Source organism: Myxine glutinosa, chromosome 1 (assembly GCF_964187855.1).
Source record: "Myxine glutinosa chromosome 1, kmMyxGlut1.1, whole genome shotgun sequence".
Lineage (NCBI taxonomy): Eukaryota > Metazoa > Chordata > Myxini > Myxiniformes > Myxinidae > Myxine > Myxine glutinosa.
In genome coordinates, this window is record NC_136261.1 from 112,558,210 (window position 1) to 112,817,206 (window position 258,997).

Here is a 258,997-nt window from a genome sequence, read left to right on the forward strand (position 1 = left end):
ATCGAGGATGCTGCACCACCGCCTGTTAGGGGTGGCAATCACACTTAGTTTAATATACCGCTTTGCCAGCACTGCACCTGCCGTGTCACGCCTCAAGTGGGGGGACACGAGGGCATGGGCGAACACGGAGACATATGCATATGGCGACCAAACCGTTAGGGTCTACCGGCAGAGAGTTATCTGGGGTCAGAGGATAAATATACCCTGCTGCCACGTGAAGGAAGACGTATGGACACGGATAATGTGGAGGGCGTTGTACACAGACTCACAGGGAAGGAAGACAGGTTTTGCTGCCCTCAGTCGTTTGAAGCAAGCGCCACGACAAGGCGGCGCACCAATAGTAAACATGGCCAGGCCAGGTTACAAATGGGGAAAGGACTCGAACAATTTAACCACGCATGTATTACTGAACAGCGGCACTACTCTGTTACTACAATGTGAATTCATGACGTCACAGAGCTCCCCCTACGACTATAGGCCACCATGCATCTCACACATATTAATTCCGCACCCACGGATCGAAAGCAAGAAAAAGCCAAAGGAAAATACGTATTGGACAGTGACCCGTGCAATGGCGAAGGTACAGAACCGATCACGTTGTTGGGTGTGTATGCATTTTCCTCACACCAGTACGACAGGGATAGAAATGGTAGTGCTGCCCCTGTCCCTACGAGATATGTGCTCAGGACCCTTGCGTACCCCATGTCTGACCACAACCTTGGAACTGATAGGCCCAAAATCCCCAGCAGTGTGTTCCCGGGAGTTTCGATATACCCCACCCATTAAGCAGGCTTTGTTAGACAAACCACCTGATCCAGTCTGGGTGACAGAGCAAAAGGGACGGGTGTGTCTTATAGGAAAGGGACACGTTCAGATGGGAACCTCGGAATGCACCCATACCCTGCCATCCGACACCAGAGGGAGAGAAAAGGGAGGTCCCCTTGTAATAACCATAGATGACCAAGCCCAGCATAACGTAACCAAGCTAACCATATCTTGGGGAGCACCAAGCGCCACCCGCGTTGAGATCAGTAAATGCATGGCCTCGGCCCTTATCCCACCCCATGGAGTGATGTTTATTTGCGGAAATAAGGCATATCCATACTTACCCGACCAGTGGGGAGGGACTTGTTATCTGGGATCCATTTTTCCCAAGGTAAATTTGGTAGATCATTTTAATGAAACAGGGTACACCCCTACCCACGAGAGGAAGAAACGATTCTCTCTTTGGAACCCGGATGGAACAGTAAGACTGGACGGACGCTGGTGGCAGGTCCTACTAGGAGCATTTTTTCCCCAAGCGGGAGTGACTATGAATGATTGGCGAATAGATAGTCTCGCATTAGTAATGGAACGAATTGGAAACGAAACTCGAATCGCAGAACTACAATTGGAAGACGAATTAGTGCATATGCGAACAATGGTGATGCAGAATCGAGTGGCTTTGGATATGTTGTTGGCAGAAAAGGGAGGAGTATGTGGGGTAATTGATGGAAAATGCTGCACATATATCCCAGATCACTCGGAAGGCATAGAGGCCTCAATCATTCGGCTTAAGGCCGCGACCCAGGATCTCACGGATAGCCGAAAGGAAAGGGAAGAAGCCAATAATGTATGGTCCAGCATATCAGCCTGGTTCAGAGGATGGACAGGGGTCATTGTAAAATGGCTATTGACAGGCCTGGCCATAATCGTGGGAATCGTACTCACCGTAGTTATAATGAAATCCCTAATCATGATTTGTGTGAGAAAATGTTTCACAGGATGGACCCCACCCACCACCACCAACGGGATGTTACTTTCACTATATGGGAAGGATCCAAAGGCCATTGGTGAACCGGCCAACTCTATCGTCTCGGACCCCCACGATTGGGTTGATGGCCTCGACGTTTCGTGGCAAGAGGATGTGGCTTTAGGGATCTATGATTCCTGGTTTGCAATCGATGAACCTATTGATGCTTGGGATTCTGATAATGATTATGATTTTAGTTGGGATGATTTAACCTGTGATTTAGAAAGTGTAGGTCCTTTTAAAAGTTATTGCTATTATGCCAGCAGTGAGGAGCGGATGGCAAACATGTATCCGGGATATCCGGGAGAACCACCCTCACCACCACTTACACCACCCGTAACAACCACTTTGGGATCGTCTCAGCTTAAGACACCCAACACTTTGAATACTGACGTTGACACAGACTATGTGGAGATGGAGATTTGTGATTATGAGGAGATGGATATTGGTGATGACGAATGTGCCTCCTTTTCTTCCACAGAGCAATCACATGTACAAGGCTTGATGGCATTGGACGTCGATTGTTTGCCCTGATTCGCGAGGACCACGCCTGCATAAGGAGGGCCCCAAATCTGGCTGGCAACTGGATCGCACCTACGCCGTGCCGAGGGTGGATTCGGGATCTGGCCGGGCGGCAGCAATCTCCTAACCAGGCGTCGTCGTCGCGAATTATGGCTAACAATTTATGCGTTGAATGTTAGACGGCCAGTTAGGGCCGGTATCTTTCTTTGAGCATGCGTGACGCTGTGTCGCGCCTGGCATGTGACTAATTGGGATGCTGACCACTAGGGTATACGGTGTCTTTCCAAGGAGTTGTCATGTAAAGACAAAGGGAGGAACTGTTAGCCATTAGGGTTTAAACCCCATGACTCAATTGATCATAACATCTGAAATTATATATCGTGCTTCTGAAAACTGATTTGAACTCAGCTGCAGGCAGAGGCGGGTGGACAAAATGTGGTTTCGAGGCTCGAGGTGCAGGGTGGATCCTTAGCCCAATAAACAAGTCCTTGAATGTATGTGCCAGACAGTAGATAATATGCTCACCGCCCACGTACAGGGAAAACATGTTGCCAAACGCCTTCTTCACAAAGGGAATAATTAATTATATATCTTTGTAGTTTCTAACATGTCTCCTAAATCAAGGACGTAACCAACCTTGGAAAGAAATATAGACATTACATATCCTTTGATTGTTGTGTATTCAGCATGTGTATTCAATCATTATCCTATGCTTACATCTTTTTTGTCTAAGTTTGGCCTTCTCTAGGAAGGGACGATGGTAGGTGGGCCTTTACGGCCCAGTTTTGCTTTGTCTTTAGCGCAGATTCTTGTCTGATATTTTGCTATATATGAAATGCCTTTTTTGCTTATTTTGCAGCGAGTGTCTCGAGAAATTGCCCGCTGCATGTCAGGCGGTGCATTCTCGAGCCTTGCTCCACACTGTGTGTTTGTAATCGATTTTATTAAACATTGTTGCTCTGATCTTCTTCTTCTTCCTTCCCTTGAGGTCTTCGACCGACATATATATATATATATATATATATATATATATATATATATATATATATATATATATATATATATATATATATATATACATATATACATATATACATATATACATATATACATATATATATATATATATATACATATATACATATATACATATATACATATATATATATATATATACATATATACATATATATATATATACATATATATATATATATACATATATATATATATACATATATATATATATACATATATATATATATATATATACATATATACATATATATATATATACATATATACATATATATATATATATATACATATATACATATATATATATATATATATATATATATATATATATATATATATATATATATATATATATATATATATATATATATATATATATATATATATATACATATAGTATATATTACCGGTCAAAAGTTTTAGAACACCTCAGTTTTTCCAGTTTTTATTGAAATTTACGCAGTTTAATGTCTCAATGTACTCTGAAATTAAGCATAGAACAAATAAACAAGTGGAAATAAAAAAGAAATCATAGAATCATTTTGTTTAACAAAATTTATTTTAAATTTTTGACTCAGCAAAGTAGCCACCTTTTGCAGATATAACCACCGAACACACTCGTGGCATTCTTTCTACAATTGAAATCGAATATTGTTCGGGAAGTTCTTCCCAACACTGTTGCAGAAGTTCCCACAAATGTGTTGCACTTGTAGGTTGCTTTGCTTTCACCCTTCTGTCCAGTTCATCCCAAACCAGCTCGATGGGGTTCAAGTCTGGAGACTGTGCTGGCCATTCCATGATTTGAAGCCTACCATCTTCTTTTCCTCAAAGGTAGTTTTGACATAGCATGGAGGTGTGTTTAGGGTCATCACCTTGCTGTAGGCTGAACCCCTGACCAACTGGGCATATACCAGAGGGTAGCCTTTTTGGTTCAGGGTGCCAGTCACTCTGTGCAAGTCACCGACTCTGGATCCAGCAAAAGAGCCCCAGACCATCACGCTTCCTCCTCCATGTTTGACAGTTGGTGTCACACACTGAGGAACCATCCCTTCGCCTACTCAACGGCATTCAAAAACCCTGCGTGATGAACCAAAGATTTCAAATTTTGATTCATCGGTCCAAAAGACCTTCTTCCAGTCTTCAGTAGTCACTGGCAGTGCTTCATGGCCCAGGCAAACCTCTTTTTCTTATTTTGCCATCTTAGCAATGGCTTTCTTACTGCCACTCGACCTATCAAACCTGCAGCTTGAAGTCTTCTCTTCACAGTTGTAACTGAGACTTGCTTACTTCGACCAGTGTTAAGCTATGCTTGAAGCTGTTGTCCTGTGAGCCGCCTATCACGCAAGCTGTTGACTCTCAGAAACTTGTCTTCTGATTCTGTTGTGGCTTTGGGTCTGCCAGACCTCTTCCTGTCAAAGTTTCCTCCAGTTTCCAATATACTACTTCCTGCAGTGCAATACAACAACAACAACAACAACAACAACTACTACTTCCTGCAGTGCAATATTGTCCAAATAATGCTTCAGAGGGTGTAATAACAGTCTGTTCCAAAACTGCTTATATACAGACAGGGGGTTTGTAATCAAGTAATCGGCAGAGGTTGGGACACCTGTAGGAATTGCTTGCATCAACTTTCAAGGCTTAATTTACTTACATTGCTGCAGAACAGCTGTAAGTATTTAACCCATTACTTGTTCCCTGAAGAAGGCCGTTTTTTAACAATATAACTGTGCAATTTACATTATTTTGCCGTTTTTGCTCACCTAATTTTTTTTATTTTTTTTTATTTTACCTCGAGCAGTTTACTGCTTACCTTTGTACCATTTCAGGTTATTCACTGGACTTGAATTGCTTAAATTTCAATAAAAACTGGAAAAATTGAGTTGTTCTAAAACTTTTGACTGGTAGTGTATATCTCACAATTGGCAGGTGCAAGTAGTGAGGTGGAGGAGGGGTGACTTGTGTAGAACCAGTCATTTCCCACGATTGTGGAAAATGGACAGAATCCACAGAATGGGGAACTTGAAAGGGAAAAGTGAATCTGACAGAGAAATAAACGGAATGGAGTAAATCACAGAACGTCAAGATTTGCAGATAAAAAAATATTTTGGGGGCAGTGACAAAAATGGTACTGCTCTTGCACTTTCGTGCCATGTGGTGATCATAACTACCAAGTTTGGTGAATTTCTGCCCAACCTTTTAGGAGGAGATAACACGACAAACAGACAGACAGACGTCGATTACAATATTCCCCCCATTTATTTCTTTATCTTTCAAAAAGTATGGGGATAACCAGATTAAAACAAAAATCCTGCGATGAATCTGCATGTGAGCCTTCGCTGATATATGCAAAATTAGCTGAAGCTGCTGACCTGAGATTCATTCTCCTCGCTAGACAGTTTCTTGGTTTGTGGTGCCCACAGCTTTGGAGCACGGTTTTGCTCTCGTATTAATTAGAACATGTTTGTAAACTATGTTCAGGGTAGTGGGAAGAGCAACAATGGCGAAATGGATTTAGATGAACAGTCATTGCTGGCTTCGAGGTTCTTTAATGCAGATCAAGTAGAGGCCGACGGAGTAGTTGATCAACAAAAGGCAGAAAGTGAAGAAGAAAAAAAAAGAAAGAGGTGAAGGCAGACAAAACGAAAAATGCACAAACATATTGGAGTATGAGGAGGGGAGCAGAACAGAGGAGTGGATGCATCACAGGAAACAGAAGAGATCAGGAGTGGGTTTGATCGGCAACAGTTTTGAAAGACGAGAGGGAAAATCATCAGATAAATACAGGAAGTGGATTTACAGTACTGTACAAAAAAGTAGGATTAAGGAATGAGCTAGCTCGACGCAGTAGTAGTAGTAGTAGTAAGGAATGAAAGTGAACATCCAGCTTTAACTGAGGAAGGGTAGCCAGATGTGGGTTCCTGGAAAATCACAGGCAGCAAGATAGAAAACAGAGTCCATAAATATGAAAGTAGTAGGTGAAAAGCAAATCGGTGGACTTGGCCCCATGTCAAGAGATGTCAATAATTCAAAAAGCCTTTGACTCAACTGCCTCGAGGGAAGTAAGATGGAAAACAGCTGCTCCAGCCCCAAGTGGGGTGTCATACTCCTTGTACTTTGGATGAAGACCTTGTACAAACGTAAATTGCTGTGTAAGGCTCACAATGGATTGGGTCTGTGGAGAATAGCAGGGTGACAGTTAGCTTAGAGTTCAGTTTGGAGATCAAGTCCACAGAGTCAGGTTGTGGCTGATAGGCCCAGGAGCTTGAAACTACATTTCCTCCAGCAAATGCCCAAATAAGTAAACTGGGGATTCAGAAACCAATCATTATGGAGAGAACCGAGTAAGGGCATGGGCATTTCCTGTATTGAAAGAAATGTTTCAAGTAGCTGTCCAGTAACTATTCGAATCCCTCCCCCACCCCCCCTAATTGTACACAGCTCCTTTCCTATGCCATCTCCTGGCGCTGCATGACGTCATTGCCGGGCACCAGAGGGGGCCCGCAATGACGCGCGCTGAAAGGGAGTACTCCGTTTTCACTCTGGTTTCTTTCTTTCTTGTTTGTTGTACACCGCACCTTTCCTATTCCATCTCCTGGCGCTGCATGATGTCATTGCCGGGCACCAGAGGGGGCCCTGCAATGACGCGCGCTGAAAGGGAGTACTCAGTTTTCACTCCGGTTTCTTTCTTTCTTGTTTGTTGTACACCGCTCCTTTCCTAGGCCATCTCAATGGCGCTGCATGACGTCATTGCCGGGTACTGAAAGGGGCCCGGCAATGACGCGCGCTGAAAGGGAGTACTAAGTTTTCACTCCAGTTTCTTTCTTGTTTGTTTGTCCGGCCAATATCTCAGCAATCCTTTGAGCTAGGAAGCTGAAATTTCGGCACAATAGTGAGCAAGTGCTTTGGCAAAAACTGTATTTTTGGTTTTTTGATTAATCAATTAATTGATTAGTTATTCAATTATTATCGATTAATTAACTACTTATTTATTTCCTTTCTCCTCTGGGCATTATCTCAGGCACCTTTTGAGTTAGGAAGCTGATATTTTGACATGACAATGACCAAGTGATTTGGCAGTAAAGGCAAAAAAATTTGCTTTATTGATTAATCAATTAATCGATTATTATTTAATTATTCAATTAATGGGTTAATTAAAAATTTTTAAGTTACACATTCAGATGAAGCGGTGGTTGTTTAGGTATTCTATTAGCCAATTGGTTAATTATTTAATTATTTTATGATTACTACTTATTTATTTTCATTATTAATCATTTATTTATTTCCTTTCTCTCTGGGCATTATCTCAGGCACCTTGTGAGTTAGGAAGCTGATATTTGGACAGGACAATTACCAAGTGATGTGGATATAAAGGCTATTTTTGATTTATTGATTAATTAATTAATCGATTAATTATTTAATTATTCAATTAATGACAATTTCTTTAAAATTACAGATTCGTATGAAACGGTGGTGGTTTAGGTATTCTGTTAGCCAATTGATAAATTATTTAATTATTTTATGATTATTATTTATTTTCATTATTAATCATTTATTTATTTTCTTTCTCATCTGGGCAATATCTCAGGCACCTTTTGAGCAACAACAACAACAACAACGACGACAACAACGACAACATGCATTTTAAGGCCATTTTCCCTGCTAGAGCGGGGGTTAGCCTTGCCTATCCCATGAGCAAGGAAGCTGATATTTGGACACGACAGTGACCAAGTGATGTGGCTATAAAGGATATTTTGATTTATTGATCAATTAATCAATTAATGGATTAATCAATTAATTATTTAATTTTTTCGATTAATGACCCATTTCATTAATTTTCAAAAAGTTACAGCTTCGGATGAAGCACTGGTGGTTTAGGTATGCTATTATTCAATTGATTAAGAAAATATTTTATGATCATTATTTATCGATTTTAATTGTCAATTAATCAATCAATTATTGTACACCTCTCCCTCCCAATACAGTATCTATGCGCTGCATGGCGGTATTGCCGTGCGCCGAAGACGCCCCGGCAATGCCGCGCTAGAGGATGTTATTTATATATTTGGCATGGGGGTGGTGTACGTTGAATGTATCTGTACTTGTTGTACCCTTTGGTTGGGGGTGCTAGTCATAGGAACATGATGTGGTATGTACTGTTTTACATAGGGTGGAATAATCAAGAAAATGGTGCAGGGTATTTTATTGGGAAGCAGAGAGATCTTTGATGTTGACCAAATATAAGATTGGTCCTAAAACACTGCCTTGAAGTATGCGAGCATCAAGAGGTAGAGCACAAGACAGAACGCCATGCAGAGTTGCACGTTCATCGAGCTCACTGTGAAAAACCAGACAACCACTTAAGGAGGGCACCCTGAATAAAATTGTCTGCACCTTTGAAAGCAAAGCTGTGTTCCAGACAGTATCATAGGTCAAGATATATGGAGAAATGGCCCTGACCTCGTTTGAGATTTAGAGCATCCATCCCATTGCTAAGTTAAAGAAGCAACATGTTCAGGGTGGATTAGCCACGGGGGCAGAAGTCAAGCTAAAGAACAGAGATTAGTAAGTTAGACAACAAATATGTTGAATTGTACAGCAATGATAGATTCCATCACACTGCTTATGGTGGGGAGATGGCTGACCAGTCAATAGTTGAGGGGGATCAGTAATAGCACCTTTCTTATTGACAGGGTGCTCAGTTGATAACCTTCCAAGACGAAAATAGGTGGACATCTGAGAAGTGGAGGAGAAGAAGAAAGCCTTGAAGAGGCCCAAAAAAAAAGAAGAAAAAAAAAGACGAGCTTCCAGGGAAGCAGAACTCAACTGAACTGACAGGACAACTTCACCAAGTTTGATCAAAATCCATAAATATTTGTGGACGTTAAAGTCAACGTCGTTTCGGAGCTGAAAACAATATGGCGGCCTATGGCAGCCATTTTGTGACGGATCGGGTTGGAATGCAATAGCAACCTACCTTGTGTGGTAAGGGTTAAACTTTCTAAGTTTGATCAAAATATGTTAATATTTGTGGACGCTAGAGTGTTAACGTCGTTTTCATGACCAAAAACAAAATGGTCGCTTATGTCCACCATTTTTCAACGGATCGGGCTAAAATGCAATACCAACCTGGTCCTTGGGGTAAGGATGCTGCATGTCAAGTTTGATTAGAATCGGTTGATATTTGTGGACGCTGGAGTGTTAACGTCGAAACGTTAACGGATGACAGACGACAGACGACAGACGCCGGAGGGTTCAGTATGTGATGAACTCAACTGGACGGTAGTCCAGTTGAGTTAAAAAAAGAAAAGAAAAAGAATAAAGGATAGGGCCAAAGCACAGACAGGTTTTGAGGATCAAGATGCTAATACCATCAGATAGAGTTGCAAAGATGTCAAGAATAACTAAGAATTTCCCAACATTAGTGGAAGAAAGTGCACACGCTGTAGAGAAATCTGACACACCATGAAATGCTGGAAATGAGAAGCAAGGGTGTTTATCTTTGCTTCCAAATCTTGTGTTCCAACCCTTCTCAATCTCTGTACCCACCCTTCACAACAACAACAACAACAACAACAACAACAACAACAACAACAACAACAAACATTTTAAGGCCATTTTACCTGCTAGAGCGGGGGTTAGCCTTGCGGGCCCCATGACAATCTTTTCCATTTTGCCCTATTATCTGCATCTCCCCTTGTCAAACCCCTTGCCTGCATTTCTTCTTCCACCACCTTTAGCCAAGTCTTTCTTGTCTTCCCCATCCTCTACTTCCTTCTACATTCATTTCCATTACTCTTCTCAACCAGTCACTTTCATCCTTCCTCAACACATGACCAAACCATCTCAACCTGTTTCTCTTCACAGCATCCACCACAGGCTCTATTCCCATCATCTTTCGCAATTCATCATTTGTCTTCCTCTCTCTCAACGATATTCCGCACATCCACCGAACCATTCACATTTCCACCCTTTCCAGCCTTCGTTGCTGCTCTACATTCATGACCCATGTCTCACTCCCATAAATCATAACACTTCTCACACATGCAGCACACACCTTTCCCTTCAGCTTCAACGACACTCCCCTCCGTTCCCGAAACTTCGTCCATGCACATCTCACTCCAGCAACCGTTGCAGAGTCTGATCCACTTTCTCCATTCAACATGTCCCCTAGGTAGCAAGATGTTCTCACGCCTTCCAGCTTCACGCCGTCTCCAAGATCCAACTCAACATTTCCTCCATCTGCAGCTCCCTCTGTGCACACCTTACACTTGAGTGTAGCTGCCACACTGGTTAATGACTCTCTCAGACCACTGCATTTTTGATGAACCCACTCAGTGCACATTGTACATTGAATGGAGTTCACTCCGACACCCTTCCTGCACACAGCACACGGCCACTTCCCAGTTCTTTCCACCTCACCACATGCTTTACCACTTACCATCACCTTCGTTTTTCCGATATTCACCTTCAGACCTTTTGTCTCCATACATTCCTTCCACTTGTTCATCTTCTCCTTCAGTCCATCCATACTTTCCGCAATCAACACCAGATCATCTGCATACAACAACTCCCCCGGTAAATCCTACCTTTACATTCCAAGCCAGCACCTCCAACACAGCTACAAATAGTAGTGTACCTAGTACCGACCCCTGATGCTCTCCCACCTTCACCTCAAACTCACCACTGTTCCCGTCCTTCCTCCTTACAGCTGTGCGCGCTCTATCGTACATTGCCATCACTACTCTGATCAACCATTCCTCCACTCCTAGCTTCCTCAATGCCCATGTCACTACTTCATGTGGAACCCTATCGAATGCTTTCTCCAGATCAACAAACCCAATAAACAACTTCTTCCTCTTCTCCATGTACTTCTCCTGCAACTGGCTTACAATAGAAAGCACGTCTGTCGTTCCTCTTCCTTTGCATAAATCCAAACTGCATTTTGTCCATCTTCACTTTCTTCCTTACCCTTCCCAGTCATACCAAAATGCTCCTAGACACTGTGGCTTTTGTGCAAGAGAGGGTGTAGAAGTTTCTGGCAACCCGAGACTCCGATTCGGCAACTGGACTAGGAGGCATTTCAGCTCGAGTCCTAAAAACTTGCTCTGCTGCTCCTGACTTCCTCTCTCTGCCATTTTCACACGATCACTTGCCCAAGATTATCTTCCATCTGCTTGGATGTCAGCCAACATCACAGTAATACATAAAGTGCAAATATGGATCCACATAAATACAGACCAATTAACTTATTTTCATTCATCAGCAAAGTCATGGAATCCATCATCACAGTTGAAAAAAATCATTCCTTTTCTCTAATTACCTCATATCAGATAATTAATTTCAGATTCAGACCAGGTCACTGTACCTTGGACATCATGCTGATTCTACTCATCCAACAATGAATGGAGGCCCTCAATATCAGACGAGATCAGGACCAACTCTTTGGACATATCTCGAGCTTTCGATACAGACTGGCATCCTGCCTTGCTCTCCAAACTGGCTGCCTATGGAATGGAAGGCCAACTCCACTCTTGGATTACTGACTTTATCTACTCTCGTAGCTAGCATGTGGCTCTTAGCAGAACCCTTTCTTCTCCTCACCCTGTCAAGGCGGGAGTGCCCAAAGGCAGTGTTTTAGGCCCTATCCTATTCCTAATCTTCACCAATCACTGATTGTCTGGAAAATCCTCTTTATCTATTTGCTGATGACTCCACACTCTGCCATGACATCGCTCATCCTTCTGAGAGATAGGCAGCAGCCTCTTCCCTCTGTTCAGACTGATAAAATCACAAACTGGTCAAACACTTGGAATATGTCTTTCAATCCTGAGAAATCCCACGTGCACAGACACAGGACCATTCCGCAAACCTCCCATGTACTTTCTCAAAAACCGTCTCAAAGAAGTTCAGTCACTCAAACTTTTGGGTCTCACTATCTACCATGATCTCTTGGGCAAGTCACATTTCAAAGTTGGCCTCCAAGGCCAGACGCCGACCGGCATCCTTCGTCGTGCAAAGTCCTTCCTTGGCACACCTGCGCTCCTATCCATCTACAAGGCTTTCATCTGCAGTTTAATGGAATAATGCTCTCCCCTCTGGGCTGGCACCCCTGCTTCACACCTTGCTCAGCTTGACACTGTGGAAACTAAAGCCTTCAAGATCAGTGGAATCTCTCGCGATGAAGCTGAGTCTATGGGCCTATCACTTCACCATCACTGACAGGTCAGTGGTCTCTCTGCCTTCTACTGCCTCATTTCTGGTCTTGCACCCTCTGCCCTCTCTGTGAATTGTCTCCCTCAGGTATCTGCAGGTCACACGCGGTCCACTAGCAACTCCTCCGAGAGAAACAGTCTAAATCTAGATCCACTGCTCACTTCAACTCATGTACAGGGTGACCCAAAAAAACCTCCCACATTTCGAAAGGCTGTAGCACTGGCAGTAGTGAGGCGGGAGGGGCGGGGCTAGGGTCTGTTGGTAGCCCAACCCCAACCGTCCTCAGTCGCCAACATGGCGTGGTCGGGAGCACACCGTGCGTTCGCTGTCGAAGCATTCTTCACAAACACCCGTTCCGTGATCGCCGTGCAGAGGGCCTTCCGAAGACGTTTCAGTATTCCATGTAACCAAAACGTTCCAGATCGGAAAACTATCTTGCAGTGGGTTGAGAATTTCAGGGCAACAGGCTCAGCTTTAAAAGGAAAATCACCTGGTTGACCTAGGAGCGCTCGTACGCCTGAGAATATTGAAGCATTGAGGCGATCTGTTGTGCAGTCTCCTAGACGTTCTGCACGGAAGCATGCTTTAGCTGAAGGGATATCCCGGGAAACTGCAAGGAGAATCTTACACAAAGACCTCCACTTCAACAACAACAACAACATGCATTTTAAGGCCATTTTCCCTGCTAAAGCGGGGGTTAGCCTTGCGGTCCCCATGACAATCTTCTCCATTTTGCCCTATTTTCTGCATCTCTCCTTGTTAACCCCCTTGCCCGCATTTCTTCTTCCACCATCTTTAGCCAAGTCTTTCTCAGTCTTCCCCGTCCTCTACTTCCTTCGACATTCATTTCCATCACTCTTCTCAACGAGTCACTTTCATCCTTCCTCAACACATGACCAAACCATCTCAACCTGTTCCTCTTCACAGCATCAATCACAGGCTCTATTCCCATCATCTTTCGCAATTCATCATTTGTCTTCCTCTCTCTCAACGATACTCCACACATCCACCCAACCATTCGCATTTCCACCCTTTCCAGCCTTCGTTGCTGCTCTACATTCATGACCCATGTCTCACTCCCATAAATCATAACACTTCTCACACATGCAGCATACACCTTTCCCTTCAGCTTCAACGACACTCCCCTCCTCATCAGCACGCCACTCAGTTCCCGAAACTTCTTCCATGCACATCTCACTCTAGCAACCGTTGCCGAGTCTGATCCACCTTCTCCATTCAGCATGTCTCCGAGGCGGAAAAATGTTTTCACACCTTCCAGCTTCACACCGTCTCCAAGATCCAACTCAACATTTCCTCCATCTGCAGCTCCCTCTGTGCACACCTTACATTTGAATGTAGCTGCCACACTGGTTAATGACCCCTTCAGACCGCTACATTTTTGATGAACCCACTCAGCACACATTGTACATTGAATGGAGTTCACTCCGACACCCTTCCTGCACACAGCACATGGCCACTTCCCAGTTCTTTCCACCTCACCACATGCTTTACCACTTGCCATCACCTTCGTCTTTCCTATATTCACCTCCAGACCTTTTGCCTCCATACATTCCTTCCACTTGTTCATCTTTTCCTTCAGTCCATCCATACTTTCCGCAATCAACACCAGATCATCTGCATACAACTCCCACGGTAAACCCTCCTGTACGTTCTGAGCCAGCACCTCCATCACAGCTACAAATAGTAATGGACTTAGTACCGACCCCTGACGCACTCCCACCTTAAACTCAAACTCACCACTGTTCCCGTCCTTCGTCCTTACAGCTGTGCGCGCTCTTTTGTACATTGCCATCACTACTCTGATCAACCATTCCTCCACTTCTAACTTCCTCAATGCCCATGTCAATACTTCGCGTGGAACCCTATCGAATGCTTTCTCCAGATCAACAAACCCAAGAAACAACTTCTTCCTCTTCTCCATGTACTTCTCCTGCAACTGCCTCACAATAAAGAGCGCGTCTGTCGTTCCTCTTCCTGGCATAAATCCAAACTGCATTTCGTCAATCTTCACCTTCTTCCTTATCCTCCTCTCCAACACCCTTTCCAATACCTTCATTCCATGCTCCAATAACTTTATCGCTCGGTACAAGCCACACTCCAGAAGGTCACCTTTCCCCTTGTATAGAGGGACGAGGGTACTCAGTTCCCAATCCACTGGAATGCGGCCTTCTTTCACCACCAGATTACAGATCTCTGTCATTCTCTTCACACCCCAACTTCCTGCTGCCTTCAACATATCCCACAACTCCCGTCGGCCCTCCCACTTTTCTTCTCTTCATTGCTTTTATCGCTTCCTCAACTTCGTTCTCAGTTATCTTCTCTGCCGGTCCTAAAACTGGGTTACTCTCTGTGTTGCCATCCCATTCATGCTCTGTATTCAACAGCATTTCCATATATCTTTTCCATCTTCCTTTAATTCTATCTGGGTCCACAACGATTTGTCCCACTTCATCCTTCAAGCAACTCACCCCCATCACATCACACCTCTCTTTCGCTATCTGCTTTGCAATCCTGAATACCGCTCTCTGACCCTCTTCCGAATCCAAGCATTTTCCGAACATTTTCCTACATGCCTCCTGCGCCTTTGCTACCTCTTTCTTTGCAGCCTTCTTGGCTGCCTTATAACTTTCATGCTCTGCTTTTTCTGCTCCCGTACCCTTCGCCTTCTGCCACTCCTTGAACTTCTTCCTCTTCTCGTCAATCCTCTTTCCAACTTCATCATCCCACCACCATGTTTCCGAGTGCCTCGGTGGTCCTTTTGTCCATCCACATACCTCAACAACGGCTCCCAACAGACTATCTTTCATTGACATCCAACCACGTTCAAGCTCAACAACATCATCCAAAATGGAGGTGGGTGACAGGTGAAATGGAGGTGACATCATCCAAAATGTGGTGTCCAACCACATCATCATCCATCATCCATCATCATACAAAATGACGGTTGTGCAAGAACTCAATGCGAGAGACTGGATAAGCCGCAGGGAGTTATGCGAGAACATTCTGCAACGTGTTCCGGAAGATGCTGTTCTCTTGTGCAGTGACGAAACTCATTTTCATTTGAGTGGCTCTGTAAACAAACTAAATTTTCGCTATTGGTCTGAAGACAACCCTCGCATGCTACACGAAAGACCGTTGCACTCCGATCGATTGACTTTGTGGTGCGCTGTTGCCGATGTTGGCATCGTGGGTCCTTATTTCTTTGAAGAGGGTGGTGTAACTGTTACCGTAACTTCTGACAGTTACATTGATATGCTCGAAAACTTTCTAAGGCCACAACTTGAACACCTTGAGCTTGAAGAACTCGATGTGTGGTTTCAGCAAGATGGAGCTACGGCACACACAGCTCGAAGATCATTGCAAGTGCTGAGGGAAATGTTTCCAGATCGGGTGATCTCGTTGCGTGGCGATGTTGGGTGGCCGGCCTGTTCCCCTGACCTCGCCCCTTGTGATTTTTTTCTGTGGGGCTACCTTAAATCACGAGTGTATACTGTATACTCATCGACCCCAAACTCTTGAAGCCCTTAAGGTTGCTATTCAGCAGGAGATAGCCGCTGTTCCACCCGACATGACCCGTCGAGCCATGGCAGCCTTCAGAAATCGCCTTCAAGCGTGTATAGACAATGACGGCCACCATTTGGAGGATGTCATCTTTAAAACATGATGAATAAAAACTGTATTGAATGAAGTTTCATGTGAAGTTTCATGTGAAGTTTCATGAAGTTTCATCTTGATCATCTTTAACCATTTTTTTTTCAATTACCTTTGAAATGTGGGAGGTTTTTTGGGGTCACCCTGTATTACCTCCACCACCAAAGGTGGATGGAGGTTAAGTTTTCATCCCTGTCTGTGTGTCTGTCTGTGAACAGGGTATCTCAAAATGTTGTGGACGGATTTGGACGAAATTTGGTGGAGAGGTTGGGTATGTCACAAGGACTAAATGATTAGATACCGGTGAAGATCTGGATCCGGATTTGGAGACAGGATGTTTCAAAAAATTTTAAGTGATTCTTTACCATGGAGTGATAGGGTCAACAGCGATATGCAAGATGATATTTCAAAAAGTTGACTTATTACAAATCTTGGTGGATGAGTTGGGTAAGTGACAAGAACAATGCGATTCGATTTTGGTTAATGTCGGATTCAGATTCAACCTGTCAGTGGGATACAAAACGTAAACTGTTCAGCCTGGCGGAGGTTTGTGCTCTACCGAGTGCCGTTCTAATTCCTCTTTTTTTCCTGCCTGTGGAACCATCTTTCACACACTCTTCAATCTCTTTCTTCCCTCCAGGTTTTGTAGACAGCTGTTCACCACCATCTTGAATCGTCCCGTATCCAAAACCATGATATTTTCTACACCAATTAAACCACCCTCACCCTCCCAAAATCTTGCTTTTGTATTTATCTTGTCCACCCCTTGTGTTCTTCCCTACCCCTCTTCGTTACCGCATCCCTTGTTTGTCACAGTCTCCGTTTATTTTCTCCCCTCTGCCCTGCTGTTGACATACACAATTCTCACCCTGCTGTTGCTTTTGTTATGTTGCGTCCCGATCCCTTCTGTGTTCTAGTTCTTCCACGAGCCTCGACTATGCATACACGTTTTTTTTGTTTTTTTTCAAAAAAAAAAAATTCAGCCATTCAAATTATTCATCACAAGTGTTCAGCGTAACAAATTACTGAGGAGAGAGGGGACAGAAAAGGATTATCAACCAGTGATAGACTTGCTCAGCTGCCTCAGGGACGCTCGATGCTGGGCTGTGGCCGTTTAAGACTGACAAACACTCATTGGGCTTATGCGAAGGGCCCATTAGGTTCCCATAAATTGACCTTACCTTCCAGGTGGAGAATGCAAACTACTTCATGGTAATTGCCTACACATGCAGCAATGGATCAGTATAGGAATAGAGACCACCTTTAGAGGCCATTTTCCCCCGCAGAGCAGGGGTTGGCCTTTTTCGGGCACCGTGGTCCCCTTTTTGAAGCAATGTTTTATGGCCGGATGCCCTTCCTGCCACCAACCCTGTTAGTCGCCTCTTGTGACACAGGGAATTACCAGTGAACTGGTACTCAATTTGCCAACCTCGGAGGGATGACATGCTGAGTCAACCCCCCTGGTGTTAATTCAACGATTGACTGGGATTCGAACCCAGGATCCTAGGATCCCAAGCTGGCACCCTAACGGCTAAGCCAACACTAGGCTGATCAGTATAGGAATGTAGAACATAATAGTTGAAGTTATCAATATTTTTAATGTACAAGGTTTATGAATGGTCAGTGCACTCAAAAATATTTTATCACGTGCATGCGAAGCGTAAGGGTGGGTTCGGCATTTGGTGCACTTTGTTTGTCTGTCGACAGATGTCTATGGTCGAGGAACTCCTCAATTTTAATTTTATCTCATATTTTGAACACAATAGAATATGAACCCAGCAGTACTTTTGTAGATTGTATGGAATCTCCTCCTGATCGCACATGTGTAGAGAGGAGTGAGGTAATTATTTTACTCTGTCCGCCTACTTGTAGGCCATGGGCTACCTAGACCCCTGGTGCACCCCCTCCCCCGCCCTCCCCACCAACCTACCACCCAAGGTTTTTTTTAAGCCTTGGGGTGTCCTGAACACGAAATTGAATGTTAACAGTGAAAATATAGGGACGAACTTTCCTGCGTCAAACACCATGGTGACTATCCGTTAACACCTGTTAACCTTCACACAAAATTTTTCCAATTTTTGAAAAATTTGGTGATGTTGGAAAAATTTCCAAATTTGGGAATTCTGGGAATGTTAGGGAATTCTTTACCGGACGAAATTTAGGGAATTTAATCCACAGTACAAGATTTATGGAATTTAATCAGCAAAGCCGAGCCCCCAATACAACATATGGAATTGAAGGCCGCCAACGCGATTCATGGAATTCATGTTTTCTCCAACACTCTAAGATTATTCGCCGTACAGTTTTTGTTTTCAGTTATATCTCCTGTTGTACATGTGAAAATATAGTTAAGTTCTACCCAGGCAATTCTGAAAGGACTTCATCACAGGTTAGTTAAGTTTTTACTAATACATGTCGTGTGACATGGCTATGAAAATTCACAACAATTGTAGTTAAGTTTCAATTTCCAGTGTACCATTCAACCAAGTGAATATATACGTCTCCTGATTCTCTTACCTTGGTTTTACACATAAATACTAAATATTACACATATATTTGATTGTCTTCCGTTTCTAAATATGACTTTAAACGTGTCTTTTCAGGTCCAGTGTGAATGCACCAAATGACGCAGCCTGATCATGTCTGATCCTGTCTGATCCTACTGACCCCTCCACGCCGATGGAGACTGGTCCACCTCCCCAGAAAAAAACACGACACGATAGTGGTTCTACAAGTAATGAAGAAACACAGACACAGAAACATATACCCGAATGCATTGTCCATGTTCCAGGATTAAAGTATGGACCACTTCAGCTTCTTTCGAGCACCAGTACCGCCGAGAACAAATTGTCAAAGTTGCAGGACATCAGACAAAGACGGCTTTCCCAACCAGTGGATTCTACACACAGGATGAAAGGATCATGTGATCTAATACCCAGTACCCTGTCAGACCATCATGGTTATCACCGACAATGTTACCAACGCTTCACTATGAATCTGGATCGCCTGCAACCATCTGAACCATCTGACCCACTTGAAACAGGTACTGCCCCCAGAACAAGTCGGTCGTCCGAAGGTGATCGCGTCCTCTTCAACCCCGACTGTTTATTTTGTAAGTCTGAAGGGAGGAAGAAGATCAAATCAAGTGGATCGTGGACATCAGAAGGTTTGTCAATGTTTGAATTTGACGGAGGGAAAAATGTTGTCGCGTCAGCTGAGGAGCGAAGTGATGAGAGCTTGCTACGTCGGATCAGAGGGCATGACCTGTTCGCATGCGAGGCCAAATATCACAAGTCCTGTCGGGCCAAATATGTACAGAAGCCACAAAAGTGGAGAAGCACTGACGATGAACAGCGGAAGAGGCAAGCCGACATGGAGAAGGCACACGGAGAAGCATTCAAGGCTGTCTGTAGCATACTGGACACAGATGTCCTCGAAAAGAAACAAATTCTGAAACTAACGGATTTACGCAACATTTACATATCATCCCTGCAGGATTCGCAATACCCTAATCCAGAATACAGGAGCGCCACTGCATCCCTGGGAATGGCCCAGCGAACCGTGGCATCGCCTGCATCTCGATTATGCCGGGCCTATTAACGGCAGCATGATTCTAATAATTACGGACGCGCACACAAAATGGATTGATGCCTTTGTGACGCGTGGTACTGCTCCACTATCGACACGGATACAGCTGTGAAGCATGCCTACGAGCTTGGATCCGCTGATCCAGGCTCGTAGCACTGACGATGAACAGCGGAAGAGGCAAGCCGACATGGAGAAGGCACACGGAGTTGTGTGAAGGTTAACAGGTGTTAACGGATAGTCACCATGGTGTTTGACGCAGGAAAGTTCGTCCCTATATTTTCACTGTTAACATTCAATTTCGTGTTCAGGACACCCCAAGGCTTAAAGAAAACCTTGGGTGGTATTTTGGTGGGGGGGGGGGGGGGGTGCACCAGGGGTCTAGGTAGCCCATGGCCTATTGGCAGTCAAGCAAAATTGAAAATCATTCCTGTTAAGGAAACTTACGGCTATCACCTTCTTGGCACTTTCAAAAACCTTTCACTTAGCAGTACTTGGACAAAATATTACGGCATTTTACTTCATCTCAACCAATCAAATTTGCTGCTCGCTCTATCAGACAAAATCGCAACTCAAAGAAAATGTCGTGCTCGGAAATGCAATAAGCAAGAGTGTAAAAGACCCTTCCCATGTCGTTTCTTCTCAAGACTGCACAGGGTAAGATGTTCTATGAACCCTCTAGTTATACGTGATATACTTGTGATATGAAATGTCAAAATAAAGCAATGGGCCTTACCATACGTAAAATTCCATTTCAAACATTCTGGCATAGCAAAATAATAAAAAGGATTACCATATGTACACAGGATAAAGCCCTCGAGCATGTGAATACTTAACTGCTTCTTCAGCTTTTCATCATGCACTTTGGTACAAGGGCCTGCAATCACAAACAAGGAGTCCCAGGGAGAGAATAATGGAGCAGACAGTTATTGGATGGAAGGAAATAAATCAAATTGAATTCGCTCATAAATCAAGCTATCTGTATCAAATAAATCAAAAGTTTTGGTGCAGTGAGGACAGGTGTGCCAAGTAAAGACAGGTGTGCCAAGAGATTGGACCTCAATTATCAAGTTTAATAAGAGCAACTACACACTAATATTAGTTGACATTAAGTGGCCTCAAAATTTTGGCATGACAACCATAATAAAAGGAATGGATAGAGGCAAAATTTTAGGGGATGGAGGGTGGTGCGTGAGGGGGGTGGGGAGTGGGAAAGGTTTGGGTAGTACCACCAGGAAAGTTTCTGATGGAGTCCTCATCATAAAACTTGTAGCATTTGGAATACCAAATGTATCAAATTTGAGAGCACAATTTTCATACCTTTTTATCCACCCCCCAGCCCCAACCCCTAACAACTAACAACTACAAAACATGACAAATAAGCAGTAGCACCACTTGCATCCAGTTCGAATCAATAAAGCCTTCTCAAAATGTGCCCAATTAGCTTGGCACCCTCCTGCAGCACAAGTGGAACAGCCACCTGGTCCGAGTGCTGAGAGAAGTTGCATCTGGGTTAAAAGAAACCCACAATTGCTGCTTTTCAAAGTTTGCAAGAATCCAGCACACTGTCAAGCATTGTGAATGTGACAACACTCAATATTTGAAGCTTTGATCAGCAGTCAACAAAACTATTTGCTATTAAATCAATATAAAAACTTACAACTAGAAAGCATCTGAAAATGCAAAGCCCATTCGCATACGCTTTGAATTCAAACTTATTTTTCCGTATTCTAGTGTTCAACATGATAAAACATGATGAAAATACTAAAATAAATACTGGAAAAAAAAAAAATGACGATTTTAAGTGACCTTGACCTTTTCATCTCAAAATCAATAGGCTTTAGTGACCCAATATGGAAATCCTGCTCAAGTTTCAGGTCAATTGGATGAAAATTGACGATTTTAGGTGATGCTGACCTTTGACTTTTTGACCACAAACAGAAGAGTCGAAGTGAGAGTGAGGTCAAGGGGAGGGGAGGACACCAGGGGGTAAAACAAGCTGCACACGAGTTGAATGAAACACAGCAAGATGATGAAAGGGAAAGATGGGATGAAACAGAAAAGGAACTGACAAACAGAAAGAGGTTGTGGGAGGAGTGTCAATCACAATAACCTGGAAAAAGGGAGGGCATAAAAATGCGGTTATTTGATGTAAAAGAGATCATGAGTATGGATGGGGAATGACCTGAGGTAGTGGTGAATAGCTTGAAGCCTTGAAGCCTTGAAGCCCTGGAGGGAAGAATGGGACCGAACAGACTGGGGGAGTTAGTTGCACAGGTGAGAGAAAAGAGGAACAAATGAGTGGAGGTGAGCAGCGAGCCTGGATTTTGGGGGTTTAAAAAGGGGTTACTGGCAGATTGTGTGCACTCTGTAGAAACCTGGGAGGGGGAGGGACAGAGCGAAGAGAGGGCAGACGGTGCACTGCCAAAAATAATGCGGTAGAATACAGAGAGACCACCAACCTGTCTGCAATGTAAGGAGTAACTGGCCAAGACACTCACCTGCATCGTGGAAAATCCCAATGACTTTGAGGGCCTTGTTTTCCACAAATCCAAAAGGGCATGTTGTGAGGCAGGGGTACCAGCCCAAAGGAAAAAGCAAGCTGCGAATAAAGAAAGGCCTGGTAGGTTGTAAGTTCAGATTGGCCAAGAAAAGACTTTGCTTGACTGAGGATGACTTTGCACGACCAAAGATGCCCAGTTGGCAGATGGCTTTAGAGGCCATCTTGGAAATACAGTCTGCCTAAGAAAGATCATGGCTGATGGTGATGCCCAAAAGGTTGAGCAACTTAACCTCTAAGTGGTTGGTTGAGGAACTAGATCGTAAGGTTTGCCAGATGGTTCTTGCGGAGAGACAGTATGAGTTTGAGATTTGGCTGGATTGAAAGACATATTCCAAGTGTTTGACCAGCTTGTGATTTATATGAAGGTTTGCAGAGGGAAGAGGTTGCTGCCTGTGTCTTATGAGAAATTACATGGAAGATGGTGGAATCACCAGGAAAGAGATGAGCAGGATTTTCCAGGGAATAAGAAAGATCTTTGATGGAGATGAGGAATAAGTCTGGGCCCAAGACACGGCTTTGGGGCACTCCAGCCTTGGCAGAGAAGGAGCCTGGAATGCCATAAGCATAGAGTTTGAAGATCAACTTGGTGGGGTGCCAGTCCATATCAAATGCGTGAGATAGACATGAGATCAGGTCCGTCTCTCTTGACCTGAGATCGAGGGTGCTCCATCTATTGTTGGGGGTGTATAAGCAGCATATCCAGGATAGAATGACCGGGTCTGGAAGAAAACTGATGATCTGAGGTCAATCCATTGGAGAAAAGGAAGGATTTGGAAGCAAGTCAATAGACCTGCAGTTAAGAGGACCCATTTTTGCACCATATTTTTGTATTGTTGGCGAACGTCCAGGCAGAAGGAAACGACCCAGAGATAATAATCGAGTGAACAGAGCAGAAAGAGGATGAGCAAAAGCAGGAGAGCAGGTTTAAAGATTAATAGCAAGTATATGTTTGGGTTTGTTTTGTTATAAATAAAAAATAAATATTTTCTTTCTGCCATCTTACAATGGAGCAAAGGGATCAGAGAGGACAGAGTGGTCACATGCTTCTCTTCCTACAACATTTCGGGTCACAGTCCCAAGCCACTGGCTCAAATTTTTGCAAAGTGCGGCATTGCATTCCACCTCCAAGCCCATCACAAGTGTAATTGGAGAAACAATTATCTTTCTTCTATGCAACTCCCACCAAGAAGTGGGAGTTGCAGAGAAGACGGATCAGGCAAATATCAGATTGGAAAACTGCTGACCACATTCATCAACACCACACTACAAACAACCAGTGTTTACAGAAATTCCAGTTTTGAAGAGTAGCATCGTGTCTGTCAGGGAGTGGTTGGCTAAAGTGGATTGAATAATTGTCTTTAAGTTGTCAAATAATATAGGTGGACATCCTCTACAGTCTACACAGATCACAGAGGACATGCAGCTTAGCTATTCTTTTGTGCGAGTAAGAATAAAAAAACTAGAACGGAATTCTCCGACCCCGCGACGTCGACCGATATGCTTCCGCCCACATTGTTACATCATTATATATACTTGTACAAAGTTTGATGTCAATCCCTTCAGCTGTTCTCAAGTATCACATTTTTACTTGTCATGACCTCAGACCTTTGCCGCTGAAATCAAATCAGTTCATCTTTGCATCATAATATATACTTGTACCAAATTTGGTTAAAATCCTATCACTTTTTTTTTTTGTATACTGAATCGAGGCTCGTGAAAGAGCTAACATTAACTTCACAAACAAATCGACCAGACAAACAAAATACACAAAAAGAGGGAGCGGAAGACAAGATGGGGAGAAAAAGGGAAGCACACACACACACAACATCCGAGAGCAGGGAGATGTGTGGAAGGGAGAGGGCCCGTGGGGAGGAGGCGTGGGAAGGGGGGGGGGGGGGGGGGGGAGAAGTATAAAGCACAAGGACACCAAGGACTTCCAGGACAAAAGTTGGTATTTCAAAAAGTGGAATTGGGGTGAAATTAGCGGGGGTAGAAAAGATCAAGGTTTTGGATGGGGGAAGATAAGAGATGGTGGTGAACAGCTGTTTTAAAGACTTGGAGGGTGGAGTGGGATTGAAGAGAGTGAGGGAGTTTGTTCCAGAGGCGGGAGAAAAGAGGAATGAAGGAGTGAAGGTGAGCAGAGAGTCTTGATTTTGGCAGTTTAACCAAAAGAGGGTTGCAGGCAGACCTTGTGCGACCTGTAGGAATATTTGCGGGACAGAGCCCAGAGAGAGCTGGGGGGGCAAGGCCAGAGAGGAGTCGGTAGAAGACGGAAAGACCACCAACCTGCCTGCGGTGAGTGAGTGAGAGGCCCTTGGAGTTAGCTTCATCGCGGGAGATTCCAATGATTCTGAATGCTTTGGTTTCAACAGCGTGAAGGCGAGCTAGGTGTGAGGCAGGAGCACCAGCCCAGAGGGGAGAGCAGTATTCCATTGAGCTGCGGATGAAAGCCTTGTATGTGGTGAGGAGCTCAGGTGTGCCAAGGAAGGACTTCGCACGACGGAGGATGCCCAGTCGGCGACTGGCTTTGGAGGCCAGATTTGAAATGTGGTTTTTCCAGGAAGCACTGCTTCACAAGTTAGCTTGGTAACAGAATTTTTACCTAAAAGGACCTCTAACCTTTGACCTCTTGACCCCAAAATCAAATCAGTTCATCTTTGCATCATTACACATGCTTGTACCAACTTTGGTCAAAATACCATCACTGGTTCACAAGTTATCGTGGTAACAGGATTTGTTTCCTTTTCTTTTCCAAATATCCAAAATAGTGTGAGGGTAGGACGGGAGGGATAGGGTATGATGGGAGGGAGAGGGTGGGCGAGGATAGGACGGGAGGGGAGGGTGGGCGAGGGTAGGATGGGAGGGGAGGGTGGGCGAGGGTAGGACGGGAGGGAGAGAATGGGCGAGGGTAGGACGGGAGGGAGAGGATGGGTGAGGGTAGGATGGGACTGAGAGGCTGGGCGAGGGTAGGATGGGAGGGAGAGGGTGGGCAAGGATAGGACGGGAGGGAGAGGGTGGGCGAGGGTAGGACGAGAGGGAGAAGGTGGGCGAGGGTAGGACAGGAGGGAGGGGATGGGCGAGGGTATGACGGGAGGGGGAGGGTGGGCGAGGGTATGACGGGAGGGGGAGGGTATGAAGGGAGGGGAGGATGGGCAAGGTTATGACGGAAGGGGGAGGGTGGGCGAGGATATGACGGGAGGGAGAGGATGGGCGAGGGTAGGATGGGTGGGCGAGGGTAGGATGGGTGGGCAAGGGTAGGACGGGTGGGTGAGGGTAGGATGGGTGGGTGAGGGTAGGACGGGTGGGTGAGGGTAGGACGGGAGGGGGAGGGTAGGATGGGAGGAGGAGGGTGGGCGAGGATAGGAAGGGGGGATTGGAGTGGGAAGGGGACATGGGGAGGGGACATGAAGGAAGGAAAAGGGACAGGATATGGAAGAGGACATAGGAAGGGGAGGGGACAGGATATGGAAGAGGACATAGGAAGGGGAGGGGCCATGGGGCCCGCAAGGCTAACCCCTGCTCTAGCGGGAAAAAATGGCCTTAAAACGATCATTCATTCATTTATTCATTCTTTTCCAAATATCGTACTTATCTTGACAATGCCTCAAAATAAAAATCACTTCTGTTGTTGATCTTCCTGGCATAAAACCAAATTGGTTGTTGCCTATACTAAGCACTTTTCTTAATCTTCTTTCAACCCCCTTTAAACAACACCTGCTCAATTAGTTTAACTCCTCAAGCATGAAAATAATAAGGGGTACCCCTTCCTGTTGGACAAGGGCACAATAATGCTATTTGCCTCCTCTTCAGTGCTCACTCCTTCTTCCAAGACCTTTTGGCACAATATTGGAATCCATTTGATTCCTACAATTCCAACCACCTCTGTCATTTCAACAACTTCTCAGAGATGGCCAAACGGATCTTCGTCAAACTTTCAGAGGTTTGTCAATGAGTGCCGGGGAGTGGTTTCGGGAAAAAAAGGGTTTTGAAAAAATATATATATTTAATCACTCTTAGCGCCTTTGTAGTTATCTGAAAGGTAATATTAAATTATCCCCGACCCCATTCCTTCGTGGGTATACAGAAGTGGTTTTGGTCCCCACAAAAAAAAACCAAAAAAAAAAACCGAATTCTTCAAAATGCCAACAGGATTAGAACAGCATCAGGCCAATGCCTGGTACCCTTATATCTGTTCAAATTTTGAATATCTGTTAAAACCAATGGGTGCGAATGTCAAGTTTGAAAATAAATATTTGTTCTTTGCACCTATTGAACATAGCAGTGACGAAGCAGGTGTACATAGCAGTGGTGAAGCAGGTGTATACATAGCAGTGGCGAAGCAGGTGTACATAGCAGTGGTGAAGCAGGTGTACATAGCAGTGGTGAAGCAGGTGTATACATAGCAGTGGCGAAGCAGGTGTACATAGCAGTGGCGAAGCAGGTGTACATAGCAGTGGTGAAGCAGGTGTATACATAGCAGTGGTGAAGCAGGTGTACATAGCAGTGGTGAAGCAGGTGTATACATAGCAGTGGCGAAGCAGGTGTACATAGCAGTGGTGAAGCAGGTGTATACATAGCAGTGGTGAAGAGAAATTCACCAGATAGAGCCATATGTTGGTTGTAAACGACAAGAAAGTTAAACTACCGAGCTATAGGTTTCACAAGATATTTGCCGTTAGTTCTCATATCCAGTAACGGTAAACGATCACCTGGTCTTTGCCCAGTCTCCACGATGAAGGTTTTGTTGCAGAGTACAGGTGATACAATATGCAGTATTAATGCAAGTGCAAGTGTTCCGTTTCGTCCCCCACCAGCCCATTTCCTTTCTGCCACTCGTCCACTTCTATACAATGTCTTCTTCTCCCTAGTCACCTTTCATCCTTCCTCAATCTGCAAACCTAGTGCTCTCTCTTATTTAGCTCCTGCACAGGCCTAGATGTCTGTAAAAACGAATGGGCATGTATAAGTTGGGCATATTAAATTGGGCATATTAAATGGGCATATTAAATGGGCATATTATGGGCATATTGGGCCCATAAAATGGGCATATTAAAAAATAAGAAACATGTTGCAGCACTTTCATGTTGTAAAGACACCTGTCTGGATACCAACATTGCAGGTGCAGTCCAATGCAGTAGCTACAATTCTACCGGGATAAAACACTTTGAAAAAAAATTCAAACATTTAAATCAAACTTTCATTTCAATTCCGAATCGTTGTTCCACAAATGGCACAGCATAAGGAAAATAACAAATAATTACAGTATGTGACTCAGTGGACTTGTAATGACAATGGCAGCCAGGCCATTACCTTTGATTGAAACAATGTCAACAAGAGCGACAATTACTTTGCAATAAACGTCCCCTACCAAGTTTCAATTCAATATCAGTAAACACATTCCTTTATTTGGAATCCATTCCTTTAAAAATATTTTTAAAATATGCGTACGGCTTGTGTGCATATATCATACATTGTGATTATATACCTGGGATCATTACTCCCGCTAGGGAGTAATGCATTCGATCGTGTCCGTCTGTGTGTGTGCGTATGTGTGTGCGTGTGTTTGTGAACAAGATATCTGGAAAAGTTCTGAACGGATTTGGATGAAAGTTGGTGGGATGATTGCCCTTGGGATAAGGAAGAATTGCTTAGTTTTTGGTGAAGCTCAGGATATTATTCCGGATCCAGGAATTTTTTGAAGGATTGTTTACCATTGGAAGAAAGGGCTCTTTTTTTTTTTAACATTATCTTCTATATATTCTATATTTATTCAGGCCGAGAAAAATATATTTCCGGGTTCTGGTCAGCGCGCACATCGATTTTGACCCTGCGCGTCAACGATTTTTTTTTCCAATTTGGTATCGACGTTCACGCACGGTTCTCCCCTACAAAACTGCGTTTAGTTTGTCCAAATCCAACCAGCCGTTCCAAAGATATGAGTAGTTTTGTGTGCCGTGACGTCATGAATCCAATAGGGAAGTTGCATGTGACGTCATCGTCTTAGTCACGTGACCGCTTGGGTGGAAAAACATTGCTTCTGCCACCATACGTAATGGCGGCAATTTGAAACTCGTCTCACATATAAATTGCCCCCTACACGATGGTAAAGAGTTGTTGTGCTGTCGGATGTACAGCCCGATTTCATAAGGGATCGGGCTCGTCATTCTACCGTTTTCCGGACGAGACAACGCCAAAACCGATTCATGGCTGCCTGGACTGCAGCACTCAGGTGAGAATATGGCTCAATAGGTTGTTACCTTCGCTCGCGAAGCGAAAAGCAGGATTAGGCATTTGGTTACGTACATGTGGAGTGTGTGTGGCGTACGTGTGGCATACTTGTGGAGTGTGTGTGGCGTACGTGTGGCGTACTTGTGGAGTGTGTGTGGAGTGTGTGTGGCGTACTTGTGGCGTACGTGTGGAGTGTGTGTGGCGTACTTGTGGCGTACGTGTGGAGTGTGTGTGGCGTACGTGTGGCGTACTTGTGGAGTGTGTGGGGCATACTTATGGCGTATGTGTGGAGTGTGTGTGGCATACTTGTGGAGTGTGTGTGGCATACTTGTGGAGTGTGTGTGGCGTAAGTGTGGAGTGTGTGTGGACTGTGGAGTGTGTGTGGCGTACTTGTGGGTCCACATGGGTCCACAGGCAGATGACACAGCCTCAGTTTCTCACAATACCGCGAAAACGTCTCAACGGGCAAGCTACGGGCGTAAACTGTAAACCGACAGGTCCGTCTGATCAAACGACAGCTTTCCCGCCATGTTGTTTGTGCCACCCAAGATGGCGGCCGGAACCGGTTGCCATGGACGACGCTCACGCGATGCAAGGCCTCTATCGGCTGGATATTGTCATTTATTGAAACAAAGACGTTCTTTGTCGGGTTTGTGTGAAGCAACCAGAAGGCCTAGAGAACTGCGGGTTGTCTCCTTAGTTAGGCCTGGATCCTATCTCGTTTGTCATGAAGTTGTAAGTGTCTGTGATAATCTGGTGGACTGGGAGAAGAGATCGTGGAAGACCATTGGCCTGTTAGACCACTTGCACATGCGGTGTTGACTCGATCGCCGCATTGGAATGTTTGACGGTACGGCGAGGCGATCTCGAGAACGAAATGGCAGTCTATAATATGCTTGAAGAACTTAATGATTTTCAGAATAAATACATTTTAAAATAACTTAAGCTTGTGTTCATTATTTAGAAAAAGGCCTACGATTCCCATTGGCTGTCTTTAATTTCTCTCTGGACGGCACCATGGCAGATGAGGATCGCAAGTCATGAGGACACAAAAAACAACACCTCTATTTGTGCAATCCATGCTTTTCAAAAAAAAAGAAAGAAAAAAAAAAAACCGCATCGCCGCATCAATTCTGGAACTTTGGTCTGACCAGAGACCAGCAATATTTTTTTTTTGGCCTAACATTGTGATATGAAAATAGTTTTCATATTTGTTGTAAATGTAGTTTAAACTCATGGTTATGCATTAGAGCAGTGTATTTTGTTAGCAGCGTCGTCTTAAAGGTTCTTTTTTTTTCTAATAAAGACATATTCTGTCATTTTAAAACCACCAAAGTGTGTATTCGGTTTCCCCATTTCATAAAATGTATCGTTTGATACGTATAATGCTTTAAAACTGTTTTTTTGTTTTTACCTCAGAAGAGATATCACCATTTACCTCAGCGAATGTCAATCGCGGTGTCAGTATTTGATGAATTTATAAAGACTTAGGTGAGTTATAAGTGTGACAAGCATGTGCACGGGATTCTTCCCAGAAGAATGAGTGGTCGCATTAGCTTGTACGACTTAAAATGAGCGAGTTTTGTTTTCACGTTTGGGCCAGTTTTACATGTTGTATCCCTAAGGAATGAAACGAACGTTTTTCCTGGCTTACAATTTTATTTGAAGTCACACATGCCTCAACATACACTCACTTATAGAGAATTGAACGCTGAATCCGAAAATGTAAGTGAAATTGCCTTGTTTTTTTTTTTTTTTACATTATCTTCTATATATTCTAAATATATATCTGTGCAGTGTCTGTCTTGTGTTGTCTTGTCTTGTTTTGTCACTGAACTACTCCCTCAAACTTTTGTGAAATTGTACTATTCCAACTTGACCCATGGCGGGAGTATGCGCTCTACTGAGTGGCGTTCTAGTTGCTCTTGCACTGCACCATGGACTAACACCCAGGTCTAAGGCCTGAGGCCTGCCAATCTGTGCTGCTTCATTGAATGGCGGCACATTGTTTTAATTTGGGTAGAATCAGACCAGCTATCCAGCCAATAGGCATAAAGCAGTGAGGTGGAGCCAGGACAGCTGAAAACTGAGCCATGTACGGTATAATATGTGATATTTTCCAAGTTCAAAAAGGGCATAGCTCCATGAAAGATTGGGGTATATATGAATGAATATTCATATATTCATGAAAGATTGGGGTAATGTACCAAAACTCAAACCTGTTCTGTAACTTATCATAATAAAGACATGCACCAAGTTTCAGTTGAATATGTTAAAGATCAGCCCAGCATATTTCGTAAATACTGCTTGTGATAAATATTTTAGATCATTTTCTAAAAAAATATATTATTTAAATAAAACAGGTATATTATTGTGGCAAAACAGCCTGGTGTTGGCTTAGCGGTTAGGGTGCTGGCTTGGGATCCGAGGATCATGGGTTTGAATCCCGGCCGATCGCCGAATTAACGCCAGGTGGGTTGACTCAGCCTGTCATCCTTCCGAGGTCGGCAAATTGAGCACCAGTTCACTGGTAATTCCCTGTGTGTCGCAAGAGGCGACTAACAGGGTTGGTGGCAGGAAGGGCATCCGGCTGTAAAACATTGCTTCAAAAAGTGGACCACGGTGCCGGAAAAAGGCCAACCCCTGCTCTGCGGGGAATAATGGCCTCTAAATGTGGTTTATTATTGTGGCAAAAAAGAAGCTGCATTTGCAAAGATTTAGGATTAGTGAAGCCGATTTACGAGAATATGGACAAACAATCTTTGTGAAATAAATTTCATAACAGAATCCTCCAGCACTCCAATCAGGCTGAACAAGACCACGTGTCACCAATTAATGAATGTTAAGCAAAGATGGGCACATGTTTGGAAGGAATAAATAAATAAAAGCCTGGAAGAAAAGTAAAATAATCGCAAGTATGGTTAAGAATTCATAGATATCTCGCTTTACATTGGAGTTTGTGAAACAGCTTTGTGCAAGTTAGTGAAACAAACACTTCAAGTCGACATTTTTTGAAGAGAAAAAAAAAAAAACCTCATGTGATTATGTCAGTATCCTTGTATGCATATCGGTGTCCCTACAAACACTGTGTTTAAGTTGTGCTGTGTGGTCTTTTTTTCTATAACAGGCCATTCAGAAAGTTTTAAAATAAAAACTTACCCAAATCTGCACGGGTATTGACAAACAATTCAGCTGGGCAGAACTCAACAAGGAAATGCTTACAGACCTATGGAAAGCAATGGAGTGAAGGTTGAAATCAAAATCAATGATTGGCAGATATGTACATTAAAAATACACGTACTCCTGCATGTATATCAATGCATTATGTTTTGATAAAGGCATATTGCCACATCCCACATGTTGTCTGGCGTAGTGCGTGCGTGAGGTAGGGAAGTCATATAGTTATGGTCGCATATTGTCCCATGGGCCTGGTCTTCCCTCACTCATTTTGATGATTATGGATCCCTCAAAAGTCTTCCACAATGTATATCCACACCATCCCACCGAGCAATGACCTCAAATCGGGAATCGGTGTGGGTCTAACCTTAGAGCATGCAGGGCACCGCCATGCTGCAGGGTGTGAATCAGAGCAGCTGAAAAACAATGCCAAGTTAGGGGTGGGGGGTTGAGGGGGAAATTGGAGTGTGTGAATCAGAGGGCGAGACATGACGCGCATATGTTCTGCCGATAGAGTTGGCAGACGTTGAAGACCCCACGGGTGCCCTTGGCGAAGAGTAGGCGAGCCATCTCCGGCAATCCGGCATCATGAAAAAACTCTAAACCCATGGTCTAACTACTGCTGGGAGAGGGATTGCAAACCACCCAGCATGACCCTACAACTCGGCCCGCGTCTTCCTCTCTGTCAGGCCGCGTCTTCCTCTCTGTCAGGCCGCGTCTTCCTCTCTGTCAGGCCGCGTCTTCCTCTCTGTCAGGCCGCGTCTTCCTCTCTGTCAGGCCGCGTCTTCCTCTCTGTCAGGCCGCGTCTTCCTCTCTGTCAGGCCGCGTCTTCCTCTCTGTCAGGCCGCGTCTTCCTCTCTGTCAGGCCGCGTCTTCCTCTCCGTCAGGCCGCGTCTTCCTCTCCGTCAGGCCGCGTCTTCCTCTCCGTCAGGCCGCGTCTTCCTCTCCGTCAGGCCGCGTCTTCCTCTCCGTCAGGCCGCGTCTTCCTCTCCGTCAGGCCGCGTCTTCCTCTCCGTCAGCCCGCGTCTTCCTCTCCGTCAGCCCGCGTCTTCCTCTCCGTCAGCCCGCGTCTTCCTCTCCGTCAGCCCGCGTCTTCCTCTCCGTCAGCCCGCGTCTTCCTCTCCGTCAGCCCGCGTCTTCCTCTCCGTCAGCCCGCGTCTTCCTCTCCGTCAGCCCGCGTCTTCCTCTCCGTCAGCCCGCGTCTTCCTCTCCGTCAGCCCGCGTCTTCCTCTCCGTCAGCCCGCGTCTTCCTCTCCGTCAGCCCGCGTCTTCCTCTCCGTCAGGCCGCGTCTTCCTCTCCGTCAGGCCGCGTCTTCCTCTCCGTCAGGCCGCGTCTTCCTCTCCGTCAGCCCGAGTCTTCCTCTCAGTCAGCCCGCGTCTTCCTCTCCGTCAGCCCGCGTCTTCCTCTCCGTCAGCCCGCGTCTTCCTCTCCGTCAGCCCGCGTCTTCCTCTCCGTCAGCCCGCGTCTTCCTCTCCGTCAGCCCGCGTCTTCCTCTCCGTCAGCCCGCGTCTTCCTCTCAGTCAGGCCGCGTCTTCCTCTCAGTCAGGCCGCGTCTTCCTCTCAGTCAGGCCGCGTCTTCCTCTCAGTCAGGCCGCGTCTTCCTCTCCGTCAGGCCGCGTCTTCCTCTCCGTCAGCCCGCGTCTTCCTCTCCGTCAGGCCGTGTCTTCCTCTCCGTCAGCCCGCGTCTTCCTCTCCGTCAGCCCGTCTTCCTCTCAGTCAGCCCGTGTCTTCCTCTCTGTCAGGCCGTGTCTTCCTCTCCGTCAGCCCGCGTCTTCCTCTCCGTCAGCCCGTCTTCCTCTCAGTCAGCCCGTGTCTTCCTCTCTGTCAGGCCGTGTCTTCCTCTCTGTCAGGCCGTGTCTTCCTCTCTGTCAGGCCGTGTCTTCCTCTCTGTCAGGCCGTGTCTTCCTCTGTGTCAACCTGTCTCCCTCTTCACCTGCGAACACCTGCGAGCACGACTTCAAATCAATTCCACCAGTTCCAGGTACAACCAGAACGCCAACGATAATTCCCAAATAGCCATAATATTCCCAATTGCTTCCAACACCGCCAAGAATGTCACTCTGGATTAGCCAATCAAATCGCTTTGCCGGCAAAATAGCGTGAAGCCAAATATTACCGCTACCGGCTACATAAGTACACACTTCGTAAACCCTATCAGTAGAGTGTTTGAAAGGCTTGTAAAACGGAAATCAAACTATACACCACTCGAAGCAATGCGTAGGTGTACGAAATGTCAAGCTGAACGAATGACCAATCCATCCGTGCGTATCCATTGCACAGGCAATGAAAAAGCACGGCTGACATGCCGAAACCATGGCACTCACCTCTTCATCGTCCCATTGCACGTCCGGCCGCTTCTCGCTCGGCGACAAGTTACGATCTCTGCCCATAAGCTCATCTAAAAGTTGCGCGTTGGACAACATAGTCAATGTCAATGAACCCTGCAATGTGTCCGCTCACCCGAACGCACTTAACCCTATTCGTTCAACATGGCAGAGCTTTCCATAGATTTATAAATTGTACAACCGCCTCGGAGGCACATTTGTCGGGCAATTAACTGCACAAAACAAGCTTTTGCTGCCTTGGAGGCTGTTATTTTAAGCAAACTTCAGTTACAGCGGATTGGCTAACATTAAATTAAAAACGAGGACCGTTTTTGTAAGACTATAAAAGTGTTATTTTATTTTATAAATCTGCTGTGCAACTTTCGGCATATATTTTAGCATTTAGGCATATTTACTGTTGTGGTAAAGCTTGAATCCTAGTGTAAAATTATAGGTTGATTGTCATTAAAGCGCCATGAGGGTCGTTTACTCTGCTTGATGGGGCTATATTATATAAGACTCCTTTATTATTATTATTATTTATTATTATTATTATTTTTTCTGCAAAATTCAACACAGGTGTTTATAAAGTCTCTATCATTTTCAGAGAAACAAGCGTTACGCCTAGGTCCCCCGTCGGGGAAGTGATGTGAGTTGACAAAGTGGAAGACGCAGAAAACAGGCTATGATATGATATTTCGCTCACAAGATTCAGACATACATGGCGGCGGCCATCTTGGATTTTGACGTGGCGACCCAATTTTCAACAGCTTTCTTCCTTATGCGTAGATACACACACACACACACAAGATTAGAAGTTAGTAGTTCGTTTATTTTTCAAGATATTTCGCTCACAAGGTTCAGACATATATATGGTGGCAGCCATCTTGGATTTTGACGTGGCGACCCAATTTTCAATAGCGTTCTTCCTTATGCCTAGATACACACACACACCAGCTTAGAAGTTGGTACTTCGCTTATTTTTCAAGATATTTCGCTCACAAGGTTCAGACATACATGGCGGCGGCCATCTTGGATTTTGACATGGGTTGCACCCACACACCAAATTCGAATGCGGTCCTTCGCTTACGCACGCACGTACGCACGTACGCCCACACGCACGCACACACGGACGGAGGGACACACGGACGGAGGGGAAAACCATAGTCCCCCTTTCGCTCCGCGGTGCGACGGGGGACAATAACGGGTAACTATATATAGATCGGGACTTTATAAACACACACTATATATATATATATATATATATATATATATATATATATATATATATATATATATATATATATATATATATATATATATATATATATATATATATATATATATATATATATATATATATATAGATATATATAGATAGATATATATAGATATAGATAGATATATATATATAGATATATATATTGTTACGGACACGACTTATTGAGATGTTATGCTGGGCCGAGCGGAATGGCCGCCGTGTTCGCACAAGTTACCCGATTACACTCGAACGTTGACTAAGTCGCGCTATGCTAAATCAATGAAGGAAAGGACACAACGGCTGGGTTAAATGACACGACACCAGGGGTACAGTTCTCAAGACCTCCGGAGGAGGTTATAATATGGGTTTGCAGAACGTTTAGATTACACTGACAAGAGGTACAGCATAGAAAGGTGGGCACTTAAACACGGTCTTATCTTAGCCCCGACAGACCACAGATAAACGGGACAAGACTGACTCACACAGGGATTGATGGCAAGGAGGGGCAGGTAGTCGACGGCTCAAGGTGCACCTTGGCTCAGGGGCAGAATCGACCCGGTCCGGTCCAGAGATGCGGGAGGTATCTCTCAGCGCTAGGAGGTGACGTTCTTTCTCCTTCGTAGCTCCGGCGCATCTGACGTCACCTCCGGTAAGTGGCTGCGTATATCCAGCGGGGAGTGACACGCCCTCGGCTCGTTAGCTCCGCCCCAGATGGACTCGGTCCGCCGCTTCTTATTGGGTGCGGGGGGGTTACCGGGCTCCGCCCTTGACGAGGAGCTGACAGTCAGCCCCTTCGTGGTAACCCCGTCGGAGCACATGGGCAATGGCGGCTAACCAAGCCGGAGTGAGGACGCCCACTCCCCGCACCGCCACCGCGCCGCCCCCGCTGTGGTTGTAGTTGTAGTTGTTGTTGTTGTTGTAGTTCCATGAGATGATGGGAGGATGCGGAGATGAGGTTGTGGGGAGGTATTGGGAGGTCCTAAACTCACTACTGGTGCCATACAATCACATTCTGGTGCAACGAAGAGTCAGAATTAATGGAAACGAGTCCTTAACTGACATAGCCTATGAATAACTAGCAAGATGTCCTATAGTTGTCTACGTGAGATGCGGTGAACCTGGGCACGACATTTAATGGGGGAAAAAGGGGAATGTCGGGGCTACAGAGTGTTGTTTACAGACAATGGGACTAGGGAATGGGGGATTGGGGATAGTTGGGGAGTATTGGGGAAATAGGGGAATATTTACAAGCGGATATGGATGGAGGCCAAATCCCATATCCGCAACATTGCACCCTTCTCTACCTCGGGGCGTCCCAACCCGATAAATCTTTACCTACGTTAGTGTGGCACTCAGATGTAGTTCCCTCTACTATTAACTCTACCCTGAGTGCGACAGTTTTACAGATGTTCACAAATGAGTAAATATGTCCCCCTGCGACGTTGCACCCTTCTCCTCACAGAAACACACCCACAGGATAACCGAATCGCGGAAAGAATTCTCAAACTAAACATACAGCCGGTAGGGAGCATTATTTACCCAAGACTACACTGATATTTACACTACGATCCAGGACCTGTTTTTGGAGGAACACATGCAGATGTTATGCATAGAGAGAGAGCACGCATGCCAGCATCGATACACCAACCCACGAGTGCTCTGTGGCCTTACGGCCTTTAATAATGTGCAGAGCACCCCATCCAAGCACCAAAAGCACCACCCCATCATGTACAGTCAGCACCATCCGGTGCACCAATAAAGTGTTCAACAATCACCGGTGGTGTCGCAGCCGGCCGATGTTCTGCCGCTGGTCTTGCCTTCGTGTGGTGCACTTGGCCTTCTGGCTTCTTTAAAAATAAAGAAAGGCGCCAACCGCGTCCATTTCTAAATTGTGGCCGTCAGGGGGCCAACTATAATGGTTCACCTCTATGGCATAGGTGCCACGTTGACCCATAGGTCCATCAACGGGTGGTGCTTGGCCGCACAAGAACTGCGGTCCATGGTGGGCGGCCACAAAAATTGCGGTCCATATGGTGTATCGATCCCGGCAGCAAGCAGCGAAAGTGCAGGCCCACAACTGCGGAGCCAGCACCTCTCTCTCCTCTCTCTCTGCCCCAAAGCCAGATCCTCGGAGGTGGGAGACAAAAGAAGAAGACAAGTGAGTAAGGTGGTAAGGGCGCAAGAGTGCACGCAACATTAGGTAATGCACACTAGGGGCACATGGGAACCAGGTGAGACAGGTACGTTCCTACCGTACGCCCCCCCCCCCCCACCAGGTAACCTACATGGCCCCTCCCTTACCCCTTACTGTATCCACAAAACACAACACTACCCATAAACATCTACTTTACAAATCAACAAACGTCCCTACTGTCTTCCCCGTTCCTCCCATAAACCAAATTCGTCTTCTCTCCCTCCTAACCAATCAAATTTGCCATTTTCAACTCATCAAAATTTGCCATCTCCAACTCAACATCATAATTTGCCATCACCAATTCATCATCAGTCCCTCCTAGGGAGGGAGAGATGGAATCACCCCAATGTCTCATCCACGTCGTGATGCGTCTCACAATATCCACACAGCAATTCTCATTTCCTGCACACAGAACAAAGAAACACAGGTGTGGAGTCATCATCATCACCACAGGTAAGTGGCTGCGTATGGTGCGACAGGTTCATCAATCCTAACTATTTCCGAAATGACTTTAACAACTTTACATTACCCGGGGTCTTTCCCTGCCAAACCATTGGCCCTCTTACACTATGGGTTCTAAAAACCAATTCCCATTGACCAAACTGTGGTGCTTTTCAATTTGGGGTCTCACTCCCCCGATTCATCTCTTGGTGCCCTCACACAATTTCTGGGCTGCGACGTGTAGCTCTCCTAGCCGGTCTACCCACCTGCACACCTCCACCACTGCAGTTGCCTCCGAGCTTACCTGCTCCTTACCCTAACCTAACTACCTGGGGAAGGCCCTCTGGCGCTCTCCCCACTCGGTGCCCTCTCTGGCACTGGGCTACCCGGGTCCGTCCTCCGGATCCTCGGGCCCCACTGACACTAACGGCTCCCAGAGCCCACCTGCGGCCTCACCTGGCCGACATCCTCACAGTGGTGGAGTGCCCAACCAACTACACACACTAACAGGCTACACGCCCAGCCATTTCCACAACACTAATGCACCCATCCACAATACCATTCTGCAACCGCACCACAAATGCCAATATCCAACCACAATTTACCTATACCCTCTACCTAACACTTACACTACCCGCCCCGGGTACTCGTGAAAGGGGTCCACTCTTCCCCCATCCACACCTTCGCACCATGCACACCACTCCGTACCACCTACTCCAACTCTCTCCACACCACCTTTACTTGCACACCTGTGCCCTCACACCTGGTGCCACCTGCACCCTTCTCTCCCCAAGCGCATTCGCGCTAATCCACAACACTCACTACTCATACACTGCTCCACACACCTGTCCAGCTCTCACACAGCATCATCTCATCTAACTACTCCCCTCTGAAACTTGCGCTTCCCAGTCGCCCCTTTAAACTATTGCGCTCCCTCGTCATTATCATCCACATTAAACTACCTGCGTCCCCACTACAGGTATCAGTCACTAACTAAACTTAACGTCACCTAATGTCATCTTCGCGAGATCCCTATTAATATAACCTAACCCACCCGGGCTAGTTTTCACTGCCATCACCCCATAATCTATTGCGCATTTGCCCCACATGGGAAGGGTGGCAGGGATGCCACCCTTACCCACCGGGCCCATCGCTCACTACCAATTTTGCACATCAAATTTCAACAAATCAAAAATTTGCCAATCACTGCCCATCATCTGCCAATCATTACTGCCAATCCTTTGCCAATCATCAAATTTTGTTTTTCTCTAATTTTGGGGCCAAAACACTATCCTCATCACACAGTCTACTCACTAGTGCCTCTCGGTGCGCCAATTCACGTCTACAGCCCGGCTTCGTACAGCCGAGCAATGAACGCGGATTCTTTTGTGCCGGCGGCTGGATGCGTCCCGCATTCGGGGCAGGGGCGGGGGCTTAGCCGGGCCGAGATCCCACGCACCACCTCGGCGTGGAGCCATCCAATGTCTCGATCTCGACCTGCCGGCACGTCTCAATAGAAAGTGGTCGCCATGACGACCCTTCCTATCGGGCTGCCCGCTCCGCCTAGTGGAGCCCGGACGCGGCCGTTCCACGCGAGGCCCAGCGTGGATCGTGCACGGCGGTCCTTTCGAATCCGCCGTGGCTCGGATCCCCGCTGGTTCTCGCGGCACGCGAAGCCCGGCACGCACCGAGGGCCCGATTCGGCTATAAGTCGCTCTAACCGCTACTCCGTTTACCGTCGATGCTTCACCTGGATGCTTACATGCATACGCTACCCCTTGCTTGCTCATACCTTTCCTCACACACCCAGGTACCCTCATTCCGCTCACCGACTTGGTCACACACCTGACCACCGAACACCTTGGCACACATTCGTCGCTCGCACACCTCACCAACACACCTCTTCGCGCCCCTTTCTCGGTCACCTCCTTTGTGACAATCACAGGTGTGCTCTCACCCGCACACCCAACCACGTGCCTCACTACCAATTCCAGCGTGCATTCCCACTCACGCTCTACCATTCCAGGTGTGCATCCTTCCATTCCAGGTGTACATCCTCGCTCACCTGTCACAACCAACTCACGCTCCTTGTCACTCTCACTACCCTCACCTCCATTCTTGACAGCGCACTCACCCTTACTCTTGACAGCGCACTCTTTCCTCATGCACCCGTCCGTTACACACCTCTCTCGCGCACACTCTTGCGCACACTCTCCCGTCACACCCTCTGTAACACTCACCACAGGCGTGCATTCTTCCTTGCCTTTGACAGCGCACTCTTTCCCCATGCACCTGTCCGTCACACACCTTTCTCGCGCACACTCTTGCGCACACTCTCCCGTCACACCCTCTGTAACACTCACCACAGGTGTACACTCTTCCTTACTTTTGACAGCGCACTCCTTCCCCATGCACCTGTCCGTCACACACCTTTCTCGCGCACACTCTTGCGCACACTCTCCCGTCACACCCTCTGTAACACTTACCACACCGCGCTTCCATGTGCTCCCTCGCACACGCGCTACGACCGACTCACTCTCGCCAGCACCCTCACTCCTTGGCACGCACTTTTTCCTCACACACCCCAGAGTCGGACTTTCTCGCACACCTCCTTTTTCGCACACCAGACCTGTCGCACACTTCACCAACGGCCTCTCACGAACACCCGGGTCCATCTCGACCCCCAAGCTTCTTAAATCACCTGGCGCATCATACGCACGACCATATTGGTCACCACTTACACCGGGTCCTCTTCCTCTTCGCTTCTCCTCCATCACCTGCGAATCCCTCATCCGGTTAATGAGCACATCATCACGATCCAAACACAGACTTTGGACCAATTCTTTTATCTCCTCTTTTATCTCTTTCTTATCCCCTCTCCGTCGCTTCTTAATTTCGCTCACCCCTTCTTCCACTTCTTCTAATTTCTGCTTCACCTCTTTTATTCCCCGGTACGTCTCCTCAAGTTCGTCCTCTAAGGCTACCTTGACCGTTTCTAGGTGCGTCCTCACCTGCCGGTCCTTCGTCTCCATTACCTCTACCACCTCGTCCAACCTCGCTGTCAGTCCCTCACGTACCATCTGACATTCCCTCTTCGTCGCTATCAAGTCGTCTTTTAGTTCTTTCTGTGTCGCTTTTAACCCTCCTAATACCGCAGTGTTCCTTTGAACCTGCTCCGTTAGTCCTTTTTGTCCCTCCGTCAGCGGTTCCACCTCCTGCGTCAGGTCCTCTATGCCCCCTTGTAACTTTACAGTCCCCTTTCTCACCTCCTTCTCCATGTGCTCCTTACAGTGCCTCACCTCCTCGCGCACTCCTCCGACCTCCTCACTCACCCCTCTTCTGATCTCCTCTCCCATCACTTGCATCTCCTGCCCAGATGCCACCCTCATCTGCTCCATTTCCTCCCTGTGAGCATCCAGTTTAGTTTCTACCCCCATTCTGACCCCCTCTATCTGCTGCCCCATTTGTTTAACTTCCCTTTCCGCTTGGTCCCTCATGTCCCTCAATTTGCCTTCCATACTGTTTTCTAACCCCTCTAACCCCTTTTGCATTTCCCCTAATCTATTGTCTAATCCCTCTATTCTACCCCCTAACCCTCCGATCTGGGCCCCCATGTCCTCCCTCAATTTCTCACTATTGGACCCCATTTCGCCCCCCATGACCCCCATTTGGTTTCCCATTACCCCCATTTGGCCCTCCAATCGCTCACCCTGAGCATCCATCTGGTTCCCCATTACCCCTAATTGCTCACTCTGCAGTTTGAGGGACGCCTGCATTTGCGCCATAAATTGCTCCATGAGGGCCTGCATTTGGGCCATCCCTCCCACTTGTGCAGCGGGTGCGGCCGCCGTAGCTATGTGCGAGGCGCCATTTTGCGCGCCCGCAACCTCGTGCGTGACGACGCCATTTTGTGCGTCTGCTACCCTCACTGCTTCGCTCTCCTCATGTCCCTCTATTTGGTCCTGGATCGACCCTGCCTCACTCTCCTCTACCGGAACCCAGCCGTCTTGATCTGCCATAGCGCGACTTTCAAAATTCGGGTTTTTTTTTTTTTTTTTGTAAAACACAATCAAATTTCGCTGTTATAATTTTGAGCGCATGAAACGCGCTCCGGGACCTATCCCACTTCCCGACACCAATTGTTACGGACACGACTTATTGAGATGTTATGCTGGGCCGAGCGGAATGGCCGCCGTGTTCGCACAAGTTACCCGATTACACTCGAACGTTGACTAAGTCGCGCTATGCTAAATCAATGAAGGAAAGGACACAACGGCTGGGTTAAATGACACGACACCAGGGGTACAGTTCTCAAGACCTCCGGAGGAGGTTATAATATGGGTTTGCAGAACGTTTAGATTACACTGACAAGAGGTACAGCATAGAAAGGTGGGCACTTAAACACGGTCTTATCTTAGCCCCGACAGACCACAGATAAACGGGACAAGACTGACTCACACAGGGATTGATGGCAAGGAGGGGCAGGTAGTCGACGGCTCAAGGTGCACCTTGGCTCAGGGGCAGAATCGACCCGGTCCGGTCCAGAGATGCGGGAGGTATCTCTCAGCGCTAGGAGGTGACGTTCTTTCTCCTTCGTAGCTCCGGCGCATCTGACGTCACCTCCGGTAAGTGGCTGCGTATATCCAGCGGGGAGTGACACGCCCTCGGCTCGTTAGCTCCGCCCCAGATGGACTCGGTCTGCCGCTTCTTATTGGGTGCGGGGGGGTTACCGGGCTCCGCTCTTGACGAGGAGCTGACAGTCAGCCCCTTCGTGGTAACCCCGTCGGAGCACATGGGCAATGGCGGCTAACCAAGCCGGAGTGAGGACGCCCACTCCCCGCACCGCCGCCGCGCCGCCCCCGCTGTGGTTGTAGTTGTAGTTGTTGTTGTTGTTGTAGTTCCATGAGATGATGGGAGGATGCGGAGATGAGGTTGTGGGGAGGTATTGGGAGGTCCTAAACTCACTACTGGTGCCATACAATCACATTCTGGTGCAACGAAGAGTCAGAATTAATGGAAACGAGTCCTTAACTGACATAGCCTATGAATAACTAGCAAGATGTCCTATAGTTGTCTACGTGAGATGCGGTGAACCTGGGCACGACATTTAATGGGGGAAAAAGGGGAAGGTCGGGGCTACAGAGTGTTGTTTACAGACAATGGGACGAGGGAATGGGGGATTGGGGATAGTTGGGGAGTATTGGGGAAATAGGGGAATATTTACAAGCGGATATGGATGGATGCCAAATCCCATATCCGCAACAATATATATATATATATATATATATATATATATATATATATATATATATATATATATATATATATATATATATATATATGTATATACATATATATATATATATATATATATATATATATATATATATATATATATATATATATATATATATATATATATATACATATATATATATATATATATATTGTTGTGGAAATGAGAATTGTGTTTTTTTATTGTTGTAAAAAATATCACCCTCCTTCCTCCAGTTGTGTATAAAGGTCAAAGGGCGTCCCTTAGTTAGGTCATATACAATCACGTTAGCCAATCATAGATTTCCTCCTTGTTGGTAGTTATTTCCTTATTCTGTGTATTAGGTTAAGGCTCTGTTTTCCACTAGTTAACACTGCATTGCACCGAATTCACATAGAGTAGATTCCCTTTCATTCCCATTCCTAAAGCCTTTACTGCCAACTGCATTTGCCTCCATTGAGCACGCGGTCGGCTCGGAGAAGAAAGGCGTGTCTCCACCTCGTCATAGAGGGGAGGAGTGAGCCAGCCCTTGCCGACCAACCCAGAACGAGGGGTTTGGCTTGAGAGGGCGGAGGAAGAGCGATCGGGGAGGTTCAAAAAGGTGAGAGGGAGGGGCATATATAACCCGCACCACGAGGCCCCCACCTGAGACGAGCTTCAGAGACGGGAGACGCGTAAGAGAGGAGCCCTGAGAGCAAGCATTGAAAGAGAGTCCTGAGAGCAAGCGTTGAGAGAGAGTCCTGAGAGCAAGTAAGAGCAGTACCACGCAGCTTGACTCCACCAGGCAGCGTTGGCTCCACCAGGCAGCTCTGACCCGTTACCCCGCGGGAGCCAGATTGCGGTGGCATCGGTGGCCGTCGAGGTCCAGCCCGCCGTCCCGTGCGGGGTCAAGCTCCAGCCAGCTCCGTGCCTTCCTCTCCCTCCAGCCATATACCACCTGCCGTTCCTGTCATCATCCCCCATGTAAGTGTGCTTGTAGTCTGTCTTTGTCTTGTCCTGGGGTATTAGTTAAGACTGTAGGTAAGCTAGCGTTGCACTGTGTCTCCTTGATTCCTTCTGATTTTATTTTATTATCTTTCCTGCTTCCTTGGTTATTTTGGTCCTGTAAATAATAGTAATAAATATAGTAGCATTTCCAACCCTTTTGCCTTCGTCTTCCTCTTCTTCACATCCTTGTCGTTTTGGTGATTTCCCAATTGAATACTCCAGCCATATACCTCCAGTGGCACGATTTGGCCAACGTTTAAGGAATCGGATCTAGTCTTGGTAAACGGCTCATGCCGCAGTTCGCTTCGCTCGGCGCAACATCCATTATGCTGCGGCCGTGAGTGGGGGGTGTTCCTTCGCGTACCGGGAAGCACTGGTATTTAGGTCATAGGACTTGTGGGCCAAAAACCTTACCCAGCGCCGACCGCGCGTGGCGTCATACCCCCGGGACCACGTCGGTCAGTAACAGATGAGGGGCTTAATCCCCCCTCGATAATGGGAACCGAGGCCGACGTCGGGTTCCGTAACAATTGGTGTCTGGGAGTGAGATATGGACCTGAAGCGCTTCGGGCGCTCAAATTACGATTGGCCCGAGATTGTATTTTAACATCCTAAATTTAACATCGTGCCATGGATAGTCAAGGCGACGGGATACCGGTGGGGGAATTAGAGGGTGTAGATTCGACCCAGGACCTCGGGGAAATATATGTGGGAGAAAGGGAAGAGGAGAGCAATGAAGATCTGGTTGCAGAGGCTTCAGGTGCACAAAATGGCGCTCTCGCGCACGTGGTTGTGGAGGCGCAAAATGGCGCCTCGCACATGGGTGCCGTAGCCGAGCCCGCTCTACCAGCGGGCTTTGACATGCAGGGCCTCATGGTGCAGCTACAGGCAGTCATCCAAATGGAAATGGGAAACCAACTTGTGGAATTGAGAAAGGATTTGGGAGGCCAAATGAGGGACGAAGCACGGGGTACTAGTGCCCAAATTGGGAAGTTGGACAATAAATTTGAAGGGTTAGACAACGGAATAAAAGAGGTGAAGAATGGTTTAATGGGGCTAGAAGATAGGATGGAAGACAAATTGCGGGCAATAGGGGAGCAATCCGCCCGGGAAATTAAACAAATGGGAGAGCAGATAGAGGAGGTAAAAATCGGGTTAGACACTAAATTGGATGCTCAGAGGAATGAATTGGGACAGATGAGGGCGGCATCTACTAAAGAAATGGAGGAGATGGGGGAGGAAATAAGACGAGGTGTAAGCGAGGAGGTCTCGGGGGTACGCGAGGAGGTAAAGCGAGGTGAGAAGCGTATGGAGAAAGAGGTGAGAAATAGCACGGCAAAGCTACAAGGGGGCATAGAAGATCTGACGCAGGAGGTGGAACAGCTGACGGTGGGACAGAGGGAATTAGTGGAGCAGGTGGAAAAGAACACTGCGGTACTAGGAGAGTTGAAGGCGACACAAAACGAAATCAAAAATGACTTGATAGCGACGAAGAGGGAATGTCAGATGGTACGTGAGGGACTGACAACGAGGTTGGACGAGGTGACGTAGGCAATGGAGACAAAGGACCGGGAGGTGAGGACGCACATAGAAACGGTTAAGGTGGCATTAGAGGACGACATTGAGGAGACGCACCAGGAAATAAAAGAGGTGAAGCAAAAGTTAGAGGATGTGGAAGAGGGGGTGAGTGAAATTAAGAAGAGACGGAGGGAAACTAAGAAGGAGATAAAGGAGGAGGTGATGGAATATGTACAAGGTTGGTGCTCAAATCGTGATGGTGTGCTCACTAACCAAATAAAGAGTTTGCAGGTGGCGAAGGAGGTGCGGAGACGAGGTGCCAAGGTGAGTGGCGATATACGCGGAAATGTACATGGTGTGAGGGGAGCTTCAGTCGGCTTGGGGGTTGGTTTGGACCCGGGTGTTCGTGAGAGGCCGCTGGTGAAGTGTGCGACAGGTACGGAGTGTATGGACAGAGGAGGTGTGCGAGAATGTCCGACTATGGGGTGTGTGAGGAAAAAGTGCGTGCCAAGGAGTGAGTGTGCTGTCGAGAGTGAGTTGGTCGGAGCGCGTGTGCGGGGGGGCACATGGAAGCGCGTAGTGGGGAGTGTTACAAGGGATGTAACGGGAGAATGCACACCTGTGGTGAGTGTTACGGAGGGTGTAACGGGAGAGTGTGCGCAAGAGGATGCGCGAGAAAGGTGTGTAATGGACGGGTGCATGAGGAAAGAGTGCGCTGTCAAGAGTAAGGGTGAATGCGCGACCGAGAGTGGTGGTGAAAGTAGTAAGAGTGACACGGAGCGTGAGTTGGTGGTGGCAGGTGAGAGAGGATGCACACCTGGAATGAAAGGATGCACACCTGGAATGGTAGAGCGCGTATGGGAATGCACACTGGAGTTGGTAGTGAGGCACGTGATTGGGTGTGCAAGTGAGTGCACACCCGTGGTTGTCACAGAGGAGGTGACCGAGGAGGGGGTGCGAAGAGGTGTGTTGGTGAGGTGTGCGAACGACGAGTGTGTGCAAAGGTGTGCGGTGGTCAGGTGTGTGACCAAGTCTGTGAGCGGATTGAGTGTACCTGGGTGTGTAAGAGAAGGTGCAATGACAAGGAGCATGGGAACGGCTGGATGTATGAGCAAGGAGCGGGCTGCGGGGTGTAAGCATGCAAGTGGAGCATCGACGCTAACCGGGTTAGCGGTTAGAACGACGTTTAGCCGAAGCGGGCCCTCGGTTCGTGCCGGGCAGCTTCGTGTGCCGCGGGGACCAAAGGGGATCGTAACCATGGCGGTTTCGAAAGAACCGCCATACGCGGTCCACGCCGTGCCTTGCTCTGAACGGCCGCGTCCGTGCTCCGCCAGGCGGAGCGGGCGGCCCGGTAGGAAGGGTCGTCATGGCGACCCCTTTTTGTTGCGGCGTTCCGGCAGGGCGAGATCGGGCCATTGGATGGCTCCGTGCCGAGATGGTGCGTGGGATCTCAGCCCGAGTAAACCTCCTTCCCTGCACCGAAGGCCGGACGGATCCAGCCGCCGGCACCAAACAACCCGCATTCATTGCTCGGCTTTGCGAAGCCGAGCTTTGGGAATGTAACGACGCACCGAGGCTCAAGTTTAATGAACGGTGATGATGACAGTGTTTTTGATCCGAAATTTAGAAAAGTGAATAGAATTGGCAGTAATTGGAAAATTTTTGATTGGTTGAAATTGGATGGGCCAAATTGGTAGTGGAAGATCGGGATGGCAACTCTGCCATCTCTCACAGCGGGGGCAAAGGAGCACTAGTTATGGGGTTTATGGCAGTGAAAACTAGCCCGGGAGGGGTAGGATATCGTGTGTAGGGACCTAGAGATTGACCATAGGTAACGGTAAGGTTAGGTAGTGACAATGATACCTGTAGTGGGGACGCAGGTAGATTAGTTTGGATTATAATGACGAGGGAGCGCAATAGTTTAAAGGGGCGACTGGGAAGCGCAAGTTCCAGAGGGGAGTAGTTCGATAAGATGATGCCGTGTGAGTGTTGAAAGTGTTCTCAGAAGTGTATTGTGGAAAGTGTGAAGTGATTGTGGATTGAATTGAGCGTGGAAGTGTATGGAGCAGTGAGTGAGGAACAAGTGAGATTGCACAGGTGTGCAATTGGACAGGTATATGGAGCAGTGTATGAGTGAGAGATGTTGATGTGTGTTGTGTTGACCCAAATGGTCCAGGAAGGAAGGAGGGTGCAGGTGGCACCAGGTGAGATTGCACAGGTGTCCAACTACAGGTGAATGGAGAATGGTTGTGGGGAATATATGGAGTATGGAATGGATGGTCGTGGAGTGAGTATGGTGGAAACAGTGGAGTGGAGTGGATGGTGCGAAGGTGTGTGTGGGGAGGATGGACCCCATCACGAATACCCGGGGAGGGTAGTGTAAGTGTTAGGTAGAGGGTATAGGTAAATTGTGGTTGGATATTGGCATCTGTGGTGCGTGGTGGAAGAATGGTGTTTGGATGGGTGCATTAGTGACGTGGAAATGGCTGGGCGTGTGGCCTGTTAGAGTGTGGAGTTGGTTGAGCACTCCGCCACTGTGAGGATGTCGGCCAGGTGAGGCCGCAGGTGGGCTCTGGGAGCCGTTAGAGTTGTGGATGGGGCCCGAGGATCCGGAGGACGGACCCGGGTAGACCAGTGCCAGAGGGCACCGAGGGGTGACAGAGCCAGGAGGGGCCTTCCCCAGTAGATAGGTTAGGTTAAGGAGCAGGTAAGCTCGGAGGCAACTACAGTGGTGGAGGTGTGCAGGTGGGTAGACCTGCTGGGAGAGCCACACGCCCCAGTCCTGAAATTGTGCAAGGGCACAGGGAGTTGAACCGGGGGAGTGAGACCCCAAATTGAGGAAGCACCACAGTTGGGTCAATGGGAATTTGGTTCTTAAAACCGCATAGAGTAAGAAGGCCAATGGTTTTGCAGGGAAAGACCCCGGGTAGTGTAAAGTGTGTAAATGTCATTTAGAGGATAGTTAGGATTAAGAATCTCCTCGCACCATCTACATCCACTCACCTGAGGTGACGCTACTCCACACCATGCCATGGTTGTTTTGATTATTTTTATTGTGCAAATGTTTGGAATGTGAGACGCATCATGACGTAGGTGTGACATTGTGCTTTGTGTTCCATCTCTCCCTCCTTATGAGGATTGATGATGAGTTGGGGATGGCAAATTTTGGTTAGAGGGATTGTGGTGACGAATTTGGCATAGGGGAAATATGGGGAAGACGTTACAGTAGTGACAAATTTGTAATGTGTAGATTTTGTACATATGGGGTAAGGGCAAGGGTAGTGTTGGTCACATGTGGGGGGGCGTACGGTAGGGACGAGCTTTCTCACTTCGCTTTCCGTACGCACCTCGTCTTGCATTGCCTTTATTGATGTGTACCCTTGTGACCTTACCCTTCGCTCACCTGTCTTTCCCCCCCCACCCTTGTCTCCCACACGAGGACTGTGCGCCACTGGGCGCCGAGGGGAGCGTGCGGGAGTCCGCCATTGTGCACCCGAAACTCCCGGAACCAGCTGTCTGCATCGATGCACCACCTTATGGACCACATGTCTGTGGCTGAGCACCACTGATGGACCCCATGGGTTGGGGCATGGCCCCTCTGCTGGAACCGGCCATGAAGGCCCGAGATCTTGCTGGCGGACCTTGGTCACAGGGCACCTATGCCACAGGTGAACCACACATAGTCGGCCCTGTGGGCCATAAATAAATAAAAGATGGACACGTTTTGTGCTTGCTTTTATTATTGCAAATAGGCCGCCAGCAAATAAGTTGACAACATCTGGAAGAACCATGGCCAGCAGAGTGAGCCGAAGAGGAAGACCAGCACCAGGGTTTGTTGGGTTCATTTTTATTATTGAACTGTGGTGACTGTGCACCGATTGGTGCTTGATGGTGTTTTGGTGCGTTTTTGGGTGCTTTCTGGTGCGTCGATGCAGGGCAGACTGTCTCCCCCCCCAAAAGAACAATCACAGGTCCTGGGTTGCGTTTTGTAAATAAAATAGCGTCGTTGTAAATAATGCGCCCCCACCGTAAGTGTTTTAGTTTGAAGACAATTCCGCAATTCGGTTAGCTGTGGGTGTGAAACTGTTAGGTAGGGTGCAATGCAGCAGGGGTACATACTTATTTGTGTTTTTAAACTGTCACACTCAGGGTCAGGTTAAATGTAGAGGGAACTACACCTACGTGCCACACTAAAAGTAAAAGTAATAGGCCCGGGATGTGCCTAAGAGGAGGAGGGTGCAGTGTTGTGGAAATGAGAATTGTGTTTTTTTATTGTTGTAAAAAATATCACCCTCCTTCCTCCAGTTGTGTATAAAGGTCAAAGGGCGTCCCTTAGTTAGGTCATATACAATCACGTTAGCCAATCATAGATTTCCTCCTTGTTGGTAGTTATTTCCTTATTCTGTGTATTAGGTTAAGGCTCTGTTTTCCACTAGTTAACACTGCATTGCACCGAATTCACATAGAGTAGATTCCCTTTCATTCCCATTCCTAAAGCCTTTACTGCCAACTGCATTTGCCTCCATTGAGCACGCGGTCGGCTCGGAGAAGAAAGGCGTGTCTCCACCTCGTCATAGAGGGGAGGAGTGAGCCAGCCCTTGCCGACCAACCCAGAACGAGGGGTTTGGCTTGAGAGGGTGGAGGAAGAGCGATCGGGGAGGTTCAAAAAGGTGAGAGGGAGGGGCATATATAACCCGCACCACGAGGCCCCCACCTGAGACGAGCTTCAGAGAGAGACGGGAGACGCGTAAGAGAGGAGCCCTGAGAGCAAGCATTGAAAGAGAGTCCTGAGAGCAAGCGTTGAGAGAGAGTCCTGAGAGCAAGTAAGAGCAGTACCACGCAGCTTAACTCCACCAGGCAGCGTTGGCTCCACCAGGCAGCTCCGACCCGTTACCCCGCGGGAGCCAGATTGCGGTGGCATCGGTGGCCGTCGAGGTCCAGCCCGACGTCCCGTGTGGGGTCAAGCTCCAACCAGCTCCGTGCCTTCCTCTCCCTCCAGCCATATACCACCTGCCGTTCCTGTCATCATCCCCCGTGTAAGTGTGCTTGTAGTCTGTCTTTGTCTTGTCCTGGGGTATTAATTAAGACTGTAGGTAAGCTAGCGTTGCACTGTGTCTCCTTGATTCCTTCTGTCTTTATTTTATTATCTTCCCTTCTTCCTTGGTTATTTTGGTCCTGTAAATAATAGTAATAAATATAGTAGCATTTCCAACCCTTTTGCCTTCGTCTTCCTCTTCTTCACATCCTTGTCGTTTTGGTGATTTCCCAATTGAATACCGGTGGCACAATTTGGCCAACGTTTAAGGAATCGGGTCTAGTCTTGGTAAACGGCTCACGCCGCATTTCGCTTCGCTCGGCGCAACATCCATTACGCTGCGGCCATGAGCGGGGGGTGTTCCTTCGCGTACTGGGAAGCGCTGGTATTTAGGTCATAGGACTTGTGGGCCTAAAACCCTACCCAGCGCCGACTGGGCGTGGCGTCATACCCCCGGGACCATGTCGGTCAGTAACAGACGAGGGGCTTAATCCCCCCTCGATAACGGGAACCGAGGCCGACGTCGGGTTCCGTAACAATATATATATTATATATATATATATATATACATATATATATACATGTCACTGGCATTTATAACTTTGGGGCTGACAGAATGGCCTAGACTTGAGTCTGAGACATGCACACATCACATGATTCATCAATGTGTGTGTCATCCCTGTTCTTCCGACATTAGTTGGTGGACGTTAAAGCCCCCGCGGGTGCCCTTCACGAAGAGTAGGCGAGCCATCTCCGGCAATCCGACATCATGAACAAACTCCAAACGCATGTCCTAACTACTGCTGGGAGAAGGATGGCAAACCGCAGAGCATGAACCTATGCCAAGACTGCTTCGCGTTTGCACGTCAAATCCTTTTCGAGATTAGATCCAAGATGGCGGACCTGTGGCCATTTTGTTACTTAAACTTGTCCCCATCCATTTCTCGGACATGCATGGACCGATTTTGTTCAAACTTGCCACAAAGACAATACATGAGATACATATGCCGAAGATTTTGCTTTGTAGTCCAACCAAAGATGGCTGACTGACGGCCTTTAACCCCGTGCAGCAAAATTACCAAAACCACAGGGGCTATGACATTGGGTGTCTTTTTCTTCTCATTTGAATCTGGAGGTGATTCAGTTGCACTATTCCCTCCATGGCTTCAAGCAAGCTATGAACTTCCATCTAATGTTACACCATGTCCGATGATGATCAATCATGATCTTTTATATCCTCATCAACCCTAAATCACTCAATCCTCTTATTTGCATGTTATTGTATTTCGTCCCCACCTTTCTGTTACCTTTCCTGTTCTTTTATTCCCACACTGATTGAACTATTGGGCCCGTTAGTCGTCCATTGGACCAAATTTTCATTGGTCATAATCATAACAGCCTGATAACATACCTGCCTGCTGTACTGTTTGAGCATTATCTTGCCTTTCACCAAACCCAGATGTGCTTAAGCCAGGGTGGGGATTGGAGGGGGGAGGAAGGAGGATTATACATTCGTTATTATTATTGCCAAATTATGCTAATATTATTACCCTCGCCAGAGGAGAGGGCATTGCATTTGAGTCCGTTTGTTACTTGCTGGAATAGATTCCGGCAAGTATGTTGGTTGGTTGGTTTGTTACTTGCCGGAAAAAAAATTCGGCAAGTATGTTGGTTGGTTGGTTTGTCTGTCTGTCTGTTTGTGTCCAGTACCACGTCTACATCGTTGCACATAGCATCGCTATACTTTACACACATATTTGCCTTGCCCTGGAATAGACGGTGCCCAATTTTTAACTCTCTGGGCCCAAGGTCAAGCTCAAGGTCACCCAAAACGTGAAAATCGTTTTTAACTCAACTGGACTACCATCCAGTTGAGTTCATCACATACTGAACCCTCTGGCGTCCGGCGTCTGTCGTCGTCGTCGTTTGTCGTCGTCTGTCGTCCATTAACTTTTCGACGTTAACACTCCAGCGTCCACAAATATCAACCGATTCTAATCAAACTTGACATGCAGCATCCTTACCCCAAGGGCCAGGTTGGTATTACATTTCAGCCCGATCCGTTGAAAAATGGCGGACTTAGGCGACCATTTTGTTTTTGGTCAGGAAAACGACGTTAACACTCTCGCGTCCACAAATATTAACAGATTTTAATCAAACTTAGAATGTTTAACCCTTACCAAACAAGGTAGGTTGCTATTGCATTCCAATCAGATCCGTCCCAAAATGGCCGCCATAGGCCGCCATATTGATTTCAGCTCCGAAACGACCTTAAGACTTTAACGCCTACAAATATTTATGGATTTTGATCAAACTTGGCGTGTGAGACTCTTACCACACAAGGTAGGTTGCTATCTTAAGTCAAATCTAGTACAGACAACTGACCTACTTTAAAGTTGTCCAGTCAGTTCAGTTGAGTTCTGCTTCCCTGGAAGCTCTAGTTTGCTAACTAGCAACGGTACCCGCCCTATGGGTGGGGCTTCAGTTGGGAGGCCCAACCATTAAATCATATCACACACAAATCATCAAAATCTAAACAGTATCTTTAGAATTTCAATAGTAATCTTACAGCCGCCATGTTGGTGCTCGCTGTCACTGTGATGCGAAGCGAAAGACGCCTCAGAGCTGTCACATTCACAATCGCTATGTCGTATGTACTCCCGATACGTGTTTCCTTCATTGTAAAAACTACCAAGTCAACAGTTAAAAGGATTTTGAGCCAATCGGTGTTACGGTCTTGGCAAGATCGATGGAGGCAGCGATCTGTTAGCTTATACACCGCCCAAATAGCTATGTGGAATTCTCTCATGTAGAGCTTAAACCCACGTCGGTTGAACTTTGGCAGAGGTCATTATTTACATTTAATGTTCCAAAATGGCCAATAAAAAATACATTCCCGCAAGTCCTCGGTCTCTGACCGATTTTTCATCTGTTTGTCTTTCTGTTTGTCTGTTTGTGCGCAGTACTACGTCTACATCGTTGCACATAGCATCGCCATACTTTACACACATACTGTATTTGCCTTGCCCTGGAATAGACTGTGCCCAATTTTTAACTCTCTCGGCCCAAGGCCTCCATTATGTCGTCATAATTTTTTAATTCGACAAGTACAAAACTTCATCCAATCAAGATGCAATTTCTTGAGCGCCTTGTCGGCAGAAACTGGAAGAGAAAAAAAAGAATGATGACGTCATCGGTCACATGGTTCGCCGCCATCTTGTAAAAACCGAAAAACTTTGCACCTCTATATTTCCGAAAGCACTGAATAGAAAAAATTGAGACATGGCTCATTGTAAAGAACTCTCCATGGGGAATAAAACATGTTAATGATGTCATAGGTGCCTCCATTATGACGTCATAATTCGACAAGTACAAAATTCATCCGATCAAGATGAAATTTATTGAGCATATAATGTAGGAATAAATTAGTTTAGAAAAAAAATTAATGATGACGTCATCGGTCACGTCGTTCGGCTGCCATATTTGTTTTAACACAAAAGCCTTAAAACCACTGAAAATACATCCTGGCAAGGATTTGCAATCTCTGATTGCTCTTTTTCTTGTTATTGTTGTTGTTAATATTATTAGTATTAATTAATATATGCTTTGGTACAAAGCCATTGTTTTTGGTTCACAAGTTATCAAACAGAGTGGCCACTATATTCGTCATCGGTGTGTGTCTGTCTGTCTGTCTGTCCGCAGCACAACTACCCGATGATATCATCCGATCTTGATGAAACTTGGGTGGGAGGTTGATATCATGATCTAGTTGTGTCCTGCCTAGAGTGGGCGTATTGCGCCCATTGTGAGCGGAGCCACGCCCGAAAAAGATGTCTTTTTAGGGGGTAATCGACTTCAAGCTACATCTTCTCCGAGGAATTTGATGGAATCTGACAGGGGTTTCGGTATTTGGTTAGGCCAATGTCATGTGTCTAGCCCCAAGGAGCTCGATTTTTCATTTTCGCCCCAAGGTCAAGGTCACAAGGTCACGAAATTTAGAAAATTCGATTTTTGATGGTTTTATTACATTGTTCGCTTCCTGATAGGGTGAAATGTCGTACATGATCTTATATTATCACATACATCATGAAATACAAGCTTTACAACAAATTTCAGAATCTTCGACCTTTGACCTTTGAAGGTCACAAACGTCAAATTTTCAAAGTTGTCAGAATCGAACCGAATTTTCGGTATTGTGTAGCTAACTAACCTCATAACTGATTATACATTATTTTCTATCTCATTTCAAGGTCAGTAACCTTCGTTTTGACATTTCCAGGCCAGCACCACACACAATTACATACAGCTGGCTCTTAAAGGCCTGCACACGCAGCGCATTGGGACCCTTTGTAAATAGGCACGTACACCGCATGTCAGGGGCCGACACCTGCAACGTGGGCCCCCGACCCCCCAGTCCGGGCCTGTTTCGGTTGTAGTCCGTCCTTTGCCATTGAATACCCCTCGCTCGTGAACCATCGTCGTCTCCTGACTTGTTGTTATTACCTCCGCCACCGAAGGAGGTTGTCACCCCTGTCTTTGTTTGTTTGTTTATGAACAGGATATCTCAAAAAGTTGTCGACGGATTTGAACGAAATTTGGTGGAGAAGTTTGGTATGTGACAAGGAAAAAGTAATTAGATTTTAGTGAAGATCCGGATCTCGATCTCAGAATTTTTTACTTGATTCTTCAGCATTGAGAGATCGGGCCAACAACGATGCATAGCAAGATATCTCAAAAAGTTATGGAAAGATTTGGACTAAACTTGGTGGACAGGTTGTGTGTGTGTGACCAGGACAAATCGATTCGATTTTGGTTTATGTCGGATCCAGATCTGGCCTCTCAGTGGGATACAAAATGTAAATTGTTCAGCCTGGTCGAAGTTTCCACTCCACCGAGTGCCGTTCTAGTCATAATATTGTTTCAATGAAAGCCATAGATATATAAGTGTGGGAATTATCCCATTTGTGAGCATGGGTTCTCCGCTAATGATGATAAGTTATGCTGTAATTTCACTTTTATGCCAGTTTCTGACACGTCTTCAAAAATGATGACATCAGGTCTATTTTTTTTATTTTTTTTTATTTTTTTTGTATACTGAATCGAGGCTCGTGAAAGAGCTAACATTTACTTCACAAACAAATCAACCAGACAAACAAAACACACAAAAAGAGGGAGCGGAAAACAAGATGGGGAGAGAAGGGGAAGCACACAAACACAACATTTGAGAGAGCAGAGAGATGTGTGGAAGGGAGAGGGCTTGGGGGGAGGAGGCGTGGGAAGGGGGGGGGGGTGGAGGGAGAAGTATAAAACACAAGGACACCAAGGACTTCCAGGACAGAAGTTGGTATTTCAAAAAAGTGGAATTGGGGTGAAATTAGCGGGGGTAGAAAAGATCAAGGTTTTGGATGGGGGAAGATAAGAGATGGTGGTGAACAGCAGTTTTAAAGACCTGGAGGGTGGACTGGGATTGAAGAGAGTGAGGGAGTTTGTTCCAGAGGCGGGAGAAAAGAGGAATGAAGGAGTGAAGGTGAGCAGAGAGTCTTGATTTTGGCAGTTTGACCATAAGAGGGTTGCAGGCAGATCTTGTGCGACCTGTAGGAATATTTGCGGGACAGAGCCCAGAGAGAGCTGGGGGGGCAAGGCCAGAGAGGAGTCGGTAGAAGATGGAAAGACCACCAACCTGCCTGCGGTGAGTGAAGAGGCCCTTGGAGTTAGCTTCATCGCGGGAGATTCCAATGATTCTGAATGCTTTGGTTTCAACAGCGTGAAGACGAGCTAAGTGTGAGGCAGGAGCACCAGCCCAGAGGGGAGAGCAGTATTCCATTGAGCTGCGGATGAAAGCCTTGTATGTGGTGAGGAGCTCAGGTGTGCCAAGGAAGGACTTTGCACGACGGAGGATGCCCAGTCGGCGACTGGCTTTGGAGGCCAGATTTGAAATGTGGTTTTCCCAGGAAAGATCATGGCAGATAGTGAGACCCAAAAGCTTGAGTGACAGAACTTCTTGGAGAGGATTATTCAGAAAGTGGATGGGAGGGTTGTCCAGTCGGTCTTTTCGGAGAGACATTGTAAGAGTGTGAGATTTGTCAGGATTGAAAGACATGTTCCACTTGTTTGCCCAGTCTGTGATTTTGTCCAGGTCTGCAGAGAGTGAGGAGGCAGCAGACTGCCGATCTGAGGGATGAAGAATGGAGCGACAGAGAGTAGAGTCATCAGCAAAGAGATACAGAGGATTTTCAAGAGAGTCAGAGAGATCATTGATGAAGACCAGAAAAAGCACAGGGCCCAGAACACTGCCTTGTGGAACTCCAGCCTGAACAGGAAGAGGAGATGAGAGAAACCCATTCATGGCCACACGTTGACTACGACTAGAGAGGAAGTCCGCCAGCCATGCGTGGAGATTTCCATTGATACCAAAAGAGGAGAGTTTGGTGAGCAGAGCGGGGTGCCAGACCGTATCGAAGGCACGTGATATGTCAAGGGAGACTGCTCTAATTTCCTGTTTGGCATTGAGGACCTCCATCCATTGTTGAGAAAGCAGAAGCAGCATGTCCAGAGTAGAGTGTCCAGGTCTGAAACCAAATTGATGATCAGAGATCAAGCCATTGGAGAAGAGGAAAGATTTCATATCTGAAGCAATGATGGATTCCATGACTTTGCTGATAATTGGGAGAAGGCTGATTGGTCTGTAGTTGCTGGGATCTGTTTTTGCACCTTTTTTCTGCAAAGCGGTGATGTTGGCAGATTTCCAAGCAGATGGAAGATGACCTTGAGCAAAAGAGAGGGTGAAGAGAACAGAGAGAGGGAGTGAAAGAGCGGAAGAACAGGATTTTAGGACCCGTGGGCTGATGCCGTCAGGTCCAGTTGCAGAATCCGAGTCGAGGGTTGACAGAAACTTTTCCACCTTGTCAGGAGGAAAGGACACAGAGTCCAGGAGCAGCTGGGTACGACTGGGTATGGTGGGTACAGAGAGGGATGGGTTTGGGACAGAAGATTTAGAGGCAAACACAGAGTTGAGGCATTCAGCTTTTTCACGCGCGGAGTCAGCCGTGTGGCCATTTGAGGTGAGGGAGGGGATGGAGGGGGAACAAACACCAGAAACAGATTTGACCAGACGCCACCAGGATTTGGAAGAGGGAGACAGATAAGAGAGTTCGGTCCTGAGAACGGAGAGATATTGTTTCCTGGCTCTCCTGAGGGTGGACACACACTTGTTTCGGGCTTTGTGAAAGGAAATGAGATTTCCTTCCATTGGATTTGCTTTCCAGGAGACGAAAGCAAGTTGTTTCTGGGCAATAGCCTCACCACAAGATTCCGTGTACCATGGACGGGAGGAAGGGTAAGACAACAGAAGACGAGATGGGATAAATCTGTGCATGAGAGAGAGCAGTTTGCTTTGGAAGAATTCCCAGGAAGAATTTATGTCAGAGGCAGTAGAGATGGGAGACCAGTCCAAATGATTGATGGCTGCTTGAAGACCGTGCCAGTTGGCCTGAGTGAAATGCCAGACTCGTCGACGCTGAGGAGGCTCTCTGAGAATGGTCAGAGAGATGTCCACTTTAACAAGCACATGATCAGAAGAGCCGATTGGAGCAGAAGAAGAGCAGCAGACATTTTCAGGGAAGTTAGTCATAACCAAGTCCAGAAGAGAAGATGCTCCGTTGACTGAAATCCGGGTCGGGAAATTGACAGATTGTGTCAGTCCCAGTGAGTCACAGAAGTCCTTTGCTGAAGAGCCATGGCTGGTGAGAGCGGTACCCACACCCAGCCAACTGGCATGGTGACAGTTGAAATCACCACATATGAGGAAGAGAGAGTTGGGATGGGTAGATAGAAGTTGGTCCATATTCTCAGACAGCGAGATGTAGATGGAGTCATCACTGTTTGGTGGACGGTACAACACACATATGAACAAAAGGTGGGAGTGAAGGGGAAGCCGTAGCCAAAGGTATTCCTGGGGGTGAGGTGGAGAGAGGGCAGTGCAGGGCGAGTGAGGAAGAGAGTTTTTTATAAAGATAGCAACCCCACCTCCAGGACGAGGCTCAGGTCTATCATACCGGAGGAGGGAGTAACCTGGGAGAGATACCAAGGAATCAGAGACATCATGAAGGAGGAAAGTTTCTGTTAAGCAGATCACGTCTGGTTTGTCAGAAGCAACCTGTATGGAGAGATCAGACAAGTTTGAGCGAAGGCCCCGGATGTTTGAGGTCCATACTGTTAAGGAAGAGGAAGGGGGAGCATCGGATACAGAACAGGGGGGGGGGGGGAGCGGTAGGGTAAGATGTGGAAGAGGAGGAAGAGGTAGGGGAGCTGTTGAAGGTGTGTCGGAGATTACAGAATAGCTTGGAGAAAGGGAAGAATGGGGCAGACAAAAGGTTTGATGGTGATTGGGAGAGGCGCAGTGAGGTGTTATTTGATGAGGGGGAAGAGCGAGGCAGAAGGTTGAGGGAGATGAAGGTGAAAGTTGGAAGGGGGAAGAAGCGGGGAGGACGCTTTGAGGGGGAGGGGTGAGAGGGGAGTCTAGGAGGGGAGGAGCGAGGGAGAGTCTCGGAGCGGAGGGGTGTGGGGGGAGATTTGAAAGGAATGGGTGATTGGGAAGATTTGGAGGGGAGGGGCAAGGGGGAAGATTTGAAAGAGATGGGTGATGGGGATGATTTGGAGGGGATGGGCAAGGGGGTAGATTTAGAGGGGAGGGGTGATGGGAAATGGGATTTTGGGGTGATGGGATTTTGAAAAATGTACGATTAATGGGAAACGAACATTTATTGCAAAATGAGTTTCTTGAGACATTCGAGTCAAAAATACGTTTGAGGACGCTGGAGGGAGGATGGAGTGCTGGAGAGTTTAGGGAATGAATGAAAGATGCACTATAAGAGATGGAATTTTTTTTTGGAATGAATGGATTTGGTGAGCAAGTCGAAAGCATCCTTTTATAGAAGAAGAAGAAAAAGGTGTTATCGAATATGATAGAATACAGGTCTTCAGGGGTCAGGGGCATATCTTCAGGGGTCAGGGGCATGGCTTCGATGCCATACAGTTGTAGTTCTTGGAGTGGCACGCAGCAAATGGGCACGGCGGACTGTAGGGTGAGTGGGAGAGAGATCAGATGATCCATATTGGCATATGGACCCATCATTAAGGATGATGTGGTGTTTAGCCGGGCGAGCAGAAATGTTATTCAGCTCCATGAAAGGTGTTCCTGCCAGGACATCACCATCCAAGCTTTCAACGACAAGGCCTTTGAAGGTAAACTGTCGATTGTCACTGGTCATGATAAAACAGACTTTGCTGAGTACTGTGAGGAGCCATCTGCCTGGTGTGCTGACTGAGACCCCTTCTCATGGGTAGACCGAGATGTTTGGCGGTCGATAGGCTCATCATGTTTCCAGTGGCTGCACTGCCATTTATGGCCCGGATAGTGTGGTGACCGTAAAATGTGTCCAAGTAAGGTGACTGGCGTACTTGATTTCAATACGCAGGGGTGGAGGACTTGTCACAGTCATCTGTAGAGTCGATGGGGGGATCTTTCACTTCCTCATCATCGTCAGAGAAGTCTAAGATATTAGATATTTGCCTCGCCTTGGCCATATATTTACGATCTTGTTCAGGGAAGTCGCGACACTCACTGAGAAAATGGCGGTCCACACACCCTGCTTGGTGACATAATGGGCAGGATTTTTGGGAGCGCTGTGAAGGCTTATATTTTGGTTTTGGAGTAGATGTTATCGGTGGAAAGACAAGTCTCTTCTGACTTTCAGAAAGATGGGCCCACATGTCTGGTGTATCTTCACGGGAACGTATTTCGACTAGCAAGTATGGTAGGGCCAGGGAAATTTATTGTCCAATGGATGCCAATGTACGAGAACATATTTCAGTTACATAATGTTGTTTGTCTATTTTTGGTAGCGTCGGGTGGATTAGTTGCAGCCACCTGAGGACGACAACATTTTCGAGTGATTTTTTAAATTTATTTTAGCTGCAAGATCGAGGCTCATGCAAGAACTAACATCAATCAGAAAAAAAACAAAAACGGACACACAAAACATTCAATAAAGGGAGCGGGAGACAAGATGGGGAGAGAGCTAGGGAAGCACACAAGTACAACAGCAGAGAACAGGGACATCGGGAGATCTGTGGGAGGGAGAGGGCTTGGGGGGAGGAGGCATGGGAAGGTGGGGGGGGGGGGCGGGGAGGGGCAGATGTATAAAACACATGGACTCTGCTAGAACTTCCAGAAAAGAAAGGAGTTGGTATTTCAAAAAAAAGGGGATCTAGGGTGAATTAACGAGGGTAGAAAAAATCAAGGTTTTGGAAGGGGGAAGATAAGAGATGGTGGTGAATAGCTGTTTTAAAGACCTGGAGGGAGGAGTGGGATTGAAGAGAGTGAGGAAGTTTGTTCCAGAGGTGTGAGAAAAGAGGAATGAAAGAGTGAAGGTGAGCAGAGAGTCTGGATTTTGGCAGTTTAACCATAAGAGGGTTGCTGGCAGATCTTGTGCGCCCTGTAGGAATATTTGGGGGACAGAGCACAGATAGAGCTGGGGGAGCAAGGCCGGATAAGAGTCGGTAGAAGACAGAAAGACCACCAACCTGCCTGCGGTGAGTGAGTGAAAGACCCTCAGAGTTAGCTTCATCGTTAGATTTTAGCTAGAGATGTTTTTAGAGTTAGATTCCATTGATTCTGAAAGCTTTGGTTTCAACAGCGTGAAGCCGAGCTAGGTGTGAGGAAGGAGCACCAGCCCAGAGGGGAGAGCAGTATTCCATTGAGCTGCGGATGAAAGCCTTGTATGTGGTGAGGAGCTCAGGTGTGCCAAGGAAGGACTTCGCACGACGGAGGATGCCCAGTCGCCGACTGGCTTTTGAGGCCAGCTTGGAAATGTGGTTTTCCCAGGAAAGATCATGGCAGATAGTGAGACCCAAAAGCTTGAGTGACATAACTTTTTGGAGAGGATTGTTCAGAAAGTAGATGGGAGGGTTGTCCAGTCGGTCTTTTCGGAGAGACATCGTGAGAGTGTGAGATCTGTCGGGATTGAAAGACATGTTCTCCATGAAAGATTGAGTTATCTCCTCGTCATCTGCAGGAATTTCACCATGGTGCAAAACGCATCCATCACGAAATAGCAGATTGTCGTCTCTCAAAGTTGTTAAGTGCTGGTACAGGTCTTCAGGGCGTTATTCTGGTTCTAAACGAATATCAGATAAAAAATAAATAAAGGAAATGTGCACCGGTCGACTGAAAACCGAAATGCAGGCGGATGACTTTCCACATATGATCTACAGAGATATAATCACGGACGATCGTGTTGAGTGCAGACTGGACAATAATTCGCTGCTTGACCGAGCATCATCTCCAACACGTTGACTTTTGGCTGAGCTGTGCGGCGATTGCCTTGAGTGATATCTTCACCATCGTCAGTAAACCCCTGAAAAGGTGTTGTTGAAGCGTGGTGTTACGCACGCTGCTTGTAATCAAGGAGGAAGCGGACAACGCGGTAAGTTGTAAGAGTCTTTATTCAAGAGCTCCACTGTAACACTGGAGCGTTCTGGGCTGCGCGCCCGGTGTGTATCCCGCGGCCACGCCTACCCCTCGGGCGTGGCCGCCGCCCACTTGGCGCGCGGAATGATGTCATCACGCCAGTGAGCTTTCGTGTCCGCCACACGCGCCCCCCCAGAATTCCCGCGCACATGGAGGGCCAGTTTGCGGGGCAAACGGATGACCCGGCCGAAGCACCCTCTGGCGACTGGCGGCGTCCGGGGTGCAGGGATGCCAGCTGGGATGCCTCCGGCTGCACCCGGGATGGGTGCAGGCTCGCGAGGGGCGGCGTGCCGGCGGGGCCGGGCGGTGCCGGGGGTCCGCCCGCCGGGGGGCGGCCCCGACGCGGGGGCCGAGCCACTGGCGGTGGGTGGTCCACGTCGAGGTGGGCCGGCTTGAGGCGGTCTATGGAGACACGGTCAGGAGTGCCGCCGATGTCCAAGGTGAAATGTTTCACCCCGGTCTCCAGCACGCGGAAAGGCCCGTCGTACGGGGGCCACAGTGGTGTCCGGTGGGCGTCGTGCCGGACGAAGACGTACTCCACAGTGCGAAGCTCCGGGGCGACATGCGGAGGTGGGTGCCTGTGGTGCGCCGGGGGCACCGGGGCAAACCTCTGGGCGGTCTCCTACAGCACGGAGCGCTCCTGCGCCACGGACCATGGTGCCGTGGAGTCGGGGAGGAACTCGCCTGGCACCCGCAGCGGTTGCCCGAAGACCAACTCCGCCGTGGATGCACGCAGGTCGTCCTTGGGCGCCGTCCGGAGGCCCAGCAGCACCCAGGGGAGCCTGTCGACCCAGCCGCCATCGCGGAGGGTCGCCCGGAGCGCGGCCTTCAACGAGTGGTGGAACCGCTCTCACAGGCCATTAGCTTGGGGGTGGTATGCCGTGGTGCGGTGCAGCTGGACCCCGAGCCCCCGCGCGACCGCCCCCAAGAGCTCCGAGGTGAACTGGGGGCCGTGGTCGGACGAGATGTCCGAGGGGGCGCCGAACCGGGCGACCCAGGTGGCGATGAACGCCTGCGCGACGTCCGCCACCATCGTTGACGCCAAAGGCACGGCCTCCGGCCACCGGGTGGTGCGGTCCATCATGGTCATGACGTGGGTGAAACCCCGCGAGGGGGGCAGAGGTCCCACCAGGTCCACGTGAATGTGGTCAAACCGACGTTCCGGCACCGCAAACGGGGCCAATGGGGCCTGAGTGTGTCCGTGCACCTTCGCGCGCTGGCACGCGAGGCACGTCCTGGCCCAGCCGCAGACGGCCTTCCGGAGGCCATGCCAGACAAACTTGTCGGCGATCAACCTCTGGGAGGCCCTCGTGCCCGGGTGGGACAGGCCGTGGATGGCGTCGAAAATCTGGTGCTGCCAGCCCACGGGCACGATGGGGCGAGGCCCCCCGAGGGAGACGTCGCACCAGAGGGCCGTACCCGAGCCGTCGAACGGCACCTCGGTGACGCGGAGGCCCATAACGGCGGTCCGCAAGGCCTGGATGTCGGGGTCGGCGGCCTGGTCCGCCGCCATCCGGGCATAGTCGATGCCGAGGTGGACCGTGTGGGCAACGGACCGGGAAAGGCAATCTGCCACCGGGTTGTCCTTCCCCGCGACGTGCCAGATGTCCGTCGTGTATTCGGACACGGCCGAGAGGTGACGCTGCTGCCGGGCCGAACACGGCTCGGCGACCTTGCCCATCATGAACACCAGTGGCTTGTGGTCGACGAAGGCCGTGAACGCACGGCCCGCGAGCAGATGGTGGAAGTGCCTGACCGCCAGGTGGAGTCCGAGCAACTCGCGGTCGAAGGTACTGTACCGGCGTTCGGGCGGGCGAAGCTGCCAGCTGAAGAACGCCAGCGGTTGCCAAGCTCCACGCACCCATTGCTCGTGCACCGCGCCCACCGAGTAGTCCAAGGCTTCGGTGGTGAGGGCGATCGGTGCATCGGGCGCCGGGTGCGCGAGCAGGGTGGCGTTAGCCAAGGCGAGCTTCGCGCCCACGAATGCCGCGTCCATCTGCTCGGTCCAGGTAACATCACCTTTGCCCGGCTTCCCTCAGAGGGCCTCGTGCAGGGGGCGCAGGAGATGGGCGATGCGGGGCAGGAACCGATGGTAAAAGTTTACCATGCCCAGGAACTCGTGGAGCCCACTGATCATGCGGGGGCGCGGAAACCCCTTCACCGCCTCCACCTTGGCTGGTAGGGGGACGCCCCGTGCCTGGTGACGCGGTGCCCCAAAAAGTCGATTTCAGTGACACCGAACCGGCACTTGGCGGGGTTCACGATCAGGCCATGCTGGCCCAGACATTCGAAGAGCGTGCGGAGATGGTGTAGGTGCTCTTCGCGGGACGCGCTGGCGACGAGGATGTCGTCCAGATAGACGTAGACGAAATCCAAGTCGCGCAAGACGCTGTCCATGAGGCGCTGGAACGCTTGAGCCGCATTCTTCAAACCGAAGGGCATCCGAAGAAATTCGAAAAGACCGAACGGCGTGATGACAGCCTTCTTCGGGATGTCCTCCGGCTTGACGGGGACCTGGTGGTAACCGCGTATGAGGTCCACCTTCGAAAAGAAGGACATGCCCGCCAAGCGGGCGGAAAAGTCCTGAATATGGGGGACGGGGTAGCGGTCGGGGGTGGTGGCGTCGTTGAGACGGCGGTAGTCCCCGCATGGTCGCCATCCCCCGCCGGGCTTGGGCACGATGTGAAGCGGCAACGCCCAAGCACTCTCGGAGCGCCGCACGATGCTGAGCCGCTCCAGCGTAGCAAACTTGGCTTTAGCTACCGCGAGCTTCGTCGGCTCGAGGCGGCGTGCCCGGGCGTAGACCGGTGGCACGGCGGTGGGGATGTGATGTTCCACCCCGTGCTTGACGGTCCCCGCCGAGAAGGTGGGCCGCGTGAGGGCCGGGAAACGGGCGAGGAGGTGGGTGAATTTGTCCGCTGCCGGAAGCGTGCAGATGAACCTGGCCGGAACCGAACCGCTCAGCAAGCCGCTCGGCGAGCCGCTCGATGAGCCGCTCCGTGAGCTGCTCAACGAGGCGGGCAGTGCGCACGCGAGCGAGCTGAACGTCTCAGCCTGGACAAGCCTTCTGTGTTTTACGTCGACCAATAGGCCATTGGCACAGAGGAAGTCCACGCCGAGCAGTGCCATAGGCACGTCGGCAGTCACGAATGACCATCGGAAAACCTGCCCTCCGAACCGCAGAGAAAGGCAGCGTTTTCCGTACGTGTGAATGGACGTACCGTTGGCAGCAAGCAGCACGGGGCCCCGGCCCGCGGACTGCTTGTCGGACGAACCTGTGGGAACAACACTCACCTGCGCTCCCGTGTCGCACAGGTAACGGCGCCCGGATAAGGTGTCCGTTATGTACAGGAGGCTGTTTAATCGGCCGGCGCTCAGTGCCACTACCGAGGGCCGGCCCGGGCGTTTCCCGACCTGCCGAATGAGCACGGCGGGTGACATTGCCGAGCCTCGTGGCCGAACCTAGTGTGGAAATGGCACCAGATTTGCGGCGAAGCTGGAAGCCGCGGTTTCCGCGGTGGTGGTGGGCGAGGCGTGGCGGCCGCCACGAGGCGCCCCTCGGAGTTGGGGTGGGCACCCGCAGGAGGTTCAGCGGCTACGCGGTGCGTCGCGTAGTAGGGGTGGGCACCCGCAGCAGTTTCGGGCTCGGGAGCCGCTACGGCCGCACCGAAACTCGCCTGCGTGTCCAAAGCCGCGTAGAACTTGTCGGCCTCGGCCGCGAGCGCTCGGGGTTCCGTTGTCGCAGAACCGGCCAATGCGAGGCGTACTCGTGCCGGCAGCTGGCATCGAAATAACGCCCGGAATAGAGCGTTCGGGGTTTCGTCGCCCCTGAGCGACAGCATATGGTCCATTCGGACTGACGGTCGCGTGTCACCGAGCTCGGGGAGGTCCAAGAGGCGATCGGCCCGTGCGTCCACCGTGAGGCCGAACGTGGTGAGGAGGAGACGCTTGATCGCCTCGTACCTGTCGTCGGCCGGTGGGTTCCTCAGGACCGACACGACGCGGGCGGCCGTGCCGGCCCCGAGGGAGGCGACCACGTGGCAGTAGCGTGTCTCATCCGCCGTGATGCCTCGAAGCCTGAACTGGGCTTCGGCCTGCAGGAACCAGATCTCCGCCTGAGCTTCCCAGAACTCGGGGAGCTTTATCGCTACCGCGTTGGTTGCCATGGCTGTGGCGGGTTCAGGTGGTCAGTGACGACTGACCAGAACGTCGGAGGTCACCAATGAAGCGCGGTGTTACGCGCGCTGCTTGTAAGCAAGGAGGAAGCGGACAACGCGGTAAGTTGTAAGAGTCTTTATTCAAGAGCTCCACTGTAACACTGGAGCGTTCCGGGCTGCGCGCCCGGTGTGTATCCCGCGGCCACGCCTACCCCTCGGGCGTGGCCGCCGCCCACTTGGCGCGCGGAATGATGTCATCACGCCAGTGAGCTTTCGTGTCCGCCACATTGTTCTCCTTTTCTTGAACCGATGTGAGCCAGTCACAAGAAAAGTAGCAAAACTCGGGTCGAGGGATGAAAGGCTGCAACGTAGGTTCAAAATCTCTGCCACCATGCCAGTTAGCTGAGATAAACCTCATCGTGTTCTCATTCCATTGGATCACACGCAGCACGCTATTTCTGTTAACAGCTATCGTTTATTGGGAGCTCACGCAAAACACACTGAGTCAATGGAAATCGGAGAATGAAGAGGAAGAGCATCTTAGCGGCCAAGGCACAAGCGAGCATGCTTGGGATGGCGTCAGATGATGTCACGTCCTAAGAAGTAAAACAACAACAACCAATACTGGTGCAGGTTTCTGTGAATTCGCTGATAGCATTATAGGGGGGCAGAAAGCGTTACATGTTCCGCTGTTGTGATGTGTGAATGCCCGATTGCTTTTATGAGTGGCAGGAGGGTAAGAGTAAAGATAGGACAACTGTGGAAGGTGGGGAGAGTAAATATGGGACAGAATCGGGAGGAGGAGGCTGAGGCTATTTTGTTGAGTTGGCAGAATTGTGTGTGTGTTTACACACAGTCAAAATGGAATTGTGTGTGTGTCTGTGTATGTGTGTGAGTCACTGTCGGGAGAGGGGGAGTGGTGGGAAGGGTGGGGAAGTGTGAGGCAGGGTGTGTGACGTAATCAACCTCACACACCTCACACACGAAATCAACCTCTTTCACTTCCGTTTCCGGTCCCTCGAGCAAGGAAGCGACTTCGACCTCTGCAAGGCAGCAAAGTTAAAGTATTTTTACATTTGCGTCTTCGTCAAATTTCCACTCGTTATTTTATTGTGCATGTGTTACTGTGTATTTCTAGTTGGTGTTGGTTTGCAATTCGTGCAACTTGTGTACAATTAATCGTTTTCTGTTTGCACCGCGTGCAAACTGTCTGTTTCAGTGCGTGGTCTTATCTCTCTCAGCTTCCCTCCCCCCATCGGTGTTTTGTGAATTTAAGTTCTTTCCTTTGCTGTATTGCTTATTTCTCAGATTTTCTCTTCTCCCCCGAACTTCCCTGAACATCCACCCTTTGTCTAACGTTTTAAATACACAAAAAAAAAAAATCCCTCTATCCGCGCGGGCACGTATGCTTACTGTCTCGCTCCGCCCCCTTTATCTCCTTTTCTCCCACCTCTTCCTTCCATCTCCAGCCGAAACTCGCCCTTCCAATTCTAGTTTCCTTCATCTCATTTAACCCTTTCTCCTTTCTCTGATCCACTCCCTTAGTTCAGGGACTTTTCCAAAATTGTTTTTCACGGTTTTGTTTAAATATGTTTAAACTTTCCCCTGCAGTATTTTATTCAATGGTTTATTACAACACGCTGTTTTTCTTCCTGTTTAAAAGGCTTTTTTAAATTTCCTCATCAAATCATTCCATTAAAAAAAAATTCAATCTCTTACAGTCATTTCTTTCTACATTCTCCAAACTCACCTTCATTCCACCCCTCCTCTATCATTTTCAAAGAGATCTTTGACTTGAAAATCACAATAAACCCTGCTTGGTATAAAAGGTCGTTTTTCATGAATCATCCACTTTCTAAGCTCCCTCCTCACCCCTCCCCTCCAAAACTAACCCCTCATCCCTCCCTTTCAATTCTCCCCCCTCACCCCTCCCCTACGAAACTCCCCCTCGCCCCTCCCCTCTAAATCTCCACACTTGCCCCTCCCCTTCAAAACACCCCCCTCACCCCTCCCCTTCAAAACTACCCCCACCCCTCCCTTTTAAAATCCCCCCACCCCTCCCCTTCAATACTCCCCCTCTACTATTTTTCTCCAATTCTCCCCCCTCCCACTCTTCCTCAAAGCTGCTGCCTCCCCACTTCCTCTCCCTTCCATCACATACCTCCACCTCCTCCAACCTTCGAATTTGCTCTGCCCCCCCCCCCCCTCAAACAACACCTCACTGTGCCTCTTCCCATCACCATCAAACCATTTGTCCTCCTCATCCTTCTCTTTCTCCTAACCCTTCTGCAATCTGACACACTATCATCAGCTCTCCCTACATCCCCCTCTCCCTCCTCATCTTACCCTACCCCTCCCCTGTCCTGCACTTGATGCTCCCCCTACCTCTTCCTCAATGGTATGGACCTCAAACATCCGGGGCCTTCGCTCAAACCGGATTGATCTATCCATAAAGGTTGCTTCTGACAAACCAAACGTAATCTGCTTAACATAAACTTTCCTCCTTCAAGATGTCTCTGATTCCTTAATATCTCTTCCTGGTTATTCCCTCCTCCGGTATGATGGACCTGAGCCTCGTCCTGGTGGTGTGATTGCTATCTTTATCAAAAACTCTCTTCCTCACTCTCCTTGCACTGCCCTCTCTCCACACCACTCCCAGGAGTACCTCTGGCTACAGCTTCCTCTCCGCCCCCACCTTTTGTTCATATGTGTTCTGTACCGTTCTCCAAAGAGTGATGACTCCATTTACATCTCCCTGTCTGACAACATGGACCAACTTCTATCCCCTCATCCGAACTCTCTCTCTCTCTCTTCCTCATATGTGGCGACTTCAACTGTCATCATGACAGAAGGCTGGGTGTGGGTTCCTCTCACACCAGCCATGGCACCTCAGGAAAGGACTTCTGCGACTCACTGGGACTGACACAATCTGTAAATTTCCCGACCTGGATCTTAGTCAATGGAGGACCTTCTCTTCTAGACTTGGTTATGACTAACCTCCCTGCAAATGTCTGCTGCTCTTATTCTACTCTAATCGGTTCTTCTGATCATTTCCTTGTTGAAGTGGACATCTCTCTGGCCATTCTCAGAGAGCCTCCTCAGCACCGAGGAGTCTGGCATTTCACTCAGGCTGACTGGCACGGTCTTCAAGCAGCCATCAATCATCTGGACTGGTCTCCCATCCTACTGCCTCTGGCATCAACACTTCCTGGGAATTCTTCCAAAGTAAACGGCTCTCTCTCATGCACAGATTTATCCCTTCTCCTCTTCAGTTGTCATACCCATCCTCGTGTCCATGGTACACTGAAGCTTGTGGTGAGGCAGTTGCCATGAAGCAACTTGCCTTCACCTCATAGAAGGCTAATCCAACTGAAGGTAATCTCATTTCCTTTCACAAAGCTCGGAACAAATGTGTGTCTACCCTCAGGAGAGCCAAAAAACAATATCTCTCGACTCTCAAAACTGAACTCTCAAACCTGTCTCGCCCCTCCAAATCCTGGTGGCGTCTGCTCAAATCTGTTTCTGGTGTTTGTTCCCCCTCCATCCCCTCTCTTACCTCAAACGGCTACACAGCTGACTCCTTGTGTTGAAAAGTTGAATGCCTCAACTCTGGGTTTGCCTCAAATCTTGTGTACCAACCCCGTCTCTCTCTGTACCCACCATTTTTTTTTTTATTTTTTTTTTTTTTTTGTATACAAAATCGAGGCTCGTGAAAGAGCGAAAATTAATCACACAGAAAGACAAACAGACACATAAAACAAATAACATCGGGAGCGGTAGACAAGATGGGGAGAGAGGGGGAAGGACACAAACACAACATTTGAGAGCAGGGACCGAGAGACATGGAGACATCGAGAGATCTGTGGGAGGGAGAGGGCTTTGGGGGGGAGGCATGTGAAGGGGGGAGGCATGTGAAGGGGGGGAGGCATGTGAAGGGGGGGGGGGGTGGGAGAGGTATAAACATATGGACACTGCCAGGATTTCCAGGAAATAAGTTGGAATTTCAAACAAGGTGGATCTGGGGTGAATTAGTGGGGGTAGAAAAGATCAAGGTTATGGATGGGGGAAGATAAGAGATGGTGGTGAACAGCTGTTTTAAAGACCTGGAGGGAGGAGAGGGATTGAAGGGAGTGTGGGAGTTTGTTCCACAGGCGGGAGAAAAGAGGAATGAAAGAGTGAAGGTGAGCAGAGAGCCGAGATTTCGGCAGTTTAACCATCAGAGGGTTGCTGGCAGATCTTGTGCGACCTGTAGGAATATTTGGGGGACAGAGCACGGAGAGAGCTGGGGGAGCAAGGCCGGAGAGGAGTCGGTAGAAGACAGAAAGACCACCTACCTGCCTGCGGTGAGTGAGTGAAAGGCCCTCAGAGATAGCTTCATCGCGGGAGATTCCAATGATTTTGAAAGCTTTGGATTCAACAGCGTGAAGCCGAGCCAGGTGTGAGGCAGGAGCACCAGCCCATAGGGGAGAACAGTATTCCATTGAGCTGCGGATGAAAGCCTTGTATGTGGTGAGGAGCTCAGGTGTGCCGAGGAAGGACTTCGCACGACGGAGGATGCCCAGTCGGCGACTGGCTTTGGAGGCCAGCTTGGAAATGTGGTTTTCCCAAGAAAGATCATGGCAGATAGTGAGACCCAAAAGCTTGAGTGACAGAACTTCTTGGAGAGGATTGTTGAGAAAGTAGATGGGAGGGTTGTCCAGTCGATCTTTTCGGAGAGACATAGTAAGAGAGTGAGATTTGGCAGGATTGAAAGACATGTTCCACTTGTTTGACCAGTCTGTGATTTTGTCCAGGTCTTCAGAGAGTGAGGAGGCTGCAGACTGCCTATCTGAGGGAAGAGGAATGGAGCGGCAGAGAGTGGAGTCATCAGCAAAGAGATAGAGAGGATTTTCCAGAGAGTCAGAGAGATCATTGATAAAGACCAGAAAAAGCACAGGGCCCAGCACACTTCCTTGGGGAACTCCAGCCTGAACAGGAAGGGGAGATGAGAGAAATCCATTCAGGGCCACACGTTGACTACGACCAGAGAGGAAGTCCGCAAGCCATGTGTTACATATTTATGTGAATGAATGTGAATTACCATGCAGGTCTTTGCTTCCGGGTGTAGTATATTAAGTTGTTGGGTAGTTGTTGTGGTTGGAGGGTCAGGAGCCCTTCTGAAAGAGTGGCAGGAAACGGAAGTGGCCGGAAACGGAAGTGACCGGAAACGGAGGAGGAAAAAACACGAGGGAAAGAAGGAGGTTTCTTCTTCCTCGCCCCGCTCCGACGAGAAGGTGGAATCGACCTTACGCTGCGCGGAAAACGCGCCGTTGCGAAACGTCTGGCGAGAGGAGTTACCTGGGCGGTAAATACCTTTTGACACGTCCAGTCACCGTGAGTTCGTGCACGAAACCAAGCGTCCGGGACAGTTTGCCCCGTCTACAAAGACGCGTACGGTTCCGCACGTTGGGCCTCGCTCGCGTCGGAAGCCGCGCTGGGTTTTTGCCCATCTACAAGGACGCGTAAGGGTCGCACTTGGGGCCTCGCGCACGTTGGACGCGGCGCTGGGTTTGCCCCGTGGCTTGGCAAGGAGGTGCGCTGCAGCCGCGGCCCCCGTCCGAGACGGCACGTTTAGAGCACGTCCGCCCGGGGCTCGTTCAACCGCCCGTGTGCGGAGAGGAGAGACATTGACCACGGAGGGGGTCAGGAGTGGGGCTCACGTGAGGAATGTATAAGATTAAGATGGCCATCTTAGAGTTTGTGTAGATGAGTTCACATGGTTGTAATATTGATTGTGCATTGTTGATGGTTGTTGATTGCTCAGTGAATATATTATTGATTATTCCGGATCCTTGGTGTGGGGTTTCTTCTTGACCGGAATTCATATTGATTGCGTTACGAAAGCGTATAAACCATATATCTTTCTGGCGGGGTCCCTCCCACGGTCCGGGGGTCACCAAGACCAGGTAGTTACCGGGAGGACCACGTAACAGAATTGGGGGCTCGTCCAAATTACGATTTGCGGTTTCGCAATTGGGTCTACGTCCGGGATCTAAAAGTGTATAAAATAATAAAATAATAATATTTTTGGTAATTAAAATTTATTAATTAATTATTAATTGGTAATATTTTTTTTTGAGAAATTGGGGAAAGTCTTGGGGTGAAGGTTAACAGGTGTTAACGATAGGCACCATGGCGTTTGTGGCACAGAACTTTGGGGTAACCCCGAGTGAGGCACAGTTCCGAGCGTTGCTAAAGTCGGATCTCTTGAAATTGGCCAAACATTTTAACTTGGAGGTCCGAACTAATTTGAGGAAGGCAGAGTTGCAGGCCACGGTGATACAATCTATGGTGGGATTAGGAACATGGGACGAGTTAGCCTGGGAGTGGCTACCCGAAGAACCAGAAGACGTGGAGCTCCGGAAACTGGAGTTGCAATTACGGAGCCAGGAACGGATCAAAGAAGAAGAAAGGAAAGCAGAAAAGGAAAGAGCAGAAGAAGAAAGGAAAGCAGAAAAGGAAAGAGCAGAAGAAGAAAGGAAAGCAGAAAAGGAAAGAGCAGAAGAAGAAAGGAAAGCAGAAAAGGAAAGAGCAGAAGAAGAAAGGAAAGCAGGAAAGGAAAGAGCAGAAGAAGAAAGGAAAGCAGAAAAGGAAAGAGCAGAAGAAGAAAGGAAAGCAGAGGAGAGGAGAGAAGAGAAACAAGCAGAGGAAAGGAGAGTGGAAAGAGAACTCCAGGAAAGAAGAGAAAAGGAACAAGCAGAGGAAAGGAGAGCTGCAAGGGACCTCGAAGCAGAGGAGAGAAAAGCGGAAAGGGAATTAAAGGAACGTGACATGCAGCTTCAGCAAGAAATCAAACTCAAGGAGCTGGAGTTAAGGAGAGAACGGGGAGAGGCACCACCCTTGCTGACGGGGTCGACACCTAACCAGAAAACCTGGGATGTGGGCAGACATGTGAGGCTGGTTCCACCGTTCAGTGAAAAAGAAGTCGCGAAATTTTTTCCACACTTTGAGAAAGTGGCTCGACAATTAAACTGGCCGGAGGAGGCATGGACCATACTCGTGCAAAGTGTGCTGGTGGGGAAAGCTCAGGAAATTTATTCGGCGCTACCAATGGACCAATGTGCAGATTATGAGGTACTGAAGAAGCACATCCTCAAGGCCTATGAGTTGGTTCCGGAAGCTTACAGGCAAAAATTCAGGAATGCCAGGAAGAGGGAGAGTGAGACCCATGTGGAGTTTGCCAGAGTGAAAGAAAACATGTTTGATCGGTGGTGTGAGTCAAAAGGAGTCGGGAAAGACTTCGAGACATTGCGGGACTTGATCCTGGTGGAGGAATTCCAGCAGTGTGTCCACGAGGACATCAAAGTGTACCTGCAGGAAAAGAAGGTACCAAAGTTGTGGGACGCAGCCACCATGGCAGATGATTATGCCTTAACCCACCGAATAGGGGTCCACGAACCTAACTCCTCGCCTAGATCTCCGCAGGGGAGGTGGGGAACAGCAGGTGCGGAGAACGACCATACATGGCGGCGGCCTCGAGATGATTATGGGGACAACTATGATACCCCACCGGTTCGAAATCAGAGGGATGCGGGCCCAAGACAAACTTATAGTTCGGGGGGCCCGAGGCAGACCCCGAGTTTTTCCTCCGGGCCTACTTGCGCGTTTTGCAAAAAACCTGGACACTTGATGTCCAGTTGTTACCTCATGAAAAGGGACAACCCAGAGCGGAGTCCGACTATTACAACTCCGAATGCGATGGCTAGCGTAAGAAATCGCCATCAAGAGGGTTACCAACCATTTATTTCCGAGGGGTTTGTGTCACTGGATGGAGCCTCGACTAACCGGAGACCGGTTAGGATATTGAGAGACACAGGGGCCCATCAATCTTTAATGCTTGAAGGCATTTTGCCATGGTCCGAGGAGACGGCAACGGGGGATAGTGTTCGTTTACAGGGGATCGGGGGCGGTGTTAGTGCTCCCCTTCAGGTCATCCAGTTGGAGTCCGATTTGGTGTCAGGACCGGTCACCGTCGGTTTACAAGCCACGTTTCCTGTAGAGGGTGTATCTGTGGTTCTCGGGAATGATTTGGCCGGGGGTCAAGTTTATGGTAACCTGAGGGTTGATAAAGAGCCCAGCAGGGAAAATAACACCACACCAGCCCGGGATGGTGACAAAAGTGCCAAGTTATTTGTAGGGGGACTGAACTTCAAAACAGAGGAAGAAGTTCTGACCTCTGTCTTCAACAGATATGGGCCGCTGGTGGAAGTGCGGTTGGTAAGAGACTGGGAAACGCAACAGTCAAGAGGGTTCGGCTTTGTCACGTTTGCCAGCACAAAAGACGCCAGAGAGGCAGAGAAGAATTGGAATGGCAAGGATTTGGAGGGTCGGACCATAACAGTAGGGAAGGCATTTCGTAGGCGTCGAGAGGTCTACAGGAGAGGACAACTGGGCGGTAGTTTTGGTGGTGGCCGCAGTCAATATTATTATGGAGGCTCCCTGAGTTACGGCCGCTCCCGAAGGAAGAATTGGCAAAGTAGTGGCCGAGAAGAAGACCGGTATTCAGGGGACTACAGGGACCAGTGGTCCCACCCTAATTATTAGGGACGTTCTGAGAAGTTGAAGCACTGAAGGCGGCGGAGCCACCGAGCCAAGATTCCTACACGAATTAACCGTGAACGCCGTTCCTAAAGGCGTCCATGTAGTGAACTTTCCTGCACGGACTAACCGTGAACTCCACGTTCCTCAAGGCGCCCATGTAGAGAACTTTCCTGCACGGACTAACCGTGAACTCCACGTTCCTCAAGGCGCCCATGTAGAGAACTTTCCTGCACGGACTAACCGTGAACTCCGCGTTCCTAAAGGCATCCATGTAGTGAATACTCGGCTTGGCCTCCCGGAAAAGTGCTATCGAGTGGCTTAACTGGCTTTATTTTTAAGTGATAACTGTGCCCAGGGGGAACTGATAATGTGGGGGGGTTGAGTTATTTGGGTTTGTTTCTTCAAATTGGCCGGAAAAGAAAGTTTTCGCTGGGTTCAAACTTTCTTTCTTGAAGGGGGGGAGTGTTACATATTTATGTGAATGAATGTGAATTACCATGCAGGTCTTTGCTTCCGGGTGTAGTATATTAAGTTGTTGGGTAGTTGTTGTGGTTGGAGGGTCAGGAGCCCTTCTGAAAGAGTGGCAGGAAACGGAAGTGGCCGGAAACGGAAGTGACCGGAAACGGAGGAGGAAAAAACACGAGGGAAAGAAGGAGGTTTCTTCTTCCTCGCCCCGCTCCGACGAGAAGGTGGAATCGACCTTACGCTGCGCGGAAAACGCGCCGTTGCGAAACGTCTGGCGAGAGGAGTTACCTGGGCGGTAAATACCTTTTGACACGTCCAGTCACCGTGAGTTCGTGCACGAAACCAAGCGTCCGGGACAGTTTGCCCCGTCTACAAAGACGCGTACGGTTCCGCACGTTGGGCCTCGCTCGCGTCGGAAGCCGCGCTGGGTTTTTGCCCATCTACAAGGACGCGTAAGGGTCGCACTTGGGGCCTCGCGCACGTTGGACGCGGCGCTGGGTTTGCCCCGTGGCTTGGCAAGGAGGTGCGCTGCAGCCGCGGCCCCCGTCCGAGACGGCACGTTTAGAGCACGTCCGCCCGGGGCTCGTTCAACCGCCCGTGTGCGGAGAGGAGAGACATTGACCACGGAGGGAGTCAGGAGTGGGGCTCACGTGAGGAATGTATAAGATTAAGATGGCCATCTTAGAGTTTGTGTAGATGAGTTCACATGGTTGTAATATTGATTGTGCATTGTTGATGGTTGTTGATTGCTCAGTGAATATATTATTGATTATTCCGGATCCTTGGTGTGGGGTTTCTTCTTGACCGGAATTCATATTGATTGCGTTACGAAAGCGTATAAACCATATATCTTTCTGGCGGGGTCCCTCCCACGGTCCGGGGGTCACCAAGACCAGGTAGTTACTGGGAGGACCACGTAACACATGCATGGAGATTTCCATGGATACCATAGGAGGAGAGTTTGGTGAGCAGAGCTGGGTGCCAGACCGTATCAAAGGCCCTTGATATGTCAAGGGAGACAGCTCTGATTTCCTGTTTGGCATTCAGGACCTCCATCCATTGTTGAGACAGCAGAAGCAGCATGTCCAGAGTAGAGTGACCTGGTCTGAAACCAAATTGATGATCAGAGATCAAGCCATTGGAGAAGACGAAAGATTTCATATCCGAAGCAATGATGGATTCCATGACTTTGCTGATAATTGGGAGCAGGCTGATTGGTCTGTAGTTGCAAGGATCTGTTTTTGCACCTTTTTTGTGTAAAGCGGTAATGTTAGCTGATTTCCAGGATGCTGGCAGATGACCTTGAGCAAAAGATAGGGTGAAAAGAACAGAGAGAGGGTGAGATAGAGCAGCAGAGCAGGATTTTAGGACCCGTGGGCTGATGCCGTCTGGTCCAGTTGCAGAATCAGAGTCGAGGTTTGACAAAAACTCCTCCACCTTGTCAGGAGAGAAGGACACAGAGTCCAGGAGCATTTGGGTTCGACTGGGACCATACTCATTTTTGTCGTTTTGCCAGGACCATACTCAGTCATACCCAGCTGCTCCTGGACTCTGTGTCCTTCTCTCCTGACAAGGTGGAGAAGTCTCTGTCAATCCTCGACTCTGATTCTGCAACTGGACCAGACGGCATCAGCCCACGTGCCCTAAAATCCTGCTCTTCCGCTCTATCTCACCCTCTCTCTGTTCTTTTCACCCTCTCTTTTGCTCAAGGTCATCTGTCATCTGCTTGGAAATCAGCAAACATTACCGCTTTCCACAAAAAATGTGCAAAAACAGATCCTGGCAAATACTGATCAATCAGCCTTCTACAAATATTCAGCAAGGTCATGGGATCAATCATCACTTCTGACATCAAATCCTTCCTCATCTCCAATGGCTTGATCTCGGATCATCAATTTGGATTCAGACCAGGTCATTCTACTCTGGACATGCTGCTTCTGCTGTCTCAACGATGGATGGAGGTTCTTAATGCCAAACAGGAAATCAGAGCTGTCTCCCTTGACATGTCATGTGTCTTCGATACCGTCTGGCACCCCGCTCTGCACACCAAACTCTCCTCTTGCGTCATCCATGGAAATCTCTACGCATGGCTTGCGGACTTCCTCTCTGGTTGTAGTCAACGTGTGGCCCTCAATGGTTTTCTCTCATCTCCCCTTCCTGTTCAGGCTGGGGTTCCCCAAGGCAGTGTTCTGGGCCCTGTGCTTTTCCTGGTCTTCATCAATGATCTCTTCGACTTTATTGAAAATCCTCTCTATCTCTTTGCTGATGACTCCACTCTCTGCCGCTCCATACCCCATCCCTCAGATCGGCAGTCTGCACTCTGCAGCCTCCTCACTATCTGCAGACCTGGACAAAATCACAGACTGGTCAAACAAGTGGAACATGTCTTTCAAATCTCACACTGTCACTGTCTCTCCGAAAAGACCGACTGGACAACCCTCCCATCTACTTTCTCAACAATCCTCTTCAAGAAGGTCTGTCACTCAAGCTTTTGGGTCTCAGTATCTGCCATGATCTTTCCTGGGAAAAAACACATTTGCAAGTTGGCCTCCAAAGCCAGTCGCCGACTAGGCATCCTCCGTCGTGCGAAGTCCTTCCTTGGCACACCTGAGCTGAACACTGCCTTGGGGAACTCATCCACAGCTCTATAGAATACTGTTCTCCCCTCTGGGCTGGTGCTCCTTCCTCACACCTAGCTCCGGCTGGTATCATTGGAATCTCCCGCGATGAAGCTAACCCCAAGGGCCTTCCACTCACTCACCACAGGCAGGTTGGTGGTATTTCTGTATTCTACCGACTCCTCTCAGGCCTTGCTCCCCCAGCTCTCTCTGTGCTTTGTCCCCTAAATATTCCTACAGGTCGCACAAGATCTGTCTGGACCCCTCTTATGGTTAAACTGCCAAAATCAAGACTCTCTGCTCACCTTCACTCTTTCATTCCTCTTTTCTCCCACCTCTGGAACAAACTCCCTCACTCTCTTCAATCCCCCTCCTCCCTCCAGGTCTTTAAATCAGCTGTTCACAACCATCTCTTATCTGCCCCCATCCAAAACCTTGATGTTTTCTACCCCCCATCAATTCACCCCAGATCCACTTTTTTGAAATACCGACTTTTTTCCTGGAAGTCCTAGCAGTGTCAATGTGTTTTTTTTTTTACCTCTCCCACCCCACCACCCCCCTTACTATGCCTCCTCCCCCCAAGCCCTCTCCCTACCACAGATCTCCCGATGTCCCTGCTCTCCATATTGTTCTTCCGCTCCCTTTATCATATGTTTTATGTGTCAATTTGTCTTTTTGTGTTCAATGTTAGTGTTGCGGTTGTGCCATAAAAGCAAACCCCCTATAGTCAATTGCACGAGTCTGGAGCATTCTCCTCCAATGTGCTTGTGGTTCTGCAGATCTATCGGGAACAAGGGTTTTAACACACATACAATAAACAGAAGATTTTCCCATCAAATGAAAGGAGGTGAAACCTTGGAAATGAAGCAAAAGCTCTGGAAAAGGATGGTGGGATGAGAGAGGGCCAGCTTCCACCTTTGGAGCCCATTTTAGCCTGCTTTGCTTGAAAAAGCGCAGAATCACAGAAAAAATCCTCCCAATGACCCGAATGGACCTAACTCCAGTGGCCACAGCGATGTCAGCAGCTGGTTTCCACTTGTAAGGAGGAGGGGTTCTAAAATCTTTAACCTTGGTGCATCTAACATCAATAAACTTTTGCATAAAATTGCGATCACTGCATACCCCTTCAAAAATGGGGTTTAAAAAGATTGGCTCGTTTAAAAACATTTCAAGGGAGTAGTTACGGTTATCACGGCGCACGGTAACCGCCTGCCATGCCTCCAGCACACTCCTGTAGAACAGGGGGACTGATGCCATATCGACTTTCTTGCTGCCAATAAGGAACAGCTCCTGATCGTAGCCGAGTCTCCCTGCCTGCCGAAGCAGGCAGTGAGCCAATGCCTTCCACGAGACGTCCGTATACAACAGTCGACGAAGCGACAGGAGGCGAAAAGCCATCACTTTGCTGGTAATGGCGATCAGGCCCTGTCCTCCTTCAGCAACAGGTTGGTTTAACACACCAGGTTTGTTTCCCCCCCCAAAAGAAGTCAATAAAAATAGATTGTAGTTTTTTAAGAATAAAAACCGGAGGCTACAGTGCCATAAAAACGTGCCAAAGCATTGATGCTGCAAGGTTATTTATAATGAGGGTTCGGCCCCAAGACGAGAGTTGACAGAGTAAGCCCTTCCATTTGAGCAGCTGCCTCTCAGTTTTATTTATTAGAGATTCCCAGTTTTTCAAAATGAAGTTTTCAGTGCCAAGAAAGACGCCGAGATAAAAAAAATTCCATCCCATGCCCATTCGAGTTGCTCAGGTAGAGATGGAGGAGTGGCACCATTTTGCGGACCAAGATAGAGAGCTCTGCTCTTTTTCCAATTCACTTTTGCGGAACTTGCCAAACTGAATTATTGAAGGCTTTGGACCAAGGCCAAAACGTCCTCATCCGAGTGAATGACTGCACAAAGGTCGTCTGCATAAGCAATCACTTTAAACGGGTTCGCTGTCGGTTGGGGAAGAAAACCGAGAAGACGTGCACGCAACCGGATGAGCAAAGGCTCAATGGCGAGAGAGTACAGGAGGCCGGAAAGAGGGCTATCTTGAAGAATGCCTCTACTAGCCGGGAAAGGCTGACATAAAATGTTGTTAACTTTTAGGCGACTAAAAGTGTTATTATACAGTAGCTGTACGTGAGAGATAATTTTCCCCAAAACCAAACCCCCTTAAAACAGAAAAAGATAAAAATGATCAATGGTATCAAAGGCCTTTTCTTGATCTAAGAACACCAAGCCAACATTTCTTTGTTGGAGAGAACAGATATCAATCATGTCACGCACAATAAATATACTCTCATGAATTGTCCTTTTAGGACACAGTAAGATTGATCTGGGTGTATGATCTCCCCAATAACGGCTCTGAGCCGGTTGGTGAGAGCCTTGGAGAGTATCTTGTAGTCCGCACAAAGCAGTGAAATGGGACGCCAATTATTGTGGGGTTGCTGAAGGTCTCCCTTTTTGGGGATAAGGGCGAGAACAGCCCTACGGCAACTTAACGGCAGTGAGCCTGATCGTCGGCCGTCCACCAGAACCTCAAGTAGCTCTGGCTCCAGGAGGTCCCAAAAGGTTTTATAAAGTTCTGGAGGAATTCCATCCAGGAATTTGTAGAGCAGCATGGAGTTCCTCCAAAGTTACTTCCTTGTCCAGTTGTTGGAGTGCAGATTCTGACAAGTTGGGTAAGGAAGAAGTCAACAACTCTATAATGTCGTTGTCGATGTTCCTAGCATGATAAAGTTCAGAGAAGTAGTGTTTAAGTGAGGCTCTGATATCTTTTTGATCATGCGTTATCCTTCCTTCCTTTGTTCTTACTGAGGTTATCTGCTGACTTCTCTTTGTTTGAGCTTCCAGTCCAAAAAAGAACTTAGAAGAGGTATCCAGGTGACACAAGTTCTCCATTCGGAGACGAATCAGCGCTCCTCTAGCTTCCTTTGCACAAAGCCCAGCAAGAAGAGCTTTTTTCTTTGCAAGCAAAAGGTTGGTTCTTTCATCACTGGGGGCCGAGAGGTTGGACTGCAAGGATAATATTTCTTTGGAAATCAAGGGTTGCACGGCAGAGTCATATTTGGTATGGTAAGCTCCAAATTGTTGGCAAAAAGATCTTATCTGCACTTTAGCGTTGTCCCACCATTGTCCAAGGCGGGGGAAGGAAGGTTTACGTTGGAGCAGGGCTTTCCAGAACACACGAAAGGCATCAACAAACAGTTGGTCATCCAAAAGGCTTGCATTGAAGGTCCAGTAGGCAGCACCACGATTCTGAACTGGTGGGTGAATACGAAGTGCGACCATGTGATGGTCTGAGAAGCCACTCAGGACAATGTCCATATTGCTCACAACATTCAAAAAAACACTATTTGATGTAAAAACGGTTCAATCTTGCAAGTGATAGGTGGGCGTTTGAACACCGACACCACGTGTATTGGTGGACAGAAAGATTGTGGATTATCCACACATCGACAAGGGAATACTTAGACAAAGCTCTGAACAAAGGCACCGTGCTTGCTGGGTGAGGTTCCTCTCCATTACGATCAATGGTGGAGTCTGTCGTACAGTTGAAATCTCCACCCAAGCAAACAAGTCCGTTAAAAACAATGTGTGCAAGAGAAGTTTCCAAGTGCGTGTAAAAGGCAAGTCTCTCCGTGCTATCACTCGGCGCGTAGACGTTCAGTACAGTGTGTTTAATACCATTGTGTGTAATCTCATTAAAAAAACACTAGGACTGCAAAAGGAAGGATGTATATAAACAGCTACCGCAGCCCTAGGGTGTTCCAGACTACTAAAAAACCATTTTCCTTTCATTATCCTTTGCCATTCACTTGCACAAGAGGAGCTGCATCTTGTTTCTTGTAAAAGCAAAACATCAATGTGATTTTCCCCAACAAACTGCTTAACTTCGGCTTTACGGATGGAAGAGCGTCCCCCATTAATGTTTAAACTCGCTATAGAGAAAGTCATAGAGTTTGGTGTGTCAGAAGCTCGGCCTGTCTACGTCTGCTGCTCCTTCTTTGCTTTAAGGATGCATTTCCGGAGGCGATACACTTGTGAATAGGTCACGCAAAGCTGTCCGGCTTTAAGGAGCAATCGCTTTGCAGAGATTATAAAGCTGGACAGGTCAGGGAAAAAGTCTTTAATTTTAACATGTTTCTTGCGATAGATGTCATGGAGAAACTTTATGATATCGGCAGTTGGAACGCTGGGAAACCTCTCCGAATCTTGGGAAAAAACTGGATCGTTCCACACTTCGATGCTGCCACTAGAAGCAAGCGACGAGGCTCTGTCCGAATCATAGTCTGAGCACCGATCCGTGTCCATTACATCAATGTCATGCTCCAAAGGCAGAGCTGGTGGTTTAATAAAGGAGGCCTCATGTTCTGCTTCCAAAGGGGGAGGAGGAGTGGGAGCAGGAGGAGTGGGAGGAGGAGGGGGAGTGAGAGGAGGAAGAGGAGTGGGAGAAGGAAGAGGAGTGGGAGGGGGAAGAGGGTTGGGAGGGGGCTGAGAGGAGGAGAAGGAGAGGGAGGATGAAGAGGAGGATGGGGAGGAGGAGGTAAGTTAATGGGAGGAGCTTTGCATTCCACTTGTGCCAAACCTGGTATTTCACCATTTGAAGCTTTGCATAGTGATTCAACCAGGTCCAGAGTTATTTGTGACTCAGAAATTGAACACACCACTCTCAGCAGGGAGGGGGATAATAGCCGGCGAAGCCGGTGTTGTCAATGAACGCGTACGTATTATGTTGAAAACCTGATTATGCCTTGGCTCGAGAATTCCGAAGCGCAGTGGAGGCCGCCATCTTGCGGATGCGGAAGTATGCATAACAAATTTAAAACGTTCAATAGGAGTTTCTTTCACCCGTCATTGTTTGATTCACATTCTTATGCACCTCCAATGTATTATTAAAATACTTTAAGACCAACCTCGGCCCGCACGGGCCTGGTTATCTTCAACGAAACGCGTAACCAAACACCGGACCCAATGAGAGTCGAGCATTTGCAAAAATATTTCTAAAATGAAATCACTCAATGGTGGCCGCCATCGACCGGATGCGGAAGTTTGCATAAAACAATTGCGAAAGAGTTCAATAGGAGTTTGTTTCACCCGTCGTTCTTTGATTCACAATCTAATGAACCTCTAATTTGTAATTAAAATACATTAAGACCAACGTCGTTATCTTCAACGAAAATCGTCATCAAACACCAGAACCAATGAGATTCGAGCATTTGAAAAAATATTATTACGCGTTTCGGAGGGTGAAAACGGCGTCAAATATTCTAAAATTGACGAAGAATTATTTTTTACATATCTCGCGGCCGTATGGGATAGTTGTTCATGGCCAGAAATACGGTATAAGCGGTTTACATATTTAGTTTAGAAATACGGATAGTTTTTCACGGCCGGAAATATCCGAAGTTGAGACGGAATTCACCGAATTAATCACTGCAAGCTAACTTCTTCTGGTGGGGGAAGCTGCCGTGCCCGGAGAGAACCAGTCCTGACAGCGACTGAAGTTAGAAGACTACACACATACTGTGAAAACGTATGTTAAGCCCAGTTAAAATTTCTTAAAATAGGCCTTAAGCTAGCACATCGTATAGTTACTTCCTTAAGCTTCTTGTGACATTTATTGTATGTAGGTATTGGGGAGGACTGTCTGCGCTTCTCTTTTACCAAGTCTTACCAGGTACGGTACCTACTACACCTACCAACTACCTAACCTACTGATGCCATAGTGATGGGTAAAATAGTGGCAAGAGGTTTTGGCTTCGCCGGCTCATTGCGGCTTTGCAGTCGGTACTAGTAGCCGGCGAAGCCAGTGTTGTCAATAAACGCGTACGTATTATGTCGAAAACCTGATTATGCCTTGGCTTGAGAATTCCGAAGCGCAATGGAGGCTGCCATCTTGCGGATGCGGAAGTATGCATAACAAATTGAAAACGTTCAATAGGAGTTTCTTTCACCCGTCATTGTTTGATTCACAATCTTATGCACCTCCAATTTATTATTAAAATACTTTAAGACCAACCTCGGCCCGCACGGGCCTGGTTATCTTCAACGAAACGCGTCACCAAACACCGGACCCAATGAGAGTCGAGCATTTGAAAAAATATTTCTAAAACCAAATCACGCACTGGAGGCCGCCATCGACCGGATGTGGAAATTTGCATAAAACAATTGCGAAAAAGTTCAATAGGAGTATGTTTCACCCGTCGTTCTTTGATTCACAATCTAATGAACCTCTAATTTGTAATTAAAATACGTTAAGACCAACCTCGTTATCTTCAACAAAAATCGTCACCAAACACCAGAACCAATGAGATTCGAGCATTTGAAAAAATATTTTTAAAAAGCTTATTACGTGTTTCGGAGGGTGAAAACGGCGTCAAATATTCTAAAATTGACGAATTATTTTTTAGAAATCTCGTGGCCGTCGGGGATAGGTTTTCACGTCCAGAAATACGGTAGAAGCGGTTTACATATTTAGTTTAGAAATACGGATAGTTTTTCACGGCCGGACATATCCGAAGTTGAGACGGAATTCACCGAATTAATCACTGCAAGCTAACTTCTTCTGGTGGGGGAAGCCGCATTGCCCAGAGAGAACAAGTCCTGACAGCGACTGAAGTTAGAAGACTACACACATACTGTGAAAACGTATGTTAAGCCCAGTTAAAATTTCTTAAAATAGGCCTTAAGCTAGCACATCGTATAGTTACTTCCTTAAGCTGCTTGTGACATTTATTATATGCAGGTATTGGGGAGGACTGTCTGCTCTTCTCTTTTACCAAGTCTTACCAGGTACGGTACCTACTACACCTACCTACTACCAATAGTGGGGTGGCTAAAGTCCAAATTTAAGTGATATCGTGACACACTGGCCCAAAGGACCAAATTTGGCACAGTTCTACTTTAGGACCATACAAAACTTTTGAGAGGGGGCTGCCCGATTTTAGAGGCCCAGGTCAAGGTCAGGTCAAGGTCAAAGTTCAAATTATGTGTCTGCCATGTTTTTGCAATATCCAGCTTATATATAACCTAAAAAACTTGGTCTTAGTCACAACCTTGAGAAAGGCGACTTCATAACATGGGCTCCTCATCACGCTGATCGTCAACCAGATGTCACAGACCCACCTGGGATAAGTGCTCTCTTGCCCCTCTTCTATGAGAAGGCCGCAACGATGGCCATGGTGAAACATGGGATGGAAGTCCTGAAACTAATGATACAGACACGCAATCCCGGACAAATACCAGTGATGGTTGGGGATCAACCCATTTTTGCTTTAGCAAAATATGCACAGTGGAATTGGCCACAAACTCTTGGCGAGTCGCGATATATAATCATTCTTGGGGGTCTACATACGGAAATGGCACTATGGAGGATGGTTGCAGACCTCCTGGAGGGATCCGGATGGTGTGCAGCTCTGAGTGAGGCTGATGTTGCGACTGCTGGAACTGCAGACTCTTTCCTGAAGGTCGCACACCTAACAAGGACACGTCACGCACATCAGGTGACTGCAATGTCCCTGGCAAAACTGCAACGTGATGCGTTCAACACAATGTGCAATACACACGAGGAAAAAACGTTTGAAGACTGGAAAGAAAAAATGATACGAAACAGTCCAACTTTTGAATTCTGGGATAAAATCTTGCAGCTTGAACTGTTGGTACTCATCTTTATCCAATCACACAGAGAAAGGAACTTCGCCCTCTACATAGATGTGCTGGAAGCACTAGCACCCTGGGTTTTCGTGCTAGATCACACTCGCTACCTCACACCATCAGAGACTCCTCCTCACTCACCACATTCAAAACATCACTCAAGACCCACCTGTTCAACACTGCATTCAACATTTAACCCACAGCATCTAACCCCTGACTATCTCCTCTCCTTCTCCCTCCTTTGTGCTTTGAATATTTCCCTATTGATTCTTCTTTTTTTGCAATTGTCTTTATGTTTTGCTATGCATTATGTTTTGCACTTTGTCAAAGCGTCTTTGGGCTTCCTGAAAAGCGCTATATTAAATAAATGCATTATTACCTTCGCAAAAGCGGAAGGTTATGTTTTGATCGCTGTGTATTTATTTGTATGTCTGTGTGTGTGTGTGTGTGTGTGTGTATGTTATTCGCATAACTCAAAAAGTATTCAACCGATTCGCATGAAATTTGGTGGGATGATAGGTTATTATCCGGGAACCATTTGATTAGATTTTGGAATCGATCGGGTCAAAGGTCAAGGTCAAGGTCATGAAAAGGTCAAAATCGTCTTTTTACCATAGCGCGGTCAATTTGTGTCCAATTTGTATGAAACTAATGCCAAAATGTTCAGAATTCAATGCCCAATCTTGTGATATGCGACATGACACTCTGACATCATAACCCTTGTTAGCGGTTGGGGGCCAAAGGTCAGGGGGGTCACGCCCTTGCAAAATGTGCGGTTTTTTTTAAATCATAACGCGGTCAATTCGGATCCAAATTGGATGAAAGTAGATGTGTCATTCTTATGTGTCATGATGTTTTCGACTGTTGGTGCAATTTGAAGAGATGAAAAACAGAACATATATATATATATATGCATATTTTACAGTTGTAAGGATGCATGTAATAAACTTGGATTAGCAGCCGTAAACATGGTTCTTTCCGTGCAAATCAACGGGACTATGGCACAGTGACAACGAATCAGCGCCGAGGCGACCATCGGGTTCCCACCTACTATAAATAGTTTATTTATAGACAGACGGACAAGTGGGCGGGTCGATACAGAGCTACTGTGGACTATGGTACCAGGAGAGGCGTATTTCACAACTAATGCTTGGTTTTATCAATAGTACATGAACTTTAATCGCGTGTTTTGCAACTGTCGTGTCATGTCCTTTAGGTAATCTAGAATATACTGTGGGTGAGTTGACACCAGATAATTTGAAAGCTGATTTTATTATAGGCTACCTCTAACACGAAAACGTATATTTTGTTCTAAGCTATGATTACAACAGCAACTAGCTGATCTAACAACAACAGCCCTAACAACTCCCGCATGACAACGTAGGTGTGGCTTTGCTACACAGATCTTGTAGTCTTTTATTTTGGCAACAAAAGTAGCTGCGGCGAAGGTATGCGCTCTACCGAGTGCCCGTTCTAGTTATTATTATTATTATTAACTATGCCCGCTGGCTACCGGTCCACATCAGGGATATGAAGGCCCTGCCAAATGAGATCAGAGATGAGTTAAAACAGAACTGGGTGTTCATGAAGACTAGCCGAAAATTCTCGAGCATGCCCCTCGACCAGGCACATGAACAAAATAACGAAACAGTGAAGGGATCAGGTGGAGCCATCGGTCTCACTGAAAATCCAGCTGCCCTGAAACGATGGATGGTGGCAGGTCCTGAGCAAGCCAGAATCCTCACAGAGTTTCACGAATTATATCACTCGTCAGAGCAACCCTCCCAAAGTCACATCCAGGGACATTCGATTCAGAAAACGTTCCAGAAACAGGTTAACGATATGTGCGATGCCATAGTGACAATGGGGAATCCATTCATGGAGACATCAAAGGAACTCATGACCCTGGACAAACATGATTGTGTGGATGATATGGTTGTCCAAGCACTGCACACGATGGAAACTTTGGGTAATGACCAGTATTCCAAGTACGTCAAGGCAGTGCTGGTTGAAAGACATGAATCAATTTACGTGGCCATCAAGAAAAACCAACTTCCTCTATTTAAACGTCCACATTCCACTACCATGAAATCAAAAGCGAAAAAGCAATTCGAGGAAATAAAGAGTGACTGCAATCTGTTCAGTCAGCTGTTCGTCGCTGCCCAAGTCCGTAATACCAAACTGGAGGTGTTCTTTAAACATGAAAACCACCCGTGGCCACCAGCACTGTCTTTGCATGGGAGACTCCGACTACCAAGCAATAAATCAGAGCTATTGCATTGCATTGATGCAAGTGTCCAGCCAGAAACACCCACTTATTTTGACGCCAAAGTGGTTGATGGTGCTGCCATTGTACATTCCCTGCCACAAGAAAACACTTCTACGTTCGGCGAATACAGTGACAATATCTTCATCCCCTGGATAGAAAGGCAACTTCAAGGCTGTTCCAGGATGGACATCGTTTGGGACACTTACCGACCCGACAGCCTCAAAGCCACAACTCGAGAGAAACGAGGGAAAGGATTACGTAGAAAGGTATCCCGCAATACGAAGTTACCAAGTAACTTCGCTGGCTTTCTACAGGGTCCTACCAACAAGGAGGAGCTTTTCGCACTGCTGACGGAGGACGTAGTTAAACACGACTATCCGCTTACCAAACAGGTTTACATTACATCTGGTCCACGAGTCCAATCGAATCAGGCTAACATCACAATGGGAGAGAGTGATCACGAAGAAGCAGACAGTAGAATATGTCTTCATGTAAACGATTGCCATAAGGGAAGGGGCGACTACTGTTCTCATCAGAACCGTAGACACAGACGTGATTGTGATTCTGCTGGGAGTGTTTCATGATCTTGTGCAGCACCATCCAGGTATGCAACTATGGGTTGGCTTTGGTACTGGTAAACACTTCCGCTATTACCATGTCAACTCAATCTGCCAGGAACTTGAGGAAGACAAAGCTCGTGCTCTGCCGTTTTTCCATGCATTCTCTGGCTCTGATGTAACATCCCAATTCAGTGGTAAAGGCAAAAAGTCAGCTTGGAAGGCATGGAAAGCTTACCCGACAGCCACAGAAGGATTCACCATTACGTCCCTGACTGCGTTTGTTCCACAGGTGATTACATCTCCAGCATTCAATGTGATCGAGCGGTTTACCTGTATCATGTACGACAACACAACCCCACATGTCAATGTGAATGACCTTCGACAGGAGCTATTCCCAAGGAGAGTGAAGATGATGGAGAAGCTTCCTCCAACTCAGAACGCACTGCTCCAGCATGTAAATCGATGCCTGTACCAAGCCAGTATTTGGAGAGAGAGTCTGAAGCCCATCCTAGCTGCACCAAATCCAGATGGCTTTGGGTGGACCAAAGCAGATACCGGGTGGCGTCCAACCTGGACAACCCTGTCAGCTGCTGCTCTTAGTTGTAGAGAACTACTCAAGTGCGGATGTAAGGCGACACCCACTTGTTCAAAGAATTGCACGTGCAGGAATGCAGGACTGCCATGCACAGGACTGTGTCTCTGTCGCGGAAATTGTGAAGCATAAGTCATGCAGGCCGCGACCTCCTCTGTACTGGCCAATCCAGTATCCTCCCTCAACATATCGATGTATGTCAAAAACACCGATGCAAAAATGACCAACACATAATTTGACCTTTGACCTTCACCTGACCTTGAAATACAATATGGCAGCACCTGAGGATATTTTCCATAATACAAATGGATTCCTTGTCCTTAAAAATGATTATTTAGACACTGAGATAATGTTTCTATGACAGCTATGAGCTGGATATGGCAAAAACGTGACAAACACATAATTTGACCTTTGACCTTGACCTGACCTTGACCTGGGCCTCGAAAATCGGGCAGCCCCCTCTCAAAAGTTTTGTATGGTCCTAAAGTATAACTGTGCCAAATTTAGTGCTTTGGGCCAGCGTGTCACGATCATTTCCATAAGCCACTCCACTACAACTACCTACCTAAGATGGGTGATGGGTAAAATAGTGGCAAGAGGCTTTGGCTTCGCCGGCTCATTGCTGCTTTGCAGTCGGTACTAGTAGCCGGCGAAGCCGGTGTTGTCAATGAACGCGTACGTATTATGTTGAAAACCTGATTATGCCTTGGCTCGAGAATTCCGAAGCGCAGTGGAGGCCGCCATCTTGCGGATGCGGAAGTATGCATAACAAATTTAAAACGTTCATTCGGAGTTTCTTTCACCCGTCATTGTTTGATTCACAATGTTATACACCTCCAATGTATTATTAAAATACTTTAAGACCAACATCGGCCCGCACGGGCCTGGTTATCTTCAACGAAACGCGTCACCAAACACCGGACCCAATGAGAGTCGAGCATTTGAAAAAATATTTCTAAAATGAAATCACTCAATGGTGGCAGCCATCGACCGGATGCGGAAGTTTGCATAAAACAATTGCGAAAGAGTTCAATAGGAGTTTGTTTCACCCGTCGTTCTTTGATTCACAATCTAATGAACCTCTAATTAGTAATTAAAATACGTTAAGACCAACGTCGTTATCTTCAACGAAAATCGTCATCAAACACCAGAGTCACGAGTCATTGTTTTCGGCAGCCAGCGCCATCCTTTTTGCACAGCTCGTCGTCACATCTTGACTATTGTCGGTTAGATGTTTCAATTTATGTTTCCGTTTTGAAGGAACAACAGTGAAGCCTTCATTATCTGCCTGGGGTTGATTTACCCCCACCTCCGACGGTCCAGGCAGATTGTTCGAGTTTGAGGCGTCACCAGCGTGCCCAACTCTAGATGGACCACTGTTGGTCTCAATGGGCTCTACCGGCCGAGATGCACCACTCGATGTAATCTTGGGGCAAGCGCTCTTTACATGTCCAGATTGACCACGTACAAAACAGGTCGTGGTCTCCGTCGCAATATAAATCTGGTAATTGCGACTTTTGTTTTTTAATGTCATCACTGCGTTGAGCGATTGAGCATTGTCTTTAAGAATGATACCAGCGGTAACCCGTGAAAATCACGGGCATAAATAGTGTTATTGTGGCGGGCACAAGGGACAATAATTCCGCGCACCAGTGGGTGGCGCGAGGGTCCAGGCGAGGAACGAAAACGCATGCCCCACCTTTCGACCGATCGGCCACGCCCGGGGGCAAGGCGTGGCCTCGGGACATATATGCGGGATCTAAGCTCGAGCCCGCCCATTGCTGAAGTGCGAGCTCTTAATAAAGACTCTTTGTTTGTACCAACGCGTTGTGGCCTACCTCTCTGGCAATCGAGTCGTGTGTGCACAGCACCACACTGGTGACCCCGATTGGTTCAGCCGTTGCTGACCCCTGAACTCGCCATGGCTACCAACGCCGTCGCCGTCAAACTCCCCGAGTTTTGGGAAGTGCAAGCCGACGTTTGGTTTGTGCAGGCCGTAGCTCAATTTCAGCTCCGAGGCATCACGGCAGACGAGACACGGTACTACCACGTGGTCACCGCCCTCGGGCCCGGCACTGCCGCCCGAGTCGTGTCCATCCTTCGGCGCCCGCCGGGCGACCACAAGTACGAGGCGCTCAAGCGTCTCCTCCTCGCCACGTTCGGGCTCACAGAGGTCGAACGTGCCGACCGCCTCCTGGACCTTCCCCCCCTTGGCGACACACGACCATCCGTCCGGATGGATTTCATGCTGTCCCTGCTTGGAGACCAGCGCCCGGATTTCTTATTCCGAGCACTTTTCCTATGTCAGCTACCTGCACAGGTGTGCCTCACGCTGGCCGGTTCCAAACTAACGAAACCCCGCGCCCTGGCTGGAGAGGCCGACAAGTATTTCGTGGCCTGCGACACATGGTCGGTGTACGGTGCTGCCGTAGTGACTCCCGGTGCGGAGGCTCCAGCGCCTCCTGCTTCCCTCGTTGCCGCCGCTACGCCCCGCCCACTACCGCCGCCGCCACCACCACTGCACCAGGTCCCCGTACAACCAGGCGATGTCCCGTAGACGGCTGTCATCACCCCTTTCGGCCTCTTCGAGTTCCTGTGAATGCCTTTCGGGTTGAAGAATGCGGCCCAGGCGTTCCAACGGCTTATGGACAGCGTCTTGCGCGACTTACCTTTCCTCTATGTCTACCTGGACGACATCCTCATCGTGAGCGCGTCCCGGGAGGAGCACCTGCTCCACCTCCGCACGCTTTTCGAATGCCTGGGCCAGCATGGCCTAATCATCAACCCCGCAAAGTGCCGTTTCGGCGTTGCCACCATTAACTTCTTGGGGCACTGCATCAACAGGCACGGGGCCGTCCCTTTACCGGCCAAGGTGGAGGCGGTCTGGGATTTCGCATGACCCCGCACGATCAAAGGGCTCCAGGAGTTACTGGGCATGGTAAATATTTACCACTGCTTCGTGCCCCACGTCGCCCGGCTCCTCCACCCCCTGCACGAGGCCCTCCGGGGCAAGCCGGGCAAAGGTGACATCACCTGGTCGGAGCCGATGGCCGCGGCGTTTGCGGGCGCAAAGCTGGCCCTGACCAATGCCACCATGCTGGCGCACCCGGCGCCCGATGTGCCGATCGCCCTCACCACTGACGCGTCGGACTACATGGTGGGCGCGGTGCACGAGCAGTGGGTGCGTGGTGCTTGGCAACCACTGGGGTTTTTTTGCCGGCAGCTTCGCCCGCACGAACGCCGCTACAGCACCTTCGACCGCGAGCTGCTCGGGCTCCACCTGGCGGTCCGACACTTCCGCCATCTGCTGGAGGGCCGCCCGTTCACGGCTTTCGTCGACCACAAGCCCCTTGTGTTCACGATGGCCAAGGTCGCCGAGCCATGGTCGGCACGGCAGCAGCATCACCTCTCTGCCATGTCCGAGTATATGACGGACATCCGTCACGTGGCGGGTAAAGACAACCCGGTGGCGGATTGCCTTTCCCGGTCCGTCGCGCATGCGGTCCACCTCGGGATCGACTATGCCCGGATGGCGGAGGACGAGACCGCCGACCCCAGCGTCCAGGCCTTGCGGACCGCCGTCATGGGCCTCCGCGTCACCGAGGTGCCGTTCGACGCCACGGGCGCGGCCCTCCTGTGCGACGTCTCCCTCGGCCGGCCTCGCCCCATCGTGCCCGCTGGCTGGCAGCGCCCAGTGTTCGACGCCATCCACGGCCTGTCCCACTCGGGCACGAAGGCCTCCCAGAAGCTCTTTGCCACGAAGTTCGTCTGGCATGGCCTCAGGAAGGACGTCCGCGACTGGGCCAGGACATGCCTCGCGTGCCAGCGCGCAAAGGTCCACTGCCACACCCAGGCCCCGTTGGCCCCGTTTGCGGTGCCCGAGCGTCGGTTCGACCATGTGCACGTCGACTTGGTGGGACCTCTGCCCCCTCGCGGGGGTTCACCCACCTCCTCACCATGGTGAACCGCACCACACGGTGGCTGGAGGCCGTCCCATTGGCGGCGACGTCTGTGGCTGATGTGGCGCAAGCCTTCATCGCCACTTGGGTTGCCCGGATCGGTGCCCCCTCGGACATCTCGTCCGACCGCGGCCCCCAATTCACCTCGGAGCTCTGGTCTGTGGTGGCGCAAGGGCTCGGCGTAAAACTACACCGTACCACGGCCTACCACCCCCAGGCCAATGGCCTGTGCGAGCGCTTTCATCGCTCGATGAAGGCCGCGCTCCGGGCCAGCCTCCGCGACGGCAGCTGGGCCGACAGGCTCCCCTGGGTCCTGCTGGGCCTCAGGACGGCGCCCAAGGACGACCTGCGCACGTTTTCGGTGGAGCTGGTCTTCGGGCAACCACTGCGGGTACCGGGCGAATTTATCCCCGACTCCACGGCTCCTTGGTCCACGGCGCAACAGCGCTCCGCCCTTCAGGAGACCGCCCGGAGGTTCGCCCCGGTGCCGACGGCACACCACGGTTGCCCGTCTTCCCACGTCGCCCCGGAGCTTCGCACGGCGGAGTACGTCTTCGTCCGGCACGACGCCCACCGGGCACCGCTACGGCCCCCGTACGACGGGCCTTTCCGCGTGCTGGAGATCGGGGACAAATATTTCTCCGTCGACATCGGCGGTGCCCCAGATCGCATCTCCGTGGACCGCCTCAAGCCGGTCCACCTCGATCTGGTCCACCCCCCGCAAGCAGCTCTGCTTCCGCGTCGAGGCCGCCCCCTGGTGGTCAGACCCCCGGCACCCCCCAGCCCGCCGTCCCGCTACCCCCCAGCCCTGCACGCATCGCCAGGGGGCGTTTCGGCCGGGTCATCCGGCTTCCCCACAAACTCACCCTTCAGGTGCACGGGAATTCTGGGGGGGCGCGTGTGGCAGGCACAAGGGACAATAATTCCGCGCACCAGTGGGTGGCGCGAGCGTCCAGGCGGGGAACGAAAACGCATGCCCCGTCTTTCGACCGATCGGCCACGCCCGGGGGCAAGGCGTGGCCTTGGGACATATATGCGGGCTCTAAGCTCGAGCCGGCCCAGTGCTGAAGTGCGAGCTCTTATTAAAGGCTCTTTGTTTGTACCAACGCGTTGTGGCCTACCTCTCTGGCAATCGAGTCGTGTGTGCACAGCACCACATTATTTGTATTAAAAGGCGTAGCATGCCTCTCGAGTCTCTGCGCGTCCGGCACACATCGGGACGTCTTCTTCTTCTCCTCGGTATCAAGTGCAGCGTCTCACTGTGCATAAAACAAAATGGCGTGGGTTATTCAAAACTTTTCACTGATTTTCAGCTTTTATTCCACACTTATAGACATTTGGAAACATAGGTATGCTTATATGGAAGGGTTCGTCATAACTACATAGTATCACACATATCTTAGGGTGACAGGAGCAATAGCTGGAGAGAAGTTCCGATTACAAACGTCAGAAATAAGCCTTTTAATGATATAGATAGCAATGACATCGGAACGACATGATGTGGCGAACCGAAGCATCAGAGCTCTCAACGAGCTCTCCTAGAGCAATCACGACATTATCAACACTAACTCTGTCAGGTGGAGCAATCATCACTCCGTTCTTGCGAGTGAGTGACTCGTAGGCCTACACACTATCGTGCAAACGTTCGTTTGCCATAGCTTAAAGCAAAACAAGGGAAGTTTAAGTTAAACAAAAGAAACCTGCCACACGAAACCAGCAAGTGGAGGAAAATGAAAATAAGGAAAAAAGAGGTATAATGAGGAAGATAAACCACCGATGAGCGGCATACAAGGCGATAAGAACATCAACATGGCAGATGAAACGCAGGCCTGCAAACCAAGGGTTTCAAGAAGAACCCACGAAGCACTTACCATGTGCGCTCTCTTTATCTCTCTCTTCTCAACAAGGAAGGGAAACACGCGGAAACTTCACAAACATGTACAAGGACACAAATGGAGTGAAAGGGGGATAGGAAAGACGCCAACACAGCACAGTACTCACAGCTCAGCGCACACAACCGCCATACCCGAATCATAACAGCCGGCAGGGGTGGAGGGAGAGGGGGAGAGGGGGAGCGGGGGAGAGGGGGAGAGAGGGAGAGAGGGAGAGAGGGAGAGAGAGAGAGAGAGAGAGGGAGAGAGGGAGAGAGGGAGAGAGGGAGAGAGAGAGAGAGAGAGAGAGAGATTTGCCTTTTTAGGTTTACATTTATAAATATACAGACATGCGATAAATCAATCCAAAATATTTCACATCCTGGTTAAGTAATGTTTTGATAATTGAAGGAGTCCTCTGAGGAAGTTCTTGTAAAGTGTGCCTGAGTAGCCTGGCCCATATGTTGAAGAAATAACTCCGATAAATAGGAAAGTAAAACTTGAACTTGCAACATCATGGCAATGTTGCAGTGTTATTTCGGGTAAATAAAGTCATCACTTTCTCATTGTCCAATCTTTCCCACAGCTTCATCTCAAGACCAAAATTGTGATTGATGTAAAACACAGTTCTCTTGTAGGCCTTGTCAAAGTAATGGTCGGAAAAATTCTTGTAATTATTTGTGATGAATCCAAATGCAGAAACCTGTAAAAGAGGACGACATACTGTGGTTACATCGTGCCATACTCAATCACTGAAATACACATCGCAGAAACCATATGGAAACTCGTTAACATCGTCATTGATAAGGAAAGGTTAAACATCATTTTAGGGTGTGCATGGGAAAGTTTTAGGCCGTGAGATAAATTAATAGTTATGGGGTTCAGGAATGGGGAGGACCCCAATTATTTCTGTACATAGTGGTACGAAGGGGTATTACAAGTTTTACTAAATCAGGAAATTCTCTGCTTATAGTGCAGCGGATTAGCTCAACATATCAAACCAATTGTTCATTTTTTGATAAAAGCACCAAAATTGGCACAAGCATAGAATGTTATATACTAAACAATTTCAGATGTGGAGGCACTTGAAATTTTACCTCTGTCGGGCAGGGCAGCCATTTTTCAAAATGGTGGCCATATGGCATTCGCAATATAGATGTGCCGCTCTAGATGTCACTTTATGATTCTAGAAGTCGTTTTAAAGGTGTAAGTTGGTAATACTATTGCACCAGAATATCAAACAGAGGGTTACATAAAATATCGTTATGGTTTCCGTGCGACCCTCCTGCCCTTACCAAGGGGAGATTAAGCCCCTTGTTCTTCTTGGGTCGTCGCAACCGCGAGATATGAATCGCCACTTCCGGTCGGACGCGAGACAGGGTTTCGGGACGATGTTCGCACGTACCTAAGTACTCACGTCACCACGGAAGCGGGGATCAAGCCTCGCACGAACCACGTGTAATTTGAGTACGTCCGAGCGGATGACGTTCCACGTGGTCCGTGCAGATCTCTGGTATTGGAACCCGATTTGAGCGGTTTTATTCGTACGACGCTTAGTCAATAGATGGAAATGATGGGGACGATCGAATAGAAGGAAGAACACAGGTTTAATGATTATTTACACTATTATGTACAAGTCGGAGAGACACAGAGCAGAACTTAAACAGTCTAAACTAAATCCCAGACACGGGCCCGATCACACTCACAGGGGGAAATGAAGGGAGGATGATGTTCACGCGCTGAACGCGCAGCCTTGGTCATCCAGGAACGGCTTCGCCCGGCGTGGCTCTCCACGGTCACAGCACGTCCCTCGATGAAGGCAAGCAGGTGGCGGGAGGGATCCCTGCAGTGCGTCTCTCGAACAAAGGGCAGAGCAGGCAGGCGGAGAAATGTACGCGTCTTTCGCCAGGCTTGGCGGTTTCTCTCAGCGCAATTAAATAACGGCACGCTCTCACTCGCGTAACTCAATAGAGGTTCTGCCTCAAGCTCAACCGAGCGTTTAACTTGTAAGAGTGCCTTATAACTTGGTTCATGCACATCCTCTCTCTCTCTCTCTTTGAACTCTCTCAACTCTAGAGCCCTCTTTCTCTTTTCTTTGGTTCAGCACACCTCCCTCAGAACTCGGTTCAGCTCACCTCTCCGCAGAACTGCTCGGGTGGGGGCTTTGCACAAAGGGTTTTATTGCCACACCCTTAGTCCCATCGAATGTTCTAACCACGCCTTTTGACGCAGTGCTAAGCCACTCCCTTTGAGCCTTGATTGGCGGCTCGCGCTTACCGTCGGCTTCTCCTCCGCCTTCCTTCGGTCTTGTCTCGACTTGTCAGGCCTGCCTCGTGTTAATTTGCGCCAAAAGCCAAAGTATCGAGGCGGCATAAGCAATGAAAGGACCTAACTCTCATTATTCTACTCAACGCAAAACTAACACAGGAAAACGACTATGCTTACACATACTGAGAAATAACTGAACTATCGCGAGGCTACGTGTTGTAGTGTGACTAAACTATGAGGGGGAAATTAACCTTTATTGTACAAACTCAAAACCGCAACAATATATATGGCCGCCATTTTTCAAAATTGCCACCATTTTACGAAAATGGTGGCGATTTATTGGAAATTTCAGTGCTAACTCAATCACATTACAAATGAATTTAATAGCGACCACAATCAACCTAATAATGTGTTACATGCCTTTGCAGAGTATGGTGGTGGTGGTGATGGATGGTGCACCTTAGAAGATATTGTGATAGAGGTGGCGGTTGCAGTAATAGGTGACCCGATAGCACATAATAGCGACTAAGGCACTTAATTAATCATGTCAAAACGGTTCAAACTTGTGGACACATGTGCATCGCCTGCATATCAACAGCCAGCTCATACAAACTGGAAACTTTGTGTTATATGCCAGGAGCAAACAATGGAGTCGCTTCGATGCCCGGCACTGTCGAAACGGTCAGACATTGGAAGAGGGTACAAGTCACTTGCTGATAACCTTGTCAAATTCAATGAACTAAGACAGTTACCAAGAACATTGCAGTTGGACAGAATAGATGGTGGTTCTGGTATTGAAGCTGCTATGGTTGCCAACGAGGCTAAGTGGCATCACACATGCATGCTCTGCTACAACAGTACAATGCTGCGAAGAGCAGAGAAAAGAACGATGCCAAGTGTAGCAGCTAGGTCGAGTGGAAGTGGTGATACTCCATGCAAACGGACTAGATCGTGGCCTGCTAGCACAGAAACAATTGCAAGCGAGCCTTCATGCTTCTTCTGTGGACATTTGGCTGGTAATGATGGCCTTCATGAGGCTTCAACATTTCAGATTGACCGCAATGTATGGGCAAGTGCAGCAGTTGTTGAGGATACTGAGCTATTGGCCAGGCTCAGTATGGGTGACATGGTGGCATTGGAAGCCAAATACCATACAAAGTGCCTTATACATTCTGCAACATCGAACCTATAACCACTACAGTGTTGCCAATACAGAAGATGGAGAGACCCCAGTGGACTTTGATGCCTGGTGTAATGACAGACAACAGAATTGCCCACAGTTTCAGTACTGGGCAACAACAATGGCACTGGAAATTTGCATTCTAATCTATGTGCACTCCATACGAGAAGCCAATTTTACTAAGTATCTGGATGCACTGACAGAACTGACTCCATGGTTCTATGCACTAGATCACGCAAACTATGCGCGCTGAATACCAGTGCATCTGAGAGATATGGCTCAACTGTCAAAGCAACACCCAGACGTTTACAGAGAATTTAGTGCTGGTCACTTTACGGTGCAGAAGACCAAACGGGTATTCTCAGCCATCACTATTGATCAAGCACATGAACAGAAAAATGCTTGCATCAAGGGTGATGGAGGGGCGATTGGTCTCACAGAGAACCCAAGTGCTCTGTGGCAGTGGATGATTGCTGGCCCAGAGGTTGCCAGAGTTATTCAGGAATTCGAGAATGTGGAGCTTCACTGGGAAAAACGAGTAGACTTATGTCACCATGATCAAACATCGAGTGTACAGAAATCCTTTGCAAAAGATGTTCGTTCACTTGTGAGGGTAATCGAGGAACTGAGCAACCCTTTTGATGAGGAGAGCCAAGACTTACTTGTCCTCGATACCAAAGAAATTGCAGACCCTTCAGTATTAAAGACAGTCCGTACTGCCAATAACCTAGGCCAAGAACAGTTTGATCAATTCACAAAGGAACGTCTCCTAGACAGGACCAAGTCAATCGATGATGTAATTCACCGTAATAAGCTACCACTTTTAGGCACCCCTATAGACAAAGCACCTAAGGGAAAGCAACAGTTTGCCTCCCTGAAGAGTGACATGGAATTATTTTCTTGGTTGTATATCGGCTGTCAGACTCGGGATGGAAATCTTGATGAATTCTTTCGAGACGAGAACCAAGGATGCCCACCAGCACTCTCTGAGGCAGGGAGACTTCACCTAGGCACCAAGAGTGACTTGTTGACGTGTTTGGAAGGCCTTTCCAATGCGCAATCAGAAGCTCCTCGTGTCACCAATATAGTATTAGATGGAGCAGCCATCATTCAAATACTGAAGCCAGGAATTGCAAAGACATTTCTTGAATATGCCAGTCAGGTGTTCATCCCATACATCTTAGGACAGCTTCAACATGCATCACATCTAGATCTGGTCTGAGACAGCTATGTAATTGATTCTCCAAAAGCAACAGCCAGGGCAAAACGTGGAAAGGGGGTTCGCAGACGTGTTGTTGAGTCTGCACCCATACCAAAAAACTGGCAGGACTTCTTGTGTGTGGATATCAATAAGACAGAACTGTTCAGTTTCCTGTCAATAGTACTCATCCATTCATTCGATACTGAAAACAAGGAGCTGGTAGTCACAGATGGGGACCGGGTACTCTGTGTGCCACCACAACAGGACATTGACTCACTTGCACCATGCAACCATGAAGAGGCAGACAGTCTAATGTTGCTGCATGTAGCACATGCTGCAAAGCACGGACATCACCAGATACTAGTACGTAATGTTGACACCGATGTTGTGGTGTTGGCTGTGATGGTAGCTTATACACTACCAGATAAAGATGAACTGTGGCTAGCTTTTGGAACAGGAAAGAGTTTTCGCTACATACCAACCCACAAAATTACAGCCTGTCTGGGTCCAGAGAAATCACGTGCGCTTCCAATGTTTCATGCCCTAACAGGGTGTGATACGGTGTCAGCCTTTGTTTGACATGGAAAGAAAACTGCATGGGCTACTTGGAACTCACTGCCGGAGCTCAATGATGCACTTTTGCGACTGGCACGTGCTCCCAGTGGGATCTCGGAACAAAGCATGAGTGTCATTGAGAGGTTCGTCATACTCCTCTTTGATCGAACAAGTACTTGCACTGATGTTAACAAGGCAAGGAAGAAGCTGTTTGCAAAGAATAACTCTATTAAGCGAATTCCGCCAACACAGGCTGCTCTAGAACAACATGTTAAGAGGGCTGTTTTCCAGGGTGGCCATATCTGGGGTCAGACACTGCTTCCACAGCCTGCACTTCCTTCTCCATGTAGCTGGGGTTGGATAAAGACTGATGATGGACTTCATCAACCAAATTGGATGACACTTCCTGAAGCATCCAAGACCTGCTATGAGTTGATCTCCTGTGGCTGCAAGAAAGGATGCCGTAACCGCTGCAAGTGCAAAAAGGCTGCACTTAAATGCACAGCTCTCTGCTGGTGTGAAGGAGAATGTCCAAGAAACTAATATACCTAGCAGTACATCAATTTTTACATAAGCTGAACTGTTTTAAAGCAATATGCTCAGATATGATCCCATTTTGTTAACATGGCGGCCATTTTGAAAAATGGCTCCCATACATATTCAGGCCAGCACCTGGTTAATATTCTGGCATAAGATCATGAGCAATTGGCAGCTCTAAAGTGGCTATTAGACACAAACAAAGACATCTAGTAGCCGGCGAAGCCGGTGTTGTGAATGAACGCGTACGTATTATGTTGAAAAGCCAGATTTTGCTGGATCCCTTGAGAATTTCGAAGCTTTGACGCACCAAATCGCTCAATGGAGGCCGCCATCTTGCGGATGCGGAAGTATGCATAACAAATTGAAAAAGGTTCAATAGGAGTTTGTTTCACTCGTCTTTTTTTTATTCACAATCCTATGCACCTCTAATTTGTAATTAAAATACTTTAAGACCAACCTCGTTCCCCGGACCCACACGGGCCCTGGTTACCTTCAACGAAAATCGTCACCAATTACCGGAACCAATGAGATTCGAGTATTTGAAAAAATATTTCAAAAAAGCTTATTACCACATTTCGGACGCTGAAAACGGCGTCAAATATTCTAAAATTGACGAAGAATTATTTTTTAGAAATCTCACGGCCGTAGGGGATAGTTTTTCACGGCCGGAAATATCCGAAGTTGAGACGGAATTCACCGAATTAATCAAGAAGGAAATTTTATAAATCTTAATCTCATCCAGAATGCAAATGGTGTCATTTTGAACTAGGTACGGTACCTACTACACCTACCTACTACCAACTACCTAACCTACTGATGCCATAGTGATGGGTAAAATAGTGGCAAGAGGCTTTGGCTTCGCCGGCTCATTGCGGCTTTGCAGTCGGGTACTAGTAGGCATTATCTATATCGCTAATGCAGCATGGCGGCCATATTGGAAAATGGCCGCTCTGGCCAACATAGGTACAATTTCAAGTGACTCCATATCTGAAATTGTTTACTATGTAATTATCTATGTCTATGCCAATTTTGATGCTTTTATCAAAAAATGAACAATTGGTTTGCTAATCCGCTGGACTATTACCTTTGCCACCGAAGGTAGATGGAGATTATGTTTTCGCCTCTGTCTGTTTGTTTGTGAAAAAGATCTCAAAAAGTTGTGGACAGATTCGGACGAAATTTGGTGGAGAGGTTGGGTAGGTAACACAGACGAAATGATTATATTTTGGTGAAGATTCCGGATCAGATAATTTTAAAGTGATTCTTCACATCTATTTTTTTCAGGTGTTTTGTTTATTTGTTTTCATTTAAAAAATTATTTTTTTAGGAAAAAATATTTTTCAACTTTGACTAACAGGGCTATATCTGATATATAGCATGATATCTCAAAAAGTTGTGAATGTATTCAGACGAAACTTGTTGAACAGGTTGGTTGTGTGGCAAGGACAAAATTTATCTATTCGATTTTGGTGACGATCTGGATCGGGATCTGGATCCGAGAATTCAAAAAACAATTTAAGTGATTATTCACCATTGAGTGCTAGAGCCAAAAACGATATATAGCATGATATTTTAAAAAGTTGTGGATGACTTCTGCCAAAACTTGGTGGATGAGTTGGGTAAGTGACAAGGACAAGCCAATTAGATTTTGGTTCATGTCGGATCCAGATCTGAGCACTCAGTGGGACACAAAATGTAAAGTGTTCAGCCTGGCGGAGGTTTGCACTCCACCGAGTGCCAATCTAGTTACTCCCGCCAGGGAGTAATGCATTCACTCGTGTCCGTGTATGTGTGTGTGTGTGTGTGTTCGTGTGTTTGTGAACAATATATCTGGAAAAGTTCTGAACGGATTTGGATGAAAGTTGGTGGGATGATTGCCCTTGGGATAAGGAAGAATTGATTAGTTTTTCGTGAAGCTCAGGATATTATTCCCGATGCAGGAATTTTTTGAAGGATTTTTTTACCATTAGAAGATAGGGCTCATTTTTTTTAAACATTATCTTCTTTATATTCTATATTTAACATTGTGATATGAAAATAGTTTTCATATTTGTTGTAAATGTTTAAACTCGTGGTTATGCGTTAGAGCAGTGTATTTTTTTTTAGCAGCGTCATCTTCAATGTTCATTTTTTTTCTAATAAAGACATATTCTGTCATTTTAAAACCACCAAAGTGTGTATTAGGTTTCCCCGTTTCATAAAATGTATCGTTTGATACATATAATGCTTTAAAACTGTTTTTTTTTTTTTACCTCAGAAGATATCAACATTTAGCTCAGCGAATGTCATTCGCAGTGTCAGTATTTGATGAACTTATAAAGAATTATTTCCAGATTTATCAATGGCTGAGGTATATTAACAAAGGAATAAAACAGATTTGGCAAAATTCCAACTTTTTTTGAAAAGATCGCATATTCACCCAGGGTTGTGAGAGGCTGAAGAAGAAGAAACCTCGCATGGGCTTCCCAGACCAAATAAATAATTCTGGTTCTGGCTCTGCGATTTTCAGGTTTATTACTCCCGCCAGGGAGTAACGCATTCGTTCGTGTCCGTCCGTGTGTGTGTGTGTGTGTTCGTATGTTCGTGTGTTTGTGAACAAGATATCTGGAAAAGTTCTGAACGGATTTGGATGAAAGTTGGTGGGATGATTGCCCTTGGGATAAGGAAGAATTGATTAGTTTTTGGTGAAGCTCAGGATATTATTCCCGATGCAGGAATTTTTGGAAGGATTTTTTTACCATTGGAAGATAGGGCTCATTTTTTTTTAACATTATCTTCTTTATATTCTATATTTAACATTGTAATATGAAAATAGTTTTCATATTTTTTGTAAATGTTTAAACTCGTGGTTATGCGTTAGAGCGGTGTATTTTTTTTAGCAGCATCATCTTCAATGTTCATTTTTTTTCTAATAAAGACATATTCTGTCATTTTAAAACCACCAAAGTGTGTATTAGGTTTCCCCGTTTCATAAAATGTATCGTTTGATACGTATAATGCTTTAAAACTGTTTTTTTTTTTTGTTTGTTTTTTTTACCTCAGAAGATATCAACATTTAGCTCAGCGAATGTCATTCTCAGTGTCAGTATTTGATGAACTTATAAATAATTATTTCCAGATTTGTCAATGGCTGAACGAATAGTTAGTTTTTGGTGAAGCTCAGGATATTATTCCGGATCCAGGAATTTTTTTTGGAATTTTTTTTGAGAAAGATTTTTTCTGTTTTACTGCATTAAAGCTTTTATTCTTATTCTTAAATGATGTTTTTCTCCTCTAATTCCGAGATATATCAAAATAAATTCTCTGACAGTTAGGGCCTACTTTTTTTTTCATTTATTGTTTTGGGGAGAGGAGATGTTAAACAAAACGTATTATTCCAACTAAACCCACGACGGGAGTATGCGCTCGACTGAGTGGCGTTCTAGTTATAATATAGTTTCAATGAAAACTGCAGATATCATAGAAGTGTGGGAATTATCTCATTTGTATTAGTGGATTCTCCGCTAATGATGATAAGCTATGCTGTCATTTCACTTTGATGCCAATTTCTGACACTTCTTCAAAAATCATGACATCATCATCTGAGATCCATCCGATTCCTGTACGTAAATGCACATACACAAACACACCTGATCACAAGTATAGAGTGCTGTGAGGAGAGCAATTCCGCCTGTAGTAGGCCGGTAGATATCACGATATCTGCCTTTCATGCTTGGAGATGGCAGCACCCTGTGAAATGTAATTCGTTTCTGACATTGTAAATATATAAATAAATAAATAAAGATAAATACAAGTTATTTTACAAGGAACTTCAACATAGAAAGAGGCCATTAGGCTCCAAAAGCATGTGCAATGGCTGACAACCTAAGGTTGTTTCTTATACTTTGTTCTTATTAAACACTGAACATCAAGCAAACAAACAGAAGTACCACTTTAATTAAACTCTTTCGCATGATTCAAACAGAGTTCAAACACCGTCCTCCCAGACCAGCATATTGCAAAAAATAATGTGAGGAACCACGTGTTCCTGTAAATAGTCGATGAACCCTTGTTGAATGCGAGTGAATGTTGTTTCTTAATTGATGTTTTTTATTACAGAGATAACTTTCATAAGCCCAGTTGCTTCATTGAAGAGTAACCAAGCTGCACTCCTATCGTCTGTAAGACCACTTTTGAAGTCTTTTAATTGTTTCTCCTCAGCTAATACCAACAATAAAGGTATTTTAAAGTATCTACCATATCAAACACAGTGTGTGTGTGTGTGTGTGTGTGTGTGTGTGTGTGTGTGTGTGTGTGTGTGTGTGTGTGTGTGTGTGTGTGTGTGTGTGTGTGTGTGTGTCCACCTTCATAATGATAGGTTTTATTTAAAGGCTTTGAGTAGTGCTTTCGGAGGCATTTGAGGGGGGGGGGGGGCGGTTTAAGGGGCAATCTTTGAACACGACTGTGTGTCCACCGGTTAAAATACCTAAAATAGTCTGAGGACCCAAAATACCCCAAGGACCCAGAATACCCCAAAGACCCAATGGACCCCAAACACTCAAAATAGGCAAAGACCCAAAATACTCTGTAGACTGTTAAAGAAACAAAATATAAAGAATACTCTAGAAGACCCCAAGGACCCAGAAGACCCCAAGGACCCAGAAGACCCCAAGGACTCTGAAGACCCAAAATACCCTGAAGTCCCAAAAGACCCTGAGGATCCAAAAGACCCAAACAACCCCAAGGACCCAAATGACAAAAAGACCTAAAAGACCCCAAGGACTCAAAATACCCTGAAGACCCAATGAACCCCAAAGATCCAAAAGACCCTAAGAATCCAAAACACCCAAGCAACCCCAAGGACCCAAATGACAAAAAGGACACAAAAGACCCCAAGGACCCAGAAGATCCCCAAGGACTATGAAGACCCAAAATACCCCAAAGACCAAAAAAGACCCCAAAAACCCAAAATACGCCGAAGACCCAAAATACCCAAAAGACTGAAAAGACCATGAAAACCCAATGGACCCCAAAGACCAAAAATTTTGGTAAGACCCGAAGACCCAAAATACCTCATGGACCCAGAAGACCCCAGAAGACCCCAGAGAACCAATAGACCCCAAATACCAAAAATACCCGAAGACCCAAAATACCCTGTAGACTGTTAAAGACACAAAAGATAATGAAGACCGAGAAGACCCCAAGGACCCGAAAGACCCCTTAGGACTCTGAAGCCCCAAAAGAAGAGTAATTATGTCTCTTACATTGGAATTGCAGATGGTGGCTTGCAAACCGAGCGTCAAGGTCGGTGTATGGAAGTGTTTTTTTTTAATCACAATAAATCACAAATCACAAGTCCAAATTCTCCTCCTAATCTACCCCATCATCCATCCCTTTCAAATCTCCCCCATCACCCCTCCCCTCCTAAACCCCCACCTCGCTCCTCTTCTCCTAAACTCCCCCCTCACCCCTCCCCTCCTAAACTCCCCATCCTCCTTTTTTCTCCAATTCTCCCCTCTCACCCCTCCTTCTCAAAGCATCCTCCCCGCTTCTTCTCCCTTCCAACTCTCACTTCCATCTCCCCCAACCTTCTTTCTCGCTCTGCCCCCCTCAAACAACACCTCACTGTGCCTCACCCAATCACAATCAAACCTTTTGTCCTCCTCATCCTTCCCTTTCTCTGAGCTATTCTGAAATCTCTGACACACTATCAACAGTTCTCCCTACCTCCTCCTCCTCTTCCACATCTTACCCTACCCCCCCCCCCACCCCCCGTTCTGTATCCGATGCTCCCCCTTCCTCTTCATTTACGGTATGGACCTCAAACATCCAGGGCCTTTGCTCAAACTTGACTGATCTCTCCATACAGGTTGCTACTGACAAACCAGACTTGATCTGCTTAACAGAATCTTTCCTCCTTCATGATGTTTCTGATTCCTTAATATCTCTCCCTGGTTACTCCCTCCTCCGGTATGATAGGCCTGAGCCTCGTCCTGGAGGTGGGGTTGCTATCTTTATCAAAAACTCTCTTCCTCACTCGCCCTGCACTGCCCTCTCTCCACTTCACCCCCAAGAGTACCTCTGTCGACGGCTTCCCCTTTGCTCCCACCTTTTGTTCATATGTGTGTTGTCCTGTCCACCAAACAGTGATGACTCCATCTACATCTCGCTGTCTGATAAACATGGACCAACATTTATCTACTCATCCAAACACTCTCTTTCTCATATGTGGTAATTTCAATTGTCATCATGCCAGCTCAGCTGGCTGGGTGTGGGTACCTCTCTCACCAGCCAGGGCATCTCAGCAAAGGACTTATGCGACTCATTGGGACTGACACAATCTGTCAATTTCCCGACCCCGATGTCAGTCAACAGAGCATCTTATCTTCTAGACTTGGTTATGACTAACTTCCCTGCAAATGTCTGCTGCTCTTCTTATGCTCCAATCGGTTCATCTGATCATGTGCTTGTTAAAGTGGACATCTCTCTGGCCAATCTCAGAGAGCCTCCTCAGCATCGACGAGACTGGCATTTCACTCAGGCCAACTGGCACGGTCTTCAAGCAACCATCAATCATCTGGACTGGTCTCCCATCTCTACCACCTCTGAGATCAACTCAACCTGGGAATTCTTCCAAAGTAAACTGCTCTCTCTCTCATGCACAAATTTATCCCATCTCGTTTTCAGTTGTCATACCCTTCCTCCCGTCCATGGTACTCAGAATCTTGTGGTGAGGCAGTTGCCCTGCAACAACTTGCCTTCACCTCCTGGAAGGCAGCAAATCCAACTGAAGGCAATCTCATTTCCTTTCACAAAGCCCGGTACAAGTGTGTGTCCACCCTCAGGAGACCCAGGAAACAATATCTCTCTACTCTCAAGACTGAACTCTCAAACCTGTCTCCCTCTTCCAAATCCTGGTGGCATCTGGTCAAATCTGTTTCTTGTGTTTGTTACCCTTCCATCCCCTTCCTTACCTCAAACGGCTACACAGCTGATTTGGCATGTGAATAAGCTGAATGCCTCAACTCTGTGTTTGCCTCGAAATCGTGTGTCCCAAACCTGTCCCTCTCTGTATCCACCTTACCCATTCGTACCCAGCTGCTCCTGGACTCCGTGCCCTTCTCTCCTGACAAGGTGGAGAAGTATCTGTCAATCCTCGACTCTGATTCTGCAACTGGACCAGACGGCAGGAGCCCACAGGTCCTAAAATCCTGCTCTGCCGCTCTTTCACTCCCTCTCTCTCTGCTCTTCACCCTCTCTTTTGCTCAAGGTCATCTGCCATCAGCTTGGAAATCAGTCAACATTACCGCTTTACACAAAAAGGTGCAAAAACAGATCCTTGCAACTACCGACCAATCCGCCTGCTCCCAATTTTCATCAAAGTAATGGAATCCATCATCACTTCTGATATGAAATCTTTCCTCTTCTCCAATGGCTTGATCTCTGATCATCAATTTGGTTTCAGACCAGGTCACTCGACTCTGGACATGCTGCTTCTGCTGTCTCAACAATGGATGGAGGTCCTCAATGCCAAACAGGAAATTAGAGCTGTCTCCCTTGACATATCACGTGCCTTCGATACGGTCTGGCACCCCACTCAGCTCACCAAACTCTCCTCCTATGGTATTTTTTTTTTTGTTGTTTTTTTGTAAACAAGATCGAGGCTCGTGAAAGAGCGAACATTAATCACACAGAAAGACAAACAGACACATAAAACAAATAACATCGGGAGCGGTAGACAAGATGGGGACAGAGGGGGAAGGACACAAACACAACATTTGAGAGCAGGGACCGAGAGACATGGAGACATCGAGAGATCTGTGAGAGGGAGAGGGCTTTGGGGGGGAGGCATGGGAAGGGGGTGGGGGGGGGGGGGTGGGAGAGGTATAAACATATGGACACTGCCAGGACTTCCAGGAAAGAAGTTGGAATTTCAAACAAGGTGGATCTGGGGTGAATTAGTGGGGGTAGAAAAGATCAAGGTTTTGGATGGGCGAAGATAAGAGATGGTGGTGAACAGCTGTTTTAAAGACCTGGAGGGAGGAGTGGGATTGAAGGGAGTGTGGGAGTTTGTTCCAGAGGCGGGAGAAAAGAGGAATGAAAGAGTGAAGGTGAGCAGAAAGCCGAGATTTCGGCAGTTTAACCATCAGAGGGTTGCTGGCAGATCTTGTGCGACCTGTAGGAATATTTGGGGGACAGAGCACAGAGAGAGCTGGGGGAGCAAGGCCGGAGAGGAGTCGGTAGAAGACAGAAAGACCACCTACCTGCCTGCGGTGAGTGAGTGAAAGGCCCTCAGAGGTAGCTTCATCGCGGGAGATTCCAATGATTTTGAAAGCTTTGGATTCAACAGCGTGAAGCCGGGCCAGGTGTGAGGCAGGAGCACCAGCCCATAGGGGAGAACAGTATTCCATTGAGCTGCGGATGAAAGCCTTGTATGTGGTGAGGAGCTCAGGTGTGCCGAGGAAGGACTTCGCACGACAGAGGATGCCCAGTCGGCGACTGGCTTTGGAGGCCAGCTTGGAAATGTGGTTTTCCCAAGAAAGATCATGGCAGATAGTGAGACCCAAAAGCTTGAGCGACAGAACTTATTGGAGAGGATTGTTGAGAAAGTAGATGGGAGGGTTGTCCAGTCGATCTTTTCGGAGAGACATAGTAAGAGAGTGAGATTTGTCAGGATTGAAAGACATGTTCCACTTGTTTGACCAGTCTGTGATTTTGTCCAGGTCTTCAGAGAGTGAGGAGGCTGCAGACTGCCGATCTGAGGGAAGAGGAATGGAGCGGCAGAGAGTGGAGTCATCAGCAAAGAGATAGAGAGGATTTTCCAGAGAGTCGGAGAGATCATTGATAAAGACCAGAAAAAGCACAGGGCCCAGCACACTGCCTTGGGGAACTCCAGCCTGAACAGGAAGGGGAGATGAGAGAAATCCATTCAGGGCCACACGTTGACTACGACCAGAGAGGAAGTCCGCAAGCCATGCATGGAGCAATTGTAAATTGCTTGGGGTGTAAATTGTAAATTGTAATTGTAAATTGCCAACCCATGCATGGGGTGGACACTTATCCAACCAATAAATTCTAGTTTTGTATTTTTAATTAATTTTCTGAAATTTGTAGAATTTGTTTTTCACTTGGTTAATAAAGGTGGAAAAAGTCTGTTTTAATGCAATTTAATTCCAGGCTATAAGGCAACAAAAGGTGAAATTTTTGAAAGGGGTGTAGACTTTCTATAGGCACTGTATATGTGCTGTAATTGTTGCACATGTATGTCATTTCATTGTTTTCTCTACTTGTAAATACCTGTTTGCTTGCCATTGTATGTACAGTACTTGCATTTTTGTTGCTGCCACTAAAGGCCATTTCTTATGGCCTGATAAATTCTGTCCATTCGGATGGAGGCACAAGACTGCTGAGGCGTTTTGTTGTCTCCCAGATTTGTTATCCAAGTTCGATCTCAGATGATGTTACGTGGCGTTGGTTCCGCTTGCCCATTTCCATGTCTCCTTATGTACCTAGTTCTGTGACGTCAATTTTTCATGTTCTTTTGAGGTCTAAGTCGCTCACCTTGACAAAGAAAACATACTTTGTGCTTTATGTTTGTATCCACAGTGTCTTATTTCATTCTTTTTTTTCCACCCTTCCGACTGATAAAATACCTTTCTTGTTGTTGCTCGCTTTGCAGAAAGATCCAAAAGGCTTCAGAAATGGCATAAGAATGCAGCTTGGCAGCCTCAAAAACTGGAATGTAGCCTCAATGGGAAACAGCATTCACTCGCATTCAACAAAGGATAACATCGCAGCCCATTTACAGGAACACGTGGTTCCACTCCCCTTTCTATTGTGTTATACATGTGAAACAAGACTTTAAAAAGATTATGTAACATTGCTACCTTTTCCTTTCTTCACTCATTCATCTAACCTTCCCTGGCCGAACACCATACACCTGGTTTCTTGTATTCTCTTTTATTTTGTTCTCAACCTTTTTGTAGTTTACTCGCGAGGTAAAAAAACAACAAAAACATTTGCATGTTAAATTTTTTACAAACTATCTCTGCCCGTTATCCCTTCTTTCACTCATTGTACACCGCTCCTTTCCTATGCCACCTCCAGGCATTGCAAATCGTCATTGCCGGGCACCAAAGGGGGCTCGGCAGTGACGCACGCTGAAAGAGAGTACTCAGTTTTCACTCTGGTTTCTTGTTGTACACCGCTCCTTTCCTATGCCATCTCCAGGCATTGCAAATCGTCATTGCCGGGCACCAAAGGGGGCTCGGCAGTGACGCACGCTGAAAGAGAGTACTCAGTTTTCACTCTGGTTTCTTGCTTTCTTGCTTTCTTTCTTGTTTTCTTGGTTGTCCGGGCGATATCTCAGCCATCCTTTGAGCTAGGAAGCTGAAATTTCGGCACAGTAGTGAGCAAGTCCTTTGTCAAATACGGTATTTTTTGTTTTTTGAATAATCAATTAATTGAGGAGTTATTTAATTATTAGCGTTTAATTAAGTACTTATTTAATTAATTAAATTTCATTTCTCTTCTGACCATTATTAACTCAGGCACCTTTTGAGTTAGGAAGCTGATATTTGGACATGCCAATGACCAGGTGATTTGGCTGCAAAGAATATTTTTGATTTATTAATTAATCAATTAATCGATTAATTATTTAATTATTCGATTAATGACAAAAAAAATTTTTTTTTTAAAGTTACAGATTCTGATGAAATAGTGGTAGTTTATGTGTTCTCTGACCAAATTGATTAATAATTTAATTTTTTTATGATTATTATTTATTTATTTTCATTATTAATCATTTATTTATTTTCTTTCTCATTTGGCCAATATCTCAGGCACCTTTTGAGCTGGGAAGCTAATATTTGGACACGAGTGACCAAGTGATGTGGCTATCAAGGATATTTTTGGTTTATTGATTAATCATTTCATCTATTAATTATTTATTGATTAATCGATTAATTATTTATTGAGTAATCAATTAATTATTTAATTTTTTATAAATGACTTATTTAATTAAATTTCTAAAAGATACATCTTCGGATGAAGCACTACTGGTTTAGTTATGCGATTAGCCAATTGATTATGAAAATATTTTGTGATAATCTTTTATTGATTTTAATTATACAATTAATCAATCAATTAGTGTACACCTCTCCCTCCCAATGCAGCCTCAATGAGCTGCACTGCGGTATTGCCGGGCGCCAGAGGCGCCCCGGCCATGCCGCGCTGCAGCATATTTAATTATTTGGCATGGGGCGGTGTACTTTGAATGTATGTGTACTTGTTTGTTTTCTTGTTTGTTTGTTTTCTTTCTTGGTTGTCCGGACGATATCTCAGCCATCCTTTGAGCTAGGAAGCTGAAATTTCGGCACAGTCGTGAGCAAGTCCTTTGTCAAATACGGTATTTTTTGTTTTTTGAATAATCAATTAATTGAGGAGTTATTTAATTATTAGCGTTTAATTAAGTACTTATTTAATTAATTAAATTTCATTTATCTTCTGACCATTATTAACTCAGGCACCTTTTGAGTTAGGAAGCTGATATTTGGACATGCCAATGACCAGGTGATTTGGCTGCAAAGGATATTTTTGATTTATTAATTAATCAATTAATCGATTAATTATTTAATTATTCGATTAATGACAAAAAATTTTTTTTTTTTTTAAGTTACAGATTCTGATGAAATAGTGGTAGTTTATGTGTTCTCTGACCAAATTGATTAATAATTTAATTTTTTTATGATTATTATTTATTTATTTTCATTATTAATCATTTATTTATTTTCTTTCTCATTTGGCCAATATCTCAGGCACCTTTTGAGCTGGGAAGCTAATATTTGGACATGAGTGACCAAGTGATGTGGCTATCAAGGATATTTTTGATTTATTGATTAATCATTTCATCTATTAAGTATTTATTGATTAATCGATTAATTATTTATTGAGTAATCAATTAATTATTTAATTTTTTATAAATGACTTATTTAATTAAATTTCTAAAAGATACATCTTCGGATGAAGCACTACTGGTTTAGTTATGCGATTAGCCAATTGATTATGAAAATATTTTGTGATAATCTTTTATTGATTTTAATTATACAATTAATCAATCAATTAGTGTACACCTCTCCCTCCCAATGCAGCCTCAATGAGCTGCACTGCGGTATTGCCGGGCGCCGGAGGCGCCCCGGCAATGCCGCGCTGCAGCATATTTAATTATTTGGCATGGGGCGGTGTACTTTGAATGTATGTGTACTTGTTTCTTTTACTTTTATATCTAACTTTTACTTCTCAATATACCCAAAAGTATTTTCATCGGATATTAAAAGTTTTTTTCAATCACAATTCAAAACGTTCATCCTTCGTCTTCAATCCACCTCGTGCAGCTGACTCTTCTTCTTTCTTATAATGCTTCTTCTTTATTGACATGTAGGCTACACATGTGCTCACTGTGTAAGCTCGTCTTCTTCTTATAGCTCAAATTTCCTCCGTACTTTCAATAACCCTTCATTTCATCATTGTAGGGATGTCTGTCTTCATCTACCTCTGTTGGGAATCCTCAAGATAAATCCCATCTGTTAGGTGTGTGAACACACAGCGATGAACTCTTCCTGGGCTTTACCCCAAGCACGTCACTGACCCCACTCTGCCATTGTAAATCTTTGAAAACATGGTGGAATTTTTTTTTACCATGTGAGAGGAAACACAAGCCTGACAAAAGTAAAATCTTGGACTTCTTCAACATGGTGCAGTTCCAGTGGAAACTCCCCTGTGGGTCTCCTCTTACGGAGTGTACATCTCTGGATACTTCCATCACTACTCTACCGGCTGTTATATAGACCAAGAAGGGCATGTTGCCACCCTCTGACTCATTAACAAAAGATGAACCAAGAAGGCTGACTCCTTCTGGTTTCATCTTTCCAACTAAATTAATTGGAGGCAAGTTGCAATGTTGTGACCTTCAATTTTTTTATTTTTTTTGTATACAAGATCGAGGCTCGTGTAAGAGCTAGGATTAATCACAAAAAGACAAAGTGACACATAAAACATAATATAAACGGAGCGGGAGACAAGATGGGGAGAGAGAGGGAAGGACACAAGTACAACATTTGAGAGCAGGGACATCGGGAGATCTGTGGGAGGGAGAGGGCTTAGGGGGAGGAGGCACAGGAAGGGGGTGGGGGGGGGGGTGGGGGTGGGGTGGGAGAGGTATAAAACACATGGACACTGCTAGGACTTCCAGGAAAGAAGTCGGAATTTCAAAAAAGTGGATCTGGGGTGAATGGGGTATTGGGGTAAGATAAGAGATGGTGGTGAACAGCTGTTTTAAAGACCTGGAGAGAGGAGTGGGATTGAAGAGAGTGAGGGAGTTTGTTCCAGAGACGGGAGAAAGAGTGAAGGTGAGCAGAGAGCCTAGATTTTGGCAGTTTAACCAGAAGAGGGTTGCTGGCAGATCTTGTGCGACCTGTAGGAATATTTGGTGGACAGAGCACAGACAGAGCTGGGGCAGCAAGGCTGGAGAGGAGTCGGTGGAAGACAGAAAGACCATTTTGAAAATGAAAATTTTGAAAAGAAAATGGTTGAAAGACTATGATTGGAGCTGGTTCGAAATATTCTGTAAACCATGCCACCCGTTTTCAAGATCATAGAAACATGGTGACCGAGTGAACACTTTTTTATTTTACTTTTAACATATAGCTCGTATATTTTGCTTTTTTGCTTTGTGTTACCCAATAGTATATTCTTCTCTTAACATATGAGGGATATTTATTCAGAAATTTATATTTTGAATATTGGATTTTTCAAGCTTTTGAATGTATTTGATTGTCTGACCTAAAAAAAATTTGGCCTATTCAAAAATCTGCCTTCAGTTACTGCGCTGGTAACCACACCAGAAAAGGGTGGCAGGAAAAGTTAAATGGCCGTGTGCACGCCAATGGGCTGACTTGCTCAGGTGCTAATCCAGTGTCAAGCCACCTCGGACCAGTATATCTCAAAGCTCAGTCCTTTGGGAGCGAAGTAACGCTGGCTGTCCTGTCTGGATTTAAGTTGTGAACTATTCAAGTTCCTAAGGTATATTTCGAAAGCAGAAGGCCACTGTGTGCTAGTTCCCTGTTGAAATATCAATATGCCACAACATGGTGGGTTATTTGTATGTGATATTTGGATTCAAGTTAAAAATGTAATGGCGTCAGTTCCAGACCTGGTCTCAAAAATAGCACATTGCCAGTTGGAAAAAACATATAACCATCTACCTGGCATTCGTGGGAGACGACATTTCGAGACAATGTATGTATTGCTTATGCAAATATGGCAGAAATATTTTACTTTGCTCTTTCAGAATTTTATCATTCGACTCGTATCTGTTCCTAAGCCTCTTTTCCTTCTTTCCCCACTCTCCCCACATTCCCCCGACCTTCTTTTCTCCCCCTCTTACAATCCTTCTTTCTATTCCCTTTCACCATTTTAATTTTTCCAGCCAGCACCCAACCCCCTTCCCGTCCCCACTTATGTAATAAATAGATGACCCCTCAGGTTCTGCAAGCTTATACTTTGAAGAGATATTGATGCAAGGTTAAACATCCTCAAAAGTAAAGCAAGCTACATTTCAAGGATTTCATGAAATTGTTATAAACTTACCTGTTTCTGAGAAACCTGACAAAATCTGGATGGAGAAGTTTGAATTTTCTGGCTGAAGTATTTTCACCAAACAATGCAGCAGGGCTGGTGAAAATAAGGTAGTCAAGAGTGCAAAGAGAATTATAAAAAAGAAAAACACACAATATGTTAATAATTGAAATTATATTGTTGTGGAAATGACTCAGAGGGGTTAATAAATGCCAAATATAGCATAGTTATTTCATTATTAAGTGTTTAGGATAAGCGTAGAGGTAATTGTACATGTGATATCCGATATGCATCACCATTTTGTCTAGATGGACGACGTTCACCCCACCCCACTGTGTGTATCTGAAAGTATCCACCTGTTTGACCCCATATCAAATGTTACCACCCTCTGTCTTTATTGCCCTCGCCAGAGAAGAGGGTATTGCATTTGAGTCCGTTTGTTTGTTACTTGCCGGAATAGATTCCAGCAAGTATGTTGGTTGGTTGGTTGGTTTGTCTGTCTGTCTGTCTGTTTGTCTGTTTGTGCGCAGTACTACGCCTACATCGTTGCACATAGCATCACCACACTTTACACACATATTTGCCTTGCCCTGGAATAGACTGTGCCAAATTTTTAACTCTCCAGGCCCAAGGTCAAGCTCAAGGTCATCCAAAACGTGAAAATCGTTTTTTGCTAACTAGCAACGGTACCCGCCATCACGGTCATCTCTCCAACTCACAATCCCACGACATATGCGGAAAGGATGACCCAAAACCAATTATCTTCTTTTTGATTCGTATATAAATATCATTAAAAGTAAATAATGACCTCTGCCAAAGTTCAAACGACATGGGTTTAATCTCTACATGAGAGAATTCCACCTAGCTATTTGGGTGGTGTATAAGCTAACAGATCGCTGTCTCCATCGATCTTGCCAAGGCCGTAACACCTATCGGCTCAAAATCCTTTTAACTGTTGACGTGGTAGTTTTTACAATGAAGGAAACATGTATGGGGAGTACATATGACATAGCGATTGTGAATGTGACAGCTCTGAGGCATCTTTCGCTTCGCATCGCAGTGACGGCGAGCACCAATGGCGGCTGTACGATTAAAATCTGGCTTCAAGCCCCCTCACCACCCATTTATATAAATCGTTTAAATAATTATTTGCACCTCCCAAATGAAGCCCCGCCCTTAGGGCGGGTACCATTGCTAGTAATATACAGTATAATGGTGATACTGTAGCGGTTACCGCTGGATGCACACAATCGCCTTGCACCGGCCAGAACACGGCCAGACGCGCCTCTCCCGGGCATGCCCGGACTCACTGTTCCCGGGCACGCCCGAACCTCCCGGGCACGCCCGGTCTCGTCTTTCCCGGGCATGCCCGCTCTCGCCTTTCCAGGGCTCGCCCAGAGCGTCCGGGCATGCCCGCTATCGCCTTTCCAGGGCTCGCCCAGAGCGTCCGGGCATGCCCGCTATCGCCTTTCCAGGGCTCGCCCAGAGCGTCCGGGCATGCCCGCTATCGCCTTTCCAGGGCTCGCCCAGAGCGCCCGGGCACGCCCAGCCTCGACTTGCCAGGCCGCAGCCAAACACGCCCGGGCAGGTCCAGACTCGCCTTTCCAAGGCTCGCCCTTGACACCCGGGCATGCCCGGTATAGCTTTTGCCGGGCAAACTTCCCGACATAAATGTGTATATATATTGCTGCCCGATAAACGGGCTTGAGGAGAATACCTGAGCTGTTTTGTTTCAATAAAGCAACTCGGACGAATTCCGTCTTTGGTCGCGTCAATTCTTTCGACTCGCGTTGGAGCGCAGTTCCTTCATTGGTGACCTACCGACATGGACCCGGCAGTGACGCTTAAACTGCCTACCTTCTGGGAGGCTCACGCGGCTGTTTGGTTCGCCCAGGCGGACTCCCAGTTCGCCCTGCGAGGCATCACCGCGGACGACACCCGCTTCCACCATGTTGTGGCGGCGCTCGGTTCCGCCACCGCGGCCCGCGCCTTGAGCCTCCTCGAGCACCCGCCGGCTGCTGACAAATACGACGCGCTGAAGACACTCCTCCTCGACGCTTTTGCCCTCTCACCGGCAGCACGCGCACGGCGCCTGCTCGCTCTGCCCGAGCTCGGCGACACGCGCCCGTCCGAGCGCATGGACTATATGCTCTCGTTGCTCGGTGAGCACTCTCCGGATTTTCTGTTCCGCGAGCTGTTCCTTCGCCAGCTGCCTCACCCGGTACGCCTCGCCCTGGCTGGCACGTTGATCACGGATTCCCGCGCCCTCGCCAGGGAAGCCGATAAGATCTCCTCGGCGGGCCAGCACATCGGCGCGGTTACCTGGAGCCCGCCGCCGTCCGAGGCGACGCCCACGACGCCCGAGCACCCTGCGCGGTTGGAGGCCGAACTGCCGGTGCAACTGGCGGCCGCCACGCCGCACCGCCCGCTTCCGACACGACGGCCGGGGCCTCCACCTGACCGGGCATGGTGTTATTACCACGCCAGGTTCGGACACAAGGCTCGGACGTGCCGGCCCCCGTGCACTTTCGGCAGGTCGGGAAACGGCCGGGCCGGCGTTCATTCCCAGCCATGAGCGCCGGCTACTCGGGCAACTTGCTGTTTATTCGGGACAAAGCGTCTGGGCGGCGTTTCCTGTGTAACACCGGCGCCCAACTGAGCGTCATACCCGCCTCCGAGCAGGACAGGCGGGACGCCGTTTGCGGCCCCTCTTTGGTCGCTGCTAATGGCTCGGCCATACGCACTTTCGGCCCACGCGTCGTCACCCTCTGCTTCGGCAGCCAGCGTTTTCAATGGACTTTTGTTACCGCCAGCGTCCCCGTGGCTTTGCTGGGCGCCGACTTCCTCTGCGCGCACGGGCTGCTGGTCGACGTCAAACGACATCGCCTTGTCCACGCCGAGACCTTCAGCTCCCTGGCGTGCACGATGAGCAGCTCCGCGCCGACCGAGCTGGCGTGCACCCTCCCGGCAGCGAACGAGTTCGCTCGCCTGCTCGTGGAATTCCCGGCCCTCACGCGGCCGACGTTTTCGGCTGTCGCGGTGCGGCACGGGATCGAGCACCACATACCCACTACGGGCCCGCCGGTCTACGCCAGGGCCCGCCGCCTCGACCCGGCCAAGCTCGCCATGGCGAAGGCCGAGTTCGACGCGTTGGAGCACCTCGGCATCGTGCGCCGCTCCGATAGCGCGTGGGCCTCGCCACTGCACATCGTGCCAAAGCCAGGGGGTGGATGGCGCCCGTGTGGCGACTACCGCAGTCTCAACGACGCTACCACCCCCGACAGGTACCCGATCCCGCATATTCAGGACTTTTCTGCCCGTTTGGCGGGACGGGTCATCTTTTCGAAAATTGACCTGATACGGGGCTACCACCAGGTACCTGTCCGGGCGGCCGACGTCCCGAAGACGGCCGTCATCACGCCGTTCGGCCTGTTCGAATTTTTGCGGATGCCGTTTGGCCTCAAGAACGCGGCCCAGGCGTTCCAGCGCTTGATGGACGGCGTGCTGCGCGACCTGCCGTTTCTTTTCGTCTATCTGGACGATATCCTCGTCGCCAGCACGTCCCGCACCGAGCACCTCCTCCACCTCCGAACACTGTTCGGTCGCCTCAGCGAGCACGGCTTAATTGTCAACCCGGTCAAATGCCACTTCGGCGCGACGACCGTTGACTTTTTGGGCCACCGCATCACCAAGACCGGGGCCGTGCCGCTGCCGACCAAGGTCGAGGCCATCACCACGTTCCCGCATCCCTGTTCCATCAAGGCCCTCCAAGAGTTCCTCGGCATGCTGAATTTTTATCACCGATTCGTGCCCCGCGCTGCTCAGCTCATGCGGCCCCTTTACGAGGCCCTCCGGGGCAAGCCGGCCAAGCATGACATTGTTTGGTCCGCGGCCATGGACGCGGCCTTCGCCAGCGCCAAACGGGCCCTCGCCGACGCAACGCTGCTGGCTCACCCGGTGCTCAACGCGCCCATCGCCCTCACTACGGACGCCTCCAACTACGCGGTGGGCGCCGTCCATGAGCAATGGGTGGACGGGGTTTGGCAGCCACTCACTTTTTTCAGCCGGCAACTCCGGCCGAACGAGTTAAACTACAGCACGTTCGACCGCGAGCTGCTCGGGCTATTCCTGGCCGTTCGCCATTTCCGACACCTCCTGGAGGGCCGCCCGTTCACGGCTTTCGTCGACCACAAGCCGTTGGTCTACGCAATGGCTAAGGTCACGGAGCCGTGGTCGGCCCACCAGCAGCGCCACCTCTCCGCCGTGTCGGAGTTCACCACGGACATCTGGCACGTCGCCGGCAAAGACAACGCCGTGGCCGACTGTCTTTCTCGGGCCAGCGCGAACGCGGTCCACCTCAGCGTGGACTTCGCACTCATGGCGGCCGACCAGATCACCGACGCCTCGGTGCAGGCACTCCGTGCGGCGGACACGGGCCTCCGCCTGGCCAACATTCCCTTCGCGGGCACCGTCCTGCTCTGCGACGTCTCCCAGGGCCAGCCTCGCCCCATCGTGCCCGTTTCCTGGCAGCGCCGCATCTTCGCCTCCATCCACGGCCTTTCTCACCCGGGCCGGAAAGCTTCTCAGAAGCTGGTGTCGGCGCGTTTCGTCTGGCACGGCCTTCGACAAAACATCTGCGACTGGGCCAACGCCTGCACGGCCTGCCAGCGGGTCAAGGTCCACCGCCACACCCAGGCCCCGCTGGCACCTTTTGCCGTGCCTGAACGGCGTTTCGACCACGTCCACGTGGACCTGGTCGGTCCCCTGCCCCCCTCGCGGGGGTTCACCCACCTGCTCACCATGGTGGACAGGACCACCAGGTGGCCGGAGGCCGTGCCCCTCACCTCCACCACCACCGCCGACGTAGCGCAGGCGTTCATCGCCACCTGGGTCGCGCGCTTTGGCGCACCAGCGGACATCTCGTCCGACCGCGGCCCACAGTTCACGTCTGAGCTTTGGGGCGCGGTCGCCCGTTCGTTGGGGGTCACGCTGCACCGCACCACGGCCTACCACCCCCAAGCCAACGGGTTGTGTGAGCGGTTTCACCGCTCCATGAAGGCCGCACTCATGGCCGGCCTTCAGGACGACGGTTGGGCCGACCGGCTGCCGTGGGTCCTTTTGGACCTTCGCACGGCCCCCAAGGAAGACCTCCAGGCGTCCGCTGCCGCGCTCGTCTACGGCCAGCCGCTCCGCGTCCCGGGCGAATTCGTGCCCGATGCTACCAGTCCCTGGTCCGCCACTCGCCAGCGCTCGGACCTCCAGGAGGCCGCCCGACGATTTGCCCCCGTGCCGACGTCCCGCCACGGTGGCCCCCAGTCCTACGTCCCCCCGGCGCTTCGCACAGCGGAGTACGTCTTTGTGCGTCATGACGCGCACCGGGGGCCACTCCGGCCGCCGTACGACGGGCCCTTCCGGGTCCTGCGACGGGGCGACAAGTCTTTCATCGTCGACTTCGGCAGCCGGCCGGACCGGATTTCTGTGGACCGCCTCAAACCGGCACACATGGACGTCGACCGACCACCACGGTTGGCCCTTCCTCCGCGGCGAGGCCACCCCCCGTCCACAGTTCCCCCCGCTCGACCACCCACCACCACGTCGGACCCCTCCCCACGACCCTCCAGGGGTCGCTTCGGCCGGGTCATCCGGACCCCCCTTAAATTGACCCTGCCGGTGCAGGTCGATTCTGGAGGGGCGTGTGTAGCGGTTACCGCTGGATGCACACAATCGCCTTGCACCGGCCAGAACACGGCCAGACGCGCCTCTCCCGGGCATGCCCGGACTCACTGTTCCCGGGCACGCCCGAACCTCCCGGGCACGCCCGGTCTCGTCTTTCCTGGGCATGCCCGCTCTCGCCTTTCCAGGGCTCGCCCAGAGCGACCGGGCATGCCCGCTATCGCCTTTCCAGGGCTCGCCCAGAGCGTCCGGGCATGCCCGCTATCGCCTTTCCAGGGCTCGCCCAGAGCGTCCGGGCATGCCCGCTATCGCCTTTCCAGGGCTCGCCCAGAGCGCCCGGGCACGCCCAGCCTCGACTTGCCAGGCCGCAGCCAAACACGCCCGGGCAGGTCCAGACTCGCCTTTCCAAGGCTCGCCCTTGACACCCGGGCATGCCCGGTATAGCTTTTGCCGGGCAAACTTCCCGACATAAATGTGTATATATATTGCTGCCCGATAAACGGGCTTGAGGAGAATACCTGAGCTGTTTTGTTTCAATAAAGCAACTCGGACGAATTCCGTCTTTGGTCGCGTCAATTCTTTCGACTCGCGTTGGAGCGCAGTTCCTTCAATACAACAATTTTTACCGCTTTGCTTTGAAGAACGGGAATGAAAGAGGAGGAGCGTTTTAATATGTGTAGTTGAAGGCTTTGGGTGAGTTGGAGAGACGACCGTGATGGCAGGGAGTAGGTTGACAAGCAGGGATTCAACCCATGTCCTTATAAAAGGTCTTTGTCCGAGGTCATTCTTTTTAACTGTGTGTTTTCATTCGTCAGGTTACGATCGGTGCAGCCGTTAGTGCGGTACCTGGGAAAATACAAAATGGCCGATAAAAAAAGTACATTCCGGCAAATCCTCGGTCTCTGACTGATTTTTCATTTGTCTGTTTGTCCGCACAGAATAAATATGATTTTCTCTGCAACTGCTCCGATCGACAGGAAATTTTCACCATAGGTGCAACTCCACCTGTAGAATTTTTTTCAGATAACTATGATGTCATAGGTCATGTGATTTGGCCGCCATCTTTGAAAAAACAAAAAAAATTACACCTCTATATCTCCAAAAGCACTTAATAGAAAAAAATGAGACATGGCTCATTGTAAAGAACTCTCCATGGGGAATAAAATATGTTAATGATGATGTCATAGGTGCCTCCATTATGACATCATAATTCGACAAGTACAAAACTTCACCCGATCAAGATGAAATTTCTTGGGCATTATGTAGGCATAAATTGGTCAAGAGAAAAATAATTATAACGTCATCGGTCACGTAGTTTGGCCGCCATCTTGGAAAACCCGAAAAAATTTGCACCTCTATATCTCCGAAAGCACTGCATATAAAAAATTGAGACATGGCTCATTGTAAAGAACTCTCCATGTGGAATAACTTATGTTAATGTTTTTGTCATAGGTGCCTCCATTATGACATCATAATTCGACAAGTACAAAACTTCATCCGATTAAGATTAAATTCCTTGAGCATCCTCGGGATAAATTGGTGGAGAAAAAAAAATAACGATGACGTTATCGGTCACGTGGTTCGGCCATATTTGTTTTAACACAAAAGCCTTTAAAAAACACTGAAAACACGTCCTGGCGAGGGTCTGCAGTCTTTGATTGCTCTTTCTTGTTCATAAATGTCCTTTTTAGCGTTCTGCAGGCCGCAACACAAAAGGTTATGCAGGAAACATAGTCTTTCCCATGGGGCTATGATGTCTTGCCAGGTCGGGGAAAGGAGGGTGAGGGGGGCTGCATTCGCCCCAACATTGCCGGGACACCGGAACAATGGCAAGCGAGCTGGGAGAAGCACGCCGCATCATCGATGATGTGCAGACCCGATAAAGACCCATCGCTTTGCTGACGGGAATATAATTGTTTGTGTAGTTGCAAAAAAAAACAGCAGATTCTGTTAATGGGGGAAAATTTTTAGGAGGTGTATTGATACCGTCTTAGCTATACACTCAGGCAGTGAGGATATTGTTAATAGGATATTCATCACAGCCTTTTTAGATGCTGAATTGTGAATAATATAGACAACACAAAGAGGAAGATCAAAATAAAAATAATTTCTCACCCTCCCCCTCTCTTCTTTCTTTTGATCAAACTGCCCGGGGTGCATATTAGGCACGGACCGTGGCAGTAAACAAACTCTGATGTTTCCTCGTTTCTGCCTTTGCGTAAATGTGGGCTTTAAAAATGGGGCTTTCCGTTTCCTCAGCATAGTTATGATGGCTAATATATGGAGCCAGAACAAAAAATAGCACCGTGGGGCCTGAAGTTCACCAGGATCAAGAGAAACAGTCACTGATCAAGAGAAACAGTCAACATCACGGGTGGTGAAGTTTATAGTGAAGTTTCGTCAAAATCGTATGTGTAGTTTTGGAGAAGAAAGCAAATACCTATTTTGGGGGTCAACCTCCTCTCCCACACTCCCTCCCCCCTCTCTCCCCAACCCCCCACCACTCCCTCCCATAGACCTCAAGAGACACATGTAGTAGCAGTAACACAATCTGAGAATAAGCATAGGCCTACTTTTTGGATTTATCACTTCCTTTCTCCACAAGGGTGTGCTTGATGGCTGCCTTCACCATGTAATAGTCTCGGTTGGCTTCAGGTAGAAGAAGGTATCGTGTTTCCTGAAACATCACAGTCGAACATCATTGTCAGTGATACAGAACAAAGCGTGATGATATTCAGCTCATTGATACACCAACCATTTACCATAGTAATCACAGATCGGCACACTAAAGACACTTTAAAATGGTACGTGCTGCTTCCTTGCTTGAAAAGCATAGAGCATGGACAATCCCCATCGGTTGGGAGGAAATTCTTCTTGAGGAAATGCTCCGCTGAGTACGGCAAGAAAAGCGGCGCCATTGTTATGACGTGCTGGTACCCAGAGTATATCAGGAAGTGAAGGCACTTCCCCCAAGCTCAGTGGCTGTGTTTGGTGTTGGTCTCATCGGTATGTCCGTGTGTGCGTGTGTCATCTCTGTTGCGAGCTTTAGCTCAAGTATAAACTAGAACGGGCACTCGGTAGAGCGCATACCTTCGCCGCAGCTACTGTTCTGTACTTGGTAAAAATACGATTTTGACCTTTTCGTGACCTTGACCTTGACCTTTGACCCGATTGCTCCCAAAATCTAATCAAATGTGTCCCGTATAATAACCAATCATCCCACCAAATTTCATGCAATTCGGTTGAATACTTTTTGAGTTATGCGAATAACATACACACACACACACACACAGACATACAAATAAATACACAGCGATCAAAACATAACCTTCCGCTTTTGCGAAGGTAAAAAAGATGATCTCAGTTTTCACCATGAGCATGCGACATTACTGTATTAGTGAAGTGTTCTTGAGAATAAGATATCGAGTAGAGGAAAACATAGATCCCAAAACATAGATCCTTACTTGCTACCTCTGTTGTTGCTTCTCTGTTAGTGTCATTGTTTCCAACCAGTAAAGGCAGGACGACATTACACAAGACCCCAGAACTTTTCCTTTAAAATTCTCTTATATTTTCCTGTCTGTCTTGAGTCAGTAGAGGATAAATGTTGGTTCTGGGACACACTCCATTTAACATGTAAGTGAATGGGGAAAGCGCATTGAAACGCACTAAATCACCCATTTTATCCTCTTTTTTAAGCCCACTTACCTACTACTAAAACACATTGAAGTCAATGGTCTGCATTTAGCTTATTAACGCTCCCCATTTTTCATTATACTCGTACAGAGACCCAACGAATATTTGTGTTTCATTTTTAGGTAATAGCTTAATTCTCTTAAAAGAACAATCACCATCTAAAATATTGATAAATATAACATTGGAATTTAACTCCTGGTTTAGGTATCGTCATTGAGCTGATATGAAATGATATACTTCTCTTAATGACCTTGTCTGAAATCCCCCAGTGCCACACACCATTTTGAGATGATTGTAAGTTAATTTCCCCCCAATCTCTTGGCAACCATCAAAGTTTTCAGTCCACTCCAGGATATTACCTCCCAGAGCCTCTAACTTATTCATATTTAAATTTATTCGCTTATTGGTTTTATCTACTTTTACCCGTTATTTCTTCAATAAGACTTATTTGATATTTTTCACATTCATGATGTTTTCCATTTAAATACCAAGGTTGTTGTTTTCTCCACTCTTTGGTTTGGTTATTGCTTGGTTCTATCATTCATATATTCATAAAAAGGTGGCGGTAGCCCGCTAAAATCCCTAACCCCCCTTTTTATCTTATCACTTATAACCTTATCTTAACACTTATAAGTTATAACACACTTATAACACAAATATTTATCTTAACACTTATAACCATAAGGGAGACGATCAATTCCATTTTCTAAAATAAACCTCTCATCATCAAAAGCTCCCAATGCCTTCTTATTCACCTCTTCTGAATATAATTGATGTTTATAACTTCTTATCGTATTCATTTTTCTAAACTCTTCTTTCTTTAAAGTTAAACAATTATAATAATTTTCAAAGTTTATTATTTCTTTAATAACATTTTTCTTTATTCCTTTCAACTTTTTATCACTCTTTTCAATATTATTATCAATATATTTTTAAGCATAAGCCTTAGACCTCAATCCCACAAATTCACTCATTATCTTACCCCCCCCCCCCCCCCCCCCAATTCATCCTCAAACTTTCCAATAACCTTTTTATTTTTTGAAGAAAACAAATCACCCGACTTGTATCATATATATCAATATCATCAATCATATCTGAACAAACATCTTCTGTATCAATTTTCAAAATAAAACGATCTGTATCCATATAAAGTAGATTAACATCATTTTGATATTTCTTCCTTAAGTTATTGTAAAAGTAATCATACATTAATGACTTTGACAAGTCAAGAATTGATGTTCCAATATAAATAGGTTTATCCATTTCAATACTCTCTTTAACCAAATGGATAGCACAAAAGTTCTCTGAAAACACCTCTGCTCTTTGAAAACTGGGTCTATTAATTAATTTTGTTGCTTGTTTCCAAGATGAAGCAAGGCTTATGTTTTGTCTATTCCTAACATTTTCCATCATCTTTCCAAATACAGCATTATTCATCAATTTATAAAAGTCCTTCTCAAAATCTCTTTGCCTCTGTTCTCCTTTTTGTATTAAAATCAATATACTCCTTCAACCAATGACTTTGGTTACACTTTAAAACTATGAATCTTCTTCACTCTTAACCCTGGTGATAAATATTGTCTCAAGTTCCTTTGGTGTTAAACATAATTTCCTTTATTATATAATATAGAAAGTAATTTTTCTGTTGATTTAGCTTTTGTATTAGATGATTGTTGATAATCGCTTAACCATTCTTTTCTTGGTCTTTCTTTATCAGGAGCGTAAGGCAGATCTTTATGTTTATTATGAAGTTCTTCAGGATATTTCAAATCAACCTCAAAATAATATTCTATTTTAGCTTTATTCAATTCTTTTTGTGTAGAGATAACGATATCATGTAAAACCTTTTCATAATCTTTCTATTTAACCCACCTAAGTTCTCCATAAGGTAGGGCTTGAGACATAGCCCATCCATACAAATTATTAGCATCATAATACATCAAATAAGAACTATCTTTTGTAGCATCGTAATTGGAAGGATATTTGTTGTTAGCTTTAGCATATCTACTCGAACATACTTGAGATATTCCTCCTCGTTTAGCCTTTTCTATCATCAAAAGCATATCTACATCACTGATTAAATCCAAAACCTGTTTTGTCATTTTTAACATAGCACTCCAAGCTAAACCAGGAGCAGTGTAATAGTGAGTGGGGTCTAATCCGTAGGAATTTGTATTATGACAGACGGTTCTAAAAGTCTCAAATACATCAGCCAATAGTAGGACATCAGTTTTAAGATACAAATCGTGATACTCTCCAAGGTTCTTTGTATTAAACCTTTTCCAAACATTTTGTGCTTGAGTATAATCTTTATCAGATATATGGCTTTTATTTAACTCGTTATAGAAATTTTCTTTTGAGGGAAGTTGTGTTTCTTCAAATCTCTCAAATGAATCCATATAATCATACGGATATATCCCCTTTTGTGATAAGAGTTCAATCTCTTCTTGATTTATGAAATACTCTGAAAGACTCAGAAAGTTTTTAATATTTGATACCAAGTTAGATAATGGACTTGCCATAAATTAAAATGTATCAAGAAACCTGATATGAGTTATAGGAGATGTATGAATTGTTTTTGTGAATGAAATGTATTTCTGATCTGTGTTAGGAATTGCTGAAATGTCTCCAGATGTCTTTGAAAGTTCATTAATAAATAGATGCGTATCATAATGAGCATTGTTATGAAGAAAGACAGGAATGAAAGAGGGGAGTTTATAATTAATATTACAACTTTGATGAGCCGGACCTCTATATTTACCAGTGAGATGACAATGATCTCTAACCTTTAGACCTTCAACAATTTTCTCCTCACAAATATGACAGACAGCCTTTGGCTGCCCAAATCCTGTTTCTTCTTCTTTTGTTAAGGACATTGGTTTATTGGTTTCTCTCATTATCTTGGTTAATCGAACACAGTCTCTTTCTAGTCGTTTCACAAACTCCTCTGGGGAATCTTTTCCTCTGTAAAGTTCTAACTTGTTGTATTCATCACCTATGGATGATTTGATATAATAACAGAAACCACAAGGAGTATGTTTTTGATATTTACTCGTGTAAGACCCTTTAGGGTCTGGAGAAGCTGTGTTTATCTTTTCAAGGATACTTTCAAAATCAGCATATATCACAAATGGATGTTTTATAGATTTGTTAAAATCTTTGAATGAAACGTTTGAACCTACCTTTGGCATATTAATTACGGTTGATTTATGATTACTACAGTATTTTGAATGTTGGTTTAATCTTTCTTTGGTATGAAAGAAGTTGAGACATCGCTTACTCCTCTGGAGAATCTTTTCCTCTGTAAGGTTTTATTTGTTCTTTTGACTACTTGTGAGGTGATTAAGGTATGAAAGAAGTTTCATATGTGAGGTATGAAAGAAGTTGAGACATCGCTTACTCCTCTGGGGAATCTTTTCCTCTGTAAGGTTTTATTTGTTCTTTTGACTACTTGTGAGGTGATTAATCTTGATAAATTTTTGATGCAAGCATAATGTCAATTTTCTCCCGAACTATAACAAAGAAGGTCGATGTGTGTTTTATCATCTTTATAGTTATCAGAAAATTTTAATATCTGAACTTTGTTTGTATCCGTTAATCCATATACATTAATAGATAGATTATTCATTTTCTCAAATTTTACAATATCAATCAATGACATAGGAAACTTTAAACCTTTAACATTTAATGTATTCTCATATTTCTTATAATGTGATACTCTCTCAAGGTTCCAATGTGGGGGATGAAGGTGAGCGAGAACAGACCATAGGAAACATTTATTATCTTTGTTTTGAATATTAACAACCACTTTTTAAAGTTTAATTTCTTTTGGTAAATCAATGTAAGAAGAAGCTTTAAGAGGGTCTGATTTCAGAATGTGCATATCTAAGAAAATGATTTTACTAATACTATACCCACTATCCACCACAGTATTATCTACATCCTGTTCCTGTTTTATAAGTTTGCCATAAACACCTGATGATAAGAAATCTTGGAATGATGTGATAAAGTGAGGGTCTGTTCTCATGTAGGGGGTTTCTTCAACATCATCTTTTACGATACCCATTTTTACCCCCATATAAAACTTCAAAGTATTCATCTCAGACAACGTATGTTTTATAAGTGTTTCAACAGCAGGTTTAACCATCTCAATTGCCTCAGCTATTGATTTTGGTCCAGGAGTTCCAAACTCAAAAACCCTAAACTTAATATGTCCCTTAAATGCTCCGTCAGAGTTTTAAATAGAGTATCCAGACATAGTCTTGTGTTTGCGTGATTGAAGGTGAGACTTAAAGCCATCCTTTTTAATGTCCTTATTACAGACATCACAGTGTTTAACATCAGACATGGGAGGTCGTGCTCCTGTATTTCGCCTATGCTTTTTTGTTATAAGATGTTTGTTATACCAGACCTTTTTAATGTCCTTAGAGCAGACATCACAGTTTTTAACATTAGACTCTGGAGGTAGTTCTCCTGTATTTCGTCTATGCTTTTTTGTTGTTAGATGGTGCGCCAAAGCACGCTTATGATATTCATGATTACAAACGTCGCAATACGTTGTATCCACCATATTTATATAGTAAAAAACTTGATGAAAATGTCGTGGTAATTTATAGATATTTCTTCACTTAAAATGAAATAGTATCAATGATTTCAACCACTTAAGAATGGGCTCTTTTATAGGTAATTCTATGCTTAAAATAAAAATCAATTCTTGGCACAGATCCAAATTAATATGTCTAACTTTTTTACTTAATAAATACAATGTTTCAAAACACAAAAGACAAATTTCAATCAATTTCCTCCTTTAAAAAGGATACTGAAATATATTGCACGGATGTAAAATTGAACAAAGATGATTACAATAACTTTTGGATAAAACCTATAATGAAGGATAATATGAGCTACTCAATCCCTTTTAAAGGAAGAGCATTCTCTGTCTTTGGGAAATCATCAATTAAAGTAGTTATAACAAAAGTTTCACCACTATTTATGGAGATCTATAACAAACTAGAGGAAGTAATGAAAGATGTAAAAGTATCAAAAAATAAAACTCTTTTTACTGAAGCTACCGAAAAGGAGGATAAAACTATTAGCTCCAAACACGGTGAAATTTGTATTTTTTTTTAACAACCCCAAAGATGTTAATCTTGATGAAATGAAAGATGTTAATATATCAGGAGAAATGTCATTTCACTCAATAGTAGTTAGGAACCATTTTAAAATTACCTTTAATATTAAAAATATAGAAGTTGAATCAGTTAATGAAAAAAAGTATATGGATATAGATGGTAATGTTTTTTCTGCTAATTAAATATGAGTCATTATTCAAGTGAAGACTTTGAGGATCATGATAGTGATGATACTATTGGAACAGAAGACAGTTATGATACAGAGAGTTTGTCTTCAAACGATAGCTATGAAAGTAGTTTTATAGATGATGAAGATACCGATGAAAGTAGCGATACTGATGAGGATGATAATTATACTACTACTACTACTACTATTTATACTACTCTATGTTGATGATTTTTAGTTTAAGTAATCTTTTACTCTATAAATATGATAAATCCAAACGATATACCAGATCTTGAGCCTCTTGAATTTCCTGATTCTCCATATAATAAATTAGAGAATTGTCCAGCTTGTGATAGAGTGGGATTAAATACAGAGTCAAAAGTGCATAAACAATGTTTATTCTGTGATTATCTTTTAATTAATGATAATAAAAAAAAAAATATATATATATATAACTCTTTTAAATTAGAACCAAAAATGAATTATTTTACAAGATTAATAAGAGAGATGAATGTTAAGCATTATGATGATAATACACCATTTCTTACAAGGGAAGAGACTATTTGTATTGAGGAAATGTATAGGGGTTTAATGATATTTATTATTCAAAATAATTTTAATGGAATTGTTAATACAAGATACTATATAAATAAAATAATGGATTATTTTGAAATTAAACCTGAACTCAGGATAAAAGATAGAGTTTCTAAAAAAGCTCATAAAAAGTTAGCTGACTTGTTTTCCAAATATATAAATGAATGATTTTTTACCTGTTTGGGAAAACAAGCTAAAATTTAACAACCATAAAAATCTTCCAAATTCATTAAGATGTCTAATAGTTGGTTCAAGCGGATGTGGAAAACCCTGTTTGCTTTTAAAGATGCTCCTTGCCCCAACTTTTTAGATTATAATAATTTAATAATTTTCACAAAGTCAAGTTTTCAACCCGAGTATCAACTACTATCACAAGGTTTTAATGTGGGTCTTCAAAAAGAAGATATAATTGGTTTATTTAAACTTCAAAACAAACTAAATGATTGTAACATTGAGGATATAATACAACTATTTTGTGATACACAGAAATCATAACCGAAACCAAAACCCATAACTTGTATTCTCAGTGATAATACGGATGATATACCTTCACCCCAAGATTTAGATAAATCAAAAAAGAACCTCGTTATCTTTGATGATTGTGTTAATGAGAGAAACCAAATGGTTATGGATAGCTACTATACAAGAGGGAGACATTCTTCTTATAATATTGTATTTATCTCAGTCAATCATACTTTCAACTCCCTTCGCTCAATAAGAAACAATGCCAATACTTGTAATTTGTTCAAGTTAAATTCAATCGATATAAATAATTTTTGGAGAGATTATTGCTCTACGTTATGTAGTAAAAAAGAATTTGAGTCTCACATGAAACACACGATTGAAAAATATAAATATATTGTTGTGAAACAAGATGATATACTAAATGATATTTTACACACATAAATGACTATTATTATTAATCTTGTGGGTAAATCTGCTTCAGGAAAGAACTTTCATAAATCTAAATTCTTGAATAGTAAAAATGAAAAGATTGTAAGTTAAAAAAAAAAAAACACCCTATGATTCGTATTGTAGGTACTACAACCAGAGCAATGCGACCAGGAGAAGTAGAAGGTGAAGATTATTACTACATTTCAATGGAGGAACATATGCGATTGAGGAACGAAGGTCAAATATTTGAGGAGGTTTCTCTTGACACAACAAAATATTCATATTGTAAGAGTGAGTTAAAGAAACTAAAATCTGGTGGTCTTGGGATTTTAGAAACTAATCCAGAAGGAATGAGACAAATTATAAAACATCTGAGTGATAATGGAGTTAATATTTTATCATTCGGTTTAGATATTGATGAAGAAACTCAACGCCAACACATGAAAAGCAGGGATACGAGTATTAGTGAAGAAGAAATTACAATTCGTATTAATGCTAATAAAGAGTTTGATAAAATATTTAAAGAAAAGGATATATTTGAACACATATACTTTAATGATAAAGAAAAGGAAAATTTTCTGATTGACCTTTACAATTCAGTAAATGATATTTTAAAATAAATAAATGAATGCTGAAGAAAGAGCAAGAAAGTTTAAGGAACATCAACAATTAGTTTCAAAAGTTGTTAAACAACAGGAAGAGATAAAGAAGAAACGGAGGCAGAAACTAATTGGTGAAGAAGCCTTTGAAAGAAAACAAGAGAAATTTTTTAAACCACTTTTAAAAACTCAACAAATGATTTCACCTGCAGTTCCCACGATAGAATATACTCCGAAAAAACTTCAAATGCTCAAAGATTTTAGTCAAATGATGGAGCAAGAACTTGGAGATATAGGAGAATTAGAATATGATGATGAAGGATTATTTCGGCAACTTGAGGAGACAAATAAACCCCCCAATTTTATTGTGAAGGCTCTTTTAAACAATGAATATAAAGCGGATACAAAAACCAAAGCGTGTCTCATACCAACAGAAGAAGCAGCAGTGTTTCATCATGTGAAAGAAAAGGTATTGATATTTAATGATAAATTGGTGTTCTTAAGTTTTGCCCAACCACCTCTTAAATTAACTCCAAGACTAATGTTTCTTCTAACAAAAGATGGAAAACAGGCAACAAGTAATAGGTCTAATTCAACATATTTCAATGAACCTTTGAATACACAAAGTGAAGATGATAGAGTATATATTGATTTCCTAAACTCACTTGATTATGGAGTTTCTGTTGCTGGTAAAAGTAAGAAGAATGAGAAGGAAAAACATATTATTGATGCTTTAAGCAAGCTTGGTTCGGGTGTTAGTTTTCTTCCAAATGACCCATCACAATCAGTTAATAGACTATTATTGTTGTTAGGTAGTAAGAAGGCTGGAAACAACAATTGTTTTAATGAAGCCTCAGCCATTTTAGACCAGTTGATGAATTTGGAAATAATTAATAAATGTCAATACAAAGATATTTTATTACATATTAAATAAGATGAGAAGCATAATCCTTAGTTTTAATTTCACAACGAGTGATTACACAGCTTCATTCCCTTACCCACTACAACTTGACCCCACAAAAGAATATGAGGCAATTTTGTTGTCAATGGAAACTTATAATACCTTGTTTAATATCACAGAGAAAAACAACAAGTTTAGTTATGATTCAGGAAGCGGATACAAAACTATAACAGTTTCATCCAGAGCATACGAGATTTCTCAAATATCTTCTGAAATTTCTCGCTTTATGAAAGACCAAGGTGATGAACCGAAAAATATTGTGATAGATATTCAAAAACATACTTCAAAATCAACTATTAAACTTAAAAATAATTATAAAGTTGATTTCACGATTGAAAATTCATTCAGAGAGCTATTGGGTTTCTCTTCAAAAAAGATTGAAACTAACGGGACGTTTTACAATGATAGTCATTCAAATATCCTCCGGTATAAATTCAGTATTAATTCAATGTGATTTGATTGATGGTGCTTATAACGATGGAATAAGAACAAATACAATATTTTCATTCAGCGCAAACTCAACCCCGATTGGTTATAAATTCAATATGGAACCAAAAATCTTGTCTATTTACCTGTGTCAGGAAAAACCATTTATAGAGTAAATTTTAGGATAACTGCTCAAGATAATCGGATGATTTCTTTCAATGATGAAATTATATCCATCAGAATTCACCTACGTGAAGTTTTTTAAATAAATAAATAATGGTTATTGTGAGAAAACACGAGTTGGGAAAATATAAAATAATTACAGGGGATGGGATGTTCCATTCACCATACTATAAGGGTGAAGGTATGTTTCTTGGTAGAGAATGCTATAAACCTAAGAGACAATGTGGTATAGGACATCAATTTAGAAATAAAGGAGATGGGATAATTGATGCTCTAATGGGTATTGGTTCAACCATTCTTATACACTAGGGCATGCCCGTACTATATCTATATCTAAAATTATATCCCCCCCCTCTATTTACATGAAATGGTTTGGTCCAAAGCGAACGGCTTGCGAGTGGTGACAATCCCCCCCCTCTATTTACATGCAATGGTTTGGTCCAAAGCGAACGGCTTCCGGAGTTTGGTAAAGAAATCGCCATCGCGTGCACAAACGCGCAGGAAAGCGAATGAATCGCAAATTCGTTTTTATTAGTTGTAAAACATAGTTTAACGCCAACATAGTTTGCAAACGTGAAATAAATGAATACGCTCTCAAATGTGCCATCCGAGGCAGAGTGTGCCCGCCACGTTCGGCACACGCGATCGTTCGCTGCTCTCTGATTGGTTGAATCGTTTTTTGGACATAGCTCGGTAAGTAATTGTCCGATTAATATGAAACCTTGAAAAGGCACATCCTCGGGTCCCCAGCAATATACCTGGCAAGTTAAAAGTATATCGGACCCGTGGTTGTCGAGAAACAGCGGTCACAGACAAACAAACGTACAGACAGACAGACAGAGATTACTGGAATTATAGATAGATAAAGACCAAATTGGTTCAACTGCTTCTGCCGTGGGAAATGTAGCAAGTGCTATAAAGAGTATAAAAGATGCTCAAAAAGAGTTTCATAAATTACAAGCAATCAAAGAAATTAAAAAGGGCAAAACTCAACTATCTTCACAAGAACGACAAAAAATCATTAAAATACTTGGGTCTGGGTTTCAACGACTTTAATGCTATATAAATACAAGTATGGAAGCGATTGATAGTATCTATGATTTCGATGATACGATTATCATTTCAAACTTGACTAAAAAGGAAGACTATTATAAGGTAAATGCTATAACAGGAACAGACTGGAATTCAAACGGAACAAAAAGTTTTGAAATAAATAATCAACAAACTTACTTGAATCTAGCTGATAGTTTCTTGTTGTGTAAATTTAAATTCACTAAGGCTGCGAAAAAAAACTAATGCTACACTCGTAAATGATTTCTTCTGGAAAATGTTTGATAGTGTCCGTTTGTATATTGGGACACAAGAGGTTGAAGCGGTTGATTATGTCTCTGCTACATCTGAAATGATGAAATTTACACTTTATTCGTTTAGTGATAGAATGGGTAAGGGAGCTGTTGAAGGTTTTATTCCTGATATGACAACTGGAACAAATGCAGAACCTGGTTATGGTCAAAGGAAGGCAATGTATAATGACAAAACAAAAGCAGAGAATAGTTTTATTGTAGCAGTACCTCTTAAAGGTATATTTGGATTTTGTGATTATGATAAAGTTTTGTATGGTCTTAAAATTCAATTTCAACTACAAAGGAATGATAATGTAAATAGATTGCTTTTTGTGGCTGAAAATGCTTTTGGTGATAATAATAAATTTGTTATTAATGATTTGCGTTGGTATATTAGTAAATATACTCCTAATCTTAAAACGGAAGAGATGTTGAATAGAAGACTTAACTCAAAGAAACCGCTAAATGTATCATACCTTAAAAGAAGATGTCAACATGTTAAACTGGAACACACCAGCTACACTTGGAATTTAGGTGTTCTGGAAGGAAAGCCACGATACCGTTGCCTCATTTTTAAGAAACCAGATGGAGATGAAGGTACTGATAAGAATAATGCGCTGAGTGATAATGCTAAGGTGAAACAACTTCGGGTTTCTCTTGATGGCACATTTTACCCGCGAGATAGATTGGAAATTGATTGGGAAAAAAATGATTATGTGGAAGCCTGCAAGTCTTACCAAAAGGTGTGTGAAAGCAACGGTAATAAAGATCCTATTTTGGATATGGTTGCGTTTCAAAAACTTTATACAATCTACGCCATTGATCTGAGTTCTCAAAAGGAAACTACAAAGATACTTCTCTAATAGAGTGGATACGTCTCTATACATTGAAAGGGAGGAGAATGAAGAAGTTGATGTATATTGTTTGCTTTTGGAAGAAACAGAATTGCAGATTAATACAGATAATGGTGTTATGATTAATATCACATAGATTTTTCTAATAAATAAATGAGTGCTAAAGAACCAACTGGGGTATATGTTAATGAAATCAATCTTAATAAATTAACATCATGTATTCAAAATCAAAAGCCTTGTATTATTAATGTTAATACAATTCGAAGAAAAGGAGCAAAAATAATTGATGTTTTACTCACAAGAGAGTAGGTGAAAACACGAAATGATACTGGATCACTTACATTTAAAATATCAAAACCTATGTTGAAGAAATATTCAACAAGGGAAACGAGTGGAGGATTTCTCCCATTTCTAATTCCTTTATTTGCTGGTTTAAGTGCAGCAGGAGCATGGACGGGCGGTATTTCAGCAGCGGTAAAAACTGCTAACGAAAAGAAGGCACAACTAAAAGCTCAAAAAGAATTGGAAAGTCATAACAAGGAGTTGGAGAAACAAATTAGTGGAAGTGGTGTAATTGTAGATTTTGCTGAAAAGCTTGAAAGCCTGCCTGATAAAGGGAGATCATTAGTTGGAGATATGCTTTCTTCTATCGCACAGGTGGGTGTTAAACTAACTAAAAGGGGTAATGGATTATATCTTTCTCATAAATAAATGGATAAATGGTTTAAACAATTTGGAAAAAATGCATCAAATATAGAACTTGTTAAATATTGTAAAAAACTAAAAATTGATAATGTGGTTATTTGTATGAGAGATTAATTAACAAAGTTGTCCAAGAATACAAAGAATATTATTATGAATTTAGACACACAGAATGGTTCTCATTGGGTTTGTATTCATAATAGTCAGGATAAATATTATTTTGATAGTTATGGTATTCCACCACCTGTTGAAGTAATAAAATTCTTACAGATTGGTGTTTATCAAACATTTCAAGTTCAAGACATTAATTCTAAATGTTGTGGTCAATTATGTTTATATGTATTATTTCAACTCAACAATAATGAAAATTTTTATGATATCATTTTTAATCTAATATAAATGACTTATGTTGGAAAATATGGTTCTATCTTTGGATAATCCCCTCAGGATATTGATTTATCGATTTATTACACAAAGGCATAGGCTGAACGACAAAAATATAATATAACAAAAAATATTAATGTGAAAAATACTTATAAATTAACCAATTATCGAAGCCCTACAGGTGCGAATGACTTAATTAGATTCAGTGATTTCTCACAATATTTATCTTTAAATAAAACAGCACGTTTTGTTAAACAAGTAAAATTTACAACCACAACACCTGGATATATCTGACCTTTCCTCATTAAATTTAACTATCAGCTTACAATTGAATTTTATAAAGAAGGACATATAGTTAATATGCGAATAGATAAATGGGGGTATGATATGTCTGATTGAGGCTATAATTGGTCCTTTTCAATAAACTTAGAAGACCTACATGATTTTAATCAGTCTCGTAAAGAAGAATATTATCTGCTAGGGTGAGGATAAGGAGTTATGTGGAAGTACAATTAGCAAACAACAAATACATGATTTCAAGAATAGAAAATTATATGACAGCAAAACAATAGTTTATATGACAAAGAAGGAAGGTAATGAGATACATATACAAAGTCATGGAATACAAACCGATTTGGTAGTGGGAAGATGGGGTGGTATTACCTGTCATAATATTAATCTCACATATATTTCTGATACATAAATGGCAGGAAGAAGACTACAAGAGAATTATAATTTTTGTATTCAGGGATACCTACAAGAAAAGGGTGCTCGGTTTTACATACCTTATGAATTGGAACATATACATGGGAATTTTGTAATTAAGAACTGGCCTTATACTGATATTGCTAAACCCACAAATGGAGACTTGATTAAAATATTGAATAAAAATCAACTTCTCAAAGTTATGAAATATAAAACTCTTTTAGAAATCATCAACAAATCGTATTGGTATCCTATTATGAGAAAAATAATTATAGATACAAGGATATCTTAAAATCCAGATGAATATATGTATAATATTATATGGGGAGATGGTTCACGGGTAGCAAGGGATGAGGAAGGAGTTGAAGAAGAGAGGGAGAAAAGAGAGAAGGAGGAAAGAGAGAAAAGAGAGAAGGAAGAGAGTGAGAAAAAGGAGAGGGAAAAAAGAGAGAAGGAGGAAAAGGAGGAAAGAGAGAGGGAGGAAAAATATAAAAAGATGGAAATCAGTCAGATTAATAAAAGATTGAAGGTATTACAGCAAATAAATCAAACTCAATGCACTGAGTAGGAAAATAAAGAAATGAAAAGTCTAATGGAAATATTATTTTCAAGAATAACGACGTCAATGTCTTCACTTTCAGAGAGGAGATTTAAACGAGAAAATGGGGATAAAGAAGAAGAAGAAGGAATAGATTATGTGGTTGATGATGTTGGTGTTATTGACTTGAGTTAGTTTTATTTGTAAATAAATGGAGGAGAGAGTGAAGGCATTCCTCAGGATTCTTTATGTTTTAAAAATTAAGATAGAAATGTATATGTTGAAAACCAAAAAGGTTTTAGTACTCTGTAGGAATTTTTCAGATAAATAAATGAGTTATTGTGTTAAGTGTAAAAAGAAAACTAATACGAAAAATATATCGTATGTTAAAGGTAAAAATAATAGAGTTTATGAAAAGGGAATATGTTTAGTGTGTGGCTCTAAAAAGTGTCAATTCATTTCTAAGCATAAAAGTGGGGGAGATATACAAAAGTTTTTGTCAGGGAGCAAATTTACAACAACTGGAATTCCAGGGGAATTACACCTTCCAGGGTATTCTTTCTGTGGTCCAGGAACAAACTTGGATAAAAGATTAGATGAGGCTGACAATCCTAAACCTTGGTCTAAACCTCTAAATAGGGTTGATGAAGTGTGTATGAAGCATGATATTGCTTATGGGAATACCGATACATTAAAGGGAAAACATGAAGCCGATAGAGAAATGTTGTAAAATTTGTCTTTGATACGAAATCCAACGTTGAGAGAGAAAGTTGATAGGTTTATCGTGAAAAAATTGATAAGTGCTAAATTGAAACTTGGTCTTGGTTATTCACCCTCAAAAAACTATTGGGCTCTAATGATGTCATCAAGACTGAGGAGCTTTTGGCTAATGAATTACATAAAGCTATAATCATAGAGTTTAAAAGAAGGAAAGTTTATTCTAAAGGCACCGACCACATTTGGTCCGCTGATTTAATCGAACTAAATAATGATAAGGGGTATAAGTGTGGGGCTTGAGATCCCCCTCCCCCTTTTATGCTTGTTACCGTTTGACCAATTACCAAGTATAACCAATTATATGTTTTGTTTTGATTGATTGATTTCTGTATCCTTTTAATACTTTGTTCTTTTCATATCCTTTGGAAACTTATTATATCCTTATAAAGAAGTATATGCTTTATGAAGCCAGGCCCTGTGATGGCATAATCCTTTACTTTGTGGAAAACCACCTGTTCCCCCTTCCATGGCCTTGGTCGCAACTGTTATCTTTCTAGCCTTCCAGTGAGGCTTTTGCCAATCTCCTTTATGTTGGCACATTTACGACTGTCCACTCCCTCCATACTTTCCCAACCAAAGGACTTATGTTACATTACTTTGTTTGTAAGGCCTTTTAAAGGATTATATATACTTTGTGTGACTTTATGCCTTGATAATGGCATGTTCTCTTTTACTGTCGAAATCCAGCTTGTGTTCTCATACTGTGGTCTCGGCTGCAGCTGTTATACTCCTCCACTCCTCCAAGTTCTCCAAGTTCTCAATATTCTCCTTGTTGACAGCTTCATGGCTGTCCACTCCTTATAGTCTAGTAGGAAGACTAGGTCCCTCTGCACCCCCCGGAGATATACTTCTAATCAGTGTTTCTAGATTGGAAAAAATGTGTAGAAAATGACTAGCTATGGCCCCAAGCTGAAAAAATGTCCCACATACCATTTTTATGCAAATTACTGCTGCAAATTTTATGCAAAATTATGCAAATTTTATGCAAATTTTTGATGAGGAGTAGAGTTGAGGGGTCTTTGAGGGCTTCATCGAGGTGCTCTCGGTTGCAAGACTGGGTCATTCTGAGAAGCACAGCAGGGTCAGAGATCATGATGTTCTCCTCCTCAGTGAATCTCTCCATCAACAGCCTCTCCATTGCCTCACACACTGTTTTGAGGCAAAAGAGGGACTTTGCGTAGGCCTTTCCACTGAGAACACCTTTGAGAGATCCACTTGTTACTAGTTGTGCCTCAAAGAGAATCTCTGCATATCCAGAACCACGCATCTTGTGTCCAGTGAGCATCCCGATGTAGTTCATGGATGTGTGGAAGGGTCCAATCGTTACTACATGACTAGCAAATTCATTTGGCCAGCGCCAGATGATGGGAAGGGCTTTCATGCAGACACCCAGATCAAATGTATTCAGGACCCATCTCTGACCCACCTCAGCAGTTGCTGCCTCGGAACGCTTCAGTAGCTCACGAACAACTGCGTTGTCTGTGATCGGTTGGTGGATAGGCGTGCAGTAGTCGACTGTTGATTTGCTGGGTGGGGGAGAACCAGTTGCAGAGGTGAAACCCCCTAGCCCAGGCACAGGCTGCAGGCCATTGCCATGCCATGCAGGCACCAGGCACAGACCGATCACAGACAACGCAGTTGTTCGTGAGCTACTGAAGCGTTCCGAGGCAGCAACTGCTGAGGTGGGTCAGAGATGGGTCCTGAATACATTTGATCTGGGTGTCTGCATGAAAGCCCTTCCCATCATCTGGCGCTGGCCAAATGAATTTGCTAGTCATGTAGTAACGATTGGACCCTTCCACACATCCATGAACTACATCGGGATGCTCACTGGACACAAGATGCGTGGTTCTGGATATGCAGAGATTCTCTTTGAGGCACAACTAGTAACAAGTGGATCTCTCAAAGGTGTTCTCAGTGGAAAGGCCTACGCAAAGTCCCTCTTTTGCCTCAAAACAGTGTGTGAGGCAATGGAGAGGCTGTTGATGGAGAGATTCACTGAGGAGGAGAACATCATGATCTCTGACCCTGCTGTGCTTCTCAGAATGACCCAGTCTTGCAACCGAGAGCACCTCGATGAAGCCCTCAAAGACCCCTCAACTCTACTCCTCATCAAAAATTTGCATAAAATTTGCATAATTTTGCATAAAATTTGCAGCAGTAATTTGCATAAAAATGGTATGTGGGACATTTTTTCAGCTTGGGGCCATAGCTAGTCATTTTCTACACATTTTTTCCAATCTAGAAACACTGATTAGAAGTATATCTCCGGGGGGTGCAGGGGGACCTAGTCTTCCTACTAGACTATTATCTCCTTATACTTTCCCTTCAAGCCTCAATGATTCTCCCTTCAAGCTTCAATGATTATGTTGCCATCATGCTGCCTCATACTGGCCATAGACTTATTAGGGCATAACCCTTGCCTGGCCTCGAACTTCCTTAAACCGGAAGGGACTATTGTGGGGGCCACCTGTTCACCCCTTGTCTCCTGTCTCCTATCCTGATGTTAAACCACACCTCTATATTTCATATATATAATGAAGCCCTGATCGAACCTTTTTAGAGCATCTTGTTGTAGAGTTGATCCTTTTGTGAGCTTCTGTCCGACATCGTGCTTTCCACAGCCTGTGTATGACGTGTCTAATAAATATATCAGTTGTTCCTTCTCTGAGTCTCGAGTTCTAAGTCTCCAACCCATCATAAGTATGCTTTAACCGTTATTGATTTGAGGTGTAGATACGTATGCTTGGGTTGTTCCTTTGAAAAACAAAAGGGGTAATACTCTTGTGTTAGCTTTCAGTGGAATATTTAGTAAAAGCAAAAGGAAACCAAAGAAGTTATGGACTGATGAGGGAACAGAGTTCTATAACAAAATATTCATGAAATTTCTTAAGGGGGGGGGGGGGGGGGTGTTAAATTATACAGCACCTTTAATGAAGGGAAGGCAGTTGTTATTGAGCATTTTAATCGCACTTTGAAAGAGAGACTATATTAAAAATTCACACAACTCGGTTCTCAACAATGGGTACATTTAATTCAGGATATTGTAGATAATTACAATAATACATTTCATTCATCAACAAAATCAAAACCATCGGAAACATTTACAAAATTAGAATATGAAAAGGAGATTAATTTGAGAAAGCCCAAGTTCAAAGTTGGTGATATCTTACTATAATTCACCAAATGTCCGTCTGTCTGTTCGAAGGTACCGTAAAAACTGCTGAACCGATCACAAAGATATTTTGGGTGGGTAATCCTGGGAGTAAAATAGGCTATTTAGTTTTCCCAATTTCAGCTTTGGTCTCCAGCATTCTCAGGTTTGGATTCCCGCATAACATTTGCGTTCGCATAACGTTCATTGTGACGATGTTCTCATTGTGATGATCTTACTATAATTCACCAAATGTCCGTCTGTTCGAAGGTACCGTAAAAACTGCTGAACCGATCGCAAAGATATTTTTGGTGGGTAATCCTGGGATCTCCAGGAGTAAAATATGCTATTTAGTTTTCCCAATTTCAGCTTTGGTCTCCAGCATTCCCAGGTTTGAACTCCCACATAACATTTGCGTTCGCATATCGTTCATTGTGACGTTGTTCTCATTGTGACGATGTTGTGACGATGTATGTGTTCACGGTAGTGTTTGACATGACGGTGTGAACGTAATTTCGTAATGTTTTTCGTTTCGTAATCCTTTAATGAACGTTTAATATTTAATGAACGTTTAATATTTAATGAACGTTTAATGTTTAATGAACATTTAATGTTTAATGAACGTTTAATGTTTAATGAACGTTTAATGTTTAATGAACGTTTAATGTTTAATTAACGTTTAATGCCCTTCGATGTCCGGGGCCGCACGCGCTACACTGGACGGGCCAGCGTTTACCTTGCCCTTCGCAGTCAGGCTCGGGTAAACCGCTGAGCCCCATCCGTGATGTGGACTGGGGCTTGAGATAGTGTCCCACGAACGAGGAATTCCCAGTAAGCGCGAGTCATCAGCTCGCGTTGATTAAGTCCCTGCCCTTTGTACACACCGCCCGTCGCTACTACGGTTTGATGAGATCCTCGGATCAGCCCCTGCACAGATATGAACAGTGATGTGGCTTTTATTGAAATTCTAAAGATACTGTTTAGATTTTGATGATTTGCGTGTGATATGATTCAATGGATGTTTATATGAATCGTTTAAAAAAATTTAAAACCTTCAATTTCTGATATTTTGCCTTTTCATTTGGGTTCCCAATTGAAGCCCCTCCCATAGGGTGGGTATCGTTGCTAGTTGTAAGAATATACAGATGGAAAAGACATTTTGAGAAAGGTTATGCAAAGAGATGGACTAATGAATTATTTTAAATCGTTGATGTAATGGATACAGTCCCTTGGACTTACAAATTATATGATATGAATGGGGAAGAAATCTTGGGATCATTTTATTCACAGGAATTACAAAAGACACAAGTAAGCAGATAATACCCTTGAAAGCAATGGGCTGGCGCTTCACAATCCTCCACACTATGAACACTCGAAGACTGGGGTCTATAATAGGGGGTATCTGCTTTTCCTCACCCTAAACCAAGACCAAAGCAAATTATACCCTTGAAAGCAATGGGCTGGCGCTTCACAATCCTCTACTATACACCGCTGTGGGCACTCGAGGACCAGGTCCGGGGTGTATAATAGGGGGTGTATGCTTTGGTTTTGGTTTAGGGTGAGGAAAACTGAACCCTAACCCCCACATTAAAATACGAATTTCATTGTGTATCCATCATCCATCTAAACAACTGTATCCATTACATCAACGATTTAAAAAAGTTCTTAACTCCATCTCCTTGTATATAAACCTTCCAATTCTGTTCATCTTTTTCCAACTTAAAAAAAATGATAATACAAGATAAATGAGTCTGCGAGGTATAACATTCATTCAAAAATTCACCTTACATCCAGAACCCTAACTCTAACCCTAACCCAACCCTAACCCAACCCCAACCCTAACCCTCACATTCAAAATCCCAACCCCAACCCTAACATAAACTTCTTCTTTTTTTTCTTCTTTTTTTAATACGTATTTCAATATTTTTTTTTCTCTTCTACCCATTCTGTCTTCCAAGACTTTCAAGTTTGAAGAAGTAGAAATGGGGAGGAAGAATTTTCCTGCATTTTCTTCCTCAAACTCTCTTGATATTGCTGAAATATATGTAAAAAAATATTGGTTATCTAATATTGAATTAAATAACATATATATAAGTTAATTTATTTTCAATCAACTGATCTTACCTTAAATCAAGCGCCATTAAACAAATAACATTGTTCATTGCTTTAGAATCCAAAGAGTCTCCAAGATGGACCCCACAGGTAGAGTCTCCAAAATAAAAACAACTTTCCAAGTTCCCAAGGTATAACCACATTCCTGTTGAGCCTCCAAGATAGGTATCACATTGTGAGCCATCAAAACAAAACCCCCATTCTGAGTCTCCAAAAATATAACCATCTTTCCAAGTCTCCAAGGTAGAACCACAATTTTCAGAAATATTGGGGGTTTCCGTGATGAGTCTCACATAGTATAACTGCGGACCATCAGGGAAAACGCCCGTTTCCCAATTTTTTAGGGTTTCTGTGATGAGTCTCACATAGTATAACTGCAGAGTATCAGGGAGAACTCCAGTTTCCCAATTTTCAGAAATTTGTGGGTCTCCAATGTAAAACTTGTATTCTGGCTCATCAAAGTAGAACGTGTTTAGTGGGTTTTGTTTTGATCATTCACAATAAGTATCATCATGGTAGAACTCTTTTTCAGGATTTTGTGGATATCCAAGGTATAACTCTTTGGCTGGGTCATCAAGGTAGAACTCGTTCTGTGGGTCTTGGTTGTTCAAAATGTCTTCAAACAAATCAATAACTTCATCCCAAGTTGTGTTAAAAGTAGTATTTTAATTTTGTATCTCAGATACAATTTCCTGTGAGAGAAAATAACAATGTATTAATTTAATACAATATTATTATTTGTATAAATCAAGCTCTATGAATACTAAAATAAACTTTGCTAACTCTTACACGATTCTCATCTAAAAAAAAAAAAAAAAAAAAAAACTTACCTCCATTGATAAGAGGTTCGAGTCCAGTTCATCAATCTGAAGGTTGAGCTCCACACAGGTAGTAGGACCCCAAGGTAGATCGCAATCTTCCCACTCAAGCTGTGGCAAGTAGTCCAATCTCAAGAGAGCAGGAAGTCAATTTTTAAAAAGCCTGCGCTGGAACCCTTTATATAAGAATGGGTTGTGCGTGTCATTTCCTGTGGAAATTCCCTGGGCATGCCTGGACATGTCTTAACTGGAAATGATGTGATGGAAATTCCCTGAAAATGATATAATGTCTTTATTGAAAATGATACAATGGTGGAGAGTTTATAAAGTGGGCGAGACTTAACAAAGTGGGTGACGCTTAGCAATACGTAGGCGGAGCTTAGCAAAAGTGGGCGGGGCTTAACAAAAAGTGGGCGGGGCTTCGGAGTGGGTTGGGTGAGGTCATTAAGAGAAGTATATCATTTCATATTAGCTCAAGATGGTGATTGTTCTTTTAAGAGAATTAAGCTATTACCTAAAAATGAAACACAAATATTTGTTGGGCCTCTGTACGAGTATAATGAAAAATGGGGAGCGTTAATAAGCTAAATGCAGACCATTGACTTCAATGTGTTTTAATAGTAGGTAAATGGGCTTAGAAAAAGAGGAAAAAGGGGTGATTTAGTGCGTTTCCATGCGCTTTCCCCCATTCACTTACATGTTAAATAGAGTGTGTCCCAGAACCAACATTTATCCTCTACTTGAGTCCCTCCACACACAACTACAAAAAGGGCATAACTCTGAAAAATTGACGAAACACCCTGAAACTCGAACTTGTTTTGTAACTTATAATAATGGCATGTCCCAAGTTTCAGTTGTATACAGTATGTTAAAAGGTATGGTAAAAAAAAGTCTGAAAAGCCACAGGTGGGATGGATGGAATTGCAACATAGGAGCGCCTCCTCCTGTAGAATATATCAGTGATAATTATGATGTCATGGGTCACATGGTACGGACGCCATCTTGGAAAAACCCTTGCACCTCTATGTCTCCGAAACCGCTCAATGGAAAAAAATTAAGCATGGGTCATTGTCAAGTACTCCCCAAAAGGAATAAGATATGTTAATGATGATGTCATCGGTGTCTTCATTAGGACGTCATAATTCGACAAGTACAACGCTTGATCCAATCAGTATGAAATTTTTATTTTCTCTGCAACTGTTGGTCCGATGAATACGAAATTTTCAGCATAGGAGAGCCTCATCCTGTACCATTTTTAATGATAATTATGACGTCATAGGTCACGTGGTACAGGTGCCATCTTGGAAAAAACAAAAAAGGTTGCACCTCTATAATCTCCAAAACCGCTCCATGGAAGAAATTGAAACGTGGCTCATTGTAAAGAACTCTGCATGGTGAATAAGTGTTGTTAATGATGACGTCATTGTTCCCTTAATTATGACGTCATAATTCGACAAGTACAATGCTTAGTCCGATCAGTTTGAAATTTATTGAGTGTGATCTACGCAACAATTAAATTGGAGAATGTAAATTTATGATGTCATTGATCACGTGGTCTGGCAGCCATATTGGATCAAAAAAAAAACCTTAAACAGAACAGTTGGCTCGCACCAAGTTGACTGCATGGGGTAAGTATTCTACGAATACCATTTAGTTTCTCTCATGATCTTAAATGGTCAGGGTGGGAGAAGACCCCGATTCTCTCTCTGTAAATTCTGTATGTATGGCATAGCGCCACTCACGGTGGGAGTGGGGTGTTACAAGTAATACCACAACACATCAATGCTGGGGGAATTAACCCATCAGTAATTCTGGGGGAATTAACCCATCCATAAGGACAGATTCTTCACTAGTCAAAATCAATTTTCGACCTTTTCACTTTTGATCCTCACATGAAAAAAAAAATTACTATGAAGGAGCAAATTCAGCATCCATGATTGGCAAAATTGCATATGTGACCACTTGTATTTCTTCATCAATAGTGGAACCACATGACAATACCTGTGTTTCACAGCAAACTGTGTACAATATAGAGCTGCCTCTGCAGAAATTACTGGGAAATTAGATAAATGTATCTGATGCTTGGTGCTGCGTATGCAGCCTGTGTGTCTGCTTGGCTGCATAATTTTCTGGGGGCGCGTCTGTGCCGCTAATGCAATATGCCCCATTACCAGTAAGCTGGTACTCATTTTGCCAATCTCATAAGGATGACAGGCTGAGTCAACCCACTTGGTGTTAATTCAACCGCATGCCAGGGGCTCAAACTCAGGACTCTAAGATCTCAAACCAGCCACCTTAACTGTTAAACCAACACCATGCTTATTTGGTGCATTAATGGTGTGTAAATCATATGAGAAAATATAATGTATAAAAATGTGTAAAAATAAAATCGTAAGTGAAAAACAATGTAATAATGAAAATATCTGGCAATTCTCCGTTTTTTAAACCTCCCTTTTTCTCTTTAAAGAAAGCTGTTGTGCTCAGGAAGCCAAAGCTCAAATAAAGAAATTGTGTGATTCAATTGAGGTAGAAGGAAAATTCAACCATGAATGTGAAAAGGATTGTGAGAAAAATAGAAGGCTTCTATCAAAGTTTGTTCACATGTCTATATTGTGATTCTCATTTCTTCTCTTCTGCCCTTTATAAGGGATGAGGTCAAATGGCTATATACCAATATTAATATAAACAAGTAGAGATACATTCAAAGTACACCGCCCACATGCCAAATAAATAAATAACATCCTCCAGCACGGCATTGCCGGGGCACCTCAGGCACCCGGGAATACCACTGTGCAGCTCATAGAGACTGTATTGGGAGGGAGAGGTGTACAATAATTGATTGATTAATTACACAATTAAAATCAATAAATAATAATCGTAAAATAACAAACCAGTGTTTCATCCGAAGCTGTAACTTTTTGAAAAATAATTAAATGTCATTAATCGGGGAAAAAAAAAAAATTGGTTAATTGACTAATCAATAAATATAATTAATCGATTGATTGATTAATCAATAAATCAAAAATATCCTCTTTAGCCACATCACTTAATCACTGTCGTGTCCAAATATCAGCTTCCTAGCTCAAAGGATGGCTGAGATATTGCCCGGACAAGCAAAAAACAAGAAAACAAACAAGAAAGAAACCGGAGTGAAAACTGAGTACTCCCTTTCAGCGCGCATCACTGCCGAGCGCCTGGGAATGGAATACAAAAGGAGCGGCTTCCAATAATCATAATAGCAAGGAAACCTCACATTACTCATTGGTGGACCACGAAATCCTTGGCCTCGGTAGCCAGCAAGTGAGTTGAACATCGTGTTCATGGAGACGACGAAAAAAGATGTACGATTCCCAACGTCAGACTCATAGCCTTTGATTATTGCACCATTCATTCTGCAGAGTAGAAAGACAGGTGAATGCAGTATAACATTCATGGGCCTACCTATGAAGTTCATTCTAGCATTTAATATATCAGAACTGAAACTCCAAACCTATCAACATTGTCTGTATACTATTATACATTTTAGCCATGTGCTTACATTTGGAAAACCCGACAAGTAGCAAAACTCAGACTCAACTTTGCATTATCTTTTCTCAGGCTTTCAATATGTCTGCCAAGCTGACCGGATAGCTCCAGAGTTCATTCCCAGTTCATCTGCAAACTTTAATCCTGAGGCTTTGCAGGCAGGATGTTGCCTCAATGATCACTCAGTCTGCAGGTGAAACTAGCTGTCCTGTCTGCTAGCATTCACTGGCCACATTTGACAAAGACTCCATGCTAACTTTTGAAAAGAGTTGACTATTGCGTGCTGGTAGCCTGGATAAATTCTAAGTTCCTGGGCTGATCTACAGGGTACTACCCGACTTCCGCACCATCCGTCAGAATTGACCGTGCCTCACAGGCATTTTATATCAAATTTGTGACTGAATCATTATAAATGTTGTTTGAGAGACGTATTTGCCAATTTGAGGTAGGGTACCTAATTTTAAGCTGCCTAGCTAGTCTCGGTTGATTCCCAATTCACGAAGAGTGGACAAATTATTGATGGCACTCTGAACAAATTACAAATATATGTCACCTACAGTCGAATGACCTTTAAAATTGGTATGAGTTACCATGTCTGCTTTGTGGCTTCATCAGCAAGGCCAACAACATGAAATGCAGAGCTTATAAAGTATCCTCTAGGTCTAGACTATAGAGTCTACAAGCAGGAATACCCCGCGTTGCCCGGTTATGTTCTAATCCTGCTGGCATTTTAAAGAAATCAATTTGTCTTTTTTCCATTTTTTTGTGGGTGTCTAAAACACTTTCCTACACCCACTAAAGAAAATGTATATTCAGTATTATAACATTACACACACACACTCTAATCGGGGATAATTTAATATTACTTTTCACATAGCTACAAAGGCTCAGGCACCATAGAGCGATTTTTTTTAATCCCCCAAAAAATCTAACTTTTCTTTTTCAAAATTTTCTATTTTTTCTTGCCTAAGACACTTCCCGGCACCCACTGATGAACCTCTGAGAGTTCGACAAAGATCCGTTCAGCCATGTCTGAGGTAAATGGCGATACAGATTGACAAACGCAACTCTTATAGTCTCTTATACTGTTGGACGTCACAAACTTAAAGGGTCCCAGGAAACAAAGTGTTTTTTTTTTGTTTTTTTTGTATACTGAATCGAGGCCCGTGAAAGAGCTAACATTTACTTCACAAACAAATCAACCAGACACACAAAATATATAAAAAGAGGGAGCGGAAGACAAGATGGGGAGAGAAGGGGAAGCACACAAACACAACATTTGAGAGCAGGGAGATGTGTGGGAGGGAAAGGGCTTGGGGGGAGGAGGCGTGGGAAGGGGGGGGGGGGGGGTGGGAGAAGTATAAAACACAAGGACACCAAGGACTTCCAGGACAGAAGTTGGTCTTTCAAAAAAGTGGCATTGGGGTGAAATTAGCGGGGTAGAAAAGATCAAGGTTTTGGATGGGGGAAGATAAGAGATGGTGGTGAACAGCTGTTTTAAAGACATGGAGGGTGGAGTGGGATTGAAGAGAGTGAGGGAGTTTGTTCCAGAGGCGGGAGAAAAGAGGAATGAAGGAGTGAAGGTGAGCAGAGAGTCTTGATTTTGGCAGTTTAACCATAAGAGGGTTGCAGGTAGATCTTGTGCGACCTGTAGGAATATTTGGTGGACAGAGCCCAGAGAGAGCTGGGGGGGGGCAAGGCCAGAGAGGAGTCGGTAGAAGACGGAAAGACCACCAACCTGCCTGCGGTGAGTGAGTGAGAGGCCCTGGAGTTAGCTTCATTGCGGGAGATTCCAATGATTCTGAATGCTTTGGTTTCAACAGCGTGAAGACGAGCTAGGTGTGAGGCAGGAGCACCAGCCCAGAGGGGAGAGCAGTATTCCATTGAGCTGCGGATGAAAGCCTTGTATGTGGTGAGGAGCTCAGGTGTGCCAAGGAAGGACTTCGCACGACGGAGGATGCCCAGTCGGCGACTGGCTTTGGAGGCCAGATTTGAAATGTGGTTTTCCCAGGAAAGATCATGGCAGATAGTGAGACCCAAAAGCTTGAGTGACAGAACTTCTTGGAGAGGATTATTCAGAAAGTGGATGGGAGGGTTGTCCAGTCGGTCTTTTCAGAGAGACATCGTAAGAGTGTGAGATTTGTCAGGATTGAAAGACATGTTCCACTTGTTTGCCCAGTCTGTGATTTTGTCCAGGTCTGCAGAGAGTGAGGAGGCTGCAGACTGCCGATCTGAGGGATGAGGAATGGAGCGACAGAGAGTAGAGTCATCAGCAAAGAGAGAGAGGCGATTTTCAAGAGAGTCAGAGAGATCATTGATGAAGACCAGAAAAAGCACAGGACCCAGAACACTGCCTTGGGGAACTCCAGCCTGAACAGGAAGAGGAGATGAGAGAAACCCATTCAGGGCCACACATTGACTACGACTAGAGAGGAAGTCCGCCAGCCATGCGTGGAGATTTCCATGGATACAAAAAGAGGAGAGTTTGGTGAGCAGAGCGGGGTGCCAGACCGTATCGAAGGCACGTGATATGTCAAGGGAGACAGCTCTAATTTCCTGTTTGGCATTGAGGACCTCCATCCAATTTTGAGAAAGCAGAAGCAGCATGTCCAGAGTAGAGTGACCAGGTCTGAAACCAAATTGATGATCAGAGATCAAGCCATTGGAGAAGAGGAAAGATTTCATATCTGAAGCAATGATGGATTCCATGACTTTGCTGATAATTGGGAGAAGGCTGATTGGTCTGTAGTTGCTGGGATCTGTTTTTGCACCTTTTTGTGCAGGATGCCTCGGTTGTATAGAATGAATAACTCGTCTGGCTGGTGCAGGCTCATGTTGATGACAAGGAGCCTCAATGAAAAACTATCAATCTTGAAAAGATCTCTCTCAAGACAACCACCTCATGGAGAAAGGAGCAACCTCAGCCTTTTAACCAGCAGTGCTAGACACGTCACACATGCTACAGTCAAAAGAACTGAAATAATGGCAATTGGTACTGCAGGGTATGAGGGTTGGTGAGACTGTCGTGATGCTGTTGTATGCAAGCTTCTGATAACTCCATATCCTTTCACACTTTCTGGCATGCACCCTTAATTTTAAGTTTCCTTTCTTTGGTATTCAGTGGCCCATGCCCAAGTAGTTTTCTGGTTTATTCTATGAGTGAAAACAATGTGTGGCATATTTTCCCATAACTTCTCCCTTCAGGCTGGGGTTCTTCAAGGTAGCGTCATAAGACCTACATTACTCTTGATCTATATTAATGATATTATCTTGTCCGTGCCGATGAAGACCGGTCTCGGACAGATTAGCTAATCGAACTTAACACTCCAAGGCGTTCAGTCAAAAATGACGGTGGTCTTTACACGCGAGGGAAAGGAGAATGAAGAACTTAGCTTCACGGGCCCCACCGGCCATCTTCAAACCTGTGATGATTAATTCAACCGACATGGATTTAAAATGCACAAAAAATACCGGCTTTATTGAAGAAATGCCGGCGAACAAAATGACACACGGCAAAATACGATTCCTAAATGGAGCGCTCCCATACGGACCCAAATACACACAAAGGGTGAAATAAAGGTAAAAATAAATGTGTGTGTGTTTTTAGGTACTTAGCTCTGAGCATCTCCTGAACCCCCTCGGGAATCGTCAAAACTCCCGTGTCCTTGGCAGGAACAGCACAGGCCGCTGTACACAGTTCGCTCGCGGGAAACGCAGGCCTCGGTCTGAAGTTCGCCCCTCCTCACCATTGTCAAAACCTCTAATGTCCCTAGCATGAGAGTGCTATGAACTGTGACTACACAGCACCAATGTTCCAACGCAAGAGAAGGGAAAATGTCGGAACACGACCATTTGTTGAGACTGTCCCACTGCAAGAGAGCTTATTGGCGACTGTCCACCTCCAGATCCAGAAACCGAGAGAAAGCCAAGAATGTCAAGAAAAAAAAATGTCGGCCCTCCAACTCCTATGTACTCAAGGCTCTGACGTCATCCGACGCCGCCCGTGCCTGCTCCTATCAGCCAGTCCCTCGCTTCATTGTTCAGCCAATCTCACTAATCACTGCTCTCTGGGGTGTGGCCTCACAGACCTGTCTGCTCTTGTGACCACCCGTCGGAAAAACGGAAACAAAAAAAAATTGAAAAAATTACCAAATCTCAGCTTATTCCACACAGAAATCCAAAAATGACCCGGACAATATTATTGGCACCTTTTAGAAGTTGTGATAAATAATTAGATTTCAAGCAGATGATTATCCTTTACTCTGGAATTGAACTCGCCTGTGGGGAGTTGCAGGTGCCTGCAATTTAAAAATCACTCATTCACCCAGTTTGAATGGAGAAAAGGAGTCATTCGGCTGTTTTGTGTCACTGTGTGTACCGCAATGAGCATGGAGAAAAGAAAGAAAAGCCAGAGAATTGCCTGAGGAGGTCAGACACAAGATTGTAGCTAAGCATGGACAATCTGAAAGCTACAAGTCCATCTCCAGAGACCTTGATATTCCTGTGTCCACCATAATGTTATCAGAAACTTTAAGGCCCATGGAACTTTTGCCCTCCTCCCTGGACATGGCCGCAAGAGAAAACTTGATCGAAGATTGCAGTGAAGGATTGCTTGAATGGTGGAGAAAGCACCTCGATTAACTGCCAAACAGGCTCAAGCTGATTTTCAGACACAAGGTACGACAGTTTCAACTCGCGCCATCCGTCGCCAACTCAATGAAAGGGGGTTCTCTGGTAGGAGACCCAGGAGGACCCCACTGCTGAGAGAGAGACATAAAAAAATCCCGACTGGAGTTTTCCAAAACACACCTGAACAAGCCAAAATCCTTCTGGGAGAATGTCCTGTGGATGTACAGTCACATGAAAAAGTAAGCAGCTGTCCACGCTCTCCACGCTATCGAAGTTAAGTAATTGTTCCCATTTGTATTTTCGTCAAAACTGTATTTATTTGATGGTGTGTGTACCGACAGTGGGTCAAAAGGAAAATTCTCGGTGTAAATCTTTCATACCTGTACAGAAAATCGTGTTAATTCGTTTCGTGTCTTTTGAGGCCTTGTACCATGTCCTACCTTGAGGCTTTGTTTTTCTCTCAGCGGTCCGTCAATTGTGCTCCAATAACTTTCGTTCTCTGTTTTCCCAGGCTTTTCACCCCTTAACCTACTTCCTTGTTTAAAATCTCAACTCAAAAAAAACAAAAAAAACATTTCCTTCTCTGTTCTTATTCGTTGTTCTTATTCGTTTATTCGTTGTTCTTATTCGTTCGTTCGTTCTTCGACCACGTATTTCTCCCCAATTTCCCCAGATAGTTTTCACTGTTAAACTTTAAAATGTTTAAACTTTCCCCTGAAGTGCCGTATTCTGTCGTATATTATAACACCTTTTTCTTCTTCTTCTTTAAAAGGTTGCTTTCGACTTGCTCACCAAATCTATTCATCCCAAAAAAAAATTCCATCTCTTACAGTTCCTCTTTTCTACATTCCCTCAACTCTCCTGCACTCCATCCCCCTCCAGCATCCTTAAACGTATTTTTAACTCAAAGGTCACAAGAAACTCATTTTGCAATAAATGTTCGTTTCCAATAATTAATCGTACACTTTCCAAAATGCAATCTCACCCCTCCCCTCCAAATCTTCCCCATCACCCCTCCCCTCCAAAACTTCCCCATCACCCCTCCCCCCCAAATAATCCCCATCACCCATCCCTTTTTTCTTTTTTTTCTTTTTTGTATACTGAATCGAGGCTCGTGAAAGAGCTAACATTTATTTCACAAACAAATCAACCAGACAAACAAAACATACAAAAAGAGGGAGCGGAAGACAAGATGGGGAGAGAAGGGGAAGCACACAAACACAACATTTGAGAGCAGGGAGAAGTGTGGGAGGGAGAGGGCTTGGGGGGAGGAGGCGTGGGAAGGGGGGGGGGGAGAGGTATAAAACACAAGGGGACCAAGGACTTCCAGGACAGAAGTTGGTATTTCAAAAAAAAAAAAAGTGTAGGATTTTGGGTGAAATTGGCGGGGGTAGAAAAGATCAAGGTTTTGGATGGGGGAAGATAAGACATGGTGGTGAACAGCTGTTTTAAAGACCTGGAGGGTGGAGTGGGATTGAAGAGAGTGAGGGAGTTTGTTCCAGAGGCAGGAGAAAAGAGGAATGAAGGAGTGAATGTGGGCAGAAAGTCTTGATTTTGGCAGTTTAACCATAAGAGGGTTGCAGACAGATCTTGTGCGACCTGTAGGAATATTTGCGGGACAGAGCCCAGAGAGAGCTGGGGAGGCAAGGCCAGAGAGGAGTCGGTAGAAGACGGAAAGACCACCAACCTGCCTGCGGGGAGTGAGTGAAAGGCCCTTGGAGTGAGCTTCATCGCGGGAGATTCCAATGATTCTGAAGAATCTTCTGAAGAATCCCTTTCAAATCTTCCCTCTTGCCCCTCCCCTCCAAATCCTCCCCATCACCCTTTCCTTTCAAATCTCCCCCCTTGCCCGTTCCCTCCTATACTCCCCCCACACCCCTCCCCTCCTAGACTCCCCCTCGCCCCTCCCCTCCTGGACTCCCCCCTCAACCCTCCCCTCCAAATCTCCCCATCTCCCATCCCTTTCAAATCCCTCCCCTAGTCCCTTCCCTCCTAAACTCCCCCCTAACCCCTCCCCCATAAACTCCCCCCTCGCCCCTCCCCTTCAAATCTCCCCACCCTCATTTCTTCTCCATTTCCCCCCTCTCAGCGCTCCTCCTCAAAGCGTCCTCCCCGTTTCTTCCCCCTTCCAACTCTCACCTCCATCTCCCCCAACCTTCTGCCTTGCTCTTCCCCCTCCTCAAATAACACCTCATTATGCCTCACTCAATCACCATGAAATCTTTTGTCCGCCCCATCCTTCCCTTTCTCCGAGCTATTCTGAAATCTCTGACACACCTTCAACAGCTCTCCCTACCGCTTCCTCCTCTTCAACATCCTACCCTACCCCTCCTCCCCCCTGTTCTGTATCCGATGCTCCCCCTTCCTCTTCATTAATGGTATGGACCTCAAACATCTGGGGCCTTCATTCAAACTTATCTGATCTCTCCATACAGGTTGCTTCTGACAAACCAGACGTGATCTGCTTAACAGAAACTTTCCTTCTTCATGATGTCTCTGATTCCTTACCATCTCTCCCGGGTTACTCCCTCCTCCGGTATGATGGACCTGAGCCTCGTTCTGGAGGTGGGGTTGCTATCTTTATCAAAAACTCTCTTTCTCACTTGCCCTGCACTGCCCTCTCTCCACCTCACCCCCAGGAATACCTCTGGCTAAGGCTTCCCCTTCGCTCCCACCTCTTGTTCATATGTGTGTTGTACCGTCCACCAAACAGTGATGACTCCATCTACATCTCGCTGTCTGATAATATGGATCAACTTCTATCTACTCATCCCAACTCTCTCTTCCTCATATGTGGTGATTTCAATTGTCACCATGCCAGTTGGCTGGGTGTGGGTACCTCTCTCACCAGCCATGGCTCCTCAGGAAAGGACTTCTGCGACTCACTGGGACTGACACAATCTGTCAATTTCCCGACCCAGATCTCAGTCAACAGAGCATCTTCTCTTCTGGACTTGGTTATGACTAACTTCCCTGTAAATGTCTGCTGCTCTTCTTCTGCTCCAATCGGCTCATCTGATCATGTGCTTGTTAAAGTGGACATCTCTCTGACCATTCTCAGGGAGCCTCCTCAGTGTCGACGAGTTTGGCATTTCACTCAGGCCAACTGGCATGGTCTTCAAGCAGCCATCAATCATCTGGACTGGTCTCCCATCTCTACCACCACTGACATCAACTCATCCTGGGAATTCTTCCAAAGTAAAAGGCTCTCTCTCATGCACAGATTTATCCCATCTCGTCTTCAGTTGTCATACCCTTCCTCTCGTCCATGGTACATGGAATCTTGTGATGAGGCTGTTGCCCAGAAACAACTTGCCTTCGTCTCCTGGAAAGCAAATCCAACGGAAGGAAATCTCATTTCCTTTCACAAAGCCCAAAAGAAGTGTGTGTCCACCCTCAGGGGAGCCAGGAAACAATATCTCTCCATTCTCAAGACCGAACTCTCTTATCTGTCTCCCTCTTCCAAATCCTGGTGGCGTCTGGTCAAATCTGTTTCTGATGTTTGTTCCCCCTCCATGCCCTCCCTTACCTCAAACGGCTACACAGCTGACTCCGCACGTGAAAAAGCTGAATGCCTCAACTCTGTGTTTGCCTCTAAATATTGTGTCCCAAACCCATCCCTCTCTGTACCCACCGTACCCAGTCGTACCCAGCTGCTCCTGGAATCTGTGTCCTTTCCTCCTGACAAGGTGGAAAAGTTTCTGTCAACCCTCGACTCTGATTCTGCAACTGGACCTGACGGCATCAGCCCACGGGTCCTAAAATCCTGTTCTTCCACTCTTTCATTCCCTCTCTCTGTTCTCTTCACCCTCTATTTTGCTCAAGGTCATCTGCCGTCTGCTTGGAAATCAGCCAACATCACCGCTTTACACAAAAAGGTGCAAAAACAGATCCCAGCAACTACAGACCAATCAGCCTACTCCCAATTATCAGCAAAGTCAAGGAATCCATCATTGCTTTGGATATGAAATCTTTCCTCTTTTCCAATGGCTTGATCTCTGATCATCAATTTGATTTCAGACCAGGTCACTCTACTCTGGACATGCTACTTCTGCTGTCTCAAAATGGATGGAGGTCCTCAATGCCAAACAGGAAATTAGAGCTGTCTCCCTCGACATATCACATGCCTTCGATACGGTCTGGCACCACGCTCTGCTCACCAAACTCTCCTCCTTTCGTATCCATGGAAAACTCCACGCATGGCTGGCGGACTTCCTCTCTCGTCGTAGTCAACATGTGGAGCTGAATGGGTTTCTCTCATCTCCTCTTCCTGTTCAGGCTGGAGCTCCCCAAGCCAGTATTCTAGGCCCTGTGCTTTTTCTGGTCTTCATCAATGATCTCTGGACATGTCAATATTTGATCTTCATTTAGACAGTATCTATAGATAAAGGTGATCTAATTGAACAAAAAACAATGGAAAATTGACTTTGCAATAATTTATTCAACAAAAAATTGTTGCACAGCATGCACAATTGCATGTACAGCTCGTTTCAAATCCCCCCACAACATCTCGATGGGATTTAGATCCGGGCTTAGACTTGGCCATTCCAGAACCCTCCATTTCTTTCTTTTCAGCCATTCCTTGGTGGATTTACTGGTATCTTTCGGGTCTTGTCATGTTGCAAGGTCCATCTGCGGTTGAGCTTCAACTTTCTGACAGATGGCCTCACATTATCCTCAAGCACCCTCTGGTACAATGAAGAATTCATAGTGGATTATATGATGGTGAGCTGCCCAGGCCCTGATGCAGCAAAGCTGCCCCAAACCATAATATTTCCACCACCATGCTTTACAGTTGGTATCAGATTATTGTGGTCAAATGCTGTCTTTGGTTTTTGCCCAACATGTCTTCTGGTACTGTGGTGAAATAGCTCTACCTTCGACTCATCTGTCCAGAGCACATTGTTCCAGAAGTGCTGGTCTTTGCCTAGGTGTTCATTGGCAAGCTTTAGTCTTGCCCTGATGTTCTTTCTGGACAGCAAAGGTTTCCTCCTGGCACACCCCCCATGTAGATCAAATTTTGCAGCCTCTTTCTAATGGTAGACTCGTGCAATTTGACATCAACAGTGGCATGAGCTACCTGTAGGTCCCGTGATGACATTCTGAGGTTCTTAGAGACTTTCAGCATCTTGCGGTCTGCTCTCGGCCTGAACTTGCTGGGGCGGCCTGGCCTGAACAAGTTGGCAGTTGTTTGGAATCTTCTCCACTTGTAGATGATCTTTCGGACAGTCGAATGATTGATTTCAAATTGTTTGGAGGTCTTTTTAAATCCCTTCGCAGACTCGTAGGCATCTATAACCTTCTTTCTGAAGGCCTCAGAGAGCTCTTTTGATCTAGGCATGGTGACGCCGCACACTTCAACAACAAAGAGCAAACCAAACGAAATGTCTGAGGTTTAAATAAGACAGGTTCCTCCAAGATCCTCTCTCATGATGTTCTAATCATTTGCACCTGAGCTGGTGCACCTGATTCTAATTTTAGGTATGTGAAGTAGTGATAAATGTCGGGGTGTATTTACTTTTTCTACATGCGAAACTTGCATTTATGTTTATTTAATTTATACTGTTCTCCCCTCTGGGCCGGTGCTCCTGCCTCACACCGAGCTCGGCTTCACGCTGTTGAAACCAAAGCTTTCAGAATTATTGGAATCTCCCGCGATGAAGCTATCTCTGAGGGCCTTTCACTCACTCACCGCAGGCAGGTAGGTGGTCTTTCTGTCTTCTACCGACTCCTCTCCGGCCTTGCACCCCCAGCTCTCTCTGTGCTCTGTCCCCCAAATATTCCTACAGGTCGCACAAGATCTGCCAGCAACCCTCTGATGGTTAAACTGCCGAAATCTCGGCTCTCTGCTCACCTTCACTCTTTCATTCCTCTTTTCTCCCGCCTCTGGAACAAACTCCCTCACTCCCTTCAATCCCACTCCTCCCTCCAGGTCTTTAAAACAGCTGTTCACCACCATCTCTTATCTTCCCCCATCCAAAACCTTGATCTTTTCTACCCCCGCTAATTCACCCCAGATCCACCTTGTTTGAAATTCCAACTTCTTTCCTGGAAGTCCTGGCAGTGTCCATATGTTTTATACCTCTCCCACCGCCCCCTTCCCATGCCCCCCCCCCCCCAAAGCCCTCGCCCTCTCTCAGATCTCTCGATGTCTCCATGTCTCTCGGTCCCTGCTCTCAAATGTTGTGTTTGTGTCCTTCCCCCTCTCTCCCAATCTTGTCTACCGCTCCCGATGTTATATGTTTTATGTCGGTTTGTCTTTCTGTGTGATTAATGTTCGCTCTTTCACGAGCCTCGATCTTGTATACAAAAAAAAAAAAAAAAAAAATACAATGGACTACAAAATGTAAATGTTTTGGGGTGTATTACTTTTTCACGTGACTGTATGTGACCAAATTAGAGCTTGATGGTAAAGCACATCATCTCTATGTTTACAGAAAACAAAATGAAGCCTTCAAAGAAAAGAACACCTTCCCTCCAGTCAAAGATGGAGAAGGTTCAGTGATGTTTTGTGGTTGCTGTGCTGCCACTGGCACTGGGTGCGTTGAATGTGTGCACGGCATCATGAAATCAGGAGATTACCAAGGTATTTTGGAGCACAATGCTGAACCCAGTGTCAGAAAGCTGGGTCTCTGTCAAAGGTCATGGGGCTTGCAGCAGGAAAATGACCCCAAATGCACTTTTAAAAGCACCCAGGAATGGTTCAAGACAAAATGCTGGACTGTTCTGAAGTGGCCAGCAATGAGTCCAGATCTATATCCCATTGAACACTTACGGGGAGATCTGAAAACAGCAGTTGGGAGAAGGTACCCTTCAAATCTGGGAGAACTGGAGCAGTTTGCACAAGAAGAGTGGCCCAAACTACCAGTAGAGAGGTGTAGGGAGCTCAATCATGGCTATAGGAAGAGCTTGACTGCAGTTATTTTGTCCAAAGGTCGTGCTACCAAATATTTAGTCTCGGGGGTCAATAATTTTGTCAATGCCATTTCTTTTTATTTTCTGATTTAGAAGGATATATTAAGTTCTGAATCAAAAACAAAGGTTCTGTAATATTAACAGTGAAATATAGAATTGTGGAGACCAAATACTTTCGTCAATTTCAACTTTTTTTGGAGAAATTTGGGAGTTATTTGAAAAAAGTGCAAGGGTGCCAACAATTTTGGCCACGACTGTATGTGCAAGCTTATCAAGGAGCCTTAGACACAGTAGAACACTAAGGCAAGCGGTTTGCTCTCCCACATGAAACCCAATCGCTAAGCACAAATCTCCAATAACTAGAACTAGATGAATGCCACCCACATGCGATGCCATGTTCTACCTGAACACATAGTCATGAGCATCGATGTTGTGACCCTGGTCAGCTCCACGCAGAATTCCCCCATTTCCCACCACGGCACAGCGCACACATGCGGTGCTAGGGGGTGCACCTCTCGACGAGCCTTCCGAGCTCCACTCCTTTCCATGCCATACATCAAACAGCACTTTGTTTTCTGGATTTTTCAGCAATGACAGGGTTTCATTGATATCTGCAAATGGTAATAAGAATTAACTATATTATTTTGCATTTTCTCAGGCAAGTTGTGCTGAGATAAGACATTTATCTTAAACCTCATATCCTGAATATAACTTGATTATTTTACATAATAATGAGGGCTGAAAAAGTCATTTCTCACAACTCTACAGTCATTATTACATTTTCATAACACTTGTTGCAGATATTTGAAAAAATTCGATAAATAAGTACAGCTGTCATTTGAATCGACAAAATATTCATGCCAATTTATTTTGAAGTGATATGAGGAATTTATTTTACTTATTAATTTATTTACAGAGATTGGCATCCATGAGCTGGATAACAGAGGGTTCAGATTATTCCACAGAAGACAATAAACACGCTTCAATGTACAGGGTGTTCCAAAAAGACCCGGCCAAATTTGGCTGTTAATATTGTCCTGTGACTGCTCTCAGTTAAGACCGAGAGTAAGCCACGGATGGAAACGAGCGTTAATGAAGGCGATATTCAATTGACGGTGGATGATACGCGATGAGGAAGAAGAATATCGACTTACCTGGACGGCCTTGATGATGTCTTCACCCTTCGAAAAGTAACTCAAACCGAGGCGGATTTTAGGTACAAAAATAAACACGGCTTTATTGCCGGACCCCGAGAACAATGAATGCACCGGTAAATAAATGTCCTTAGTTGGGATCCCACACACCTCACTTCAACAACAGACAAGGGAAGAATTAATGAAAGGATCCGTTGTGTTTGTGTGGTGCAGCTTATCTCTGTTTTCAGGGTCAGGGATCGTCAGGCTCGAGCACGTCATCCGAACACGGCTCCGGTTGGCGGAAAGAAGGCCTCGACGCGCCCTTGTTCGCGTGCTGCTAGGCCCGTGTACCTGCAGAGCGGCAAGCCTCGCCCCTGCTTCTCCACGCTGCAGTGGCAAGCCGCGCTGGTACGCCCGTCGCTCGCACTGAGAACCCAACTTTTCATGCACGCTCAACTGTCTCTCCACCAAAGTCTGAAGGCAAGACAATCCAGCGGAATGTAAGGGAAGTCCAGTGCAGGTAGAAGGTCCAAATGCAAGCGAGCAGTCCAAACCTAGAGCATAAAGGGAGAGCGAAAATGTCGGTCCATGACCATCTGCGATGGCATCCAACACGAGAGAGAAAATGCTGGCTCGCGAGTCATTTTGTCGCTCGTTGTCCGACGTCATCGATCCTCCGTACCAATCAGTCCGCCACCTTTCGACCTCTAGAATGTTCTTCTGGCGTCAGTCCCTCACCATTGGCCAAGCTCGAAGCGCTCTCTTCCTCATGCCTTCGGTTGGTGGCCAATCAGTATCTCGCTTCTTGCTTCCTTCCTTCCACCAATCTGAGGGAAGCTTCTTGCCCCTCCCTTGGCCAATCACCAGTCCCTCCTTACTCTGCCAATCGGTGGCCTTCGTCCTGCCTGTGCTATGTGTCATCACCATGCCGGCGCAATGCGCGGGTGCTTCCTGCCTGCTCTTCCGGTGAGTTGTATTGTGACAGGGGAATTTTATTAGTGTGTGCGCTAATGGAGATGAATTCCTAATCTACGTGTCTATGTGCGTTGCCATACGGGACAATGGAATGATCACAGAGGGAACGACATACAAGGGAATTTTACCCTTATGCCCCAATCTAGTTAACAAGCCACGCCCCCTTGTGACGGGGACGAATAAACACTTAATTCGAAAAAACCGCATAAACAGAACTTATTACATGTGGGATTCCCGATCACAACAACCAGAGCATAATACCTACGCAGATCTACCTGAATGTATATATGTCACTACCCCACCGACATAACAATATATTTAGAACCACAAATTAAAAAACGAAACGCTTTGGTTTATATGATACAGAAACTCAAAGTTTTGTGGACACCATCAATACACTTCAATGTGAGCTCCGTTTGTCGTGCACAGGACATCAAAGCGGTACACGAGCTCTTGTCATGTTCGGCTCAGCATGTTTGCATCCACCAGTGCGCATGCAGCTGTGATCCAAGAACAAAGATCCTGCATGTTTGCCACCCTGGTGCTCTAGACAACATCTTTGACAAACACCCACAGAACATAAATCAAGGGGGTTATGTCTGGTGATCGTGGGGGCTAGGCAGTTTGGTCCGTCTTGGCCAATCCAGCAACCGGAAAAATTTTCCTTCAGGATGCCTCGAACGACTAAAGCCCAACGAGGGAGCGTGCCGCCCTGTTGAAAACTGATATTGGGTTGCAGGTCTTCAATCTGTGGATAGGCGAATCCTTCCAACATGTTGTAAATTGTTTAGGTCACTGTATCCTCCACAAAGAAAAACGGACACACCAAGCGGTCATGGCGAAGGCCACATCACACAATGACCTTTGGACAGGCACGTACATACATATGTATATATACATACATATATATATATATATATGTATGTATATATATATATATATATATATATATATATATATATATATATATATATATATATATATATATATATATATATATACATACACATATATATATATATATACATACACATATATATATATACATACACATATATATATATATATATATATATATATATATATATATATATATATATATATATATATATATATATATATATATATATATATATATATATACACATACATATATATACATATATATATATATATATACACATATATTTATATATATATATATATATATATATATATATATATATATATATATATATATATATATATATATATATATTGTTACAGATACGACTTTGATGGTATGGTGGGCCGAGCGGGATGGCCGCCGTATCCGTACAAGTTACCCCGATTGCACCCGGGGTTGACTAATCGCGCTATGCTGGCTCAATAAGAAAAAGAAGACACCCGGCTGGATTATAATGACACAATACGACACCAGGGGTTCAGTTCTCAAGTATATTCGTACGGAAAAAGGTTAGATTACAACTACAAGAGGGACAGCATAGGAAGACAGGCACTTAGACACACTCTTATATTAACCCTAGACAGACCACAGATAAACGGGACAACGCTGACTCACACGGGATTTGATGGCAAGGAAAGCGGCAGTCGATGGCTCAGGTGCACCTGGCTCAGGGACAGAATCACGTACGGTGGTGTCCAGCAGATGCGGGGAGGTCGCTCAGCGCTCGTGGGTCGCGACTTTGGTGGAGATGCCGGGGAGGTCGCTCAGCGCTCGGGAGGGTGGCGTCTTGTCCTTCCAAGCTCGGGGCGCATCTGACGTCACGTCCGGCGCGGGGCCGCGTATATCCGGCGGGGAGTGACACGCCCTCGGCTCGTTAGCGCCGCCCCAGATGGCATCGGCCCATGGCTTCTCATTGGGTGCGGGGGTTACCGGCTCCGCCCTTGACGAGGGGCCGACAGGGAGCCCCTTCGTGGTAACCCCGTGGAGCGCGTGGTCAATGGCGGCTAACCGAGCCGGAAGGAGGACGCCCACTCCCCATGCCGTCACCGCGCCGCCCCCCTCTTTTGTTGTTGTTGTTGTAGTTGGCGCTTCTTCATGGGGAAGAGATGCGGAGAGGTATGGGGAGGTCCTAAACTTCCTAACAGGTGCCATATAATCACATTCTGGTGCAACGAAGAGTCATAATTAATGGAAACAAGTCCTTAACTGACATAGATTAAGAATAACTAGCAAGATGTCCTATAATTGTCTACGTGTGGTGCGGGGGACCTGGGCACGACATTTAATGGGGGGAATAAGGGGAAGGTCGGCTCTACTGATTGTTATTTACATGCAATGGGACTAGGGAATGGGGGACTGGGGAAAGTTGGGGAGTATTGGAAAAAATAGGGGAATATTTACAAGCGGATATGGAGGCCAAATTCCATATTCGCAACATTGCACCCTTCTCTACCCTCGGGGCGTCCCGACCCGATAAATTTTTACCTACTTTAGTGTGGCACGCAATGTAGTTCCCTCTACTATTAACTCTACCCTGAGTGCGACAGTTTTACTGATATTCACAAATGAGTAAATATGTCCCCCTGCGACGTTGCACCCTTCTCCTCACAGAAACACACCCACAGGATAACCGAATCCGGAAAGAATTCGCAAACTACACATACAGCCGGTAGGGGGCATTATTTACAAGACTACGCTGCTATTTACACTACGATCCAGGACCTGTTTTTGGAGGAACACATGCAGATGTTATGCATAGAGAGAGCGCGCTTGCCAACATCGATACACCAACCCACGAGTGCTCTGTGGCCGACGGCCTTTAATAACGTGCAGAGCACCCTGTCCCAGCATCAAAAGCACCACCCCACCACCAATCGGTGCAGTCACCATTGTTCATTGGAATAAAAATAACTTCAACAACCCCTAACCCTGCAGGTGTCTCTTGCTCTTCTTGTGGTGCACTTGGTGGTAACTAAAAGTGGTTCACCTGTATGGCATAGGTGCCACGTTGATCCATAGGTCCATCCCCGGGTGGTGCTTGGCCGCAAACGAACTGCGGTCCATTGTGGGTGGCCACAAACATTGCGGTCCATATGGTGTACCGATCCAGGCAGCGAACAGCGAAAGTGCAGGCCCACAACTGCGCAGCCAGCACCTCTCTCTCCTCTCTCTCTACCCCAAAGCCAGATCCTCGGAGGTGGGAGACAAAAACAAGACAGTGAGCAAGGTGGTAAGGGCGCAAAAGTGCACGCAATGTAAGGTAATGCACACTGGGGGCACATGGGAACCAGGTGAGACAGGTACGTTCCTATCGTACGCCCCCCCCCCACCAGGTAACCTACATGGCCCCTCCCTTACCCCTTACTGCATCCACACAACACAACACTACTCATAAACATCTACTTTACAAATCAACAAACATCCCTACTGTCTTCCCCGTTCCTCCCATATACCAAATTCGTCTTCTCTCCCTCCTAACCAATCAAATTTGCCATTTTCAACTCTCATCAAAATTTGCCATCTCCAACTGAACATCAAAATTTGCCATCACCAATTCATCATCAGTCCCTCCTAGGGAGGGAGAGATGGAATCACCCCAATGTCTCATCCACGTCGTGATGCGTCTCACAAATCCTCACAGCAATCTCATTTCCTGCAACAAACAAAGAAAACACAGGTGTGGAGTCATCATCATCACCACAGGCAAGTGGCTGCGTATGGTGCGACAGGTTCATCAATCCTAACTATCTCCTAAATGACTTTAACAACTTTACACTACCCGGGGTCTTTCTCCGGCCAAACCATTGGCCCTCTTACGCTATGGGTTCTAAAAACCAATTCCCATTGGCCAAACTGTGGTGCTCTTCAATTTGGGGTCTCACTCCCCCGATTCATCTCCCGGTGCCCTCGTACAATTTCTGGGCTGCGACGTGTACCTCTCCCAGTGGGTCTACCCACCTGCACACCTCCACCACTGCAGTTGCCTCCGAGCTTACCTGCTCCTTACCCTAACCTAACTACCTGGGGAAGGCCCTCTGGCTCTCTCCCCACTCCGTGCCCTCTCTGGCACTGGGCTGCCCGATCCACACCCGGGATCCTCAGGCACCCACTCACAACTACCGGCTCCCAGAGCCCACCTGCGGCCTCACCTGGCCGACATCCTCACAGTGGTGGAGTGCCCAACCAACTACACACACTAACAGGCTACACGCCCAGCCATTTCCACAACACTAATGCACCCATTCACAACACCATTCTGCAACCGCACCACAAATGCCAATATCCAACCACAATTTACCTGTACCCTCTACCTAACACTTACACTACCCGCCCCGGGTACTCGTGAAAGGGGTCCACTCTTCCCCCATCCACACCTTCGCACCATGCACACCACTCCGTACCACTTACTCCAACTCTCTCCACACACCCGTACCTGCACACCTGTGCTCTCACACCTGGTGCCACCTGCACCCTTCTCTCCCCAAGCGCATTCGCGCTGATCCACACACTCATTACTCACACACTGCTCCACACACCTGTCCAGTTGCACACCTGTGCAATCACACCTGTTCAATTCTCACACAGCATCATCTCATCTAACTACTCCCCTCTGAAACTTGCGCTTCCCAGTCGTCCCTTTAAACTATTGCGCTCCCTCGTCATTATCATCCATACTAATCTACCTGCGTCCCCACTACAGGTATCAGTCACTAACTAACCTTGACGTCACCTAATGTCATCTTCTCTAAATCCCTACACACAATATCCTAACCCCCCCGGGCTAGTTTTCACTGCCATACACCCCATAAGCTATTGCTCCTTTGCCCCCCTCACATGGGAAAGGTGGCAGGGATGCCACCCTCTCCCACCGGGCCTATCGCTCCTCAATCCCCCAGTCCTCTGGCACTAATAAGCCCCCCTTATTCAGAGGTACTGGGTCCCGCCTCGGCATCTAAAGCCGAGGCGATCCACGGGGGCGCCTGCTCGCCGGTGTAAGGTCTTATCCGGTCGGCGTGGACGATCCGAGGGAGGGCTCGTGGCCCCATTTTGATCTTAAAGACCACGTCACAGATTTGCGACAGGACGACTCCTGGGCCTTGCCAGGGGGAGGTGAGTTTTGGGCACCTTCCCTTCCGCCTCCGGGGATTAAAGAACCAAATCTTCATCCCCGGAGCGTATTGACTCCCCTGGCTCCGGTCGTCGTACCTGCGCTTCATCTTTTCCCCCGCCAGATGGAGTTGGCGGCGGGCGAAGGCATGGACTAGCTCCATGCCTTCCTCTAGGTGACGTGCGTACCCCTCCCTCGGCGGGTTAACCACTGTGTCTGGCACGGGACCGCATAGCAAGTCGGCGGGAGCCCGTAACTCCCGCCCATACATAAGCAACGCTGGACTGCATGCGGTGGCCCCGTGCTGGCTGGTTCGGTAGGCCATGAGCAAGTAAGGGAGATGTTCGTCCCAGTCATCCTGACGGGTGGTGGTGAACAGTGCCAGTTGTTGGATTAAAGTTCGGTTGAATCTTTCCACCATCCCGTCAGATTGAGGTCTTAAAGGCGTTGTCCTGGTTTTTCGAATTGACAGGAGACTGCACACATCTTTTAGTAATTTGCTCTCAAAATTTCGTCCCTGGTCGGTGTGCAACTCCTGTGGAATCCCATGCCGGCACACAAATCCTTCCACGAAGGCCTGCGCTACCACCCCTGCTTCTTGGTTGGGGAGGGCGTAGGCCTCCGGCCACTTGGTGAAGTAGTCCATCACAACGAGGATATACTTATTACCTTGGCGGGTGCGGGGCAGCGGTCCTAGAATATCCATAGCCACCCGCTCAAGGGGGGCCCCCACCTGATGTAATTGAAGGGGGGCCCTCATCCTCCGTGCTGGTCCCTTTTTGGCAGAACAGGCGTCGCATCTCCGACACCAGTCCTGTATGTCGCGCCCCATATTCACCCAATAGAACCTCCGGCGGACCCGAGATATTGTCTTTGTCCTGCCCAAATGGCCGCCGGAGCGGGTACCATGCACCTGTTGCAATATGACGTTCTTGAATTTGTCAGGGACTATCACCAGCCAGGAAGTTCGATCAGAGGGAACCTCCACCCACTTGCGATACAAGATGTTGCCTTTCAATTCCAGGGTCTGCCACTGAGCCCAATATGCCTTTGTCTGCGCCCCGAGGGGGGTGACCTCTTCCCCCTTTGGTCTTTGCCCCAATTTGACCCATTGGAACACCGGCCCCAGAACAGGATCCTCCTGCTGGGCCGTGCTCCAAGCCAACTCTCCAAATTCCTCGTCCGCGGTTAGTGGCAAAATTGGCCCTCTCACCCGGGTTGCCCGGACGACGAGAATCGGGGCGGAATCGCCCAATTGCTCCCTCTCCTCGTGTCTCGCACAAAATTTACAGTTTTCCCCCAGACAAGGACGCCGAGAGAGTGCGTCCGCATTACCATGGGCCTTCCCGGCCCTATGGGCCACATCAAAATCGTACTGCTGCAACTTTTCCAACCACCTTGCAATTTGGCCCTCCGGTTCCTTGAACCGAAGGAGCCATTGCAGGGAGGAATGGTCAGTTCTAACCAAAAATTTCCGCCCGTACAAGTACGGGTGGAAATGGTTCATGGCAGCCAGCATAGCCAATAACTCTTTGCGAGTGACGCAATAATTTCTCTCGGGCCTACTTAAGGCCCGACTATAATAACCAATCACTCTCTCCACGCCCTCCTGTGTCTGAGACAAAACTGCGCCCAATCCTTCCTGGCTCGCATCCGTGTCCAGGGTAAATGTCCCGTCACTAGTGGGGTAAGCTAGAAGGGGTGCGGATGTTAGACACCCCTTCAATTTTTGGAAGGCCTCGTGGCACTCCCGTGTCCAATTAAATCGCGTCCCCTTCTCCGTAAGCCGGTGGAGGGGACGGGCCAACTCCGCAAATTTCGCCACAAAGCGCCGGTAGTAGGAGCAGAGTCCCAAAAATCCCCGCACCTCTTTGATGGTACGTGGTGCGGGCCACTCCTCTACCGGACCCCAGCCGTCTTGATCCGCCATAGCGCGACTTGCAAAATTCGAGTTTCGTAAAACAAATACAAATTTCGGCCGCTCCAAATTTTGACCAAATTTTTTTTTTTCCTCTATTCGTTTTTTTTTTTTTTTTTTTTTTTTTTTTTCCAAATTTGGTCGGGCCTCGAATCTCACTCCCGACACCAATTGTTACAGATACGACTTTGATGGTATGGTGGGCCGAGCGGGATGGCCGCCGTATCCGTACAAGTTACCCCGATTGCACCCGGGGTTGACTAATCGCGCTATGCTGGCTCAATAAGAAAAAGAAGACACCCGGCTGGATTATAATGACACAATACGACACCAGGGGTTCAGTTCTCAAGTATATTCGTACGGAAAAAGGTTAGATTACAACTACAAGAGGGACAGCATAGGAAGACAGGCACTTAGACACACTCTTATATTAACCCTAGACAGACCACAGATAAACGGGACAACGCTGACTCACACGGGATTTGATGGCAAGGAAAGCGGCAGTCGATGGCTCAGGTGCACCTGGCTCAGGGACAGAATCACGTACGGTGGTGTCCAGCAGATGCGGGGAGGTCGCTCAGCGCTCGTGGGTCGCGACTTTGGTGGAGATGCCGGGGAGGTCGCTCAGCGCTCGGGAGGGTGGCGTCTTGTCCTTCCAAGCTCGGGGCGCATCTGACGTCACGTCCGGCGCGGGGCCGCGTATATCCGGCGGGGAGTGACACGCCCTCGGCTCGTTAGCGCCGCCCCAGATGGCATCGGCCCATGGCTTCTCATTGGGTGCGGGGGTTACCGGCTCCGCCCTTGACGAGGGGCCGACAGGGAGCCCCTTCGTGGTAACCCCGTGGAGCGCGTGGTCAATGGCGGCTAACCGAGCCGGAAGGAGGACGCCCACTCCCCATGCCGTCACCGCGCCGCCCCCCTCTTTTGTTGTTGTTGTTGTAGTTGGCGCTTCTTCATGGGGAAGAGATGCGGAGAGGTATGGGGAGGTCCTAAACTTCCTAACAGGTGCCATATAATCACATTCTGGTGCAACGAAGAGTCATAATTAATGGAAACAAGTCCTTAACTGACATAGATTAAGAATAACTAGCAAGATGTCCTATAATTGTCTACGTGTGGTGCGGGGGACCTGGGCACGACATTTAATGGGGGGAATAAGGGGAAGGTCGGCTCTACTGATTGTTATTTACATGCAATGGGACTAGGGAATGGGGGACTGGGGAAAGTTGGGGAGTATTGGAAAAAATAGGGGAATATTTACAAGCGGATATGGAGGCCAAATTCCATATTCGCAACAATATATATACAGAATATATAATATATATATATGAATGAATGAATGATCGTTTTAAGGCCATTTTCCCCGCTAGAGCGGGGGTTAGCCTTGCGGGCCCCATGACAATCATGGTTCCCTGTTTGGGGCAATGTTTTTATGGCCGGATGCCCTTCCTCACGCCAACCCTTGGTCACGCTCTTACCCTTGGTCACGCTGATGCACAGGGATACGGTGTACCTATTCTAAATCGGGGTACACACCGTGATCATTCATCCCAGCAAGCTGGTACTCAATTTGCCGACCTCGGAAGGATGACAGGCTGAGTCAACCCCCCTGGCGTTAATTCAGCGATCGACCAAGATTCGAACCCAGGATCCTAGGATCCCAAGCCGGCACCCTAACCGCGAAGCCAACACCAGGGATATATATACGTACATATACATTTATATGTACATACATATACATATATATGTACATACATATAACATATATATATATATATATATATATATATATATATATATATATATATATATATACATACATACATATATACATACATATATATATATAGTATATATTATATAAGTATATATATATATATATATATATATATATATATATATATATATATTAATATATATATATATATAATATATAATATAATATATATATATATATATATAATATAATATAATATATATATATATATATATATATATATATACATATATATATATATATATATATATATATATATACATACATATATATATATATATATATATATATATATATATATATATATATATATATAATATATATATACATATATACATATATATGTACATACATGTACATATATATGTACATACATATAACATATATTATATATATATATATATACATATATCCATATATACAGTCACATGAAAAAGTAAGTACACCCCATGTAAAGTTTTGACTTTTTCAACATATTTCAACATACAGCTATTTGATCTTCATTTCAACAATATTGAAAGATAAAGGTGATATAATATAACAAATATCATGAAACATTTACATTTTGTAGTCCATTGTATAATTAAATCGACAAAAATGAAAATTTCGCATGTGGAAAAAAGTAAGTACAACCTTTGCTCTAATGGGTGGTATTGCCCCTTTGGCAGAAACAACCTCATGTAGGCGTTTCTTATAACTGTCCACCAGTCTCTGACACCGACTGGAGAAATTTTTGCCCACTCCTCTATGCAGAATTCTTTCAGCTGTGCGATGTTTGAGGTGTTTCTTGCATGCACAGCTCGTTTCAAATCCCCCCACAACATCTCGATGGGATTTAGATCCGGGCTTTTACTTGGCCATTCCAGAACCCTCCATTTCTTTCTTTTCAGCCATTCCTTGGTGGATTTACTGGTATGTTTAGGGTCATTGTCATGTTGCAAGATCCACCTTCGGTTGAGCTTCAACTTTCCGACAGATGGCCTCACATTATCCTCAAGCATCCTCTGGTACAATGAAGAATTCATAGTGGATTATATGATGGTGAGCTGCCCAGGCCCTGATGCAGCAAAGCTGCCCCAAACCATAATATTTCCACCACCATGCTTTACAGTTGGTATCAGGTTCTTGTGGTCAAATGCTGTCTTTGGTTTTCGCCAAACGTCTTCTGGTACTGTGGCCAAATAGCTTTACCTTTGACTCATCTGTCCAGAGCACATTGTTCCAGAAGTGCTGGTCTTTGCCTCGGTGTTAATTGGCAAACTTTAGTCTTGCCCTGATGTTCTTTCTGGACAGCAAAGGTTTTTTCCTGGCACACCTCCCATGCAGATCAAATTTGTGCAGCCTCTTTCTAATGGTAGACTCGTGCACTTTGACATCAACAGTGGCAAGAGCTACATGTAGGTCCCGTGATGACATTCTGGGGTTCTTAGAGACTTCTTTCAGCATCTTGCGGTCTGCTCTCGGGCTGAACTTGCTGGGGCGACCTGGCCTGAACAAGTTGGCAGTTGTTTGGAATCTTCTCCACTTGTAGATGATCTTCCGGACAGTCGAATGAATGATTTCAAATTGTTTGGAGATCTTTTTAAATCACTTCCCAGACTTGTAGGCATCTATAAACTTTTTTCTGAAGGCCTCAGGGAGCTCTTTTGATCTAGGCATGGTGACGCCGCACACTTCAACAACAAAGAGCAAACCAAACTAAATGTCTGAGGTTTAAATAAGACAGGTTCCTCCAAGATCCTCTCTAACGATGTTCTAATCATTTGCACCTGAGCTGGTGCACCTGATTCTAATTTTAGGTATTTGAAGTAGTGATAAATGTCGGGGTGTACTTACTTTTTCCACATGCGAAATTTGCATTTATGTTTATTTAAATTACACAATGGACTACAAAATGTAAATGTTTCATGATATTTGTTATATTATATCACCTTTATCTATCAATATTGTTGAAATGAAGATCAAATAGCTGTATGTTGAAATATGTTGAAACAGTCAAAACTTTACATGGGGTGTACTTATTTTTTCACGTGACTGTATAATGTCGGAGAGGGAGGGGGGTAGAGGAATATCTAGAGCCAGGTAGATCTGCATATGTAGGTGCTCGACTGCCGTGATAGGGAATCTACCTGTAATAACTTCTATGTTTAGCCTGGATGTCGGTATAAGTGCGTATCTGTGTCCCTGCTGGGAGGGGGTGGGACGTGCTAATTAGTACAGGGATTATGGAAAAAATTCCTTCGTTTGTCGTTCCCTCTGTCGCCAATCCAGTGTCCATTATGGCAACGCACCATATATCAACACTTAGACAGGTCCCTTAGTGCATGCATTAAATAATTCCCCTCCCTTACAACAATGACTTTGGAAAGCCAATCAGGAAGCGGCTGCGTAGTACGCCACCATGGGCGACGAACATCGTGGCAGGCTGGAGCCACGCCCAGGGAACGGGTGATTGGTGAAAGGAAGGCGCGATAATTTGGCCAATCAGGTGCGGAAGGCGCCAAACGACCATTTAGAAACAGGTTGTTGATTGGAGGACAAGCACGAGTGACGTGGGAAAGCGCGAAAAGATCACAAAGAAGGACAGAACGGATTGGTAACGCGCTGGAACTGACGTCACACCACGCGTGACAAATGTCTCGTGTCATGGGCATTTTGTCTCTTCGTATTCATACTTCGCTCTAGTCAGTTCGTGCTGGTCGTTCGTTCTGAGTTCTTTGTGGGAGGCTTTTCGTTCTTCGTTGGTTCGAAGCTCTCGTTCTGGGGTTCTGTGCTTGTGCTTCACGCGTTGGTGATCGCTTCGCTGGTTCTTCTTCCCTTCGTTCCATCCCTGGTGTCGTTGGCATCTTCCCTGGTTCTTCGTGGTGCTTTTTGTGCTTTTGGTCCTTCGTGGTGCTTTTGGTGCTGAGCGAACGGGACCTTCGTGTGCAAGCGAGGCGTGCCACTGAGCAGACGAGGCTGCTGAGCGGGTCGCTCGGGGGCCTAGCGGAGCACGCGAACGAGGCGGACTGAGCCTTCGCGCCAGCATCGGAGCCGGATGGAGCCGCGTTGGATGACGGACACACCATACAGACAGATAAGCTCGCAACCCACATTTCACAAGTACACGACGGGACATTATTTTATTCATTCTCACCTTGTCCTGTATATGAAATCTGAGTGCGGGATCCCGGTTTAGGCACCATAGTTAGTTCTTCCGTCGCATTCGTTTGTATCGGGTTCCGCAGAATAAACCTGTTATTTTTGTACATTTTACCCCGGATTCCCGTTTGAGTTCATTTCCTCCAGGATCGGAGCAGCCGTCGGATCGCTGCAGGTAAGCGCTTGCCGCTTCTTCCTCTTCCTTCTTCCCCTTCTTCCTTCTTCCGTCATTGATCGTCGCCTCAGTTAAAGCCCGTTTGGTTATCCGCAGTCCTACGGTATTAACCGAGGGATTCGTGTGTGGACAATTGGTGTCAGGAGTTAGGGATACGGGCCCGATGGACAAATTTTTTTTGTCCGCGGCTGCGATCGACACATTCGGATGACAATTTTTTTTAGTCAGAGGCGATAAATTGTATCGTCGATTGGACTTGCGGGATGCGAACAGGCGTCATAAAATTCAATCGATCTGAGGTAAAATCCGCGCGGGGAAGCTACCTCTTCTTCATGGATGGTAGAGGGTACGCAATATGGAAGAAAGGGTGGAAGATGTGGGGAGCCTTGGAAGTGGAGGTCGGAGGTAGTTGGGATGGAGCATAGTGGTGGAGCTACCCCCGCTATCAAGACGGTCCCGAACGCTTTCCAGCTTGAGATGATCAGTTTTATGAAGGTAATGAGAAATGACATGAAGGCTCAGAGTGAGCGCAGTGAGCGGTTGGAAAATAAAATTGATGGGTTGAATGAAAAAATGGACTCCCAAATGAATGAATTGAAGGGAGACATGAAGGGGCTGGAAAACAAAATGGATGCTCAGGGTGAGCGAATGGAAAACAAAATTGATGAATGGACGAGTGAGTTGGAGGGAGGAACGAAAGAGTGGTGCCGATGGGGCACAGGAGAAACCTATGGGTGGCAGAATCGGAAGCAAATCAGGGGGAGTTAACTGGGACAATGGAAGAGTGTGCGGCCCATGCAGATGTGCATGGGGCTCAGGAGCAGGGAATGGCAATTGAATTGAATTGGGAAGGAAATTTGGAGTGTAAAAAGGTTAATCGGGGAGAATTAAATATAATTGGGGAATGTTTCTCCACATGGTGACCTGGAAGGCTATCGGGGCCGGGTGGATGCCACAACACCCCAACCCGGGGATGGATTGGAATCCTTGCTGCACATGTGGCAGTGGTGCAGAACAATGAGGGGGTAACAATTGGGGAGGTCCGAGTAATGGAGCCGACACGGGTATTTATTGGGGAAGGCCTGTGGGGGCCGCAAATTATTGATGGGGATGATGATGAAAATGATTTGATCCAGCGGTTGGAGACCTGGGACAGTCCCATAGAGGTAGAGTGTGACCAGGCCCAATGGAGCTTGGGGGAGGAGGTGAGTCGGTCCGAGGAGGCGGTTTGAGGTGACCGAGGGGACCCTCACTATGCACATCAATTGGGTACAGGAGACTCTGAAATTGCAGAACCAGTTGGGGGAGTGTGTTTGGCTCCAAGCTGGATTTGGACCCTGGAAAGTCGGGAGATAGAGCCTCAGACAATTTGGTCTCCGTAGGGAATGTGGAACAGCTGCAGGGAGGGGCATAACAACCTGAGAGGGTTGTTACCTGCGGGCTGCAGTTTGGCAGTGGAAATAAAAAAATTTAAAAGGTGAAATAAATTTATGCTTAAATGGGAATTTGATTTGGCGCAGCCTTGGTTGGAATTGGTCCCCGAGCTGTGGAATTCGGATCAGGAGAGTTCATTGGGGATGGCCTCGGGCAAAAGTTGCCCCTTTCACAATTTGGGTATGCCAGCCAGCTGTGCTGGTGAGATTAGGACGTGGGGTCCAGCCATGGGTGTCATGGTATGACCTGGGCCCCACGGGGGGTCTGGGGGAGTGTGGCGTCCCTTGTAAATCGGGGCGCCGCCCGAGCAGGTGGGATACAGCGGCAAGGTCACCGGAATCTGGTGGGGGTTAAGACCTCCAGGGGGTCCGAGGTGGTTTCTCAAGCCCTGCGATGGCGTATATTGAGGACACTAGGGGGAGGTGTTGTGGGTCACGCTTTGGTGGTGGCACCACAGGCGGCCACCATGGGCCTGATGTGGTGACCGCCCGGGGATGCGGCCTGGCACCCTCTCCCTGAGACTCTGGGACAGCCAGCATGTGGTGACCTGCCATGCTGTGCTGGTCTATGGACGCCAACCATTTGGGCATCTGTGGAACATGATGGTGTGAGAATGATCTTCCACAGATGCTCCGTTATGATTTGTGGACTCTCGGTTTGGGAGGAGAGCCATGGGGTTAATGTTATCGGGAATGTGTAACGAGGCCGAGCATATGGCCCATGCTCGGCTGGCATGTGTATGGCAAAGCATCTTTCTTTGGTGAGATTAGTGAAATGTGAAAAATGTTTGGCAATGGGTAATCTGTGGTTAGATGCAAATTTAAGGGTGGATTTTGCAATGCTGTGGTGGTCTCAGTCAGTGACACTGACATCAGTGTCACCATTATTGATCGAGGTGTGTTAGACCAAAGTGTTTGAGGCTGTGATAGAATTGGATAGATTAGCAAGCCACAGCCTTCAACTGGTTGCGGGGGCGTCTGTGCCGATATTTGGGACGCGGGGTTATGGGGATGGAGTTGTTTAGTTGTGGGTCAACGTGGTTATATGGGTGTCCGAGGTGTGTGGACCATGTCTTCTGGTGAGTCTCCTGGTGGAGCATGGCTGTCGACTGGACCTTGGCGTGGTCAAGTGTGGGTGGGCACTGGGGGCTGCAGTTGTGTGGACTGGGGGATGATGGCGGCGTAAGTGATGTGAGGTGAATGCCACGCACTGCGACCGTCTCCCCCAGGGCTGAGGTTGTGTGAGTGAGTGTTGTTGGCAGCAGGTGCTCACCACATTGGCCATCTTGGGTTCGTGCAGCTGTGTTCCTCGCAGGGGGGGCCGAAGGATGGACGGTGGGTCGCACCCCTTATGGACACTCATGGGCCATGTTGGCGTTTTGACTGCTCACCTTGTCGCGATGACGCCTGCACGGTAGAGGTGCGGAGCTGTCGTAGCCACAGGGAGTTGTGTAGTGATAATAGCCGTTGGAGGTGGATCACATACCTGCCAGTATAGTGGGGACAAAAGTGAAATTGGAGAAAATTTGATTGTCCAATGATAAATTTGGGGATTTTGAGGGTGGATGGCACTTTTGACCTGGACCAACCAGAATTACCTGCACATCAAGGTAGGGTTAGTTAAGGCCTTGATGGTTACTGTCTCAGGCTTCAGGACTTGCTTATGTAAATTTGGGGACATGTAATTTGGAGTTGGGAGCGGGTGAGAGTGATGACATGGCCGGTGAGGGGGATGGAATGTGTGCCACAGAGTCTTGTGGGTGGCGTTTGTTTTTGTGTTGTGATATGTGTTTTGATGTGGTCGTGGAGAATGGAAACTGAGAGTGAGTGGTGATTATTGTGCTTTTGAGATATATGATTTAAATGTGAACAGAGATTTCACACAAGGCAGGCCATGGCACTCTTTTTGTACCTTCTTTGGCAATATGTGTTGGAGGATTTAATGGCAGCGGGGGAGGAAATGTGTTTTGGGATTTTGTGGGCGAGGAAGGTGTGTGTGTGTCCGCAGGTACAGATCAAGCTCTGAGGAGCGATGCCTGCGGCCCCCCTCTGCGGCAATTACCCTGGCAGCCGGTGGTATCTGGAAATTGGAGCTCGTCGGTGGAGGGTCTGTTTGGGCGCCTTGGGGTAAGGGAGACTCCCGGCGACCCGTGTGGCTGCGCTGAGGCAGGAGGCAACAGAGCCTGGTGTGTGGAGACCCCCACCGGTGGGTAATGGTGGAAAGGGGCTGTTTGACTGCCACGGCCAAGAGGTAAAGGGGGGGGGGGGAGGGCAATGAACTTGGTAAGTCAGTTGACTTGTTTTTGGGACTGCGGCACCACAGCCTGAAGCACCCCCACCAATCTTACTTGTGCGGTACCTCCCCGCTGCCTAGTTGAGAAATGCACACACATGAATATGACATCTATGCCATGGTCCTGCAGGGGGGTGAAACAAGTGCTCGATTGATTTTTGGAATGTGTGAGTGGTAAGGGTTTGTGTGTATGAATGAGGGTGAAATCCACCGAGCCATGTCACACACCTGTAACACCAGGACAGGGCCCGCGGAAATTTAGGGGTGCATTGGGATGGCCACAATGGTAAGGTTGCGTCTTGTGGCATCCACCAGTGGGTGCGGTCTTTAGGAAGGGGGTTGTACAAATGTTTATTAGAGTTTTGAATTTTTGAAGTTTTGGTTAAGGTTTGTGGTTAAGTTATTTTTGCGTGTTGTTTGTTTCCTCCCTCCGCAGGAACAATGAATTATAATCATTGTACATATTTGCATGATTGTTAAGGGGAGTAGCATGTTAAGGAGAACAGGTAGGTAGCTCTGGCTCACTTCCCACAGCCCTCCTGCTTTATCTCATAGGCCAATTAAGTGTGAGACAGTAAGTGTCAAGACTGGAATGGTAGAGCCTGCAGTGAACCTAGCAGGAGCTATGGTTCCAGGGGGGGGGGGGGGGCTGTGTTATGTCAGGGGGGGCGGGGGTAATGGAATATCTAGAGCCAGGTAGATCTGCATAGGTAGGTGCTCGACTGTCGTGATAGGGAATCTACCTGTAATAAGTTCTATATTCAGCCCGGATGTTGGTATAAGTGCGTATCTGTGTCCCCGCTGCGAGGGACCGAGGCGTGCGAATTAGTATAGGGATTATGGCTAAAATTCCTTCGTTTGTCGTTCTCTGTCGCCAATCCAGTGTCCATTATGGCAACGCACCAGATATAGACACTTAGATAGGTCCCTTAGTGCATGCATTAAATAATTCCCCTCCCTTGCAACAATGACTTTAGAAAGCCAAGCAGGAAGCGGCTGCGTAGTACGCCACCATGGGCGACGAACATCGTGGCAGGCTGGAGCCACGCCCAGGAACGGGTGATTAGTGAAAGGAAGTCGCGAACATTTGGCCAATCAGGGCGGAAGGCGCCAAACGACCATTGAGAAACAGGTTGTTGATTAGAGGACAAGTGCGAGTGACGTGGGAAGGCACGAAAAGATCGCAAAGAAGGGCAGAACGGATTGGTAACGCGCCGGAACCGACGTCACACCACGCATGACAAAACGTCTCGCTCGCGGTCATTTTGTCTCTTCGTATTCAGTCTTCGCTCTAGTCAGTTCGTGCTGGTCCGTTCGTTCTGAGTTCTTCGTGGGAGGCTCTTCGTTCTTCGTTGGTTCAAAGCTCTTCGTTCTGGGATTCTGTGCTTGTGCTTCACGCGTTGGTAATTGGCTTCGCTGGTTCTTCTTCCATGCGTTCCTCCCTGGTGGTCGTTGGCGTCGTCCCTGGTTCTTCGTGGTGCTTTTGGTGCTTTTGGTCCTTCGTGGTGCTTTTGGTGCTGCGAGCGAACGGAACCTCGTGTGCGAGCGAGGCGTGCCGCTGAGCAGACTTGGCCACTGAGCGGGTCGCTCGGGGCCGAGCGGAGCGGGCGAACGAGGCGGACTGAGGCCTTCGCGCCAGCATCGGAGCCGGACGGAGCCGCGTTGGCCGACGGACACACCACACAGACAGATAAGCTCGCACCCACATTTCACAAGTACACGACGGGACATTTATTTTATTCGTTCTCACCTTGTCCTGTATATGAAGTCTGAGTGCGGGATCCCTGTTTAGGAACCATAGTTAGTTCTTCCGTCGCGTTTCTTTGTATCGGGTTCCGCAGAATAAAGCTGTTATTTTTGTACATTTTACCCCAGATTCCCGTTTGAGTTCATTTCCTCCAGGATCGGAGCTGCCGTCGGATCGCTACAGGTAAGCGCTTGCCGCTTCTTCCTCTTCCTTCCCCTGCGCTTCTTCCTTCCCCTGCGCTTCTTTCCCCTGCACTTTTATAGTCGAATCCGTCATTGATCGTCGCCTCAGTTAAAGCCCGTTCGGTCATCCACGGCGGTCCTACGGTATTAACCGAGGGATTTGCTCGACAATATATATATATATATATATATATATATATATATATATATATATATATATATATATATATATACATTTATATACATATATATATATATATATATATATATATATATATATATATATATATATATATATATATATATATATATATATATATATACAGTGAAACCTTGACTTACGAGTTTAATTCGTTCTGTGACCGAGCTCGTAACTCAATTTGCTCGTTCTCAAATAAAATTTCCCCATTAAAATGAATTGAAATGCTATTAATCCGTTCCAGCCCCCCAAAAACCACACCAATTTTTTTTGAAATATACAGTATATATAAAAATATCTCGCGCTTTATATTTCACCTGTATGCAGCATACAGGTTGGCAGGATTGGCCTGAACTGGAGGTACGCACACTTGACTCTAAACTGTCCAGCCTGGGTTTGAATCCTGACCAGCTATAACCTGTCATGTCGGTGTTTTCACAAGCAGGGTGATTCATCAATGTGTGTACCGCTAAACTGGGCGCCCCGTTTGCGTCCCATTAGTTGTTGGATGTGAAGGATCTCACCGTGTCTTCCACAAAGAGAAGGCGAGCTATCGCCGGCACTCTGAACAAGTTGTGGCCTGGCATGCTCTTCTCCTCTGCCGTTATATACGTCCTCCTCGGCATCTTTTTCCAGAAGAGCCCTGTCTCGTCACAGTTCAAGATTTGCTGGGGGATGTATCGTTCGGCTTCTATCAGTTCGGCAAAAGTTATAATAAAATCTTCAGCTGCCTTCACATCCGAGCTTGCTGCCTCACCATGCCTGACGACGGAGTGAATGCCGGTCCTCTTCTTAAAATTATCAAACCATCCCCGACTGGCTTTGAATGACTTCCGATGCCTCGTCCGTTGATGTTCCCGCCGTCTGCTGCACCAAATCCCCGTAAATGTCTCGTGCCTTCTCACACATGATGCTCTCGGTCACGGTATCTCCTGCGAGCTGCTTCTCCGTCAACCACACAAACAACAACTTCTCCATCTCTTCATGGACAGAGGTCCGGAGCTTTGAAATAATCGTAACGCCCTTGGCTGGCGTTATAGCCTTTATCGACTCCTTCTGCTTCAAAATCGTGCATATCGTAGAAGTACAACGATCGGATCGTACTGCCTCGCCAAGTCGACAACACGCACACCTCGCTCATGTTTTTCGACGATTACGTGTTTTATATCCAAGCACATCATCCTCTTCTTCTTCTCAGCACTGCCCTTGGCACTCAATTTCTTAGGACCCATGGTTAAAACTAAGAAATTTTCCAAAATAAACAAAATGCCAAAACAAAGCAGCAGCGATATACGGCAGAGATGCTTGCACGGCAAGATAACCACGTGACCGGAACCCAGCTGGTGGCAGGTGGCGTAAACTCGTAACTCAGATCTCGGCTCGCATCACAAAGCAAAAAAACCGCCCGAGCGACGGCTCGTATCTCGGAAAACTCGTAAGTTGGTGCACTCGTAAGTCAAGGTTTCACTGTATATATATATATATATATATATATATATATATATATATATATATATATATATATATATATATATATATATATATATATATATATATATATATATATATATATATATATATATATATATATATATGTATGTATATATATATATATATATATATATATATATATATATATATATATATATATATATATATATATATAAATATATATATATATATATATATATATATATATATATATATACAGTCACGTGAAAAAGTAAGTACACCCCATGTAAAGTTTTGACTTTTTCAACATATTTCAACATACAGCTATTTGATCTTCATTTCAACAATATTGATAGATAAAGGTGATATAATATAACAAATATCATGAAACATTTACATTTTGTAGTCCATTGTATAATTTAAATAAACATAAATGCAAATTTCGCATGTGGAAAAAGTAAGTACACCCCGACATTTATCACTACTTCAAACACCTAAAATTAGAATCACGTGCACCAGCTCAGGTGCAAATGAGTAGAACATAGTTAGAGAGGATCTTGGAGGAACCTGTCTTATTTAAACCTCAGACATTTAGTTTGGTTTGCTCTTTGTTGTTGAAGTGTGCGGCGCCACCATGCCTAGATCAAAAGAGCTCTCTGAGGCCTTCAGAAAGAAGGTTATATATGCCTATGAGTCTGGGAGGGATTTAAAAAGATCTCCAAACAATTTGAAATCAATCATTCGACTGTCCGGAAAATCATCTACAAGTGGAGCAGATTCCAAACAACTGCCAACTTGTTCAGGCCAGGCCGCCCCAGCAAGTTCAGCCCGAGAGCAGACCGCAAGATGCAGAAACAAGTCTCGAAGAACCCCAGAATATCATCACGGGACCTACAGGTAGCTCATGCCACTGTTGATGTCAAAAGTGCACGAGTCTACCATTAGAAAGAGGCTGCACAAATTTGAGCTACATGGGAGGTGTGCCAGGAGGAAACCTTTGCTGTCCACAAAGAACATCAGGGCAAGACTAAAGTTTGCCAATGAACACCTAGGCAAAGACCAGCACTTCTGGAACAATGTGCTCTGGACAGATGAGTCAAAGGTAGAGCTATTTGGCCACAGTACCAGAAGACATGTTTGGCGAAAACCAAAGACAGCTTTTAACCACAAGAACCTGATACCAACTGTAAAGCATGGTGGTGGAAATATTATGGTTTGGGGCAGCTTTGCTGCATCAGGGCCTGGGCAGCTCACCATCATATAATCCACTATGAATTCTTCATTGTACTAGAAGGTGCTTGAGGATAATGTGAGGCCATCTGTCGGAGAGTTGAAGCTCAACCGAAGGTGGACCTTGCAACATGACAATGACCCTAAGCATACCAGTAAATCCACCAAGGAATGGCTGAAAATAAAGAAATGGAGGGTTCTGGAATGGCCAAGTCAAAACCCGGATCTAAATCCCATCGAGATGTTGTGGGGGGATTTGAAACGAGCTGTGCATGCAAGAAACCCCTCAAACATCACACAGCTGAAAGAATTCTGCATAGAGGAGAGGGCAAAAATTTCTCCCAGTCGATGTCAGAGACTGGTAGACAGTTATAAGAAACGCCTACTTGAGTGTTTCTGCCAAAGGGTGCAATACCACCTATTAGAGCCAAGGGTGTACTTACTTTTTCCACATGCGAAATTTGCATTTATGTTTATTTAAATTATACAATAGACTACAAAATGTAAATGTTTCATGATATTTGTTATGTTATATCACCTTTATCTATCAATATTGTTGAAATGAAGATCAAATAGCTGTATGTTGAAATATGTTGAAAAAGTCAAAACTTTACATGGGGTTTACTTACTTTTTCACGTAAATGTATATTTTCACGTATATGTAAATTATATATCGGATTTTTCATTATATCGCGGGATTCTGCGGCCTATAGGTATTTTTATTTTTTAGATTTTAATTATTTTTGCGGTAAAATAAGCATTTTCTAGCCTAAAAAATTAATAATAATATAAATAAAAACATAACACATTAATTAAAACCTATATTAAAAGAATATTACAGTATGGTAAATCGAAATAAAATATGCATTATAAATGAGTAGACAAAGAATCGCGCATATGGAAAACCAAGCTTGGGTTGCTTGCGCTAGTTTGCCCAGATGATTTCGTACGCGGCACACTATTGGCAGATGGATGAGACGTGACCAATCAGAGCACGCTGTTCAGTATCCTGCGGTGTTGTGTGTTTGTGCATTTTGTGTAAAATTGTGAAGTTGTTTCAAGCCCTACGATGACGGGTAAACGTTCTGCGTCTTCTAAGGGTTCTAGCACTGAACCTAAGCGCCAGAGGAAGATGCTTAATATCGTAGAGAAGGTGAAACTCCTCGACATGTTAAAGGAAGGGAGAAGCTTTGCGGCTGTAGGCCGCCATTACAGGCTCAATGAATCTACGGTCCGGTACATTAAGAAGGACGAAAAGAATATAAAGGCGACGGCAGCAGTGTCCTTTAACCAGACAGCGAAAAGGGTGGTAACTTCACGCAATAGGGCCATTGTAAGGATGGAGTCTGCATTGGCCCTTTGGATCAGTGACTGCAGGAAGAAGAATATCCCACTGGATACCAACGTTATCCGTGAGAAGGCCAGGCAGCTTTACGCCAAGTTTGCTGAAGGCGCTGGCGACGACGACCCCGAATCCGAACCATCGACCGCATCTCCCACCAAACCAACCAAATTCAATGCCAGCAAGGACTGGTTTGAAAAATATATGTATATCAAAATATAAAAATATAAAATATAAAAATATAAAATAATAATAATAAAATAAATATATGGTTTCTACTTCGCGGATTTTCACCTATCACGGGGGGTTCTGGAACGTAACCCCCGCGATAAACGAGAGATGACTGTATGTATGTATATATATATATATATATATATACAACAACAACAACAACAACAACATGCATTTTAAGGCCATGTTCCCTGCTAGAGCGGGGGTTAGCCTTGCGGTCCCCATGACAATCTTCTCCATTTTGCCCTATTTTCTGCATCTCTCCTTGTTAACCCCCTTGCCCGCATTTCTTCTTCCACCATCTTTAGCCAAGTCTTTCTCGATCTTCCCCGTCCTCTACTTCCTTCTACATTAACTTCCATCACTCTTCTCAACCAGTCATTTTCATCCTTCCTCAATACATGACCAAACCATCTCAACCTGTTCCTCTTCACAGCATCAATCACAGGCAATATTCCCATCATCTTTCGCAATTCATCATTTGTCTTCCTCTCTCTCAACGATACTCTGCACATCCATCGAACCATTCGCATTTCCACCCTTTCCAGCCTTCGTTGCTGCTCTACGTTCATTACCCATGTCTCGCTCCCATAAATCATAACACTTCTCACACATGCAGCATACACCTTTCCCTTCAGCTTCAGCGACACTCTCCTCCTCATCAGCATGCCACTCAGTTCCCGAAACTTCTTCCATGCACATCTCACTCGAGCAACCGTTGCCGAGTCTGATCCACCTTCTCCATTCAGCATGTCTCCGAGGTAGCAAAATGTTTTCACACATTCCAGCTTCACGCCGTCTCCAAGATCCAACTCAACATTTCCTCCATCTGCAGCTCCCTCTGTGCACACCTTACATTTGAATGTAGCTGCCACACTGGTTAATGACCCTCTCAGACCACTACATTTTTGATGAACCCACTCAGCACACATTGTACATTGAATGGAGTTCACTCCGACACCCTTCCTACACACAGCACACGGCCACTTCCCAGTTCTTTCCACCTCACCACATGCTTTACCACTTGCCATCACCTTTGTCTTTCCGATATTCACCTTCAGACCTTTTGTCTCCATACATTCCTTCCACTTGTTCATCTTTTCCTTCAGTCCATCCATACTTTCCGCAATCAACACCAGATCATCTGCATACAACAACTCCCACGGTAAACCCTCCTTTACGGTCTGAGCCAGCACCTCCATCACAGCTACAAATAGTAGTGGACTTAGTACCGACCCCTGATGCACTCCCACCTTCACCTCAAACTCACCACTGTTCCCGTCCTTCGTCCTTACAGCTGTGCGTGCTCTTTTGTACATTGCCATCACTACTCTGATCAACCATTCCTCCACTCCTAACTTCCTCAATGCCCATGTCAATACTTTGCGTGGAACCCTATCGAATGCTTTCTCCAGATCAACAAACCCAAAAAACAACTTCTTCCTCTTATCCATGTACTTCTCCTGCAACTGCCTCACAATGAAAAGCGCATCTGTCGTTCCTCTTCCTGGCATAAATCCAAACTGCATTTCGTCGATCTTCACTTTCTTCCTTATCCTCCTCTCCAACACCCTTTCCAATACCTTCATTCCATGCTCCAATAACTTTATCGCTCGGTACGAGCCACACTCCAGAGGGTCACCTTTCCCCTTGTATAGAGGGACGAGGGTACTCAGTTCCCAATACACTGGAATGCGGCCTTCTTTCACCACCAAATTACAGATCTCTGTCATTCTCTTCACACCCCAACTTCCTGCTGCCTTCAACATATCTCCCACAACTCCCGTCGGCCCTCCCGCTTTTCCACTCTTCATTGCTTTTATCGCTTCCTCAACTTCCTTCTCAGTTATCTTCTCTGCCGGTCCTAAAACTGGGTTACTCTCTATGTTGCCATCCCATTCATTCTCTGTATTCAACAGCATTTCCATATATCTTTTCCATCTTCCTTTAATTCCATCTGGGTCGACAACGATTTGTCCCACTTCATCCTTCAAGCAACTCACCCCCATCACATCACACCTCTCTTTCGCTATCTGCTTTGCAATCCTGAATACTGCTTTCTGACCCTCTTCCGAATCCAAGCGTTCTCCGAACATTTTCCTACATGCCTCCTGCGCCTTTGCTACCTCTTTCTTTGCAGCCTTCCTGGCTGCCTTATAACTTTCATGCTCTGCTGTTTCTGCTCCCGTACCCTTCGCCTTCTGCCACTCTTTGAACTTCTTCCTCTTCTCGTCAATCCTCTTTCCAACCTCAACATCCCACCACCATGTTTCCGAGTGCCTCGGTGGTCCTTTTGTCCATCCACATACCTCACCAACGGCTCCCAACAGACTAGCTTTCATTGACATCCAACCACTTTCAAGCTCAACCACATCATCCTCTACCCTACTCAGCCTCTCTTTTAATGCCTCCCTTACTGTCACCTCTTTCAACCTCCACACCTTCATTCTCGGTTGGTACTTCACCCGCCGAGCTCTCCTCGCACCTTTCACCCTTATGTCACAGACAACCAAGTGGTGCTGTGAAACAGCCTCCTCCCCCGGGATCACCTTTGTGTCCCGGAGGTGCCCCCTATCTCGCCGACGCACCATCAGGTAGTCAACGGTTGTCGTCGACCCACCTGACGTGTATGTAACAAGCTTATTGTCCTCTTTCTGGAACTGAGTATTACAAATCAACAAATCAGCTCCATCAGCAAACTCCAAAATCCTTTCACCTTCTCCATTTCTCACACCATATCCGTAACCCCCATGAACTCCCTCAAAACCATCCATACTCCTTCCCACATGTCCATTCAGGTCTCCTCCCACCACAACAACTTCCTCATCTTTCACGTTTTCCATCAGCTTCTCTATCGCACACCAGAACTTGTCCTTCTCTTCATCGCTTCGACCAACCTGCGGAGCATATCCCGAGATGACGTTCACCAAGAGCTTTCCAATCATCATTTTCACCATCATCAACCTATCACTCACTCTAGTCACACTTACCACACTGTCTACAAACTCCTCAGAAAACAGGACACCAACACCATTCACGCCCTCCGGGCACCCTTGCCACACAAACTTGTATTTCTGTCCCTGCCTACCCTTCACCATTCTCACACCACTTCCCTTCCATCTCGTCTCTTGCACACAACATATGTCCACTCTTCTTCTGACCAATACTTCCACCACTTCTCCTGATCTCCCTGTCATTGTCCCCACATTCCATGTCCCAAACCTCAGAAACCGATCTCCACTTCGGGCTGCACCCTGCCCATATGTACTTGTGATTGTCATGGTTCTCTTTTTGAGGCAATGTTTTTATCGCCGGATGCCCTTCCTGACGCCAACCCTCTTAGTCGTCTCTTACGACACGCAGGGATACGGTGTACCTATTCTGACCAGGGTACACACTGGGAAACGTTTAAAACATGTAAATTCTGGGGGGGGGGGGGGGGGGGGACGTACAACTCCTGTACATCCTATTCTGGGTATATATATATATATATATATAGTTGTGGTTTTAGAACCCACACTTTCTTGTAAATATCCCATCATTAAAAGGTTAAAGGTTGCACCCCATAGTTAGGCCACAAGCAACACGTAGGCCACCATAGGACTTCAGTTATTTCATTAGTATGTGTTTAGATAAGGCCGTGTTTCCATTAGTTGAATCTGCGTTGTCAATCAAATAAGAAGTAGGCCCCATTCCGTTCATTTTGCAACCTCCCTCTCCAAGCGACGCCATTACGCACCCTCCAGTCTGCCTTATGGCTCTCCCAATTTGGTACGCGCCTCTGCCAGCAGCTGCTGCCTTAGCGCTCGCTCACCGCCACCATAAGCCACGAGGTAAAGCCGGAAAAAGGGGGCGGAGCGCCAGGAAGAAGGTGTGGCCATGTCACACAGCCGTAAAAGGCATGGCCGGTAAGCCCTCACCAACCAACCAGGGCTGAAGTTACATCACCGACAGGCATGGCTTTGGGGCCTGCGGAGTGATCGCTGGGAGAGTTATATAAGCGCGAGCGAAAAGCCCTTTCACAGGACTGAGCAGAGGAATTATTCAGCGGCACTCATGCCAGAGGACTGATGGGCGAGAGCGCATTGAGAAGGACCTTACGAGTTATACGGCGTGCTTGAGGAGTCACTTACTGATCGGGAGAGCGCACCTTATCAAAGGAGGACTTTGGAGAGGGGGCGTTTGGCACGCGGGTGCACATATATTACGTACGCAGGTCACCAGCTTCCCCCGTTATATAAATTGTCCGGTCGCGTTCAACTACACGCGGAGCTGCCTGCCGGGTTTCGCCCGCTGGATCGGAGCTTGGACCAGAGCCTGGACTGTAGCCGACTGGAGCCCGGATGAGCCGGTGACCATCCACCATCTACAATCCCCGTGTGAGTGTCTGAGACGGGCCCGTTTGTCCTGGGTATTAAGAATAAGACTGTCTATTGCTGCCCTGTGTTCTTCTTCTTCCTCTTCCTATCCTGTACATTCTTTCGTTTCCTCTTCTCCTTCTTGTAAATAATTAATAAACCAATCTTTGTTCTTCCTATTTTCTGGGTTTCCTCTTTATCCGATCGCATCCGTCTTTTCTCTCATTGGGTAAACGTGGCACGATTAGAAACCGCTCAAAATCGGGTTTAGTCCTTGTTAACGGCCCGAATCGCAGCTCGCTTCACTCGGCGTGTCCAATAACGCCGTGGTTCGGGCGGGAGTTATTTCCCTGCTTCACGGTCGGTGTTAGTAATTAGGTATTCGGACTAAGTCGACCGATAACCCTCCCTAATACCGACCGGAAGGAGCGTATAACTCCCAGGATTTGCGTCGGCCAGATAGAAGGTCAAGGGGATTAAACCCCCCTTGATAAGGGGAGAGCCGACGTCCGAAATCTGCAACAATTGGTGTCGGGGAGTGTGATTTGGACCCGAACCAAATTTTTATATCTTGGACAAAAATTTGGTCCAAATTACGAGCGGCCGAAATTTTTATTAACATCCAAATTAAATCGTGCCATGGATAGCCAAGGCGATTGGATGCCGGTGGGGGTAGATGAGGAGGGGTTAGAATTAACCCAGGACCCCAGGGAAGAACAATTGAGAGAGATGGAGGAGGAAAGGAATGAGGGTGTGGCAGTGGGGGTTGCAGGCGCACAAAATGGTGGCACATGGCCGCAGCAGCCGAGCCCGAGATGCCAGAGTACATGTGAGTCTTTATCATCCAGATGATGGCAAAGTTGGACACCCAAAGTGATAAGTCCACTCGGGAAATAAAAGGGTTAGAAAATAGAATGGGGGAGCAATTGGGAAGCCAAATTTGGGGATTGAGTAAGGAGATGGGAGAAATGAGGGCCAATAGTGAGTAATTGGGAAGCCGAGCAGTAAGAATGTATTCCCGCACCGAGAGGCTCAAGCATAGTGGACGATTGGTAATAGCAGTAGTGATGGATGGTAGTTTTACCATTCACTACTACATTTGGGCAGAGGAGCAATAGATTATGGGGTGGCAGTACAAACTAGCCCGGGAGGGTTGGGATAAATGTAGAGGGACCTAGAGATGATTATAGGTGACCAAGATTTAAGTAGTGACATTGTACGAGTAGTGGGGACGTAGGTAGATTAGTTGGTTGATAATGACGAGGGAGTGCTTAGTATAAGGGAAGACGGGGAGAGCACTACTATTAGGGGAAATAGATAGCCAGATGATGCTGTGTGTGTGAGAAATTGTGTTGAGACAAGTGGAATTGTGTTTGAGGTGTGTGAGCACAAAAGGTGTGCAAGAAAAGAGGTGTGTGGAATAAATGGTGTGGAGTGAGTGGAGTGTGGAATGAGTGGAGTGGAGTGCATGGTGCGAAGGAGTGGATGGGGGAAGGATGGACCCCTTCACGAATACCCGGGGAAGGTAGTTTCAAAGTAGGTATAGGGAGTAGGTAAATTGTGGTTGGATATTGACATCTGTGGTGCGGAAAGTAGCAGAGTACTGCTTGGATGGGTGCATTAGTGTGTGGAATGGCTGGGCGTGTGGCCTGTTAGTGCGTATGGTTGGTTGAGCACTCCGCCACTGGTAGTCTGTCAGCCAGGTGAGGCCGCAGGTAGGCTCTGGGAGCCAGGTAGAGTTTAGGTAGTGTTCAGCGGGGCCCAAGGATCCGAGAAGGAGGACCGGGTAGCCCAATGCCAGAGAGGGCATCGAGGGGGTAAGCGCCAGGGAGGGCCTTCCCCAGGTAGTTTAGGGTGAGGAGCTAGGCAAGCTCGGCTGGCGACGTTCAGTGGCGGCGGTGCGCAGGTAAGTAGGACCTGCTAGGAGAGCCACACGACCCAGCCCCAAAATTGTGCGAGGGCACAGGTAGAAAAATCTGGGGGAGTGAGACCCCAAAATTGGGAGAGCACCACAGTATGTGCAATGGGAATTGGTTTCTAGAACCACATAGTGTAAAGAGGCCAATGGTTTTGCAGGGCAAGACCCCGTGTAGAGTTAAAGTGATAATGTCATTTAGAAGGATAGATAGGGAGAGAATCTCTTCACACCATCTGCATCCACTCACCGAGGTGACAAAACTTCACACCAGATTTTGCAAGCATTTGGAATGTAAGACGCATCAGGACGTCGGTGAGACATTGTTGTGATTCCATCTCTTCCTCCTTAGGAGGGATTCATGACGAATTTGGTTTAGGGGAGATATGGGGGACAAGACGGGTAGAGACGAATTAGTAAATTTGTAAATTGTGTAAATACGGGGAAGGGCAAGGGTAGTGTCGGCTGACATGGGGGGTGACGAACGCTAGGGAAGAGCTTTCTCGGCTCGCTCTCCCGCGCCCCTCATCTTGCATTACCTTGTTTTGATGTGTACCCTTGCGCCCTTGCCCCCGCTAACTTTGCTTTGTCTTCCTTCCCCACTCATGGACCATGGTCTTTTGTGTCCGATGGGAGTGTGCAGGTGCCTTGGATTGTGCGCCCGCACCCTTGCTGCCTCCTGCCTGGACTGATGCACCATATGGACCACACGTTCTGTGGCCTGGCACCACTTATGGACCACACGTTCTGTGGCCCGGCACTTATGGACCACACGTTCTGTGGCCTGGCACCTCTGCTGGGACCGACCATTGTTGCCAGCGGTATCTGGCTTGCGGACGACTGTTTCAAGTGGCATCCATGCCCAGCAGTCGGACCACCTGAGTTGGCCCTGCCGGCCATAAATTAAAAAAAGCTGACACGGTGTGTGCCCTTTTTATTAATAAAAACATCAAGCAAGAAGATCAAGCAAGATACATCGGCCCAGCAGAGAAGAAGTCATCATTCATTAATTATTTTTGAAATGTGGTGACTGTGCATTTTCATTTTTGGTGCTTTTTGTGCATTTATGGTGCTTTATGGTGCATTTTATTGGTGCATATGGGTATGGTGTATCGGTGCAGTGCATGGCAATGGCATTTCCTCTTTTCAAAGCATCTTCTCTTTTTCCCACAAAAGACAGGTCCTGGGTTGCAGTTTGTAAATAATTAGTAGTCTTGTAAATAATGCTCCCCACCGGCTTAAATGTGTAGTTTGAGAATAATTCCATGATTCGGTTAATTGTGAGCGTGAGTCAGTTAGGTAGGATGCAACGCAGCAGGGGGGACATATCTAGTGTTAAAACTGTCGCACTCAGGGTAGTAGGTTAAAAGTAGAGGGTAACCACACCTAAGTGTCACATTAATTTAAAAGATAGTCCTTTTGTTTCGGCTCGGGCGAGCCTGGAAAAAGGGGGGGTGCAGTGTTGCTGTTTTAGAACCCACACTTTCTTGTAAATATCCCATCATTAAAAGGTTAAAGGTTGCACCCCATAGTTAGGCCACAAGCAACACGTAGGCCACCATAGGACTTCAGTTATTTCATTAGTATATGTTTAGATAAGGCCGTGTTTCCAATAGTTGAATCTGCGTTGTGTCAATCAAATAAGAAGTAGGCCCCATTCCGTTCATTTTGCAACCTCCCTCTCCAAGCGACGCCATTACGCGCCCTCCAGTCTGCCTTATGGCTCTCCCAATTTGGTACGCGCCTTTGCCAGCAGCAGCTGCCTTAGCGCTTGCTCACCGCCGCCATAAGCCACGAGGTAAAGCCGGAAAAAGGGGGCGGAGCACCAGGAAGAAGGCGTGGCCACGTCACCCAGCCGTCAAAGGCGTGGCCGGTAAGCCCTCACCAGCCAACCAGGGCTGAAGTTACATCACCGACAGGCGTGGCCTTGGGGCCCGCGGAGTGATCGCTGGGAGAGTAATATAAGCGTGAGCGAAAAGCTCTTTCACAGGACTGAGCAAAGGAATTATTCAGCGGCACTCATGCAAGAGGACTGATGGGCGAGAGCACATTGAGAAGGACCTTACGAGTTATACGGCGTGCTTGAGGAGTCACTTACTGATCGGGAGAGCGCACCTTATCAAAGGAGGACTTTGGCAAGGGGGCATTTGGCACGCGGGTGCACATATATTACGTACGCAGGACACCAGCTCCCCCCCGTTATATAAATTGTCCGGTCGCGTTCAACTACACGTGGAGCTGCCTGCCGGGTTTCACCCGCTGGACCGGAGCCTGCACCATCTACAATCCACGTGTGAGTGTCTGAGACGGGCCCGTTTGTCCTGGGTATTAAGAATAAGACTGTCTAAGGCTGCCCTGTGTTCTTCTTCTTCCTCTTCCTATCCTGTACATTCTTTTGTTTCCTCTTCTCCATGTATAGTGTTAATAAACCAATCTTTGTTCTTCCTATTTTCTGGGTTTCCTCTCCATTCGATCGCATCCGTCTTTTCTCTAATTGGGTAAATGTGGCACGATCAGAAACCGCTCAGAATCGGGTTTAGTCCTTTTTAACGGCCCGAATTGCGGCTCGCTTCGCTCGGCGTGTCCACAAACACCGTGGTTTGGACGGAAGTTATTTCCCTGCTTCATGGTCGGTGTTAGTAATTAGGTATTCGGACTAAGTCGACCGATAACCCTACCTAATACCGACCGGGAGGAGCGTATAACTCCCAGGATTTGCGTCGGCCAGTTAGAAGGACAAGGGGATTAAACCCCCCTTGATAAGGGGAGAGCCGACGTCCGAAATCCGCAACAATATATATATACAGTCACATGAAAAAGTAAGTACACCCCATGTAAAGTTTTGACTTTTTCAACATATTTCAAAATACAGCTATTAGATCTTCATTTCAACAATATTGATAGATAAAGGTGATATAATATAACAAATATCATGAAACATTTACATTTTGTAGTCCATTGTATAATTTAAATAAACATAAATGCAAATTTCGCATGTGGAAAAAGTAAGTACACCCCTACATTTATCACTACTTCAAATACCTAAAATTAGAATCAGGTGCACCAGCTCAGGTACAAATGATTAGAACATCGTTAGAGAGGATCTTGGAGGAACCTGTCTTATTTAAACCTCAAACATTTAGTTTGGTCTTCTCTTTGTTGTTGAAGTGTGCGGCGTCACCATGCCTAGATCAAAAGAGCTCTCTGAGGCCTTCAGAAAGAAGGTTATAGATGCCTACGAGTCTGGGAAGGGATTTAAAAAGATATCCAAACAATTAGAAAGCAATCATTCGACTGTTCCGAAGATCATCTACAAGCGGAGAAGATTCTAAACAACTGCCAACTTGTTCAGGCCAGGCCGCCCCAGCAAGTTCAGCCCGAGAGCAGACTACAAGATCCTGAAAGAAATCTCTAAGAACCCCAGAATGTCATCACGGGACCTACAGGTAGCTCTTGCCACTGTTGATGTCAAAGTGCACGAGTCTACCATTAGAAAGAGGCTGCACAAATTTGATCTACATGGGAGGTGTGCCAGGAGGAAACCTTTGCTGTCCACAAAGAACATCAGGGCAAGACTAAAGTTTGCCAATGAACACCGAGGCAAAGACCAGCACTTCTGGAACAATGTGCTCTGGACAGATGAGTCAAAGGTAGAGCTATTTGGCCACGGTACCAGAAGACATGTTTGGCGAAAAGCATAGACAACATTTGACCACAAGAACCTGATACCAACTGTAAAGTATGGTTGTGGAAATATTATGGTTTGGGGCAGCTTTGCTGCATCAGGGCCTGGGCAGCTCACCATCATATAATCCACTACGAATTCTTCATTGTACCAGAGGGTGCTTGAGGATAATGTGAGGCCATCTGTCGGAAAGTTGAAGCTCAACTGAAGGTGGACCTTGCAACATGACAATGACCCTAACATACCAGTAAATCCACCAAGGAATTGCTGAAAAGAAGGAAATGGAGGGTTCTGGAATGGCCAAGTCAAAGCCCGGATATAAATCCCATCGAGATGTTGTGGGGACTTGAAACGAGCTGTGCATGCAAGAAACCCCTCAAGCATCGCACAGGTGAAAGAATTCTGCATGGAGGAGTGGGCAAAAATTTCTACCAGTCGATGTCAGAGACTGGTAGACAGTTATAAGAAACGCCTAAATGAGGTTGTTTCTGCCAAAGGGGGCAATACCACCTATTAGAGCGAAGGGTGTACTTACTTTTTCCAGATGCGAAATTTGCTTTTATGTTTATTTAAATTACTAGGGCATTGCCCGTACGTGGGTGCCCGTTCCTTGCCAAAAAAAAAAAAAAACGCTACCCGTACGCTCTACCCCGCCCGTACGCCCGTAAACAAAAAATAACAACGCTCTTCGCTTCCGCCCTTCGCTCTGACTGAATTGGGAGAAATAATGCGCATAAGAAATCGAATTACGTACCGTAATGGCGGTCAGCTCGTAACGCGCACACTGTCCGGAAGTTCGCATATCGCATATCTATCTATCTATCTATTAATGCCCAATTATTCAATTATCGCCAACGTATTTTGGCTTTTTGCAATTTAATCGCAAGGAAAAGTAGAAAGAGAAGAGGGAAAAAAAGAAAAGCCTTGCCTTGCTGCAAACAGCTGCTGCAAACAACAACAACATGGAAGGCTGCACTGTCCGGAAGTTGGCATATCGCAGTTACGATTATTTTAGTGTTAATGGCCAATTATTCAATTAGCGCCAACGTATTTTGGCTGTTTGCAATTTAATCGCAAGGAAAAGTAGAAAGAGAAGAGGGAAAAAAAGAAAAGCCTTGCATTAACGCATTAACGCTTGCATTGCATTAACGGTTCGGCACACGTGATAGCTCGCTGCTCTCTGATTGGTTGAAGCGTTTTTTGGACATAGCTCGGTAGGTACTTGTCCGATTAATTTCAAACCTTGAAAAGGCACATCCTCGGGTCCCCAGCAATATACCTGGCAAGTTTCAAGTATATCGGACCCGTGGTTGTCGAGAAACAGCGGTCACAGACACACAGACACACAGACAGACACACAGAGATTGCTGGAATTATAGATAGATACAATGGACTACAAAATGTAAATGTTTCATGATATCTATATTATAATAGCCGTAGATGATTCTGTCTGTCTGTCTGTCTGTTGGGCGTCTGTCCGGGGTGTGGCTTATTCGGTTTGCAGAGTAGCTCCACCCATAGCTCCACCCATTCTGGGAGAGCCTTCGCTTCATATAAACAAATATCCACCATTTTATTAACTCGCATAGCTTTGAGGCCTGTTTTGTAGGCCCGTGGTGTCTTGCTCTCTCTCCCAGTTTTATTTCAAATCAAATTCGATATATCATTTCATTTTTCACAGTCGCTAACATAGTTTTAGACTCGGTTGAAAAAAAACGGGGAGAAAATCCGATGAAAGTTGCCGTTTATAGAACGAAATGAATTCTCAAAGGCCTGTAACTTCAAGGACATTGAGTCTCTCTCACGCCTTTATCTCCAATCTAACTCACCATATGATTTCATTTTTATCGATGGTTTTGGACTCGGTGTCAGCAACGCGGGAAAATGCAGAGATATATTTTAAAAAATACACCATATCACCGCCCACCGCCCAACCGCCAACAACTGCCCAACCGCCAACAACCGCCCAATATGTATCATACACCGCCCAACATGTATCATACACCGCCCAACATGTATCATACACCGCCCAACATGACAGACGGCAACATGTCGACATTATCGCTTTTTCTTTAAACCGAGTGAACCGAGCCGAACCGAATAAACCGAGTGAATTCACCGTTTACTTTTGATGACAGTCGTCACAAAACGACATATATTTCTTCGTTTTTATTTCATTCAACATTATTAGCCGGAAGTAAAATATGGTTCAGGAAATTACCGAGAGATATTTCTTCGTTTCTTTATTTATTAGTTATTTGCGCATACACTTTAAATAGGTTTATTTGAAATCTTTAATTTTCACAATGTAATATATTTGTCATTTGATGATGACGAGACACTTCCTCTTGACCCGTGACAATTCATGCATTGCGTGGAAACTTCCATTTCCAAAATGAATGACACAGTCGATGAAGAACGACTCGGTGTCAGCAACGCGGGAAAATGCAGAGATATATTTTTTAAAATACACCATATCACCGCCCAATACCACCCAACAGCCAACAAGTATCATACACCGCCCAACATGACACAGACAGCAACATGTCGACATTATCGCTTTTTCTTTAAACCGAGTGAACCGAGCCGAACCGAATACACCGAGTGAATTCACCGAGCGAATTTCATTCAATTCCACCGAGTTTCATGAAATTACCGAGAGATATTTCTTCGTTTTTATTTTATTAGTTACCAGCAGAAGTACCCAGCGTTGCCGGGCGGGGGAGGGGGGAAGGGCACGTACACTTTAAACATGTATAAACATATTTAACTTAGGGATATACAGGTATATACAGGGATAAAGCCCTGGTGTTGGGCTAGCGGCTAGGGTGCCAGCTTAGGATACCTAGGATCCTGGGTTCGAATCCCGGTCGATCGCTGAATTAACGCCAGGGGGGTTGACTCAGCCTGTCATTCCTTCCGAGGTCGGCTAATTGAGTACCAGTTCACTGGTAATTCCCTGTTTGTCGTTAAAGGTGGCAAAAAGGGTTGGCGTCAGGAAGGGCATCCGGCCGTAAAACATTGCTTCAAAAAGGGGACCAAAAAAAACAACAACAACCACGGTTCCCGAAAAAGGCCAAACCCTGCTTTGCGGGAAAAATGGCCTCTAAAGGTGGTTTTATACATGTGGGATGTGGGATATAGACATGTGTGCGTGTGTGCGCGTGCATATATATGTGTGTGTATGTGTATGTAGGCTAACCCCCGCTCTAGCAGGGAAAATGGCCTTAAAATGCATGTTGTTGTTGTATGTGTATGTGTGTGTGTGTGTGTGTGTGTGTGTGGGTGGGTGTGTGGAGATGTATATATGTGGATACATATGTGTATACATATTTGCATATGTGTGTGTGCATGTGTGTCGATGTATGTGTGTGTGGGTGTATATATGTGTGTGTGTGTGTGTGTGTGTGTGTGTGTGTGTGTGTGTGTATGTATATGTTAACATGGGCCGGTGTGTGTGTAAAGTGTGAGGAGGTATTGGAGAGGAAAATGCAGAGATATATTTTTTAAAATCGCGCCATGATGATAAATGAAAATACACCGCCTAAAATAACAGTCGACATATCTATCTATAATTCCAGTAATCTCTGTGTGTCTGTGTGTCTGTGTGTTTGTCTGTGACCACTGTTTCGCGACAACTACCGGTCCGATATACTTGCAACTTGCCAGGTATATTGCTGGGGACCCGAGGATGTGCCTTTTCAAGGTTTCATATTAATCGGACAAGTAGTTACCGAGCTATGGCGATTTCTTTACCAAACTCCGCAAGCCGTTCGCTTTGGACCAAACCATTGCATGTAAATAGAGGGGGGGGATTGTCACCGTACTCGCAAGCCGTTCGCTTTGGACCAAACCATTTCATGTAAATAGAGGGGGGGATTGTCACCGTACTCGCAAGCCGTTCGCTTTGGACCAAACCATTTCATGTAAATAGAGGGGGGGGATTGTCACCGTACTCGCAAGCCGTTCGCTTTGGACCAAACCATTTCATGTAAATAGAGGGGGGGGGATATAATTTTAGATATATATATAGTACGGGCATGCCCTAGTATTTAAAATTCGTCACACACATCCATGCCCGTGGGAATCCCACGGGTGGGAATCCCACGGGCATGGATGTGTGTGACATTTCGACATATTGAGTTAGATGCTGCGCCTGCACATTCAGTTATATAAAACGGTTACTGGCAATTGATCACATCCACAAACGATGTAATCCACACAATTTATGTACTTTACATAACGTTAATAGGAATACATGCCCGTGTAGATGGGAATGACATATAATTCACCGAAAACGTTGAAGCAACCGCATAATATTACGGTGATGTTTAACTCTGAGTGAGAATAGTTCTAAATTTTAAAAACTTTCTTCTGATATTTGTGATTTATTTCAAACAAACTGTATTTCCCATCTACACGGGCATGTATTCCTATTAACGTTATGTAAAGTACATAAATTGTGTGGATTACATCATTTGTGGATGTGATCAATTGCCAGTAACCATTTTATATAACTGAATGTGCAGGTGCAGCATCTAACTCAATATGTCGAAATGTCACACACATCCATGCCCGTGGGATTCCCATGGGTGACCCCGCTAGTTTGTTATATTATATCACGTTTATCTATCAATATTGTTGAAATGAAGATCAAATAGCTGTTTGTTGAAATATGTTGAAAAAGTCAAAACTTTGCATGGGGTGTACTTACTTTTTCACGTGACTGTATGTGTGTGGGTGTGTATATTAGAACTCTTGAATGCAGATTATAATCAGACCTACACTTTGGACCATTGGCAGGTTAACTGCTGGGGAAGTTCCGAGCTGGGTGCCTGTATAAGCACGTGAGAACTGCCTAAACGATAATAGTGGCCATAAAAACAATGCTGACACAAATGAATGAAAAAATAATACCTGAAAAGATCAAATTCTTCCAGCCCATGGAGGGGGATCGATACTTCTGTCTTTTGTAGTTGGCAAGTGTGGCATCAGATGCAGACATCAAGACTGGTATGTTGACGAGGAATTTTCCACCAGGAAAAGACAGCTTTTGGAGACGATTCTGCAGTCGGTATGGACACTGACCACAACATTAAATAAAACTGCTGTTATTCCTTTGTACAAACAAATATAATCAACATTATAAAGATATTTATCATTTCTAAATGATAAAACATTTACATTTATATTTCGTATAAGGACACCTTTAATTATTAATAAACCCTTCCACCGACTTTCTTTTATAAGTTTTTTTCCCGAAACTCAATAGTTTATCCGAAGTTCGGGTTTGATTTCTAAATAATACATTATTTTAGTTATATAATATATTGTGTTGAAGTTTTCCCTAAAATGACAGTCGTGAATAATATATCTATCTATAATTCCAGTAATCTCTGTCTGTACGTTTGTCTGTGACCGCTGTTTCTCGACAACCACGGGTCCGATATACTTTTAACTTGCCAGGTATATTGCTGGGGACCCGAGGATGTGCCTTTTCAAGGTTTCATATTAATCGGACAATTACTTACCGAGCTATGTCCAAAAAACGATTCAACCAATCAGAGAGCAGCGAACGATCGCGTGTGCCGAACGTGGCGGGCACACTCTGCCTCGGATGGCACATTTGAGAGCGTATTCATTTATTTCACGTTTGCAAACTATGTTGGCGTTAAACTATGTTTTACAACTAATAAAAACGAATTTGCGATTCATTCGCTTTCCTGCGCGTTTGTGCACGCGATGGCGATTTCTTTACCAAACTCCGGAAGCCGTTCGCTTTGGACCAAACCATTGCATGTAAATAGAGGGGGGGGATTGTCACCACTCGCAAGCCGTTCGCTTTGGACCAAACCATTTCATGTAAATAGAGGGGGGGGGATATAATTTTAGATATAGATATAGTACGGGCATGCCCTAGTAGTATTAATACATGGATATCATCCTAATTTGATCAATCTCTTCCGTTGTTAGGAAAGGTGTATTATCACCCTCATACTTTATATTCATTTCTCTAATCAATGTTGTAAATTAGTTCATTTTTGGTGTAATTTTGAAATAATTATGTTCCTTTTTATATTTTTATGGTGAGTAATTTAAATGTCATCACAAAATATACATTGTTTATGAGCTTTTGATTCAATGTTTAATGAATCCTCCATAACATGCTGGGAAAGTTGTAAGATTATCATATGGAGGGAGCATTAAGAATTCAAGAGGCTCTAAATCAGGGACAACATTTGTATTTCACATCAACATTTTGAGTAATTAGATATAAAACTTTGTTTAAACTAAAAATGAGCCAATAAAATAAACCCTTCTAAGATGTATCATTTTGTTTTTTGTAGCAAAGATGAACTATTAAATAGCTGGTGTATGCTTGTGTGAATTTTAAGCATAGATAAACTCATAGAGATCTCCCCCTCTTGTCTCCCGCTCCCCTTATTATATGTTCTGTGTTAGCTCTTGCACGAGCCTCAACTTAGTACATACAAAATATGACTTTAATCAAGTTAAACCCACTTCCTTCAACAGGATTTTCATCATCACCTAATTAATATATCTGGAGCTCATCCAAAACATGACCTTCTTTTTCATAAAACTCTTCTAGTGATGTTATCAATTCAGGGTACTTTGTTTTCATATAAACTTCCTCCACTTTGGTTTCTTCATCTTGTGCTTTGGTAATTTCAAATTTACAACCAATATAATATTGTTACGTTTATAGGAGGTAGGCAATATCTTAGTCCAGGTAGAATTGCATAGGTAGTGTGCTCTGATTGTCGTGAAGAAGAAGAAACCCCATGTAATAAGTAGGAAATTTGTGTGGACCGTATGTCGTGGAAGAGGATGTCTTCGTCCCCATGAGAGGGGTGGGGTTTGTTAATTAGCTAGGGATTATGGGTAAATTAATCCCCTGTATGTAATGGCCTCTGTTATTTATTCCTCTGTTCCTTATGACACCAGCGGCATGCAGACATGGTAAGAAATCACCCATTAACCACACTAAATAAAAACTAACCGGAAAAGGGACATTGAGCACTACCGTGGATAATATCGACCTGGTGAGCACAGAGGCACAAAAGGTCCGTGAAGCCACGCCCCGAAGAGCAGTGATTGGTCCGGGATTTGATTGGCGCAAGGACTGGTAAGATGGGGCTCGCTGATAGGAGCGGACATGGAGACATCATGGGATGACGTCAGAGCCGCGAGGACAAAACAATTAGAACGGCGGACATTTTCTCTCTCAGGTTCTGGATCTGGTGGTGAACGGTCATGTCCCGACATCGCTCTTCTTCTATAATTCTGGAGTCCTGGCTTTTGACAACGAACGGTCGAGACTCTGGACTTCCTCGCATCGTCTGGCTGTGGTGTTGGTGGGGAACAAGATCATGAGGATAAGCGCGGCTGGAAGAGTGAACTGTGCACAGAGGCCTGGTTTTCGGCGCCCATGAGCCGAGCAGCAAAGCGTGCGGTTCCCGCCAAGGCCTCAGACAATCTTTGATGATTCCAAATGGGGTTCAAGAACAACTTAGAGCTAAGTGCCACAAATAAACATTTATTTTCTAGTTATTTTTTCCATCATTTGTATTTGAGTCTGTGTTGGGTCGCTCCAATTAGGAATTTAGTTTTATCGTGCATTTTTTTGTTACCGGCATTTCCTCTAATAAAGCCGGTATTTTTGTACAGTTTAATCCCGTGTTGTTTGAGTTAATTTATCCAGGTGTGAAGACGTCGAGTGGGCTCGGGCAGGTAAGTGCTCACAGTTTCTCCCCCACTCGCTGCCGGCGCGTATAACCAAGGTCCGCCATTGAATTGAATGCCTCGGATTTAAAGCTCGTTTGGTCATCTGTGTCGCCCTGCGGTGTTCACCAGAGGGCAGGCATGCGACAATATTTTAAGCTACCTATTTTATTTAGATCATTCAAAACTAAAGTTTGGATTTGTGATCAAACTTTAAGGCATGCTTTGGTTATCGATTTTGTTTCTGGAGTTTTAAACCAAAAAGTTATCTTATTTTTATATGACATGTAAATGCTTCAACAGTGTTTTCAATCAAGTATCCTTCATTACCCTGCACTCGCGAAGCAAAATGCGGGGTTAAGCATTCAGTTACGTACGTACGTACGTGTGTGTGCCGTGTCTGCATTAAAAAAATTCATTTTCTCGGCAATCGTTGGTCCGATTGCCATGAAATATTCACCATAGGCGGGCCTCCTCCTGTAGAATATTTTAATTAATATTATGAGGTCATAGGTCACATGGTACAGGTGCCATCTTGGAAAAACGTTACACCTCTATCTCCCAAACCACTCAATGGAAAAAATGGAAACATGGCTCATTGTCAAGTACTCACCATGGGGAATAAGATATGTTGATGATGATGTCATCGGTGCCTTAATTATGACGCCATAATTCGACAAGTACAACACTTGATCTGATCAGTAAGAAAAAAAAATTCCTCTGTCAATGTTAGTCCGATTGGCACGAATTTTTCAGAATATGAGCGGCTACTCCTGTGGAATTTTTTAAATGATAATTATGACGTCATATGTCACGTGGTACAGGCGCCGTCTTGGTAAAATAAAAAACGGTTGCACCTCTATATCTCCGAAACTGCTCCATGGAAAAAAACTGAAACATGGCTAATTGTCAAGTACTCTGCTTGTGGAATAAGATATGTTGATGATGATGTCATCGGTGCCTTCATTATGACATCATAATTCGAAAAATACAACACTTATCCATCCGATCATTATTTTAAAAATTTCAGCAACTGTTGGTCTGATGGACACAAACTTTTCACCATAAGAGCGCCTCCTCCTTTAGAATATTTTAATGATAATCATGATGTCATAGGTCATGTGTTACAGGCGCCATCTTGAAAAAAACGATTAACGTTGCACCTCTATATCTCCAAAACCGCTCTATGGAAAAAATTGAAAAGTGCCTCATTGTAAATACCTCAACATGGAGAATACATGTTGTTAATGATGACGTCATTGGTGTCATAATTATGACATAATTTGGCAGGGACAACGCTTAGTCTGATCAGTTTGAGATTTATTGAGCATGATCTATGCAACAATTATTTAGAGAATATAAATTTATGATGTCATCGCTCACGTGGTCTGGCAGTCATATTGGATCAAAAAAAAAGGAACGTTCAAAAACAGAAGAGTTGGCTCACACCAAGTTGACTGCATAGGGTAAGTATTCTATGAATACCATCGAGTTACCCTCGCCAGAGGAGAGGGTATTGCATTTGAGTCCGTTTGTTACTTGCCGGAAAAGATTCTGGCAAGTATGTTGGTTGGTCTGTCTGTCTGTCTGTCTGCCTGTGTGTTTGTCTGTTTGTGCGCAGTACTACGTCTACATCGTTGCACATAGAATCGCCAAACTTTACACACATATTTGTCTTGCCCTGGAATAGACTGTGCCCAATTTTTAACTCTCTCGGCCCAAGGCCTCCATTATGACGTCATAATTCGATAATTCGACAAGTACAACACTTCATCCAATCAAGATGCATTTTCTTGAGCGTCATGTCGGCATAGACTGGTAGAGAAAAAAAAAATGATGACGTCATAGGTCACGTGGTTCGGTCGCCATCTTGGAAAATCGAAAAACTTTGCACCTCTATATCTCGGAAAGCGCTGAATAGAAAAAATTGAGACATGGATCTTTGTAAAGTGCTCTACAGGTGGAATAAAATATGTTAATAATGATGTCATAGGTGCCTCCATTATGACGTCATAATTCGGCAAGTACAAAACTTCATCCGATCAAGATGAAATTTCTTGAGCGTCATGCAGGCATAAATTGGTGGAGAGAAAAAAAATTATGACGTCATCGGTCACGTGGTTTGGCCGCCATTTTGAAAAAACCGAAAAACGTTGCACTTCTATATCTCCGAAAGCGCTGAATAGAAAATAGTGAGGCATTGCTCATTGCAAGGAACTCTCCATGGGGGATAAAATATGTTAATTATAATGTCATAGGTGCCTCCATTATGACGTCATAATTCGACAAGTACAAAACGTCATCCGATGAAGATGAAATTTCTTGAGCATAATCTTGTAATAAATTAGTTTAGAAAAAAAATATTGATGATGTCATCGGTCACGTGGTTCGGCCGCCATATTTGTTTTAACACAAAAGCCTTTAAAAAACACTGAAAATACATCCTGGTGAGGGTTTGCAATCTCTGATTGCTTTTGTACACCGCTCCTTTCCTGTGCCATCTCCAGGCATTGCAAAACGTCATTGCCGGGCACCGAAGGGGGCTCGGCAGTGACGCACACTGAAAGGGAGTACTCACTTTTCACTCTGGTTGTTTGTTTGTTTTCTTGTTTGTTTGTTTGTTTGTCCGGGCGATATCTCAGCCATCCTTTGAGCGAGGGAGCTGAAATTTCTGCACAATAGTGAGCAAGTCCTTCGTCAAAAATAGTATTGTTTTTTGATTAATCAATTAATTGAGGAGTTATTTAATTATTAGCGGTTAATTAAGTACTTATTTAATTAATCAAATTTCCTTTCTCTTCTGACCATTAACTCAGGCACCTTTTGAGTTAGGAAGCTGATATTTGGACATGCCAATGACCAGGTGATTTGGCTGCAAAGGCTAGTTTTGATTTATGAATGAATCAATTATACAATTAATCGATTAATTATTTAATTATTCAATTAATGTCTAAAAATTTTTTTTTAAGTTACAGATTCTGATGAAATGGTGGTGGTTTATTTGTTCTATGACCGAATTGATTAATAATTTAATTTTTTAATGATTATTATTTATTTATTTTCATTATTAATCATTTATTTATTTTCTTTCTCATTTGGCCAATATCTCAGGCACCTCTTGAGCTCGGAAGCTAATATTTGGACATGAGTGACCAAGTGATGTGGCTATCAAGGATATTTTTGATTTATTGATTAATCAATTAATCAATTAATGGATTACTTATTTAATTATTCGATTAATTACTAAAAACAACAAAAAAAAAAACAGTTACAGATTCTGATGAAATGGTGGTGGTTTATGTGTTCTGTGACCGAATTGATTAATAATTTGATTTTTTTATGATTATTATTTATTTATTTTCATTATTAATCATTTATTTATTTTCTTTCTCATTTGGCCAATATCTCAGGCACGTTTTGAGCTGGGAAGCTAATATTTGGACATGATAGTGACCAAGTGATGTGGCTATCAAGGATATTTTGATTTATTGATTAATCATTTAATCGATTAATTAGTTATTGATTAATCGATTAATTATTTATTGATTAATAAATTAATTATTTAATTTTTTATTAATGACTTATTTAATTCAATTTCTAAAAGATACATCTTCGGATGAAGCACTGGTGGTTTCGTTATGCTAATAGCCAATTGATTAAGAAAATATTTTGTGATAATCTTTTATTGATTTTAATTATACAATTAATCAATCAATTAGTGTACACCTCTCCCTCCCAATGCAGCCTCTATGAGCTGCACTGCGGTATTGCCGGGCGCCGGAGGCACCCCGGCAATGCCGCGCTATTGGATATTTAATTATTTGGCATGGGGGCGGTGTACTTTGAATGTATCTGTACTTGTTTGTTTGTTGTACACCGCACCTTTCCTCTGCCATCTCCAGGCATTGCAAAACGTCATTGCCGGGCACAGAAGGGGGCTCGGCAGTGATGCACGCTGAAAGGGAGTACTCAGTTTTCACTCTGGTTGTTTGTTTTTCTTGTTTTCTTGTTGTACACCGCACCTTTCCTCTGCCATCTCCAGGCATTGCAAAACGTCATTGCCGGGCACCGAAGGGGGCTCGGCAGTGACGCACGCTGAAAGGGAGTACTCAGTTTTCACTCTGGTTGTTTGTTTTCTTGTTTTCTTGTTTTCTTCCTTGCTTGTTTTTCCGGGCGATATCTCAGCCATCCTTTGATCTCGGAAGCTGAAATTTCGGCACAATAGTGAGGAAGTCCTTTGTCAAAAACGTCATTTTTTGTTTTTTGATTAATCAATTAATTGAGGAGTTATTTCATTATTAGCGATTAATTAAGTACTTATTTAATTAATTAAATTTTCTTTCTCTTCTGGCCATTATCTCAGGCACCTTTTGAGTACGGAAGCTGATATTTGGACATGCCAATGACCAGGTGATTTGGCTACAAAGGCTATTTTTGATTTATTAATTTGTCAATTAATCAAGTAATCGATTAATTATTTGATTATTCGATTAATGACTAAAAAATTATTTTTTTTAAGTTACAGATTCTGATGAAATGTTGGTGGTTTATGTGTTCTATGCCCGAATTGATTAATAATTTAATTTTTTAATGATTATTATTTATTTATTTTCATTATTAATCATTTATTTATTTTCTTTCTCATTTGGCCAATATCTCAGGCACCTTTTGAGCTCGGAAGCTAATATTTGGACATGAGTGACCAAGTGATGTGGCTATCAAGGATATTTTTGATTTATTGATTAATCAATTAATCAATTCATCGATTAATTATTTAATTATTCGATTAATTACTAAAAAAAATAAAATAATCAGTTACAGATTCTGATGAAATGGTAGTGGTTTTTAATGATAATTATTTATTTATTTTCATTATTAATCATTTATTTATTTTATTTCTCATTTGGACAATATCTCAGGCGCCTTTTGAGCTCAGAAGCTAATATTTGGACATGAGTGACCAAGTGATGTGGCCATCAAGGATATTTTAGATTTATTGATTAATCATTTAATCGATTAATTATTTATTGATTAATTGATTAATTATTTATTGATTAATCAATTAATTATTTATTTTTTATTAATGACTTATTTAATTCAATTTCTAAAAGGTACATCTTCGGATGAAGCACTTGTGGTTTCGTTATGCTATTAGCCAATTGATTAAGAAAATATTTTGTGATAATCTTTTATTGATTTCAATTATACAATTAATCAATCAATTAGTGTACACCTCTCCCTCCCAATGCAGCCTCTATGAGCTGCACTGCGGTATTGCCGGGCACCGTAGGCACCCCGGCAATGCCGCGCTGTAGGATATTTAATTATTTGGCAAGGGGCGGTGTACCATGAATGTATCTGCACTTGTTTGTTTTCTTTCTTGTTTGTTTGTTTGTCCGGGCGATATCTCAGCCATCCTTTGAGCTCGGAAGCTGAAATTTCGGCACAATAGTGAGCAAGTCCTTTGTCAAAAATGTTATTTTTTGTTTTTTGATTAATCAATTAATTGAGGAGTTATTTAATTATTAGCGATTAATTCAGTACTTATTTAATTAATTAAGTTTCCTTTCTCTTCTGACCATTATCTCAGGCACCTTTTGAGTTAGGAAGCTGATATTTGGACATGCCAATGACCAGGTTATTTGGCTGCAAAGGCTATTTTTGATTTATTAATTCACCATTTAATCAATTAATCGATTAATTATTTAATTATTCGATTAATTAGTAAAAAACTTTTTTTTTTGTATACTGAAACGCAAAAGAAACTTACCACCTTTGAAACCTTTAAATATCAACAATAACACTGCGTGTAGTAAATGTGTGAACTTATTTGTGGACAATAGTGTCCTCACTGTCAGACAAAACGGTCACGGATGGTCACTTGAACCTTCAATGGTCACTTCATAGCACAGCTGTTGAACAGCCGTTTTGACTGTCAGTGATTAGCCAAGGGGTACGGGATGATTTTAATGAGCTGCACGTGATGTCTTGATATTGGCTTTAAAAAGGCCAGTGCAAAATGGGCATTTTGACCGAAACATTTGACCATTTTGACCAACTTCAAAAAGACCGAAAACGCAAAAGAAACTTACCACCTTTGAAACCTTTAAATATCAACAATAACACTGCGTGTAGTAAATGTGTGAACTTATTTGTGGACAATAGTGTCCTCACTGTCAGACAAAACGGTCACGGATGGTCACTTGAACCTTCAATGGTCACTTCATAGCACAGCTGTTGAACAGCCGTTTTGACTGTCAGTGATTAGCCAAGGGGTACGGGATGATTTTAATGAGCTGCACGTGATGTCTTGATATTGGCTTTTAAAAGGTCAGTGCAAAATGGGCATTTCAATCAACATGCCACGATTGTCAAGGGATAAACGGCAGCGTGCCCTGGGCATGCTGCAAGGCGGACTGAGCTACCGTGAGGTGGCACGTCGCCTTGGCTGTTCACACCAGACGATATCGGCCCTGGTGGACAGAGACACCCTCCACAACTCTGCAGATGACAGACCTCGATCAGGGAGGCCAAGAGTCACCACTGCAAGGCAGGACAGGCAGATGGTCCGAAGTCACCTGCGGGATCGATTCCGTCCAGCATCCCACACTGCGGCAGAAACTCCGGGGCATGCAAACCACGGATCTCCAATGATACTGCACGAAGACGACTGCATGACTATGGTCTGACTGCCAGAAGACCATACAGAGGCCCCGTGATGATGGCTGCCCATCGCTGCAACCGACAGAGATGGTGCCAGCAGCATCAGCGGTGGACCTTGGTGCAGTGGAACGAGGTCGCTTTCAGCGATGAGTCAAGGTTCTGTGTGGACAGTCCTGATGGGCGTGAGCGTGTCTGGAGAAGAACTGGCGAGCGATATGCCGATTGTTGCGTGCGTCAAGCCAACAGGTGGGGTGGCCCAAGTGTGATGGTGTGGGCCGCCATATCAGGCCGGTACAGGACGCCACTGGTGGTTGTGGATGGGAATCTTAACACCCAGCGTTATGTGGATAACATCCTGCGACCTCATCTGCTGCCATTCCTGCTAGACCACCCAGAACTGAGAACCTTTCAGCATGACAACGCTCGTCCCCATGCTGCTCGCTTTACCACTGCATTTCTCCAAGGCGAGAACATCAACACCATGCAGTGGCCTGCGTTCTCCCCTGACCTGAATCTCATGGAGCACCTGTGGGATGAGATTGGGAGACGCGTAGTTGGCAGGGCCAGGACATGGGAAGAGCTGCTTCAGACATTGAGGACTGAGTGGGACAGAATCCAGCAGCAATCCATCCAAAGACTGGTAGGCAGTATACGCCGACGATGCACTGCCTGTATCCAAAACAATGGTGGCCACACACGCTATTGAAAGGGGACTGACATTGCACCCTGTGCTGTTCTGTACTGTAGAACAAACTGATGAGATGGTGTATCTTGGTCAAAAACTTGACATGTCATCAATAAAATGCCAATGTTTCAATTACCAATTGTTGGTTTGTTTTATTTTGAACTGTTACAATTTTATTACATTTCAAACAAGTGATAAGTTTATTTTGCGTTTTCGGTCTTTTTGAAGTTGGTCAAAATGGTCAAATTTTTTGGTTAAAATGCCCATTTTGCACTGGCCTTTTTAAAGCCAATATCAAGACATCACGTGCAGCTCATTAAAATCATCCCGTACCCCTTGGCTAATCACTGACAGTCAAAACGGCTGTTCAACAGCTGTGCTATGAAGTGACCATTGAAGGTTCAAGTGACCATCCGTGACCATTTTGTCTGACAGTGAGGACACTATTGTCCACAAATAAGTTCACACATTTACTACACACAGTGTTATTGTTGATATTTAAAGGTTTCAAAGGTGGTAAGTTTCTTTTGCGTTTCAGTATAGTTACAGATTCTGATCAAATGGTGGGGGTTTATATGTTCTCTGATCGAATTGATTAATAATTTAATTTTTTAATGATTATTATTTATTTATTTTCATTATTAATCATTTATTTATTTTCTTTCTCATTTGGCCAATATCTCAGGCACCTTTTGAGCTGGGAAGCTAATATTTGGACATGACAGTGACCAAGTGATGTGGCTATCAAGGATATTTTTGATTTATTGATTAATCATTTAATCGATTAATTATTTATTGATTAATCAATTAATTATTTAATTTTTTATTAATGACTTATTTAATTCAACTTCTAAAAGATACATCTTCGGATGAAGCACTGGTGGTTTAGTTATTCTATTAGCCAATTGATTAAGAAAATATTTTGTGATAATCTTTTATTGATTTTGATTATTCAATTAATCAATCAATTAGCGTACACCTCTCCCTCCCAATGCAGCCTCTATGAGCTGCACCGTGGTATTGCCAGGCGCCGGAGGCGCCCCGGCAATGCCGCGCTGTAGGATATTTAATTATTTGGCATGGGGGCTGTGTACTTTGAATGTATCTGTACTTGTCTGTACTTGTTTCTTGTTCTTTTTGTGTTTGGGTGTTTGTAAGGGATTATGTGTTTGTTATAATATTCACAGTCCTTATTACAAACATCGCAATATAATTTTTTCCCACCCGGTCTACTTACAGATGGTCTACTTACAGGTCTACAGATGTCCTGTGAAGAAGTTTCCTTGTTTCAGGACTACGTGCTACTAGTTTTTCTTCTTTTATTTTGGAGCCCTTCACATTTAGTGGCTCTCGGCCATGTTTTGGGCGAACCTCAATTTAAAAAAAAAAGAAAAAAAAGTTGTATTCACTATATTTATCAACTATAAATGAATGAGGTGTGTGTGTGTGTGTGTGTGTGTGTGTGTGTGTGTGTGTGTGCGTGCATGTGTGTGTGTGTGGCATACTTTTTGACGTCTATTAATTAATTACGTTCTATTCAAATGTACCTTTTAACCCTTTAGACTGCTGAGACCCCTTAGACCTTGGAAGTTGGAAGATCCTTTAACACTTGAAACCCAAAACACCCAAAGGACCCAAAATATCCAGAGGACCCAAATGTCCCAGATGATCCAAAAGTCGCTGAGGACTCAAAACACCCAGATGACCCAAAAATCCTTGATGACCCAAAAAACCCAGATGACTCAAAGGTCCCCAGGACCCAAAATACCAAAAAGTCCCAAAGAACTCAAAAAGTCCTTGATGACCAAAAAGACCCTGAGGACCCAAAATACCCGGATGACCCAAAAGTCCCCAAGAACCAAAAAGACCCAGATGACGCAGATGACCCAAAAGTCCCCAAACACCCAAAAGTCCCCAAAGATCCAAAATTCCCCAAAGATCCAAAGTACTTAATGCTCAAGCAGTACAGCAGGCAGGTAGGTAATAGGTATGCTACAAGGCCATGAAGACCAATGAAAATTTGGTCCAATGGACAAACGGGCCCTCTAGGATAGAAAGGATGATTTTTAGGTCACCTGGAACGAAGTTCAGGGTAGCTTATGCGATGGCGCGTCGTCCGTCCGTAAACACTTGAAACTTCTTCTCGGAAACCGCTGATGGGATTGCGACCAAATTCGGCACAGGGGGGCTGCCCCCCAAAATAGATGTTTGCTTTCTCCTCAGAAACTACACACGCAATTCCGATTAAACTTGACCACAACCATCACCACCCGTGATCTACCAAAGTTTGTTCACGGCATTAAAAAAATATGCGCCTTTGGGGATCCACGGGGGTGGGGGGGGGGGGGGTTGCCCCCCAAAATAGGTATTTGCTTTCTCAGAAACAACATATTCAACTGCGATGAAACTTGACCACAACCTTCATCATCCGTGATGTACCAATGTTTGTTCAAGGCATGAGAAAAATTGGGGTCTGAGGAGGTATATGGGGTGGGAGGTGTGGCCCATAATTCCTGTCGCCTGGCTTTGCTAACTTTGAGACAACGGAATAAATAATAGTGGCGTTATATATAAATTAATGTATCATATGTTTTTTGTGGTTCCCCTGGAATTTAGGTCCTGGACAAATGTCCCGTTGATCCTACCCTAAATCCGGCCCTGGTTCAGGGTATGAAGGTACAATGAATATTTTTGTGGGCTTTGTTGTCATGTCTTTCGATGGCATTTCTTACATGAAACGGATCCAGAATCCTACACTCCAGTCCAAGATTTTGTTTCCTCCCAACTCTCTCTCTCTTTCTCTCTCTCTCTCTCTTTTTCTCTCTCTGTCTGTCTGTCTGTCTGTGTATGTGTGTGTGTGTGTGTGTGTGTGTGTGTGTGTGTGTGTGTGTGTGTGTGTGTGTGTGTGTGTGTGTGTGTGTGTGTGTGTGTGTGTGTGTGTCTCACTGCAAGTGCAGGTGTTGAATTAAATTTTAAATTTTTTTTGGCAGTTCCAGGTTCAGGTTCAGTTCCTCTAAATTTACCTGTTCCAGTCGCACGTGGTGTTATCAAGTCATTGTCTGACTTTCATTGAGAATATATTTTTCCCAACTTTCACAAAACCCTTCATAATGAATGGAATTGCTATAAGGGGCTACATAATACCAGAAGAAGAAGAGGAAAGCTGTCCAGACCACTATTCTTCCCTTCTTCAAACATCAGAAAACCCCATCAACTCCATCAACAAGAAAGTGGAACCAGAATATCTCCTTTTCATTTCTTTTCTAACAATTTTATTTTCATTTTTCTGTTAAAAGACCTTCCTTATCTACCTTCTACCTCCCCCCCCCCCACCCTCCCTCCAACCACCCAAAACCCCCGCACACCCGGTTCAAGGCCTCTACATAATTTCATTGGTGAGAACCTCGTGAGTGGTCTGAGAAGGGAATGAAGAGAGGAAGATGAAGCGGAGGCCAGAAAGGAGGCTCGAGTGAAAAGAAAAAGAGAAAAAGGCAAGAACAAAGAAAGAGACGAAAACGGAAAAGAGAAAAAGGCGAGAACAAAGAAAGAGACGAAAACGGAAAAGAGAAAAAGGCGAGAACAAAGAAAGAGACGAAAACGGAAAAGAGAAAAAGGCGAGAACAAAGAAAGAAACGAGAAAGAGAAAAAGGCAAGAACAAAGGCAAGACGTGCGCCCAGTTTTTGTGATGAGTAACTCGGACTACGAGTGTCCCTGGAGGAGTTCAATGATCTCCCTCCCCCCACCTGTGGGCTGCCAGTTGGAGGCACCACTTGGAAGGGACAGGTGTGAAGTTGGTGTGGAGGAGAGCCTATCGGTGCACGGTCCATGTGGCGTCGTGTAACAAAGAGTGAGGTAGCATAAACATTTTGCTCTTTGTCGAATATCGTCTTGGCCAACCTGAGACAACGTGCTGCTTCCTGGTGTTGAAAGACTTGCTCTGATCCAATGGTTCGTGGAGTTTGAGGACACATCCCGAGACAGAGAGAGAGGGGGGGGGGGGGGGCGAGGCGCCATCCTTGTGGTTCCACGGCTGGACGAGGCTGCTGGAAGTCATCTCAAACAGGCCTGAATTCCCCTCCTCCCCCCCCCCCCGCCCCCCACTTGTTGTTTTCCCTTATTATTTTTCTTTATACCCTGGCAAATATTGTTTTTGTTATTTGGCTCCCCTCCCCTGCCCCCCCCCCCCCCCACCCCCGGGATTAGATAGGGATATCTGAGGGGGGAGGGGTTTGATTGTCTTGTCCGTATTGTCTTAACACCTGTCTGTCTTTATTTAATTACTTATACTTTACCCTCACATGTCTGTGAGATTTTCCTCTGGTTTTTGTGTTGCTTGGTTGTATATCCTGCGTTTTGGTTTATCCTGAGAAAAAAATATTTGCATTGAACTTGCATTATCATTGTTTATCCTGAGCAAAGGATATTTGCATTGAACTTGGAATATTTGAACTTGCATTGCATTACTAAATTGGCATGCATTTGCATTTCTGTGCATGGGTGAGTGGGGGTGTAAAGTTGTGTCTGCATTCGGATGATAACTCCGCTCAGTCACATCTAACTGCTTAAACGGCACAACCCGTGTTTTATGGCTGTGAGGTGTTTTTATTACGTGTTTTATGGCTGTGAGGTGTTTTCAATTTCGTGGTCGTGAGGTGTTTTTATTACGTGCTTGATGGCTGTGAGGTGTTTTCAATTACTTGGTGGTGAGGTGTTTTCAATTTCGTGGTGGTGAGGTGTTTTTATTATGTGTTTTATGGCTGTGAGGTGTTTTAAATTACTTGGTGGTGAGGTGTTTTGAATTACTTGGTGGTGAGGTGTTTTAAATTACTTGGAGGTGAGGTGTTTTAAATTACTTGGTGGTGAGGTGTTTTGAATTACTTGGTGGTGAGGTGTTTTAAATTACTTGGTGGTGAGGTGTTTTTATTATGTGTTTTATGGCTGTGAGGTGTTTTAAATTACTTGATGGTGAGGTGTTTTGAATTACTTGGTGGTGAGGTGTTTTAAATTACTTGGTGGTGAGATGTTTTTATTATGTGTTTTATGGCTGTGAGGTGTTTTAAATTACTTGATGGTGAGGTGTTTTGAATTACTTGGTGGTGAGGTGTTTTGAATTACTTGGTGGTGAGGTGTTTTAAATTACTTGGTGGTGAGGTGTTTTAAATTACTTGGTGGTGAGGTGTTTTAAATTACTTGGTGGAGAGGTGTTCTGAATTACTTGGTGGTGAGGTGTTTTGAATTACTTGGTGGTGAGGTGTTTTGAATTACGTGGTGGTGAGGTGTTTTAAATTACGTGGTGGTGAGGTGTTTTAAATTACTTGATGGTGAGGTGTTTTGAATTACTTGGTGGTGAGGTGTTTTAAATTACTTGGTGGTGAGGTGTTTTAAATTACTTGGTGGAGAGGTGTTTTGAATTACTTGGTGGTGAGGTGTTTTGAATTACTTGATGGTGAGGTGTTTTAAATTACTTGGTGGTGAGGTGTTTTAAATTACTTGGTGGAGAGGTGTTTTGAATTAGTTGGTGGTGAGGTGTTTTGAATTACTTGGTGGTGAGGTGTTTTGAATTACTTGGTGGTGAGGTGTTTTGAATTACGTGGTGGTGAGGTGTTTTAAATTACGTGGTGGTGAGGTGTTTTAAATTACTTGATGGTGAGGTGTTTTGAATTACTTGGTGGTGAGGTGTTTTAAATTACTTGGTGGAGAGGTGTTTTAAATTACTTGGTGGAGAGGTGTTTTGAATTACTTGGTGGTGAGGTGTTTTGAATTACTTGGTGGTGAGGTGTTTTGAATTACGTGGTGGTGAGGTGTAATCGTCCCAAACTTCCAGTCTGCACCTACCCCTCCCCTATGTATGTGCTGAGGGGGTTCTTTCTTGAAAAAAAAAACATTCAACCTGATTCTACAACCTAAATTGCCTATAAAAATGTAATATCACAAACACAACAAACACATTTGTGCAAAATAATTGTTTGTATTATGATTGGTGTAAATCATGGCAACACAGCAACTCAGGTACAGTCATTATCCTCAGCTAAAACAAGCCCGTTCCTGTGTAACGACACGTGGTGAGGCAAGCGTTGCGAGCCGAGCCAAGCTAATATATATATATATATATATATATATATATATATATATATATATATATATATATATACACACAGTGGAACCTTGACTTACGAGTGCACCAACTTACGAGTTTTCCGAGATACGAGCCGTCGCTCGGGCGGTTTATTGCTTTGAGATGCGAGCCGAGATCTGAGTTACGAGCTTACGCCACCCGCCACCAGGTGGGTTCCGGTCACGTGGTTATCTTGCCGTGCAAGCATATCTGCCGTATATCGCTGCTGTTTTGTTTTCGCATGTTGGTTATTTTGGAGCTTACGCCAGCCGCCACCAGGTGGGTTCCGGTCACGTGGTTATCTTGCCGTGCAAGCATATCTGCCGTATATCGCTGCTGTTTTGTTTTCGCATGTTGGTTATTTTGGAGCTTACGCCAGCCGCCACCAGGTGGGTTCCGGTCACGTGGTTATCTTGCCGTGCAAGCACAGTATCTCTGCCATATATCGCTGCTGTTTTGTTTTCGCATGTTGGTTATTTTGGAGCTTACGCCAGCCGCCACCAGGTGGGTTCCGGTCACGTGGTAATCTTGCCGTGCAAGCATATCTGCCGTATATCGCTGCTGTTTTGTTTTTGCATGTTGGTTATTTTGGAGCTTACGCCAGCCGCCACCAGGTGGGTTCCGGTCACGTGGTTATCTTGCCGTGCAAGCATATCTGCCGTATATCGCTGCTGTTTTGTTTTCGCATGTTGGTTATTTTGGAAAATTTCTTAGTTTTAACCATGGGTCCTAAGTAATTGAGTGCCAAGGGCAGTACTGAGAAGAAGAAGAGGATGATGTGCTTGGATATAAAACACGCAATCGTCGAACAACATGAGCGAGGTGTGCATGTTGTCGACTTGGTGAGGCGGATGTGAAGGCAGCTGAAGATTTTATTATAACTTTTGCCGAACTGATAGAAGCCGAACGATACATCCCCCAGCAAATCTTCAACTGTGACGAGACAGGGCTCTTCTGGAAAAAGATGCCGAGGAGGACGTATATAACGGCAGAGGAGAAGAGCATGCCAGGCCACAACTTGTTCAGAGTGCCGGCGATAGCTCGCCTTCTCTTTGTGGAAGACACGGTGAGATCCTTAACATCCAACAACTAATGGGACGCAAACGGGGCGCCCAGTTTAGCGGTACACACATTGATGAATCACCCTGCCTGTGAAACACCGACATGACAGGTTATAGCTGGGTCGGGATTCAAACCCAGGCTGGACAGTTTAGAGTCAAGTGTGCGTACCTCCAGTCCAGGCCATCCTGCCAACTTGTATGCTGCATACAGGTGAAATATAAAGCGCGAGATATTTTTATATATACTGTATATTTAAAAAAAAATTGGTGTGGTTTTTGGCGGGCTGGAACGGATTAATAGCATTTCAATGCATTTTAATGGGGAAATTTGATTTGAGAAACGAGCAAATTGAGTTACGAGCTCGGTCACGGAACGAATTAAACTCGTAAGTCAAGGTTCCACTGTATATATATATATATATATATATATATATATATATATATATATATATATATATATATATATATATATATGTGTGTGCGTGTGTGTGTCACGCTACCAGATTCTTGTACCAGATGCTCAAATTATGGATTTAGAGTTCTACCTGCAGCATTAAAGTACCAACCCTGTACCTCCATAAAATAGCAGGGTTGGTAAAATTGGGCAATTACAAATGCATGAAAACAAAAAATTTAAATATTCATGTGTTACCCAAAATGTCAAGTTTTTCAACTTTTCATGCCAGGAAATCTAGAAGATTTCGCAAAAAATACCAACCAGTAATTTACAATCAGAATCAATTTCTAGGGTTCTAAAGGTTTTTTTCAAGCATGATGTTGGACAAGTAAAGTAAATAAAAGTACCATAAGAGTTATTAGCCGAGTGCCAATTTTTTTTGGCACCTTGCCAATATTCTGTATCTTTCACTTTTTCCTAGCAAATAAGTTGTGACCAGCACTGATTTTAATTGGAATTTATGGGAAACAAACACGCTCATGTTTCTTCTACTACTGCTGTATTTATTATGTGCAGCATAATCTGCATTAAATCTTCAAGCATAATCTGCATTGAATCTTCAAGCATAATCTGCATTGCAACTGTGCACAAATACTGTAAATCCTCGCCCCCCCCCCCGACCCCCCCATCTGTACGCTAGCCCAAGCTGTCATGCCAAAATATCAAGGCAAAATGATGAGTAGGCCTACATGTATAGAATTTTCACACGCATGTTTGGTGAAGCACCATTTACAAGAAGTATGTACACAATGCGTGACTTATCCATGAAGGACAATAAATGCATGTGGCATCCTACTACTTAGACTTGAAAACCCCACGGGATATTAAGTTGGCAGCCAGAAGTGTGATTCAAAGGTCAAGTCATTGTCTTGTGAGCCTAATTCACAAAGTACATACAAGTACAGCATTGTTCAGTAAACGATATTCTTTGTCCAGTATATGAATAAAATATCATGCACACTGGATGCACAGCACCAGCACTGAGCAGCAGGCACAGGTCTTATCAATTGCACAAACTATAATGACTGGCTCAATCATTTTCAGTCATGAGTCAACAAAATGAATCAGATTGTCATACAAGTAGTGGACAGGTCACAACACCCCTGTTGCTTCTGCGATGGCCTGCCTGTTTACAGAGAGCAGGTTGGCCTGGCACGCTTGCCACCAACAGCAGCAGAGTCACCAGATGGCCAATAAAGGTATATTTCCGGCGGTTTATTGCTGATAAACGATCAATCCGGAAGCGAAAACGGTGAAACACGCGGCGCCGCCTTTCAACGGCGTTTATACGCAGTAGATGTTTAGCGCATCTGGTACAAGAATCTGGTAGCGTGACACAATTATATATATATATGTATACAGTATATATAATATATAATAAAGTATTATATGTTTACTAGAAATGAACGAAGAACCAGAGAATACTAAATAACTGAAAAATATACATGACATGGATGTCACGTCTCATCCCATGGTGGCCATCCCAAATTCGTTTCCGGTATCAGCTCAAGCGTGAGTTCAACGCAAACTACGAGTAATTTTAATCTCCGGTTTGTTATCCGAGCTGCTTTATGGGTTTCTACAAAATATATAGTGAATGAAAATTGTTTTTCGTTTTATTTTGCCGAAAAGACGCACAGTGCAATTACTTTCCAGGCAAACATGGCGGCACGTGTGTCGTCACTGATGACGTATTCCACACGATTTCCAAACTTTATGGGTGTAGGTTATTCCTCATTTTGGTTATTTCAGTTGCGTACTGTCTATACATATATATATATATATAAATAAAACGAACTTTTCTTTCGTTATACCCAAACAATTTTAATTCTTATATTGAAATAATTGTTTTTCAGAACAAAAAATATACATTCAATGTTGCATTATATATCCCAATGCACTGCATTTGTAAAATGGTGGAATCCATTGATGAAGGCAGTTTTTGTGTCGGTTCGAAACAAAAACATATAACATCATTCTTTGTTAAAGAAAGTACAACACTTTCTCATATTAACAAACGGACTGACAATGGAGACGAGGAGATTTGTAGTGTTGTAGCAGCTTCAAGTTCAAATTGGAGCACACACACAGTGTCGCACTGAAATTGGGGTTGATACACCAACAGGTCTGTATCCCTGTGCGGATGTGTGGACAAAGGAAATGTGGAAGAGGAAGAAGGAGGCATATTCTTAGACTGCTCTTCATGTCTTAAAATACACTGTTTTGTCGGAAAATGGTGGATGGAGACTACATTGATCTGACCTTTTCTAAGGGGATTCTTAATTGTGAGATTAAGTTGGTGTGAGTGTTGTGTTTTTGTTTATCATGGTAAAATGAGCATATTTCTTTTATCACTTATTTTAGGAGAACTCAAATGGTTAGTATAATATTAAAACTGGATGCGATGATAGATCTGGCAATGACGTCACGGTTGACACATTTTTGGAGAGCTCCTACAAATCAAAATTTTGCATTATACACCACCAGCTGTGATCGCTGCCAAAGGCACTCATACGAAGTGTTGACTCAGGAGTTGAATACTTATGTAAATTAGATATTTCTGTGTTTCATTTTTTATTGTTTTGTAATAATTTCTAAAAAGAAACTTCCACTTTGACATTATGGGGTATCATGTGTAGATCAGTGACAAATAAACTCAATTTAATGCATTTTAAATTGAGGCTGTAACACAAAAAATGAGAAAAAAGCCAAGGGGCATGACTCATACCTTCTGAAGGCACCGTATATACCCTTCCTCACTGCAACAACACTTCTTTTGACATACACACTGTATATAAAAGTTAAAATGCAACTTCTGTCTTAGGAGGCAACTGCAAGCTTTCCTGTCATTGGTGTGAGAAACTTTTTCTCAAATATTGGTGGTCATCCTCAAAGTGAGATAGTGTTTTTCAGAGGGGCCAGGAGGATTGATGTAAACTTACATGGATATGGCCTCTAAGAAAAACGATACAGATATAATACACCATCAAAGGCTATGCAATGCTTGTGAACATGAAGAAAATCCTCCAGCCAGTCATGGAGAGGACACTGATGGCCTTGGCAAAAATCTTAAAGATCATAGCTGTGTGGCAGATGGTGTCAAATTCTCTGGAGAAAATGTAGAAATATTTATTTGACCACTAGTTCGGTTCGTCCATGTTAAGATTAGGTTGAGAGTGTTAAGATTAGGTTCAGTGTCCATCTAGCAGACTAAGCATATCTAAGTTGTAGTTGCCAAGACAGAACCCAAATTGCTGATCCAATATAAAAAGATGAAGAAGAGGTCAGTCTTGTTGGCTGCTGAGATCATTCATTCCGGTAAGTTTCTGATGATGTGGTGGGAATAATTGCGATTATAGTATCTGGTCATATACCAAGCTTTTAAAGGTAAATGTTTTACACATATAAACCACCTTTAGAGGCCATTTTTCCCCGCAAGCGGGGGTTGGCCTTTTTCGGGAACCGTGGTTGTTGTTGTTTTTTGGTCTCCTTTTTGAAGCAATGTTTTACGGCCGGATGCCCTTCCTGACGCCAACCCTTTTTGCCGCCTTTAGCGACAAACAGGGAATTACCAGTGAACTGGTACTCAATTAGCCGACCTCGGAAGGATGACAGGCTGAGTCAACCCCCCTGGCGTTAATTCAGCGATCGACCGGGATTCGAACCCAGGATCCTGGGATCCTAAGCCGGCACCCTAGCCGCTAGCCCAACACCAGGGTTCAAACACACACACATATAATGACAAATAATGAGATACACACACATATATACACATATAATGAGACAAAATATATTCAAAGATCAATATTTACCCCTACTTGACCCAATGCAGTACTTACTGAAGATGTGTACAATGGCGTCACGCTGCCATACTCGTCTCCCAGCCATGATGGAGTCGTACTTGCAGTGCTCACAACATGTCTTGGGGTTTGGGTTGTGCTTCTTTCACTTGTAACTTTGAGCACCTTGTTGACTCCCATCGTTGTATCAGTTGTTAACAAAGCAGGAATTTTGATTTTGGATTTTTGTGTTGTGGTTGGAAATTTCTTCGTTGTTTTTAGTGTTGCGGGTGAGTATGTTTTGGTTGTTTTTATAGTTGTGGTTGAAGATTTATGGGTTGTTTTTCGTGTTGTGGTTGGAAATTTCTTAGTTGTTTTTAGTGTTGTGGGTGAAGATGTTTTGGTTGTTTTTATAGCTGTGTTTGAAGATATATGGGATGTTTTTTTTGTTGTGGTTGGAAATTTCTTAGTTGTTTTTAGTGTTGTGGGTGCAGATGTTTTGGTTGTTTTTATAGTTGTGGTTGAAGATATATGGGATGTTTTTTTTGTTGTGGTTGGAAATTTCTTAGTTGTTTTTAGTGTTGTGGGTGAAGATTTATGGGTTGTTTTTCGTGTTGTGGTTGGAAATTTCTTAGTTGTTTTTAGTGTTGTGGGTGAAGATGTTTTGGTTGTTTTTATAGTTGTGGTTGAAGATTTATGGGTTGTTTTTTGCATTGTGGTTGGAAATTTCTTAGTTGTTTTTAGTGTTGGGGGTGAAGATGTTTTGGTTGTTTTTATAGTTGTGGTTGAAGATTTATGGGTTGTTTTTTGTGTTGTGGTTGGAAATTTCTTCGTTGTTTTTAGTGGTATGTTTGGGGATGTATTGGTCGTCTTTATTGTGACAAGTCGTGTCGGTTTTATTATTTTAGATTGTAATATGTTATTTCTTGTAGTGAGAAATTGTTGTACAATTGCGGATTTTGGATAAACAGTTTTCTGGATTGTTTTTGATTCAAGAGAGTGTAATTTCTGGTTTTCTAATATTGGCACAGAATTTTCACCTTCTGTGACTGAATTCTTCCTATAGAATCTGGAAGAAATATGTAACATTTGTTATAATACAATCCATATTCCACAATAATAATACTTGTAATAACAATAATAATATTGGTTTTATTATCAAACACCAAACAAAAAGTTTGAAGACAATGAAATATTGTTCCAGCAAGAGATCAATATACAGGGTGTCTCAGAAGTCTGGACCTATAAGAAAAATAGATATATTACATTTTAAGTTGAATCAACTAATTTTTAATGTTTTTTTTTTTCAGGTAAATAAAATACCACCATGGCTCATTATACTAAGAAAGAGAAGGTGAAACGGGTTGCTACATGTTTCTGGAAAAAGCCAGAGGGAGTTATTTCACTGAAAACACCATCAGTTATTCCCTGAAAACACCCTGAGAAGCCGTAGGAGAAACCGAGCTGCAGCTCCATACCCTTACCCAGCCTGTCAAGGACAGTGAAAGGAGATTCAACTTTAAAAATGATTTGAATAACGTTTGAGTCATAAGAAAAATGTGATTTGAAAAAAGAAAAGAAAGTAGGAATGAAGCTCAACTGATAAAAGGAAGATGCTCAATGGCATATGTGGCTTTTGTTGTGAGAAACTGCGCCATAAGAAGGGCGTGGGAATACAGTTTCATGGCTTCATCCAGATGAAATGGTGGAGATCAGAAAAGGTCAACTATTCTACAAGAAGGTAGTTATCTGGTAACAAATCAGCACCAGACCTTGACTGGGAGAGTTTTTGTGGTGATTATTTGTTTTTCTGGAACACAGGAAAGAAGTCCTTGATGATTCTCTCTACCTTGTTGCAAGTACAGTGCGATTAATCATAACATTGTTTTGATCGATAATGATGCTTGACCTCACTGGGCCACGATTGTGCCTCTGCACATGATTCACTCTCTTAGTTTTTGGACATTGTTGACCCAGCAGGTGCCTGCATTATTCTCCCTCTCTGCCCGGTTCACCTAGCACGTGCCTGCATGTTCTTGCTCTTGGCTTTTGGATTCCATTGGCAGTACACGTGCGCTTTTTTCTTGGTCGGACCCTCTCACAGGCCTCAGTACGTGCCTGCATTGCTCTTCACCTTGGATTCCATTGGCTGTACAAGTGTTCTTGGACTCTCTCTTCAGCCGGGACATTGTTCACCTTGCACGTAATTGCTCTCTTGGCCGGACTCTCCCTGCTCACTCTCGCTGCACGTGTACACTACAAAAAGGCCTTGGACTTTGCTCATTTTGTGCGTGTCCATTGCTCTCTGCTGGCTGCCAGACTCCCTCTCGGTGCACGTGTGCACGACACTCACTTGACCTTGCACGAGATCACGAACCGCTTACTCCACGTGTCCCGACGCAATCGCTCTGCACGGTTCCCGACGCACTCGCTCTGCACGGTTCCCGATGCACTCGCTCTGCATGGTTCCCCATGTACTCGCTCTGCACGGATCCCCATGTACTCGCTCTGCACGGTTCCTGACACCTCTTACCTGCCCAAGTTGGGGACTGTCGTTTGCCGGCCAGGTGCTCGATGGTGAAGTCAAGACAAAGGCGATCGTGAGGAGAGGCATCTGGAACAACGTGGCCTTTGTGCTAACAGGTTTCCGACATTTGTTTTCCCCTCCCCCTCCCCCGTGAATGTGTGCTGGGCCCATGTAGTGTTTATTTGTTGTAATCATAATAAGGCATATGATAAGCGAAGTTCCTGCCTCTCATAATTTTTTCTTTCCTGTTGAAAAATTACACTGTAATATTACACTTTCCTATTGAAAAATAAATCAAATCATTAAACGTTTCCTTTTTTCTGTCCATGGATGTCATTTCTTCCATTGTTCCACCATTGCTCGCACCCTGAGTAGCGATTAGCCATAACAAACTTAGCAATAGCCCGGCGGTACCAACAGTTGCTCGGCCGTCTAAATTTCCATCCAGGAACAAAAGAAAGTGGTACACCGCCGCAGGGTACGTACGGTACCTTCCCCAATTGAAACCGTCATGTGGTACAGGTAAGCGGGGTTGGATGATGGACCCTGCTGTCACGCGACGGACCAATTGGCGTTTGTAGTTGCTGGTTCGCAACCTGCCAAAGTACGAAGCTATTCATGCGCGGCAGCCGCAGGTCCAGTAAGTTCGGGAGGGAACGGAGGTTAACCCCCTTATAGTAGACCCGAACCCCAGGCTGCAACTATATATACATATACACACATATATATATATATATAGAGTATAGTATATATATATATATATATATACACACATATATATACGTCTCAAGAGCGGGTCGTCGGCCATATTGAATCATGCAGGACTTGTGCTCCGTTCGCGGTTTCGTTTCTTTTCAACCATTTTCACCGCATTCAGACGTCGATCTGGGGCGTGCGTGTGACGTGGCTTTTTGAAGGTTAATTCGTCCATACCCGAGGGTGTGATATCTCAGTCGCCTGTAAGGCGCCTTTGGATTTCCCAGTCGCCTTGAGGGCGCCTTTGTACAGCTTCGGCGGTGTGACTGTACTTGCCATCTGCACGGGATTCTGGCCTCGATTGGACATCGTTCTGGCGATCGCTGGAGCGAATCAACTTCGTCTTGAAGCCGGGAATAAGAGACATTGGGGAATGTTCTTGTTTCACTCACTCGGAGCACAGTGAGTTATATATTACAAAACTGATGGTACCATCAGAGGAAATATTGATTGTACTTTTGAATACTATTGTTGTTGTATTGTTATTCTTGTGTGATCTTAATACAATATTTGTTTGTGAGTAACAATTGTGGTGCCTTCTCCATTGATCTTTGACACACAGTATAGCACATTTTTCTGCTGTGACTCCTCTCGGGGCTCAGAGGTACACCGTGACCAGGGGGGTCGGGGAGGAGCACGTAACAGAAATTGGGGGCTCGTCCAATTGGCGCGGGGGCTCGAAATTGGGATCCTCATCCGGGATTAAATTCCCTGATAACATTCGTATGCGATAGAATTCCCTAGCATTCCCAAAATTCCCAAACTTTGAATTTTTCTAACATTTCCAAATTTTTCAAAAAAAATTTGGAAATTTTTGTGTGAAGGTTAACAGGTGCTAACTGATAGTCACCATGGTGTTTGACGCAGAACAGTTTGCAGCGTCCCCTAATGAGGCACAGTTCCAAGCATTAAAAAAATCTGAACTCTTGATATTGGCAGGACATTTTAACTTGGAGGTCCGAGTTAATATGAAGAAAGCAGAGATGCAGACATTGGTGGTAGAATCTCTGGTGGGACAGGGAACATGGACAGAGGTAGCGTTGGATTGGTTACCCGAGGAAAAAGAAAATGTGGAGCTCTGGAAAATGGAGATGCAACTGCAGAGCCAGGAAAGGTGAAAAGCAGAGGAAAGGAGTGCTGCAAGAGAACTCGAGGAGAGAAAAGCAGAGGAAAGAGCAGAGGAAAGGAGAACTGCAAGGGAACTCGAGGAAAGAAGAGTAGAACAGGAACGACAACTCGAGGAGAGAAGAACAGAGGAAAGGAGAGCTGAAGAAGAAAGAAGAGCAAAGGAAAGAGCAGAGGAAAGGAAAGCCGAAAGGGAGTTAAAGGAACGTGACATGGAGTATCAGAAGGAAGTTAAACTCAAGGAGCTGGAATTAATGGGAAAACGGGGAGAGGTCGTATCCATGCCGGCTGGTTCGACAACTAGTCAGAACGCCTAGGATGTTGGTAGGCATGTGAGGCTGGTTCCACCCTTCAATGAAAAGGAGGTAGCCAAGTTTTTTTTTACACTTTGAGAAAGTGGCTCAAATGCCAAAATGGCCTGTGGGGTCCTGGACTATGTTAGTGCAAAGTGTTTTGGTGGGTAAAGCTCAAGATATATTTTCGACTTTACCGATTGACCAATGTGTAGATTATGAGAAAGTGAAGAAAGCCATTCTCAAAGCCTATGAATTTGTCCCTGAAGCTTACCGGCAAAAATTCCGGAATGCCAGGAAGAGGGAGAGTGAGACCCATGTGGAGTTGGCCAGAATGAAGGAAACCATGTTTGATCGGTGGTGTGATTTGAAGGGGGTTGGGAAAGACTTCAACCTGTTGCGACAATTGATCTTGGTGGAGGAATTCAAACAGTGTGTCCACGCAGACATTAAAGTACATCTGGAGGAAAAGAAAGTACCAGAGTTGTATGAGGCAGCAACCCTGGCAGATGACTATGCCTTGACACACAGGATGGGGTTCCACAAACCTAACTTCCCGCCTAGAGTTAGCCAGGGGAGTTATGGTAAATCAGGGGCGGAGAACAAACATTCGTGGAGGCGGCCTAGAGATGACTATGGGGACAAATCTGATACCGCGACTTTTAGGGATCAGGAGACTACAGTTCCAAGACAGACTTATCATCTGGGGGGCCCGAGGCAGACCACGAGTTTTTCCTCCGCGCTTACTTGCGCTTTTTGCAAGAAACCTGGACATTTGATGTCCCAATGTTATGCCCTGGAAAGGAAAAATCAGGAGCGGAGTCAGACTAGTGCAACTCCGAATGCATTGGCAAATGCGAGAAATCGTCCTTGGAGGACAGTGCCTTGTGAAGGTTCCCATGCCAAAGTTACGGCATCACAGAACGCCCTTGTTCAAGAGGGTTACAAACCTTTTATTTCAGAGGGGTTTGTGTCACTGGATGGAAACTTGACTAAGCAGAGACCTGTTAGGGTATTGAGGGACACAGGAGCACATCAATCTTTGATGCTTGACGGCATTTTGCCATTGTCAGAGAAGACGGCAACTGGTGTTAATGTTCTTTTACAGGGGGTTGGTGGCTGTGTTAAAGCCCCACTTCATGTCATCTATTTGAAGTCTGATTTGGTGTCAGGACCGGTCACCGTAGGGTTACAAGCCACTCTACCTGTAGAGGGAATATGTTTTGTTATCGGGAATGATTTGGCCGGTCGTCAAGTTTCTGGTAACCCGATGTTTGTTGAAAAGCGTAGCATGGAATATAGCACTGCACAGTTAGAGCAGAAGATTCCGGGTATCTTTCCATCCTGTGCCGCGACTCGTGCTATGGGTAGGAAGCGCTCTGAAGAGAAGAGGAAGGTACTGACGTCATGCTTTGCACAGGCACGTCTTGTCAAGTACCCAAAAACTAAGTGTCAGCACACACAAGTCATGGATGGAGGCAATGTTGGCAAGCTCTTTGTAGGTGGACTGAACTTCAAAACAAGGGAAGTTGTTCTGGACTCTGTCTTCGGCCAATATGGACCACTCTTGGAAGTGCGGCTGATAAAAGACAGGGAGACGCAAAAGTCAAGAGGGTTTGGCTTTGTCACGTTTGAAAACACAAATGATGCCAAAGATGCAGAAAAGGATTTGAATGGCAAAGATTTGGACGGCCAGACCTTAATAGTAGAGAAGGCAGGCCATGGGCGTTGAGGGGGCTAGAGGGGGAAAACGTGGAGGTAGCTTCAGGTTTGGCTATGGCTCCCGGGGTGGGAGTAGTAGTTTTGGTGGTGGCCGTAGTCGAGATCACTCAGGAGGCTCCCAGAGTTACGGCAGATCCAAAAGGGATGGTTATCAGGGTAGTGGCCGAGAAGGAGACCGCTATTCACGTGACTACAGCGACAAGCGCTCCAACCATGATTATTATGAAAGTTAGGAAGAGTTGAAGCACTGAATGTTGCGGAGCAGCCGAGCCAAGATTCCTACATGGATTAACCGTGAATTGCGGACTAACCGGTGCAGCTGGCGATCATCCCTCCTTGTGGTTCTGTGGGGACGCCCTGGCCTCGGTATTGGAGGAGGGACACCCCTCTGAGCATTTCGTTTCAGGATCTTTGACACCTGACCTTGAGTGATGCCATACTGCCGAGCAATAGCACGCTGTTTCATGCCATAATTTCGTAAAGCCACCACTCCATGACAAACAGCATTGTCGAGTTGACGGACCATCTCCAGAGGAAGCGGCAATAACTTTTGGAGATGTGCAGCAGTTGTTTTCCACTGATACAGAACGCAACAACCCTTGTATACCCGACTGTGAAGCCAATCCTCAAATGCACCTGTCCGTACATTTTGCCACGCCACCTGTGATATAATCCTGTTGTTGACTTCTTGCTGCGACAGACAATCAGTGACAGGGTCCTTTTAACAAATAAATCACCTAAGTGTAAAAGAAACTCACAAGATTGATATACTGAGTTAAGAACGTAAACCCAAGTCAAGAAAAAAAAATATTCCATATTAAATGCCAAGTCTGTATATACCTGTGCAGCGCCTGTCCTGTTCGGTGTTGTGTTGTCACTGAACTACTTTCTCAAACTTTTGTGAAATCGTACCAATCTTCTGGAATGTACATATCTCTCCCGTCGGTATGTCCTAAGGGTATTATTCTTGAAAAAATTTCCATTTTTATTTTTTTTAATTTTATTATTTTGTGAATTTTTTTTTTCCCCAACTTCAATTGTTTATAAAATGTGATATCACGTATATTACAAATACATTTGTGCAAAATAATTGTTTGAATTATGATTTTTTTAAACCATGACAAAACGGCAACTCGGGTACAGTCATTTATCTATACTAGGGCGTGCCCGTACTATATATATATCTAAAATTATATCCCCCCCCTCTATTTACATGAAATGGTTTGGTCCATTCGCAAAGCCAAAGCGAACGGCTTGCGAGTACGGTGACAACCCCCCTCCCCTCTATTTACATGAAATGGTTTGGTCCAAAGTGAACGGCTTGCGAGTACGGTGACAATCCCCCCCCCCCCCCCCTCTATTTACATGAAATGGTTTGGTCCAAAGCGAACGACTTGCGAGTACGGTGACAATCCCCCCCCTCTATTTACATGAAATGGTTTGGTCCAAAGCGAACGGCTTGCGGAGTTTGGTAAAGAAATCGCCATAGCGTGCACAAACGCGCAGGAAAGCGAAAGAATCGCAAATTAGTTTTAATTAGTTTTAAAACATAGTTTAACGCCAACATAGCGGCAACATAGTTTGCCAACGTGAAATAAATGAATACGCTCTCAAATGTGCCGTCCGAGGCAGAGTCTGTTCGCCACGTTCGGCACACGTGATAGCTCGCTGCTCTCTGATTGGTTGAATCGTTTTTTGGACATAGCTCGGTAACTACTTCTCCGATTAATATGAAACCTTGAAAAGGCACATCCTCGGGTCCCCAGCAATATACCTGGCAAGTTTAAAGTATATCGGACCCGTGGTTGTCGAGAAACAGCGGTCACAGACATACAGACATACATACATACACACAGAGATTACTGGAATTATAGATAGATATCTACACATCTGGGCAGTGTCTGTGTTCTCACTTAACGACTCCCTCAAACTTTTGTTTCCGTGGTTGTGAAGTGTTTTTAATAACGTTGTGGTGGTTTTGAATCACGTGGTGGTGAGGTATTTTGAATTATGTGGTGGTGAGGTGTTTTTAAATGATGTGGTGGTGAGGTGTTTTTAAATCACATGGTTGTGAGGTGTTTTTAAATCACATGGTGGTGAGGTGTTTTGAATTAATTGGTGGTGAAGTATTTATAATTACGTGGTGGTGAGGTGTTTTTAATTATGTGGTGGTGAGGTGTTTTTAATTATGTGGTGGTGAGGTGTTTAGAATTAGTTGGTGATGAGGTGTTTTGAATTATGTGGTGGTGAGGTGTTTTGAATTACTTGGTGGTGAGGTGTTTTTAAATGATGTGGTGGTGAGGTGTTTTTAATTTCGTGGCTGTGAGGTGTTTTTATTACGTGTTTTATGGCTGTGAGGTGTTTTATGGCTGTGAGGTGTTTTTAATTTTGTGGTGGTGAGGTGTTTTTATTACGTGTTTTATGGCTGTGAGGTGTTTTTATTACGTGTTTGATGGCTGTGAGGTGTTTTTATTACGTGTTTGATGGCTGTGAGGTGTTTTTATTACGTGTTTGATGGCTGTGAGGTGTTTTTATTACGTGTTTGATGGCTGTGGGGTGTTTTCAATTTCGTGGTGGTGAGGTGTTTTTATTACGTGTTTTATGGCTGTGACGTGTTTTTATTACGTGTTTGATGGCTGTGAGGTGTTTTTATTACGTGTTTGATGGCTGCGAGGTGTTTTCAATTTCGTGGTGGTGAGGTGTTTTTAATTTTGTGGTGGTGAGGTGTTTTTATCACGTGTTTTATGGCTGTGACGTGTTTTTATTACGTGTTTGATGGCTGTGAGGTGTTTTTATTACGTGTTTGATGGCTGTGAGGTGTTTTTATCACGTGTTTTATGGCTGTGAGGTGTTTTAAATTACTTGGTGGTGAGGTATTTTGAATTACGTGGTGGTGAGGTGTTTTGAATTACGTGGTGGTGAGGTGTAATCGTCCCAAACTTCCAGTCTGCACCTACCCCTCCCCTATGTATGTGCTGAGGGGTTCTTTCTTGAAAAAAAAAACATTCAAGCTAAATCTTCAACCTAAATTGCCTATAAAAATGTAATATCACAAACACAACAAATACATTTGTGCAAAGTAATTGTTTGTATTATGATTGGTGAAAATCATGACAACACAGCAACTCAGGTACAGTCATTGGCCTCAGTTAAAATAAGCCCGTTCCTCAGTATCGACGCTTGGTGAGGCGAGCGCAGCGAGCCGAGTCAAGCTAGTATATATATATATCTGTGCAGTGTCTGTCCTGTGTTGTGTTGTCTTGTCACTGAACTACTTCCTCAAACTTTTGTGAAATCGTACCAAACTTCTGGTATGCACCCACCTCTCCTGTCGGTATGTCCTAAGGGTATTTATTTTGAAAAAATTTCCAAATTGTTTTTTGTTTTGGGGGAATTTTTTTTTTTCAACTTAAGTTTTCAACTTCAATTGTTTTAAAAATGTGATATAACGTATATTACAAATACATTTGTGCATTATGATTGTTTGAATTATGATTGGTGTAAACCATGACAAAACAGCCACTCAGGTACAGTCATTTATCTATATCTATCTATAATTCCAGTAATCTCTGTGTGTCTGTGTGTCTGTGTGTGTGTCTGTGTGTTTGTCTGTGACCGCTGTTTCTCGACAACCACGGGTCCGATATACTTGAAACTTGCCAGGTATATTGCTGGGGACCCGAGGATGTGCCTTTTCAAGGTTTCATATTAATCGGACAAGTAGTTACCGAGCTATGGCGATTTCTTTACCAAACTCCGCAAGCCGTTCGCTTTGGACCAAACCATTGCATGTAAATAGAGGGGGGGGATTGTCACCGTACTCGCAAGCCGTTCGCTTTGGACCAAACCATTTCATGTAAGTAGAGGGGGGGGATTGTCACCGTACTCGCAAGCCGTTCGCTTTGGACCAAACCATTTCATGTAAATAGAGGGGGGGGGATTGTCACCGTACTCGCAAGCCGTTCGCTTTGGACCAAACCATTTCATGTAAATAGAGGGGGGGGATATAATTTTAGATATATATATAGTACGGGCATGCCCTAGTATCTACAAATCTGGGCAGTGTCTGTTGTCACTGAACTACTCCCTGAAACTTTTGTTTCCGTGGTTGTGAAGTTTTTTTAATAACGTGGTGGTGGTTTTGAATCACGTGGTGGTGAGGTATTTTGAATTATGTGGTGGTGAGGTGTTTTTAAATGACGTGGTGGTGAGGTGTTTTTAAATCACATGGTGGTGAGGTGTTTTGAATTACGTGGTGGTGAGGTGTTTTGAATTACTTGGTGGTGAGGTGTTTTAAATTATGTGCTGGTGAGGTGTTTTGAATTAGTTGGTGATGAGGTGTTTTGAATTACTTGGTGGTGAGGTTTTTAAAATTACGTGGTGGTGAGGTGTTTTGAATTACATGGTGGTAAGGTGTTTTGAATTAAGTGGTGGTGAGGTGTTTTAAATTATGTGGTGGTGAGGTGTTTTGAATTACGTGGTAGTGAGGTGTTTTGATTTACATGGTGGTAAGGTGTTTTGAATTACATGGGGGTGAGGTGTTTTGGATTACGTGGTGGTGAGGTGTTTTACATTTGGTGGGGGTGAGGTGTTTTAAATTATGTGGGGGTGAGGTATTTTAAATTACTTGGTGGTGAGGTGTTTTAAATTACTTGGTGGTGAGGTGTTTTACATTACTTGGTGGTGATGTGTTTTAAATTACTTGGTGGTGATGTGTTTTAAATTACGTGGGGTGAGGTATTTTAAATTACTTGGTGGTGAGGTGTTTTAAATTACTTGGTGGTGTGGTGTTTTAAATTACTTGGTGGTGATGTGTCTTAAATTACGTGGGGGTGAGGTGTTTTAAATTACATGGTGGTGAGGTGTTTTAAATTACTTGGTGGTGAGGTGTTTTGAATTACGTGGTGGTGAGGTGTTTTGAATTACGTGGCGGTGAGGTGTTTTTAATTACGTGGTGGTGAGGTGTTTTGAATTATGTGGTGGTGAGGTGTTTTGAATTATGTGGTGGTGAGGTGTTTTGAATTACGTGGTGGTGAGGTGTTTTGAATTACGTGGTGGTGAGGTGTTTTAAATTACTTGGTGGTGAGGCATTTTGAATTAGTTGGTGGTGAGGTGTTTTGAATTACTTGGTGGTGAGGTGTTTTGAATTATGTGGTGGTGAGGTGTTTTTAATTATGTGGTGGTGAGGTGTTTTTAATTACGTGGTGGTGAGGTGTTTTGAATTACGTGGTGGTGAGGTGTTTTAAATTACTTGGTGGTGAGGTGTAATTATCCCACACTTCCAGTCTGCACCTACCCCTCCCCTATGTATGTGCTGAGGGTTTTGTTTTAATTCTTTTCTTTTTTTTCTACCAAAATCATTACACAAAATTGATTATTAAAATGTAATATCACAAACACTACTAATACATTTGTGCAAAATAATTGTTTGTATTATGATTCGTGGAAATCATGACAACACAGCAACTCAGGTCAGGTAAAATAAGCCCTTTCCTCTGTAACGACGTGTGGTGAGGCGAGCGTAGCGATCTGAGCCAAGCTAGTATATATACTGTATATATATATATTTTTATTTATATATATATATATATATATATATATATATATTTTTATATATATATATATATATATATATATATATATATATATATATATATATATATACATATATAAGATAGATATAATCATTTCATGATGAAGAAAATGATTTGGAAGTTGTGAGTGTTCATTGGCCATTTCACAAAGTGCCACGTTTACACCAGAATGCTTGAGTCGACAGAGAGCCCTAACCCTAACAACCCTAACAAACAAATTAATCTCAAAGAAGCATAGACAAAAAATCATATTTTTATTGAGCCTTCTGTAAACTCCTTTTCGGCTCATAGTTACATTAACTTTTCTCCTCACATTGGGTGTAATTAACAAGTCGGCAACATCTACTAACATAATGAAATATCGAACTCACCTAAATGACCAATGGCCAAGCAAACCAGAATCGTCAAGAATGTTGAAAGAGATATATCCAATTGTGAAGACAAGCATGATGACAACGATGAGGACCATGTATTGGATGGGCAGTTTCGCCGTGCATCGCCGTTTGCATGTAGGGCAAGGCATTCTTGGTTAATATTCCAAAATCTTACAAAAACGCATTTGATACCTCGCTAAATCTGGGTAGAACTTCCAGATTCGCAGCTATGATTTTAAAGCTCTTTATTTTGTTCCCAACTTACTACAAGTCTATCTTCTCCCTTTTCTGTTCCTTCGTCCCCAGATCTGTACCGCAGTTAATATTACTAGGGCATGCCCGTACGTGGGTGCAACCCGTCCTCTGATTCTCGGTCAAAGTCCCTCCCTTTTCTGGCTGACACATTGTAATCTGCGGGCCAGGACGTGCATTTTCCACCACCTAAGATTATGAATTGATACCAAACGACCACACCCACACAGCCATATTCCCCAACCTGTTATGCAGGAAATATTTCAATGAATGTTGAATTGAATTTACCTGGGCAACGCCGAGTACTTCAGCTTGTCATGCATAAAAATAGGGGCAATACCCCTGGGCGCTCACCTAGTAGAACAAGCATTCTGAGTATTGCGCTGCAATACATGTCCCCTACCAAAGTTCAAAGTGCCATAACTTTGCCAAAAATGATCGAATATGCAAATTTATGCACGGTTGATGCTGGTTTTCAAACTTGATCTGAGGTATGCTGATACACATGTGTGTCACGCCTCGCCTCGTTGATAAGCCTGCAAGGTCGCTCCGTGAAGCGGCCTGCATGTATTGCACTGTATGAATTATATAATTACCAACTCACGGTCTGAGGTACCAGCGATTCAAGAGATATCCATCTCTTAAATATATTCGTTTAATTAACGATATCTGCCAAACCACGTGACCTATCGCAAATTCCAAAAGGACATTTTAGTAGACTGACATGCTGAACAGATCTGTGAAGTTTCCCCTCGATTGGATCAAAAATGAGGGAGGAGCTCGGTTTTAAAGGTTCATGCTTAAAAACGTCATAACTCTGAAACCATGTGACGCATGACGTCATGACTTTTTTTGTTCGTCATGGGTGTGCGAGTCTGCCTGCAAAGTTTGGCCTCGATCTGATCAGCCGTTGCAGAGAAAAAGGGGTTTTCGTGTTTTCCGGAAAAACAATATGGCGGCCGAACCACGTGACCTGTGACGTCATAATTACCATTAAAATATTCTACAGACCGAGTCCCTCCTTCGGTGAAAATTTGATCTCAATCGGTCCTATTATTGCAGAGAAAATCTTTTTCAAAGAAAATTAAAACTTAAAATGGCACTGAGTTAAGGATCATCAGAATTATCAGAATTCCCAAAGTTCAAAGTGCCATAACTTTGTCAAAAATGATCGAAACGTCGTGAAGTTAGAACCTGATCTGTAACTTATCATGAGGAAACCATGTGCCAAGTTTGAAATCACTAGCATTAAGAGTTTAGACAAAAAAGTCCGGAAAACTGTTCTTTGCGTGACAGACTGACGGACTGATGGACTGACGGACTGACGGACGGAGGGACGGCGTGCAAACCTTTAGTCCCCTCCGGTGCACACCGCTAGGGGACCAATACAGCAGTATCTATCTATAATTCCAGTAATCTCTGTGTGTATGTTTGTATGTTTGTATGTATTGTTACCTGGTCCCCTCGTTGAATACCTGGTCTCGGTGACCCCCGGACCGTGAGAGGAACTTCGCCAGAAAGCTGTATTAAATATGCGCTTCCGCCACGCAATCCATATGAATTCACCCCAGAGACAACTGACGTTCAAGGATATATTTCAATGGGAATGACCATACAATTGCAATGACACAACCACGGAGATTTTCCCCGAGCAATCAACCATATACAACCATCAACAATTCCCAATTCACCAGCACTTTCCTATGAGTAAGATGGCCATCTTATATACGTGTGTCCCGGTGAGTACTCACGACACCCTTTTGGTCTCGGTCCCGCACAATGTCTCTGGGCCCCTCCTGACCAAGATGATGGTCGCCGTCACCGCTCTCGGGCGGTTGAACGAACCCCGGGTGGACGTTTTTCCACCGGGCAGGTATCGTACCAGGCACCGAGGCTGCAGCCCCTCGTGGCCACGCGAAGCGGATACGGTAGAGCAAGCCAAACCCCACGCCGCTTGCAAGGCGCGTTAGGCCCCAACGTGCGACCCGCACGCGTCTGTTTGGACGGTGCCGCGAACGAGGCCAGACGCGGGTTCGATGCACGGCCCCACGTCAACTTGACATCTCCACCGGGCCGGTACACGTTCCGGTAATTCCTCTCGCCAGACAGGCTTTGGAACGCCGCTGTTTCACGCAGCGCAAGGTCGATCCCACCTCTTGTCGGAGCGGGGCGAGGGAGAATAATACTCGTCCTTTTTTCCTCGTGTCTTTTCTTCTTCCGTTTCCGGTCACTTCCGTTTCCGGCCACTCCCTCAGAAGGGCTCCTGACCCTCCAACCACAACAACTACACAACAACTTAATATACTACACACGGATAAGCAAAGACCTGAATGGTAATTCACATACATTCATATAAATATGTAACACTCCCCCCCTTCAAGAAAGAAAGTTTGAACCCAGCGAAAACTTTCTTTGCCGGCCAATTTGGAGAAACAAACCAGATAACTCAACCCCCCCCCCCACCCCCCCAGATTAACTCAATCTGGACAAAGCGTCCACCACGACATTGTCCCGGCCCCGTACATGTTCAATTTCCAAGTTGAACCCCTGCAAAGCCAAACTCCATCTCATCAACCTCTGATTTTTATTTTTCATTCTTTGAATGAAGGTTAAGGGGTTGTGATCCGTAAAGACCTTTATGGGAAAGGACGTGATTCCTAAATACACCTCATAATGTTGAAGCCCTAGCAGGAGAACCAGGGTCTCTTTCTCCACGGTGGCATAATTTGCCTGATGTTTATTGAACTTCTTGGAGTAGTAGCACACGGGGTGGTCCACCCCATCCTCATCTTCCTGTAACAAGACCGCTCCAGCCCCCACATCGCTTGCATCTACGGCCAACTTAAAAGGTGCCTGAAAGTCCGGAGCGGTTAGGACCGGAGAGCTCATTAGTATCGCTTTGACATGGGCAAAGGCCGCCTGACATTTGCCATCCCAAACGAATGGGGTCTCCTTTCTCAACAAACTCGTTAAAGGGGCTACCACATCCGAAAAATTCTTACAGAACCGCCGGTACCACCCCGCCATACCTAAGAATCTCATCAGCTCTTTCTTCCCCTTTGGGACTTGGAAGCGATCGATAGCTTCTACCTTGGCGGTCACTGGTTGTACTTGACCCTGCCCTACTACATGGCCGAGGAACACTACCTGTGCTCTTACAAATTCACTCTTGGCTAAGTTGATGGTCAGACCTGCCTCGGACATCGTCTGAAAAAATGCATGGATTTGCTTAATATGGTCTTCCATGGTCATGGTGTGGATGATTACATCATCCAGATATGCCTCCACCCCCTCCAGGTCTGCAATGAGCCTATTAATCAGTCGTTGAAATGTCGCCGGCCCGTTCTTCAACCCAAAAGGGAGGACCTTGTACTGATATAACCCATTCGGAGTGACCAAAGCTGAGATTTCTTTGGCTCTATCGGTAAGAGGGATCTGCCAATACCCTTTCAGCAAGTCAAATTTGGTAACAAATTTAGCTGGGCCTATTCGATCAATACAGTCGTCAATCCTCGGGAGCAGATAGGAGTCGGTCTTGGTCACTGCATTCACCCGTTTTAAATCCGTACAACACCGGAAGCTGCCATCGGGTTTCGGAACCAACACACATGGGGAGCTCCATTCACTGTTGCTTGGTTCGATGATGTCATTGTCCAACATATATTGCATCTCCTTCCGAAGGTACTCCATCTTCACCGGGTTCATCCGATAGGGGTGTTGTTTCACTGGAGTGGCCTCCCCCACCTCGATATCATGATATACTAAGTCCGTACGACCAGGTACATCTGTGAACAAATGTTTAAATTCGAACATTAGGCTGGACAGTTGTCCTTGCTGTTCCCTTGTTAAATGACCTAACTTCTCATCCAAATGATTCAACACTTCGGTGTTCGTCAATTTGGGGCAGGCCTGGTCATCCAAGTTATCAAACTTCACACCGGCGTTTCCGTCCATTGTCACCGGTACGACCGGTGAGACAGGAACTACGTCTTCCACCGGTTCCCTCTCATGATATTTCTTCAGTCGGTTGACATGACACAACTGTCGCTTTTTTCGTCGGTCGGGAGTGGTCACCACGTAGTCTGTCTCATTCACCCTCTCCTCCACTGCATAAGGACCAAAATATCTAGCCTGGAGGGGCTGACCTGGAACGGGCAGCAATACTAACACCCGGTCCTGAGGACTGAAATTCCTTATCTGCGAGGTCTTGTCATGTCTCTCCTTCATTTTCCCCTGGGCCCTTCTCAAGTTCCGTCGTGCCACCTCACACGCCTTTGCCAATCGGTTTTTTACTGTGGCCACATACTCCACCATCGGTGTCCGGGACTCCTGTAGTAACCACTGTTCTTTCACCAATTTCAACGGTCCCCGCACTGCGTGTCCAAACACCAGTTCAAACGGGCTGAATCCCAAGGAGTCCTGCACGGACTCCCTCGCCGCAAACAACAATAGGGGTATCCCTTCATCCCAATCCTTGGCACATTCAAAACAATACGTTCGGATCATATTCTTTAAAGTCTGGTGAAACCTTTCCAGGGCCCCTTGGCTCTCGGGATGGTAGGCGCTGGATCTTACTTGTTCCACCCCCAACAGGTGTACCACTTGCTGGAACAGTGTGGACATGAAATTGGTCCCCTGATCCGATTGAATGATCCTAGGTAGGCCAACCCAAGTGAAAAATTTAATCAAGGCCTTTGCAATAACTGCCGCCGTTATTTTCCTCAGAGGCACTGCCTCGGGGAACCTGGTGGACGCACACATGATGGTCAGTAAGTATTGATGTCCAGCTTTGGTTTTGGGTAAAGGGCCCACACAGTCCACAATGACTCGGCTGAATGGCTCTTCAAAAGCTGGAATTGGCTTTAACGGGGCGGGGGGGATTTTTTGATTCGGCTTTCCCACCAGCTGACAAGAATGGCAGGACTTGCAGAACTCCGCCACATCCCGTCGCAGTCCCGGCCAGAAAAAATGTACCAATATCCTGTCACAGGTCTTGTTCACTCCCAGGTGCCCGGCCCAAGGGGTCTCATGTGCCAGACTCAAGATCTCCTTCCGGTACAGCGGTGGCACCACAATCTGATAGTGAACTTTCCACTCATCGTCTGCGGGCACCTCCGGGGGCCTCCATTTCCTCATTAGGGTTTCCCCCTTCATGAAATACCCCACAGGTATCTTCGTAGCCTCTTCTTCCGTAACGGCTTTCTCAATTAACCTCTGGATCTCCGAGTCTTCGTGTTGTTCTTCCACTAGTCTCCTTCGGACCAGCGCGGTTTGCTCCACTTCGTTCTCCGCGGTCTCCGACGGACACTCCACTTCCCCTTGCGTTCCAGACGCTACCATTTCTCGAAATTCCTGGGAATCCCTCCCCTGGCTATTTCCCTTTTTCGAGTTGTCTTCCCGTACCTCTAAGGGTTCCAACTCCCCCTCTCTTTCTTCCTCCTTCTCTTCCGCGTGCTTTCTACCCATAGCCCGAGTCACTGCACAGGATGGAAAGATACCCGGAATCTCCATCTCTAACCGAGTGGTGTTATTTTCCTTACTGGGCTTGTCCACCATTATTGGATTACCCGAAACTCGCCCCCCGGCCAAATCATTCCCGATAATAAAAGAGATTCCCTCCACAGGAAGGGTGGCTTGTAAGCCTACGGTGACCGGCCCGGATACCAACTCAGAACTCAACTGGATGACATGAAGCGGAGCTTTAACATAGCCCCCGACCCCCTGTAAAAGCACACTAACCCCAGTTGCCGTCTTCTCCGACAATGGCAAAATGCCCTCCAGCATCAACGATTGGTGTGCTCCTGTGTCCCTCAATACCCTAACTGGCTTCTGGTTACTCGGGTCGCCATCCAGCGACACGAACCCCTCTGAAATGAAATGTTTGTAGCCCTCCTGAACAAGGTTCTCCCGGGACGCCGTACCTTTGACAGGGGAATCTTCCCCCAGCTCTGCTCTCCAAGAATGATTTCTCACACTTGCCAGTGCATTCGGAGTCGCACTAGACTGATTCCGTTCCGGGTTCTCCCTTTTTCGGAGGTAACATTGGGACATCAAGTGTCCAGTTTTATGGCAAAAAGCACAAGTAGGCCCGGGGGAGAACCTCGGGGTCGGCCTTGAGCCCCCCGAAAAATAAGTTTGTCTTGGGCCCGTAGCCCTCGGATTTCTAACCGTTGGGGTATCATAGTTGTCCCCATAATCATCTCGAGGCCGCCGCCATGTAAGGTCGTTCTCCGCACCGGGTGTTCCATAACTCCCCTGCTGAAGTCTAGGCGAGGAGTTAGGTTTGTGGACCCCTATTCGGTGGGTTAAGGCATAATCATCTGCCATGGTGGCTGCGTCCCACAACTTCGGTACTTTCTTTTCCTGCAGGTACACTTTGATGTCCTCGTGGACACACTGCTGGAATTCCTCCACCAGGATCAAGTCCCGCAATGTTTCGAAGTCTTTCCCGACTCCTTTTGACTCACACCACCGATCAAACATGTTTTCTTTCACTCTGGCAAACTCCACATGGGTCTCACTCTCCCTCTTCCTGGCATTCCTGAATTTTTGCCTGTAAGCTTCCGGAACCAACTCATAGGCCTTGAGGATGTGCTTCTTCAGTACCTCATAATCTGCACATTGGTCCATTGGTAGCGCCGAATAAATTTCCTGAGCTTTCCCCACCAGCACACTTTGCACGAGTATGGTCCAGGCCTCCTCCGGCCAGTTTAATTGTCGAGCCACTTTCTCAAAGTGTGGGAAAAATTTCGCGACTTCTTTTTCACTGAACGGTGGAACCAGCCTCACATGTCTGCCCACATCCCAGGTTTTCTGGTTAGGTGTCGACCCCGTCAGCAAGGGTGGTGCCTCTCCCCGTTCTCTCATTAACTCCAGCTCCTTGAATTTGATTTCTTGCTGAAGCTCCATGTCACGTTCCTTTAATTCCCTTTCCGCTTTTCTCTCCTCTGCTTCGAGGTCCCTTGCAGCTCTCCTCTCCTCTGCTTTTCTCCCTTCTAACCTTTCCTGGAGTTCTCGTTCCACTCTCCTTTCCTCTGCTTGTTTCTCTTCTCTCCTCGCTTCTGCTTTCCTTTCTTCTTCTGCTAACCTTTCCTGGAGTTCTCGTTCCACTCTCCTTTCCTCTGCTTGTTTCTCTTCTCTCCTCGCTTCTGCTTTCCTTTCTTCTTCTGCTCTTTCCTTTTCTGCTTTCCTTTCTTCTTCTGCTCTTTCCTTTTCTGCTTTCCTTTCTTCTTCTGCTCTTTCCTTTTCTGCTTTCCTTTCTTCTTCTTTTAACCTTTCCTGGAGTTCTCGTTCCACTCTCCTTTCCTCTGCTTGTTTCTCTTCTCTCCTCGCTTCTGCTTTCCTTTCTTCTTCTGCTCTTTCCTTTTCTGCTTTCCTTTCTTCTTCTGCTCTTTCCTTTTCTGCTTTCCTTTCTTCTTCTGCTCTTTCCTTTTCTGCTTTCCTTTCTTCTTCTTTAATCCGTCCCTGGCTCCGTAATTGCAACTCCAGTTTCCGGAGCTCAACGTCTTCTGGTTCTTCGGGTAGCCACTCCCAGGCTAACTCGTCCCATGTTCCTAATCCCACCATATATTGTATCACCGTGGCCTGCAACTCTGCCTTCCTCAAATTAGTTCGGACCTCCAAGTTAAAATGTTTGGCCAATTTCAAGAGGTCCGACTTTAGCAACGCTCGGAACTGTGCCTCACTCGGGGTTACCCCAAAGTTCTGTGCCACAAACGCCATGGTGCCTATCGTTAACACCTGTTAACCTTCACCCAAGACTTTACCCCAATTTCTCAAAAAAAAAAAAATTTTACCAATTAATAATTAATTAATTAATTTTAATTAATAAAAAAATTATTATTTTATTATTTTATACAATTTTAAATCCCGGACGTAGACCCAATTGCGAAACCGCAAATCGTAATTTGGACGAGCCCCCAATTCTGTTACGTGGTCCCCTCGGTGAATACCTGGTCTCGGTGACCCCCGGACCGTGAGAGGAACTTCGCCAGAAAGCTGTATTAAATATGCGCTTCCGCCACGCAATCCATATGAATTCACCCCAGAGACAACTGACGTTCAAGGATATATTTCAATGGGAATGACCATACAATTGCAATGACACAACCACGGAGATTTTCCCCGAGCAATCAACCATATACAACCATCAACAATTCCCAATTCACCAGCACTTTCCTATGAGTAAGATGGCCATCTTATATACGTGTGTCCCGGTGAGTACTCACGACACCCTTTTGGTCTCGGTCCCGCACAATGTCTCTGGGCCCCTCCTGACCAAGATGATGGTCGCCGTCACCGCTCTCGGGCGGTTGAACGAACCCCGGGTGGACGTTTTTCCACCGGGCAGGTATCGTACCAGGCACCGAGGCTGCAGCCCCTCGTGGCCACGCGAAGCGGATACGGTAGAGCAAGCCAAACCCCACGCCGCTTGCAAGGCGCGTTAGGCCCCAACGTGCGACCCGCACGCGTCTGTTTGGACGGTGCCGCGAACGAGGCCAGACGCGGGTTCGATGCACGGCCCCACGTCAACTTGACGTCTCCACCGGGCCGGTACACGTTCCGGTAATTCCTCTCGCCAGACAGGCTTCGGAACGCCGCTGTTTCACGCAGCGCAAGGTCGATCCCACCTCTTGTCGGAGCGGGGCGAGGGAGAATAATACTCGTCCTTTTTTCCTCGTGTCTTTTCTTCTTCCGTTTCCGGTCACTTCCGTTTCCGGCCACTCCCTCAGAAGGGCTCCTGACCCTCCAACCACAACAACTACACAACAACTTAATATACTACACACGGATAAGCAAAGACCTGAATGGTAATTCACATACATTCATATAAATATGTAACAGTATGTATGTATGTATGTATGTTTGTATGTTTGTCTGTGACCGCTGTTTCTCGACAACTACCGGTCCGATATACTTGAAACTTGCCAGGTATATTGCTGGGGACCCGAGGATGTGCCTTTTCAAGGTTTCATATTAATCGGAGAAGTAGTTACCGAGCTATGTCCAAAAAACGATTCAACCAATCAGAGAGCAGCGAGCTATCACGTGTGCCGAACGTGGCGAACAGACTCTGCCTCGGACGGCACATTTGAGAGCGTATTCATTTATTTCACGTTGGAAAACTATGTTGCCGTTAAACTATGTTTTAAAACTAATTAAAACTAATTTGCGATTCATCGTAACTGCGATTTGCGACCTTCCGGACAGTGAAGACTTCACTTCCGGCAGCCAATCACAGAACGCTTTGTTGCGTAGGCGTGGCCGATGTGAGAGCGAGCCGAGCCGAGCGCGTGCGCCATTACGGTTCGTAATTCGATTTCTTCCGGAGAAAATAATAATTTCTCGATTTCTTATGCGCATTATTTCTCCCAATTCAGTCAGAGCGAAGGGCGGAAGCGAAGAGCGTTGTTTTTTTTGTTTACGGGCGTACGGGCGTACGGGCGTACGGGTGGGGTAGAGCGTACGGGTAGCGTTTTTTTTTTTTTTTGGCAAGGAACGGGCACCCACGTACGGGCATGCCCTAGTACTACATAAACTGAGGTATTTTAAACAGTACCACGGTATTTTAAACCAATTTCAATGGTTACTAGAAGACTGGGAAGCATGTAGAATCATACTAAAGTCATCATAACATTTTAAACAACGAAACCAAAAATACCTATTTTGGGGGGGCAACCCTCTCCCCTCCCCATTGTCCACCTTAAACATCGATTTGTCTAATGTCGTGAACACACCTTGGTACAGCACAGGTGATGAAGGTTGTGGTCAAGTTTCATTGAAAGTGTGTGTAGTTTCGGTGGAGATAGAGCAAATACATATTTAGGGAGGCAAACACTCCACTTCCTCTCCACCCCACTAGACCTCGATTTTTTTTAATGTCGTGCACAAACTTTGGTACATCATGGGTGATGAAGGTTGTGGTCAAGTTTCAACAAAATCGAGTGTGTAGTTTCAGAGAAGAAAGCGAATACCTATTTTCTGGAGTCAAACCTGGACCCAATTTGACCCCAGGTAGATCCCCATATACAGTGAATTCAGAAAGTATTCAGACCCCTTTACTTTTTTCACATTTTGTTATGTTGCAGCCTTATGCTGAAATCGTTTAAATTCATGTTTTCCCTCATCAATCTACATTCAATACCCCATAATGACAAAGAGAAAACAGGATTTTAGAAAGTTTTGCAAATTTTTTTTTTTTTTAAACGGAAATATCACATTTACATAAGTATTCTTACCCTTTGCTATATATATTATATATTTTTTTCCTATACAGAATCGAGGCTCGTGAAAGAGCTAACATTTATCACACAAGCAAATCAAACAGACAAACAAAGTATATAAAAAGGGGAGCGGTAGACATGATTGGGAGAGAAGGGGAAGCACATAAACACAACATTTGAGAGCAGGGACATCGGGAATATGTGGGAGGAAGAGGGCTTGGGTGGAGGCAGCGTGGGAAGGGGGGGGGGGGGGGGGGGAGAGAGAAGTATAAAACACAAGGACACCAAGGACTTCCAGGAAAGAAGTTGGTATTTCAAAAAAGAGGATTTGGGGTGAAATTAGCGGGGGTAGAAAAGATCAAGGTTTCGGATAGGGGAAGATAAGAGATGGTGGTGAACAGCTGTTTTAAAGACCTGGAGTGAGGAGTGGGATTGAAGAGTGTGAGGGAGATGGTTCCAGAGGTGGGAGAAAAGAGGAATGAAGGAGTGAAGGTGAACAGAGAGTCTTGATTTTGGCAGTTTAACCATAAGAGGGTTGCAGGCAGATCATGTGCGACCTGTAGGAATATTTGGGGGACAGAGCCCAAAGAGAGAGCTGGGGGAGCAAGGCCGGAGAGGAGTCGGGAGAAGACGGAAAGACCACCAACCTGCCTGTGGTGAGTAAGTGAAAGGCCCTCGGAGATAGCGTCATCGCGGGAGATTCCAATGATTTTGAACGCTTTGGTTTCAACAGCGTGAAGACGAGCTAGGTGTGAGGCAGGAGCACCAGCCCAGAGGGGAGAGCAGTATTCCATTGAGCTGCGGATTAAAGCCTTATATGTGGTGAGGAGCTCAGGTGTGCCAAGGAAGGACTTCGCACGATGGAGGATGCCCAGTCGGCGAATGGCTTTGGAGGCCAGATTTGAAATGTGGTTTTCCCAGGAAAGATCATGGCAGATAGTGAGACCCAAAAGCTTGACTGACAGAACTTCTTGGAGAGGATTATTCAGAAAGTGGATGGGAGGGTTGTCCAGTCGGTCTTTTTGGAGAGACATCGTAAGAGTGTGAGCTTTGTCAGGATTGAAAGACATGTTCCACTTGTTTTCCTAGTCTATGATTTTGTCCAGGTCTGCAGAGAGTGAGGAGGCTGCAGACTGCCGATCTGAGGGATAGGAATGGAGCGGCAGAGAGTGGAGTCATCAGCAAAGAGATAGAGAGGATTTTCAAGAGAGTCAGTGAGATCATTGATGAAGACCAGAAAAAGCACAGGGCCCAGAACACTGCCTTGGGGAACTCCAGCCTGAACAGGAAGAGGAGATGAGAGAAACCCATTCAGGCCCACACGTTGACTATGATTAGAGAGGAAGTCCGCCAGCCATGCGTGGAGATTTCCATGGATACCAAAGGAGGAGAGTTTGGTGAGCAGAGCAGGGTGCCAGACCGTATCGAAGGCACGTGATATGTCAAGGGAGACAGCTCTAATTTCCTGTTTGGCATTGAGGACTTCCATCTATTGTTGAGACAGCAGAAGCAGCATGTCCAGAGTAGAGTTACCTGGTCTGAAACCAAATTGATGATCAGACATCAAGCCATTGGAGAAGAGGAAAGATTTCATATGCGAAGCAATGATGGATTCCATGACTTTGCTGATAATTGGGAGAAGGCTGATTGGTCTGTAGTTGCTAGGATCTGTTTTTGCACATTTTTTGTGTAAAGCGGTGATGTTGGCTGATTTCCAAGCAGATGGCAGATGACCTTGAGCAAAAGAGAGGGTGAAGAGAACAGAGAGAGGGAGTGAAAGAGCGGAAGAACAGGATTTTAGGACCAGTGGGCTGATGCCGTCAGGTCCAGTTGCAGAATCGGAGTCGAGGGTTGACAGAAACTTTTCCACCTTGTCAGGAGGAAAGGATACAGAGTCCAGGAGCAGTTGGGTTCGACTGGGTATGGTGGGTACAGAGTGGGATGGGTTTGGGACACAAGATTTTGAGGCAAACACAGAGTTGAGGCATTCAACTTTTTTACGTGCGGAATCAGCTGTGTAGCCATTTGAGGTAAGGGAGGGGATGGGGGATGGAGGGGGAACAAACACCAGAAACAGATTTGGCCAGACGCCACCAGGATTTTGAAGATGGAGACAGATAAGAGAGTTCGGTCTTGAGAACGGAGAGATAATGTTTCCTGGCTCTCCTGAGGGTGGACACAAACTTGTTTCTGGCTTTGTGAAAGGAAATGAGATTTCCTTCTGTTGGATTTGCATTCCAGGAGGCGAAGGCAAGTAGTTTCTGGGCAACAGCCTCCCCACAAGATTCCGTGTACCATGGACGGGAGGAATGCCATGACAACTGAAGACGAGATAGGATAAATCTGCGCATGAGAGAGAGCAATTTACTTTGGAAGAATTCCCAAGATGAGTTGATGTCAGAGGCGGTAGAGATGGGAGACCAGTCCAGATGATTGATGGCTGCTTGAATACCGTGCCAGTTGGCCTGAGTGAAATGCCAGACTCGTTGACGCTGAGGAGGCTCTCTGAGAATGGTCAGAGAGATGTCCACTTTAACAACACATGATCAGATGAGCCGATTGGAGCAGAAGAAGAGCAGCAGACATTTTCAGGGAAGTTAGTCATAACCAAGTTCAGAAGAAAAGATGCTCCGTTGACCGAGATCCGGGTCGGGAAATTGACAGATTGTGTCAGTCCCAGTGAGTCGCAGAATTCCTTTGCTGAGGAGCCATGGCTGGTGAGAGAGGTACCCACACCCAACCAACTAGCATGGTGACAATTGAAATCACCACATATGAAGAAGAAAGAGTTGGGATAATTAGATCGAAGTTGGTCCATATTATCAAACAGCGAGATGTAGATGGAGTCATCACTGTTTGGTGGACGGTACAACACACATGAACAATAGGTGGGAGCGAAGCGGAAGCCGTAGCCAGAGGTATTACTGGGGGTGAGGTGGAGAGAGGGCAGTGCAGGGCAAGTGAGGAAGAGAGTTTTTGATAAAGATAGCAACCCCACCTCCAGGACAAGGCTCAGGTCTGTCATACCGGAGGAGGGAGTAACCCGGGAAAGATACTAAGGAATCAGAGACATCATGAAGGAGGAAAGTTTCTGTTGAAGAGATCACGTCTGGTTTGTCAGAAGCAACCTGTATGGAGAGATCAGTCAAGTTTGAGCGAAGGCCCCGGATGTTTGAGGTCCATACCGTTAATGAAGAGGAAGGGGGAGCATCGGATACAGAACAGGGGGGGAGGGGTAGGGTAAGATGTGGAATAGTAGGAAGAGGTAGGGAGAGCTGTTGAAGGTGTGTCAGATATTTCAGAATAGCTCGGAGAAAGGGAACGATGGGGGTGGACAAAAGGTTTGATGGTGATTGGGTAAGGCACAGTGAGGTTATTTGAGGGGGGAAAGAGTGAGGCAGAAGGTTGGGGGAGATGGAGGTGAGAGTTGGAAGGGGGAAGAAGCGGGGAGGACGCTTTGAGGAGGAGGGGTGAGAGGGGGGAAATTGAGAAGAAATGAGGGTGGGGAGATTTGAAGGGGAGGGGCGAGGGTGGAGTTTATGAGGGGAGGGGTTAGGGGGGATTTTAGGAGGGAAGGGACAAGGGGGGGATTTGAAAAGGATGGGATATGGAGGAGATTTGGAGGGGAGGGGTGAGGGGGGAGTCTAGGAGGGGAGGGGCGAGGGGGAGTCTAGGAGGGGAGGGGCAATGGGGAAGATTTGAAAGGGATTGGTAATGAGGAAGATTTGGAGGGGAGGGGCAAGGGGGAAGATTGTCAGCTGTGAGTCCTTATATAGACAGGTGTGTGCCTTTCCAAATCATGTCCACCTTTAGAACCACCCTTAGAGGCCATTTTTCCCCGCAGAGAAAGTGTTGGCCTTGTTTGGGCACCGTGGTCCCCTTTTTGAAGCAATGTTTTACAGCCGGATGCCCTTCCTGCCGCCAACCCTGTTAGTCGCCTTTTCCGACAGAGAGAGAGAGAGAGAGAAACAGAGAGAGAGATATAGAGAGAGATAGAGAGATAGAGAGATAGAGAGAGATAGAGAGAGATAGAGAGAGATAGAGAGAGAGAGAGATAGAGATAGAGAGATAGAGAGATAGAGAGAGATAGAGAGATAGAGAGATAGAGATAGAGAGAGATAGAGAGAGATAGAGAGAGATAGAGATAGAGAGAGATAGAGATAGAGATAGAGAGAGAGAGATAGAGAGATAGAGAGATAGAGAGAGATAGAGATAGAGAGAGATAGAGAGAGATAGAGAGAGATAGAGAGAGATAGAGAGAGATAGAGAGAGAGAGAGATAGAGAGATAGAGAGATAGAGAGAGATAGAGATAGAGAGAGATAGAGAGAGATAGAGATAGAGAGAGAGAGATAGAGATAGAGATAGAGAGATAGAGAGATAGAGATAGAGAGATAGAGAGATAGAGAGAGATAGAGAGATAGAGATAGAGAGATAGAGAGAGATAGAGAGAGAGAGAGAGAGAGAGAGAGAGATAGAGAGAGAGAGAGAGAGAGATAGAGAGAGAGATAGAGAGAGATAGAGAGAGAGAGAGAGAGAGAGAGAGAGAGAGAGAGAGAGAGAGAGAGAGAGAGAGAGAGAGAGAGAGACTTTGACTTTTACATCCTTTTATTACAAAAATATCAAAAAGTATATTTTGTAAAACGTATAAATACAACCATTTCACAAAGCATTTCACAAATCAGAGGTAAAAAAAACAAGCAAAACCATTTAAAAGGGAACATTTACATGAAGACCATTAGTACATCAAGAAAGGGAACAGGAAAAAAATAATAAAGTGTTTTGCTCCTCACAAAGAAATCATATTGTGCTTGAGGAGTGATCAATCTGTGATCAGCACACCATTTTGCACAGAGCAAAGTGCATTATTCAATGCCCATATACTTTTGAAGATCAATACTTTGTCCATATATGTATAGAAACAAAATTCTGTTTTAATCCGGGCAAAAACAAGTCCTTTAAAACAGGCCGGGAGGTTATCTGTACATCTTGTAGGATTTTCAATTTGCATTTTCCTCGTGCGATATATTGCTTTCTTTGCCATGGCAACGAGAAAGTTCGCTAGGGCCACTTCTATTTGGTGTGTGTTTGAGGCAAAGCAAAAAATGAAAGAATTCAAAGTAAAGTTTAAAGAAAGCTTCATGCACATTTCATGCAGCAAACCAAATAAAGGAATCAAGCGCGCACATTCAACATAAGCATGTGACACGGTCTCAAGAGCACCACAGAAGGGACAATGCTCAGATATTTCCGAAGAAAAAACATGCAAGAGCTTATTGGTGGGTAATACCCAATGTGCCAACCTCCACGACAGGTCGGCAGTTTTCTTTGGAATAAGTATGTGATAATAGGCTTTCCAGTTAGGTTGGAAGGGGTATTCTGTAGGCAAGCAATTGTGCCATTTCCTTGACTGCCAAGTTCCTAAGGAGGGCCGGATTGCTTTGACACAGGCCTGGTATATTGCACGATTTTCCAGACCTGCAGATCCAAAACGTATTTTTGGTAAATATTTTATTATTGTGCCACAATTCATTACAGTGGGGGTGACTTCTAAATTTGGGAAACAGAGGCTTGGCTCACAAACAATTAGGCCATCACCAGTGCGAGGAGATTGCTCCCAGTGCACCTTAACTTTGCGGTATACGCTAAGTATTTCGCATAGCACAGCAGATATTATGCGGTTTGACCGCATGCCAACTTTATTTGCAAGTGCTGCAGCACTTAACCATGTCCTTGTCTCAATCATTAGATCAGCAACGTGATGGACACCATTCTGAACAAAATAATCAATAAAAGAGCGTTCCGTTCTTATTCTTTTGAAGAGAGAGTTGTAGAAAAGAGGCTCTCTGAAAAACATATCTTGGGTGTAGGAAACATAATCACGGTCGACCATGAAAACACGCCAAGCATTCAAAATTATATTGTAAAATGGTGGAAGCAAGGACAGATCAATACATTTCATGTTCATTAGGAATAGACCAAATGAATAGTCTAGCATGCCGGCTTGACGGAGGAGGAGGAGAGCAGTGGACCTCCAGGCTAGGTCTGATGGACCATAGAGAAGCCGCCAGATTGAGGCAATGCCAAATGCCATAGCCCTGCATACGATGTCCACAAGACCATGCCCACCTTCCTCTAAGGGAAGATTCAAGATCTCTGGACGAAGCCAATGTTTTCCACTCCAGAAGAAGTTTATTATTGTCTTCTGTATATTCAGCAGAAAGCGTTCAGGAGGTGGAATGGCTTTGATTCTGTGCCACAGTATAGATGCTGCTAGGTTGTTTATGACCAGGACTCGTCCCCGGTATGAAAGCAAAGCCAGCAAACCTTTCCATTTCCGCAGCTTTTGTTCGAGAGAGTCAGCGAGACCCTCCCAATTTTTCGCTTGTGTTGCTTCATCACCGATGTAAACACCAAGGTACTTCATTCCGTTGAGGGACCAGGTGAGGTGTTTCGGGAGGACAGGCATAGGGCGCTGGCATGGGCCCATCCACATCGCCTGGCACTTGTTCCAGTTTACCAAAGCTGAAGAAGCTGAACCATAATAGTCCAAGCAATCCACCAGTTTCTTTATCTCATCACTATTATGTACGATGGCGCAAATATCGTCAGCATATGCAGAGACTTTCACAGGCCTTGTGAGCAAATTTTTGCATCCGGTTAGGATGATGCGGACTTTGATTAAAAGAGGCTCAATGGTTAAAGAGTACAGAATACCAGATAAAGGACATCCCTGACGGATACCCCTTCCAACCTTTACAGGTGAAGTTAGCTCAGAGTTTACTCTGAGTATTGAGGAAATGCCATTATAGAGCAGTTTTACCATGGAAAGAAAAACAGGACCAAGTCCAAAACACTCTAGCACCTTGAAAAGATATACATGACTTACACGGTCAAAAGCCTTCTCTTGGTCAAGCACAATCAAACCAAGATTGTCATTTTTTATTTTACACACATCCCAAAGATCTCTTAATAAAAAAATGTTATCGTGTATCTGTCGGTTAGGGATACAGAAAGACTGATCACTTTGAATCAACGATTCTAGGAGTGGGGCGATGCGTCGAGCTAGAACTTTAGAAAATATTTTATAATCTGAAGTTAGGAGAGAGATTGGACGCCAATTATCAATGAGCTGAGGGTCTCCTTTCTTTGGTAATAGACTAATGACTGCTCTACGGCAGCTCATCGGCAAGTCACCACAACGTAATGAACTATTAAAGACCTCCAATAGTTCTGGGCCTAATAAGGGCCAAAAGGATTTATAAAACTCTATTGGGAGGCCGTCCAACCCAGGAGATTTACCCGTAGGTAAAGAAGCAAGGGAAAGTGTAAGCTCTTCCAAGGAAAGTAAGGAGCCAAGCTGATCCCTTTGAGCAGCACTTAGCATGGGTAAGTCAGATGTGAAGTAACTTATTGAGCCATCGTCAACATCATTTGCCATAAACAGGTCTGAAAAGAAGTTATAGACCTCCCTCTTTATATTATCTTGTGACGTCACAGTGTTACCAGTTGAGAGCTTTAAGGTTTCAATTTGCCTTTGATTGGTAGTCTTTTTATCAAAATGGAAAAAAAATTTGGTCGGTGCATCTAAATTATATAGCTGATCCATCCGTAGACGGACCATTGCACCTTTTGCTTGGTATTCGACCAGGCTGTTTAGTAGAGTCTTCTTTTCCATAAGCAAATGATTATTTGTTCTATTGGGGCTATTTGCCACATCAGTTTGCAACTTCATTATTTCCTTTTCTAGTGTGAACCTCTCCCTTTTTACACTGAAAGAAGAGAAGTAATTAAACTGTTGGCAAAAGACAGCGATCTGCGCCTTTGCGTAGTCCCACCACAATATCGGGTTATCAAAATTATTCTTTCTTTCTTTGAGGCTAATCCAAAACACTTTGAAAGCTTCACAAAAAGCAGCATTTTCCAGCAACATGACATTGAACTTCCAATATGGGCTGCCATGTTGCTGCAGAGTAAGCTTAAAGGACAAGGTTACAGCCAGGTGATCAGAAAAAAGAGAAGGCACAATATCAGATTTCAATATCTTGTCAAGCATTACAGTATTGACATAAATTCTGTCTAACCTGGCTAGAGTGTGTATCTGAGACGTACATCTAGACCAAGTAAACTGCCGTTGCATAGGGTGCTGAATACGCCAGACATCTATTAATCCCGTCGTCTTGATGATTTTCTCCAAAGGTATGGCAGATCTAGGATGTGGCTCCGCACTGTTTCTATCTAACGCAGGGTCAAGAGTGCAGTTGAAGTCGCCACTCATTATAAAAGAACAATTTAAGTCAATTGTACTCAGAAGATCCTCTAGCTTTAGAAAGAAGTTTTGCCTTTCAGCATTCTTACAGGGGGCATATATGTTTACAAAAACAAAGATTTGATTATTGGCAGTGAATTGAAGACAAGCCAGATGTCCGGGAATTATTTCATTATATTGAACTTGTGTGAGTGTTAATGAGGAGGAGACAAAGAAAGCAATTCCAGCAGTGAGACAATTGATATCACTGAAGAACCACTGGCCCTTCATTAGCCTTCTCCATTGGGCTTGGCCATTCAGATCTCCATGCGTTTCTTGCAGTAACAAGACATCCAGGTGCAAACGCCGGGTCAGATCTTTTACCTGAACTTTGCGTTCTAAACTAACACCACCGTTAATGTTTAGACTACCAAAACTAACACTCATTCTTTCGGAAAAAGAAAGAAGATAAATAACTAAATAGATCAAAAAACCCATGGGGACCTCATTTACGAAGCTCCTGCCGAGCTTTCTGGATCATTTTTCTTAGCCGGTGCTTCTGAGCATCAGTGAAATTTGGAGTGTCAGGGTTGTGCACAATTTCCTTCAATTTAAAAATCAACATCTGCAGATCAGGGAAATGATCTTTCAGTTCAATGTTCCTTTTCCGATAGGAATCTCTCAAAAAGTCCTGAAGCTCGTCATCCGAAGGGCTGTTTACAGCCTTTAGAATCTGAGAGGACTCCTCTTGACCCTCACCATCAGATTCCTCATATGGGGAATCAATTGGTGTTTCAGCTTCCTGGCGCACATCACATGATTGCTCAGTTTCAATAAAGTAAACTTCTTCAGGAACGTTTTGTGCCAGAGTCACATTTGAAACTTCTTCGGGATGCGAGGTGGGGGGCTCCAAGCATGTTTGTGACATGACCACCATGCTCGATTCAAGGATGTCACTCTCCTCCAGTGGATTTAAATTATCCTCTTTTATTCTCTCTGTGCCCTTATTTTCCTCATTTATTCCTTTTTTAGGGGGAGATTTTAAGTGCTATTCCTCCTCTTGCGATTGACAGGAGGAAGCTGCACAATGAACATCCTCGTGTGAGATGACACTGTCTGAAGGATCAGCGACACTCACTGGGATTGGAAAGTTAGAATCCACTTTTTCCTTGATGATGTTTGTACTAGTGGAGGTGTCCTTTTCCTCCAATAAGGCAAACCTGTTTTCACATTGAAATCCAGTGATGGAGTTTTCACTGATTTGCCTTTTCCCAGAAGGTGACGCACTTCTTACAGCCGATTTACGTTTTTTTACTTTGGAAACGGTGGCAAACCCCTCATTTGCGCTGTCCATTGGTTCAACGGGAGGGGGCGTGTCCACTTGTTTACCTGGTTTATCCTGCACATTTGTCGAGCAGGAAACGTTAACATTAATCTGCGAGTCATTGTTTCCCGTTTCGACCATGTTAGGCTGTTCCTTCTGATTGCGGCAAAACCGTTTCATATGTCCCACTGCACCACAACCAAAGCACTTTAGGGTGTCGGTGGTGATGTATACTTGATAATCGCGGCCATTTGTCGTGAATTTTAAAGCAACATTCAAGGAGGGATATTCCTTTTTGAGAACCATAAAGACCTGCCTACGGAAACTCATCACGTGACTGACACGTTCATCCTTACAGCCCAAAGGGAGCATTATTAATGGGGACACACATTGCCCATATCGCTGCAGCGCTGCAAGGATTGTATCGGTATCGAGAAATGGTGGTGCATTTGAAATAACCACTTTCTGAGCAGGAGTATCCAAGGGATAAACCATAACAAAGTGTCCGGAGTCGAGGGACAAACCTTGTTGTACGATGAGAGCAATGTGCTCTACATCGGACACAAACACGATAACCCGTTTGTTCATACGCGACGCCGCACGTACCTTATCAAACCCGATCATGTTCCCGATCGTGAGAACAATAGCTTCGACTGTAATACCCTCGGGTGGAGAACACGCAATGCCATGCTCATGTGATAATTGCTCAAACGCTGCATATCGCTGCAAATGAGCAGCCGCCATGTTTGGACACACGGGGCTCGACCTCGTCCTCCCAGCTCGGGAAGAAGAAGTTAGTAATGTACTCCGACTTTCCCAGCTTAGGGAAAGGGAGCGTTAAAAAAAAAAACTAAGGAAATATAAGCGGGGAAAAAAGGTTTGAAGTGAAGAAAATAAGTCGGGGGAAAAAACAACAGGGAACCGCCCTAAAACGGCGATTACCTTAACCTGCACAATAAGTGTGCTCTATGGCTCTCTCTCTCGTCTCAACATAGAAGGGGAAACACAGGGAGGCTTTACAAATAGAAACAGGCACACGAAGGAGCGAAATGGGGGGGAGGAGGGGTGGAACAAACAGCCAAGACAGAGCACTCACGACACGAAGCGAGCAGACGCCATGACACTGCACCCAGCGCACCGACAGCCGATAGGTGGCGACAGAGAGGGAGAGGGAGAGAGAGAGAGAGAGAGAGAGAGAGAGAGAGATAGAGAGAGACTTTTGTATCTTTTTATTATAAAAATAGAAAAAGAAAACCCTCAAATAGGGGTCACATTGTCATTTCAAGCAGAGAAACAAACAAAAAAATATTAATACAGTAAAATACAGTAAAAATTATGCACAAAACATTTCACAAAACAGTAAACGTTTCTCCAGGATTTTACAAATGACTTCTTTCACGCACCATTTGGTCTCAAACTGTGGCAGCCTTCCTGTTATGGAGAAAAAGGCAAAGTCTAACTTTACACGGCTCGTCACAAGATTTTTAAACAAGAATAAGGCATTTTCCTCATTAGCTCCGGGGTCATCAACTTTTCTTTTTCTTGATTTATACACTGCCATTTTTGCCTGTGCAAGCAGGAAATTACCTAACACATCATTCATATTCTTGTGTGAGATGTCTAAGCCATAAATGAAAACACAAGTGTTGAAAACCAAGCCAATCCTGCCAAAACAATTCTTAAGAAAGATAAATAAAGGAGCCAACCGTTGACATTCAACATAAATATGAAAGAGGTTTTCAGGTCTTTTACAAAAGGGACATTCATCTGCTAGGAGACTTGAGAAGCGGTGCAGCAAGTGGTTAGAGGGGAGGATCCAGTGTGCAAGTCTCCATTGGAGGTCACCATGTCGTGGCGGCACAGGAGGATGATAGAATCCTTTCCAATTAGGAAAATATGGGGGGGAACAAGGTAAGAGGTCTCTCCATCGAACCCTCCGCTGTGTCATTTGCCCTTGCAAAAGGAAACTTACGCAACCCAAATAGAGGTCTTTTTGTTTCGGAACCCCATTGAATCCTATGCTAAAGGGGGTACACGGAGGAGAGTTGGCAAGAGAAAACTTGCAAATAAGTTCAGGAAAGGTAGCAGGAGAGGCACCTTGTTCGTTGTCTGCTTGGACTTGCTCCCAGTTAGGTGCAAGCTGTACATAGGTATGAAGCACACAGCGTAGCATACGTGCCACAACTCTGGAGGATCGCACGCCAACCAGGCTTGCCAATGCATCAGCTCCGATCCAACTGCCACTTGGGCTTAAAAGATCGGCGACCGATTTTATGTTCTTCGCGACAAAGCGTTGAACGAGGCACCTATCAGCAGGCATATCATGGAAAATTGAATTGTAAAACAAAGGTTCCATCAAGAACATTTGCTTTGTGTATGAATGCGTAGCTCTTGTTGTTGTTAGAGTTCGCCATGCGTTTAGTACACTTTGATAAAACCTGGAGAGGGGAGACATATCAAGATGCGAGAGATCCATCAAGAATATAGCGTGGTCATAGCCTAGTCTCCCCGCCTGCTGCAAAAGGCGACGAGCGACGCCGACCCAAGGTGGAGAGGGGTGCATGTACAGCATGCGTAGAGCAACCGAGAGTCGAAAGGCCATTAACCGGCTCTTTATGTCAACCAGGCCTTGGCCTCCATCGGTCAGTGGCAAGCTGAGGACCTCGGGTCGCAACCAGTGCTTTCCATCCCAGAAGAAAGACACAAAGCACTTCTGGAGCTGTTGAAGCAACACTACCGGAGGGTGCAGCACAAAGAACCTGTGCCATAGGGTAGAGGCCACCAAACTGTTGATCACCAAGACCCTTCCACGATAAGACAGTTGTGTTATCAGATTTCTCCATTTTTGCAGTTTCCCTTCAACAAGATCCAACAGACCAGCCCAATTCTTTGCTACTGTGGCGTCATTACCCAAGAACACTCCAAGGTATTTCACGCCATCAGTGGCCCATGCAAGAGGAGCAGGAAGTTTGGGTGCCGAGTGACATGACGGACCAAGCCAAATGGCGCTCGTTTTCTCCCAATTCACTTTGGCTGAAGAAGCCTTTTCAAACACGGATAGACAATAACGGACAACGTTAATGTCATTGAGGTTCCGCACAAAAACACACACATCATCAGCATATGCCAGCACCTTAATGGGCCGTTCAAGATGAGAAAAACCAACCCCGGTTAGTCTAGCACGCAAATAACCCAGTAAGGGTTCGATGGAGAGAGCATAGAGCAAGCCAGAGAGGGGGCAACCTTGTCGAATTCCCCTGTTGACAGGCAAGGGTGTAACAAGTCCATTGTTTATCTTAAGCACACTAGAGATATTGTTATACAGTATCTTAATGTAAGAAATGAAGGTCGGACCAAGTCCAAACCGTTCAAGCACTTTGAAGAGGTACCGATGATCGACGCGGTCAAAGGCCTTCTCCTGATCAAGGAGAAGGAGTCCCAAATCTGTGGGGTTTTCTTTGCACAGTTCAATCATGTCTCTTACGAGGGAGATGTTGTCATAGATGGAGCGCTTGGGTACACAATAACATTGGTCTTCTTTCAACAATGAGGAGAGATGAGGAGTAAGTCGCAATGCCAGGGCTTTTGAGAATACTTTATAGTCTGTGCATAGCAAAGAGATTGGGCGCCAGTTTTTAATATAGAGCAAGTCTCCTTTCTTTGGAATGAGGGTGAGAATAGCCCGTCGGCAACTCTGAGGGAGCTCTCCAAGCTGGCAGCTTGCGTTCAAGGTGTTGAGGAGTTCGGGACCCAGTAGATGCCAGAATTTATTATAAAATTCAGTTGTGAGTCCGTCCAATCCGGGCGCTTTCCCAACAGCAAGGCTGTGCAGAGCGGCGCCAAGTTCGTCCAAGGTAATGGGCCCCTCCAGGTAGGAACGTCCACCCTCACACAACACTGGCAGCCCTACGGAGATAGAGGCGACACTGACGGGATTTATTTGCTCCATCGAGTATATTTTCGAGAAATATTCCTTTGTGAAAAGTTTAATAACTGATTGGTTGAAAGTGATGGATGAGTCTGCCAAACGCAGTTGAGAGAGCTGTTTGTTCGGGAGGCGTTTCTCTAAGGAAAAAAAATACTTAGTTGGTATGTCTGTCTCGTTAAGGTGCTGCACCCTCATCCGAACTAGGGCACCACGTGCATTCCTCTCAGTTATTTCTTTCAATAAAGACTGTTTTTCGGTTAAGGCTCTTTGCACATTATTATTTTGTCCTGTGACCCTCTGAAGATGTAAAATCTCTGATTGCAATAATTTCCTTGCTTCATAATCAGCCCTTTTTGAGAAGCTCTGGTATTGTTGGCAGAAGCCTTTGATTTGGGTTTTTACTAGATCCCACCACACCAGTGGGTTAACAGAACAGCTTAGCTTCCGTTCCAAGAGATCTGTCCAGAAAGATTCAAAAGCCTGAATAAAGTTGAAGTCTTCTATTAAACTATTGTTGAACTTCCAGTGAGAACTCCCTGGACACGGTTTCGAGAGTTGAACGAATGCTCGAGCTAGGAAGTGATCGGAGAAACCGGAAGGCACGATGTCAGATTTGCAAACTCCATGTAACAGGTGAGAATTTACATAAATGCGATCAAGCCTCGCAAGTGAGATGTGGTTGTTGGAACAACGACACCATGTGTAGGATTGTTCGGAAGGGTGTTGCAAGCGCCAGACATCATGGAGATTATATTTTGCGATGATATTTGCAAAGAGTTTTGCGGTACATGGTTGAGGTTCCGGCCCGTTTCGGTCGCATGAGGCATTAACAGTACAGTTAAAATCGCCACCAATAATTAGACAAGTCTGCAGATCCAGTGTTTGGAGGAACTTTCTCAGTTCAGCAAAGAAGGAGATCCGCTCACCATTTTTGCTTGGAGCATACACATTAAGGATTGTAAACTTGACCTGATTGAGATAGAAGGTCACAGAGGCAAGATGGCCATCAATGATATTCGCAAATTGAAGCGAGGATGGTTGGAAATGTTTCCCTAAGACAAACATGATTCCTGCCTTAGACGAGGAGCTGTTACTAAAGAAACACTCCTTATCCATAATGAGCCGCCACTGGGCCTGAACAGATCTGACAGCGTGGGTCTCCTGCAACAACGCTATGTCGAGACCGTTTGCGTTTATCAGCTGCTTGATCTGGATCTGGCGGAGTGAACTTCCACCACCATTGACATTTACTGTTCCAATCTTGAAACTCACCATGAATTAACTTAGAGTCTTTTTCGTCTTGGCGATCAATTTTCTTAAACGGTGACAATGTGTCTGAGGAAAGTTGAATAAGTCAGGCCTGCGTATAATAGCCTGAGCACACTCAAGGAAGGACGGTAAATCGGGAAAGTATTCTGTTAGGTTTATACTGCGTTTCCTGTACGTATTTTGCAAGAAAAGTCGTATTTGTTCAGGGGAAGTAGGACCTAGACTGGTAGGTTTCTCCATTGCTTCCACCTGGCTGTTTGCTTCCTCCAGGTCAGATTCGTCGGAGTCAGTTTTAATTTCCGAATCACACAAGCTTGTATAATCCTGCATGTCGCTGCTGTCATCAATATTGGCACACGGACCTGCACTAGTTGTAACATCTGTGTGCTCTCCCACCGTGGGAACA

At 45.3% G+C, this 258,997-nt stretch overlaps 2 protein-coding genes across 6 annotated transcripts in view; both read right to left on the minus strand.

Moving 5' to 3' along the window:
- LOC137427517 (luc7-like protein 3) overlaps positions 1-34,320 on the minus strand; it is a 127,605-nt gene extending 93,285 nt beyond the window's left edge. For 3 of the 4 annotated variants that reach the window (XM_078776149.1, XM_068117075.2, XM_068117067.2), the window contains exons 1-3: positions 34,119-34,300; positions 31,776-31,842; positions 20,663-20,702 (exon numbers count right to left, since the gene is read on the minus strand). In XM_078776149.1, coding sequence (XP_078632275.1) covers positions 20,663-20,702; positions 31,776-31,842; positions 34,119-34,217 — 206 coding nt within the window. In that variant the 5' untranslated portion in view covers positions 34,218-34,300. Of the gene's footprint in view, positions 1-20,662; positions 20,703-31,775; positions 31,843-34,118 lie in introns of all 4 variants that reach the window. The other variant, XM_068117085.2, reaches the window with a different exon arrangement.
- Positions 34,321-94,499: 60,179 nt separating this feature from the next.
- Positions 94,500-233,692, minus strand: LOC137427534 (alpha-N-acetylgalactosaminide alpha-2,6-sialyltransferase 2-like). Of its 2 annotated transcripts, XM_068117107.2 has the most exons (9): positions 233,347-233,692; positions 221,019-222,027; positions 199,372-199,537; positions 160,615-160,822; positions 148,396-148,534; positions 123,678-123,781; positions 115,444-115,527; positions 104,448-104,547; positions 94,500-95,777 (listed from the first exon to the last, which is right to left on the minus strand). In XM_068117107.2, exons 1-9 carry the CDS (start codon positions 233,496-233,498, stop codon positions 95,589-95,591), a joined length of 2,151 nt encoding a protein of 716 aa, XP_067973208.2. In that variant the 5' UTR covers positions 233,499-233,692; the 3' UTR covers positions 94,500-95,588. The 2 variants fall into 2 exon arrangements, with proteins under 2 accessions (XP_067973208.2, XP_078632364.1); XM_078776238.1 differs by lacking the exons at positions 148,396-148,534; positions 160,615-160,822; positions 199,372-199,537; positions 221,019-222,027; positions 233,347-233,692 and adding an exon at positions 145,155-148,368.
- Positions 233,693-258,997: the final 25,305 nt, after the last annotated feature.

Bases quoted from the DNA above. Each gene is read 5' to 3' on its own strand.
- LOC137427534 (XM_068117107.2), bottom strand. From the start codon at position 233,498: ATGCCTTGCCCTACATGCAAACGGCGATGCACGGCGAAACTGCCCATC. The intron at 199,538-221,018 runs GTAAGTACTGCA...TGTTGTGGTCAG, and splicing joins CGCCATTGTACACATCTTCA to TGTCCATACCGACTGCAGAA. The intron at 115,528-123,677 runs GTAGGCCTATGC...TATTTTCACCAG, and splicing joins GGAAGTGATAAATCCAAAAA to CCCTGCTGCATTGTTTGGTG.